Genomic DNA, 243,793 nt, shown 5'->3' with positions numbered 1-243,793 from the left:
GCAAACATATTTTCCACCTTGTGTTTTTTGCCTGCAAGTGGAACCTCAAATGTGGAGTTTCAGGAAAGAAAGTTTTCCCAAATCCTTCAGGGGAGATTAAAAAACTAAGTTGAAGAAGCCATGGGAATTAGAGTAACCATTGTAGTCAACAACAAAATTGGAAATTGCATGAATTGATACAAATTCACCTGATATGTATATACATCCTAGCTTTGAAATTTTATCCTCTACACAGACTTAAACATCGCAGATGCTTTTATGATGCTTCTTCTGATTTTTATGTTCCTGATCCTGCAGTATTCCAGTTATGTCTACTCCTTTGACCGCTCTTACTGTGCTGCAAAGACAAAAACCAGTGTAAACAAGGATGGAGATGCAGTGGTTGCTGCATTTTTACCTCTGTTTACTGTTGTCTTTGATTCTATGTCTGAAGATCCAAGCAATGAGAATTACTATAGTCAGTAAGTTAATCATTTTATATCTATTTTCTGTCTTACTTTAAAGACATATAATGCCTACAAATATGCGTGCATACAAATCTGATATCTACATCCTCCATATCCCAAGAAGTCTCTAATTTATTTTTATTATCTGTTTAGTACTTTCTTTGCTTCAAAAACAACAAAATTATTCTAATTTCTTTTATTCTAGCTTCTACTTTCTGAGACTCAACTCTCCTTTTATTATTCCACTATTCCTTCCCTCTTCCAGTCTGTTGTCAGGAATTAGTGTTGTCATGAATTGCATCCAATAATATTATCTAAAATCACAATGCAAGCCATTGACATGAATTCTGAAAAATGAGCATCTGAAGAATTCTCTTCCTGGATAGTAAAGGATCATTTATCTTTGTATGTTATGGGTATTAAACCTCAGAAAGGTGTATAGTTGGCAAAGGTTTTCTTACTCTCTGAGCTGCTTCTTCACCTTATTGACTGCTATGCAGATATTTATTTTTATGAAGTTCCAATTCTCAATCGTTAGCTTTAATTCTTAGGCAAACAGCATTTTTCCCTACAACTATATCATGGAGGGTACTGCCTGTTTTCTTCTAACAGTCTAAGGGTTTCAGGCTTCAAACATATCTTGTGCAAGTTAATAGACACAGTTTAGTTTTATTGTTCTATATGTATTTCTTGAAGATGTTTTCTATTCTTCAGCATGCAGGTTTTTTCTTTCTTTTTTTTTGGCATCTCAATCAAATGTTAAGTTGTTGAAGTTACATGTGCTCATGTTTAGATTTGATTTTTTTCAATTGGCCTACGTGTCTGTTTTTTGTCAGTGCCATGTTGTTTTTCTATTATGTCTCTCTAATGTATATCTGGAATTGTAGACCTTCCAGCATCATTTACTCCCACAAGATCATTTGTGGTTTCATTTGAAATCTAACATATTTCTTTCCTGAGAAAAAATCTATGTCATTTTGACTGGGATTGCGTTGAGACTGTAAATAGCTTTAGGCTGAATTGTCATTTTCACCATACTACTTCTACCAGTTCACAAACATGAGATATCAAATTCTCTGTATATGTGTCCATGTTCTCCTTTTCTGTGTGTTTGATTTTGGTGTATCAGAAAGCTATTTATTGTGCAAGTTGATTTTGCATTCTGCCACATCACTGACTTTGATTATAATTTCTTTTCTGGTAAAATTTTTGTAATCCATAATATATAGCATTATGTCATCTACAAATAATGATAGCTTAACTTTTTCATTGCTAATTTGTGTTGTGTTAATTTCCTTGTACTGCCTCACTGCTCTAGGTAGTATTTCAAACACAATATTAAAAAGTAGTACATATCTTCTCTATAGGAAAAAATCACTTGATAGAAAAAATCAATCTTTTTGAGGCAATTGTTATGTGTAATAAGCAAGTACTGCTTAGACTATATAGAATAAGAGTAAATGTATTTTGCAGATTCTAGGTCCTCACCAAGGGGTTTGCCTTGGGTACAGTAGAGTAATGTAGGCCACTCTTTCTATTCCAAATCTTGTAGAAAAGAGTTGACACAGGGCAGTCTCTATTCTTTGATATGTGAGTCTTGCATGGATACATTCTTCTCCTTGTTACCTGAATTAACTGTGGCAAGGAATTTTGAGAAATATGATTGGCCACAGCTAGTCCCTTCAAATTTTCAGCTATATATTTGTTAGTATCTGTCAATGATTTTTTAATAAATTTATTTCCAAAACTAAGTTTTGTAATTAGTTTGCATGTAGTAACTAGTCCATGGGATAAAGTATTAATAGTCAGTATTTGTTGTTCAGTAAAGTTTATGATGTCTGCTATATCCACATTGATGTCTGAAAGAACAGAAGATGCTATGCCAGCTCCAAGTAAGGAGCCAACCAACATAGCTCCAGCAACCAGCAACCATAAAGATTTCTTGCAGCAAACTTATTTCCTGAGGAGAACTAGAAAACTGGTATTCTCAATTCAGGCTCAGAGAAGTTTCTTAGGCTGCTTTTTTTTGAGGTTGAAGATAAGTGAAATCTTACACATCCTGGATGTAATAATAAGTTTTGCCTGTAGGCTTAGGTCAGGTATCATCATAGGTACTCTAAGCATTGGTCAGGAAGTAGAGGACTAGAACATTGGCTTGTAGTAGGCTTCTATGGGAATAGGGACTGGAAAGTGAGGGGTAAATTGGAGACAGAGTTCAAGATGGTGTTTGAAAAATCATACTCTAGAGACCAGCATCACAATGCATTTCTAACTATATTGTTTATTATGCATGCTTATTTATAGTTTTTCAGCTAACTAGGGTATGTTGATGTATTCAATGCCAAATCCAGGTGCAACCTGTGTTTAGCAGAAGCTGACTTGCCAGTCCATGAGCCTATCCATGGACCAGTAGGGAATGCTCCAATCCCCTGGGGAGATTTTTGTGAAGGCAAAGAAAGCAGCAACTGCACTGGCCTTGGATACTTTGTGCTTTCTCACCTGTATTCTGAATGACATGTCAGATCATACACTGTGTACTGTTCTACTACTTCCTCCACTGGTTTATCTTCAGATGCCCCACAGGCTGTGAAAATTTTCTTGTTCTCATCCAATCCTCTGTCAGTGATACATGGTATTAGGCTGCCTTCTTTGATTCCACAGAATTTCCACATTATAGGAAAGACATATGTCTCATCAAATTGGGGCTCTTTGGGCAGTTTCTGCATATGTCATATTGAATATGGGCTTTTGAACCACAAAGTCTCCAATGACACATTCCTAATTCTGTGGTAGTGAAGAATCATGTAGAAATAATGGGGAAGACCTAGGTATGGAAGACCAATATTCCAGTTTGGAAAGATACAGTTTTCCATCAAATTTCTGTGGTCTACCTTTTGTAATTTAATAAATTGCCACAAGGAGTCATGAAATTTAGAGCATCCTCTTGTTGCCAATTGTGTCATGCCTACAGTTGATGTAATCAATTTGGTAAGCAGTGTAAGTCTAGGCTGGATTTTCAGTAGACTGGGACCCAATAGCCTGGTGGTGGTATTGTATTCTGGGATGAAACAAGTGTATGATGTCCCTGACATGTATATACATGGGAATTGATATATCTGTCTTTCATTGTCATAAAATGTATACATGGCATAACATCTGCAAACATTTTTCATCATTTACCAAGCAGATTTTATGATTTTTAAAATGGGTTTCAGTGTATAATTAGTCCTCTCAAGTTATAAATCTTATGAGAGTGGTATATGAAAAGGACTTGTAGGTCAGTTATGTCACTCCATTGTTTCTCCATCATTTAGAATTGTTTTGTTGGTGGTATACTAAAACTTATGGCGGTACAGTTGACATTAGAGCCACTGGTGGACTTTAAGTCAATTTGAATAGACTTAACCTCACAAGACCAGTGTGAATTGGAAGATTGCATTGAGAGGCCATCCTACATACAAGAAGTGACATAGGTCAGTACATTAGTCCAGTTTACATTGGCTGGAACATATCCAAGAAATTACATTATGGGGGCATAAAGCCTTTTGCATCAAATGCTGTGGTGATATATAGGTTGTTTGAACAAAATATGGCTGGCTATATTATGGCATAATCTGAATTCTGTAATATATCATGAATTCAGTTGTCTGCATGTGTTTTCCTTATGTGCTGAGGCTTCAGTATCATAAGATGCAAAGGTCTGTGGCAGTAATTCAGTCAAGATCAATGGAAATCTGTAATTTTGTATCCCCAATGCTACAATTTCCAGTTAGTCATTACTAGAAGAAAATGAATCATTTTCTGCCTTACATATCAAGTAGTTAATTTATATGTGCATTCTACTATGGTAGGGTAGATTCAGAAATCTGGCCACATACAATAGAGTGATGTTTGGCCTATGCAGTTGTAGGTATAGTCCAAGATATTGAAATTGAGCATTTAAATCCATATGGTGGTGGTATTGTATTCCAAGAGAGAATGCTTCTATGATGTTCTCCTATCAATGTCTGGATCAAAAGCACAGTTCTGCCAAATCATGAGATTACATGGATTTACTCGGTTGATGTTGATGTCTCCTTAGTTTATTGACCTGGCTCCTCATTCTTTTCCCCATTTGGATAATCATATACATTTTCATTTGTAATTCTGGTAGTTTTATTGTACCAAACACAGACTTCATCTGCTGTATGTATGGGTCAAAGAATGCTGAGAGGAATATGTGTTTGCTGCTATTTCAATCAAATATGGAGTCTTCCCTGCCTGGCATCTCAAATATTATTTCCCCTTGTTCATCATTTTAAAATATAAAGATGGTTTAAGGGATATTTCTCTGCAGTAGAAGTTGTAGATGTCCAATGTTGTTGTGATATTTCTTCAAATCTGTATTAAATGGCATGTCAGTGATTTTCTTTCATTATAAATGATGTTTTTATCTTCTTCCTGGTTATTGGTGACTGTGATTCTCAGAACTGGTGCAATATGGACATGAATTAGCCTTTCTTGATTCAACACAAAACCTGTACCAAAATGCATTCCCAATAGTTTCACAATGAGCATATTGAGCATTGAATGCATTCTTGGTAAGGGTGAGGTTTCAATGAAGTGTTCATGGTCCCAGTATTCTGGTAGGAGTCTGTTGATGGTGCATTAGGGTAAGTCACCAATATCATACTTAACTCTTGGTTTATTTGTTATTGTAGCTGTTGGTATGATAGTTACTTTATTCATTGCTACTTCTACTTGAGAGATGGTTGTTGATGAAAGTGATGGTGTCCTTAATCCTGATGAGCTCAAAGGACTGGTGATGACAAGGTAGAAAATGGTATTGTTGAAGACCCTGTTATTGACTAATTGGGTAATATTAAATGTATAGAATTCAACAGAATTAATCCAGGGAACAATATCCTGGGTGCTTTAGCCCTGATCAATATCATGTCATTGTTCCATTTTGTGTTTTTTTTTCCTTGTCAAAGTTTCTGTGAGACATAGGGCATAATTTGTTGTGGGTCTGCCTTGCCATGTGTTATTTCTCTGTGTCTAGGCAGAATATATAACAGTGCTGAATAAATTAATCCTAAAATGACTACTATCCTGATAAGGTGCAGATCAAATATATTGGATTAAGTCCTAGACATATTATGCTTGTAGATCATCTAAATTTCTAAGGTTCAGATATCCCTTCTCAACTGTAGTTCAGATTGTGTACCTGTTACAGGTACCACAAATTTTACCTATTTGAAGTTTGAGTATTTCTGTTGTGGGAAATTATTCTGTGTGCTCTGGAATCTAGTGGTTGTTCTAACTCTAAGTCTGGTTTGATAGCTTAAAGGAGAGGCTCTCTTTAATTGTGGTCTCATAATTAACTCATATAATACAATTTCAATAGCATTTTTAAAAGGGATATCTTTGAATTATAATAACTTGGTTATTATAATATTATATACCATTCCATCTTTGTATATTACCAGCTGCATCTGATTTACATGACAGATTAAAGTCCCCTTGTATGACCATAAACTGGGACCACCGCTGGTCATTAAATCTTGGAAAGTGTGTTCCTTGTTCTGATTCAACAATTACTGAGCAATGATATCTGACCATCCAACAGTAGGATGTGTATAGTGTTGCAAACAAGTCTGATCTAAGACATTCTTTCGCTAATCCAAGCCCTGTGCCTATATCTAGAAGAATGCAAATATGTAGTCCAATGAAATCAATTTACAGTCTATAATTCAATTGTTTATGAGAACATGTTACTGGTGACACTCAATGTTTATGTCTAGTTTTAAGTGCTGGACAAAGGTGGAAGTCTCTAAATGGCTGTTTACAAGTGTGCCAGGATACCCTATGGTTTCTTTTATCAAACCATTAGAAAAAAGCATTTGGCCTATATGTACCAATATTTTATGTAATTTTAGGATTTCTCACTTGGTAATTATGCTAACATTCTCTGTTACATAATTTTTCAGTATGGGTTCCTCTTAATATTTATTCTCATAGGATTGTTCTAATTTAGCTTAGCTCTCCATTTTCCCTCATTTTTTAGTGTTAAGGATAAACTTTAAAGTTTACCAAGTGTGTGACCTATGATCCTGTCTGATTTATTCTGAATTTGTTTCCTAACAAGTTTTAATATTCTAGTCTTAATTGAACATGATGCTAAGTTGTACACTATTTCATTGTTTTTTAATGTTTTGTCTGTTTTATTTGTGTGGGTGTCTTTGCCATTTATTTGCTAGTTGGTAGTTTTCCATTTTGTTGAAATGGTATACCATTGCACATGCACCATGAATCAGAGAAGATAAAGATTTTTCCTTTTGCCCTCCTTAGCTGTTTGTCTTATAGCCAATAGTGCTGCTATTACTTCAGCATGCTGTGCTGATTTGGTGGTTCTTTCCCCAGTAAGTGCCATTCCATCCCCTGGATTATTGGCTAAAGGTTTCCATTCACTTTCAGCTCCATGAGTGGTTGATGAGCCACAATTAAACCATGAATTAGTCAAATACTGTGACCATTCCATTGGTCCCAACAATCCAATAGGTGCCTCTTTTAGGGGAGGGATAAGTGGTTTACAGATGGCAACTGAGCTATTTCCTCAATGTAGAAAAGCGCAAAAGGTCACAAAGGAATTTATAGGAGTACTATCTCCAATGTAAGACCTCTCCTTTCACAGCTAAGCCTGCAAAGCATTCTGCCTTCAAGTGGATCCAATCCACGATGACCCTTATGACCATAGAGTGGTTGGCAATGACTGAGTGTAGGGTTCAGAGTGCATCAAAAATGTTCAGATTAGTTTCTCAGAGAGTATCGATTCTCTGCCTAAAAGAAGTGTTTGCAATAGAAGCCAACAGGCAACTGTTGATGGACGTGCTTTTGTTTTATGAAAAGATAACAATTGCCATACTCACCAATAAACATATAATCCACAGTTAAAGTATGATCTGGTTCAATATGGGTCAGAGTTCCATGTTCAAAAATGAGATTACAAACTGTCTTAAAATCTTCTTTTTGTTCTTGTGCCCATAGTAAATTAACTACCTTTCTCGTAACATAGAGAGCTTTCATAATTTTATGTAAATATATTATATAATTGCTCTAGTAAGCAAACATACCAATGAAGTGTTGCAACTGAATTTTGTCCCTGATCAGGGGATATTTTAAACCTTGTGCAATGTGCCATCTGGGACCTTGGGTCCTTCAGATGTCCATAACACACCTAAAATTTTTGTTGAGGTGTCTGGACTTTTCACATTGTCTTTATTAATGTTCTACCCATCGTGTCCCAGAGTATCAATTAGTGTCTCCACATAATCTTGAACACTGTCCTTAATTGTATACTACAATCAAAATATATCACTTAAAAGTAGGTAATCTGATTTAAGTAGCTTTTCCAGCAATCAGTGTCACATGACCAGTTATCCAGCTATTCTTATAGCCTTGAGGCACTCCTTTAAATCTACATTGTATATTATTACAAGTAAAAGTAGTAATAATTCTGGAATACACATGGAGTGGTATGCTAACTAACATGTCTGATAAGTCTATGGCGCCAACACAATTTTGATTGTAATTCCCAATCTTTAAAAATGTATCTTCTAGATCAGGTAAATTTCCTGGCATTTGTGGAGAAAGCTGAGTAATGTTTCTATTGTCTACTCTTTATCTCCATTGATTATTTTGTTTTTTAAAGCCAAAGAGGACTATTGAAATTGAAGGATTGTGAGACTTTGATAGTATCTTCCTTCAATAATTTATTTACATGGTCAGCAATGGTTTTATCACCTCCCTTGCTTGATAGAGTATTGCTTGCTTCTTTGCTTCTGTTGTTGTTGTTGTTGTTGTGGTGGTGGTGGTGGTGGTGGTGGTGGTGGTGGTGGTGGCGGTGGTGGTGGCGGTGGTGGTTGTGGTTGTTGTTGTTCTTTCTTTTTTTAATATATTCTTCATTTACATTTCAAATGGTAAAACCTTTCCCGGTTTCCCCCTCCTCAAAATTTTCTGAGGAACCACCAATCTGATTTGCATTTCCCTGATAACTAAGAATACTGAACATTGCTTTAGGTGCTTTAGAACCATTTGAGTTTCCTCAGTTGAGAATTCCCTGTTTAGCGCTGTACCCCATTTTTAATAGGGTTATTTGACTCTTTGGAGTCTAACTTTCTGAGTGCTTTGTATACATTGAATAATAGCCTTCTATCAGATGTAGGATTGGTAAAGATCTCTCTAAATAGCAATCTGCTGGTTGCCATTTTATCCTATTGACAGTGTCCTTTGCCTTACAGAAGCTTTGCAGTAAGCTTTTATGAGGTACAATTTGTAGATTCTCCTTCTTAGAGCATAAACCATTGGTGTTCTATTCAGGAAACTTTGCCCTGTGCCCATGTGTTCAAGGTTCTTCCCCACTTTCTCCTCTATAAGCTTCAGTGTGTTTGGTTTTATGTGTAGGTCCTTGATCCACTTGGACTTGAACTTTGTACAAGGAGATAAGAATGGGTCAATTTGCATTTTTCTGCATGCTGACCTCCAATTGATCCAGCACCATTTGGATGCTGTCTTTTTTCCACTGGATGTTTTTAGCTCCTTTATCAACTATCAAGTGACTGTAGGTGTATGGGTTCATTTCTGGGACTTCAATTCTTTTCCATTGATCTTCCTGCTTGTCTCTGTACCAATACCATACAATTTTCATCACTATTGCTCTGTAGTAGAGCTCAAGGTCATGGATGGTGTTTCCCCCAGGAGATCTTTTGTTGTGAAGAATAGTTTTCCCTAGCCTGGATTTTTTTTTCTCATTCCAAATGAATTTTCAGATTGCTCTTTCTAGCTCTATGAAGAATTGATTTGGAATTTTGATGGGGATTGCTTTGAATCTGTAGATTGCTGTCTGGCAAGATGTCTATTTTTACTATATTAATCCTTCTAATCCATGAGCATGAGATATCTTCCCATCTTCTGAGATCTTCCATGACTTCTTTCTTCAGAGGCTTGAAGTTCTTGTCATACAGATCTTTCACTTCCTTGGTTAAAGTCATACCAAGGTATGTAATATTATTTGTGACTATTGTAAAGGGTGTAATTTCCATGATTTCTTGTTCATCTTGTTTATCCTTTAAGTAGAGGAAGGCTACTGATTTGTTTGAGTTAATTTTATATCCAGCCACTTTGCTGAAGTTATCAGCTTTAGGAGTTCTTTGGTGGAAGCTTTGGGATAGCTTAAATATACGATCTATATCATCTACAAATAGTGATATTTTGACTTCTTCCTTTCCAATGTATATAACTTTACCTCCTTTTGTTGTCTGATTGCTCTAGCTAGAACTTCAAGTACTATAGTGAATAGATAGGGGAGAGTGGGCAGCCTTGTCTGGTTCCTGATTTTAGTGGGATTGCTTCAAGTTTCTCTCCATTTAATTTGATGTTGGCTACTGCAGTATATTGCTTTCACTATGTTTAGGTATGGGCCTTGGATTCCCAATCTCACCAAGAGTTTTGTCATGAAGGGATGCTGGATTTTGTCAAAAGACTTTTCAGCATCTAATGAAATGACCATGTGATTTTTTTCCTTGAGTTTGTTTATGTAGTGGATTACATTGATGTATTTCTGTATATTGAACCATCCCTGCATCCCTGGGATGAAGCCTACTTGATTGTGGAGAATTATTGTTTTGATGAATTCTTGGATTCAGCTGGCCAGAATTTTGTTGAATATTTTTGCATTGATGCTCATGAGAGAGATTTGTCTGAAGTTCTCCTTCCTTGTTTGGTCTTTGTTTGGTTTAGGTATAAGCATTATTGTGGCTGCATAGAATGAATTGGGTAGTGTTCTTTGTCTTTCTGTTTTGTGGAATAGTTTGAAGAGTATCAGTATTAGCTCTTCCTTGAAGATCTGATAGAATTCCCCACTAAAACCATCTGGTCCTGGGCTTTTTAATTGATGAGAGGCTATTAACAACTGTTTCTATTTCCTCAGGGTTTATGGGACTATTTAGATAGTTTATCTAATCCTGTTTCAACATTGGCACCTGGTATGTATCTAGAAAGTTGTCCATTTTGTCCAGATTTTCAAATTTTGTTGAGTTTAAGGTCTTGTAGTCGGATCTGATGGTTTTTTAGAATGTCCACAGTTTCTGTTGTTATGTCTCCCTTTTCATTTCTGATGTTATTAACTTGGTAGTGCCTCTGTGTCCTCTGGTTAGCCTGGCTAAGGCTTTATCTATCTTGTTGATTTTCTCAAAGAACCAGCTCCTGGTTTTGTTGATTCTTTGTATAGTTCTTTTTGTTTCTATTTGGTGGATTTAGGCCCTGAGTTTGATTATTACCTGCTGTCTACTCCTCTTGGGTGTATTTGCTTCTCTTTGTTCTAGAGCTTTCAGCTGCTAGTATAAGCTCTCTCCATTTTCTTTTTTGGAGGCAGTTAGAGTTATGAGTTTTCCTCTTAGTACTGCTTTCATTGTGTACCATGAGTTTTGGTATGATTTATCCTCATTTTCATTAAGTTCTAAAAAGTCTTTAATTTCTTTATTTCTTCCTTGACCAAGCTATCATTGAGAAGAGCATTGTTCAAAGTCCATTTGTACTTGTGTTTTCCATTGTTTTTGTTTAGTTTAAGACCAGCCTTCAGCAGCGGCGATCTGATGAGGTGCATGTAATTATTTCAATATTTCTGTATCTGTTGAGGTCTATTTTGTGAACAATTATATGTTCAGTTTTGGAGAAGGTACCATGAGGTGCTGAGAAGAAGGTATATTCTTTTGCTTTAGGATGGAATGTTCAATAAATATCTGTTAGAACCATTTGGTCCTAGTATAAATCTTTCGCCTTTTACTAAAGAGTTCTGTGGAGAGAACCATTTGGTCCATAACTTCAGATAGTTGCACTGTGTCTCTGTTTAGTTTCTGTTTCCGTGATTTGTGCATTGTTGAAAGTGGGATGTTGAAGTCTCCCACTTTTACCATGTGGGGTGCAATGTGTGCTTTGAGCTTTAGTAAAGTTTCTTTTATGAATGTGGGTGCCCTGGAATACTACACAGCAATTAGAAACAATGAATTCACAAAATTTTTAGGCAAATGGTTTCATCTGGAAAATATCATCCTAAGTGAGGTAACCCAATCACAAAAGAATACACATGGAATGCAATCTCTGATAAGTGGATATTAATTAGCCCAGAAGCTCTGAATACCCAAGGTACAAATTGCATAACAAATGACTCCCATGAAGAAGTATGGAGAGGGTCCTGATCCTGGAAAGGATTGATCTAGCATGGGAAGGGAATATAAAGACAGAGAAAAAGGAGGGAGGTGATTGGAGAAGGGATGGAGAGAAGCTTTATGGGACATATGGGGAGGGGGGATCCGGGAAAGGGGAAATCATTTGGAATGTAAACAAAGAATATAGAAAATAAAAATATTTAAAAAAAAAGAATGTGGGTGCCCTTGCATTCGGAGCATAAATGTTTAGAATTGAAAGTTCACCTTGGTAGACTTTTCCTTTGACCAGTATCAAGTGTCCCTCCTTATCATTTTTGAAAACTTTTGGTTGAAAATCGATTTTATCCAATATAACAATGGCCACTCCAGCTTGTTTCTTGGGATCATTTGCTTGGAAAATTGTTTTCCAACCTTTAACTCTGAGGTAGTAAGTGTCTTGGTCATTGAGGTGGGTTTCTTGTATGCAGCAAAATGTTGGGTCCTGTTTAGGTATCCAGTCTGTTAGTCTATGTCTTTTTATTGGGGAATTAGGACCATTAATGTTAAACGATATTAAGGAAAAGTGATTATTACTTACTGTTACCTTCTTTGTTAAAGGTGAAATGCTGTTTGTGTGGCTATCTTCTTTTGGGCTTGTTGAAAGAAGATTATTTTATTGCTTTTTCTAGGGTGTCCTTTCCCCGCCTCGTGCTGGTATTTTCCACCCATTATCCTTTGTAGAGACGGATTTATGGAAAGATATTGTGTAAATTTGATTTTGACTTGTAATGTCCTGCTTTCTCCATCTATGGTAATTGAGAGTTTTGCTGGGTATAGTATTCTGGGCTGACATTTATGTTCTCGTAGGGTCTGTATGACATCTGCCCAGGATCTTCTAGCTTTCATAGTTTCTGGTAAGAAGTCTGGTATAATTCTGATAGGTCTGCCTTTATATGTTACTTGCCCTTTTTCCCTTGCTGCTTTTAATATTTTTTCTTTGTTTAATGAATTTGATGTTTTGATTATTATGTGTCAGGAGGAGTTTCTGTTCTGGTCCATTCTGTTTGGAGTTCTGTAGGCTTCTTATATGTTCATAGGCATCTCTTTCTTTAGGTTAAGGAATTTTTCTTCTATAATTTTGTTGAAGATATTTACTTGCCTTCAAGTTCTAAATTCTCACTGTCTTCTATACCTATAATCATTAGGTTTGGTCTTCTCATTGTGTCCTGGATTTCCTGGATGTTTTGGGCTACCAGCTTTTTGGATTTTTCATTTTTTTTTTTTTTGACTGTTGAGTCAATGTTTTCTATGGTATCTTCAGTATCTGAGATTCTTTCTTCTATCTCTTGTATTCTGTTGTTGATGCTTGTATCTATGACTCCAGGATTCTTCCCAAGGTTTCTATCTCCAGAGATGTCTCACTTTGCGATTTCTTTATTGTTTCTATTTCCAGGAATTTTTCTTCTATAATTTTGTTGAAGATATTTACTTGCCTTCAAGTTCTAAATCCTCACTGTCTTCTATACCTATAATCCTTAGGTTTGGTCTTTTCATTGTGTCCTGGATTTCCTGGATGTTTTGGGTTACCAGCTTTTTGGATTTTGCATTTTTTTTTACTGTTGAGTCAATGTTTTCTATGGTATCTTCAGTATTTGAGATTCTTTCTTCTATCTCTTGTATTCTGTTGTTGATGCTTATATCCATGACTCCTGGATTCTTCCCAAGGTTTTCTATCTCCAGAGATGTCTCACTTTGTGATTTCTTTATTGTTTCTATTTCCATTTTTAGATCCCAGATAGTTTTGTTCAGTTCCTTCACTTTTTTGTTTGTGTTTTCCTGAAATTCTTTAAGGGATTTTTGTATTTCCTCTTTAAGGGCTTCTGCCTGTTGATCCATGGTCTCCCTTGTTTCTTTAAAGGATTTCTGTGTTTCTCTTTAAGGGCTTCTGCATGTTGACTCACATTCTCCTATATTTCTTTAAGGGAGTTGTTTATGTCCTTCTTGAAGTCTTCCATCAGCATCATGATGTACAATTTTAAATCCAGCTCTTGCTTTTACAATATGATGGAGTATCCAGAATTTGCAGTTGTGGGAGAACTGGGTTCTGATGATGCCATGTTCCCTTGGTTTCTGTTGATAATGATCTTGTGTTTGCCTTTTGCCATCTAGTTATCTCTGGTTTTAGTTGGTCTTGCTGTCTCTGACTGTGGCTTCTCCATCCTACACACCAATGTATCTGTACTCCTTGGATTCCCATTCTCTAAAATGCCCTGCACATGGCTGGTTCTCCACGAAGTATCAGGAGATGGTGTCTTCCCTGTGACAGACCTGGCAAAGGTCAAATGCCCTGTGTGCTGCTGATTCTCCAATGTCCTGCATGCTGCTGGTTCTCTAGAAAGTATCAGGAGATGGGGTCTTCCCTGTGGCAGAACTGGTAGGGGTCTACCAGCAGAACTGGCATTAGAGTCTAACATTAGTTCCCTTTTCCCACAAGCAGACTATATAGGATGCATCCTTATCTCCTCTTTGTGTAAAATCTTGTCTTATTTGCTGCAGCTCTGTCCTTGTAAATAGTCTGGATTCTACTTCAGTGGTCACATGAGTATGCTTGGTTAAACAGCAAGAAGCAGCCTTAAGCCCATTGGCAGTTACTAGTAGAGGCATCTTGGTATCATTGAAGCATCTGACTGGGCACTTATCAGGTACTTCCAGTCCTCTCTGAATGGATTGTTTCTCCATCTTTTTTGCCAAATCACTAACTAGATGTTTACCTTTCACTCTATTGAAGACAATGTCTTTAATCATTTTCCATAAGAACCTAGGATCCGGTGAGGTGTCTGGCCTATCTAGTCAGGGCTCAACAATCACTGGGATAGTCAAAACAATAATTACCATAGTATCCCTCTTGAGAATAGGCATTTTTTTGTTGTACTAAGCAACATGTTCTATCTCATCAACCCCTCAGGAAGATTCTTGTCCTTTACATTTATTTTATTTTTTTTATTTATTGATATATTTATTTACATTTCAAATGATTTCCCCTTTTCTGAACCCCCACTCCCCGAAAGTCCCATCAGTCCCCTTCCCTCCCCCTGTTTTCCCACCTAACCCTTCCCACTTCCCTGTTCTGATTTTGCTCTATACTGATTCACTGAGTCTTTTCAGAACAAGGGGCCACTCCTCCGTGCTTCTTGTACCTCATTTGATGTGTGGATTATGTTTTGGGTATTCCAGTTTTCTAGGTTAATATCCACTTATTAGTGAGTGCATACCATGATTCATCTTTTGAGTCTGGGTTACCTCACTTAGTATGATGTTCTCCAGCTCCATCCATTTGCCTAAGAATTTCATGAATTCATTGTTTCTAATGGCTGAATAGGACTCCATTGTGTATATATACCATATTTTTTGCATCCACTCTTCTGTTGAGGGATACCTGGGTTCTTTCCAACTTCTGGCAATTATAAATAGGGCTGCTAAGAACATAGTGGAACATGTATCGTTATTACATGCTGGGGAATCTTTTGGGTAGATGCCCAGGAGTGGTATAGCAGGATCTTCTGGAAGTGAGGTGCCCAGTTTTCTGAGGAACCTCCAGACTGATTTCCAGAGTGGTTGTACCAATTTGCAACCCCACCAGCAGTGGAGGAGTGTTCCTCTTTCTCCACATCCTCGCCAACACCTGCTGTCTCCTGAATTTTTAATCTTAGTCATTCTGACTGGTATAAGGTGAAATCTCAGGGTTGTTTTGATTTGCATTTCCCTAATGACTAATGAAGTTGAGCATTTTTTAAGATGTTTCTCTGCCATCCAAAGTTCTCAGGTGAGAATTCTTTGTTTAACTCTGTACCTCATTTTTTAATAGGGTTGTTTGGTTTTCTGGAGTCTAACTTCTTGAGCCCTCTATCTGATGCAGGGTTGGTGAAGATCTTTTCCCAATTTGTTGGTTGCCGATTTGTCCTTTTGATGGTGTCCTTTGCTGTGCAGAAACTTTGTAATTTTATGAGGTCCCATTTGTCAATTCTTGATCTTAGAGCATATGCTATCGGTGTTCTGTTCAGAAACTTTCTCCCTGTACCGATGTCCTCAAGGGTCTTCCCCAGTTTCTTTTCTATTAGCTTCAGAGTGTCTGGCTTTATGTGGAGGTCCTTGATCCATTTGGATTTGAGCTTAGTACAAGGAGACAAGGATGGATCAATTCGCATTCTTGTGCATGCTGACCTCCAGTTGAACCAGAACCATTTGTTGAAAAGGCTATCTTTTTTCCATTGTATGTTTTCAACCCCTTTGTCGAGGATCAAGTGGCCATAGGTGTGTGGGTTCATTTCTGGATCTTCAATCCTGTTCCATTGATCTGCCTGCCTGACACTGTACCAATACCATGCAGTTTTTAACACTATTGCTCTGTAGTATTGCTTGAGGTCAGGGATACTGATTCCCCCAGAATTTCTTTTGTTGCTGAGAATAGTTTTAGCTATCCTGGGTTTTTTGTTATTCCAGATGAATTTGAGAGTTGGTCTTTCTAACTCTGTGAAGAATTGAGTTAGGATTTTGATGGGTATTGCATTGAATCTGTATATTGCTTTTGGCAAAAGGGCCATTTTAACTATATTGATCCTACCGATCCATGAGCATGGGAGGTTTTCCCATTTTTTGAGGTCTTCTTCCATTTCTGTCTTCAGAGTCTTGAAGTTCTTGTCATACTGATCTTTCACATGTTTGGTAAGAGTCACCCCAAGGTACTTTATACTGTTTGTGGCTATTGTGAAGAGGGTCATTTCCCTAATTTCTTTCTCAGCCTGCTTATCCTTTGAGTATAGGAAGGCCACTGATTTGCTTCAGTTGATTTTATAACCTGCCACTTTGCTGAAGTTGTTTATCAGCTGTAGGAGTTCTCTAGTGGAGTTTTTTGGGTCACTTAGGTAGACTATCATGTCGTCTGCAAATAATGATAGTTTGAATTCTTCCTTTCCAATTTGTATCCCTTTGACCTCCTTATGTTGTCGAATTGCCCGAGCTAGTACCTCAAGTACAATATTGAAAAGATAAGGAGAAAGGGGGCAGCCCTGTCTAGTCCCTGATTTTAGTGGGATTGCTTCAAGTTTCTCTCCATTTAGTTTGATGCTGGCTACTGGTTTGCTGTATATTGCTTTAACGATGTTTAGGTATGGGCCTTGAATTCCTGTTCTTTCCAAGACTTTAAGCATGAAAGGATGCTGAATTTTGTCAAATGCTTTTTCAGCATCCAATGAAATGACCATGCGTTTTTTTTCTTTGAGTTTGTTTATGTAGTGGATTGCATTGATGGATTTCCGTATATTGAACCAACCCTGAATCCCTGGGATAAAGCCTACTTGATCAGAGTGGATGATCGTTTTGATGTGTTCTTGAATTCGGTTGGCAAGAATTTTATTGAGTATTTTTGCATCGATGTTCATAAGGGAGATTGGTCTGAAGTTTTCTTTCTTTGTTGGATCTTTGTGTGGTTTTGGTATCAGCGTAATTGTGGCTTCGTAGAAGAAATTGGGTAGTGTTCCTTCTGTTTCTATTTTGTGGAATAGTTTGAAGAGTATTGGTGTTAGGTCTTCTTTGAAGGTCTGATAGAATTCTGCACTGAAACCATATGGTCCTGTGCTTTTTTTGGTTGGAATTCTTTCTATGACCCCTTCTATTTCTTTAGGGGTTATGGGACTGTTTAGATTATCTATTTCGTCCTGATTTAATTTTGGTATTTGGTATCTGTCTAGGAAATTGTCCATTTCCTCCAGATTCTCCAGTTGTGTTGAGTATAGGCTTTTGTAGTAGGATCTGATGATTTTTTTTTAATTTCCTCAGTTTCTGTTGTAATATCTCCCTTTTCATTTCTAATTTTGTTAATTTGGATACTTCCTCTGTGCCCTTTGGTCAGTCTGACTAAGGGTTTATCTATCTTGTTGATTTTCTCAAAGAACCAGCTCCTGGACTCGTTGATTCTTTGTATGGTTCTCTTTGTTTCCACTTGATTGATTTCAGCCCTGAGTTTGATGATTTCCTGTTTTCTACTCCTCCTGGGTGAAATAGCTTCTTTTTGTTCCAGGGCTTTCAGGTGTGTCATTAAGCTGCTAGTATATGCTCTCTCCATTTTCTTTTTGGAGGCACTCAGGGCTATGAGTTTTCCTCTTAGCACTACTTTCATTGTGTCCCAAAGATTTGGGTATGTTGTGCCTTCATTTTCATTAAATTCTAAAAAGTCTCTGATTTCTTTCTTTATTTCTTCTTTGGCCAAGGTGTCATTGAGTAGAGTATTGTTCAGCCTCCATGTGCATGTGAGCTTTCTGTTGTTTTTGTTGCTATTGAAAACCACTCTTACACCATAGTGATCTGATAGGAGGCATGGGATTAGTTCGACCTTCTTGTATTTGTTGAGATCTGTCTTGTGACCAATTATATGGTCAATTTTGGAGAAGGTACCATGAGGTGCTGAGAAAAAGGTATATTCTTTTGCTTTAGGGTGAAATGTTCTATAAATATCAGTCAAATCCAATTGGTCCAAAGCTTCAATTAGTTTTACTGTGACCCTGTTTAGTTTCTGTTTTCCTGATCAGTCCATTGAGGAGAGTGGAGTGTTGAAGTCACCCACAATTATTGTGTTAGGTGCAATGTGTGCTTTGAGCTTTAGTAAAGTTTCTTTTACGAATGAGGGTGCCCTTGCATTCGGCGCATAGATGTTCAGAATTGAAAGTTCTTCTTGGTGGATTTTTCCTTTGACCAGCAAGAAGTGTCCCTCAGTGTCTCTTTTGATGACTTTAGGTTGAAAGTCAATTTTATGTGATATTAGAATGGCTATTCCGGCTCATTTCCTGAGACCATTGGCTTGTAAAATTGTCTTCCAGCCTTTTACTCTAAGGTAGTTTTTGTCTTTGACATTTAGGTGTTTTTCCTGTATGCAGCAAAATGTAGTGTCCTGTTTCCTTATCCAGTCTGTTAGTCTGTGTCTTTTTATTGGGGAATTGAGTCCATTGATGTTAAGAGATATTAAGGAATAGAGATTATTACTTCCTGTCATTTTTGATGTTATTTTTATATTTGAGTGATTATCTTCTTTTGGGTTTGATGAAGGAAGGTTACTATCTTACTTTTTCCAGGGTGTAGTTTCCCTCCTTGTATTGGAGTTTTCCTCCTATTATTCTTTGTAGAGCTGGGTTTGTGGAAAGATATTGTGTAAATTTGGTTTTGTCGTGGAATATCTTGGTTTCTCCATCTATTGTGATTGAGAGTTTTGCTGGATATAGTAGTCTTGGCTGACATTTGTGTTCTCTTAGAGTCTGCATGGGATCTGCCCAGGATCTTCTAGCTTTCATGGTCTCTGGTGAGAAGTCTGGTGTGATTCTGATAGGTCTTCCTTTATATGTTACTTGGCCTTTTTCTCTTACTGCCTTTAATATTCTTTCTTTGTTTAGTGCATTTGGGGTTTTAATTATTATGTGGCGGGAGGTATTTCTGCTCAGATCTAGTCTGTTTGGAGTTCTGTAGGCTTCTTGTATATTCATGGGCATCTCTCTCCTTAGGTTAGGGAAGTTTTCTTCCATAATTTTGTTAAAGATATTTGCTGGCCTTTTAAGTTGTAAATCTTCACTGTCATCTATACCTATAATCCTTAGGTTTGGTCTTCTCATTGTATCCTGGATTTCCTGGATGTTCTGGGATACAAGCTGTTTGCATTTTGCATTTTCTTTGACTGTTGAGTCAATGGTTTCTATGGTATCTTCGGCATCTGAAATTCTTTCTTCCATCTCTTGTATTCTGTTGTTTATATTTGCATCTATGGCCCCTGATTTCTTCTCAAGGTTTTCTATCTCCAAAGTTGTCTCCCTTTGTGATTTCTTAGTTGTTTCTACTTCTGTTTTTAGATCCAGGATGGTTTTGCTCAGTTCCATCATTCGTTTGTTTGTGTTTTCCTGTAATTCTTTAAGAGATTTTTGTTTTTCCTCTTTCATGACTTCTGCCTGTTGACTCAAGTTCTCCTGCATTTCTTTAATTTTTTTTTTTTTTTTTTTTTTTTTTGCTTTTCTTCTTTATTGGCTTCTATCTCTTGAGCCTTATTCTCCTGCATTTCTTTAAGTGATTTTTCTGTTTCCATTATATGGGTTTCTAGCTTATTCATGTTCCCCCGTATTTCTTTAAGAGATTCATTTATGTCCCTTTTGTGTTCTTCTAGCAGCATCATGATCAGTGATTTTAAATCCAAATCTTGTTTCTCTGGTGTGTTGGCATAACCAGGACTTGCTGATGTTGGAGAGTTTGGTTCAGATGTAGCCATATTGCCTAGATTTCTGTTAGTAGCATTCCTGCATTTGCCCTTTGCCATCTTGTTCTCTGGAGTTAGTTGGTCTTGTCCCTGGCTGGTGTTTGGGCCTCCTGAGGGGCTCTGGGGCTATTACTGCAACACTATATGGCTGGGTTTCCCCTGTAGCAGATTGCTGATGTGCTGTCCTCCTCTTGGGTGCCCTTGTAGCTCTAGTGTGCTTTGCCCCAGATTGTGTCTGTGAACCAGATGGAGCCCGTTTGCACCTTCAGGGAGTGCTGATGGTATATGCTGCCGGGACCTTTTCCGCGTGCTGATCACTCTGCTGGGCAGCCGATCTCCCAACCGGGTTGGTGCACACAAGGCTAGCCTGGCTGCTCAGGCCCTGGGTCCAGGTAAAAGCCTGGGAGGCCAAGGTCCGAGCAAAGTTCCCCTCGGGCTATGACTGTTGGGTCTGTCAGGTGGCCAGGATGGCGGGTGTGTGCGCTCATACTCCCTGAAAGTGCAGGGAGAGTCTGCTGGGCTAACAACCTCCTGGGCGGTTTGACACACAGATGGCCCACCAAGCTGCCCAGTTCTTGGGGTCAGTCCAGGGCCTGCTGGGGCCTAGACCCCCCCGCTTTGTTAGCCTCAGGCTATGCCTGTTAGCTGGCTTTGCCTGCTAGCACTCTCTGGCATCCTGTAGGCAAAATGGCGGTGCGTGTGCCGGCCCCGCGGGGAGGGGGGGAAACCTCCTGGCTAGGTTGGCACCCCGATACCGCCCCCAACATCCCAGGGACTGGGTGCAGGCCAACACCCGTCGGGCTTAGACCCCTGCGATGTTGGCCTCGGGTTATGTTTGTGAACCTCAGTCTGTCCGATCTCTCTGGAGTCCGAAACCAAGATGGAGGTGAGTCTCTCCTGACTCTACATTTATTTTATTAATTCTTCTTTTATTATTGGTCACTGCATTTTGTCAATTTGTTTGCTAAATATTAAAGGAATTTGACTTCTCTTTTCTGAAGTACCAATTTAGGTTGCAGTAAGAGTAGGCCTGATTTACCATTTTTGTATTTAAGATATGTCCTTCTTGCTATTTTCATCCAGTCTCTCATGTAACTGTCAGTGGCCTGCTCTTGCTACCTGGTCTTAGGGTAGAAACCTGTTCCTTTGTGAGAACTTGTCCTGCCACAGAGGTTCCTCCTTGGGGTTCTGGTGCCTTTTTTTCTCTGACCATATCTCCACTACTCAGTCTTAAGGCAGAAGCCTGTGTCTTTGTGAGGGCAAGTCCTGCAGTCAAGAATTCACTTTCTTCCTAGGTAGAGACTGGGGCTGCACTTGGAAGAGCAAGAAACCACCTTAGTTTTAACTTTTCTAAGTATCTTCTTATATCCTGCCAATTATGCCAACTAACATGAGCAACAAGGTATAGACACATAGTTAAAATAACAAAAGTTTTACTTTATTATGCTGAGGTGCTCCACATAAAGTTCACATTCTAAATTCCTAACTATGATCCTAAACCTATTTCCCAAGACTTCTCTCCTATGGGATGTATCTGCTGAATGTCAGGTCCAGTCTCAAACAGAAGGATTTGTATTGAGGATCAGGATCCTGGGTAAGACTCTCCAGCCACAGGGCAGATCAGATGGCATCTCTCCAGAAATGCAGATCAGAGCATTACTCTTAATGTTGGCTTATAGATGATCCAGTAGATGTGGTTTCTGGGATCTAAGCCTAGGTTGTATCCTCTCTTAAAAGTATCCACAGGGGAAGAGCACTGGTTTGGGGGTTTGGTAGAACAGAACTTGTTTCTGCAAGAGTAAAGGCTGCTTTCTATATTTTAACTGTCTTGCCTCTAAGTTACTCTGAGGCCAGAAGCTACTGACTTTAGGCAAATTAGCACACTATTGTAAAATGGTGAGAATTTCAGTAAAGAGGCCCTTTGTTCTTTTCTCCAGAGGTCCTCCATGGCCTTGGGCCCTGTGGCTGGGAGTTTATTTAACTCTTTCTTGGCTAGAGAAAGTCACTCACAGGAAGAAACAAACACTTTGAAAAGTTATTCTAGTCTTATTTTTTCTTTTTAAATTATCTTAATCTTTTTGTACAGTCCAGTCATTATCTTTCTCCCCTTCTGCTCTGTGACAGTTCCTCATCCCATTATTCCTCTCCTATCCCCAAGAGGATATTCCCACCCCACCCCACCCCAGCAGGCCTCACTACACTCTGGGGCCTCAAGTCTCTCCAGGTACCTCTGTTCTCACTGAGGTCAGACCAGGAAGTCATCAGCTGTATATGTGTCAGGGAGCTCGGACCAGCTAGTGTATGCTGCCTGGTTTCTGGCTAAGTGGCTACAGGATCTTGGGACTCTAGGTTAGTTCAGACTGCTGGCCTTCCTCCACGACAACCTCTTCCAGCCTTTCCCTATTTCAACCACTAGAATCCCCAACTTCAGTCCATTGGTTGGGTGTAAGTATCTGCATCTGTCTAAGCCAGCTACTTGTTGGGCCTCTTGGATGGCAGCCATGCTAGGCTCCTGTCTCTAAGCACACCATAGTATCAGTAGTAGTGTCAGGCCTTGGAGCCTCCCCTTGAGATGGATCTAAGTTGGGCCAGTCACTGGCCCTCTTTCCTTCACTCTCTTCTCCATTCCCCTCCATTTTTGTCCCTGAAGTTCTTTTAGATAAGAACAATTCTGGGTCAAAGTTTCGACTGTGGGATGGCAACCCCATCTCTCCACTGTCTTTCTACTGGAGGGGGACTCTACTGGGTGGATTCCGTCTCCCCACTATCAGGCATTTTATCTAAGATCACTATCTTAGAAGTTCTGAGAGTTTTTCACATACTGTGTGTCTGAGTCAGGGTTTCTATTCCTGTACAAATATCATGACCAAGAAGCAAGTTGGGGAGGAAAGGGTTTGTTGAGCTTACACTTCCACGTTGCAATTCACTAAAGGAAGTCAGGACTGGAACTCAAGCAGGTCAGGAAGTAGGAGCTGATGCAGAGGCCATGGAGGAATGTTTCTTACTGGCTTGCTTCCCCTGGCTTGCTCAGCCTGCTCTCTTATAGAACCCAAAAACACCAGCCCAAAGGTGGTACCACCTACAAAGGGCCCTCCCCACCTAATCACTAATTGAGAAAATGCCCCACAGTTGGATCTCATGGAGGCACTTCCCCTACTGAAACTCCTTTCTCTGTGATAACTCCAGCCTGTGTCAAGTTGACACATGAAACCAGCCAGTACAATTGACCCCTTGACAACTTGACACACAAACACATCACTATTAAGCCTCAACCCTTACTTTCTTATTCATCCCCAAGATCTAAATTACTTTAAAAGTCCCACAGTCTTTACATATTAAAAGTTCAATCACCTTAAAATATCCAATATCTTTAAAATTCAGTCTTAAAAATTCAAAGTCTCTCAACTGTGGGCTCCACTAAAATACTTTCTTCCTTCAAGAGGGAAATGTATCAGGGCAAGGTCACAACCAAAAGCAAAACTCAAACTCCAATAGTTCAATGTCTGGGATCCAACTCACAATCTTCTGGGCTCCTCCAAGGGCTTGGGTCACTTCTCCAGCTCTGCCCTTTGTAGCACACAGCTTGTCTTCTAGGCTCCAGCTGCCTATACTCCACTTCTGATGCTGTTCTTGGTGGTCATCACATGGTACTGGCATCTCCAAAACTCTGCTATCTTCCACTGTAATTAGGCTTTAGCAATAGCCTCTCATAGGCTCTCATCAGGGTGACAAGCCTCTGCTCCTATGCAGGACCCCTTCAAGTCCTGGGCCATCAATTGCAACTGAGGCTGCACCTTCACCAATGGCCTTCCGTGGCCTCTCACTGTGCCAAGAGCCTCAGCTGCTCTTCATGACCCCTTCATGACTTCAAAACCAGTACCATCTGAGTGACTCTTACCCAGTACCAAGTCCAGCCACAGCACAAAATACAACTGTGGCTATCTCTGGAACACACTCTCTGTGCTCTCAGAAAACACTTCCCAGAAGATTTCATCTCAGTGATGCTGGTCTCGTCTTAATCACTGCTAATTTCTTAACTCCAGCTAACCAGCATCAATAGTCCCAGTAACACAAAGGTTTGTTTTAGTGGTTCTGGTATCTTGTTACTCACAGCTGATTCTTCAGCCCCAGCTAACCAAAACCACAGAATCTTTACAATCAAAACATGGCCACGTTAAGAGTCTTTAATCTTCCCTCTAAAATTTCACAAGCCAGGCCTCCATCTTCTGCACTGTTCTTAACATTGTCTTCCAAGCTCCTACAGAACTTTCCACAGTTTTTCTAGCTCAAAGTTCCAAAGTCCTTCCACAATCCTCCCCCAAACATGTTCAGGTTGTCACAGGAATACACCACTACGCTGGTACCAATTTGTCTTAGTCAGGGTTTCTATTCCTGCACAAGCATCATGACCAAGAAGCAAGTTGGGGAGGAAAGGGTTTATTGAGCTTACACTTCCACGTTGCAGTTCATCACTAAAGGAAGTCAGGACTGGAACTCAAGCAGGTCAGGAAGCAGGAGCTGATGCAGAGGCCATGGAGGGATGTTTCTTACTGGCTTGCTTCTCCTGGCTTGCTCAGCCTGCACTCTTATAGAACCCAAGACTCCCAGCCCAGGGATGGCACCACCCACAAGGGGCCCTCCCCACCTAATCACTAATTGAGAAAATGCCTCACACCTGATGGAGGCACTTCCCCGACTGGAACTCCTTTCTCTGTGATAACTCCAGCCTGTGTCAAGTTGACACAGGAAACTAGCCAGTACACTGTCTCTGCTACATTCTAAAAGGTCCCCCTACTTCTAACCTCCTGAGTTTGCCTGTTTCCCTTCATTCTGCTGGCCCACAGGGCTTCATTCCTGTCACCTCCCTAGTACCTAATATTGTTCTCATTTACCCCTCCCCACCCCTTTCCCACACATTTCCCTCTCTCCCTTTGAGCCCATGATTGCTTTCTTCTCCCTCCCAAGTATGATTGAAGCATCCTCACTAGGGCCCTTCTTCTTCTTAACCTTGTTGAGAAGTATGGATTTTATTGTAAGTATTCTGTACTTTTTTGGCTAATAGCCATAGTGAGTCAGACCATACAAGTCCTTTGGGGTCTGAATTATCTCACTCAGGATGATATTTTCTACTTCCATTCATTCCCCTGCAAAACTCATGATGTCCCCATTCTTAATAGCTGAATAGGACTCCATTATATAAATGAACCACATTTTCAGCATCCATTCTTCCATTGTGAGATATCTGGATTGTTTCTCCATTTCTGGTGGGATTGAAAACTATTTTAAACATTTTGAAAATTAATCTGGAGTTTCCTCAGAAAATTCAAAATAGATCAACTTGAGACCCAGCTATACTACTCTTGGGCAAGTAACAAAAGATGCCCTACCATGCCACAGGGGCATGTGCTACACTATGTTCAGAGCAGCCTAATTTTTGATCACTAGCCCTTATTTTTTAGAGAAGATAAAAGGGGCAGGGGCTACCTGTGTCTAAGAAAAAGATCTGTCTGTAATCTACTCTTTAATCTTAGTTTTAATATTTATCTCAGGATACATGATCACATTGTAGTGTTCAGATCACATAAATTCAAATGTAAATTCAAATCATAAATTGAATAAGAGGTAAAATAAAGATGTTTCTCTGTGTTTCTATTATGGCTGGTAATCTAGCTAGACATTCATTATGTCACTAGCTCCACAGACTCATTGACAGTCTAAAACTATAATTCTTAGGTTGAAGTTAACATTGAAATTTTATATAGATAAACCCAGTCAATATTTTCATTGTGTCCTCACACCTTCAATAAATGGTTCATTCCCAGTTTGTGATCTTTAATTAATGGTTCTACCAGTTAAAGGAATGTATTCCTAAATTGTAGATTTGTGTCATGTCTGCTTTCTACATTAGCACAAGTAACTCATGACACATGAAGACTGGCAGAGTCCTAATTGTAGTTTTCATATTACAGGGGGGTTTAATTGCAGTCTTTATTATAAAGGGTTCAATTGTTGCTAGCATAAATTTAGGAATTGTTATAGAATCACCATTAGGAATTAAGAAATAATCTATTTGTCTATATAGCATCACGGCATGACAGAACGTATTTGTTGATGTACAGAAAATCTGTCCAATATGGTGGACTAATACCCTGGGATTGTTATATTAATTTAATAATGATAGGAAAGGCATATTGATATCAAGAATTCTGAGATGTCATATCTCATGCCTTACTTGCAAGATATTATCCATCACAAGTCATAATGAACCATCTAAGGAAAATCACCTGCTAGCTTTTAGCCTGTGCTAGATGGCTTCTGACATGTGAGGTTTTAGGACTGTCTAGTTATCTAGGGCTGTCTAGAAAGTGAGGACAGAGTCTCAGTCATCAGGTGAATTCTACATTAAATCTTTTGGGTGTGGGCTTGGTTGTTGTTGTTGTTGTTGTTGTTGTTGTTGTTATAAGAATTTTAGTGACTTCTATTCCTTGGGCATTATATGTCCATTTACATTGCTTGTCTCATGTTGATTTAACTTTAGTGAATGGTATACAATGGGAAAATTATGCATTTCTTGTAGATTATGCAATTTTGTGGAGTACTGGTATTTAAAATATGTCCTAATTATTCTTTTTTTCATTTTTATTTGTTATTTTATTTATTTATTTATTTATATTTCAAATGTTATCCCCTTCCACTTTCCCCTCTACAAGACTCCTATCACCTTCTCCCTCCCCCCAATTCTATGAGAGTACTCACTCAAGCACATGCCCACTCCTGCCTCAGCATCCTAACAGTCCCATATCCTGGGACATCAAGCCTCCACAGGACCAAGAGGCACTCCTCCCAGTGATGCCAGATGAGGCAGTCCTGTGCTCAGATATCCAGCTAGAGCCATGCTTTCTGTTCATTTTTGATTTTGTTAATTTGGATATTTTCTCTGTGTTTTTTAGTTAATTTGCCCACAGATTTGTCTATCATGTTAATTTTCTCAAAGAACCAACTCTTTGTTTCATTGATTCTTTGCATTGGTCACTTTGTTTCTATTTTATTGATTTCAGACATTGGTTTGTTTGTTTTTTTCCATGCCATCTTCATCTCTTGGGTGTGCTCCTTTCTGTTCTAGAGATTTTAGATGTAATGAGTTCCTAGAGTAAGATATGTCTAATCTAGTGTGTAGTCATATAGCAGCTATGAACTTTCCTCTTAGCACTGCATTCATTATGTCCCATAAGTTTTGGTATTCTGTGCAATCACTGTCATTGAATTCCAGGAAGTCTATAATTATTTTATTTCTCCCTAGGCTCTGGTGGTAACATATTTCCCTGGCTATGGTTGACTGTGTTCTTATGCTGGCATTTGATCTGAGTTTGTGCTGATTATAAGTCTAGGGGCCAATTTCTAGGGCTGTCTTTGTTGAATGGATGTTTGATCCTTGATTTCTGTTTTCTCTTTGGTCTTCTGGCCTGTGTGGCCTATGATTAAGCAGGGGGTATCTACCTGAGTTGGAATATGGACTTCTGATGGTTGACATGGTCTCTTGATGAGCAGTGGATCTCCTCCCAAGTTGGGGACAGGAGTTCTGGCAGCCTCTATGGCTTCTGATCCAACAGGGATTCTCAGCTAGCATTGGAGGATGTTAGATAGCCCAGGAGAGAAGGAGATTTGGGATAAAATTTGGTGTCACTGAGACCATGAAGGAATCTCTGAGAGTGGAATTCTGGTGGCTGGTGTGACCTCTGTTCTAACAGGAAGTACCTACCCCACTTGAGGAATGGGACTTGATCACAAGGACGGAAGGAGGCCTAGGAATATGGTATGTGGCATTCATGATCTTCTAGCATGCATGACCTATGGGTGAGCACGTAATGTCTGACCAATGGAACCTAGAGAATGTAGGAGGTATGTAGGTGGGTGGCTGACCTGGTCTTCTAAGAGGTATGACCTGCGGTTGAATGATGTAGCCATGAGGTTAGCTAAACTGCTTTGTGCTCCCAGTAGGTCCCACTCCCAGCCCCCCCCCCCCCACCAGAGGCCCTCTGGATTCACAAATCAAAGACACACACACACACACACATCAGTAAATTTTAAATGCCTTGACTCACTCAGAGGCAGGGCATTTCTCATCCTTCCATTTGCTAGAAAACTCTCCCCTCTTGTACTTCCCAGTTTATATCTTTCAAAAACCTATATTTCATCTCTGCCACCCAAAACACAATTGGGGATGTGGCCAATGTGGACACTTTCCTTGATTCTCACGTGTCTGCTGGCTTTAAATCTGGTCTTTCTTTTTCCTGGTCATAGCAATCTCTGCCTTCTTTCATCTCTCCCCCAGTTCATAGCCCAAGCAAAAACCCAGGTCCCCCTCAGCCTATCTGCCCATCCATTGGCTGTATAGCAATTCTTTATTGCCACTCATATCCACATTAGGGTGGAAACCCTCAGCTTTAGAGCTGAATTGAATTGAGACAGCCTTAGAACCAATTCCTAATGTGATAAGGGTGTTTTCCTGAGAGAACCAAGAGAGTGGATTTAGACCCACAGGCACGCAGCCTACATGGTCATCTAGAAGGTGCAGCTTGTGGTTTGGTAGTAGATGTCTGCACAAGGGAGCAGAGATAGTGGGGGTGTCTGTGAGCATCTGGCATACATGGTCTTCTGGTAGGTATAGCCAGTGGTTGGGTAGGTAGCGAGGGTGTCTACCTGAGGGAGAGTAGAAAGTAAGGGGAGCTCGTGGGTGACTGGCCTACATGGCCTTCTTTCATGTATGGCTGGTGGTTGGGTAGTAGGTGTCTGTCTCAGAGAATGGAATGAGTGGGTGTGCCTATGGGCAGCTCCTCTACCTTGTCATCTGTTAGGTGTGGCCTGTTTGGGGCCAGGGGTGTTTGGTAGAGAAAACTGAGATAGTAGGGAAGGTCAAACAGCTGGTCAAACAAACCTACCTTGTCTTCTGGAAGATGTGTCCTGTGGTTGAGCTGTATGTGTCTGCCTCAGGAACCGAAGATAATAAGTTTGGGTCTGTGAGCAGGTTGCCTCTCTGAGCTACTGGAAAGTATGATCTGTGGTTGAGCTGGAGGTATTTGCCAGAGAGCATATTAAATAGTCCACAGTTAGAATAAATTCAACATTATATATATATATATATACAATTCAGACTGCCACCTGCCACACCACCTCCAGTAGATTCTGTGGACAAGTTTCACAGATGGAGGCATTAGACTCTGATTCAGAGGAGGTCTCCTGGAACTGGTTGTGGACCTATTTAGCCGGAGATAGTTTTGAGCCGTAGTTCTCTTGGCAGCTTACCTACTCTGGTTTTCCCCTATTCTATCTCTGCATTCACGAGATGTTCCTGATAGCCTGGGCCGAGACTATCCAAGTGAGAAAGTTGAATGAAAGTTTATTCTTTGAAATATAGTCACTGGCCATGACCTCTTCCTTGAAAGTTCAACGCTTCGCTTCATAATTGCTTCGTAATCAGTTACATAACTACAACATAATGCATTATTAAAATAACCTCCCAACAATATATGAATGGCTATGTGTGTAGATGAGGTTGGCTCTGACATTGTGGTATGGAAAGCATTGAGTATAGTTTTAAAGTGAATCTTGAGGAACTTTAAAGAGACAGAAGCTAGATGTTACATAAGGAACATTCCTTTAAGTAAACAGGACCTAGGGGCCATAGCTAAGTGTTCCTGAGAACTTCTGAACTTGTGAAAGTTTACTATTAACTACAGGTGATTTTACATGAACTTATTCTGATCTAGGAATGAGATGCTTCGTACGTGAACTTCCTAATTCATACCTGATTGATTTTGTATCTTCTTCTGCCAAATGCTTATGATAATTGTTCTTTGTAATTGCTTCACTGAATACATTTTTTTCAGAATTGTAATGCCAATTTTATATGTATAAAAATCCCTGCTTGAGAGCCGCAAAATACATTCAGATTCAAACTGCCTCAGTTTTAGTTTCTGTTTGTCACTCACCACTTGCTAATCTGTACCTCTCCTGATATCCAAAGTCCACACTCGGTGAATTCCCCCACCCCCCACCCCCGACTGGGTGGGTCTGTGGCAGCCACCACTGAAAGTAATGCATTATCTCTAGCCTCTAGGCCATCTAGGAATGTCCCAGTAAAGACTGGGCATGACTCTGTGGATGAAAATATCTGTTATGGGTCAGTCTCTGAACTAGAAAGAAAGAAATGTCATCCAGGAAGCAGTAGTGTCACCAGGAGTCTAGTTTCAACTGTAGTGGTTTTCCCAATGTGGATTTTTCCCCCACAGATTTTCAGCTTCTGTGGAAAGTGAGATAGGAGATTTGATGGAACAAGAAAATATCATTTCAAGAGTTTATGACATCCATGGATGTGGCTACACACCTTACAATAAAAGAATGGACTCTGCTAAGATCTCTTTACTAAGAAGTATTGTTACAAAATTATGGGGAAAAAACATTCACTGTGCATCATTCTCTGCCTTCCCATAACCCAAACTGATTGAATGCCTGCCTAGCCCCTGAATCATGTCCAGGACAGTGATTCCTCCAGAAAAACATTTAGATTCCTTAGAACAAGAGTCTCTAAGTGATGGCACAGAAATCAATTTTCCATCAATGGTACAAGAAAACTTCTCTTCTCCATCTTGGTGTGGTGGGTGACCCCCATGGGTCCATAGAAATTATGGCCTTGTTGGGGTAGATATGATCTTTTTGGAGAAAATGCTCCACTCTGGATGGACTTTGAGGATTCAGATGCTCAGTGTTACTCTCTTTGCTGCTACATGCTTATCCAAACGTAGAAATCTCAGCTACTTCTCCATCAGGATGTCTTCTTGCATGGATGTCACTAATGCTTCCCACCCTGACAATAATAAACTAAACCTTTGAAAATATAAGGAATTTCCAATTAAATGTTTTCCTTTGAAAGTATTGACACAATCATAGCATCTATTCACAGCCAGAAAACCCTAACGAAGACAATGGGGAAATATTTAGTCAAAATCAGGCCTCATTCAGCATGTTTGAAATCACAACAAAGAAAGTTACATAAATACTGACTATCATAAAGTCTCCAGTCAGAGCTCAGGGTCAAATAATTCATACCAGAGACAACCCCTCTGAATGTGATAGGTTTTGTGAAGTTTTTGTAGTGTTAATTTCTTATTTGGCCCTAGTACATCCATACTAGAATATTTTAAATATAATCCATTCTTTTGATTTTTTATTTTCTATATTTTTTGTTTACATTCCAAATGATTTTCCCTTTCCAGTTTCCCCCCTCCCCATAAGTCCCATAAGCCCTCGTCCCTCCATCCATTCTCCAATCAGTCCCCTCCTGCTTCTCTGTCCTGGTACTCACCTACAATGCTGGATCAATCCTTTACAGGACCAAGGACCTCTCCTTCCTTCTTCTTAGGAATCATTTGATACATGAATTGTGTCTTGGGTATTCAGAGCTTCAGGGCTAATATCCATTTATCAGTGACTGCATTCCATGTGTGTTCTTTTGTAATTCAGCTACCTCACTTAGGATGATATTTTCCAGTTCCAACCATTTGCTAAGAACTTCATGAATTCATTGTTTTAAATTGCTGAGTAGTCTTCCATTGTGTAAATATAACACATTTTCTGTATCCATTCCTCCACTGAGAGACATCTGGGTTCTTTCCAGCTTCTGGTTATTATAAATAAGGCTTCTATGAACATAGTGGAGCACATGTCCTTATTGCATACTGGGGAATCCTCTGGGTATATGCCCAGGAGTGGTATAGCAGAATATTCTGGAAGTGTCATGCCCAGCTTTCTGAGAGACCGCCAGACTGATTTCCAGAGTAGTTGTACCAACTTCCATTCCCGCCAGCAGTGGAGGAGGGCTCCTCTTTCTCCACATCCTCACCAATACCTGTTGTCTCATGAATTTTTAATCTTAGCCATTCTGACTGGTGTGAGGTGAAATCTCAGGGTTGTTTTGATTTTCATTTCCCTAATCACTAAAGTGCTTCTCGGCCATTCAAAGTTCTTCAGGTGAAAAAACTTTGTTTAGCTCTGTACCCCATTTTTATAGGGTGGTTTTGCTCTCTGGAGTCTAACTTCTTGAGTTCTTTGTATATATTGGATATTAGCCCTCTGTCAGATGTAGGGTTGGTGAAGATATTTTCCCAATATGTTGGTTGCCATTCATTTTGCCCTTTTTTTTTTTTACAGCGTCCTTTGCTTTACAGAAACTTTGTAATTTTATGAGGTCCCATTTGTCAATTCTTGATCTTAGAGCATAAGCTATTGGTGTTCTGTTCTGGAACTTTACCCCTGTGCCCATGTCCTCAAGGGTCTTCCCCAGTTTCTTTTCTATTGGTTTCAGTGTGTCTGGTTTTATGTGGAGGTCCTTGGTCCACTTGGAGTTGAGTTTAGTACAAGGAGATAAGAATGGATCAATTTTCATTCTTCTGCATGCTGACCTCCAGTTGAATCAACACCATTTGTTGAAAAGGCTATCTTTTTTCCACTGGATGGTTTTAGCTCCTCTGCCAAAGATCAAGTGACCATAGGGAGGGAAAATCTTTTGATTTTTCATACCATACACACAATTGAGTAGTTTTGTACTGAGGTAAAATCTCACCAATGAGCATGGAAAAGCTATCTTGTTTATTCCATGTCTGATTCATGACATTCATAAAGTCTATGATCTCAACTAATGTTTAGGCACATAAAGATATTCAGCAGTACCAAATATTCATTCAAAATAAATATATACTCAAGAAAGTTTATTTGAGTAGAGTATATGTGACAAATTTTTCACTGGGGGCTCCTCTGTCACAAGAATAATATGTCAGATGAGAATCTGGACTAGTGCAATTTGGAAAGTCAGAATATCTGTACAAGATGATGTACAGATGGTGTAATTTGTTACTCTACTTCAGACTTTATCCCACATCAAAGTGTTGAAGAAAAAAATTTTCTATGTGTAAATGTCCATTTTTTGAACCCACTCTTTCAGTGTAGATTAATGTAATTTGAAAGAAAGAGAAAGGAAGAAAAAAGAAAAAGAAAGGAGGAAAGAGAAAGAGGCAAAGAAAGAAAGAGAAAGAAAAAAGAAAAAGGAAAGAAAGAAAGAAAGAAAGAAAGAAGGAAGGAAGGAAGGAAGGAAGGAAGGAAGGAAGGAAGGAAGGAAGGAAGGAAGGGAAAAATGCTACATGTGTTTTTTTGGTTTTTTGGTTTTTGTTTTTTGCTTTTTGTTTTTTATTTTTGTTTTTGTTTGTTTTTTGGTTAGGCCTTCTCTTACTTTTTAGTTGGGTTATAAAGAAGGTGTCCCATGCTTTCATGCCCTCTTCCTTAGGGTGACCCCTTCTCTTCATCCTCTTCTTCTCACCACACTCCCAGAGTGTTCTCTACTTAAGCCTCTTCACTCATACTCCATAACTCTTGTTCATTATTTTCATTTTGCCTATAATCACATTTCCTTTCAATGTCAAAATATTAATTTATGTGACAGTCATAAGAGTGTGATTTACAGACCTCTCTAACTGCAGGTACTATAATTTGCAGAAGCCTAGCTCCTATGCACTGAAATCTAAAATTTAATCTGAATTTTTTCCCAAGGCCATGCTTCTCACCAGTTTCTCTGAGATAGCTAATGACCGAGTATTGCCTCTGATATTTCATAAGGATGCTAATCTTATTTATGAAGCTACACTTTCATGACCAGATAACACTACCTGTTTAAAATCCACATTATAATTCCAACACAAAAGGTTATAAATTTGAAAATGTTAATAGTATAAAGATATGAATATTTAATACATAAAAGTAATTATGTTGCATACAAAATAATAGCCATGGTTTGAATATTTCCTCTTGCTAATATTTCTTATTACTATGATAAAATATCATAACAAAACCAGGTTAAGGGAAAGGAATTTATTTTGTCTTACATATCCAGAGAGATTCTGGTCATCATTTTAGGTAAGATCTGACAGCAGAGAGGGAAATAAGAATGGTAGGAGCTTGAAGTTGGCTAGTTAAATTGTAATATCACTCTGGAAACAAAAGATTAGACAAGAAGTAAATTAACAATATAAAGCCCAATGGCCTGTCCCCAATGACCCAATTTGTCCAGTAAGACTCAACTTCTTCAAAATTCTACATGCTTCATTACTGATGTCATCAATTGAGGGCAGAGTGTTCAGATATGAAGCTATTTGACATTCAAATCACAGCAACCCGAAATATTCTTGTATCTTCTGTGCAGGTTAAATTTAAAGAACTACCAGATTGTTCTGGCAATGGTTTACGCCATTGAGGAGATCAACAGGAATCCCCATATTTTACCCAATGTGTCTCTGGGATATGATATATATAACGTCCTGTACAATGAATGGTGGATATTGGAAAGATGCATCACATGGCTGTCTGGGCCAAAGAAGTATGTGCCTAATTACACATGTAGGAGAGAAATGAAGTCTATTGCAGTACTCACAGGCATATCATGGATAATATCTACCAATATAGGGTCACTGCTAGAACTCTACAAATATCCACAGGTAAGAACGAGTGAAGTGGAGAAAGATAAAACTGCTTATAATTCATTGCCATTCCCAGGTGCTAAAAGAGGATGAAAGAAAAGTGTGCTTATGGATCTGACAACGTTTATAATCCCAAAGAGTAAGTATTGAGTGATGTACTCAGGACAGAGGCAAGGAATAGGCTGGAGCTAACAGTGATTACAGGGAAAATCGAGTGTAAATGTATGATGGTCTAGAGAAGCAGCTTTGTGCATAAAGTATGGTTCACAAGCATGAGAACCTGACTTTAAATATCTACCACTCACATACAACCAGTTGAAGGCAGTATATATAGGTAACCTAAGTTCTGGTAATGCAGAGACAGGTGAGTTGCTTGAGATCACAGACTAGCCAGGGTAATTAAAACTGAACTACAATTTCACTTAGGATCCTATGGGCCGGGGAGTAAAAGAAAAAAAGGAAAAATTAAATGTAGTGAATAATGACAAAGAACTCTAGTATCAACATGTATGCACATAAACAAATGAGTAGATTATCGTCATATTATATGATTCTAAAAGCCTGTATTGATTGGGCACGTGCTTTATGCTTCCTCCTCTTAATTCTTTTATTCTCTTTATCTTCTTTTCCTTTTAGCTGACCATTGGTTCTTTTGATGCTAACCTCAATAATTATAAGCAGTTTCCTGATCTCTATCAAATGGCCTCCAAGGACATGTCTCTGTCCCATGGCATTGTCTCCTTGTTGAATTATTTCCACTGGAACTGGGTGGGATTGATCATGTCTGAAGGACAAAAAGGTGTTCAGATAATCTCAGACTTGAGGGCAGAAATGGACAGAAATAGAATATGTGTAGATTTTGTGGAAATGATCCCAGTCACTGAAGTATCTTATTTACCAAACCACCAATTGAATCCTACACAGGTTCTGAAATCAACAGCAAATGTGATCATCACCTATGGTGACAGTGATTTTCTGAGAGGCTTCCTGTTTCATTTAAGACAAACTTTAGTTACAAGGAAAGTCTGGATCATGAACTCAGAGTGGGATGTTATCATCCAGCCAAAGCATTTCATTTTACATTCACTCCATGGAAGCCTCATCTTCACACATCACCACAAAGAAACCTCTGGTTATGGAAATTTTATCCAAACGCTTCATCCTTCCAAATACCCAGAAGATTTTTACCTTAGAAATCTGTGGTTCTACTTTTTTAACTGCTCATTTGCTGACGATGACTGTAACACACTAGAGAACTGTCTGCCTAATGCTTCCTTGCATGAGTCACCAGGGATACGTTTTGACATGGTCATGACTGAGTTTGCTTATAATATATACAATGCAGTGTATGCTGTGGCCCACAGCCTTCATGAGATGCTTCTACATCAAGTAGTAGCAAGACCAATAAGAAAGGCAGAAGGGCTGCTGTTTGCAGCATGGCAGGTAATGTGTCTCTCATTGGATTGTTCAGAACATCAACAATGTGATTTTCTAAATGTATTTTTTGAGGTTACACTACTTATTTTGGATCTCTAAGGGTTCAAAATAAACTTCTTATAACTGATAAGTCAAAAATTTTTGAAAAAGAACAAAGTGTCCATAGAGAGAAGACAGTGTGTTCTAATCCCACATCAGTGTTTGGTGTGGCCACATCAATTATTTATATATGAAAGATACAGAAACTATCTTGTCTTGTGAGTCCTATGGCAAGAAGTGAGAAACTGTCAAAAGGATTAGGCCAGAAGAAGGTAGAGTGCCTAGGCACATAGAGTCAAACAACATGGAGAAAGGAGTTACAGAAACAAACTGGAGGAAGTAAACAACTGAGAGTAAGATAGGTATATTATGGGTATAATACAGTATTATAAGAACAATATAATAAAAGTGTATGGAGTCCCAGCTATGGAGAAGAGAACTCAGAAGAAAGGGAAGGGATTGAGCTGACTGAAGATAAGACACTTAGGCACAAGACTACCACAACATGCAGCAAAGCCTGTGTAGGCCAACTGGGCAATGGAGGGGACTGATGACAGGTCACCTAGGTATGTATAATTCCACAACATACAGTGAAGACTACAGAAGTCAGGGGTGGGGGTGGCCTAGCCTAGGGTGCTCAGGCAAAGTCAGTTAACCTGATTTCAACAGATGCAAGGACTGGCCAGAAGTGTGCTGAACTTTGAATATTGATTATTATTGCAAACAGAATCTGACTCTTAGGGGAAAAGATAGGAACAAAACATTCTGAATACTAACAGACAGAGGAAAATTACTCTTCAGTCCTACTAGGACTTATCCTCTGCTAAATCATAAATGCCTTTAGTAGGAGAGAAATGTGACTTACATTATCAAAAAAGAAATTTTTTTCTAAATTATCAAATTAAGTCCTGATGTAAATCCCAGTACAAAAACAAAAACATGAAAGAAAACAAAAACATGAAAGAAAAAGGAAGGTAAATGTCTCCTCCAAAATAAGCATTTCTATAGTAACTTCAACAATTATTCTTAATATTAATTCTGCAATAAAAAGATAAAGATGAGGAGACTGAGTTAGACTATAGGATCCACTCAGGTATTCCAAAAGGTACACTTCAACAGCAATGAGATATGTTTTAAACAGACCTACAATCAGCAATGAGAATAAAGCAGTAATAAAATAATTTGAAAACTAAAAAATTCCAGGAACACATTCTGCAGAATTTTACCAGAATGTTAAATAACTGCTATCAGTATTTCTCAAATTATTCTATAATGTGGAAAAGGAATGACTACTTCAAAACTCTTTCTATGAAACCAGATTGATTAATACTGGTGTATTAATCTGAAATTCAAACCACATAAAGACTCAACAAAAAAGTAAATCACAGACAAGTCCTCCTAACAAACATATGTGTACAAATTAATAAAATGGAATGGAGAAATTCTGTAATAACATTATAATTTCAAAAAAATAATTTAAAATTAAAATATGAAGGAAAGTAAATTCTCAAAACATCTGTAAACTTATTTCAGTACCACATCAAAAAGATCAGTCACCATAATCAAGTTGTCTTCATTCCAGATATTCAGGGATAAATCAACAAATATAAATCAATAAATGAAATTGATCACATAAGTGGAACCAAACACAGAAATAATATTATTATATAAATAGAGGTAGAAAAGGACTTTGAAAAAAATCCAATATTACTTCATAATAAAAGTCATGAAGATGTTAGGGATATTTGAAAAACCTATATCCAGAATTGTGCTAAATCTAGGGAAAACCAAAAAAATCCCAAAAAAATATTAGGGAAGGAAATTTAACACAAATGTCTTCCTCTATACCAGTGATGAACATAGCAACAAAAAATGAAGAAATAATTCCATTGACAATAACCATAAAGAAATTAAATACCTGGGAATAAACCTGGGCAAGGCAACTTCACCAAGAAAGAGCTCTACCATGAAACTTTAAGACACTGAAAAAAGTAATTGAGTTGAAGAATACACTAGAAAATAGAAAGACCTCCCATGATCATGGGTTGCATAAAGTGATATTGTGTATTTTTCATACTACACAGAGCAATTGACATTTAAAGATGATTTCAATCAAAATTACATCATCATGAAATCTCAACATGTATGACAGACCAGTTGACAAGCCAATATGTAGAGGGTCCTATCCCGAGGTGAAGAGCACCAGACCATTGAGACAGTTTTCTCCAGAGAAGGGGTCCCTGATAGGTTACCTAATCCTAAGTAGTCAGCAATAAACACATGTACATACATACAAACTACAGTGAATGGACTCAGTATGGTGTGTTGTGGAGGTGATTCATGAATTATAATGGAAAGTGGGGGCCATGGAAAAAAGGGTGAAAAGCAGAAATGGTATAAGTACAGTTTACTATGATTTGGTTTGTTGTGGTTTGTTTTGATATAGTTTAATTTAGTTTGATTTAATTAAGTTTAGTTTACTTGTGTATGATATTCTCTGAAAAATAATTTTTAAAATGACACTATTATTCACAGACATGTTAAAAAAAAAAAAACCTTAAGTTTAATGTGAAAGCACAAAAGAGCAAATACAGCCAAAGCAATCCTAAACAAAATGAATACAACTGGAGGTATCTTCATACCTACTTTAAACTCATACAATGGACTCACAACAATACAAATAGCATAGTACTGGCACAAAAGCAGACACATACATGATCAGTACAATAAAATAGAATGGAATATAATAGGAGAATACAATGGATGGGTAGGAGAGGAAAGAAGAGGAGAGGAGAGGAGAGGAGAGGAGAGGAGAGGAGAGGAGAGGAGAGGAGAGGAGAGGAGAGGAGAGGAGAGGAGAGGAGAGGAGAAGAAGGTAGGATGGGATAATAGAGGGCCCAGACACAAATCCATACAATTATAGCTAACTCAGATTTTAAATAAACATGCCAAATGCATACATTGAAGAGATGACAGTATTTTCAACAAATATGGCCCCCACTATATTGTTTCTGGTAATACACCCAAAGGACTGTCTATATTTAACCACAGAAATGCTCATGCATCCATATTCACTGTTGCCCTACTCACAATAGCCAGGAAATGAATTCAGCTTAAATGTCTATGAGCTAATGAATGCATAATGAAAATATGGTACCTACAAACAAGGGTCTGCTATTCATCTGTAAACAAAAGTGAAATAATCATATTTTGAGGTAAATGGATGAAACTGGACAAAAAATTATTGACAGAGGTAACCCAGGCCCAGACAGACAAAACCCAGGTGGCTTCAATTCATTGGTTATGTGTACTTAGTTTGCAACGCCTGTAGAAGTAAAAATGAAAAAGTAGAAAAATAAAAGAAAGAAAAGGAGTTGGTGGGTATTAACAAGTAGAGGATAGTAGAATACAGAAAAATGGAAATAGAAAGGGGAATTCTGGAAATAGAAAAGCTGAAAGTAGGAAGGAAGTAAAGAGAAGAGAAGATTTCTGTTCATGCTCCTGGCCTTCTGTGCATCTCTTCTGTCTCCCTCAATTCCTGATCCTGCCTCTCCCACCCAAGTTCCTCCCTCCATGTGTTTCTCATGATTATGTCGTTCCCCCTTCTATGTGGGAATGGAGGGTCCTCACTTGGGCATTCCTTCTGTTGAATTTCTTATTCTCTGTGGGTTATATAATGGGTATTCTGTACTCTTTGACTAATAGCCATACATCAGTGAATACATACCATTCATGTCCTTTTGGGTCCAAGTTACCTCGCTCATAATGATACTTTCTAGTTCCATCCATTTGCCTACAAAATACATAATGTCCTCATTTTCAATACCTGAATAGTATTACTTTGTGTAAGTGAACTACAATATCTGTATCCATTCTTCATTTGAGGGACATCTGTCCCTCAAAGAAAGAGCTTCTGGCTCTTATGAATAAGACTGCAATAAAAATACTGGAGTGCATGTCTTTGTGGTGTGATAGAACAACTTTTAGGTATATGCCCAGGATCAGTTTAGCTTGGTCTTCAGGTAGAACTATCTCCAATTTTCTGAGAAACAACAATGATTTCCAGAGTGGTTGTACAAATTTGCAATTCCACCAGCATGTGCTGTTGTATGAGTTCTTCATCTCAGCCACTCTGACATGTGTAAGATGAAATCTCAGGGCCATTTTGATTTGAACTTCCCCAGTGACTGCAGATGTTAAACATTTCTTTAAGTGCTTCTTGGCCATTCAAAACTCTTCTGTTGAGAATTCTCTGTTTACCTCTGTACCCCATTTTTAACTAGGTTATCTGATGTTTTGGATCTTCTTGGGTTCCTTATAAACTTTGGATATTAGCCCTCTATCAGATGTAGGATTAGTGAAGATAATTTCCCAATCTGTATGTTGCCATTTTGTCCTATTGGCAGTGTCCTTTGCCTTACAGAATCTTTTGTTTCATGAGGTCCCATTTGTCAGTTTTTGAGCTTAGAGCCTGAGCCATTGGTGTTCAAGAGAATGAATGGAAATATGCATCTGCAGGGGTTGGAGGGCATTAAGGGAACATCTAGGAAGTCTCAAAGACCTGGAATGTGAGAGGCTCCCATGAATCAATGGGGATGACCTTAACCAATGTCCAACAGTAGGCAAATGGAACCTGAAGAGACCACCTTCAGTAGATGGCACATATGTAGCAGAAGACTACCTTGTCTGACCTCAGTGGGAGAGGATGGACCTAATCCTGTAGAGACTTGATGCCCCAGAGAAGGGGGATGAGGGTGAGCACCCTCTCAGAGGCAAAGGGGAGGTATGATGGGGTGAAGTACTCTTGGGTGAAGAACTGGAAAGAGGGACAACATTTGGAATGTAAATAAATAAAACAAATTTTAAAAAAGAGAGAGAAAAAACAGGAAAAATGGCTAATCATAACAAAGAATGTATAATAAAACGTCTGAAACCTACTATATATAATTTAACTTGAAATAATATTCTTTTAAAGTTAGAGGATAGAAATACAATATACCAAGATAATTTGAGTCTTTATAGAAGCCAAGAGTTACTAAACAAAAATGCTAGTAACAGGTGTGGGACACCTTTATAACTTCTTGATAAAAAAAAATCCCCGAGACTCCCCAACCAAAAATGAATAAATATAGGTTCCTGCCAATCCTTTTGGTTACATTTCAAAAATGGAGTATAGTAACCTATTGCATCAGATAGCACATACCATATCAGAAAACCCTGGAACTGAGCTGTAAACATCCCTACTGGCCAGAGTTCATAGTATCAAATGCAAGCTGTTGGAGAGAAAGGGCATTTCTCTCCAGTGATTTTATTAGTCAGGACTCTCTACAGTGACTTATAGGATGTGGTCCAGTTAATCCACCAATGGCTGACTATGAACAGAAAGTCCAAGAATCCTATAGTTGTTCAGTCCACAGTGCTGAATGCTTCATCTGGTCTTCAGTATATGATGGAATCCAAGATAAATAGGCTACAACTTCAATGAAGGAATTGACTTACTAGAAAGGAGAGGCCGATTAAGCAAAAACCAAAAGCATCCATCTTCCATGTTCTATAGAGGATTTCAGCAGAAGACATAGGCCAGATTTTATCTAGATCAAAAATATGGATTAGGGAAACCAGGGTACAGGGCGGGCGGAGGCAAGAGCAGCAGCGGCTCATCCAGAGGAAGGACCATCAGCAGTGGAAACAAGGTGACAGGGTCCAGGCAGGCTCTGCGCCCATTACCACTAACCATCGCTGGCCAGCCAGACTGCAAGTGGTGGCAGATTTACAGCACCTTTCACCATACAGAAGCCACATCAGAAATCTGCCTCTCGCCAGTCAGTTATGAGAGACTGGCTTCCATCTTGGTTCTCGGACGCCAGAGAGATCAGACAGCCTGAGGTACGCAAACATAACCCGAGGCCAACATTGCGGGGGTCTAAGCCCGACAGGCATTGGCCTGCACCCAGGCCCTGGGCTGTTCAGGGGGCCATCAGTGTGCCACCCCGGCCAGGAGGTTGTTTGCCCAGCCAGGCACATGTGCAGCCATTTTGGCTACAGGATGCCAGAGCATTCTAGTAGGCACAGATGGCTAACAGTCATAGCCCAAGGTTAGCATAGCAGGGCGGTCCAGGCCCGACAGGCCTTGGACTGCCCCCAATCCCTGGGCTGCTCAGTGGGCCCTGTGTGCCAACCCGGCCAGGAGGTTGTTAGCCCAGCAGACTCTCATAGCACTTTCAGGGTACGCTCGCACACCGAGAACCAGTTAACACTCATAGCCCAAGGGGAACTTTGCTCAGGCATTGGCCTGCCAGGCTTTTGCCTAGACCTGGGGACTGAACAGCTAGGTTAGCCTTGTGTGCACCAACCTGGTTGGGAGATCAGCTGCCCAGCAGAGTGATCATCACTCAGAAAAGTTCCCACAGAATAAACCATCAGCAACACTTGGTTTACAGACACAATCTGGGGCAAGGCACACTAGGGCTCCAAGGGCACCCAAGAGGAGGACAGCATATCAGCAATCTGTGACAGGGGAAACCCAGCCATCCAGTATTGCGAAAATAGCCCTATAGCCTCACAGGAGGCTCAAACATCAGCCAGAGACAAGACCAACTAACGCCAGAAAACAAGATGGTAAAGGGCAAATGCAGGAACACTACTAACAGAAATCTAGACAATATGTCAATGTCTGAACCAAACTCTCCAACATCAGCAAGTCCTGGTTACGCCAACACACCAGGAAAACAAGATTTGGATTTAAAAATCACTGGTCATGATGCTGCTAGAAGAACACAAAAAGGACATAAATGAATCTCTTAAAGAAATACAGGGGAACATGAATAAGCTAGAAACCTCTATAATGGAAACACAAAAATCACTTAAAGAAATTCAGGAGAATAAAGCTAAAGAGATAGAAGTCAATAAAGAAGGAACACAAAAAAAAAAACTTAAAGAAATGCAGACAGTGAGTCAAATGGCAGGAGTCATGAAAGAGGAAACACAAAAATCTCTTAAAGAATTAAAGGAAAACACAAACAAACAAATGCAGGAACTGAGAAAAACCATCCTGGATCTAAAAAACAGAAGTAGAAACAACTAAGAAATCACAAAGGAAGACTTTGGAGATAGAAAACCTTGAGAAGAAATCAGGGGCCATAGATGCAAATATCAACAACAGAATACAAGAGATGGAAGAAAGAATCTCAGATGCCAAAGATACCATAGAAACCATTGACTCAACAGTCAAAGAAAATACAAAATGCAAAAATCTTGTATCCCAGAACATCTAGGAAATCCAGGACACAATGAGAAGACCAAACCTAAGGATTATAGGCATAGATGAGAGTGAAGATTTACAACTGAAAGGGCCAGCAAATATTGTCAACAAAATTATGGAAAAAAACTTTCCCAACTTAAAGTGAGAGATGCCCATGAATATACAAGAAGCCTACAGAACTCCAAACAGACTGGACCTGAGCAGAAATACCTCTTGTCACATAATAATCAAAACCCCAAATGTACTAAACAAAGAAAGAATATTAAAGGCAGTAAGAGAAAAAGGCCAAGTAACATATAAAGAAAGACCTATCAGAAACAACTTCAGCAAAGTGGCTGGCTACAAAATTAACACAAGCAAATCAGTAGCCTTTATATATTCAAAGGATAAGCAGACTGAGAAAGAAATTAGAGAAATGACCCCATTCACAATAGCTACAAACAACATAAAGTATCTTGGAGTGACTCTAACCAAACAAGTGAAAGACCTATATGACAAGAACTTCAGATCTCTGAAGAAGGAAATCGAAGAAGATCTCAGGAAATGGAAAAACCTTCCATGCTCGTGGATTGGCAGGATTAATATAGTTAAAATGGCCATCTTGCCAAAGGCAATCTACAGATTCAATGCTATTCCCATAAAAATCCCAACCCAGTTCTTCATAGAGCTAGAAAGAGCAATTCTCAAATTCATCTGGAATAACAAAAAACCCAGGATAGCTAAAACTATTCTCAACAGTAAAAGAACTTCAGGGGGATTCAATATCCCAGACTTTAAACTCTACTACAGAGCAATAGTGATGAAAACTGTATGGTATTGGTACAATATCAGGCAAGGGAATCAATGGAATAGGATTGAAGACCCAGAAATGAACCAACACACCTATGGTCACTTGGTCTTCGACAAAGGGGCTGAAAGCATCCAGTGGAAAAAAGATAGTCTTTTCAACAAATGGTGCTAGTTCAATTGGAGGTCAGCATGCAGAAGAATGCACATCAATCCATTCTTATCTCCTTGTACCAAGCTTAACTCCAAATGGATCAAGGACCTCCACATAAAACCTGAAACACTGAAACTAATTGAAAAAAAAACTGGGGAAGACCCTGGAGGACATGGGCACAGGGGAAAAGTTCCTAAATAGAACACCAATAGCTTATGCTCTAAGATCAAGAATTGACAAATGGGACCTCATAAAACTACAAAGTTTCTGTAAGGCAAAGGACACCGTCAAAAGGACAAAACGTCAACCAACAGACTGGGAAAGAATCTTCTCCAACCCTAAATCCGACAGAGGGCTAATATCTAATATATACAAAGAACTCAAGAAAGTGGAACCCAGAGATCCAAATAACCCTATTAAAAAGTGGGGTATGGAGCTAAACAAAGAATTTTCACATGAAGAACTTCGGAGAGCTGAGAAACACCTTAAGAAATGTTCAACATCATTAATTATTAGGGAAATGCAAATCAAAACAACCCTGAGATTTCACCTCACACCAGTCAGAATGGCTAAGGTCAAAAATTCAGGAGACAGCATGTGTTGGCGAGGATGTGGAGAAAGAGGAACACTCCTCCACTGCTGGTGGGATTGCAAGATGGTGCAACCACTTTGGAAATCAGTCTGGCGGTTCCTCAGAAAACTGGGCATGTCAATTCCTGAGGACCCTGTTATACCACTACTGGGCATATATCCAGAGGATTCTTCAGCATGCAATAAGGACACATGCTCCACTATGTTCATAGCAGCCCTATTTGTAATAGCCAGAAGCTGGAAAGAACCTAGATGTCCTTCAACGGAGGAATGGATACAAAAAAAATGTGGTATATTTATACAATGGAGTACTATTCAGCCATTAGAAACAATGAATTCATGAAATTCTTAGACAAATGGATGGAGCTGGAGAACATCATACTAAGTGAGGTAACCCAGTCTCAAAAGATCAATCATGGTATGCACTCACTGATAAGTGGATATTAGCCTAGAAACTTTGAATACCCAGGACATAATCCACAAATTAAATGAGGTCCAAAAAGAATGGAGGAGTGGGCCCTGGTTCTGGAAAGACTCAGTGCAAGAGTATAGGGGAATTCCAGAACAGGGAAGTGGGAAGGGGTAGATGGAAGAATAGGGGGACGGAAGAGGGTTTATGGGACTTGCAGGGAGTGGGGACCAAGAAAAGGGGAAATCATTTGCAATGTAAATAAAAATAAATTAAAAAAAAAGAAAGACCTATCAGAATCATACCAGACTACTCACCAGAGACCATGAAAGCTAGATGATCCTGGGCAGATCTCATGCAGACTCTAAGAGAACACAAATGTCAGCCAAGACTACTATACCCAGCAAAACTCTCAATCACCATAGATGGAGAAGCCAAGATATTCCGTGACAAAACCAAATTTACACAATATCTTTCCACAAACCTAGTTCTACAAAGAATAATAGGATGAAAACTCCAATACAAGGAGGGAAACTACACCCTGGAAAAAGCAAGATAGTTACCTTCTTTCATCAAACCCAAAACGAAGATAACCACTCAAATATAAAAATAACATAAAAAATGACAGGAAGTAATAATCATTATTCCTTAATATCTCTTAACATCAATGGACTCAATTCCCTAATAAAAAGACATAGACTAACAGACTGGATAAGGAAACAGGACCCTACAATTTGCTGCATACAGGAGACACACCTCAGTGTCAAAGACAAACACTACCTTAGAGTAAAAGGCTGGAAGACAATTTTACAAGCCAATGGTCTTGGGAAAAGAGCCAGAATAGCCATTCTTTTTTTTTTCTTTATTGATATATTTTTTATTACATTTCAAAAGATTTCCCCTTTCCTGGGTCCCCACTCCCCGCAAGTCCCATAAGCCCTCTTCCCTCCTCTCTTCCTCCATCTACCCCTTCCCACTTCCCTGTTCTGGTATTCCCCTATACTGTTGCACTGAGTCTTTCCAGAACCAGGGGCCACTCCTCCATTCTTTTTGGACCTCATTTAATATGTGGCTTATGTCTTGGGTATTCAAAGTTTCTAGGCTAATATCCACTTATCAGTGAGTGCATATCATGATTGATCTTTTGAGACTGTTACCTCACTTAGTATGATGTTCTCCTGCTCCATCCATTTGTCTAAGAATTCATGAATTCATTGTTTCTAATGGCTGAATAGTACTCCATTGTGTAAATATACCACATTTTTTATATCCATTCCTCCATTGAGGGACATCTGGGTTCTTTCCAGCTTCTGGCTACTAAAATAGGGCTGCTATGAACATAGTAGAGCATGTGTCCTTATTGCATGCTGAAGAATCCTCTGGGTATATGCCCAGGAGTGGTATAGCAGGGTCCTCAGGAAGTGTCATGCCCAGTTTTCTGAGGAACCACCAGACTGATTTCCAAAGTGGTCGCACCATCTTGCAATCCCACCAGCAGTGGAGGAGTGTTCCTCTTTCTCCACTTTACTAAAACTCAAAGCACACTTTGCACCTAACACAATAATTGTGGGTAACTTCAACACTCCACTCTCCTATATGTACCAATCAGGAAAACAGAAACTAAACAGGGACACGGTGAAACTAATTGAAGCTTTGGACCAATTGGATTTGACTGATATTTATAGAACATTTAACCCTAAAGCAAAAGAATATACCTTTTTCTCAGCATCTCATGGTACCTTCTCTAAAATTGACCATATAATTGGTCACAAGGCAGACCTCAACAAATATAAGAAGATAGAACTAATCCCATGCCTCCTATTGGACCACTATGGAGAAAGAGTGGTTTTCAATAGCAACAAAAACAACAGAAAGCCCACATACACATGGAAGCTGAATGATACTCTACTCAGTGACACCTTGGCCAAAGAAGAAATGAAAGAAATCAGAGACTTTTTAGAATTTAATGAAAATGAAGGCACAACATACCCAGATCTTTGGGACACAATAAAAGCAGTGCTAAGAGGAAAACTCATAACCCTGATTGCCTCTAAAAAGAAAATGGAGAGAGCATACACTAGCAGCTTAACGACACACCTGAAAGCCCTGGAACAAAAAGAAGCCAATTCACCCAGGAGGAGTAGAAGTCAGGAAATCATCAAACTCAGAGCTGAAATCAATCAAGTAGAAACAAAGAGAACCATACAAAGAATCAATGAATCCAGGAGCTGGTTCTTTGAGAAAATCAACTAGATAAGCCCTTAGCCAGTCTGACCAAAGCACACAGAGAAAGTATCCAAATTAACAAAATTAGAAATGAAAATGAGGATATAACAACAGAAACAGAGGAAATTAAAAAAAAAAAAAAACATCAGATCCTACTACAAAAGCCTATACTCAAGACAACTGGAGAATCTGGAGGAAATGGACAATTTCCCAGATAGATACCAAATACCAAAATTAAATCAGGACCAAATAGATCATCTAAATAGTCCCATAACCCCTAAAGAAATAGAAGGGGTCACAGAAATTCTTCCAACCAAAAAAAAAGCACAGGACCAGATGGTTTCAGTGCAGAATTATATCAGACCTTCAAAGAAGACCTAACACCAATACACTTCAAACTATTGCACAAAATAGAAACAGAAGGAACACCACCAAACTCCTTCTATGAAGCCACAATTCACTGATACCAAAATCTCACAAAGATCCAACAAAGAAAGAGAACTTCAAACCAATTTCCCTTATGAACATCGATGCAAAAATACTCAATAAAATTCTTGCCAACCGAATCCAAAAACACATAAAAAATGATCATCCACCATGATGAAGTAGGCTTTATCCCAGGGATGCAAGGTTGGTTCAATATACGGAAATCCATCAATGCAATCCACTACATAAACAAACTCAAAGAAAAAACCACATGGTCATTTCATTGGATGCTGAAAAAGCATTTGACAAAATTCAGCATCCTTTCATGCTTAAAGTCTTTGAAAGAACAGGAATTCAAGGCCCATACCTAAACATAGTAAAAGCAATATACAGCAAACCAGTAGCCAGCATCAAACTAAATGGAGAGAAACTTGAATCAATCCCACTAAAATCAGGGACTAGACAGGGCTGCCCCCTTTCTCCTTATCTTTTCAATATTGTACTTGAGGTACTACCTTGGGCAATTAGACAACATAAGGAGGTCAAAGGGATACAAACTGGAAAGGAAGAAGTCAAACTATCATTATTTGAAGATGATATGATAGTCTACCTAAGTGACCCAAAAAACTCCACTAGAGAACTCCTACAGTTAATAAACAACTTCAGCAAAATGGCAGGTTATAAAATCAATTCAAGCAAATCAGTAGCCTTCCTATACTCAAAGGATAAGCAGGCTGAGAAAGAAATTAGGGAAATGACACCCTTCACAATAGCCACAAGCAGTATAAAGTACCTTGGGGTGACTCTTACCAAACATGTGAAAGATCTGTATGACCAGAACTTCAAGATTCTGAAGAAGGAAATGGAAGAAGACCTCAAAAAAAAAAAAAATGGAAAAACATCCCATGCTCATGGATTGGCAGGATTAATAGTTACAATGGCCATTTTGCCAAAAGCAATATACAGATTCACTGCAATACCCATCAAAATCCCAACTCAATTCTTCACAGAGTTAGAAAGAGCAATTCTCAAATTCATCTGGAATAACAAAAAACACAGAATAGCTAAAACTATTCTCAACAACAAAAGAAATTCTGGGGGAATCAGTATCCCTAACCTCGAGCAATACTACAGAGCAATAGTGTTAAAAACTGCATGGTATTGGTACAGTGACAGGCAGTCGGATCAGTGGAACAGGATTGAAGATCCAGAAATGAACCCACACACCTATGGCCACTTGATCCGCGACAAAGGGGCTGAAAACATCCAAAGGAAAAAAGATAGCTTTTTCAACAAATAGTGTTGGTTCAGCTGGAGGTCAGCATGCAGAAGAATGCAAATTGATCCATCCTTGTCTCCTTGTACTAAGTTCAACTCCAAATGGATCAAGGACCTCCACATAAAGCCAGACACTCTGAAGCTAATAGAAAAGAAACTGGGGAAGACCCTTGAGGACATCGGTACTGGGGGAAAGTTTCTGAACAGATCTCTAATAGTGTATGCTCTAAGATCAAGAATTGATAAATGGGACCTCATAAAATTACAAAGTTTCTGTAAGGCAAAGGACACCATCAAAAGGACAAATCGGCAACCAACAAATTGGGAAGAGATCTTCACCAACCCTACATCAGAGAGAGGACTAATATCCAATATATACAAAGAACTCAAGAAGTTAGACCCCAGAAAACCAAATAACCCTATTAAAAATGGGCTACAGAGTTAAACAAAGAACTCTCACCTGAAGAACTTCAGATGGCAGAGAAGCATCTTTAAAAATGCTCAAATTCATTAGTCATTAGGGAAATGCAAATCAAAACAACCCTGAGATTTCATCTTACACCAGTCAGAATGGCTAAGATTAAAAATTCAGGAGACAGCAGGTGTTGCTGAGGATGTGGAGAAAGAGGAACACTCCTCCACTGCTGGTGGGGTTGCAAATTAGTACAACCACTCTGGAGATCAGTCTGGCGGTTCCTCAGAAAATTGGGCATGTCGCTTCCAGAAGATCCTGCTATACCACTCCTAGGCATATACCCAGAGGATTCCCCAGCATGTAATAAGGATACATGCTCTACTATGTTCATAGCAGTCTTATTTATAATAGCCAGAAGCTGGAAAGAACCCAGGTATCCCTCAACAGAAGAATGGATGCAAAAAATGTGGTATATATACACAATGGAGTACTATTCGGCCATTAGAAACATGAATTCATGAAATTCTTAGGCAAATGGATGGAGCTGAAAAACATCATACTAAGTGAGGTAACCCAGTCTCAAAAGATCAATCATGGTATGCACTCACTAATAAGTGGATATTAGGCTGGAAAACTGGAATACCCAAAACATAATCCACACATCAAATGAGGTACAAGAAGAATGGAGGAGTGGCCCCTTGTTCTGGAAAGACTCAGGGCAAAACCAGAACAGGGAAGTGGGAAGGGGTGGGTGGGAGAACATGAGGAGATAAGGGGCCTTATGGGACTTTCAGGGAGGGGGGCAGAAAAGGGGAAATCATTTGCAATGTAAATAAAAAATATATGGAATAAAAATGTTTATCAAAAAAAATATGGATTAAAGATCTGTCTTTTCCCAACTCAAAAGATCTGTATTAAAGGTTTCTCTTCCTACATCAAAGATCTAGATGTGGAACTTCCTACTTCAAATTATGCAAAACTTCTTCACAGATTTGGCATTCATTTTTGGATTTTAGTTGACTACAAATGTAGTCAAATTGATAAGCAAGAACAGCCATCATAAGCTCACCTCTTGTCAACTTGACACACAATCTTAACTCATGATTTATTTCTAAAGGAAAACAATAACCAGGTCATAATGACACCTAAACTTGATGTAACTATCCCTCATACAACCACAAATACATTATGGATTTAGCATAAGAGACAATGCCCTTGAAAGACAGTATTTAATGTCTCAAACAAATATGATAACCATTAATGTTCTCTTAATTGATGATTCATTACACAATAAAGAAATTGAGGAAGAAAAAACAAGTATCTGTATAAACACATTCTTAACAAATATAACAGAAAAACTCATGTCAATTATAATCCTCATTTCCATAACTGGTCATGTGGCCTTAGCTTATATTTATACCTATCTTTCTCCACTACTCGTTCTGTCTTTGTTCCACCCTTGGCAAGCACCTCAGCAAGTGTTGGTGCTTTACCAGGAGGAATGACCCATATCTTCATATCCTTTGCCATCTTGCCTGGATTAGGCTTTGCAGTTTCTCATTGATTTAATTGGCATGAGAGCACCAAGAAACACCCTAAAGGATAGCCTGCACTCCAGTCATAATTCTTACCTCCATTGTGGAGAAGGAAACCAATTTCCCCATGATGATCTGGATCAGTCACTCCACCTAACCCTTTATTCCTTTTTTAGCCTGCTCCAGGAGTAGGATATTTCTGTGACAGGCCTGAGTGTGCTTCTTATTCTCAGAATGTGAACTTTGTGACGTTGTTCTAGAAATGCAGGTGAATGCTTTAAGTGGAACTTAATAGGCAATATGGACAATGGTGCCAAGAGCAGTGTAAATTATGATGGCCTGACGCAAGAGGTTTATGAGGATAATGTTAGTAAATGCCCACGGACCATTCTTATAATATTTTGTAGGTGGAAAAGTGGCTGCTTTCTTCTCTTGTCCAAAGAAAATTTGCCTAAGCTTTAGCCTTCAATTTAAGACTTCTGGATAAATAACATTGGCAGATGAGATTTCAAGACAGTCTAGTACTAATTCTATTGTGGTGATTAGTGGTCTTATGCAGATCTATAATGAAAAGGAACAAGCTGAGCAAGGAAAAATACAAAAGGTTCAATTTGAAGAAGAGAGGAACACCAGGAAATATAATCAAGCTAAGTCCTGTACTCAAGGAGATAAAAAGATTTTAAAGCCTGATATTAAATGGGATGAAGGGGTGATGACCTCAGGGCAAGACACCACCAAGTTAAGCTTCCAACTTGTGAAAAGAAATTAGAAAAAAACCTAAGCAGTGAGGGAACCATTCAAAAGAGAAATATGATGCAGATGTGATTGAACGAGGGGGCCATATTTCAGCCCCAACAAGCAGCAAAACTTGGCAACTTAGGCCACTTATTTTTGGCTTTGGAGTCAATGATACAAGAAATGGATCATAGAATCTACATCTGTGACTAAGGAAAGCCACTGAGGCCAGGCATATGCCAAGAATGTTTCTTCATGGATCCCAGAGAGGCCACTGTGTAAAGCTGTGAAGGTGAAAGCTGGATTTCATTGAAAACTGCAAAATGTTGGAGATTTCAGAGGCATGGGATATCTGCCAAGGAAAGCTGCTAACAAGGTGTAGAACCAATTCAAAACAGAGAAGTGTACTGCAGTTAACAAACCTAAAAGGAGTTGCACATCTGGAAATCACTCTGACATCAAACATTGAGATGCAGGGTTCAGAGTCTGCCCAAATGCTTTTGGACCTTGCTTTGGTCCTCACAATGCTCTCTTTCCTTCTTTTTGGAACGGTAATGTATATTCTATCCCAATATATGTCAAAAGTATGTGATCTGAATTTTAATTTAATGGTCTTACGCTTAAGAGATTGCCTTCAGTCTCAGAAGAGACTTTGAACTTTGGAATTTTAAATAATGTTCAGACTGTGATGCACTATGGGGAATTTTGAAGTTGGATTAATTGCATTTTCCATTATAATATAGAAACAGGCCTATGAGGGAAGAGCAGGGCTGGTATGTGGTGGTTGGTTTATGAAAGACCACCATAGCTTCATTTGTTTGAATGCTTATTCACCAAGGAACAGCACTTTTGAAAGAATTGGGAGTCCTTGTTGAGATATGTGTGGCCTAGTTGGGAAAAGTGTGTCACTGAGTATGGGCTCTGAGGTTTCAAAAACCCAAGTCAGGCCCAATGACCTTCCCTTCTTCCTGTTGCCTGTGAATCAAGATATAAAATTTTCAGGTCCTTCTCTTGAACCATGTCTGCCTACATCCCACCATGCTGACATGGACTAAACCTCTAAAAAAATGTAAACAAGACCCAATTAAATATTTTACTTTAGAAGAGTTGCCATTGTTATGATGTATTTTTACCATAATAGAAGATAGACTGAGACAGGGACCTTACCTATTGTGAGGCCTATAAATTTTAATACCAACTTACTAAGCAAGATGCACCCATTTGTAAAATAGTGGCATTCCTGTTATGTGGTAAACAGTCTCTAATTGCATTTGAGGCCCACTCCACAGCAGAGAAATCTTGATTAGTTCTGAAATCCAGTCAAAAACATGTAACTGAGGAAGTCATAAGCTGCAGTGGGGAACTTACTACTGTTTAGCTATTTTACGTAGCGCCAAACTACCTTTTAAATATATGTTTAAGGCTGTATACCAATGCTACTTTCAACCTCAATGGAAGAAGCCTTTCTTCACAGTAATCACCAATCCAGTTACACTTTCTCCAGGTGCTGAGAATAAGTGACTGTTGAGTGTTGAGCTCTATACTAGACATTTATAACACCCTTCTCTAAGGATCAGGGAACATTCCAGAAGAGGAGTATGGAAAGAATATTGGATGTGGAAGACATGGAGAAATACTGGAAAATGCCATCTTCTAAGAATATAATTGTGGCAATCTTGAACTCATAGAAGCTGAAGTTACTTTTGCTGGATCTGCAAAATGCTAGCTATATCAACAGTGAGCTATGGAAATGGAAGGGTGCTCTACTCACCCTACTGAACTATTGGTATTAAAATGCCTAAAAGATTAGACATCATTATCTTTAATTTTGTACCAACTGACATTCCACTCCTAAGCTTCAGAAGTTTTAAACTATGCTCAAACAGAAGACCTCAGCTTCCCACATAAAATCCTGACATTACAGGAAATGTAAACCACCTTTTTGGTCATTCCTAGTATGCAGCTTTTATTTATCATTTCTTGAAAGTTAAGTATCTGAGTCTTTCCAGAACAGGGGGCCACTCTTCCTTTCTTCTTGTACCTCATTTGATGTGTGGATTATGTTTTGGGTATTCCAGTTTTCTAGGTTAATATCCACTTATTAGTGAGTGCATACCATGATTCACCTTTTGAGTCAGGGTTACGTCACTTAGTATGATGTTCTCTAGCTCCATCCATTTGCCTAAGAATTTCATGAATTCATTGTTTCTAATGGCTGAATAGTACTCCATTGTGTAGATATACCACATTTTTTGCATCCACTTTTCTGTTGAAGGATACCTGGGTTCTTTCCAGCATCTGGCAATTATAAATAGGGCTGCTATGAACATAGTAGAGCATGTATCCTTATTACATGGTGGGGAATCCTCTGGGTATATGCCCAGGAGTGGTATAGCAGGATCTTCTGGAAGTGAGGTGCCCAGTTTTCGGAGGAACCGCCAGACTGATTTCCAGAGTGGTTGTACCAATTTGCAACCCCACCAGCAGTGGAGGAGTGTTCTTTCTCCACATCCTCGCCAACACCTGCTGTCTCCTGAGTTTTTAATCTTAGCCATTCTGACTGGTATAAGGTGAAATCTCAGGGTTGTTTTGATTTGCATTTCCCTAATGACTAATGAAGTTGAGCATTTTTTAAGATGCTTCTCCGCCACCCGAAATTCTTCAGGTGAGAATTCTTTGTTTAACTCTGTACCCCATTTTTAATAGGGTTGTTTGGTTTTCTGGAGTCTAACTTCTTGAGTTCTTTATATATATTGGATATTAGCCCTCTATCTGATGTAGGATTGGTGAAGATCTTTTTCCAATTTGTTGGTTGCCAATTTGTCCTCTTGATGCTGTCCTTTGCCTTACAGAAACTTTGTAATTTTATGAGGTCCCATTTGTCAATTCTTGATCTTAGAGCATACGCTATTGGTGTTCTGTTCAGAAACTTTCTCCCTGTACCGATGTCCTTAAGGGCCTTCCCCAGTTTCTTTTCTATTAGCTTCAGAGTGTCTGGTTTTATGGAATTCATTGTTTCTAATGGTTGAATAGTACTCCATTGTGTGTGTGTGTGTGTGTGTGTGTGTGTGTACCACATTTTTTTTGTGTCCATTCCTCCATGGAGGGACATCTGAGTTCTTTCCAGCTTCTGGCTATTATAAATAGGGCTGCTATGAACATAGTGGAGCATGTATCCTTATTTCATGCTGGGGAATCCTCTGGGTATATGCCCAGGAGTGATAGGGCAGGGTCCTCTGGAAGTGTCGTGCCCAGTTTTCTGAGGAACGGCCAGACTGATTTCTAGAGTGGTTGTACCAGCTTGCAATCCCACCAGCAGTGAAGGAGTGTTCCTCTTTCTCCACATCCTCACCAACACCTGATATCTCCTGAGTTTTTAATCTTAGCCATTCTGACTGGTGTGAGGTAAAATCTCTGGGTTATTTCGATTTGCATTTCCCTAATGACTAATGATGTTAAACATTTCTTAAGGTGCTTCTCAGCTATCCAAAGTTCTTCAGGTGAAAATTCTTTGTTTAGCTCTGTACTCTGTTTTTAATAGGGTTATTTGGTTTTCTAGGGTTTACCTTCTTGAGTTCTTTGTATATATTGGATATTAGCCCTCTGTCAGATGTAGGGTTGGTGAAGATCTTTTCCCAATTTGTTGGTTGCCGTTTTCTCCTTTTGACGGTGTCGTTTGCCTTACAGAAACTTTGTAATTTTATGAGGTCGCATTTGTCAATTCTTGATCTTATAGCAAAAGCTATTGGTGTTCTGTTCAGCAACTTTACCCCTGTGCCCATGTCCTCAAGAGTCTTCCCCAGTTTCTTTTCTATTAGTTTCAGTGTGTCTGCCTTTATGTGGAGGTCCTTGATGCACTTGAACTTGAGCTTAGTACAAGGAGAAAAGAATGGATCAATTCGCATTCTTCTGCATGCTGACCTCCAGTTGAACCAGCACCATTTGTTGAAAAGGTTATCTTTTTTCCACTGGATGTTTTCATCTCCTTGGTCAAAGATCAAGTGACCATAGGTGTGTGGGTTCATTTCTGGGTCTTCAATCCTATTACATTGATCCACATGCCTATCACTGTACCAATACCATGCAGTTTTTAAACACTTGCTCTGTAGTATTGCTTGAGGTCCAGGATACTGATTCCTCCAGAAGTTCTTTTACTGTTGAGAATAGTTTTAGCTATCCTGTGTTTTTTGTTATTCCAGTTGAATTTGAGAATTGCTTTTTCTAACTCTATGAAGAACTGAGTTGGGATTTTGATGGGGATTGCATTGAATGTGTAGATTGCTTTTGGCAAGATGGCTATTTTAACTATATTAATTCTTCCAGTCCATGAGCATGGAAGATTTTTCCATTTTGAGGTCTACTTCAATTTCCTTCTTCAGACACCTGAAGTTCTTGTCATACAGATCTTTCACTTATTTGGTTAGAGTCACACCAAAACACATTATATTGTTTGTGGCTATTGTGAAGGGTGTCATTTCCCTAATTTCTTTCTCAGCCTGCTTATCCTTTGAGTATAAGAAGGCTACTAATTTGCTTGAGTTGATTTTATAACCAGCCACTTTGCTGAAGTTGTTTATCAGCTGAAGGAGTTCTCTGGTGGAGTTTTTGGGTCACTTAAGTATACTATCATATCATCTGCAAATAGTGATAGTTTGACTTCTTCCTTTCCAATTTGTATCCCTTTTACCTCCTTATGTTGTCTAATTGCCCTAGCTAGTACAACAAGTGCTATATTGAAAAGATATGGAGAGAGGGGGCAGCCTTGTCTAGTCCCTTATTTTAGTGAGAATGCTTCACATTTCTTTCCATTTAGTTTAATGTTGGCTACCAGTTTGCTGTATATTGCTTTTACTATGTTTAGGTATGGGCCTCGAATTCCTGTTCTTTCCAAGACTTTTAGCATGAAAGGATGTTGAATTTTGTCAAATGTTTTTTCAGCATCTAATGAAATGACCATGTGGTTTCATTCTTTGAGTTTTTTATGTAGTGGATTGCATTGATGGATTTCCATATATTAACCATCCCTGCATCCCTGGGATGAACCCTACTTGATCATGGTGAATGATGGTTTTGATGTGTTTTGGATTTGGTTGGCAAGAATTTTATTATTTTTGCATGGAGGTTCATAAGGGAAATTGGTCTGAAGTTCTCTTTCTTTGTTGGATCTTTGTGTGGGTTTTGGTATCAGAGTAATTGTAGCTTCATAGAACGAATTGGGTAGTGTTCCTTCTGTTTCTATTTTGTGGAATAGTTTGAAGAATATTGGTGTTAGGTCTTCTTTGAAGGTCTGATAGAATTCTGCATTAAAACTGTCTGGGCTTGTGCTTTTTTTAGTTGGAAGATTTTCTATGACCCCTTCTATTTTTCTCTGGGTTATGAGACTGTTAGATGATATATTTGATACTGATTTAATTTTGGTATTTGGTATCTGTCTAGGAAATTGTCCATTTCCTCCAGATTCTCCATTTGTGTTGAGTATAGGCTTTTGTAGTAGGATCTGATGATTTTTTGAATTTCCTCAGTTTCTGTTGTTATATCTCCCTTTTCATTTCTAATTTTGTTTATTTGGATACTTTCTTTGTGCGCTTTGGTCAGACTGGCTAAGGGTTTATCTATCTTGTTGATTTTCTCAAAGAACCAGCTCCTGGATTCATTGATTCTTTGTATGGTTCTCTTTGTTTCCACTTGATTGATTTCAGCCCTGAGTTTGATGATTTCCTGCCTTCTACTCCTCCTGGGTGAATTAGCTTCTTTATGTTCCAGGGCTTTCAGGTATGCCATTAAGCTGCTAGTGTATGCTCTCTCCCATTTCTTTTTGGAGGCATTCGGGGCTATTAGTTTTTCTCTTAGCACTGCTTTCATTGTGTCCCAAAGATTTGGGTACGTTGTGCCTTCATTTTCATTAAATTCTAAAAAGTCTCTGATCTCTTTATTTCTTCTTTGGCCAAGGTGTCATTGAGTAGAGTATTGTTCAGCCTCCATGTGTATGTGGGCTTTCTGTTGTTTTTGTTGCTATTGAAAACCACTCTTACTCCATAGTGATCTGACAGGAAGCATGGGATTAGTACAATCATCTTATATCTGTGGAGGTCTGTCTTGTGACCAATTATATGGTTGATTTTGGAGAAGGTACCATGAGGTGCTGAGAAAAACGAATATTCTTTTGCTTTAGGGTGAAATGTTCTCTATATATCTGTTAACTCTAATTGGTCCAAAGCTTCAATTAGTTTCACTGTGTCCCTGTTTAGTTTTACTGTGTCCCTGCTTCTGTTTTCCTGATCGGTCCATTGAGGATTGTGGAGTGTTGAAGTCACCCACAATTATTGTGTTAGGTGCAATGTGTGCTTTGAGCTTTAGTAAAGTTTCGTTTATGAATGAGGGTGCCCTTGCATTCGGCGCATAGATGTTCAGAATTGAAAGTTCTTCTTGGTGGATTTTTCCTTTGACCAGGAAGAAGTGTCCTTCCATGCCTCTTTTGATGACTTTAGGTTGAAAGTCAATTTTATCTGATATTAGAATGGCTACTCCGGCTCATTTCCTGAGACCATTGGCTTGTAAAATTGTCTTCCAGTCTTTTACTCTAAGATAGTTTTTGTCTTTGACACTAAGGTGTGTTTCCTGTATGCAGCAAAATGTAGGGTCCTGTTTCCTTATCCAGTCTGTTAGTCTATGTCTTTTTATTGGGGAATTGAGTCCATTGATGTTAAGAGAAATTAAGGAATAGTGATTATTACTTCCTGTCATTTTTGATGTTATTTTTGTATTTGAGTGGTTATCTTCTTTTGGGTTTGATGAAAGAAGGTTACTATCTTGCTTTTTCCAGGGTGTACTTTCCCTCTTTGTATTGGAGTTTTCATCCTATTATTCTTTGTAGAGCTGGGTTTGTGGAAAGATATTGTATAAATTGGTTTTGTCATGGAATATCTTGGTTTCTCCATCTATGTTGATTGAGAGTTTTGCTGGGTATAGTAGTCTTGGCTGACATTTGTGTTCTCTTAGAATCTGCATGAGATCTTCCCAGGATCATCTAGCTTTCATGGTCTCTGGTGAGAAGTCTGGTGTGATTCCGATAGGTCTTTCTTTATATGTTACTTGGCCTTTTTCTCTTACTGCCTTTAATATTCTTTCTTTGTTTAGTACATTTGGGGTTTTGATTATTATGTGACGAGAGGTATTTCTGCTCAGGTCCAGTCTATTTGGAGTTCTGTAGGCTTCTTGTATATTCATGGGCATCTTTCTCTTTAATTTAGGGAAGTTTTCTTCCATAATTTTGTTAAAGATATTTGCTGGCCCTTTCAGTTGTAAATCTTCACTCTCATCTATACCTATAATCCCTAGGTTTGGTCTTCTCATTGTGTCCTGGATTTCCTGGATGTTCTGGGATACAAGCTTTTTGCATTTTGCATTTTCTTTGACAGTTGAGTCAATGGTTTCTATGGTATCTTTGGCATCTGAGATTCTTTCTTCCATCTCTTGTATTCTGTTGTTGATATAGCCCCTGATTTCTTCCCTAGGTTTCCTATCTCCAAAGTTGTCTTCCTTTGTGATTTCTTAGTTGTTTCTACTTCTCTTTTTAGATCCAGGATGGTTTTGCTCAGTTCCTTCATTTGTTTGTGTTTTCCTTTAATTATTTAAGAGATTTTGTGTTTCCTCTTTCATGACTTCTGCCATTTGACTCACTTTCTCCTGCACTTCTTTAAGTCTTTTTTGTGTTTCTTCTTTATTGGCTTCTATCTCTTGAGACTTATTCTTCTGAATTTCTTTAAGTGATTTTTGTGTTTCCATTATACGGGTTTCTAGCTTAATAATGTTCCCCTATATTTCTTTAAGAGATTCATTTATGTCCTTTTTGTGATCTTCTAGCAGCATCATGACCAGAGATTTTAAATCCAAACCTTGGTTTTCTGGAGTGTTGGCGTATCCAGGACTTGCTGATGTTGGAGAGTTTAGTTCAGGTGCTGCCATATAGCCTAGATTTCTGTTAGTAGCGTTCCTCCATTTTACCTTTGCCATCTTGTTATCTCTGAAGTTAGTTGGTCTTGTCTCTGGCTGATGTTTGAGCCTCCTGTGAGGCTATAGAACTATTTCCGCAACACAGGATGGCCAGGTTTCCCCTGTCACAGATTGCTAATATGCTGCCCTCCTCTTAGGTGCCCTTGGAGCCGTAGTATGCCTTGCCCCAGATTGTGTCTGTGAACCAGGTAGTGCCCGTTTGCTCCTTCAGGGAGTGCTGATGGTGTAGGCTGCAGGGACCTTTTCTGTGGGAATCAGCAGAGTGCTGATCACTGCTGGGCAGCCATTCCCCCAATCGAGTTGGTGCACACAAGACTAGCCTAGCTGCTCAGGCCCTGAGATTAGTCAAAAGCCTGGCAGGCTTAGGCCCGAGCAATGTTCACCTCGGGCTATGACTGCTAACTGATTCTGTCTGGTAACCAAGATGGCAGCATGCGCATGCTCCCTGAAAGTGCCAGGGGAGTCTGCCTGGCCTACAACCTCCTGACTGGGTTGGCACACCGGACAGCCCAGGGCCTGGGTTCAATCCAACACCTGCCGGGCGTAGACCCCCACTATGTTAGCCTCGGGCTATGACTGTTAGCTGGCTTTGCCTGCTAGAACTCTCTGGTGTCCCGTAGCCAAAATGGCGGCATGCATGCACGCCAGAGCAGACTATTGGGCAAATAACCTCCTGGCCGAGTTGGCACACCGATGGCCCCCCGAACAGCCCAGGGCCTGGGTACAGGCCAACTCCTGTTGGGCTTAGACCCCTGCAATGTTGGCCTTGGGCTAAGTCTGCGTACCTTGGGCTGTCTGAGATCCAAGATGGTGGAGAGTCTCTATTAACTGACTGGTGGGAGGCAGTGTTCTGATGTGGCTTTAGTGTGGTGAAAGGCACGGTAAATTTGCTGCCGCTTGAAGCTGGGCTGGCCAGCGACGGTCAGTGGTAGCGGGCTCAGAGCCTGCCAGGACCCTGTCACCTTGGTTCCACTGCTGATGGCCCTTCTGGTGGACAGCTGCTGCTGCCACCTCTGCCACTGCCACCTCCAAATCAGAATGAGTCTATGCCTTTTTATTGGGGAATTGAGTTCATTGATGTTAAGAGATATTAAGAAATAGTGATTATTACTTCCTGTCATTTTTATGTTATTTTTTATATTTGATTGGTTTATATTTTATATTTGATTTGATTTTATATCTTCTTTTGGGTTTGATGAAAGAAGGTTACTATCTTGATTTATCCATGGTGAAGTTTCCCTCCTTGTATTGGTGTTTTCCTCCTATTATCCTTTGTAGGGCTGGGTTTGTGGAAAGATATTGAGTAAACTTGGTTTTGTCATGGAATATCTTGGTTTCTCCATCTATGATGATTGCAAGTTTTGCAGGGTATAGTAGTTTTGGCTGGCATTTGTGTTCTCTTAGACTCTGCATGAGATCTGCCCAGGATCTTCTAGCTTTCTGCTTTGACAGTGAGCAAACATGGCAGATGCTGCAGGGACCTTTTCCAAGTGCTGATCACTCTGCAGGGCAAACGACCCCTGACAGAGTTGGCATACCGGTGGCCTGCAGAGCTTCTCAGGCCCTGGGTGTAGGCAAAAGCATGACAAACTGAGACCCAAAAGCCTGACAGGCTGAGACCCAAGGGATGTTAGCCTCGGGCTATGTCTCTGTAGCTGGCGCTGTCTGTTAGATCTCTCTGGCATCCAGGTGCCCTGGCTTGAATTCTTGCTTTGGCTTTCCATGGCCTTCAGTACTGTAACCTGTAAGCTTTTAAAAAGCAACTGAAAGCAAACCAGGACAGGTTAATCCTGAAAATAAATACATGAGGCTAACTTTTCTTAGACAAACTGACAATTGCCTGACTTTCATTCATTTGCTAATCATTTTGGTGTGTAATTAAGAATTGTCTGTTGGACTGACATTTTCAGAAATATTACACCACTAGTTATCCATAGGCTGCCATTTGTCCTACATGTTTTTATACCTGTATTAAATTTGCCTTATGCACCAAAGATTTAAATAATAAGAGACTATTCCTAAGATTTGGGGTATTTGTCTTCACTCTGGAACTAACTTCATCATAAGGTAATGCATAATCTATCTTTTTAAGCTGCACCCTTTTCTGAAGAACATGCAGTTTACAAATCCTGCTGGAGAACAAGTGAATTTGGATGAGAAAATGAAACTGAATGCAGAGTACGACATTCTCAATTACTGGAACTTTCCAGAAGGTCTTCAACTTAAGGTGAAAGTTGGACAGTTTTCCCCATATGGTCCACGTGGAAAACAATTATCTTTATCTGAGGACATGATAGAATGGGCCACCGGAATTACAGAGGTGAGATAGATATAATTGTAACACTTTGAACTACATGTAGCAACACAAATCTTGTTTGAGCTACCCTCTATTCCAAGAAGCTATCTGCAATAGACACCCTCTTATAAAGGAAAAAGTAGTTTTTTTCCCAATGGAAGCTCACTTCAGGGCAGGCTTTATACCCAGGAAACTCAATGGCACTTGGATAGATTTCTTAAAAATCTATCTGTTTATATAATATTTTTTTGTTTGGGCACTTGTTTTGTATTGGTCTTTAGCTAGTGTGTGTGTGTTTGTGTGTGTGTGTGTGTGTGTGTGTGTGGTGTGTGCACGTGTGTGTTTCTTGGGGTTTTGTTTTCAGGTTTGTTTGCTTGTTTTTAAACAGAGAAAGAAAAGGGATGGAGTTGAGTGAGTGATGAGTTGGTGGAGATCTGAGTGATGTAAGAGGATGAAAAAGACGTTTTCATATTATATTACATATTTTTCTTGATGTTTTTTGCATGACAGTGTTTTGCAATTTTATATACTGATACTGTAAGTTTTCTATATAAATTTTTAAAATATTATTTAAATGCTAAAAATAATATAAACATGTAAAGTATTAAATGATGTGTTTTATATTATATAATCTATACAATTTCACAAAACTTAAAATAAGATTATCTATAAAACTGAAAATTTTATTTTGGATTTTTTGCTTCCTAACTACTTACTCACATACCAAAAATGCAAATTTCAGGTTTTTTGGATTTTTTATTTATTCAGAATATTTTTCCATATTTCTATTCTATTCTGAACATATTTTCCCCCTGTAGTGAAACCATAAGGATCCTCCCCAACACACTACTCACCCAACTACATAACTTTAATTTCCATCTCTCTTCTAAACAAAAAAAAAAGAAAGGAAGTATATACAAAATAAAATAAAATTAAATTAAATTAAACCCACACAACATCAAACTAAATGGAGAGAAACTTGAAGCAATCTCACTAAAATCAGGAACTAGACAATGCTGTCCAATCTCTGTCTATTGAACATAGTACCTGAAGTTCTACCTAGAGCAATTAGACAACAAAAGGACATCAAATTGATACAAATGGGAAAGGAAGAAGTAAAAATATTACTATTTTCAGATTATATGATAGTATACTTAAATAACCCCCCAAAACTCACCAGAGAACTGCTAAACCTGATAAACAACTTTAAAAAAGTGGGTGAATAAAAATTAACTCAAACAAATCAGTTGTCTTCCTCTACTCAAAGGATAAACAGGCTGAGAAAGAAATTAGGGAAACAACACACTTTGCACACAATTGTAGTAAACCACCTTTTGTTCATCTCTATTACAAGATGGTGCTGGCCACATGCAGCTCCCTGGTAGTAAATTACTTTAGTACATGCGCAGTGTGCTGTATTTCTTATCACACTTACATGCTAATGAAGAACTTACTTAGTTCACCAATGAGGAAGCAGCTGGCTTTCACTCTTGGCAGACGGGGCTGAGTAGGCTATATAAGGTGAGGCAGGGAGAGGGCTCAGGGCCGCCAAAAGAAGAAATAACCTTAATTCAAGGTTCCCGAATAAACCATAAGAAGGAAGAAACTCCCTGGCGTTGCATCCTCTTTGCTGGCGAGGGTGGGCGTGACACACAATATAAAATATCTTGTTGTTACTCTAACCAAACAAGTAAAAGATCTGCATGACAAGAATTTCAAGTCTCTGAAGAAAGAAATAGAATATGTTAAAAGATGGAAAGATCTCCCATGCTCATGGATTGGCAGGATAAATATAGTAAAAATGGCCATCTTACTGAAAGTAATCTACAGATTCAATGCAATCACCATCAAAATTCCAACTCAGTTCTTCATAGAGTTAGAAAGAGCAATTTTCAAATTCATTTGGAATAACAAAAACCCAGGATAGCAAAAACAGTTCTCAACAGTAAAAGAACTTCTGGGGAATCACCATCCCTGATCTCAAGCTATACTACAGAGCAATCGTGATTAAACAAAAAGAACTGCATGGTATTGGTACAGTGACAGGCAGGTAGATCAATGAAATTGAAGACCCAGAAATGAACCCACACAACTATGGTCACTTGAGTTTGACAAAGACGCTAAAACCATCCAGTGGAAAAAAGAAAGCATTTTCAACAAATGGTGCTGGATCAACTGACAGTCAATATGTAGAAGAATGAAAATTTATCCATTCTTATCTCCTTGTACAAACCTCAAGTCAAAGTGGATTGATGACCTCTACATAAAACCAAATACACTGAATATAACAGAAGATAAAGTGGGTAAAAGGCTCAAACACATGGTCACAGGGGAAATTTTCCTGAGCAGAACATAAATGGCTTATGCTCTAAGATCAACAATAGACAAATGGGACCTCATAAAACTGCAAAGCTTCTGTAAGGCAAAAGACACTGTCAATAGGACAAAACAGCAACCAAAAGATTGGGAAAAGATCTTTACCAATCCTACGTCTGATAGAAGGCCCATACCCAATATATACAAAGAACTCAAGAAGGTGGACTCCAGATAACCAAGTAACCCTATTAAAAAAAAAGGGGAACAGAACTAAACAGAGAATTCTCAACTAAAGAAACTTGATGGGCTGAGAAACAACTAAAGACAGGGAAGTGCAAATCAAAACAACCTTAAAATTCTACCTCATACCAATCAGCATGGCTAAGATCAAAAATTCAAATGACAGCAGATGCTGGTGAGGATCTGGACAAAGAAGAACACTCTTCCATTGATGATGGGATTGCAAGCTGGTAAAATCAATCTGGAAATCTGTCTGGAGGTTCCTCGAATATAGGACATAGTACTATCTGAGGATCAAGCTATACCACTCCTGGACATATACCCAAAAGATGCTCCAATGTATAACAAGGATACATGCACTTCTATGTTCATAGTAGCCTTATTTATAATAGCTAGAAGCTGGAAAGAACCCAAATATCCTTCAACAGAGGAATGGATACAGAAAATGTGGTATATTTATACAATGGAGTACTACTCAGCTATTAAAAACAATGACTTCATAAAATTCTCAGGCAGATGATGGAACTAGAAAATACCGTCCTGAGTGATGTAACCCAATCACAAAAGAACACACATGGTATACACTGAATGATAAGTGGGTATTAGCCATGAGACCTCCCCACTCCCCAGGGCCTCCAGTCTCTTGAAGGTTAGGTGCATCTTCTCTGACAGAATCAGCAGTTCTCTGCTGTATATATGTTGGGAGCCTCATATCAGCTGTTTTATGCCGCATGGTTGACTGTCCACTGTCTGAAAAATCTTGGGGGTCAAGGTTAAGACTAATGGTCTACCTACAGTGTCACCCTCCCCCTCAGCTTCATCTAGCCTTTCCCTAATTCAACCATAGGGGTCACCAACTTCTATCCATTGGTTGGGTGTAAATACTGACAACTGACTCTTTCAGCTGCTTGTTGCATCTTTCAGAGGACAGACATGACAGGTCCCTTCTTGTGAGCACTCCATAGCCTCAAAAATAGTGTCAGGCCTTGGGGCCTCCCCTTGACCTGGATCTCACTTTGGACCTGTCACTGGATCTCCTTTTCCTCAGGCTCTTCTCCATTTTTGTCCCTGTCATTCTTTCAGACAAGACCAAATATGGGTCAGAGGTTTATTTTTTTTTTTTTTTTTTTTTTTGCACTTAGTTTCTTTTTTTTTATAGTTTAACAAATATTTTATTTTATTTTATTTTATTTTTATTCGATATAATTTATTTACATTTCAAATGATTTCCCCTTTTCCAGCCCCCCCCTCCCCAAAAGTCCCATAAGCCCCCTTCTCTTCCCCTGTCCTCCCTCCCACCCCTTCCCAGTTCCCCGTTCTGGTTTTGCCGGATACTGTTTCACTGAGACTTTCCAGAACCAGGGACCACTTCTCCTTTCTTCTTGTATCTCATTTGATGTGTGGATTATGTTTTGGGTATTCCAGTTTTCTGGGTTAATAACCACTTATTAGTGAGTGCATACCATGATTCACCTTTTGAGTCTGGGTTACCTCACTTAGTATGATGTTCTCTAGCTCCATCCATTTGCCTAAGAATTTCATGAATTCATTGTTTCTAATGGCTGAATAGTACTCCATTGTGTAGATATACCACATTTTTTGCATCCACTCTTCTGTTGAGGGATACCTGGGTTCTTTCCAGTATCTGGCAATTATAAATAGGGCTGCTATGAACATAGTAGAGCATGTATCCTTATTACATGGTGGGGAATCCTCTGGGTATATGCCCAGGAATGAGTTTTTGACTATGGGATGGCAACCCATCCCTCACTTGATACCCTATCTTTCTGATGGAAGTGGGCTCTACATACCTTCTCACCACTGTAGAGCATTTCATCTAAGGTACCTCCCTTTGAGTCCTGAGAGTCTTTCACTTCCCAGTTCTCTGGTACATTCTGAGGGGCCCCAAGACCACCACTTCCTAACTCTTGAGGTTGCCTGTTTCCATTCTTTCTGCTGGCTGTCAAGACTTCAGTCATTTTCCCCACGCCCAATACCTGATCATGTTCCCCTCTTCCTCTCCCTGTTCCCTTTCCCACCCAGGACTCTCCTTTCCTCCCTCCCTCCTACCTCCTGTGATTGCTTTCTTTCTGGGTCTCGGTAACCTCACTTGTGATGATATTTTCAAGTTCCATCCATTTGCCTGCAAAAGTCAAGATGTCCTCATTTTTAACAACTGAGTAGTATTCCATTGTGTAAATGAACCACATTTTCTGTATCCATTCTTCCGTGTAGGACATCTGGGTTGTTTACAGATTCAGCTATCACAAACAAGGCTGCTATGAACATAGTAGAGCACATGCCCATGTGGCATGGTGGGGTATCTTTGGGCATATGTTCAAGAGTAGTATAGCTGGATCTTCAGATAGATATATTTCCAATTTTCTGAGAAATCTCCAGATTGATTTCCAGAGGGCTTGTACCAGTTTGCAATACCACCAGCAATGGAGGAGTGTTTCTCTTTTTCCACATCCTCTCCACCATGTGCTGTCACCTGAGGTTTTGATCTTAGCCATTCTGAGTGGTGTAAAGTGGAATCTCAGGGTCACTTTGATTTGCATTTCCCTGACCACTGACAAGTTGAAACATTTCTTTTTATTATTTTTATTAGATATTTTCTTTATTTACATTTCAAATGCTATCCCATTTCCTCATTTCCCCTTGGAAAACCTCCTATCCCATCTCCCCTCCCCCTGATCACTAACCCACCCACTTCCCTGACCTGGCATTCCCCTATCCTGGGGCAAGAAGCCTTCCCAGTTCCAAGGGCCTTTCCTCTCATTGATGTCCAACCAGGCCATTCTCTGCTACCCATGTGGGTGGAGGATGGCTCCCTCCATGTGTACTCTTTGGTTGGTGGTTAAGTCCCTGGGAGCTCTGGAAGTACTAGTTGGTTCATATTGTTGTTCCTCCTATGGGGCTGCAAACCCCTTCAGCTTCTTGGGTCCTTCCTTTAGTTCCTCCATTGGGGACCCTATGCTTAGTTCAATGGTTGACTGAGAGCATCCCCCTCTGTATTTGTCAGGCACTGGTAGAGCCTCTCTGGAAACAGCTATATCAACCTCCTGTCAGCAAGTGCTTGTTGGCATCCACAATAGTGTCTAGGTTTGGTAACTGTTTGTGGGATGGATCCCCAGGTGGGGCAGTTTCTGGATGGTCTTTAGTTCAATCTCTGCTCCACATTATGTCTCTGTATTTCCTCCCATGGGTATTGTGTACCCTATCTAATAGGGACCAAACTACCCACACTTTGGTCTTTCTTCTTAAGCTTCATGTGCTCTGTGAATTATGTCTTAGGTATTCCAAGCTTCTGAGCTAATATCCACTTATCAGGGAGTATATACCATGTGTGTTCTTTTGTGATTGGGTTATCTGATACAAATTTGAAAAGAAGAACTCAAAACATTTCTTTAAGAACTTCTCGGCCATTCAAGATTCCTCTGTTGTTAGTTCTCGGTTTAGTTCTATACCCTATTTTTTGATTAGGTTGTTTGTTTGTTTTTTTCTGCTGTTTAGCTTTTTAAGTTCTTTATATATTTTGGATATAACCCCTCTATTGGATGTGAGGTTAGTGAAGATTTGTTTTCCCAGTAGGTTGCTGATTTGTCCTATTGACAGTGTCCTTTGCCTTATATAAGCTTTCCAGTTTCATAAAGTCCCATTTATCAATTCTTGATCTTAGCATGTGAGCCATTGGAGTTATGTTTAGGAAATTTCCCCCTGTGCCAATGTATACAATAGATGTGGGGAGAGTGGGCATCCTTGTCTTTTCCCTGATTTTAGAGGGATTGCTTCAATTAGATCTCCATTTAATTCAATATTCGCTGTTGGTTTGCAGTAAATTGCTTTTATTGTGTTTAGGTATGAGCCTTGAACTCCTGATCTTTCCAATAATTTTAATGTGAAGTTGTATTGAGGAATAATGGTATTAGGTCTTCTTTGAAGGTCTGGTAGAATTCTGCACTAAAGCTTTCTGGCCATGGGCTTCTTTGGTTGGGAGGGTTTTAATGACATCTTCTATTTTCTTAGGGGATAGGGACCTGTTTAGAATGTTTACCAGCTCTTGATTTAAATTTGGTATGTGATATTTATCTAGAAAATCATCCATTTCATCTATATTTTTTCCAGTTTTGTCAAATATAGTCTTTTGTAGTAGGATCTAATGATTCTTTGAATTTCCTCCATTTCTGTTGTTATGTCTCTTTTTTCATTTCCAATTTTGTCAATTTGGATACTGCCTCTGGGCTCTTTCCTTAGTTTTGCTCGGTGTTTATCTATCTTGCTTATTCTCTCAAAGAACCAGTTTTTGGTTTTGTTGATTCCTTGTATCATTCTCTTTGTTTCCAATTTGTTGATTTCTGCCCTGAGTTTAACTACTTCCTGCCTTCTACTTCCATTGAGTGTGTTTGCTTCATTTCTTTCTAGGGCTTTCCAGTGTGCTGTTAAGTTGCTAGTGTAGAATCTCTCCATTTTTTTTATTAGGGCACTTACTGCTATGAATTTTCCTCTTAGCACTGCTTTCATTTGTCCCATAATTTTGGGTATGTTGTATGATCATTTTCATTGAATTCCAGGAAGTCTGTAATTTCTCTTTATTTCTTCCTTGGCCAAATTATCTTTCAGTAGAGAGTTGTTCAGTTTCCAGATGTATGTGGGCTTTCTGTTGTTTTTGTTGTTATTGACGATCAGCCTTAGGCCATAGTGATCTGATAGGATGCATGGGATTATTTCAATCTTCTTGGATCAATTGAGGCCTGTTTTGTGCCAATTACATGGTCAATTTTGGAGACAGTACCACGAGGTGCTAAGAAGAAGGTATATTCTTTTGTTTTAGGATGAAATATCCTATAGATATCTGTTAAATCCATTTGGTTCATAGCTTCTGTTAGTTTCACTATGTTTCTGTTTCAATACTGTTTCTATGATCTGTACATTGATGAGAGTAGGGTGTTAAAGTTTCCCCCCATTATTGGGTGAGGTTCAATGTATGGTTTAGTAACATTTCTTTAACAAGTATGGGTGCATTTGGGGCATAGATGTTCAGAATTAAGAATTTCTTTTGGTAGGTTTTTCCTTTGATGTATAAAGTGTCCTTCCTCATCTCATTTGATAATTTTTGATTTAAAGTCTACGTTATTGGATATTAGGATGGCAACTCCAGCTTGTGTCTGAGGACCATTTGCTTGGAAGACCTTTTTCTAGTCTTTTACTCTGAGGCAGTTTCTGTCTGTCTTTGTTATTAAGGCATGTTTCTTCTATGCAGCAAAATGCTGGAAGGGTCTACCTAACTTTCAAAGAAGAGTTAACACTATTTTGCCTCAAATTATTCTATAAAATAAACACAAAAGGAATGTTGGCCAATTCATTTTACAAGACCACAATCACCTAAATCACATAAAGACACCCTCCCAAAAAAAAGAATTCCAAAAAAATTTCCCTTAGGAACATAGATGCAAAAATACTCAATAAAATGCTTGCAAACTGATTCCAATAACACATGAAAGAGATCATCCATCATGATTCAGGATGCTTTACCTTAGAGATATATGGAAATGTGTCAATGCAATCCACCATGTAAACAAACTGAAAGAAAAATCCATTATCATCTCATTAAATGCTGAAAAGTCTTTTGACAAAATTCAACACCCCTTCATAATAGAAGTCTTAGAGAGATCAGGACATACCAAACATAATAAATGCAATTTTAAGCAAGATATAGCCACCATCAAACTAAATGCCGAGGAACTCAAAGCAATTCCACTAAAATCAGACACAAGACATGGCTGTTCACTCTTTCCATATCTATTCAGTACAGTCTTTAAAGTTTGAGCTAAAGCAAATAGACAATTAAAGGAGATCAAGTACACAAATTAAAAAGGAACAAGTCAAAGTATTGCTATTTGGAGATGATATGATAGTGTAGATAGCAACAACAAAAAAAAAAATCTACCAAAGAACTCCTACAACCGACAAACACCTTCAGCAAAGTAGCTGGATACTAGATTAGCTCAAAAATATCAGTAGCCCTCTTATGTACAAATAGCAAATAAGCTAAGAAAGAAATCAGGGAAACAGCATCCTTCACTATAGCCACAAATAATATTAAATATGTTCTTATCCAAGCAAGTAAAAGATCTGTATGATAAAATCTTTAAGTATTTAAAGAAATAAATTGAGTAAGATATCAGAAGATGGAAAAAATTCACATGATCATAAATCAGTAGTATTTATGTAGTAAAAATGGACATCATGCCACAAGCAATCTACAGATTCAATGCAATCCCCATAAAAATCCCAACACAATTCTTTATAGACCTTGAAAGGACAATACTCAAATTCATATGGAAAAAACAAATATCCTGAGCCATAAAAGAATTTCTAGAAATATCACCATTCCTGATTTCAAAATGTAGTACATAACTATAGTAATAAAAACAGCATAGTATTGGCATTAAAGTAGACCTGTTGATCAAGAGAATTAAATCAAAGTTCCAGACATAAATCCACATTCCTATGGATACCTGATTTTTAATAAAGGAGCCAGAATACACAAAATAAAAAAGTAAATGAGTGGAAAAAAATCAAACTAAACCTCTGTATGTAGAATATGCAAATAGATAACATTTATTACCCTGCACAAAAATCAAGTCCAAGTAGATTAAAGATGTCAACATAAAACCAGACATACTGAACCTGATAGAAGATAAAGTAGGGAGCACCAGTGAACACATTGGCACAGTAGACTTCTTTCTAAACAGAACACTGATACTGTAGGCAATAGGATCAAAAATTAATACATTGGAACTCATGAAACTGAAATACTTCTGTTCAGCAAAGGACATAATCTTTTGGACAAAGCAGAAGACCACTGAATAAGGAAAAAACTTTTACCAACTATACATTAGATAAAGAACTCAAGTATTGAAAAAATAGTCATCAACAATCCCATTAAATCCCATTTTAAAAATTGGATAAAGATCTAAACAAAGAATTATCAGTATCAGATTCTCAAATGGCTGAAAAACACTTAAATATTCAACATCTTTAGCTATCAGGAAAGTACAGATCAAAACTACTTTGAGATTCCATCTTATGTCAGAATAGCTAAGATCAATAACAAAAGTGACAGTCACACTGGCAAAGACATACAGCAAGTGTAAAACTCCTCCATTGCTCATGACAATGAAAACTCATATAGCCACTCTGAAAATCAAAATGGTGGCTCATCAAAAAATAGGGAATTCGTATACTTCAAGACCCAGGTATACTACTCTTTGGTCTATGCCCAAAGGATGCTCCATCCTACCAAAAGGACACTTCCTCAACTATGTTCATAGCAGCTTTATTTGTAATGTCCAGAAATAGGAAACAACCTAGATGACACTCAACAGAAGAATAGACAAAGAAAATATGGTATATTTACATGGTGGACTATTAATCATCTATTTAAAAATTGACATCATACATTTGCAGATAAATAAATAGAACTAGAAAAAATTAATCTGAGTAAGGTAATCCAGACTCAGAAAGATAAATTTGGTATGAATTCATGCATATGTAAATATCAGCCATTAAAGAAATTATAACAAAGCTACAATCAATAGACCCAGTGAGGTTAAGTACAGAAAAGGGGTTTAGGGTGGTGGGGGGAATGGAACTTCCTGGAAGATCAGATATGGAGTCAAAGAGATATAAGTTGGAGAGAATGCAGGAAAAGGCAGTTGGAAATAAGGGGTATTTGAAGGATGGTATGAAAATCTACTGCAGTGGAAACTTCCTTAAGCATATGAATGTGATCTTAATGATATCTCCTAACAATGGAAGACAAAAAGTTTCAACTCAACACTGCTTAGATGACCAAGAACCAGAGACTAGATAGCCCAGAGACCTAGTTTAAAAGCAAGCACTATTGGTGTGAAAAACAAACAAACGCTATCAAGAAAATGACCCCTAATGATATTCTGCTACACTTATAGATCAATGCTTTATTCAGTGATTATCAAAAAGCTTCCTTTTGCAGCCTGAGAACGGATGCAGAGGGACCCACAGGCAGACACTATGCAAAGAGAAAGCCTAAATGGTATGTCTCCATCAAACCCTTTCTGTTATAGTTCAGGGAAGTCCCAACCCAAGAAGAAGTGGGAATAGTGTAATAGCCACAGGGGATGGAGGACCCTAGGAAAACAAGGCCTTTGAATCAACTAGACAAGATACATAAGAATTCAAAGAGAATAAAGCACCAGGCACAGGGGCTATATAGGACTGCACTAGGTTCTCTGTGCATATTGTAGCTTTCAGCTTCTAATTTAATGGATGAACTAATAGGTCTCTGTTTCTTGTGCCTGCTTTATGGGTCATTTCATTCTGTTGGGTTGCACTGTCCAGCCTAACATGGTGGATTTTGCTTTATTTTATTATATTTTAATTTATCATGTTTGGTTGCTACCTCTTAGAATCCTGATCTTTTCTAATGAGACAAAAGAACAGTACATCTAAAGGGAAGAAAGGTAGGAGGAACTTGGAGGAGTAAAGAGTAAAAGATGCACTATAATCAGGGTAGGTTTTATGAGAGAATTTATTTGCAATAAAAGAAAAAAGGCATAAAATTCATCCATTTCTTTTGGTTTTTCTGCTCAATAAAATACAGATTGTAAAGTATATCCTTATGTTTCTCTGGGTTTCCTCAGTATCTGTTGTAATTTCAATCTTCTCTCTTGAGTTTTCTTTACATAGATCTTATTTCTTTGTCTTTTAGTTAGTTTGACAAAGGTTCATCAGTCTCATTGATTTTCAGGGTGCACTCTTCCATTTTATTTAGGCATTATATTTTTGTATGCATGTATTTTTGCTTGTTTGTATGTTTGTTTGTTTTTATTGATTTCAGCCCTAAATTTGATTATTTCTGGACATATATTGCTTTTAGGTGTTATTTCTTCTTTTTATTCTATACTTTCAGGTTTGCTATTAAGTTTCTAATGTGAGATCTCTCCAATTTTTTGATGTAGCCACTTAGAGCTCTCAAATCTGCATTCTTTGTGTTGCATATGTTTGGTTATGTTGTCATTTTATTTTTATTGAATTATAAAATCCGTTTAAATTATTTCCTGATTCCATTTTTTATTCAGTGGTGAGTTGTTCAGTTTCCCTAAATTTTTATACTTTCTGTTCTTGATATCAAGCATTAAACCATGATGGTCAGATAGAATAGAAACTGTTATGTCAATTTTCCTATATCTCTTGAGACTTGCCTTCTGTCCAAGTATATGAGCAATTTTGGTGCAAGTTTCATCAGCTGCTAGGAAAAAATGTATATTTGTGACTAGATGAAATGTTTTTCAGATATCTGCTAGGTTCACTTGTGATGTTGCTTAACTCCAGCGTTTTCTTCAGAGCACTGAGGCTTCCTGTTTTTTAAAAAAAAAAATCCTTTTTGTATTAACAGAGGCAGTAAAGATAGGTTAGATTGCAAGACTGAGTGGATTGTTGGGAAAAAGTTAAGCTAGGGCCACATGAAGAGGCAGTCTTTCCACTGTTTCTGTAATTACCATACAAAGTAGAGTTCCTTGTGGTATCTTCATATATACTCTATCCTACTTGTTCTTTTCCCCCACTCCTCTCCCTCATTCCCCTGTCCACCTCCTGATAGCACCCTTCTTCTCTACAAACATCTGCTTCTGCTTGCATGCTATACATGTTCTATGAACTATCACCTTTGATTATGGTGTCTTCTTCTTTTCCTATGGTGCTTTTTCGAGTTTCAGGATCCATATTTCCCCATAAACATACTCATATACACATACACAAAAATTAACATATGTGCCTGCAGAGATGGATCTGTGTATGTGTGATGGCCACACTATCATAAGGGCTATTAAAAGATCTCAGGTAAAGAAGTTGGAGATGGCCATGCATATCTACAACCTTATAGTATGGAACTTCCCAAAGAAGTGTCACTGAGGTTGGTTGGCAACTAGTCTAGTTTAGTGGTAAACTCTAGTTTCAATAAGAACTGAAGTCTCAGGGGAATAATATTGATAGGCCAGACACTGATCATACATACTCCTCTACATGTGCATAGATGTACCTATGAATATATGCAACACATGCATGCACTACAAACATACAACATACAGAAAGTAATTATAAATTATTAAAGTTAAATCCTGGGTTCACATATAAGAGGAAATATACAATACGTGCCATTCAAAGTCTCACTTAATTACTGAAAATGCTAACACCCAATCCCATTCATTTTCTGCAATAACCATGATTCTACTTTTTGTTATAGATACATGAACTCCTATTGTGTATAAAAAACCACACTTTCTTTAGCCCTAGTTCCATCCGTTAACTATTATGAATAGTGAAGCAGTGAACTTGGATCTCAGTGGTATGTTGACTTAGAATCTTGAGGGGTTTAAATTAAGCTTATATGAAGACATAATGAATTTGTGGGCACAAGGATGTAACTAGATAATGCTGCTATTTCTCAAGAAGGAAATGAAGACTACCAAAAATGTGAAAAGAAACACACAAATGCCTTTGGCCTTCACCAATTTCTGAAGAATAGTTAGGATAAATTGTGTTCCTGTACCTCGGATGTTTTTCAGAAGAAAAATAACATTGTTGTGTTTTATGTAACCTTGAATATGCTAGCCTATGAATAATCAGACTCCCTTTATTAAATGTAAATTTGTAATTTATTATGAAGGGGAATGGAACAATAAAAATGAACTTGGGGGTAGAGTTTTCACTCTTGTGCTCTCTTGCCTAGAATCCCCTGATTTCCCATTTCAGTTCTTCAGCATCAATAAGGAAAAGGAATTTGGATCCCCTTTCATGTTACTCTTTGGAGTATGTACTCCAAAGTAGTATATCTGAGACAGTGCTTCACTTGTCTTCACTGTTCTTTGCTGGTCTTCACTGGTCATCACTGGTCTTCATTTTATAGTGAGAAGTGTGTCAAAGAACTTCACATGGTATTTCAGCTGATTCTTGCCTTATCTGCTGATTTAGTAGAGCCCTGCAGTTTCTGCTGGATTTGAACCACTGCTGCTGATTCATGTTTGATGTTTGCTATTGGACTGGATTGCTGATATCCTAACAATGAAGAATGGAATCACCCCCAAAGAACTACTTATAAACAGGCTCACAACCCCCCTTTTCCTACAAACCTTTTTTTCCCCCTACCTCTGTTCTGTGGGCTAGAATGAAGGTTGCATTGTTGTAGAACCCTGAATAATATAGGCTTGGAAAAATCTAAACCTACACACGCCCCTTTTGCCAGAGCCAAAATAATGGGAGTGGTTTCTTTTGGAAGACAGAAAACAGTTTCAAAGGTCTGAGGAGTCCTGAGAGCAAGCTTTGATATATCCTGTTTATTCTGCCATGCCTAGCTGAACCCAGACTATCATCTTTTACCGAGTCATTGGGCCTTCCACTTTGTGGGGATGGAGGGACTAACTTGGACTTGATATGGTCTACCTACACTTAAGAATACTTTGTTTCCCACCATGAGACTCCCTTGGAGAAAACTGCTTTCATTTGCAAGATCTTCTTAACTGGTGGTACATGTCTACTTCTCTCCATTCAAGCATTCTGTGTGATACAAACCCATGAAGGTCCTGTACATTTTGCAGTCTCTTGGAATTCGTATGCCTGCTCATTTTCAAAAGAGTGAGAGAAGTAGACATCCCAACACTTGGGAAGCAGAGGCCTGTGGATTTCTGTGAGTCTGAGGCCACCCTGGTTTACACAGTGAGTGCCAGGACATCCAAAGATTTGTATAAAAGCCTTGTCTCTACATCTAAAAACAAGATGGAAGAGAAAAAAAGAGAAAGGAAAGAGGAAAAAGAAGGAGAGGGAGAAAAAGACTTAACTTGAAGTTGACTGGGTGAGGAGATCCTGAGGATCTAGGTGGAGTTGAAGAGGTGAACTGTGATCAGAATGTATTGCAAAAAAAATCTATCAACAACAAAATAATTAAAAGAAACTGACAAAAAATCTTGGTGATGAATCAGGAAAAGAAGACTTAATAACTGCTGCTGGGAATATAAACTTGTACATCCACCTCAAAAATCAGCTTTACAGGAGGCCCCCTCCCACAATGATTTTTCATATTTGATGTACAAGTTTAAACACTACACAGCTAGCCAAGACCAGCAAAGTTTTAGACAACATAACAATGCAAGAGAATTCTCTCATTATTTATGGGGTTCCATTTATACTCTTTATAAATGTCACATGCCCTCTCAAGCATCTGTTCTGGCAAAACAACACATGCACTCTCATGTGTCTGCTTCAACAAAACATCCTCTCACGTGTCTGTTTCCAAAAAAATCACATGCCCTCTCACAAGACAGTTCCAGAAAAGTATCACATGACACACTGAGTCTCCAAAGAAACCAGAAATTTCCACCTTAGACATATGCTCTCTGTTAACATGTTTCTGTATTGCCTAACCACATACCAAACTCCATGCTAGCCTCCAGAGTTCTCTGGTCCCTATTCGCACATACTTGTTATAGATCTCAAAGTCCACACCAGCCTCATGGCCCTTCTCACCTACCCAACTTAGCTAGCTCCCAGGATGTTCCAAATCACAGCTCATGTCATTCTGCAACTGCTCAGTTCTCTTAAAAACTACCAACACAACTACCAGACAGCTCCTCTGCTTTTCTGTTGCTGAGGGATAACCCTGGCCATGGCCAGTCTGCTTCATTTTTGCTCTGCTTTCAAACATTCTAATGTCTCTGGATATTTGCTCATATCTACTCTAAAACTCCTTCTCCCTAACCAAGAATCACTCACTTCCATTCTTTCTTTTCCATGCCCTTATTTACATCTGCTGTCAAAACCTGGAGTGACGAAATGGGCCCCCTTTCAAAGCACCATCCTAACCAAGAAAAGTGCTGATTTGTTCTCCATTTGGTATGGATCATTTGTTTCTGCTAACTTCTGTTAGCACATTCAACTACAAATCTAGAGGCCACCTCTACAGTTGATTCTCTACCACCTGCTCAACCATGTTTCTTCTTGACAAGTATGCTCTGGAAGGGGTCACCTCAAAGATGCCTATTGCTTTTGCTCCTGCAACCTACTCCTACAAAAGCCACACCTCCCAGCCTGCCTGATGCCCACAGGTGAAAAGGAATGTCTCTGCATGCTCAGCCCTAAGGAGTCAACACAAAAATACTCAATGGCATCTTTAGAGGTGCATTGTCAAGAGACAACATTAAGAAATGTTGTGTCAGGACATTTTTTAATGTTACCACATGGGATCTTTATCTTCTGGTTTTGTGATTTTATGAGAATCCTAAGTGTACCATTGAATGTGTACCAATGTCTATATATGTTTCATGTGCTTTATAGTTGGCTTTTTTTCTTCTGTTATTTCTGTGTTATTTCAAGCTTTGTTTTTGGTTTATTTAATTTTGTGTTGTTGTTATTATTATTATTATTATTATTATTATTATTATTATTATTATTATTCCTTACATACCTTTTTGTTTCCTAATGAGAGACAAAAAGGAATATCCAGATGGGAGAAGAAAGGAACAGGAACTAGTTAGAACTGGAGGAAGGGAAACCATAATCAAAGCATACTGAATAAAAATAATTTCATTAGAAAACCTTGAACTTCTTCGGTCCCTGGGCATGCTGCCACAGACTCTGGGCGTTCTTATGTTTATTGGTTCTAATTTGTCTGGAGACACTGTTCGACCTCCTCTCGCACAAAGCTCCCCACATGGCGAGGGAAGGGATTTGGTGAAGGTAATCTATTTAGGACAGTGTTCCAAATCCTCTCACCCTTGCACATTGCCCAATTGTGGGTCTCTGCATTCATTCCCATCCACCGGAAGAAGTTTCTCTGATGATGACTGAGTGAGGCGCTGATCTCTGGTTTACCACAGTGTTATTAGGAGTCATTTTATTGGTATATTCCTTTAGCAAAATAATAATGTCTGGTTTTCCTCTAGGTTTATAGTCTATCCAATCTAAGGTTTTCAAACTGTTGTCATTTTCTTGCTGTAATTTTACAGTAATTAATTAATTTACATTGCATCCTGACCAAAGCTTCTCTCCCTCATTTCTTCCCAATGCCTGACTCTTATCTGCATTTTCCCTATGCCCACCCTCCCTTTCTCCTCAAAGAAGGCGAAAATTCCCACACTTATCAGCCTGCCTGAGCCTATCAAGTTGTAGTAGGACTAAGCACATCTTCTAGTATTGTCTAGACAAGGCATCCCAGTTAGGGAAGAGGGATCCAAAAGCAGGCAACAGAGCCAGAGATGGACCCTACTCCAGTTGTTAGGAAACTCACATGAAGACAAAGCTGCACATCTACTACATATGCGTGGGGCTCTAGGTCTGCCCCATTTATGCTTTTTAGTTGCTGGTTCCTATGGACCCAAGTTATGTAGGGTTAGTGGTCTTGCATGTGCTCTGCTACAAGGCTTGGCAGATCAGGAAAGCAGGATGTGGGACTTTTGACCCTGCTTATCCCATGCAGTCACTGGGTGGATGTCAGGCTATGAGGAAGCCACAGGACACAGCTCCAGGGGTGGAGGAGCATGTCCTGAGGTCCCAGGGACAGCCAGAGTTGGCTTGGGGTTCCCCAGGACTGCAAGGAGGCTGGGGCCATCTGGTTCTCATGCTCTTGGGCACACAGGCGCCATTGGAAGCCATGAAAGAGTTGAGAATGGATTGGAGGCCAGAGTGCTGGATCTAGCCTGGGGCCGAGGAGGAAAAGAGGGGAGCTCCAACTGAGTCCCAGTGTCAGCAGGCTTGGCTTGATGGCAGCCATGACTGGAAGTATAGATAGAGCCTTCTTTAGAAGATTAGATGGTGGCTCTATAGGTGAAGGCCTTCTCCATTGCTCCCCATGGCAGATCCTGAGGAAAAGAGACAGTCTATGGTTTTAAGGCATTTATTGTCATGATGGAACGTGGATGAGTAAAACCGTATCCTACTTCACAGGGCAGGCCTGAGGTTAAATAATGCCTTTTGCAGGGAGGAATGTCTAGACAGGAGAATATTGGCTAAGTCCTCTAGGCCTTTAGGTACCTCGTTAAAATGGAGATCTGTCTTGAGGCTATGTGACCCCGGTCATGTCCTCTACCTATGGAGGGGCTTGGGGCATTGCCTGAGACTGATGGTCACAGATCTATGGAGGGCTGTGAGGGGTTGTAGCTATGTGACAGGAGCCAGGTGCCCAGGAGCTGGGCAAAACACTTTCCATCTCTTCAGGGTCACTGGAGTTTCTAGCCTTTGTTCAATGACAAACCAGGCTTCCTTTCACATTCTTACAAGGTTAGTTAATTCTGTTGGCTTTCTTGTGGTGTTGTTGACCTCTGTGGCTCCTTTGATTCTTCCTCCCTCTCTTCCACGAGATTCCCTGAGCTCTTGATAATGCTAGGCTAATGGTCTCTACTTCTCTTTCCATCAGCTGCTGGGTGAATCCACTCAGATGACAGTTATGCTAGGCTCCTGTCTGCAACTATACCAGAATATCCTTAATATTGTCATGGGTGGTCTCTCTCTCAAGGCATGGTACCCAAGTTAGAGCAGTCATTGTTTGACCATTCCCTCATATTTTGTTTCATGTTTATCTCTGCACATCATGTAGACAGGACAAATCAAAGGTTTTGTGGCTGTGTCCTCATCCCTCCTTTGGAAATCTTTGCTGGTTACAAGGAGTAGCTATTTCATTTTCCATATCCACTATTGCTATGAGCCTTGGCTAGTAGGGTCATGCTCATAGATTTCTGGGGTTTCCTTTCTCCTATGTTTTTGCTCCTCCCAGAGATGCCCCACACCCCCACAACAAATCGCAGCTCCCTCTTCTAATCTTCTCTACCTCTCTCCTCCCTACAACTGATCCCTCCTGTTACCTTCCACACCCTGTCTCCTACCAAGTTCCCTCCATCCATCCAATACCCCCAATATCTATGGTATTTCCCATTCTCAGTGAAATTCAAGCACACCCCTTCCCTTAGGTTTCCTTGTTGCTTAGCTTCTTTATGTGTATGGAGTCTACCATGGTTATCTTGTCTTTGATGACTATTATCCATTTACAAGTGATTACATACCATGTGTGCCTTTCTCAATCTGGGTTACCTCAATAAGAATAATCTTTTCTAGTTCCATCCATTTGTCTGCATATTTTATGTTGTCCCTGTTTTTAATAGCAGAATTCTATTACATTGTGTAAAGGTACTACATTTTCTTTATTCATTCTTCAGTTGAGGGACATCTAGATTATTTCTAGTTTCTGGCTATTACAAATAAAGCTGCTTGAGAAATGATCCTTGTGGTATGATGGAGCACTTTTTGCATATATTCCCTGTAATGGTATAGTTGGGTCTATTTCCAATTTTCTGACAAACTACCAAACTGATTTCCAAAGTGTCTGTAAAAGTTTACACTTCCACCAGCAATGTAGTAGTATTTCCTTTACTCCACATCCTCACTAGCATGAGCTATCAATTGAGTTTTTAAAATCAGCCATTCTTATTACATGAACATAGTAGAGCATACATGCTCTACTATGTTCATAGCAGCCCTATTTATAATTGCCAGATGCTGGAAAGAACCCAGGTATCCCTCAACAGAAGAGTGGATGCAAAAAATGTGGTATATATACACAATGGAGTACTATTCAGCCATTAGAAACAATGAATTCATGAAATTCTTAGGCAAATGGATGGAGCTAGAGAACATCATACTAAGTGAGGTAACCCAGACTCAAAAGGTGAATCATGGTATGCACTCACTAATAAGTGGATATTAACCTAGAAAACTGGAATACCCAAAACATAATCCACACATCAAATGAGGTACAAGAAGAAAGGAGGAGTCGCCCCTGGTTCTGGAAAGACTCAGTGAAGCAGTATTCGGCAAAACCAGAACGGGGAAGTGGGAAGGGGTGGGTGGGAGGACAGGGGAAGAGAAGGGGGCTTACAGGACTTTCGGGGAGTGGGGGACTAGAACAGGGGAAATCATTTGAAATGTAAATAAATTATATCGAATTAAAAAAATAAAATCAGCCATTCTGACATCTCTATGATTGAATATGAGTTGCTTTGATTTGCATTTCCCTGATGACTAATGATATTGACCATTTCATAGAGTGCTTCTTGGGCATTAGAGAGTACTCTATTGAGAATATTCTGCTTAGCTCTGTACCCCCATTTTAAATTGGGTGATTTGGTTTGTTGTTGAATTTCTTGAGTTCTTCATATATTTTTGGATATCAGCTCTCTGTCAGATGTAGGATTGATGAAGGTCTTTTTCCCTTCCATAGGCTGGCATTTTGTCCTATTGATAGAATCCTTTGACTTACAGAAGAATTCTTGATCTTAGTGCCTTAAGTTGTCTCTTATGCCAGTATGTTCAAGGCCTACTTCTCTTCTATTAGATTTGGTATAACTGGATTTATATTGAGGTCCTTGGCTCACTTGGACTTGAGTTCTGTGCAGGGTGATCAGTATGGATTTAATTGAATTCTTCTAAATATAGACATCCAATTAGTCCAACAACATTTGTTGAAGATGCTTTCTTTTTTCCGTAGTACAGTTTTGGCTTCTTTGTTGAAAAATAAAATATCCACAGGTGTTTGGCTTATTTCTGGGTCTTCAGTTCTATTACACTGGTCAAACTTTCTGTTTTTATGCCAATATCATGTGGTTTTTATTGCTGTTTCTCTGTAGTACAACTTGAAATCAGAGATGGTGGTACCTCCAGAAGTTCTTTTATTGTACAGGATTGTTTTTAGGTATCCTGGGATTTTGTTTTTTCATATGAAGTTGAGTATTGGTATGTTATAGTCTTTAAAGAATTGTGTTGTAATTTTGATGCAAATTTCATTAATTCATAGATTACTTTTGGTTAGATGGTCATTTTTACTATATTAATCCCACCAATGCATGAGAATAGAAGATCTTTACTTCTTCAGATATCTTCCTCAATTTCTTTCTTTAAGACTTGAAGTTCTTGTGATACAGATCTTTTACTTGCTTGATTACAATTCCACAAATATATTTTATATTATTTGTGGCTATTGTGAAAGGTATTGTTTCCCTAATTTCTTTCTCAGCTCATTTATTATTTGTATAAATGAGGGTATTGATTTTTTTTTGAAGAGTTTTGTGTGTGTGTTTGTGTGTTTGGCTATTTGGCTAAAGGCATTTATCAGCTATTGGAGTTCTCTGGTAAATTTTTAAGGGTCATTTATGTATACTATCAAATTTTTGTGAATAGCAATATTTTGACTTCTTCCTTTCCAATTTGTATCCTCTTGAAATATTTTAGTTTTCTTATTCTCTAGCTAAAACTTCAAGCCCTACATTGAATAGATACAGAAAGGTTGTACAGCCTTGTCATGTCCCTGATTTTAGTGAATCACTTAAAGAGTATCTCTATTTAATTTGATATTGGCTATTAGCTTACTATATATTGCCTTTATTATGTATTGGTATGCACTTTATATTTCTGAGCTCTCCAACACTTTTAACATGAAGGGTAGTTTGTAGGCATACATTTTGTTTTGCAACCTACTTTTAATAAGGGTTCAACCTCAACCACCAACCAGCAGAAACAGTGGAAGAGAAAAGATATTAGGATATGGGGGAAGTAGAACTGTTTAGCAATAGTTCTTTGGGGGTGAGCTTGATCTTCTTTCTCAGTGGTTGAGTCCCATAGCAAACACCAAATGGGACTCAGTAGCTGCAGACCAGTTTGCAGGCTTTCTATTTTTTCTTTCATTGTTGAAGTCCAGTTTTAATCCATGATGGTCTGATAAGGTAAAAGGTGTTATCTCAATTTTCTTGTATCTGTTGCTTTGTGAGCAATTATATGGGTGAATTTTGAAGAAGGTTCTATGGACTGATGACAAAGTTTATTCTTTTGTAGTTGGGTAAAATATTCTGTAGATATCAGTTTGGTCCATTTCAGGCATAATGTCTGTTGGTTTCTGTCTAGATGACCTGCTCATTGGTGAGGGTGGGTTTTTGAAGTCTCCCACTATTAATGCATGGAGTTTAATGTGTGAATTAAGCTCTAGTGATGTTTCTTTTATGAATGTGGGAGCCATTATACTTGGGGTGTAAGTATTCAGAATTGACGCCTCATCTTGGTGAATTTATCCTTTGGTGAGTACAAAGTATCCTTTCCATCAGTTTTGATTAATTTTGGCTGAAAGTCTATTTTCTCATCAAACTGACTTTTTATAATTTTTATTGGTTATTTATTTACATTTCAAATGTTAACCCCCCTTCCAGTTTTTCCTCCACAAGCCTCCTATCCCCTCCTCTGTTCCACCTGCATCTATGACAATGCTCCACCACCCACCTACCCACCCACTCCTGACTCAGCGGCCTAGTGTTCCCCTATACTGGGTCATCAAGGCTCCACAGGACCAATAGGCTCCCCTCCCAGTGATGCCAGATAAGGAAATTGTCTGCTATGTATCCAGCTGGAGCCATGGGTACCCCCTCTACACTCTTTAGTTGGTGGTTTAGTACCTGGGAGCTTTGGGCGTCCTGGTTGGTTGATTCTTCCTATGAGGCTGCAAACTCCTTCAGCTCCTACAGTCCTTGCCCAAACTTACTCATTGTGGTCTCCATGCTCAGTCCAATGTTTGGCTGTATACTTCCACATCTGTATTGGTCCAGCTCTGGCAGTCTTGGGGGACTTCCATCAGTAAGTAATTCTTGGCATCAGCAACAGTGTCTGGGTTTGGTGTCAGCAGATGGGATGGAGCCCTAGATGGGACAGTGTGTGGATAGACTTTCCTTCATTTTCTGCTCCACTCTTTGTCCCAGCATTTCCTTTTAACAGGAGGAATTCTGGATTAATATTTTTGAGGTAAGTAGGTGGCCCCATTCCTCAACTGGGAGGCATGCCTCTGCACTGGATATGGTCTTTACAGGTTCAATCTCTTCTTTGTTGAATATTTCAGCTAAAGTCCTCCCTGTTAGGTCCTGGGACCCTCTTGGGTAGCTGGCATCTGGAACCTTCTAGTTGCTACCCCCAGTTGACCTCCCCTACTGCTACATACCTACTTTCAAATTCCTGGCCCTCTGTACGTCTAACCCATCTCATCCTATATCTGAGCCCCCTTTTCCTTCAACCTCATCTCTCCCTCCCACATCCCTCTCTCCCTCTTCTTCACAGAGATTATTCTCTTCCCCTACTGAGTAGTACTGTAGCATCCACACTTTGGTGTGATCTCTTTCTTCTTGGGCTTCATATGGTCTGTGAGTTTTATCATGGGTATTCCGATCTTCTTTTTGACTAATATCAATTTTGAGTACATATCATATGAGTTCTTTTGTGGCTGGGTTACCTTACTCAGGATGATATTTTCTAGTTCCATCCATTTGCTTAAGAATTTCATGAATTCATTGTTTTTAATAGCTGAGTAGAATTCCATTGTGTAAATGTACCACATTTTCTGTATCCATTCCTCTGTTGAGGGAAATCTGGGTTCTTTCCCACTTCTGGCTATTATGAATGAGGCTGCTACCAACATAGTGGAGCGTGTGTCTTTATTACATGCTGTAGAATCCTCTAGGTATATGCCCAGGAGTGGTATAGCAGGGTCCTTCAGTAGTATTATGCCTAATTTTCTGAGGAACCACCAAACTGATTTTCAGAGTGGTTGTACCAGCTTGAAATCCCACCAGCAGGGGAGGAGTGTTCCTCTTTCTCCATATCCTCACCACCACCTGCTGTCTCCTGAGTTTTTAATCTTAGCCATTCTGAATGTTGTGAGGTGGAATCTCAGAGTTGTTTTGATTTGCATTTCCTTGATGATTAACAATGTTGAACATTTCTTTAAGTATCTCTTAGCCATTTGAGATTCCTCAGTTGAGAACTCTCTGTTTAGCTCTGTACCTCATTTTTAATAAGGTTATTTGGTTCTCTGGAGTCTAACTTCTTGAGTTCTTTGTATATTTTGGATATTAGCTGTCTGTTGTATGTAGAGTAGGTAAAGATCTTTTCCCAATCTGTGGATTGCCATTTTGCCCTTTTTACAGTATACTTCACCTTACAGAAGCTTTTCAGTTTTATGAGGTCCCATGTGCCAATTCTTGATCTTAAAGCATAAGCCATTGATGTTTTTGTTCAGGGCATTTTCCCCTGTGCCAATGTGTTCGAGGTTCTTTCCCACTTTCTCTTCTATTAGATTCAGTGTATCTAGTTTTACATGTTGGTCCATGATCCACTTGGACTTGAGCTTTTTACAGGGAGATAAGAATGGGTCAATTTGCATTCTTCTATTAGCTGACCTCCAGCTGAACCAGCACCATTTATTGAAAATGTCGTCTTTTTTCCACTTGACGGTTTTGGCTCCTTTATCAAAGATCAAGTGACCATAGATAGGTATGTGGGTTCATTTCTGGGCCTTCAATTCTATTTCATTGATCTACCTATCTGTCTCTATACCAATGCCATGCAGTTTTTATCACTATCGCTCTGTAGTATAGCTTGAGGTCAGGAATGGTGATTACCCCAGAATTTCTTTCATTGTTGAGAATAGTTTGTGATATCCTGGGGGTTTTGTTATTCCAGATAAATTTGAGAACTGCTCTTTCTATCTCTGTGAAGAACTGAATTGGAATTTTGATGGGGATTGCATTGACTCTGTAGATAACTTTAGGTACAATAGCCATTTTTACTATGTTAATCCTGCTGATCCATGCACATGGGAGATCTTTCATCTTCTGAGGTCCTCTTCAGTTTCTTTCATCAGAGACTTGAAGTTCTTGTCATACAGATCTTTCACTTGTTTGGTTAGAGTCACACCAAGATATTTATATTGTTTGTGACTATTGTGAAAGGTGTCATTTTCCTAATTTCTTTCTCAACTTCTTTATCCTTAAAGTATAGGAAGGCTACTGATTTGAGTTAATTTTATATCCAGCCACTTTGCTAAAGTTGTTAAATCACACCAAGATATTTCATATTATTTGTGTCTAATGTAAAGGGTATCATTTTCCTAATTACTTTCTCAGACCATTTATCCTTTGAGTAGAGGAAAGCTATTGGTTTGTTTGAGTTAATTTTGCATTCAGAAACTTAGCTGAAGTTCTTATAGATTCTCTCATGGATTTTTAAGTCACTTAGGTATACTATCATATCATCTACAAATAGTGATATCTTGACTTCCTCATTTCCAGTTTGTATCCCTTTGACCTCATTTCGTTGCCTAATTGCTCCGGCTAGAACTTCGAGTACTATACTGAACAGATGGGGGAAAGTACACAGCCTTGTCTTGCCCCTAATTTTAGTGGGATTGCTTCAAGTTTCTCTCCATTTAGTTTGATGTTGGCTATTGCCTTGTTGTATATTGCTTTTGTTATACTTAGGTATGGAGATTGAATTCCTATTCTTTCCAATACTTTTAGCAAGATGGGATGCTGTATTTTGTCAAATGCTTTTTCAGCATCTAATGAAATGATCATATGGGTTTTTTCTTTGAGTTTGTTTATATAGTGAATTATGTTGACAGATCTCCAGATATTGAACCATCCCTGCATCCCTGGGATGAAGCATACTTAATTATGGTAAATGATTACTCTGATGTGTTCTTGGATTTGGTTTGCAAGAATTTTATTGAGTATTTTTGCATCAATATCCATGGGGGCAATTGGTCTGAAGTTCTTTTTGTTGGGTCTTTGTGTGGTTTAGGTATCAGAGTAACTGTGGCTTCATAGAATGTGTTAAGTAGCATTCCTTCTGTTTCTATGGAAGAATTGATATTAGGTCTTCTTTGAAGGTCTGATAGAACTCTACACTGAACCCATCTAGTCCTGTGCCTTTTTTGATTGAAAGATGTTTAATGACTGCTCCTATTTCCTTGGGGGTATGTGATTATTTGGATGGTTTATCTGATTCTAATTTAGCTTTGGTACTTGGTATCTGTTGAGAAAATCACCAATTTCATCTAGATTTTCTAGTTTTGTTAGGTATAGGCTTTTGTAGTAGGATCTGGTGATTTTTTTTTTAATTTTTTTCAGTTTTTATTGTTATGTCTCCATTTTCATTTCTGATTTTTTAATTGGATACTGTCTCTGTGCCCTCTGGTTCATCTGGCTAAGGGTTTATCTATCTCACTGATTTTCTCAAAGAACCGGCTCCTGGTTTTGCTGATTCTTTGTATGGTTCTCTTTGCTTCTACTTGGTTGATTTCAGACCTGAGTTTGATTATTTCCTGCCACCTACTCCTCTTGGATGTATTTGCTTCTATTTGTTCTAGAGTTTTCAGGTGTGCTGTTAAACTACTAGTGTATGCTCTCTTTTTGGAGGCACTCAGACCTTTGAGTTTTCCTCTTAGCACTGCTTTCATTGTTTCCCATAAGTTTTGGTATGCTATGCCTTCACTTTCATTAAATTCTAAAAAGTCTTCAATTTCTTTCTTTATTTCTTCCCTGACCAAATTATCATTGAGTAAATAGTTGTTCAGCTTCCATGTATATGTGAACTTCCTGTTGCTATTGTATTTGTAGAAGAATAGCCTTAGTCTGTGGTGATCTAATAGGATGCATGGGATTATTTCAATCTTCTTGTATCTGTTGAGGCTTGTTTTGTGTCTGGTTATATGGTCAATTTTGAAGAAGGTTGGTTTTTTTTGAAGTGAGGTGCTAAGATGAAGATATATTCTTTTGTTTTAAGATGAAATGTTCTGTAGATATCTCTTAAACCAATTTGGTTCATAACTCTGTTACTTTCACTTGGTCTCTGTTTAGTTTCTGTTCCCATAATCTGTCCATTGGTAAGAGTGGGGTGTTAAAATCTCCTACTATTACTGTATGAAGTTCAATGTGTGCTTTGATATTCAGTAATGTTTCTTTTACAAATATTGGGGCCCTTGCATTTGAAACCATAGATATGCAGAACTGAGCGTTTCTCTTGGTGGATTTTTTCCTTTGATAAGTATATAGTATCCTTCCCCATCTTTTTTGATAGTTTTTAGTTGTCTATTTTATTGGATACTAGAATTGCTACTTCAGCTTGTTTCTTGGGACCATTTGCCTGGAATTTTTTTTCCACCTTTTATTTTGAAGTAATGTCTGTCTTTGTCACTGAGGTGTGTTTCCTGTATGCAGCAAAATGTTGGGTCCTGTTTATGTATCCACTCTGTTAGTCTATGTCTTTTTATTGGGGAATTGAGTCCATTGATGTTGAAAGATATTAAGGACTTGCTTCCTGTTAGTATTGTTGTTTGAGGTAGAATTATGCTTGTGTGGTTTTCTTCTTTTGGGTTTGTTGTGAAAAGATTAGTTGTTTTTAATTGGGTCTAGTTCCCCTCCTTGTGTTAGGGTTTTCCTTCTATTATCCTCTGTAGGGCTATATTGGTGGAAAGACAGTCTTTAAATTTGGTTTTATCATGAAATGTCTTAGTTTCTCCACTATGGTAATTGAGAGTTTTGCTGGGCTGGCATTTGTGTCCTCTTGGCATCTGTGTGACATTTGCCCAGGATCTTCTGGCTTTTATAATCTCTGTTGAAAAGTCTAGTGTAATTCTGATAGGTCTTCCTTTATATGTTACTTGACCTTTTCCACTTACCACTTTCAATATTATTTCTTTCTTCTGCACATTTGTTTTTTTTTTTTTAATTATTATGTAACAGGAGGAATTTCTTTTCTGGTCCCATCTGTTCAGTGTTTTGTAGGCTTCTTGTATGTTTATGGTAATCTCTTTCCTTACATTAGGAAAGTTTTCATTTATAATTTTGTTGAAGATGTTAGCTGGCTCTTTGAGTTGGGAGTCTTTACTCTCTTCTATGCCTATTATTCTTAGGTTTTCATTGTGTCCTGGATTTCATGAATATTTTGAGTTTGGAGCTTTTTGCTCTTTGTATTTTCTTTGACTGTTGTGTCAATGTCTTCTAGGGTATCTTCTATACCTGACATTTTCTCTTTTATCTCTTATATTCTGTTGGCAATACTTTCATTTGTGACTTCTCATCTCTTTCCTAGGTTTTTAACCTCCCGGGTTTTCTCCCTTTGTGTTTTTCTTTAATATTTCTATTTCCATATTTAGATTCTAGCTGCTCTTGTTCAATTCCTTTACTTGTTTGACTGTGTTTTCCTGTGTTTCTTTAAGAGATTTATTTGTTTCCTCTTCAAGGAATTTTATTCAATATTTTTATGGTGATATTCATAAACAGAATTAGTCTGAAGTTCTCTTTCTTTGTTGAGTCTGTGTGGTTTGGGTATCAAGGTAACTGTGGTCTAAAAGTATGAATTATGTAGTGTTATTCTCTTTCTATTTTTGGAATAGTTTGAGGAGCATTGGTATTAGCTCGTTTTTGAAAGTCGAGTAGACTTCTGCACTAAAACCATCTAGCCCTGGGCTGCTTGCTCGCTTGCTTGCTTCCTTCCTTCCTTCCTTCCTTCCTTCCTTCCTTCCTTCTTTTCTTTTCCTTTTTTATTTGTTTCTTTTTTGTTGTTGCTGTTTTTGTTGCCATTGTGGTTGTGGTTGTGGTTATTGTTGGGAGGCTTTTAATGACTTCTTCTATTTCCATAGGAATCATGAGACTGTTTAGATAGTTTACTTGATCTTGATTTAACTTTGGTTTGTGGTAAATGTCTTGAAAATCATCCATTTCACTTATATTTTCAAGTTTTATTGAGTAGGCTTTTGAAGTAAGACCTAATGATTTTTTTTTTAATTTCCTCAGTTTCTGTTATTATATAATTCTTTATGTAGGGTTAGACCTCAAGGACTTTTCCCCATCCAGCTCAGCATATTTGTTGGTGTTATCCTTGTTAACCTCATTTTGGTCAGTTACATTGGTAAGACTTTGTGGCTGTAGCTTCTGACATTACTAATACACACAATCCCATAGCAAACTATGATCCTATAGCTTTTATAATCTGTCCCCTCTTCCTCAATATTTCTTGATCATTAGGTGTTAGAGTATTTTAGGGATGCATCCTGTCCATCTATTGGTACTGGGCTCCACAGCTGTGCATTTTGATTAGTTGGGGTTTCCTGTAGTGGTCATCAAGAATTGCAAAAATACATTTTCTTGATGTGGGGTAAAGACTACATTTATCTGTGGGTATAAGAGCAAATGTTTATATATTGTTGCTAAAGATGTTGCTGATTTAATAACTTAGTGGCTGGAGATTCTCCTTCAATATTTCCATACCAGGAATGGTTTTCATCTTGTTTAACAAGTCTAAGTCCACTTAGGGAGCTGTTTGTTACTAAAAAAAAAAAAAAAAAAAAAAAAAAAAAAAACCTATCCACATCATTATTACACTCTTAGAGTTACTGGGTCATGCTGGTAGCTGATGTGGCTCATAAGCATCATGGCTACGTAGGGCTGTTGCTTTCTACCCTCCTTTGGAAACTTACATGCTATCCTCTGGGACCATGAAATCCAGTCCTTGTGGAAGACAAATTAATGTCAGTTCCAGGTGAGGGGTCTCTGGCTCATTTCTTCAGTGTACAGTGTCTTTAGCAATGGTGAATGTTAAGGGATAGTTTTGTGCACTATGTATTCAGATGCTTATTTCCACTCACAGACATCTTGTTGTAGTCTGGATGGTATGGTCAAGCATCTCTAGTCTCTGTGTTATGTAATAATTGTTTCCAATCACCTCTAATTGGTTAATAAAGAGCTAATTAGCCAATAAACTGTGCAGAAGAGACTTGGGCAGGACTTCCCATCCCAGCAGGTTGTCCCAAAGAGAAGATTAGGGAGAGAGGAAGAAAGGAAAAGGGGAAAAGACCACATGGATGGGCCATAATTCTCCATGAAGTCATTGGGGGAAAGCAGTCATGAGGACACATATGGACCAGAGTGAACCAGGGCATGATCAGATGGCAAGTAATGGGGAATATGGCTAGGGAATAACAGTTTAGTCAGGTTAGGATAGTTCAGAACCTGGCCAGGTTAGTGCTTGAAGTTTGTTAATAAAAATAGCAAGTCTCTGGGTCTATTATTTGGATGCCAAAAATGGCTAGAGGAGGTATGGAAATTCCTTGGAGTTATTCACATACACACGGGAACAGAAACAAACAAACAAGAAAAAACAAGAATTACTTTTTCAGGGGATTTACCTTCTACTTCTAGGGGACAACCAAAAGCAATAAAAACAGCCTACACTGAGAAATTTTCTTGGACACTCATGGCCAACAACTCAAAAAGATGGTTTCTTCTGTCTGATATTGGGGTTTTGTTATTCAAGATCACTCAATATAATCTCTTGAATCCATTTCCTTGCAAATTCATAATTTTATTTTTACAGTTAATAGTATTCCATTGTATGTATTTACCACATTTTCATTATTCACTTGTTAGTTGTGGGGCATTTAGGTTGTTTCAAGTTCCTAGCTATTATGAATACAGCAGCAATGAGAATGTGCCTCTGGAGTAGAATGTTAAGTCCTTTGGACACATCACAAAGAATGATACAGCTGGGTTATATGATAGATTAATTTTCACTTTTTTGAGAATTTTTCACACTGATTTTCTTAGTGGTGATAGCAGTCTCCAATCTCACAAACAGTGAATGTTCTTTACCTTTTCTGAAGACCCCTAAAGCATTTACTGCTGCTTGTTCCATGGAGCATTTCCATTCTGATTGGGGTAAAACAAAATCTCAAAGCTATTTAATTTGCATTTACCTAATTTCCAGAGGTGTTAAACCTTTTTCGAGATTTTTTAGCCACTTTTAAAATTTATTTATGTGTATTGGTGTTTTGACTGCATATATGTCTATGTGCGGAAATCAGATCTTTACATTATAGACAGTTGTGAGCTGCAATGTGCATGCTGGGAATTGTACTTAGGTCCTCTAGAAGAGCAGGCAGTGCTCTCAACCAGAGTAATCTCTTCAGCCTCAATTCAGCCATTTTATTTTTATTATTTTATTTTTATCTTATTTTATTCTATAGGGAACTCTCTATTCAGGCCCCAGTCCATTTTTGATGGGTCATTTGTTTTGTTTTTTAATTGGGGGGGGGTGTTTGTTTCATTTTCTTTGTTTTAGTTCTTTATCTACTGTCAGTGTTAAACCTTTGCCACATGAACAGCTGACAAAGATTCTCATTCTGAGAGCCTCCTCTTCATTTAAACTGTTCACAAGTGTTTGAGTTTTATGAGATTCCAGTTGTCAACTGTTAATCTTAATTTGGGGGCAAATAAAGTTACATTCCAAAAGTCCTTTCCTATACTCATGTTGTATAGGATGCTACCTTGATTTCCTCTAGCAGTTTGAATATTTCAGGTTTAGTGTTTAAGCCTTTGATCCATTTGGAGTTAGTTTCTGTGCAGCATGATAGACACAGATCTAATTTTCTTTTTGTGAACATGGACAGCAAGTTTCCCCAGCACCATTTGTTGAAAGTGCTTTCTTTTCTCCAGCTTTAGTTTTTCAATTTTTGTCAAATATTAAGTAGCTGAAATTTCATGTACTCATTTTTAGATCTTCAATTTTTGTTTCAGTGATGTACATGTCTGTTCTTGTATCAATACCTTATTGACTTGTAACTTTGGCTCTGTGATATATCATAAGATTTGAAATTCTTTTCCCATTAGCACCTTTTCTTTCTGTTCAGATTATTTTTTTCTATCCAGGGCCTTTTGTGGCTTCATATAAAATTTAGGCTAGTCCTATTTCTGTAAAAAATAAGATGGGGATTTTAATTAAGATTGTGTTTAATCTGTACATAGATTGATGAAATGGTTATTTTCATGATATTAAATCCATCCATCTTTGAGCATGTGATGTCCTTCCATCAATTACTGCTTATGGTGGAGAAGAGTCAATGACAATAATACAGTGATTTCACAGAAATATTGAGGTGAACTTGCATTAGAAGACACTTGTATGTCTTTCTTGTTTCCCTACCATGGTTCAGAGATAGCATCATTAGAGTACTGGTTAGAGAAAATATGCATCACAGATTTTTTTTAGAGCTAACAGCATCTATAATTAAGTAGTAAAATGAGGAGGAAATTGGGAAAAGTAGGATAGAGAGAGTAAAATATGAATGAGAAGCATAATACAAGTTTTACAGGCATGAATAATACTAGATAAAAATATCTCACGGTATTTCACCAAGGCATTGGCTAGTGTATTCTGTGCAGGCAATTATCTCCAGGATTTCCAAGAGAATCTCAACTTTAAGATCCTGTGCCTCACTTCAGCTTCCATATGCTCACCTTGTTATGCTCCAGACATAAAGCCACCCATGGCTTGCTTCTCTGTACACTGGGTTTCCACCTGCTGTTTTCCTAGTGTCCATGTCTAGAGGAAAAAGAACCTCATTGGCTGTTACCTTTGTCCTTGACCTGGTGCAGACAAGATGGTGAAACTTGGTGCTACTTTGGCTATTCCTTGGAAAGAACAGTTCCAATAAGTTTATTTCTGTTTTCCTTTTCTCTTTCTATGCTAAAAGTAGTCTATTGTTCCTTAGTGGGACTCTAGTCTTTCACTGAGTCTTTCAGAAGCAACGTTTAATCCACCATCACACCCAGTAATCCCCTGAACCATGAATATATTTTTTAAATTTTATATTTCCAATTTAAGGATGAGAATTTTCTTATCTACTCTATGTAACTAAAGCATGTTCATTACTAATGTGTATGTAAAATGCTCTGGTTTTCATTACTGACAACATACCTTCAGGATGAGTTTGGAGGTTTATATCAGAAACCCATTTAGCTGTTACTTTTGAATTTGTGGTGATGTACAATGGTGTGGACGGTGGAAGTAGAAGCCACTTACCTCATAGCAGACAGGTACCAGGAATAGAGATACGATTCCACCATTGTTGCAATATGCCTCCCAATGACGAACCTCCAATCACTAAATTCCTTTACTTTCAAAAATATTTGTTTTTATTTTTCATTATTTGTATGCATTCACAAACATATACCTATTGAGTGCAAGTGCCTATGAAGGCCTAACTAGGCTAATGATCTCCTGAATCAGGAGTTACAGGCAGTTTTGAGCCATGTAATATGAGTTCTGAGAACCGAATTCAGCACCTCTGCAAGAGTGTTACATGATCTTATATTGTGCCATTATCCCAAGCCCAAGATCTCTCCACTTAAAGGCTATGTCCAAGTCCACGGGTTATAGGTCATCACCATTAATTGGATGTGTCATATACACACAATAGCAACATACAGTTATTTATGGATACAAAAACTATGCTCATTAATGATCCAGTTCTATGAACAATATTCTTACTATAGTAGGCAAAAATTGGAATTATAACTTACACATATCTAACTTCCCTCAGACTCCCCAGTCTGTATGCAGTGAGAGTTGTGGTCCTGGATTCAGAAAATCCCTTGCAGAAGGAAAAGTGTTCTGTTGTTTCGACTGCATTCCATGCCCAGAGAATGAAATTTCCAATGAGACAGGTAAGTGTGTGCTGTATGGAAAAAAAAAAAAAAAAAACTCTACTTCTAATTAAGAGTCCCTTTTTGATGTGGATTGGGGACATCTGAACTCAAATTCTCACATTTACTACACTTTACACAATGAACCATCTCCCTAGCCTAAGTTGTTTATTAATAAGAAAATGAATGTTAAGCAAAGTGTAGTGGTGCACCTTCTGCATTCAGGAGGCAGAAATAAGCATATCTATGAGTTTACAACCAGCATGGTTTATATAACAAGTTCCAGGATAGTCAGGGCCACATAATGAGAACTTGTTTTAAAGATAATTTTATAGCAAATAAATTGCCTTGTAACAGATGTCTTTGATTGCTACCCCAGGGCTTAGAGGACTTCTATCAGTGCTCCTCTCTGTATCTTCTGAGTATATGTACGACAGAGAATGACTAGGTGCTTTCACACTCACATTTACACACTATGTCATTCAGGTTTCAGTACACAAAAAGTGATTGGCAGAAGTGATTTGAATGGGATAGTAATTAAAATTCCTCCCTCCTTCTTTACATACTGGGAAGAGCAGGTGTGGGATTTGGAATGAAACAAAGGTTATTTTCAGATTTTTCATCACCCTGAAGTCAGGGCAAATGTTTCCCTAGTGGATGTTTCTCCAGATATCTCTGAATATGGTCAAGGGTGACAGATCTTTAACTATCTGCGATGAAAGAAAGAAGACAGACAAACATGATATACCACCCGCATTCTTAGAACTCCCACACTTACCTCCAGGCTCAAAACATAGGCAGTTCTCCTCTCCATCAGACTCAACGAAGTATCTAAAAATATTTTTCATGTTTTCAAGGGAACCACTTTTTACCTCATTCTGTGAGTTAAGACAGTTCTGAACAGTTCCCCACAGTTCTGAACTACACAGGTTTAGGTGAGAAATGCTTCCCAGAACAAAGATTTCATTTTCTGCTGGGCCCCATACACAGGAATGGGGCCATATTGTATTTCAAAATGCAGTTAGTCCAATTTCCAAAGTTCCCATAGTCTATAACATTCTCAATACTATTTAAAGGTCTGAAGTTCAAAGTCTCTTCTGAAACTCAAGGCAATCTTAATTATAGCTCCCAGTAAAATATCACATACTTGTGATATTTTAACTTGTGATTGTAACTCCCAGTAAAAATCACATACTTCCAACATAAAATGACACAAAAGGGAAGAAAAGGACCAAAGTCAAGAAATACTGGAGCAGTGCAAGACCAAAACCAGCAGGACAAACCAAATTCTGCATCCCCATTTCTGATGCCAAAGCACTTTTCAGTATTCCAACTCCTTTAGCTTTGTTGTCTGCAACACACTTCTCCCTCTTGTATTTATCCCACACCTGGTCAGCAGGGTTCCTCAGCAGATATCCCACAACTGTGGCATTTCCAATATCTTAGGGTCTCCAACACAATCTAGACTTTACCTTCACAACTTCACTCAGTGGCCTCTTTTTAGGCCTCAATTAAGGGACACCCCTAAAACAAGCTTGTTAATTTCCTTAACTATAGAGAAAGATTCCACAGCTCCTTCCATGGATTCTTGAATCTAAATCCACCACTCCATTATTTGCTGGGGCTGGAACATCACCCCCCCCCATTCAACTACATCTTCATTTGTTTTATGTTGTCAATGGTTTCTTTCACTGCTTAAGTCTTTCCTTAATTTCTTTCCACAATTTGGAAGCTTAGCTGGGTGAGATCTTTTCCTGAGTTCACAACTCCCTTTATTTAGTATTAGGCTTTTCTTTAAATGTATTATCTCCTTGAACACTGATCTTAGCGCCATTACATTTTCTGGTGTTTGTAATCTCCTCAAACCACACATTTTGGTTTTTTCCTTGCTTAGATTACTCCTTTTCATTATAGAGCTGCATAAGGGTGGCCACTAACAACCATGTAGCAGTCAATACTAGACTGTCTTGAAATATCCACTACCACTGCCATTAATCTAAATTTCTTCAATTTAACCTCAGACAGATTATGTTTTGGACAAAGCCAGAAAGCTGCCACATTCTTCTCCAAAATATGAGAACAATCTCTAGGCTAATTAGTAATATTCTTCTCCTGTGAAGCCTCTTGAGCCAGGCCATCATAATCTACATTGCTCTCTGCACCACTATCTTCCATGCTTCAACTAGGATGGCACATTAACCCCACTTAAATCATCCAACCACTGTTCTGGTCCAAAATCCAAAAGTCTTCCACATTCCTACAAGAAACATGGTCAGGCCAGTCACAGCAACACCTCAGTCCTGTTATCAACTGCTGACTTGGTCATTGTTCTACTGTTGTGAAGATCCACAATGACAATGACAACTCCTATAAAAGAAAACATTTAGTTGGAGCTTGCTTAGTTTAAAAGGTTTACTCCATTATCATCTTAGTAAGAAGCCTGGTGGCACACAGAAGACATGGTGCTGAAGAAACAGCTGAGAGTTCTACATCTGGATCTGCAGGCAACAGGAAGAGAGCCACTTTGGCTTTTTAAAGTCCCAAAGCCTACATCCAGTGACACACTTCCTTCCAACAAGACCACACCTTCCAATCCTTCTCAAGTATGCCATTCACTGATGACTGGGTATCCAAATATATGAGGCACGGGTGCCATTCTTATTCAAAGCACCACAACACACATGGCATGCAAGTGGAAATGCGGAGACAACTGAGGGAGATCAGTTCTCTCCTTTCACCTATTTGCAGGTCCAGGAATACAACTCAAGTTGTCAGGCTTGCAGAGCAAGTGCTTTCCCCAACTAAACAATCTTGCCAGTGCCTATAACTGGATACTTTTCATTAAAGGCACAACTCCCTGCCCACTGGCCCCCTTCAGCTTCTACCTGAGTATGTTGATGTACAGCGAATTAGAGTTCAGGGCAGCTTCTATGGCTGTTTAGAGTGTTCTGTGGCCCCTTGCATTCTTAGTATATGGGATAAACTTTACAGACAGAAAAACCAAGCTTTCTATTTTCTCAAGCACACTGGTGGTGCTGATGGTAGTAGTAGCGGCCACTCTACTACTGTGGGCAGGGGATGTGGTCATGCAAGGACATGCATGTATGTATCACTCTCACCTTCTTTTTTGAGACAGGATCTTTCACTGAAACTGCAGCCTAATTTGGCTACACTAGCTAGCAAGCAAGCTTGAGTGACCTTCCTATCTCTGCCAAACCAGTTCTGAGATTACAGGTGCTGGGAGTTGTACATGCACTTTTACATGGGTGCTGGGAACTGACCTCAAGTCCTCCTACTTACATGACATACATTTTACTAAGAATTTTTTCCAGCCCCCTCAGTGGATTTTTGTCTATGATCTACTTCCTCTTTGTCCCACTTTCATAAGTTACTTGACACAGCTGGCACCATGTCCCTTCTCAGCAGCTATTTCATACAGAACATCTGAATGCCTTCTAACAGTTTGCTTCTAGGACCTGCCACTCAAAAATATTTTTTAAAATGTCTTCTCTAGCAGTTTTATACCTGGATCCTCCCATATCCCTCTCTCAATTTCATGTCATCTTTATTTTTTCTTTGTTTGATGGCTTTTGATTTTATAACCCACTAAATGCAATTATTGCTGCTAAAACACACATCTACTAGAAAATGGTTGACTTACCAGGAACATACCAGAAAGAAAGTGACTTTCCTTTCCCCAAAGCCTTACTCCTCCCAACCTCAGCTAGAGTGGGAACTCATATGAAAATGTTAGCTGCCTTGATCTTATGCAAGTCTTGTTCAGGCAAACACATCCGATATGAGTTAATGGGCGTGGCTGTCATATCATGTCCAGAAGGTAGTCCTGCAGCATTCCTCCTCACAGTTTTACTCTTATGTTCTTTCTACCTCCTCTTCAATGATGGCCCCTAAGCTTTGAGAGAAAGGATGAGATATGCATATCCCATCCAAAACTATGGTTTACTGGGGTTGTTTCTGGAGAGTCTCCTTTTCTCTTTGGCTTTTACCCTAGAGTGGAGAGGAAGTAACATCTCCACTTCCTTAACGTTTTGTTTGGTGGCCTATGTTGAGGTCAGCTGAATCTTTTGTAAATCTAACATTTACTATCTTTTAACAAGCCATAGGCTAAAGAAGAGAGAATTGCATTGGGGAAATGGCTCAGTAAGTAAAGTTCTTACTCATAAGCATGGGAGCTTTGGTAAATTTTTAACAATTGTGAACCTCCCTTCTCACCCAGGGCTGCTGTCCATTGGCTGTCAAGGACAAGGGTGGGGGGGGGGCATAAGGGGAGGAGGATCCAGAGGATGTGAGTACAGATGGACAGATTGATTGATTTCTCTTCAGTGAGAGAGATCAACTTTATTTGGGGTGAGCAGGATTACATAGATCTTGGGGAATGGGTAGGAAATTCAAAGGTGGATATACATTAATTCAAAGGAAATTCAAAGGCTAGAGTGGGAATGCTTCATTTATATGAAGGGAAATTCCAAGAACCTGCTAAGCAAGTTCTTGTAAGGAAAGAGGAAGTTCAACCTATAATCTGGCCATAGGCTAGGTGGGGGTTACAGGCAGGAAGGGCAGTAAAGAGAGCTTTTCCAGACATGGACTGCAACCTTAATAGCAGGGTCTTCCAACAAACTATCAAACAAAACGCCAGGTGTGGTGGTGGCCTGTGCCTATAATTCCAGCACTGGGGTTGAAGGGGTTTACAGAAACACAAATCCCTGGTACTCCCTGGCCAGCCAGACTAGCCTAATCAGCAATCCCCAGAGAGACCACATATTATAAAACAAATTAGATGGCTCATGAGGAATGCACCTTAAGTTGACCTCTGGGTGCCACATGTACAAATACAAGCACGCATATGTATTCATGCACACATATGTACCTGCACAACTACAAATATTCACTTATACATAATATAAAGACTCCAAGAATGAAAATACCACTGCTCAAATGTGGCAAACATCACTGAATGTTATTTTTTCTAAATCTAGAAAGAGAGACCACATGAGTGGGAGTGCATGTACTGTAGGGCACATATGGAATTGGGGAGTCAGTCCTCACCCTTCTGTTTTGCTTGAGACCATGTCTCTTCACAGATGGGCTAGCTAGTCTAGATATCCCACGAGCTCCCAAGACAAATTCTGTCTCTGTCTCTCATCTTACTGTAGGGGTGCACTGGGATTGCAGACAGTTGTGCTGCTGCACCCAGCCTTTATCTGGGTCCTGGGAATCCAAACTCAGGTCTTCAGGCTTGTGTAGCAAGTACATTTACCTGGTGAACCATCTGCCCCCAGGCCAGGAAATGCTTCATATGGAGGCAATATTGTAAACAAACTGAAGCTGTGCAGTGTAAGTTCCTAAGTTTCCAGAAAGGAGAAAAATAATGGTATCAGAATCTTCAATGTATAATTAAATTAAGAAGAGAAATCATAACTTTCTCCATGTCATGATGCAGTAGTTGCATTATTCTCTCCATAATGTTCTTTCATTTGATATCTGAAGTAACAAAGGAAGGCTATCAGGCTAACCTACTCAAATAAGTGGATAAAGAAGAGGGGCTATTAACAAAAGAATAATGAAAATGAAATAACAAAAATGTATATTTTCACCAGATGCAGATCAGTGTATGCAGTGCCTAGATCATCAATATGCCAACACAGCACAAGACCACTGCCTCCAAAAATCTATGACCTTCCTGGATTATAAAGATCCCATGGGGATAGGTCTGACCTGCATAGCCTTGTGCTTCTCTGCACTGTCAGCTCTAGTTCTTGGCATCTTTCTGAAGCAGAAAAACACTCCCATTGTGAAGGCAAATAACCGTACTCTCAGCTACATCCTGCTTGTCGCCCTTAACTTCTGTTTTCTCTGTTCTTTTCTCTTCATTGGCCATCCAAACACAGTCACTTGTATCCTACAGCAGACCACATTTGGAGTTGTTTTCACTGTGGCTGTTTCCACTGTCTTGGCCAAAACCATTACTGTGGTTCTAGCCTTCAAGGTCACTGCTCCAGGAAGAAGAATCAGATGGTTGTTGGTAACACGGGCACCTAACTTCATAGTTCCCATCTGCACCTTGATCCAAATTATCTTGTGTGGAGTCTGGCTGGTAAACTCTCCTCCCTTCATTGACATGGATACACATGCTGAACATGAACATATTATCATCATGTGCAACAAGGGCTCAGTCACTGCCTTCTACTGTGTACTGGGATACCTGGGGGCTCTGGCCCTGGGAAGCTTCACCATGGCTTTCTTGGCCAGGAACCTACCTGACACCTTCAATGAAGCCAAGTTCCTGACATTCAGCATGCTGGTGTTCTGCAGCGTCTGGATCACCTTCCTCCCTGTCTACCACAGTACCAAGGGGAAGATCATGGTAGCCGTGGAGGTCTTCTCTATCTTGGCCTCCAGTGCAGGGCTTCTAGGCTGTATCTTTGCCCCCAAGTGCTACATCATTTTGTTAAGACCACAAAGGAACTCTATTCAGGGTCACAGGGACAAAATACATTATAGTTATAAGACTTAATAATTTTTTATTAATTTTTCAAGTTAGTACATTATTACATTTTCATACATATATTTTGTTCCTATTCATCACCCTAACAAACTGATAATACCCTCATCCCCTCTGTCTCCTCTTGTTCCTTATCTTAAAACAATCTTTATTTCTATATTTATATATATATATATAAATTTCTATATATTAATATATATAGAATATATATATATATATGTATATATATATATTACCCCCTCTTTCCCAGCTCCCTCACTTTCTCCCCTCTCTTGGCTACTTTCTGCTTTCGTGTTATTGGGGAGAGAGACAGAATTAATGTCAATTGCCTATGGTATTTATACTATGACCATGGCCTAAGTCACATAATTTAACAATTTCCAAATCCACAATTTTGCTCTTAAATATCATGACTTTATTCATTTTTAAGACTGAATAAATGCCACTATTAAAATGTTCCATATTTACTTTATCTCTTTATCTGTTGATAGATATCTAGCATTCTTCCCTTTTTTAGCTACTATGCAAGTACAACAATATCCATGGATGTACAAATACCTCTATAGATGTCTTCTGGATCTATATACCCAAGAGTGTATGGTTAGATTCAACAGTAGTTCTATTTTTAATTTTTTTAGTAACTCCTATACTGTCTTATGCAATGGTAAAAAAAAAAAACTACTAAATAATAGGTAATAAAAATCACAAAGGAAAAAAAGATTAGGTGTCAGGTCAGCGTTCTGAGGCTCCAGATTTTGTAGCGACTGGCAAAGAGATCAGTGAATTTGTAGCACTTTCTTTCCCTATAGTCTAAGATGTTGATGAAATTCACCACCATTACATCTCCAAAATCCAGAAAAAAATGTAAATAAGAAGATATGTAGATTACAATACAAAACACAAGAAATATTAAAAGGAAAGGCAACATTCTGAGATAAGTAAAATATCAGATGATTATTCCAAAGTTTTCTTGTAAAAAAAAAAAAAATCAATGACCTGATAGTGAATACTCAATGAGAAAATTAATGCAATACAGGAACTCCGGAGAAAGTCATCAATACAAAAGAAAAAAAGCAGCAAGAAAGATACAAAAAATTCAGCAACGTGAAAGAAAACTTATGCAATGCAACTGAGAAGAGGGACAAAAGGGTTGAAAATGAAAAAAAAAAAACGAAACTAAAAAAAGCATAGTGGGAAGCATGGATTCAAGAAAGCAGAAGAAAGAATAGCAGGATGGAGATGGGATGAGAAATAATACATATAGACACCAATAAGCAAAAAGTAAATGATCATAATCACACGTCCAAGGAAGACCAAACCCAAGAACTCACAGGACTAGTGAAGTAAACACCAAAGGTACAGGAAATCCATTCAACAACATTAAGGCAGAAAATTCCTCAAGCCCAGAAGAAGAAACAAACAGTCAACCACAAGAGACATTCAGAACCCCAAACAGACATGACCGGGAAAGAACCTCTCCATGGCATCTTATAGTCAAGATGTCAAAAATACAAAGCAAAGAACCAGTATTAAATGCTCTATAGGAAAAATATCAACTCACCTACAAAAGCAAAGTACCAGAGAACCATCAGCAAACCCTGAACCAGGAGGCCATGAAATGATATATTTCAAGTCTCAAAAGCAGATAACTGTCAGGAAAGACTACTATGCAAGTCAAATGCTCTTCTGAATTTGAAAAGAAATAAGGACATTTCAATACAAACACAACTGAAGGAGTCCCTGACCACCAAGCCGGCACTGCAGAAAATACTGAAGGAATACTGTAAGCAACAGAAGAAATGTCAAGCACAGGACCACACAGGAAAGAATAGATTTCATGAACAAACTAGCTGAACGAAGAAAAGGAAGCTGGAAGGAACCCATTGTGTCCAACAAAGTAAACCAGATACTAATGTGGAACATTAGGATATAAAGAACAAACAATAATCCAACCAACAAAAATGACAAAAAATAGTCAATATTTCTCAATGATAATCTATATGTAATGTCCTCAACTTGACAAAAAAGAGATGCAAACTGAGGGACTGGATTAAAAACTGAGAAGGAACTCCATGGAGATTGGTGGAAGGACACCACTTGACAGAGTTGACCAAGAACATGGAGGACTAGGGGCTGTGAAATGACTCTGTATGGCATTTAGGTGAGGTCATTACATATTTGTCAATACCTACTAAATGTAAGGCACCCTGGTTTGTATAATGGGCACACACACAATTGCAGCATTTGGGTGGGAGGGTGTTGAAAGGGCAAGCTGAAAGGTAGCCTAGGCTACAGATAAAATCCTACATTAAATAAAAAGAACAAGGAGGAAATAATGAACACTAATGTGAAGTGTGGATTTGGGGTGAGGATGTGTCAGTGTGGACTGTACCACATACAGCACTGTGATGGAAAGATGTTGATTATGGGAGAGGCTTACACATAATGGGGAAAGGGAGCAATTAAACCTCTCAACATTCTTATAAACTTCAAGCTCTGAATAATTTTAAAACAGAGTTTCTTTGTGTATCCCTGCCTGTCCTGGACCTAGCTCTACAGACCTGTATCTCACAGAGATCCACCTGTATCTGCCTCCCAAGGGCTGGGAGTAAAGGCATGCCACCACCCACCACCCAGCAACTAAGTAATTCTTTTTTCTTTCTTTCTTTTTTTTATTTTCTATATTCTTTGTTTACATTCGAAATGATTTTCCCTTTCCCGGTTCCCCCCTCCCCATAAGTCCCACAAGCCCTCTTCCCTCTGCCCATTCTCCAATCAACCCCCTCCTACTTCTCTATCTTGGTAATCTTACAATGCTGCATCAAGCCTTTCCAGGACCAGGGCCCTCTCCTTCCTTCTACTTGGGAATGATTTGATATGTGAAAAGAAGCTAATTCTATGAAACTAAGTAATTCTTATAAAATGAAAATAAAATGTATTCATATCTTTAAGGGGAAAAAACTAGGTCCAACTCTATGCTATCTCCAAGAAACACACCCTCACTGATAAAAATCAAAAGATGGAAAACATTCTATCAAGAGCATTAAATCCAAACACACCAAATGTTTGGGCTCCAACTTCATAAAACAAACACCAAATGGAAAAAATAGATCCCTATATGATACTACCAAGTGAATTCAACAAGTGAATTCAATACTAACCTTTCATATAGAGAGGTCATTCAAACTAAAAGTTAACAAAGATATACCATAGAACAAATGGACTTAGCATATATAGAATATTCCATTCAATCAATACTAGGAATCATATTTGGCTATACACATTCTTCTTAGCGGGAAATGCTGTAACTCAAGTGAGCAAGTCTCCTCACTTCAATTAACTTACTCAAAATACTCCCTAGAGGCCCATCTCCCAGACGATTCTAGATTTCATCAAGGTAATAATGGAGGTTAACCATCACAACTACTATGTTAAGAAGCCAGCACTACTCTGTACTGATGTTATTAGTAAAGTCAGTGCGCATTCTGAGTTGATTGGTCCTATTTTTTCATGTTTACATAAAAACTAATGTGTTTCATCCTGACATCTTTATAAGCATGGATCATTCACTCATTACTCTTCCTGTGTTCCTCTCCCACGCTGCTCCTTTCTGGTTGGTTCTCTTCTCTTCTGTTTCCATGTCACATGGATTGCATTCTTCAACTTGCTTATCTTTCTTTCTTCCTTTCATTTTTTTTTCAAGACAGGGTTTCTCTGTGCAAGAGCCCTGTCCTAGACTTGCTTTGTAGACCAGGCTGACCTCCAACTCAGAGATCTGCCTGCCTCTGCCTCCCAAGTGCTGGGATTAGAGGCATGCACCACCATGCTTGGCCCATGACCCCTATATTTTCATGACCTATAAATATATAAATGTAAACACACACACATACATATGCACAAATATATCCTTTGAATCTAACTTTTTTGGAAAAGAAACATTAGTATTTGTCTGAGTGTGTCTTATTCTACCAAATATGACTTCCAGTTGCATCCATTTTTCCTGCAACTATCATAATTTATTCTTTACAGATTTAAAAAACAAAAACAAAAAAGCACACACACATGGTGTCCATGTACCTCTATGAATTTCCACTGCATTTTTTGTTGTTGTGGTTGCTGCTTTTCTAGGCTGGTGCTCCTTCCCAAGCAGGCCTCAAACCTATGAACTTACTGCCTCAGCATTCAGAGTACTGTGATTTCAGATATGTGGTCACACCTTGTTTCCATCCCTCAAGTTCTCTAGAACCCATTTTTCTTGTCAATGACCCTCTGCCTTCCTTCTCAAATACTCTTTCCTGTTCTTTTCCAATTTCCTCATCCATACACTATCTACAGCATGTTTCTTTCCTTTTTCCTTCTGCTTTTCTTCATCCCGCCCAACCCTCTCCTTTCCTATCAGTGTCTCTTTCACAAGTCTCTATACATTCTTTACCAGTGTTACTTCTGTTTCTCCTAAACTCTTGTTCTCTCAACAGAGGCTACATTTCTCTTCCTTTATTCCCATATTTCTCCAGAAGGCAAAAACCCATATCTCATCTCACTGCCCTGCTCTGTACCCAGAGTTGACCCTTATTTTTGCCCCATCCTTTTTCAATCCTTTTCTTAGCTATTTCTATCTTGGATTTTTGTCTACTTTTCTCTTCTGGAGTACCTGTTCCTTGACCCCCTCCCACTGTTTGTTTTGAGACTGGGCCCTGCTTTCTATCCCAGGCTTATATGCTCTCCCAGTCTATTGGCTTCTTCCTCCCTGGTGTTAAATGACAGTCATGAGTCACCATACCAGGCTCTGCTTTTTGTACCAAGAGCCTTTATTTTTGGATGTCCCCAGAGATGACCTCTTCTCCCCACTCTCTGATTCTCATTCTTCCATGACAGTCGGTTCCTCTTGCATACTCCCAAAGATGGCACGGTCTAACCATACATGGATCCTCTGGCTTTGATTTCTGGGTACTCAACTGGGTGTCCAGTTAAGTAACACCAGACACCCAGCCTTCATCTCAGCAGAGGATGTTTTCCTATAGCACTCCTAAAGACAGTGACCTCACACCAAATCTTAGGTCTCCACTATCCCAAGAGAGTATAAAGACCCCAGGGTGGACTACAGGTTGCTTTAAACAAGGGACTACAAGGACATCCACAGGTTTCTGCTCTATCCTCTGGCTTGGACTGCAGATGGAGAGGCTACATCTAAGCTTAATAATTTCTTTCCTAAAAGCCAGCCTGTATCAGCTAACACCAAGGTCCTGGAGGGCTACTCTGAAGTAGAACAAAGTGAAGGCACTGACTGAAGAACAGGGAGTATCTTCATGCTGTGGTGCTATGTGGGCACGAAGTGAACATAAATCTTGATGTGGCAGTAAGGAATGCTGTCAACAGAGTAAGTAATGGAGAGGAAGATCTGTGAAGGGAACTCAGGCTCTGGGGCAGAGAATTCATCGCTGTTGAAATTTTATTGGTCCTTGGAGCTAAGGCTCCCCAAAGCCCCCCAAGCTACAGCCTGGGGGTGGCTCTGGCCAGATGCAGAGTCCACTGGTCCCCCAGGTTCTGTCAAGTTGCTCAAAGGAATAAAGTGAGAGGAACAGAAGGGAAACAGATCATCAGTCTTCTTCCTACCTTGAGGTAGGGCCTCCCTGTCTCCCAGAGTCACCAGCCTAGCATCTGGATATCCACAATGCTAGAGGCAACCACTTGATGTCAGCCCAAGGTTGTCTATGTGGCCCGGGTGTGTCCATTGGTCAGGCATGCTGCTGCCCGGCTCCTTGGGCCATTGGTAATGGCTGCTCTAGACCCTCGAGCCATCCCATTCTTCAGCTGGGGACCTTCAGAAACTGCCTCGTCATCACTGGAGTCTGGTTCTTCCACATCACTACGAATGTCCTCTCTCATCTGTGAAAACAGATGGGGCCAGATCTCAGAACACCATGAGGAGCTCTGGACCATGGAGGGGTCCTGGGAGCTGGCCCTGTCAGGCTTCCATACCTGACCCTTCCTCAGGAAACTGAAGAGCATGCGGAGAATGAGGCAGAACCAGTACACATGAAGAATCTGTAGCATCACCAGGAGCACATTAAAGAAGTAGTAGCCAAAGAAGGGGCCAAAGTTCTTGATGGAGTCGAACACAGAAGTGTAGATGACCCTAAGGCAGAAGCAGAAAGGATTCTCACCAAGCAGTTAGAGCTCCTCGTTGCATGAATTTGTGTGGATAGACTCTGTGCTCCCAAACCTTCCTGGATCCCCCATCCTTAGATGGTACCTCTCTTCACTTGCTTATACCAAGACAGTAGAACGTACAAGTTTGTCAGCTGGCCTTTCTGAATTACAAACTCCGAGGCAGTGCCTAGTGTCCCACCAGCCCTTCTCAGTGACCCTTTGTCGTTACTCATCTCTCCCTAGATATGCAAGGACTCTGCATCAACCTGAGACCTACCTACTCATCTCACAGAGCTACCAGAAGCCATTCAGAAACAATGTTCCTGAACCCGCTGTTCCTGTACCTCTGCCCTCTTGCCAGCTGTCCTAGTCTTTAACCCCAGTTCTGATTATACCATCTGTTTTGCAAGGTTACAGCCCTCGTTTCCCTCACATACCTATTACTATCAAAACCAATCCAGCAGTTATTTCATATGCAAAAAAAAAAAAAAATCAAGCCACACACCCTTGATCAATCTTTGCTCCCAGCTTCATTTCTTTTCCCCAGAAATCTCTTATGCCTTCTAGAAGCCACACCTCTCCCTCCTCCTTCCTCCCTCCTCCACATTAATCTCCTTCCTTCTCCTTTTACTCCTCCTCTCCATCTCTCCTACACACTCACCTCATTTCCCTTCCTCTTCCTCCCTTCTTCCATCTCCCACTCACCTCCTTTTCTCTTCTTCCTCCACACTCACCTCCTTCCCTCCTCCTCCCCCACACTCACCTCCTTTCCTCCTCCTCACACTCACCTCCTTCCCTCCTCCTCCCCCACACTCACCTCCTTCCCTCCTCCTCCCCACACTCACCTCCTTCCCTCCTCCTCCCCACACTCACCTCCTTCCCTCCTCCTCCCCCATACTCACCTCCTTCCCTCCTCCTCACATTCACCCCCTTCCCTCCTCCTCCTCACATTCACCTCCTTCCCTCCTCCTCCTCACACTCACCTCCTTCCCTCCTCCTTCTTGAACCCCATTCATTCTCTATATACTATGGCTATCAGTGAAATGTCCCTTAAGGGATATTCATCCAAGGCCAACTACCTATACACCTGCTTCCTGCACACTTCCAGTTTTACTTATACCAAGTTTTACTTCCTCGTCAGTGCTATTGTTGCTTTGTGACTTGTTTCCTGCTTGTTTGCCTATCTTTGCTTTTTCTCACACACATCAGTTAGCTCCAGGAGGGCAGTCAACTGCATTGCTCTCTTTGATATTTCTTCATCCTCTGACACATTCCAGGCTTAAAAAATATAAAAATGTATTTACTAGACAATCTTAGCAACCAGGCACTCGGACAGCCTCCTCCTCTCTCTTCCTGTTCTGGGAGTGCACTGCATTGCATTAGTGCTGCACTCAGTTTTACGTTTCTTTTACCTCTGTGCCTTTGATTTGTGCTCTGCAAAAATCCCAGCTAAGACCTCCAGTTCACTGAAGTAGGGCACCAAGGGTAAGGCCTTCCTGGATCCTGGACACAACCTACCCTCTCCCTAAACCCTCAGGACTTACTGGGTAGGGAGGAAGATGAGGCGCGTGTAGAAGAAGACTAAGGCGAAGATGATGAAGAGAGCATCGCACCCTCGCTGAAAGTGGGCATAGTTGAGCAACTTACAACCCTGGGGAGAAAAAAGAGAAGCAGGCTCAGGAGCAAAAACCCATGGAAAGTAATGGATCACATGAGTGAGACAATAAACTATGGGGTGAAGCCAAGTGAACTGAGGTAAGGCCACATGTCCAGAACTACCTAGAAAGGATAAAGAATGAAAGAGTGGCAGAGACAAGACAGACAGACAGATAATTTCATCTCCAGGGAGACTAGTGAGTGGTACCTCTAGTCCCTAAAGGGCACGGAGAGGCAGGGCCTCATAGAAAGGAGTCAGACAGAAATGGGAACTTCCTGTCTGAGAGAGACCAGGAGGGAATAGTCCTTATGTCACAGGGAAACTAAATAGGGAGGGTTGAACTTTCACTTTCCAGAGAGGTTGAGTGGGCAGGGCCTTATCACCCTAGCAGATTAGGAGGGGCAAGGTCTCATCAGATACCCCAGTTATGGCAGGGCCTCCTCTCCATGGCCAAGAAAATAACAGGGCTGGCAGGGCAAATGTAGAGGTGAACCCACCTCCAGCAGGTAGTCGGAGCAGTCATGCAACAACAGTACCACAGAGCCAATGCGGAGCAAGTTGAGGCTGTAGGAGAAGACTATGAGTCCCACGGTCACAAAGTGGTGCACCACCTGCTCTTTGAAGTCCTGCAGAAGACAGTGGGTCACCACCTGGACAAGCCTCTGTGGCTGGAAGGCCACATGGCTGGAAGCAAGCCTTTCAGAAGATCCATAAGGCCTCTGGACCCCATAGCTTCTGTGAGGAATCAAGAGTGCCTCAGGATACATTGTCGAGGCCAATTCTTCCCACTTCAGACCCTACCCAGAAATTGGAAAGTATTCCCCCATGGTACCCTCATCTCCAGCTGGACTCCTGGCTCATAACTTACCTTGCGTTTGATGTCAAAGGGCAGCGTGATTAGCAGTGAAATGTAGAAGCTCAACTCCAGGAGGTACCACCAGTACAGGGCCAAATTCAGGGTCTACAGCAGAGTAAGGGAAGCTTAGCTGTGAAATGCAGAGGTTCCTACCTGAAATGGACTTGGACAGAGATTCTCCAGGTTGCCCACAACCTGGACACTTGACTGATAAGTGGCCAAAGCATGGAGCCCCCATCCCTGGAGGTAATCGAGAACGGTGATCTAGGGCAGCTCCTCATCTTATTTTCCTCCCTCCAAAGAAGAATCAAAAATAGAGTTGGGAGGGCAGTGTCCTCACATCCAAGAGTCAGAGAAGAATGGGATCTCATGGCCCAGGGAGGGCCCAAGAGGTGGAGCTTCATGGACCAGGAAATTCAGACAAACCTTCAAGTCCCAGGAGACCAGGAGAGACTAGGCATCATAGACAAAAGAGTTATGGGAAGTTATAAGGACTCAACTTATCTGCCTGGGATACTAAAGAGGAATGAGACCTAGTACCAAGAATATTAGAAAGACTGGGCCCTCAGCACTGAGGCAGGTTATGAAAGGCCAGGCTTCATCACACAGGAAGGTAGGAGGGGAGGAGCCTCATAATCCAAGCAGGTAAGAAGGGAAGTCAATTATTATAATACAGTCAATTATTGGGGATGGGCCTCATCAGCTAGACAGCTTGGCTCTTCTACCTTGACCACAAGACCTGAGCTTCTCCACAGTCCCTGTCACTCACCTGATGTGGATAATTCTCCCAGCACAATGCCGGTGTCCACAACCATGACTCCTATGAAGGAAGAAAGAATCTCAAGCTCTCCAAAGGCAAAAGTCAGCCTCCTACCCTGGTTCTGAATCCCAACTACCAAGGCTTCCACAGTCTTCTAGGTACCAATTCCACTCTTTCCTGCTTTTATATTTTATTTTTATATTTATATTTTATAATTTTCACTATGTAGCTCACATTGCCATCAAGTTCATGATCCTTTTGCCTTCAACTCCTGAGTGTTAAGTCTGATGGTTGGTTTTAATTGTCAACACAATTAAGAATCACCTGGAAAGATGCTCTCAATGAAGGTTTGTCTACAGTATGTTGGTCTGTGGGTGTGCCTATATGACATACTTTCTTAATGAGGTTGAGATAGAAAGAACCATCCTGAATGTGGGTAGCACGATTTCATGAGGTGGGCCTTTTAGATGAAAAAGAGAGTGAGGTGAAGGCTGACATGCTTGTATTCCTTGCTGTCTGTTCCTTACTGTGGATGTAAGCAGCTCCCGCAGGCTACCTTCCCTGCTATGACAGACTGGACCTGGAACCATGAGCTAAGATATAAAATAAATCCTTTCTCCCTTGAGCTGCTTTTGTCAGGATATGTTATAACCGCAACAGAAAACAAAAACAAAAGCTAGGACAGCATGCTCTGTCCTTGACCACAGCTCAGCCCTCCTCCTCTCTCTTCCCTTGTTTCCAGCTCTGCCTCCCACTCCTCCCCAGCAGATTCATGCACTGCACATGGCCAGCTCCTAGTGCACAGTAGGTCTTCCGTAAGCACCTGTGGATGCTTGTAGGGTAAGGGCCTTGACTTCTACCCTCAGGTTTACTCACATTGTAGAGGACAGAGGTGCCACCCACGAAGGAACACAGATAGAAGACAAACCTCCAACTGCAGAAGGGGAATAAACTAGTAAGGCAGCTGCCAAAAGGGCAGTGTCCAGACCCAGAGCCTCATCGGACAGGGAGACTGAAAGGGAGTGCGGCTCACATCTCAGGGAATCTGGGAAGGGAAGGACCTCAAGTACCAAGGAGGCTAGGAGGGGGAGCCCCCTTTCCCAGACAGACTAGGAGAGGCAGGGTTTCATCACCCAGGCAGGCTAGGAGGAATGGGGCCTCATCATTTAGACAGACCTAACCTCCCCCTGAACCCCACAATTACCTGGCTTCACAGAATTTCTTGGATAGGCAAGGCCGATCCTGGTTCCGACGTCTCCTGAACCAGCGTTGAGTCTGCCGCAGCGTGAGGCCACACTGGGAAGCCAGGAGGACCATCTGGGTCTGTGAAGGGAGTAATGAGGGGTAAAGATTATACAGGCCCAGTGCTGGTTTCCGACCCTTTGTCTCTGGTCCCACATTGATTCCCCACTGAAGCTTAAGATCTTTCCCACAGAGGAAAGAGAGGTGGCGTCTATCTCAGTTCTCTTGACTTCCTGCCTTCACTTCCCTCAGTGGAAAGAGAGGTGGCGTCTATCTCAGTTCTCTTGACTTCCTGCCTTCACTTCCCTCAGCAACGGACTGTTACCTGAAAGTTTAAGTTGAAATGAAGCCTTTCTCCTCCAGCTTCCATTTGCTGTTTGCTCCACAACAAGCAGCAGAGTAGGACACTACCCTAGGCAGGCAGGCAGCTCTCTGCTCTATATTCTGTACCGAGCCAGGGCCTAGTGCCATCACTTCCACCTTCCCCAACAGTTACCTGACCCGGACCAGGCCACCTGGGCTACCACACCAAGGATGGGAATGGAAGCAGAACCAGAGGGCTGCTTCCGACACTCCAGCCACTCCACTGGATCAAAAGCATCTTGTCCCTTCCCAGAACTGGAAAGAAACCTACTCTTCACAATGTGATCCCAGTATCTGTTTGTTGAGTGACCATAAGGTTGATGTTCCAGACTAGGAGACAAGGGCTTCATATGCCAGCAAGCCTCACAGGGGTAGAACTTCATGACCAGAGAAGCCTGGGAGGAGGGGCAGGGCCTCAAGCCCCAAGAAGCCTAGAGGTAAAGATACCCATGATTCAGGAAGGCTGGAATGCCAGTTTCAAACTCTGGGGAACCTGAGAAGGATGGGACCTTCAAGTCTTAGGGAAACGAGGAAAGGCATGGCCTCATGTCCTAGAAAGGCTAAGAAGAGACAATTTCACACCTTGAGACCTTGAAAGTAAGGTTCCGCCAGATCCCAAAGAGACCAGAAAGGGCAGGGCCTCATACCCAGGAAGGGCAGACACTCAGTGCAGGGAGAGGAAGAGCATGTCCTTGCTTTCAGGAGAGATATGAGGGATGGAGCTTCAAAACCTAGGGGACCTGAGACTAGAAAGGGTAGCTTCATGCTGGGAGAGAAGTGGTTTCAAGCCCCCACAGAACCCAGGAAGGATGTGGCTGCTCCACTCGTCTTTGCAGAATGGGAAGGGGTGGGGTCTCACAAACCAGCAGACAGAGGAGCAGAGCTTCATATACTATACTAGGAAATCTGGGGGTTCAAGTTGAATGTAGAGTGTGTCAGAGGTCCCTATCCCACCTCTATTAAGGGACACACACCACTTCTATGCCTGGGTCCCAGGGCGAACACCATGCATCTGTCAAGAGGATACGGGGCTCACCTCCACTGGACTCTGCTTCATCCTGAGGAAGTATTTCTCCAACACCGGGTTGGGCTTTATCTTTCTCCTGACTGGATCCTGCACACCCATCCACCGGCTCAGGGGCAAGGCCACAAATCTGAGTGTAAGAGAGACAGAACTCAGTAGAACTCAAATGAAGGGACATGACTATAACAGGAGAAAAGTTAGAGGACCTAAGGCTTGGGCAAGCCTCATAAATATGTATAATTCAAATCTCTTTGAAAAGAGGGTTTGGAAGCCCAGAGCCAAAATGCCAACATGGCAGGACAGAATTTTCTGCCACTACTTCCAGTCTTAATCCCTCAAAGCCCAAAGGGATTACCTGTATACAGGAGGGAACCCCAAGACCACAGATGGAGACTCAACATCAGCTCTTTAAGGCAGTCAACCCCTTCCTTAAGGCCTATCTGAACTGAGCTTCCCAGAATTCCTATAGGTCCAGCTGATCTTACACACTGTACATTCTTAGTCATGTTATTAAACCTTTCTGTGTCTCCATTTCTCCTTCTGTAAAATGAGAGTAATAATAGTACCATGTCATATATTGGCATCAAGTATTGAATTAAGACACACATACATCTTAGAGCTGAATATGACAAAGGAGCCTTAAAAAAGAAATATATGAGGGCTCTGGGGAGATGGTTCAGCAAGAATATTTAACACACACACACACATGTGCATACACATGCAAGACTTCACTAGCCACAGAATGGCACTCACCTCTCAAAGATGATACGCACAACCACCAGGACCAGAGCCATTGGTAAGGCAGCAAGCACATGGTGAGGATGGGCAAACACCAGGCCATCACGGTCCTCCAGCTGTGCCCATGTGACATTGGGTGGTAACCAGTATGTCTCCTGCCACAGCCACTCACTCAAGCTGAACGACATGCTGTGGATACACAATCAGGTAAGCACAACTCAACTCAACTCAGTGTGTACAATGGGAAGGGCTGAATCTTCAGAGCCACAGAGCATTCTACTTGAAGAAACATTAGAAAGGGAATACTGGAGAGATGGTTCAGTGGTTTAGAGCACTGGCTGGTCTTCCAGAGGACCCACACAGCAGCTCACAACCATTTACAACTCCAATCCTGAGAGAGCCAATGGTCTCTTCTGACTCCCATAGGTAATGCACCCAATGTGGTGCACAGCCATACATGCAGGCAGAGCGCCCATATACATTATGGTGGTTTGAATGAGAATGCACCCATAAGCTCATATATTTGAATGTTTGGTCCCTAGTTGATGGACTGTTTAAGAAGAATTAGGAGCTGTGGCCTTGTTGGAGGAGGTATGTCACTGAAAGTTGGCAAAGTCCATTCCAGACCCAGTGTCTCTCTGCCTACTACCTGCAGGTCAGGATGCAAGCTCTCAGCTACTGCTTCAGTGCCATTTCTGCCTGCTTGCTGCCATGCTACCCAACTTAGTGATAATGAACTAACAACCCCTCTGAAACTGTAAGCGAGCTCCAATTAAATACCTTCTTTGAAAGGTTGTTTTGGCCAGTGTTTCATCACAGTAATAGAACAGTGACTAAGGCACACATAAAAATGAACAATGTTTTTAAAGCCAGGTTAAGTGGTATTTCTGGTTTGTTTAAGAAACCATTTCCACAGTTAGATCCTGGAGGTTCTGGCCTATTCCATGGTTAATTCTTGAAGGGTTCACAGTATTAGGATACAGAAAAACGTAGGAAGAGCCGTGGAGGTGTCCCTGTGGCTGTGTCTTGTCTGAGGCCTCCTTCTATTGCTTTCTTCTACTTCCTGGCCACAATGTCTCAAACTGCTCTACTCCACTGCAACCTCCCCACCATGATGTAATGACACTCAAATGTAACCCAGAATAAATCTTTTCCCCTTAAATTGTTTATGATACATGTTATGTCACAGTGATGAGATCACTTAACTGAGGTTTGAAATATGCTTTGGATCTTGGGTTTTGTTTTTACTGATTTTTTTGGTGGGGTGGGGGAGGGAGTCAAGGTCACCACCCTTGGCTGCATAGTGAGTTTGAGTCCATATAAGACCCTAAATCAAAAAAAAAAAAAATGAAATTCACTATGGCAGGAAAGAAATAACAAATCAATAATGAGAACTGTGGCTGTCATTCAGTAGAATACTTGCCTATAACACAGGAGGGTCCAGTTTAATCCTCAGTGCCCTCTTCCCTCCTCCCTCTTCAAAACACAAAAGCATTTCACATGCACACTAGCACATACTGTTGTCTACACAAAATGCTATCAACATAAAATTCAAAATTAGGCCAAATAAATCTATGCTGCTGAGGTTGGTTGGCTTCCTGTGGCTATTCTTCCAAAGTGGTTGTCTGGCAGTTCTATATATAGGTCAGTAGTTCTATATATAGGTCAGTAGGAGCCTCCAGTGGAGGCTCCTGGGAGAATCTGAATATCACCTTTTCCAGCAACAAAACTCAAAATTCTACATCTGGGTTATGCCCCCACCTCCTGATTCAAGGATTCTAAGCAGCCACCCTTGAGGAAGTAAGATGAAGGGCTTCAGGGTTCCCCAGTTTCCACTTCTCCCTTTGAAACTCAGTTTCATCTCCTCACATCTCACACGTCCAGTCTGAAAAAGGAGTACAACAGATCCCTACTCTACTGGGGAACGGGAGTGGAGGTGAGAGCAGGAGGTGATGACTCATCAGTTCATAAACACTTCATCCTGGTTGGTTTAATTCCTGGCTCAGTCATCTACCAATTACCTACCCTTGGGAGGAGATGCCTTGCTCTCTCTCTGATTCAGTTTTCCCATCTGTAACTGGGATCCACAATAGTTCCTTCCTAGTAGGAGACTGAAAATGATGCCTACAGCGGTGTGAGTGTGAGTAACAGTGTCAGCAATGATTTGGGGGAGGGAAGTGGTTTGACAAAGGCTGAGGGGTCACTGGTAGGTGGCAGCTTCTGGATGATTCTTTGTGTTCTGGGTGGTATATGCATACATGGGCAAGTCCATGAGCTCTGCACACACATGTGGAACAGAGATAGACAGCAGGCATCTTCCTAAATTGTTTTCCACTTTATTTTTTTTTTTTTGAGACAGGGTCTCTCACTGTACCTATAGCTGACAAGTTGGCTGGACTGCCTAGTGAGTACCCAGGATCCTCCTATGTCTAGCATTTCTGTGAGTGTCTTCTTGCTCACATAGCAAATGCCAGGAGACAGTGGATGCTTTTCTTCTTCGTGCTCCACCCCCAGGTCCCCACACCCCCAGTTCTGAGAGTAGAACCCAGAACCTTGGCCAGGCAAGGCAAATGCTCTCCAATAAGACATATACCTAGCCCCTCATCGGTAGATTCTAGGCAGACAATCTACTACTGAGCCACAACCTCAGCCCTAGACAGCACTCTCCCACTAAGACATGACCCTAGCCCTTCACTGGGAGATTCTAGAAAGGGACTTTACCACTGAGTCACACTCCCAGATCCACAATGGTAGATTCTAAGCCTGTGCTCTACTGCCAAATCATCCTCCCTCCCAGGCTCTTATTAGAGGATCCTAGGCAGGTCCAGCCCTCCTAGTAGATTCCAGGTAAGGACTCTACAACTGAGTCATACAATTCCAGCTCCTTACTGGAGGATGCTAGGAGAATATAATCTATTGCTGAGCTGCATCCCAACCCTTAGTTTTAAAGGAGAAAATCTTGCCCAGTCTTGTCTCCATTTCCCAAATGCTGGGATAAAGGGCACACATCACCACACCTGGTATAATAAGATCACTATTATATCTGCAGTGCTGGGATCGGTCCTATGGCCCCTCAGATGCTATTCAAGCACTCACCAGTGAGCCATCCCCACCACAACCCCAGCCCCTGGTCTTCAAAGTCAGGGTGTCCCTAAGTAATCCAGGATATCTTGGCATTCAAAATCCTCCAGCCTCTGCCTCCCCAGTTCTGGGATGGAACGTATGCAATACCACAGGTTTTCTAGATGATTCCTAGGCAGTTCCTAGCAGGTTCATGCTGCCTGGAAACCCTCCTGACCTCTATTGTCCTTCCCTTCAATTCTGTGCCTGGTGCTCAAGCTGGGTTAGGCCAAAGCAGCCTACAGGGCAAATGAATGTGAGAGGTCAACCAAAGAGTCAGTGTAGGCTGCTGTGCCAACTTGTCCAGTCTCGACCTTTATTATCCTCAAGGCCCGCCTACCCCTGCGTTTCTCCCTCCCCCCTCAGCTTGCCAGCTCTTTGAAGCCCAGCTGGCTCCTCTCCCAGCCAGGCCCCTGCCACCTGGAACTCAGCTGATAATCCCTCTTACTGACTAAAAATATCCCTGTATTTAAGGAGAGAGAGACCAGGGCTTTGTGCTGAGGGGCCCAGCATAGGGACCAGCTAAGCTGAGGAATGAGGCAGGCAGGAAGGGAGAAAAGAAAGGCAAGGGAAGTGGAGAAAGGAGATAAATATCCTACCCTGCCCTGCCTCTGGTGGGTATCAAGGGGTGCTAAGTGTTTAACTTTGATCCTAGCTGTTCTGAAAGTCCCACTGTAACCAGCCTAATAGGGATAAACCCACTCTAAACAAACACTTGGGTCCCTCTTTTTGGCTAGCAGAGTATTGAAACAATGAGCCCCAAGAAACTGGAATTCCCCCACCCCCAGCCCCCACCCCCACCAGGAACCTCCAGCTGGGAGAGAAGAAGGTCTAAAGCCTGGGCCAACAGAGGGGAACTTTCTCCAGGAATGAGGTTTCACATTGTGCCACCAACCAGTCAGACCACCTCGCTGGAGACAGAGAACCCAGACAGCATTGGATGGGACCACACCTTGACTGAGATGGCTTAGACATGCACAACACTGGCCTCTACTTCAACTCTTCACCTCCCTTCAGGACCCCTAACATAGATTTGGGAGAATCTCTAAACCTCTTTGTCCCACTTCACAGTACAGCCACATTGAGTAAATCTCCTGCTTTTCACTATTAATTTAGCTGCTCTAATTGACATATGGAGGATAAGTGGTCAAATCTGGCTTGTTGGAGCACAGGCTGACACCCCAAACCCTATTACATCACTACTCCTCATCAACCATCAGAACTTTGCAGGGGGCAGGGACCGCTTTGTTTTGTTTTCTGTCTTCCTGAAAACAAGATTATGGGAAAGTAATTCAATCAAGACCTCACTGGCACATTTACTCACAGGAGGGAGGTGCATTCCTACCTGGGGTCACCTGATTCTTGCAGGCAGAGGCCCAGACCTTAAGACAGGAGGGGCCCTCATAAGGTGAGGGAGTGTTTTTGGATTGCTAAAGCAAGTCCTGCACTGGAGTCCCAGCTGTCCTTTCCAAATGGCCCTGGCTCTCCCAGGGCAATCAGGGAGTGTCGATGACCAGGCATACTGAAAATCCTGAATACACTTCACAAAGACCCCAAGGAGGGCCCTAAGTCTGGGACTCTGCCTTGCCCAAGCCCCTCAGAGGTTAGCATGCTTCCACCCTCCCCACTTGGACCCTGATCATCCCCTCCCAATTCAATTCTCAATAGGACAGCTTGCTGAACTTCTACTTTACTACCTTGTTCATGGCCTAGGACCTGAGTGGGTGAGCCCTTGTTGCCAAGCCTCCTCAAGGTGGAGGAGAGAGCCAACTACTTATAGCAAGTTGCCATCTGAGTGCTACATGCCTGTGCACGTGCACACACACATGTTTAAAAATGGTTTTAAATGTCAGTGCTAGGAGCTGGGTGTGGTATACATCTGTCATCATAGCCCTTGGGAAGCATAGGCAGGGAAAATGCACGTTCCAGGTCAGCAGCTTGCCCTATATTTTGAAAAGAAAGGACTGGGCTATGGCTCAATTGGTAGAGTGATTGATTACCCAGCAAGTATGGCGCTCTGGTTCCCAGCAGCAGCACTTCACGGGAGTGGTGGTGTATGACTGCAATCCCTACATGTGGGAGGTGGAGGCAGATGGATCAGAAGTTCAAGGCCACCATTGGTTTGGAGTTTAAGGACAGTCCACGCTATGTCAGAATTTGCTTCAAAACAATAAAAATTAAAACAGGATGGCAAGATGGCTCAGCAAGTAAAGACTGCGCCACTAAGTCTGATGACCTGAGTGCAACTGTTGAGACTCGTATGATGGAAAGGGAGTGCACTCACCCTTCAAGGTGTGCTGTGACCTCAACATGTACTCTGTGACATGTCTGCCCACACAGACACATGCGAGCGCACACAAAATAACAGAATGTAAAACATACAATGAAATGGAAAATGTTGTTTAGTATCACAATATATTGAGTTTCAAGTTTTTTAGTGAAGTGCTGAAGAAGGGCCACTCATTAAGATCACTGACTGCTGTTGCAGAGAACCCAGGTTCAATGCCCAGCACCCACATCTTGCAAAGAATCCACGTTCAATGCCCAGCACTCGACTCCTCCAAAGGACCAAGGTTCAATGCCCAGCACCCACATCTTGCAAAGGATCCACATTCAATGCCCAGCACTCAACTCCTCCAAAGGACTCAGGTTCAATGCCCAGCACCCACATCTTGCAAAGGACCAGGTTCAATTCCCAGACCCATTGTTCTGTCAGTCCAGTTCTATTGGATTTGGTACCCTCCTTTGACCTCTGTGGGCATTGCACATACATAGTGCACAGACATAAATGCAAGCAAAACACCGACACATATAGAAGTGAAGATTAAGGTCAGGCAGCTCCACAGCCTTCAGTGCATGGCACAGCGCGCCAGGAGAGAGTGATCTCCCAGCAGCACTTTCACTTGTGTGCACAGAGGTGAGATCTTCACCTTCTCTCTGGAGGGGAACAGCAAGGAGCGCATGGACATATGATCAGTGGAGCTGCTGGGACAGGAGTGTTCTAGTCGCCATCTGTACAAGGGAGTCAGGTGGCTCCACAGCCATCTGTGCAGAGACCCTGTCAGAAGAGAGTTGGTCTTCCAGGAGTACAGACACAGGCTCACAGGCCCACAGAAGGGACAAGTTCCAGCCAGAAACAGCAAGACCAACTAACACGAGAGATAATAAGATGGCAAAAGAAAGCGCAAGAACCCTACCAAAAGAAACCAAGGCTACTTGGCAATATCAGAACCCAGTTCTCCCACCACAGCAAGTCCCGGATACCCCAACACACCGGAAAAGCAAGAGTTGGATTTAAAATTGTATCTCATGATGCTGATAGAGGACTTCAAGAAGGACATAAATAATTCCCTTAAAGAAATACAGGAAAACATGGGTCAATAGGCAAAAGCCCTTAAAGAGGAAACACAAAAATCGCTTAAAGAAATAAAGGAGAATAGAATAGAAATAGAGGGTCAACAGGTAGAAGCCCTTAAAGAGGAATCACAAAATCCTCTTAAAGTATTACAGGAAAATACAAACAAACAAGTGAAGGAACTGAATAAAACCATCCAGGATCTAAAAGTTGAAGTTGAAACAATGAAGAAATCACAAAGGGAGACAACTCTGGATATAGAAAACCTTAGAAAGAATTCAGGAGTCATAGATGCAAGCATCAAGAACAGAATACAAGAGACAGAAGAAAGAATCTCAGGTGCTGAAGATACCATAGAAAGCATTGACTCAACAGTCAAAGAAAATGCAAAATGCAAAAGGTTTGTAACCCAAAACACCCAGGAAATCTAGGATACAATGAGAAGACCAAACCCAAGAATTATAGGTATAGAAGAGAGAGAAGACTTACAACTTAAAGGGCCAGTAAATATCTTCAGTAAAAGTATAGAAGAAGATGTCCCTAACCTAAAGATAGAAATGCCCATGAACATACAAGAAGCCTTCAGAACTCCAAACAGACTGAACCAAAACAGAAAGTCCTCCTGTCACATAATAATCAAAACACCAAATGCACTAAACAAAGAAAGAATATTAAAAGCAGTAAGGGGAAAAGGGCAAGTAACTTACAAAGGTAGACCTATCAGAATTACACTAGATTTCTTACCAGAGACGAAGAAAGCTAGAAGATCCTGGGCAGATCTCATACAGACCCTAAGGGAACACAAATGCCAGCACAGACTGCTGTACCCAGCAAAACTCTCAATCACCATAGATGGAGAAACCAAGATATTCCAAGACAAAAACCAAATTTACACAATATCTTTCCACAAATCCAGCCCTACATAGGGATAATAGATGGAAAACACCAACACAAGGAGGGAAACTACACCCTAGAAAAAGCAAGAAAGTAATCTTCCAACAAACCCAAAAGAAAGTAACCACACAAACTTGAAAATAACACCAAAAATAACAGGAAGCAACAATCACTATTCCTTAATATTTCTTAACATCAATGGACTCAATTCCCCAATAAAAAGGCATAGACTAACAGAAGTATTTTGCATGTAAATCTTCAATTTTATCAAAAAATGTTTGTAATTCCTCTTCCAATTCATTTAGTAATGTTTTTACGTCTACCATTTTAACTGTATTATTTTCCATGATAATCTTCAATTTTAGCAAGTTTTCTATATATTTCTTCAATTTTATCAGGAATATTTTTCATGAAAATCTTCAATTTTATCAGAAAATGTTTATAATTCCACTTTCAATCAACTTAGAAATATTTTATGGCTACCATTTTATCTGTGTAATTTTCCATGATAACTTTCAATTTTAACATTTTATTCTATACTTTTCTACAAGTATATCAGAAATATTTCCCACATAAATCTTCACTTCTATCATAAAATGTTTCTACTTCCTTTTTCAAATAATTTAGCAATGTTCTTTTTGTCTAGCATTCTACTCTTCAATTTTCCATGAAAATTGTCAGTTTTAACGTGTTTTTCTTTATATTTTTTCAATTTTGTCAGAAATATTTTCCATGTGAATCTTCAATTTTATCATAAAATGTTTGTACTTCCTTTTTCAATTAAAAAAAGTCAACTTGCCTATAAACCCCTTCCCAAACATATAATGGCAAAGCTTAGAGACCCCACATGTGGTTTTCTTTTTTTCTTTTAAAAAACTCTTTCTCCTAAAACTCGTGGTCATTCACCTAACCTGGTGCATCAGGAAAGGGTTATGTCACAAGTGCAAATAAACTCTCATGTGAATTGAAAAAAAAACTTCTAAGTGTTTTTCCCACATAAATCTTCAATTCTATCATAAAATGTTTCTACTTCCTTCTTCAAATAATTTAGCAACATTCTTTTTGTCTACCATTGTACTCTTTAATTTTCCATGAACATTGCCAATTTTAACGTATTTTTCTTTTTTATGAAACACATTCCTCAGACATCTGCAAGTTGACTATGTTTTAACCTTCTCTACTCAACTTACTTCTCACCACCCCCACAAGTCTCAGACCAAATCCAACATGGCCAATACGCGGCCAGGTGTTGGTTTTGCTCCTTTCCTTCACCCTTTAATTGTAGAGCGTGGTGTGTCTTTTGACTGCTGGATCATGTGAAACTTTTTCCCATGACACGTTGAGGGCTTGATCCCTGGTACATCAGTGTTCCGCAAGGGAGGCTGTTGGATACATCTGGATCATGATGGCTCTGGACTCACAAAAAACTGACACACTGATGGAGTCATAGCTTAATGGGCTGTGAGAACAGTGGAAACTTAGCAGATGTACAACAAAAAATCAGGTCGCTAGTGAAGAGAGTCTCTCATCTCTATCTCTGTATCTCCTTATCTATCTCCCCCCTTCCTCCTCACTCTCCTTCCTTCATCTCTCCTTCCTCTTCCTCCTGTCTCTTTCTATCCCTCCTCCTTCTTCCTCTCTCCTCTCTCTCCCCCCACCACTCTTCCCTCTCTGCCTCTTCTCCCTCTGTCTCTCCTCATCTCTTTCCTCCTCTCTCCTCCACAGATTTCTCTCCCCCTCTCACCCTCTCTGTCCTCTCCTCTCCCCTCCCTCCCCTTCCCCCTTTTTCCTGGACCCCATGAGGGGAGCAGTCTGCTCCGCCATAGATCTGGATGCTCTGCCTCATCACAAGCTAGGGATGGTGACCTCTAAAACCACCACCCAATGCTTCACTCTCACCACCACACTTCCACAGGGTTTGGAATGAACATTGCTGGGGCTGGGTCCCCACACAAATAGCATTACCCCAGGGATACCAGCAAGTCACTCAAGAACAGCTGGATATGGTGGGCGGGCCTGTCATCCCAGTAGGGAGCTGTAGGGCAGGAGGATGGTAAGTTCCAGGCCAGCCTAAGCTCCCTGTTAGAGCCTGGGGAGGGACAGAGGGGAAGAACAGATGGGGGAGGAGAAAGGGAGAAAGGAAAAGGAACGGAGGATGGGACGCAAAAGAAATTTAAAAGAAAAAAAGAAAAACAAGAAAACTACGTGCTTAAAATTTGTGGTTGTATACACATGCACACCTTTTTATTTTTTATTTTTTATTTTTGTGGAGGAGGAGGTAGTGAGACAAGGTCTCATTGTGACTTCAATGAGCCCAAGTGACCTCAAATTCACTATATAACTGAGACTACCCGTTAACTCCTGATTCTTCTGCCTCTACTTTCCAAATGCTGAAATAGCACAGGCATGCAACACCATGTCCAGCACAATGTAATTTATTTTAACATACGTCAAATCCCATGAAGTCATTGCCTCAAACATGAAAATGTACATATCCATCCCTTCCCCAAAATGTTTTTGTGTCCCTTTGGAGTCCCTCCTCCCTCCTACTAGAAGCAGTCTTAAAGTGCAACACTTGGGGTAAGACATCTAAAATTCCATACTGTAATATATCACAGGAAATTTAAAAGGAGGAGAAAGATTCACTTTGGATAAACCCTGGAGACATTATTGTGTGTGGAAGAAGACCACACAATTACCATTACGATTACAGGAATACCTGCCACGATTCCAGTAAGAGCTCTCTAGGCAGTCAAATTCAATGGCAGAAGGGCTGGGGGCATGGCTCAATGGTTAAAGAGCTTACAGTGCAAGAATCCCAGAACCCAAATAAGAAATTTAGGCATGAAGAAAGAGAGAAAAAGACAGGATTGCCAGAGCTGGCTGGCCAGCCAGGCTAGCTTTATCAGGGAGCTCTGAGTTCAGTGTGAGTCTTTAAAAACTAGAGGAGAAGTAATTGAGGAAAACACCTGATGTCTGAAAACATGCACTTGAGCATGTGTGTGTGTGTGTGTGTGTGTGTGTGTGTGTGTGTGTGTAAAATAGAGATTTTCAGAGCTTGGCAGGAAAGAGGGAGAACTGGAAGGTTAATGTTTAATGATTATAGTTTGAATTGTGCAAGATGAAAACATTCTGTAAACTCGGGACACAGCTATGTGAATATATTAGGAATGCCAAACTGCGCACTTAAAATAGCTAAGGTGGCTAACTTCTGCGTGTAGTTCATCACAATTATTTGTTTTAATTAACAAAAATTACCCAAAGCTGGGTAGAGATGACAGGGGAGATAAACAAGTTATGCTGTCTGATGTGGGCAGATCAAAAAGTTTAAAAAAAAAACAAAGCAAAGCACAGGAAGTCACTAATGGCCACCTTTGTAATCTACGTAATGGAAAACCACCAACACAGTTCAGTTGAGGAAGCCTCATTTGCAGATTTGCAGAAGTTAATGGTAAATTGTAGGCAAAATATAAAAGAACTACTGAGTCAGGTGAGGCTACAGCATGCCAGGAAACAGAGCCACAAGGGAAGCTGAAATAGAAAATAGCAAGTTCCAAGACAGCCTGGATTACAGAATGAGTTCGCTAGTAGAGCACCTGTCTGGAGTCCACTAGTAAGGAACTAAATATGAACACTTGCCTAATCTACATACACGGCTAAATGTGAACATTTACCCAATCCACAGAAAATCTTGGGAAATATCCCCAGCATTACAAAATTTTATTAATATTATTATTATTATTATTATTATATGTTTGGGGAAGAAACAGTACCTAGAAATTGTAGACCTTGTGAAGCTATTTAAATTTTATTTTTTTAATTATAAAATATAATAAATCTTAATTTAAGATAGAGTCTTGCAATGTGCCCAGGTTAGCCTGAGACTTATTATGGACACTACAACAGCCTCAAGTTCTCAGTCTTTCTGCTTCAGCCTCCCAAAAGCAAGTGGCTACTTAAAGTTAAACCAGTTTGTCCTGGAGGCTGTAGTTTTCATCCCCAGTAAAACACACACACACAAACACACACACACACACATACACAGACACACACACACACATGCTTCCCAGAACTCACATGAAACCTGGACATGACAGCATGCATCTGTAATTCTAGCACTGGGGGACAGAAACAAGCAACTCTTAGATAGCCAGCTGGCCAGTCTAGCCAAATTGGTAAGCTCTGGATACAGCGAATGACCTTGTCTCACAACAGTAAGGTGCAGAGCAATAAAGGAATTCACTTGAAGCTGATCCCTGACCTCCACACACGTGTGTGCATGAGCACACACTTGCACACCCCACATGCACAGTTCCTCAGTCTTACCAGTTACTATATATATGTATATATGTGTGTGTGTGTGTATGTGTGTATATATATATATATATATATATATATATATATGTATATATATATGGGTAGCATTCACTGTGCCTGCCAAGGTTTCCGTCATCGCAGCATGGTACTATACAGGACTGTTCTAGAGACAGTAACAAGATCCAGAAATGAGATAAACGAAGTTGCCAATGCCTGTACTCCAGCACTCAGGAGGCTGAAGCAGGAAAATCATGATGAGTTACAGGATACACAAAAAGACCCTGTCTCCTAAAAAGGGAAAAATAGGAAGAAAGGGAGGAAGAGAAAGGGGGAAGGGGCAGGGGACAGGGAAGGAAGATCCATTTTATGTTTTACATCTTTTACCATTATGTAAGGAGAGATAGGGGGTCATCACAATAGCTCTTCAGGTAAAGGTGATTGCTGCCAAGCCTGATGCCCTGCGTTCAACCCCTAGAACTCACATGATGGAAAAAGAAAGGATGACTCTGAAAAGTTCTACTAGAGAGAAGACTGTAGCATACTTCTTGTACCCAAACACAATGCAACAAAAAGGTCTAAAAAACTAAACATGTGAAGAGTCTGAGTAACTTTTAGGATAATGTCAGAAAGACCTCTCACGCATGCACATACGATTGGAAGACTAGAGGGCAAAGGGAAAAGAATCAAGGGGAGGTGGCTTAGCTGGTGCCACACTGGCCCAGCATGCATAGAATGCTAGGTTCCATCCCCAGTGCTGCATAAAGCTAGCTGAAGGGGTGAAAGCCCTGTTATCCAGAACTTGGGAGGTAGAGGCAGGAAAATCAGAAATGTGTCTCTAATTAATTAATTAATTAATAATCGGTCAATCAATAAGGCTGGGAGGTGGCTCAATGGGTAATGTTCTCACTGCAATAAGATATGACTTGGGTCCCCAACAACCATATAAAGCCAGAAGTGTGAGTAGCTGTCTATAATCCCAGGGCTCTTGCATCATGATGGGAGATTCTCTGGAAGTTCATGGGTCACTCAGCCTGACACACTCATCAACCGACATGGACAGCCTGCCTCAGTCACGGAAGGCAATCGTTGTCCTTTGATCTTTACAAGTGCATGATGCCCTTTTCTGATCCATCTCATTTAAATCCTTACCATGGGCCTAGGAGGTCCTTTTTACCCAGATTCTCCTAGGAAATGGGCTACAGTTGTGCCAACCAGGAAGTGGAGGCAAGCGAAGTCAAAAGTCATCCTCTACTACATACGAGCCAGGTGTGACAGTGTGTGCCAGGCATCGCAGTATATGGATACCATGAGAATCCCCGGACCTCACTGGAGAACCAATCTAGGTGAATTGGAGAGCTGCCAGAGAGGGAGAGGCCTGTCTCAAAAATAACAAACAAACAAGGTGGAGAGCAACTAAGAACAACACCCAGTGTTCACCTCTGGGTTCCACATGTCTGTGTGCACATGGAGGCGCACAAGTGCATAATGGGAAGTAAACTGTTGAAGAAAGAAGAAAAAGAGGCCTGAGACAACCCCGTGGGCAGGGAGCCTGAGCAGTGCTAAAGAGCTCCCCCTGGTGGTGTGCGTACAGAAGAGCTGTAGACTGACCAATTCAGCTACCACACAGGCCCAGATCCAGGGCTTTGAGTTAGCCTACCCCTAGATCTACCCCATCAGGGAACTCCTGGAGCACGTGAAGGAGCTGGTCCTACAGATCCAGGCTGCAGAATCTCCATGACACAGGCCAACAACAGAACACTGGACAGGAGTTACAAGAGGATCCGATACTGACAGTAGAGAGGTCAGACCAATGACTCACTGCAATTAAAATTTGCAAGCAAAGAAGTATGGAGAGAAAGGTGTACTGTGAGACACACCATGTCACACTACTGCAAAGAAGTATGGACAGAAGGGTGGACAGAAGGGCATACTGTGGGACACACTGTGTCACACTACTGCTTCCACATAACATTCATTTTGTTGTGTTTGTTTTCCCCTTTTGGGGCAGAAGATGCAAGATAAGGAGGTGGGGAAATGAGTGGGAATGAGGTATATTATGTGAATTCACAAAGACTCAATAGGAAGATTTTTTCTTAAAAAAAAGAAACAAAGGTTTGTCAGTTTGGGTAGGTTACTTGACTTTTACATTTGTCTGTTGAATTGACACTCATGGCTCCCAGCATTTATGAAGAGGTCAAAGGACATCCTATAAAAATCTAAGTTCTCCTTCCACCATGTGGGCTCTGGGGATCAAACTCAGATTGTCAGACTTAGGAGCAAATTGCTGTACCTGATGAGCCATCTCAGCGACCCTGTTTCTTTGGATTGAGAGAGAGTCTCTAACTCAGACTAGCCTCAAAGCTGTGAGCATCCTACTTCAGCCTCTTGAGTGCTGTGAGAGCATGTGAACCATTATGGCCAGCTGGGAAGCAAGTAGGAAAGTAGTGACAGGAAAGTAGACAAAATAGCAATAGAGGGTTCATATCTACCCAGCTCTAATGTGTTAAGGCTTATTATAAATGTAAAGGTTTTGTCTTTTATCTGGGAAATGAATGATCAAAGGCTGGGTAAAAAAAAAAACAATTAATATTAATTTTAACCACAACACTGCATACTGTGTTCTCACATTTCACTGAAGAGCTGAGTTAACCAACCTTTAGGACTGAGCAGTTCACCCTCTCCAGCATGCATGCAGCCACTCTTGGCCTGCCCAGTGTACATCATGTGAGCCTACCTAACACATCCCCTTTGTAATATACAATGAGTCTATCAGTTCTGTTCCTCTAGAGTAGCAGTTCTCAACATGTGGGTCACAACCCCTACAGGGATCACATATCAGATATCCTGCACATCAGATATTTATATTACAATTCCTAATAGTAGCAAAATTATAGTTATGAAGTAGTAACAAAATAATTTGATGGTTGAGAGTCACCACAACATGAGGAACTGTATTAAAGGGTCACACAGCATTAGGAAGGTTGTGAACCACTGTTCTATTGAATGCTAATACAGTGCCTGTTGCTGGCTCCAAATCCAGCCTCAGCCTAAACAGCACCTTTTGAGAGAGGCCTACACCAAACAAAATAGAGGAAGCTCCTTCATCCTCAGACAGATTCTAGAAAAAAAGAAATCACAGGAAAATCTAAATGCTTTGCTTCAGTGTTTGAGGTCCAGGAAACTCTGACTAAACAAGACTCATTCCCAAGTCCTCTTGGCCTTTAACTATGTCTCCAAGAAGCCACAGCTGAGATTTCTATTGAAGACTGGTTGCTTCTATCATCTTGTAGATTGTTGGAGAAACTGAGACACAGAATCACCAAAGATCATAAAGGAGGAAGTAGAAAGCTGAGACAAGGTGAACTTACCTGGTTGTGAACCTGTACCCAAACTGAGCCTCGCCTTAACATCCTGGTGATCTCTGCTTAGGCAGCATCCAGAAGCCAGGACGCCTAGCATACCGTTGGATCAACAGCACTTACTTACCATACATCAGGTACTGGTCAACACACTGGGCCCTCCACAGGGGACTGAGCAAACTGAATTGCTAACTCAAAATTCATGTTTTTAAAAGAGCGGGGTGGGGGGTGGGGCAGATACACAGTATATTTTGTTAATTATTTGTTTCATTATTATCAAGCAGAAACCAGTCTTGTGGAGAGAAGAAAGAATCAGGCAGGGAAGGGACTGTGAAGAGGGATACAGAGGAACCCAGTGGCTCCATTTGAAAGACAGGTCAGAGGAGATGGTTCAGTCAGTAAAGTGTATTCCACAAGTATGAGGGCCTGAGTTTGATCTCCAGAACCCACATTTTAAAAAGGAAGTCAGGCCTGGGCGTACACTCTCGTAATCCCAGAACTTGGGAGACAGAGACAAAGGCCCTATCCCTGGGGCTTGCTGGCCGGCCTAGCCTAATTGGAAAGTGCCAGGTCCCAGTGAGAGGCCCTGTCTCAATAAGGGTGGAGCCTCCTCAGGAAGGACACTTAAGCTTGTCCTCTGCCCTCCACAAGTGCTTACAGTGACACACACACACAAAGAAGGGGGAGAAAGAAAGAAAAGAGTAAAGAAAATGGAGAAGGAGAAAAGACAAGCAGGAAAACCTCCTGGAGATGGTAACATTTTAAGGGCAGAAGCCGAAGCGGGGAAACAGGTCGTTCTAGCCAGAATTAACAGCCAGTCCAAAGGCCTGAGGCAGGACTATACCCTGGACTGAAGACACAAGAACGTGGCACGGCCACAGCACAGGGAATACTGGTTAGAAGTGACAACAGGCAAGGGCCAGACATTTATATAGAACTGTCCTCACCAATCAATCTCTCGGCCAGGGGCCTGCTTCCCTTCCCTCCATTGCTCTCCGTATTCCCTGTCATCTCCCAGAAGTCCAGGCCTATCTATGAGAAAACTCTGCTAAGGTCAAAGTCACCATGACTGCAGAGCCTCTGGGCTCCGCAAAATTTGGAACACTCCATACATTAGAGGGGCATCCTCATTCTAAGCCCCCACCTACGCCTCTACCTGAGGAATGTCACATACTTCAATTAGATTGCAGGATCAATTTCCTTTCTCTTGATAAAACCTGTTCAGCTAGAACCTGACATTCCTGAACTGCTTCCCCATGCTAATGAGGCTTTCCAGGTACCCTAAGCCCCCAGCCAATGACCTTTGCCCATCCTGGATGTTCCTACCTACTCTCTGTCCCACAAAACTTTTATAAGTCTTGAATCACCCTAAGTTGATCTGCCTCCTGATGGCTAGCCCCGATGTGGTTATTCACCATATGTACTCACAGTGCTTCCAAACCACCACCACCACCATCATCACCACCACCACCACCACCACCACCACCACCACCACCACCATCACCACCACCATCACCACCACCACTACCACCACTACCATCACCACCACCACCACCACCACCACCACTACCACCACCACCACCATCACCACCACCACCACCACCACCATCACCACCACCACCACCATCATCACCACCACCACCACCACCACCACCACCATCACCACCACCACCACCACCACCATCACCACCACCACCATCACCACCACCACCACCACCACCACCACCACCACCCTTGATGTCTGCTCCCTTTGAAGGGACTGGATTGACCAATGATCCACGAGGCAGGAGGACCCACACAGGCCCTCTGCCTCAGCCCCAAAAGTGAGCCCGTTATACTTGCCCCACTATAAGCAGAAGAAGGTTCAAAAAGTTCCTGCCCCAAATTTGGACAGGAACAGTAGGCAACCATGCAGCACAGTATCCAGACGACACAGAAAAGGTTAGGCTGATAGCACACCTTGAAAGGCACTACTAGGGAGGGAAACGCAGGCCGATCTCTGTGAATTAAAGGCCAGCGTTCCAAGCTGGCCAGGGCTACAGAGTGAGATTCTACCTCAAAATTAATTAATTTTGGATCTCAATTCCAGCAAACTGGGGTCAAAATCTGCTCATGAAGCCAGAGCAGATGAATGACTCGGTCAGTAGTAGGAGTGGGTTAGGTGACCAGAACCAAATCACCAGCTCTTGCCCATGTGAGGTAGAGGGAAAAGGAACAAGTTTAATCCCCATCATCTGAGGAGAGAGCAGTGACTGGTCCGTCGCTGCCCCATCCTCAGGACACACCTGCTTGGCTTCTGTAGTTTCTCTTCCAGGCTCACTATCTTTGCATCCTTCAGGCCCCCGTGACCCTGCTACCCTGCTCTGTGTACTGCCTGGCCTTCCTCAACTCCAGCCTCCATACTGACAGTCAGAATTCTCTTCTGGGCCCCCCTAGGAAGTTTCACTGGGCCACCTGCACCATGTGTAAAGAGACAATGTCTTTCCCCTTGGTGGAGAAAAAATATGGCCCTATCTTCCTCTTTCTAAGGTTCATCAACACACATACAGAACAAAATTAGAAAGCAAAAAGTTCCAACTCCTCCTCTCCTCTTGAGTAAGGGCCTTCCAAGAGTCAGCTGTGGTTGGTCTGCAGGTCCTTGAAGACCTTCAGCCTCTTACTCTGCTCCTCTTAGAACTCTCCCTCCCACTGGCTCTAGTTCAGTCATGCCAGCCTCCATGCCATACCGCAGTTCACACCAAGTTTGGGAAGGCCCTAGGGCCTTTGCGCCTTCCAGTCCCTCTGCCTCTGATGTGCCTCCTTCACATGATCATCTCCTAATCCTTTCACCTGTCTCTTCCTCCAGGAACATAGGTTCCTAACACTACTGGATATAAATGGTACAAGCAGGGATGAAGAGAGAGAAAAACCAATAACAGGGCAAATAGGGACTCCCAGGTATTGCTGGCAGAGAAAAATCCCTTTTTAGACGGCCATGGAACCTTGGACCAAAATATGGCTTCAGAAGCCTAAATGTTGCTGAGCACTACCCATGCTGCTATAGATGGTAGCATCCTACTAACAAGGGTATAGAGTCCAGACTAAGGGCGCGTGCACCCACACACCCACACACACACACATGCACATATCACTATGAATAAAGTAAAAGTGCTCTATAAAGGACTGAGGAGAAGAAGAATAGGTAGATATGGGAGAAAGATTCTTGCCAGTAAGGACATTCAGAAACAGTTTCTTATTTATATTTTAAGTATTTATTTTGTTCAGCTGCGGATGTTAATCAGGGCTTTACACATGCTAAGCAAGAGTTCTGCCTTGACCTAGGTCTCTAGACATGCCCTTTCTTTTATTTCTTTCAACATTTGACTTATTCGTGTATGTAGATATGGGTACATGAGTGCCACAGTGTATGTGCAGCTCAGAGGACAACCTGAAGGAGTTGGGGTCTTTCCTTTCACCATATGGATTCTGAAGATCAACCTCAGGTTATGAGACTTGGCAGCAAGAGTCTTTATCCAATGAACCGTATTGCTGGCCAAACTTCCTCTTTACTAAACCCATAACACCCTTGGTTCTTGGCTCCCACCTACTTCCTGCCCTGTCTCCCAGTCAGCTCCCAATTTGTTCCTCCAAAGCCTACCCTGTGTCACTCCTCCACCAGCTTGGGGTCTAAAGACATGACAAAGGGCAGATACCAGCAACAGATTGATGACTTGAACATAGCAATGTTCCCCTCATGCCAGCCACGCACATTAATGACTTCTCCAACCACAGCCCCATCCCACCTAGTCCATCCAAGGTCCATTGAATTCTCAGCCATCCAAACCTCCATTTGAACTAAAACAGTCACCTCTATCCTGGTATCCTGGCTCCTGCCTTCACAAGCACCATGCACACCCACTGCTTTGACCTCTGGGATCTGAATAGCATATAAATTCCCTGTTGAAGCCTAGCCATTTTGCTCTCCTCTAGACTTCAAGGTTTCTTTTCTTTTTTTTTGGGGGGGGGTGAAGGAGATAGGGGAGGGGTTGGTTAGTTATAGTCATGACAAGAACATGACTATAGTGCCTGAAGAGGCCAGAAGAGGGCATTAAATTCCCTGGAGCTAGCGTTTCACCAAGTAGTTGTAAGCCACTTAATGGGGGTGCTGGGATCTGAACTCAAGTCCTCTGAAATCAAGAACAAGTGCTCTTACCACTGAGCAGTCTCTCCAGCCCCCATGGATCTCAATGTTTGTTCATATCTCTACTAACGACCCCTTCAAGCACCCAGCAAGGTGCTTGGAGCCTTGTATCTGCTGATCCTCTTTGGTTCAGAATACCGTTCCTCTGCCCAACCCCTCCTTAGCTGAGTCACCGTAGCAGAATTTTAGCAGACCCATTCTATCTTGCATGAATTCCAGAGGGCTGGCACCCAAGCTCTGAAGTAGCCTTTTCTCAGTGGTTGCTCGCTGAGACTTTATGAGGTTGTTCTAGAGCCTTTGCATAACTTAGTCCCAAGACATACCCGGGAAACTAGGTATGGCTTGGGATTGCTTAGGTGATGGTTCCTTCAAGACAAACTCTAGGTCAGATACAAGGTTTCGGTAAACAAAAATTAACTTGCTAAAAGTGTCTTTTGTGTCACAATAAAAAGCACTTCTAGGAGAGCATGCGTAGGGCTGGCCTAGGCTGTCTGTACTTGATTAACAGTTGTGGACCTGGGTCATCACGACTCAAGAGTCTGCGGCCTGCCTTTGATCCCTTCCTCCTAACTGGCCTGCCTCATCTCGCCTCAAGAGAAGAGCTAGTCTAACTGCCACTTGTTAAGCCAAGGCTAACTGATATCCACAGGAGGGCTCCCCTTTTCTGAAGAGAAAAGGAGAGGGAATAGATGGGCAGAGGGGTTGGGGTGAAGGGAAGGACTGAGAGGAAAGGAGAGAGGGGAAAATGCAGTCTGGATGTAAAGAAGTCATTTCTTTAAGGCGCTTCTAACATTCAGTCCCTGAGAAGCAGATGCCCCTGCTGACTGAGAAAGCATGAATCCATCCCATAGTGTCTCTCTTTCTTCAACCAAATCATCCCATGTCATCCAGAACACACAGACAACTGTCACCCACCCAGGACGCCTTCCCTGACTCTCTCTGGGCCAAGCCGAGTTACTGCACTCAGTTCTGCCCTGAGGCATGAACTCTGCAATATTCCTATGTTAACAGACTGGTTTCATCAGACGCTGACAACTAGCCAGGCATTGTCCTCGGTTCTTTTAACTATACAGGGTGCTTAAATGCTATTGGTCCCATTTTACAACTGGGGAATATGAGGTAAACCCACTAGCCCAAGGGCTGCACCACTCTGCAAGCCCAGGCTGGAGACATGAGTAACCTGGGGCACTGAGATCAGAGGGGAGCACCTCCACTGCAACGCTTTCTTGTGTCATCCCAGGGTGGGAGGACGGTGAGGGGCCTTTACCCACTCCCAACTAAACGCCCCCCCGACCCTTCCACTGGCCAATGGTCTTGGGTTTAGAAGTGGACAACGTTCTCTGTATTTCAGAGTGGGATTGGAAACAAACCACAGGTTCTCAGTAATGTAAAGGGCACTGAGATTTTCTTTTCTTTTTTTTTTATTTTTTTTTTATTGAGTATCTTCTTCATTTACATTGCCAATGGTAAAACCCTGAGATTTACAAGAACTATTAAGAGCCGTGGACTCATTAAGGAGAAACATACTTCAGACCCATTTTCCAGATGTGCAAACAGAAACTCGGAACCTTTTCCTGCAGTCAAGAGCTCCCAGCTTCTATCTGTTGCCTCTTCTCTCCTTGACTCCTGGAAACAAGCCCCCTTGGGAGTGAGTAAAGTGAGAAGGTAGGTAAAGAAGAACTCCTGTACTCCCTGCAACTTGGCTGGCCTTCAGAGAAGGTTCAAGGCAGGCTGAGTGAGGCTACTGGAACTCCACCCAAACTGCATCTGCGGCTGGGAAGATGCCGGCTATAAAGGATGTGGGGCTTCCAAGTCAAGTTCATAGTCTGAGATTCCTTTCTTGGGGATCTCCATCCAATCAATAGGTCCAGGTCACCCCACCGGAGGCCACACTGATGCCTTGGACCATGACTGGGCCCAAACTGCAATCTTGGGAAGCCCTGCCTCCCACGTCCCCATATTAGCTCATAGATTTTGCTAGCATAACTGACTTACAGAATGAGTTCAGAGACAGCTTAAACAAGTTAGTGAGATGGTCGTAAAATAAAACCGATGGGCTGAGTTGAAGATAGCTCAGTGAATACAGCTCTTGCTATGCAAGTATGATAACCTCCAGGTTCAGTTAAGAGTCAGTCTCAGAAAATAATGTGGAGAATGATAGAAGGCATTAAGAAGTCAACCTACGGCCTCCACACACACATACATGTTCACACATGTACACACACATATATACCACATGTGAGTACGCATACAGGAAGGAAGGAAACAATCAAAGTATTGCAGTGGTGGACTGCTTGCCTAGTATGAGGCCCTAGATTCAGCCTAGCCCTCCCCCACAAATAAAATAAGGCCCCTTCCAAATTCTTAGAAGACCAGCTCTGAAAGCTCCACACAGACCTTCCTCACATCTCACTTCCAAACATGCGTGAAACACAATAATTCTTGGGGGAAAACAAAGAATTTCAAGCTTACTTCTTATCACTTTACACACCTTCCATCAGGGACCCAGCCAGTTGGCGGAGCCGCCCTGGCATCTTTTTCAACTTTCCCAACATAGGGCATGATCTTCCTCTCAAGAAACTGTGTGACTTGCAGCCTTAAGCATCCCTTGTACACACAGCCCAGAGAATGGAATTGTGGGCTCCTCGTTGTCTTCCAAGCCCTGGTCAATCACTCCCTACCTCCTTCCTCCCTGTATACACTTCAGCCTCTTTTCTGGTCTGCAAACGCACCAATCTGGGCATTTCCCTGGGATTGTGCTGCCTAGGTCCAGAAAGCTCTCCATAGCAGGGGCCTTCAAGACAGGCTATCCCTTTCCCTCAGACACCTCAGGCTTCCTCACAACACTCCAACTCCCTTCTTCCAGATTTGAGTAGTGCTCCACACATTCTCTTGTTTCCGAGAGGCCGGGTCTACGTGGTTCCATGCTGTGTCCGCGGCCTTCGCCTGTCGGGTCGGTAGCAGGCGCTCCGCACCAATTCTCCAGTGACAGAGAATTCCTGTGGCGCAGTGCCTGTTCACAAGTCCGGATTCCCCACGTCACGACAGCCCCCAATCTCTCCTGCGCGTTTTCCAGTCATGTCCACCGCCTGCACCTGCGCGATCAGGGACACCACAGCTCTCTGGAGAATGCAACCTGAGCCCGGACCAGATGGGAAACCCTGAGAAATACCTTGTGGGAGGAATGCTGGGAAACTCAATGACCGTTTTGGCTCCGGGCTGTGCTGCTCATAGCCCTGGATGAGACAGGAGAATGTTTCTAGGGTAGCTAGTAGGGCGGCGCCCCCAGAAAGGGGCGCTTATTTACCTGGGGGTGCAGACGGCCAGATACAGGCAGAGGCAGGTGTGGAGATCAGCTAACCCGAAGGTGCCGTAGACAAGCCACGGACCGCGCAGGGCCGAGAAACTCCTCTCAACAGAGCCTCCACCAGCGAGGGAGGAAATAGAACCGGAGGGGGCCTCCTCCGGGAGGAGTTTGATGCGGCCTTGGGCGTGGTCTGAGCAGGGGAAAGGGGCGGGGCTTCAGTGCGCTCCGGCCCAGTGCGAGCAAGGAACCGCTTGGTCCAAGACCCCTGAACCCTGAACTGCCCAACCCGCGGCCTGGCCTCGCCCCCACGCCACCAGGTCCCTCCCTAGACCCCGCCCTATAATCGTTTGGCGCCTCTAGACCCCGCCCTCAGCCCCTAATCCAGCCCCTTGGGATCCTCCTTCCAGCCGACCCTGCTTAGAGAGAAACCAAGCTTTGCCCTAGACTATTACCTTCTTGCACAGAGCTTCCAGGCCCAGCCCACAGCTCTCACCGCCGCCGCCAGGACCCACCCCAAACACCACTGTACCCTTGGTCGGCCACTCCTCACCCCAATCCCTGCTTTCAGCCTCTTCCTCTAACTGCCAAGGCCGGGTCCCCAGCCCAGTCCAGCCTTGTCAGGCCCCGCCCCGACCAGAGGCCTTCTGGGCACCTGGCCTTTCTCCAGCCATGCTGTAGATTTCTGCAGAGCCTTCTCTGACGTTTTTAACCAAGCAGCATCTACTAAGCACTCTCTCTGCTTCATCTCGTCCCTGTTTTCCAGTTCTAGGTCTCTTCTTTGTGATGCTCTGGCTTGTATTTCTGCCTGCACTCCATTTCTAAGATGCACTCCTAGGCTCTGCAGAGGAAGCTTGGATCATTCCGCACGCCTCAGCACACCAGGGCATGAGTACTTGGAGTCGATCAGAACAACCTAGAGCATTCTGGGCCTAGGCCCACCAAGAGCTGTCCACAGGATTGAGAAGGAGAAGGAAGATTTCATTAATATGTCAACTGTGGTTTTGTGAGGTGCAAAGGTCAGACAGGATCTGACAGATGAGGCGGAGGAACCTGTCAATGTGGGTGATAGCTGTTGTCGCTGTTCAACCCAGGGTAATCAATGCAGGTGAATGCTGGGCCTCTCCTTACCCTGGAAGAAAGACAATTCTAGGGCATGCAGTTTCCCGTAGAAGGGGAAGAGGCTTCTAATAGGACATCAAGCCCAGCTCACTTGGTAGACCGCTTGTCCAGCGTACAGGAATCCCTGAGTTTGATAAACCAACGGTGCAATATAGACTTCAGATGTCAGCACTTAAGAAGCCATGGAAGCTACAGAAAACCTTGATTGAAAAAATTTAAATAAAAAGCCAATTCTCTATGGGTCCTAGGACAGACCCAAGGCCCCATTACCAAAAGCTCCATTACAGTAGATATTCCTACTTTAAGTCATTTCTCAGAGTAGCCCATCCCTGAATTGACCACCCACTATAAACATCCGTGCATTTTTTTTCTCCCTGAGTTTTTGAGACAAGGTCTTTCTTTTGACAATCACACACACACACACACACACACACACACACACACTCCAGCCTCAAACTCAGCAATCCTCCTGCCTCTGACTCTTGCATGCTAGGATTACAGGTATGTACCACTAAATGGGGAAGGGGCTATATTTACCTTTTATTTTCTTTCTGTCCCGCTGAAATTTCTGTTGCCTATGTGGAAGAAGAGAGTTACACAGGGTATTCCCAAGCACTCAGACTGGGAGCCACTTGTATTGATAGCAACATGGAAATCCAAGCCAGAGGTCCACAGAGAAGTGGAGGGTTTGAGTGTGCAGGGGTGGGGGAGAAATTTTCAGTGGAAGTCATAGCCAAGGTCAGATGGCTGAAAAAGAGCGGAGTGTCAGCTTTCATTTACGTGCCTAGGCCTGACCCCAGCCTGGGAGCAGTTAGGTGTTCTTGGAAGGAGCTACTTCTGGCTCTTTGGAGCTGAGTAAATTAATGGGTTAAAAGAAGCATCCGCTGACAAGATAACTCAGCAAGATGTCTGTTGCCAAGCCTGACAACCTGTTCAATACCCAGGACATGGTGGTAGAAGAGAAGCAACTCCCACAAGCTGTCTTCTGACTTCTATTTTATGCACCCATATATACACATGTTTGCACAAAGTCAATAATGTTGATGTAATTAAAAGTAATATCAGGGGACAGCAGTGTAGGGCCCTCCATAACAAATGACTCCCATGAAGAAGTATGGAGAGGGTCCTGATCCTGGAAAGGATTGATCTAGCATTGGAGGGGAATATAAGGACAGAGAAAAAGGAGGGAGGTGATTGGAGAAGGGATGGAGAGAAGAAGGTTTATGGGACATATGGGGAGTGGGGATCTGGGAAAGGGGAAATCATTTGGATGTAAACAAAGAATATAGAAAATAAAAATATTTTTTAAAAAAAGATGATCCGAAATAAACTTTTCCAAAGGCCAATAAAAAAAAAAAAAACAAAGCATCTGCACAAAGCCAATAATGTTGATGTAATTAAAAGTAATATCAGGGGACAGCAGTGTAGGGCCCGCCAAAGAAATCTCCCAGGGTTCTCTAGGTGAGGTATAACCCATTTTGGACTTGATTATGTAGGAGGAGCAATATGGAAGTGTAGAAGATGGGGGAGTTTGTCGTTCTGGAAGGCATGACCCAGGGGTGGTCGGTAGAAGGAAGATGGTATACCCAAAAGAGTTAGAAACAAAATGGAAAGGGTTTAAGAGAGAGACAGAGGAAGCTGTGCCTGACAGACATGAGATAAGAGGAGATTTCTCAGCTGCTGGATACAGTGTGTACTGTCTGGGAAGAGGAACCCTAACTGTGACTGGATCTCAAGCCTGAGAGACTGGGGCTCTTTCTCTGCAGACTTTCTTTTTTGCTGCTTTTCAGTTCTTTTTCAGTGTTATTTTTATTTTTGAGATAGAATCTCTTATATCTCAAGCTGGTTTCAAAATCTCTATGTACCCGAGGACAACTGACCAACGACTCCAACCATCTCCCCTAATTCCTAAACTCTGGAATTCTAAGTATGAGCCACCATATGAGGTGGTGTGTGTGTGTGTGTGTGTGTGTGTGTGTGTGTGTGTTCCCCAGGACTTCTTACATGCTTGGAAAGCACTCTATCACTGAGCTATATCCTATCACTAGCTCCCACCCCACCCCAACACTCACACACAGACTTTGGCACCCTGTGTAATCTTCCCATCCATGTGAGGCTCCAATGATTAAGGAAACAACTAAGTGCTAGGACACAAGAAGCATCCCTGTGCCGCTCCCCTCCATTTTAAATACTCTTTTGTTGCTTCAATAAAACACTCTGACAAAAAACAATTTAGGAGGAAAGCATTTATTTTAGCTCATAGTTCCGGATATGCATAAGTGGTAAGAAGTCAGAGTGTCAGAAGCCTGGGGTACCTGGTCACATTCCATCTGCAGTGAAGACACAGAGAGTGATACATGCTGGTTGCTTAGCTCATCTTCCTTTCTATACACATTAGGATTCAGACAGCAGTGCTACCACAGTGGACAAGTCTTCCAGTTTCAATCTGATGAAGACAATCCCTGACAGGCATATCCAGAGGTCCCTCTCCCAGGTGATTCTAGATTTCATCAAGTTGATAATTGACCATCGCTTCAGCCTCCAACTAGGAGGTCTGAAGTAGACAGCTATATTGATCTTCTCCAGAACCTGGATTCATTGAGGCCAGGCCTGAAGACTGGACCATGGGACCCACAAAGCCTAGGCTGACTCCTGTCTTAGGGTTTATATTGCTGCAATGGAACCAGTACCACTTGGCTGAGTCTTTTTCTACCAAGTTCTGCCACCGGCCCGAGGTACGGCCTTGGTCACCTCTGGAACACAGCTTCTCTGTGTTCTCGGGAAACACTTCCCAGAAGATTTCTCCTCGCTGATGCTGATCTCTTTTTAATCACCTCTAATTTCTCAGCTCTAGCTAACCAGCATCAATTGTCCCAGTAAAACAAAGGTTATACTTTAGTGGTTCTGGTCTCTTGTTAATCACAACTGATTCTTCAACTCCAGCTGATTAGGCACTGTGAATTCTTCACACAAATAGCCCAGTTAGAGTCTTTGCTTCCCTCTGAAACTTCATTAGCCAGATTTGCATCTTTTGAGTTGCCCTCAACATTTTTCCAGGCGCCTACAGAACAGCTCACCATGCATTGAACACTCAATGGCTTTTCTTGCTCAAAACTCCAAAGTATATCTACAATCCTGCCAATAACATGGACAGGTCTGTCACAGCATTACCACACAATCCTGGTGGCAACTTGCCTTAGTGTATCTATTGCTGCATAAAACGCCATGACTAAAGCAAGTTGGGGTTGTAGTTCTCCACTGACAGAATCAGGACAGGAATTCAAACAGGGCAGGAACCTACTGGCCAGTGCTGCCTACTGGCTGGCTTACCAAGGCTTGCTCAGCCTGAACTTCTTACAGAATCCAGGACCATTAGCCCGGGAAGGGTACCACCCACAATGGGATGGGCTTTCCCTGTCAATCACTAATTAAGGAAATGCCCCACAGGCTTGCCTCCAGTCATATCTCATGAAGGCATTTTTCTCAAATGATGCTCCCTTCTCTGAAGACTTTTGCTTGTGTCAAGTTGACATAAAACTAGCCAAGACAATCTGAGATTTTCCTGACCTCTGAAGTCTGTGACTTTGTTACTTCAATCTGATGTTATATTTATTTAAGGGAGACACTTATGTGCCTATATGTAGGGGTCAGAGGGCAGCTTGTAAAAGTAAGTTCTGAGCTTCCTTCTACCATGTGGGTTCTAGGGAATGAACTCAGGTCATCAAGCTTAACAGGAAATGCTTTTACTACCTGATCCATTTCATTGGCCCCTAAAAGTGCTGCTTTCTCATGACAAACAAGATTACACATGGGATAGCATGGAAGACTTTAAGAAGGGAGATAACTCAGGACCATCTGGACCTGGTGTTACCACAGGGTCCTCACTCCATTGCTTGCAGTTGTGAGCCTGAGTCCCAGTGACACCTGCTGAATATTGGAACCCAGGCCAGACCAGACTCTGCCATGCCCAACAGCAGCTAGTGCCTCTCCTCCCTCAGAGCTGATTCTGTGTCCAGGCCTCAGACTAATGGACTTCACGCTATCAGTACATATCTGTGACACAACCCAAATAACAGATATGCATAGATGGGTCCCTTCCTCGCTCTCCACATCCGGGAAATTAAAACAGCTTGACCACAAGTTCATACTGTGGAAGACATAGTAAAAACTCTTTCTGTACCTCTGAAATCTATAGGAAGTCACATCAACTCTACCCTGGGGTTCCAAGCTCTCCCCACAGCTCACATTTGAGTTGTCTTCTTGTATATCCTTGGATTTCAATGCAGTGAATAAGCTCAGTTTGAGACTGCTGCCCTCCAACAAGGTAAGAATCCGTGCCGTGCTGCTTTCTTTTTCTATTTTGTCTGTATATGTGTACGCACATGGTTTGGTTTTGTTGTTTGGTTTTGAATTTGTTTTTATGTGTGGGAATTCACTATATGGGAATACCTGTGTACGTGTGTGTGTGTGTGTGTGTGTGTGTGTGTATGTGTGTGTGTGTATGTGTGCATGTAGAAGCCCTAAGTCAGGAAATCATGGTTAAAGATGTCAGGAATCATTTTTAACCATTCTTCCTCCTTATTCACTGAGGCAAGGGCTCTTAAGCAAATTCAGAGTGGGCCAATGTGGCTACTCTTGCTAGCTACCTTATTCCAAAGCTGGCATTACAGGCAGACATGGTATGCTGCTTCCTCCACAGGCCGCACCAGGATGACAAGTGTGTATGCCATTACAACTAGCCTAAAAGGAAAATGTGAGAAAAGGTCCAGAATCCCCTGGGGCCTCCCAGAGACTGAGCCACCAACCAAAGAGTATATACAAGTTGGACCTAGGTCCGCAGCACCTAGGAAGCAGATGGCCAGCTCCACATGGGTCCCCCAACAACTAGTGTGGAATCCATTCCCCACAGGACTGCCTTCTCTTGCCTCAGTGGGAGAGGATATGCCTAATCGTTCAGAGACTGATGCACCAGAGTGGGTGGATATCCGTGGGGCCCCACCATGGTAGGGGAGGGGAGGAGGATGGAGTGTGGGACTCTGTGAGGGGAGGATCAGGACAGGGACATATTTGGGATGTAAATAAATAAATAAATATTAAAAAAGGAAAAGGTCCAGAGGTCAGGCATCATGGGCAGTGCCTGCCGTTCCAGCACTTGGGAGGTGGAAGCAGGAGGTTGGTGAGTTTGAGCCCAGCTTGGGCTATAGAGAGACCCTGTCTTGGAAACAAAAGGGAAAGAAAAATAAAAGAAAATGAGTAGGAGGGAACTAAATGGTAGAGAACCTAGCAGCAGGTGAAAGGCTCTGGGTTCTAGCCCCAGCAACACACACACACACACACACACACACATACACACACACAGAGAGAGAGGGGCATAGTGGCGCACACCTGTAATCTCAGGACAGCCTAGACTATATAGCTCCCCTCCATCACAAAAGAAAGAAAAAAAAAGTGAGCACAAACTCGATAAGTAAAGCAACACACAGGCTTGGGAGATGGTCCAGTGGTTAGAGCGCTTGCCGTATGAGGACCTGTGTTTTCTTTCTTTCCTTCTTTGGTTCCTTTTATTTTTATTTATTTTCAAGCAGGGGTCTCTCTATATAGCCCAGGCTGGACTCAAAACTCTCGATTTTCCTGCTTCCGCCTCCCAAACGCTGGAGAGGCGGGCACTGGCCACGCCCCTTCCCTGGACCCTTCTCCATTTCCTTTTCAGGCATACAGTCATCCTGACCCTAGATGTGGAGGAAGCAGGAGTCGGAAGCAGGATCCTCAGGAGTTCAACCATCATCTTCCAGACTGCATAATGAGTTCAAGACCATCCTTAACTACATGAGACCATGTCTTAAAAAAAAAAAAAAAAAAAAAAAAAAAAAAGTGGGGCCAGTGAGATGTCTCACTGGGTAAAGGCCATTGCTACCAAGCTAACAACCTGAGTTCAGTCCTGGAACCCACGTGGTAGAAAGAGAGAATGTATTTGCACAAGTGTCCTGTGATCCCCCACACGCAAGGTATGGCACACGTAATAAGCAAATAAACACAATAAAGAATAAATTGGTTTTCAACTTGTGATTCTGCTACCCCATCCACCTGCAGAGATGATCCCTGACAATGACACGGGCTTCCACGTAACACATACATGCCTGGGAACGGATGAAATCACCAACACGCACCATCGCAGTGGCAGATTGGTGAGTATTCTTTTCTGATGACAACCGTGAAAATCCTATAGACGAGAACCTCCCAGCAAAAGGCCCTTCCACGGCCAGATTCACAGCTCCCTCCTTGTTCACCACCCACTCTTTCTGCCTGTCTCTACAGTCCTGCTCTGGAAGGCGTACAAGGATGTGGCTGAAGTCCCGAGTAGCTACAAGGGAAGTAGCTGATCTCTTCCCCAGGCCCGTCTTCCCTGGCATGACCTCCGCCAAGCAAGATCCCTGCTCTCCACTGCAATCAGGGGATTCTCTGTCCCAAAAGGGATCTCAGTTGCAGATAGACTGGTTCTTAATCTGTGTGACTTTGACTGCTGACACATCTCTAGACCCAATATTTCCATCTTGGAGAGGAAAATAGCCAAGCTGATCTTGAAGCAAGAGCAGCAGATACCTAGAGGGGAGTGCCCACTGTCCACATTTGGTCTGAGTGGGCATGAGCACAGGCGAATGGGGGTGCACAGCATTCCTGTTTGCACGCACTATTTACTATGCCTAGAAGGTTCTTCCGCCCACCTTTCTCCAATTTTTCACCAAAGTCTTAGCTTGCCTGGTCCATCCCCCCAACATTTCCTCTCTTTCCAGGTTCTCTTTACCTACTTCGTTGGCCTCCCTGGAGAGTTCCCACTCCATCCCAGTGCCCAAACAACCTGGAACAGGGAGGGTCTCATGCACAGAGAGCTGATGCAGGTTGAAACAGCAGTGGGTAACCGCCCGAGGTGCAGGCACTCCTGGGTGTGTGCCCATTTACCTGAACCTGTGCGCTTCTTTGTGTGATTGTCTGGGTGCTTATGGAGGGTGTGTCTATCCCTGGAGGCATCTGTCTGCAAGCCTGGGTAGATGACTGTGTGTTGGTTCCTCTGTGTATTTCTCTGCTCTCTCTGAGTGTGAGCATATGTCTGTCTCTGTGCATGTGTATGAGTATTCCTGTGTGTGCCTGTGTGTTTCTTCTACTGGAGTGTTTCTGTGTGTATACATCTGTGTGTCTTACTCGTGTGTCTCTTTCCTCTGTATATATGTCTGTCTCTGTGTTTATATGTTTGTCTATTTTTCTGTGTCTCTATGTGTGTCTGTGTACATTTGTCTGTCAGTGGCTGTAGGTTTATCTGTGTATGTGTATGTCCTGTGTTTCTTTCAATATATTGCATTGGCGTTTGTGTTTCTCTGTACCTCTGACCATGTGTATATGTGTGCTAGAACAAATGGCTAACTGACAGCCACGTTTTCTCAACATCCTTCAGTCTCTACCTGTTACAGGGCCTTCCTGGCTGGCATACTCTACCTTCTACCCTGAATGCTCCGGTCCAGGTATTTGGCTGGCCTTCCCTTCCCTGGAGCTCCTCTGGCCCCTAAACAATCCAGCCATTTTGGCTATGCCAGTCTCTTGGCCCAGGCTGCCCCTCTTGGTCAGCGCCTCTTCTCTCTCATCTCCCTCCCCTCATCCTCTCACATAGCCCAACTCAGTCATGTTCATTCTGGTCCCTCCTGGAAGTCACTGTTTCTGGCTGTGCCCTCTTATCTACAATATACCTTCTCCTCCACCACACCTAGAGGGAATCATGTCCTTTTTTTTACTTGATTTTTTTTATTCAAGATGTATATTTGTATATGTGGCTATCTCCATATATGTGTGTGTGTGTGTGTGTGTGTGTGTTTATGTTTATGTCTGTCAGTGTACTTCTGTGTGTATGTTCCTCTGTATCTCTTGTTTCTCTGTCAACTGTGTTTCTGTATATTTTTCTGCATCTGTTTCCATGTATTTCTGTCTCTGTTTCTGTATATCTCTGTGTTTCTGTGTGTGTGTGTGTGTGTGTGTGTGTTGGGATGTACCTGTGTTTATGTATGTTTCCACTGGCTTTATTTCTGTGTATCTGTATGTGTATGTATTTCGATTTGTCTGTCTGTCTGTATGCCTGATCTAAGGACCTCTAACAACAGACACATGTGGCTTGGACCTCTCCGCCCCGTGGCAGGTGCTATAGGATCCTTCCTTCCCACCCACTTTAGAGATCTGGCAGCCTTCCTGCTGCTTGCCTCCTCCCCACCATCTCCTACTGTGCCTCAGGCCCTTCGTTCCCTGGAGCAGAAGCTGGGTGTTAAGATTCCCTTTACCTCCTGTTTGGATCCTATCCAGTTTTCCCTGAAGCACCTTGCACATGGCACCACAGGACTGAATAACCAGTTCATAATGGCAAGGCTTCCTGCCAGCCCAGAACCCACGCCTGTTTCAACAGTTGGGAGAGGCCACAGCCCAAGCTAACCTAACAGAGGACCATGGCTAAGTCACGTTGTACAACAACAAGAGTCCTTAAAAATCCCCATTTTATAGCCGAGTTCAGAGTGTGGAGGGAGCGAGGGAGGGAAGGAGGAAGGGAGAGGACTCCGATGCTTCTAAAGGTTTTTAAAACCCTACACCTTGTCTTTGTGTGTGTGTTTTGTTTGTTTGCTTTAAGAATTTTTTATTTTATGTGTATGAATGAGTACATATCCCAGAAGGAGATAGGAACTCCACAGGAAGACCAACAGAGTCAACTAACCTGGTCCCTTGTGACTCAGAGTCTGAACCACCAACCAAAGAACATACACAGGCTAGACCCCGGCTTCCCTGCACATCTGTAACAGATGTGCTGCTTGAACTTCACATGTGTCCCGAAGAACTGAAGCAGGGGAAAGGAGGGGCTATCCCAAAACGCTGTCACCTCTACATGGGATTTGTTCTTCTAGATGGGCTGCTTTGTCTGGCTACAGCGGGAGAGGAAGAAGCGCCTAGCCTCACAGAGACTTGAACTGCCAGTGATGGGAGATACCCAGGGGAGCCTCCACCATTCAGAGGAGAAGAGGGAGAGGTGAGGGGAGGACTGTGGGAGGACTGTGGGAGAACTGTGAGAGGACTGTGGGAGGACTGTGGGAAGGGGTGGCTGGAAAGGGGACCGTGAGCAGGATGTAAAGGGAATAAGTAAAAAATAAAATTTAAATTTTAAAAAATATTTATTTATTTATTTATTTATTTATTTAATGCATATGAGTACACTGTAGCTGTCTTCAGACACACCAGGAGAGGGCGTCAGATCCCATTACAGATGGTTGTGAGCCACCATGTGGCTGCTGGGAATTGAATTCAGGACCTCTGGAAGAGCAGTCAGTGCTCTTAACTGCTGAGCCATCTCTCCAGCCTGTACCTTGTTTTTTTTAGCTTAGTATTTTTAGGAATTCGTGTGTGTGTGTGTGTGTGTGTGTGTGTACATATGCATGCTAGAGGTTAGCATTTGGTGTCTTCCCCTATTGCTGTCAACATTAATTTTTACAGTCTCACATTAAACCTGGAGCCCAATGTTTCAGCTGATTGACCCACTTCCAGCGCTAAGATGAGCACGACTGTAGGATCCAGACTCAGGTAATCACGCTTGCACAAGTACTTTAGTGAATGGACTATCTACATAGGCCTCCCCAGTGTTAAAGTAGTATTAAAGGCCCACTAGGGCTAAGCCACTCCTTCTGGTCCAGAGGATGAAACCTCTGGCCTGGGTGGGGACCCAGCACCACATGTGAGTGGGTCAATCATCTAGCTAAGGAACACCACTCAGAAAGGTAGAGCTACCTTAAGCTGCCTCGTACATATCTCTGAGCCTGCATCCTCCTACATTGTCCTGCTTTTCTGAATTACTAAGAAAACCTTAACCTTTTCCTTCATGTCTCTTTTCTAAGAGGGCTTTCCCTGATGCCTTGGGCTTTACTCTTTCTCTAATACCTGCTCTGACACATGGTACTTGTCTGCAGTGTGGATGGCCTCCATGCCAGCAAGGTTTTCTCTCTTCTATCTTCTTCCTTAGGCAAATGCCAAGATTTACAGTTTGTCTGCATTTTCTTCTCTCTTCTCTTTCTTTTTATTTATTCTTCTTTCATACAATAATCCAGACTGCAGCCTTCCCCTCCCCCTACTCTTCTTAGCCCCCTCAATCCATTGCTTTTCCATTTCCCTTCAGAAAAGAGCAGACCTCCCAGGAACAGCAACCAAAGGAGGTTAAAAAGATCTGCAGTTTCTCTTAAGTGCTAATAAAATCATCGTTGACTTTTCTTGAGTCTTTTTTAAAAATTCTTTTATTAACAAGACTAGAATCCCAAGAAGAAAGGTCAGTTTCCCCTAGTAATGTATGGTGACTCTACCAGGACTACTCAAATTTCCAATGACACTTGGAGTCTTGGAAGTAAATATTTCTTATTGTTTTGGTTTTTTTCTTTCTTCCTTTCTTTCTCCCTTCCTTCCTTCCTTTCTTTCTATCATCTTTCTATCTTCCTTTCTTTCTTCCTTTCTTTCTTTATTTCTTTCTTTCAGCCAATAATGAACCTACTTAAAATGTGCACGTCCCAGAGTTTTTATGCTAGTCACAGGCTGGCGCTTCTCTTACACCATCCTTTGGTTCGTTCAAGGCTCTTGCTGTGTAACCCGGGATGGTCTTGGACTATCTCTCTCAGACTCCCTAGTGTTGGGATTGAAGTCAGATACTGATTGTATCTGGCTACTTTGTGTCTGTGTGTGTATGTGTGGGGATCAGAAGTGTGTGGGTGCGGGTGCCGGTGTATGCATGCTTGTGGAGAGTAGAGGTGACCTTCAGCTGTCCTTGCTCAGTTGCTCTTACCTTGGGTTTTGTTTGGTATGGTTTTGGTTTGGTTGGTTTTGAGATATGGTCTCTCATTAAGCTAGGCTGACTGGCCAACAAGCCCCAGGGCTCTGCTTGTCTCCACATCTCCAGTATTACAGTGCTAGGATTGCAGACATCCGTCCCCTTACTTGACTTTTAACACACAGGTTCTGGGAATCAAACACAGATCTTCACTGTTGCAAAGCAAGCATTTTATTAGCTAAACCATAGCCCTAGCCTTCTTCCTTGTCTTTATGACGGCACAATATCACACCCAAGACGAGCTTCACTTAATGAGTCTTACGCAAGTTTCTAACTAAAGTGGCAGCAGATGGAAATTTTATTATAGAAGTTGTAAAACCAATGGGTATATCTCCTGAATAAAATGTGTGTAAGTAAAGTTACTCAAAAAGGCTTGAGGAGATATGACTCTGACAAGTATTGCCAAAGATTTTCCACAAATGTCACCATTGTTCTCAAACAACTTTTAAGATTAGCAGCTTTGTTAACTTGTTCTCATTTATATCTTTTTCATGTCTGTGCTTAGAAAGCCAATCTGTGATCTTTTCCTGGAAGGCTTTTCGTGGTTTTTGGTTGTTGTCCATTTCTACATTTGTGGGAAAGGGGTACCTAACCCCAGTCCCAAGACACATGCACACAAAGTAGAACTTGCTAGCACCATGCTGGGCTCAGAGCTCAGAGCCTTGGCTATGCAAGTCAGCTGCCTCACCTCAGAAATGCATCCTCAGCATAAGGTGTGTGTGTGTGTGTGTGTGTGTGTGTGTGTGTGGTGTGTGTGTGTGTGTGTGTGTGTGTGTGTGTGTGTGTGTTCCTGTGTACGCATGTGGGGTAGAGGACAGAGAGTGTCATTACTTAGGACCTACCAATCTTGGTGTGTTTGTTTGTTTTTTAATAAATTATTATTTTTATTTAATTGATTCGTTTGTGTGTCCGTGCATTGGGGCATTTGTGGAGGTAAGAGGACATCTCTGTGGGATCAGTACTCTCCTCCCACCACATGGATTCTGGGAATTAAGCAAAGGTTGTCAGGCCTGTAACAAATGCCTATAACTGCTTAGCCATCTTACTGCCCCCCCCACTCACCCCCGCCACCCTGACTTGCTTTAATTTTCTTTTTTATTAGATATTTGCTTTATTTACATTTCAAATGGTATCCATGCCACCTCTCCAAAAATCCCCTATCCCATCCCCCCTCCCCCTGCTCAACCCCTCCCAATTTCCTGACTTGCATTCCCCTATTCTAGGGATTCAAGCCTTCACAGCACCCATGGTCTCTCCTTTCTCTAGCTGCTCCATTGGGGACCCCATGTTCATTCTATTGGTTGGTTGTGAGCCATGGGTATTTTGGTCCACTTTCCAATAAGGATCAAAGTATCCACATTTTGGTCTTCCTTCTTCTTGAGCTTCATGGGGTCTGTGAGTTGTATCTTGGGTGTTCCAAGTTTTGGACTAATATCCACTTATCAGTGAATGCATGCCTTGTGTGTTCTTTTGTGATTGGGTTTCCTCACTCAGGATGATAGCTAAATCCATTTGCCTAGGAATTTCATGAATTTGTTGCTTTTAGTAGCTGAGTAGTACTCCATTGTGTAAATGTACCACATTTTCTGTATCCATTCCTCTGTTGAGGGACATCTGGGTTCTTTCCAGCTTCTGGCTATTATAAATAAGGCTGCTATAAACATAGTGGAGCACATGTCCTTATTACATGTAGCAGCATCTTCTGGGTATATGTCTAGGAGTGGTATAGCGGGGTCCTCAGGCACAGCTATGTCCAATTTTCTGAGGAACTGCCAAACTGACTTCCAAAGTGGTTTTACCAGCTTGCAATCCCACCAGCAATGGAGGAGTATTTCTCTTTCTCCACATCTGCTCCAGCATTTGCTGTCTCTTGAGTTTTTGATCTTGGTCATTCTGATTGATGTGAGATAGAATCTCAGGGTTGTTTTAATTTGCCTTTCCCTGATGATTAAGGATGTTGAACATTCCTTTAGGTGATTCTCAGCCATCTGGTATTCCTCAGTTGAGAATTGTTTTCAGAGAGTTTGGTTTTCTGGAGTCTAACTTCTTGAGTTCTCTGTATATATTGGATATTAGCCCTCTATCAGATGTAGGATTGTTAAAGATCTTTTCCTAGCTGTTGGTTGCCATTTTGTCCTATTGACAATGTCCTTTGCCTTACAGAAGCTTTGCAAATTTATGAGGTCCCATTTGTCGATTCTAGATCTTAGAGTATAAACTATTGGTGTTCTATTCAGGAAATTTTCCCCTGTGCCCATGTGCTCCAGGTTCTTCCCCACTTTCTCTTCTATTAGATTCAGTGTATTCTAATAGTGTTTTATGTGGAGGTCCTTGATCCACTTGGACTTTGTACAGGAAGATAAGAATGGATTAATTTTCATCCTTCTACATGTTGACCAGTTGACCCAGCACCATTTGTTGAAAAGGCTGTCTTTTTTCCACTGGACGGTTTTAGTTCCTTTGTCAAAGATCAAGTGACCATAGATGTGTGGGTTCATTTCTGGGTCTTCAATTCTATTCCTGCCTGTCTCTATATCAATACCATACAGTTTTGCTATTGCTCTGCAGTACAGCTTGGGGTCAGGGATGATGATTACTCCAGAAGTTCTTTCATTGTTGAGAATAGTTTTTGCTATCCTGAGTTTTTTATTATTCCAGAAAAAAATGAAAATTGATCTTTCTAACTCGATGAAGAATTTAGTTGTAATTTTGATGGGTATTGCATTGAATCTGTAGATTGCTTTAGGCAAGATAGCCATTTTTACTATATTAACCCTGCCAATCCATGGGCATGGGAGATCTTTCCATCTTCTGAGATCTTTATCAATTTCTTTCTTCAGAAACTTGATGTTCTTGTCATACAGATCTTTCACTTGCTTGGTTAGAGTCACACTAAAGTAGTTTATATTATTTGTGAAGGGTGTCATTTCCCTAATTTCATTCTCAGGCTCTTTATCCTTTGAGTATGGGAAGGCTACTGGTTTGTTTGAGTTAATTTTATATCCAACCACTTTACTCAAGTTATTTATCAGGTTTAGGAGTTCTCTGGTGGTATTTTGGGGGTCACTTAAGTATACTATCATATCATCTACTAATAGTGATACTTTGACTTCTTCATTTTCAATTTGAATCCCTTTGACCTCCTTTTGTTGTTTAATTGCTCTGACTAGAATTTTGGGTACTATATTGAACAGGAAGGGAGAGAGTGTACAGCCTTGTCTAGTCCCTGATGTCAGTGGGATTTCTTCAAGTTTCTCTCCATTTAGTTTGATGTTGGCTACTGGTTTGCTGTATATTGCTTTTACTATGTTTAGATATGGGCCTTGAATCCCTGATCTTTCCAAGACCTTTATCATGATTTTGTCAAATGCTTTCTCAGCATCTAACGAAATGATCATGTGGGTTTGTTCTTTGAGTTTGTTTATATAGCGGATTACATTGATAGATTTCCATATATTGAACCATCCCTGCATCCCTGGGATGAAGTCTACTTGATCATGGTGGATGATCATTTTGATGTGTTCTTGGATTCAGTTAGCAAGAATTTTATTGAGTATTTTTGTGTCAATATTCATAAGGAAAATGGGCCTAAAATTCTCTTTCTTTGTTCAGTCTTGGTGCGGTTTAGGTATCTGAGAAATTGTGTCTTCATAAAACAAGTTGGGTAATGTTCCTTCTGTTTCTATTTTGTGGAATAGTTTGAAGAGTATTGGTGAAGTCTTCTTTGAAGGTCTGATAGAACTCTGCATTGAACCCATCTGGTCCTGGACTTCTTTTGGTTGGGAGACTATTAATGACTGCTTCTATTTCTTTAGGGGTTATGGGACTGTTTAGATGGCTTATCTAATTCTGATTTAACTTTGGCACCTGGTATCTGTCTAGAAAATTGTCCATTTCATCTAGATTTTCCACTTTTGTTGAATGTAGGCTTTTATAGTAGGATCTGATGATTTATTTGGATTTCCTCAGTATCTGTTGTTATGTCTCCTTTTTCATTTCTGATTTTGCTGAATTGGATACTGTCTCTGTGCCCTCTGGTTAGTTTGGCTAAGGGTTTATTTATCTTGTTGGTTTTTTTCAAAGAACCAGCTCCTGGTTTGGTTGATTCTTTGTATAGTTCTTTTTGTTTCTACTTGGTTGATTCCAGCCCTGAGTTTGATAATTTCCTGCTCCTCTTGGAAGTATTTGCTTCTTTTTGTTCTAGAGCCTTCAGCTGTGCTGTTAAGCTGTTAGTAGATGCTCTTTCCAGTTTCTTTTTGGAGGCACTCAGAGCTATGAGTTTTCCCCTTGGCACTGCTTTCATTGTGTCCCATAAGTTTGGGTATGTTGTAACTTCATTTTCATTAAATTCTAAAAAGTCCTTAATTTCTTTATTTCCTCATTGGCTAAGTTATCATTGAGTGTTGTTCAGTTTCCATGTGTATGTGGGCTTTCTGTTGTTTTGTTGTTATTGAAGATCAGCTTTAGTTCATAGTGATCTGATAGGGTGCATGGAATTATTTCAATCTTTTTATATCTGCTGAGGTCTGTTTTTTGACTAGTATATGGTCAGTTTGGAAAAGGTAGTGTGAAATGCTGAGAAGGTATATTCTTTTGTTTTAGGAAAAAAATGTTCTGTAGATACCTGTTAAATCCATTTGGTTCATAACTTCTGTTAGTCTCACTGTTTCTCTGTTTAGTTTGTGTTTCCCTAATCTGTCCATTGATAAGAGTGGGGTGTTGAGGTATCCCACTATTATTGTGCAGGGTGCAATGTGTACTTTGAGCTTTAGTAAAGTTTCCTTTATGAATGTGGGTGCCCTGGTATTGGAGAATATATGTTCAGAATTGAAAATTGATCTTGGTAGATTTTTTTCCTTTGATGAGCATGAAGTGTCCTTCCTTATCTTTTTTGATTACTTTAGGTTGAAGGTCGATTTTATTCGATATTAGGATGGCTACACCAGCTTGTTTCTTATGACCATTTGCTTGGAAAATTGTTTTCCAGCATTTTACTCTGAGGTAGCATCTGTCTTTGTGCCTGAGATGAGTTTCCTGTATGCAGCAAAATGTTGGGTCCTGCTTATGTGTCCAGTCTGTTAGTCTATGTCTTTTTATTAGAGAATTGAGTTCATTGATATTAAGAGATATTAAGGCGAAGTGATTGTTGCTTCCTGTTATTTTTGTTATTAGAGGCACAGTTATGTTTGTGTGGCTATCTTATTTTTGGTTTGTTAAAAAAAATGATTAATTTCTTGCTTTTTCTAGTGTATAGTTTCCCTCCTTTTGTTGGTGTTTTCCATTCATTATCTTTTGAAGGACTGGATTTGTGGTAAGTTATTGTGTAAATTTGTTTTTGTCATGGAATACCTTTGTTTCTCCATCTATGGTAATTGAGAGATTTGCTGGGAATAGTAGCCAAGGTTGGCATTTGTGTTCCCTTAGGGTGTGTATGATATCTGCCCTGGATCTTCTGACTTTCACAGTGTCAGGTGAGAAGTCTGGTATAATTCTGATAGGTCTGCCTTTATACATTACTTGACCTTTTCCCTTAGTGCCTTTAATATTCTTTCTTTGTTTAGTGCATTTGGTGTTTTGATCATTATGTGAGGGGAGGAATTTCTTTTCTGGTCAAATCTATCTGGAGTTCTGTAGGCTTCTTGTATGTTCATGGATATCTCTTTCTTTAGGTTAGGGAAATTTTCTTCTATAATTTTGTTGAAGACAGTTACTGGTCCTTTAAGTTGGAAATCTTCACTCTCTTCTATACCTATAATACTTAGATTTGGTCTTCTCATTTTGTCCTGGATTTCCTGGATGTTTGGGGTCAGAACCCTTTTGCATTTTTCATTTTCTTTGACTGTTGTGTTAATGCTTTCTGTGGTATCTTCTGCATCTGTATTCTGTTGTTGATGCTTGCATCTATGACTCCTGACTTCTTTCCTAGATTTTCTATGTCCAGAGTTGTTTCCCTTTGTGATTTCTTTATTGTTATTGCCTCTACTTTTAGATCCTGGATGGTTTTATTCAATTCCTTCACCTGTTTGTGCTTTCCTGTAATTCTTTAAGGGCTTCTACCTGTTTAGCTGTGTTCTCCTATATTTCTTTATGTGAGTTATTCATGTGCTCCTTGAAGCCCTCTATCAGCATCATGAGCTGTGATTTTAAATCCAAATCTTGCTTTTCCAGTGTGTTGGGGTATCCAGGACTTGCTGTTGTGAGAGAATTGGGTTCAGATGGTGTTGTTGCCTTGATTTCTGTTGGTGATGTTCCTACATTTGCCTTTCGCCATCTGGTTATCTCTGGTCTTAATTGGTCCTGCTGCCTCTGGCTGGAGCTTGTCCCTCCTGTGTGCCTGCAAGCCTGTATCAGCACCCCTGGGTGCCTGGCTCTCCCCTGGCACAGAGTGTGTGGCACTGCCCAGATCCTGGGTGCAGATGGAACCTGGAATAATCCTGCTCCAATCTGCCACTTCTGTATTCCCTGTGCTCCTGGCTGTACTGGCCTGCTCAGTTGCCAGAGAGAAGATGCCAGTCTCACCTCTAAACTCCCTGTAGAGCAGTTCTCCCCTGGCAGGATTGGTGCACAGAGGCTGTGGCGTTGCCCAGCTCCTGGGTGCAGGTGGGGCCGTGGTGGAGCCGGTCTCAGCTCTGGTGGACCCTGTCCCAGCTGTTCTGGCACTCCAGTGTTCCCTTTGTTCCTGGCTGTACCTGCCTTCTCAGTCGCAGGAGAGAAAATGGTGGCCTCACCTCTAAACTTAGGAGTCAAATGCCCCTCCCCCACCCCCACCCCCACCCCCACACTTCCTCCCACCCCACCCCACCCCACCCCCACCTTGCTTTTTTGAGACAGAATTTCTCACTGACCTGGGACTCAACACCTGAGTTAAACTGGATAACCCCACAAACCTGAAATCTCTCTCTCTCTCTCTCTCTCTCTCTCTCTCTCTCTCTCTCTCTCTCTCTGCTTCTCCCCACTCTGGAGTTATAAACAGAGCCACCCTGTCTTTTGTTGGTTTTGGGGATCGGATTCAGCCCTCATGCTGGCAAAGAAAGCATTTACTAGGCTATCTCCTCAGTTAAAGTTCTTTTAATATTAAGGATTGGAATTCTTTTAATTTTTAAATTAAAATTTAATTTTTTTACTTTTAAAATTATTATGTTACTTTATGTGTATGAATGCTTTTTGTTTGTTTTTGTTTCTATTTGCCTGCATGGATGTCTTTGTACCATGTGCACCTGGTGCCCTTAGAAGTTTTAGGAGGCCATCAGATACCCTGGAAAGGCACAGGTTACCTGTGATTGTGAATGGAAATCAAACTCCAAGATCCTCAGTGTTAGAAACTGTCCACATTCCAGAACCAGGTGCTCTCCCACGCCAGCCCAGCTTCTACAACTCAGCATCAACAGCCCGCTATTGTCTGCCCATTATCTGTCTGTCTGTCTGTCTGTCTGCCTGTCAGCCCAACTCAGAGGGGGCCTTTTGCACTCTCCCGAGTAAATCTTTTGAGTGAGATCTGTTCCATAGTGTGATGTCTGTGTAAAACCCTAACATTGGTGCTTTCTCAATATAAAAACACTCTTGCCAACTGCATATGTGAGTGGTGATCTCTGTGCAGCACTTCACAGCTTAACATATCACCTACAACAGTGATGTGTGACCCCTATCAGTTAGGGTAAATGCTTTCCTGAGTCCTCGATCTTCCTGAGTCCTAGGTGTTCAGTTTCCCTAGGACAGGACAAGGACTGTTCTTATATTACATATCAAAGCAGACCTGGCCTCCAGATTCTCCCAGCATCTCTCAGTCCCTACCCCCAACGTTGAACTTTCAAGCCAAGGGCCTGGGCTGCCCTCCCTGCAGAGGCTCTTTTTTTTTTTTTTTTTTTTTTTTTTTTTTTTGGGAGCCTGCCTCCCCCACTACCTCAAGTTTGTTTAATTACTTGGCAGAACAAAAAATAAATATAGGCATTGATTTCCATTTGGGAATGTTTTTGAGTTGGTTTTTTCAAATAGAATCCTTGTAAGCATGTATATATTTTAATACCTTTTTGTACAGACTTACATAAATCACAGTCCAATAAATATTTATAGTCCCTATATTAGTTTCCAACAGTGTAATAAAGCACTGTTAACTGGGCAGCCCAAAACAAGAGGGATTTATTCTCCCACAGTTCTGGAGAGAAGGCACATCACACAGCCTTTGATATTGCACCAGGACACTGCTATCTAACAAATGTGTAGGACTTCATTCATAGGCACCTTGAGATCCATGTGACCTAAGGACCACAGATTGGATGTGTCTATGACAGAACCAAGATTGCTCTCAAGGGTCCCTATCTAGGGAAAAAAGTCTTCAACTCTAGCTGATGGTATTTCCTGACTTTCATGAGTTATGGTCACACAACCCCAATCCTGTCTCATTTTCATATAGCCATCTTTTCTCTGTTTTTTATCTGTGTCAAAATTTCTTTCTTTTTTTTTAATTCGATATATTTTTTATTTATATTTCAAATGATTTCCCCTTTCCTAGCCCCCCCACTCCCAGAAAGTCCTGTAAGCCCCCTTCGCAGAGGCTCTTTATATAATCCAGACATTTGGGTCTCCCTTCTCCTTCCTCTTCTTCCTCTTCCTCTTCTTCCTTTTCTCCTTCTTCTCTTCTGTGCCCTTTGTGCTCTTTCTCTTCCATCTGCCCCCACCCATGACATCCCCTAAAGGGAATTCACCCCAGAGCAGCTTCCCAATAAACCTATCTTTAATGTAATCTAATCTGGCTTGAATTGACTCATTTCACGGAGGAGAAATAACCTATCAAATGGTGTTAATACATCCACGTGAACATCTCTCTTTTCTCTCTCCCCAGTTCTCTAGCCTCCCCAAAGATCTGCAGTCCTGCTTGCAACAGCCTGGGACTCTTGACTTGCTTCCTTTCCATCGGTAACTTTCTGGCTGCTGAAGCCGGCTACTATGCCCTTTTGGACTGCCCACCATGGGGACAATTTTCTATCCCTGTCTGAGATACTCTACTAAAGATACTGGTTCCCTACTCTCCTGCATTCACCTGGCCCTCTCACCCCAGCCTGCAGTCTTACAACATCAACTCTTAGCTCCCTTATAGACACACCCCTCCCCCTCAGTGTAGTGTTCCACTTTGCAACCCTCTCTAGATTTTATTACTACAGTTTGGCCTCAATGCAAATCAATGGCCAAAAAATGATGGTGCACTTGATTTCTAAATTCTCTTACATTATAAGGACTTTTGATACCACACAAACTAATGACTCTGAAGTCACATTCCTAAGGTTCTCTTTCCCACTCTCAAAAATAACTTTATCTCTATGATTTCTCTGCACTCTCAAAATGTCTCTTAAGACTATGCTATAAACTCTATCTCAAGATTTGTAAGTTCTCTATTTATGGTTTAAAGTCTATAAAATCTGTAATGACATTTGGCTTTAAGCTTATAACTAAAGACAATTAAACACCTATATATGGGTATATATGTGAATCAGCTCTTGTCTAGAATATACTGTACGTGTAACAGATTCAACTTTGTATGTATACATATGTATGTAACTTGATTCAATTCTTGATTAAAAAATAGGTCTACTAGGAAAACAGATGTTTTTAAATAGCAACCACGTGCCTCTCCTCTGTCTTACTGACCTCATCAAGATATAAGTAGCTACACGACTGGCAGCCATTTTTACTAAGGTTAAATAGTACATGCCAGGTGACTTAACCACAGTCTTGGGATGACCATATAACATAGAACAACAATAGTAAAACTTCTTAGTCCTAATAAACTCTCTGTTTCTCATTATATCTCTTTGTAGACTAAGGAAATAAGTTTCCAAAATATTTCAGATTGGTATTGATTTTGGTATGATAATAAAAATTTAAGTTTATATTTTCTACAACATATTACATATGTAACTTAACTCTGCTTTGGAATACACGTATATAATGATAAAATTTTAAAGTTATAAAGGTCTACTCAGATTAACAAAAACTAACTTAAAATGTATGTCTTTGCTAACTATTCAACACTAAGATGCTAGAAAATTTAGATAAGTAAAAACATATGTTTGATAAATAAGGTATATTTGATATTTAAGATTTATAAATCTCTAAAATTTATTCAGTTTCACAGTAATATTTATCTAGCTTTTTTATCTTTACTCACTTTAAGCTTTAGGTATTTGGATATACTATGCCATACAAAAACTGCAATATTTTATAATGGTGAACTATAAAAGGATCAGTAAAGTTGCCAGTCTCCCTATGGACTGTGTTTATGAATAAAACTTTTATTTGTATACTAAAAGAGCTCCAATTCAAAAATTGTTATTTTTAAGGCTTAAACATAATGGAGATAGAGCTATAAAATCCTAATCTTATAAAAGCTACTAACTTATTGTAAACAGTCACAGATAATTAAGACATGCAAGATAATAGTCACCTCACAAATGGTCAAATTCTTTAATGTATTGAGAAATATACTTGTGGTCATGCTAAATACAAATATAATTTATTGCGGGGATAAGCTTTGTTTAGCTTCCTGTATACATTATCAAAGTTAAGCCTAAAGCAAGTAGCCAGAAACAAAGTTGTACTTAATAGATAGATGGTCCTCAAACTCTTTAGAGATCTGCTGAATTTGTACTTAATGTTTAATTATTTAAAAAAAAAACTTTTAATGATAGACATGCTAGCTCCTAGCAGCACCCCAAACTCCTCCAGAGAAGATGATGGGCAGAGCAGAGAATTTTTTTTCTTCTCTTGATTTTACTTCTCATCTCTTCCTTTGCTTTCCCTTCCTTCCCCTCTTCTTCAACCCCCTTCCATTTTGGTTTTCTTTTTCTTTCTTTTCCTCCCCCCTTTTCTTCTTCTTTTTTTTTCTTTGTCTTTATTTGGATGGGGTCTGCTCAGGCTGGTCTTGAGCAGCTGAGCACTCTGGGTCTTCTTACCTGAAGTTTCCTGAACAGTTGGAACAGCAGGTTGTACCCCACAGTGGATAAGAAGAAGGTAAGAGTGAGTGTGCTAAGAAGACATTGTATACAGCTATAAAATTTCCAGAGAACAAATTCAATTTTAAAAACCTAAGGAGGCAGTAGTGGCAAGAATGCCTTGGCACCAACAAATAGCTCTCTAATTGAACTTAAGACCCAATCAAAAAGAGGGACTCCATGTTTGGTACTGGAAGCCTAAATAAATACATAGCTCGAGTGAAGTCCTGGATCCTAGAGGAGTACACACAGTCATCACTTGACTAAGTCAGCATAACCCTTAACTACATTCTAAAATGTATCCTTATATGCAAAGATAAGTGTGTCCTTCACCCCTCATCAGGGAAACATTACAACAAACAGAGAGCATTACAGAGAACCACAACCAATCCAAATGCAGACTTGTTCCAATAGATACATCTACAACACAGCTCCCACATCCAAGTCTCGGAGGGGTCAGAAAGATTGTGAGAGCCATACAGTCTCGCTGGCATGACTGACAGACATGAGCTGACCAAGCTGAACACCAACCACTGCAAACTGAAGGAAGAAAAGCCCGTGAGTCCTCACCCCTGCACACATCACTACAGACAACTAAGGAAGACTGCGAGCAGGAAAAATAGTCTTCCCTAGGGAAGAACACACCAATTGGTTATTCAATATCAAATGGTCAGCACTGAAGACATATACATACAAGTAACATGGTATAAATTAGGCATGGTGGCCCACTGGAGAGGGAGATGCAGGAGAATCTCTATGATCAGGCTAGCCAGGCCAGGTTAATCTACTTGAAATGGTCTTGTCTTAAAAATAACTTCATGGGCTTCTGGTCTACACACACACACACACACACAACCAGTGACAGTGGCATATGCTTGTAATGCTAACATTAGGAAAGTAGAGAGGTAAATCACTTTTCTGACTAGCCAGCCTAGCTAGATGAGTAAGTTCCAGAAGAGTGGGAGGCCTAGTCTCGAAAACCAAGATAGGAGAGGTAGCAGTTAAGAGCATCGTCTCTTCCAAAGAACCCAGGTTGATTCCCAGAAGCCTCATTGATGGCTAGGTACCTTCTACATGTTCAATTCTAAGGGGATCTAACCCCCTCTTCTGGCCCCTGGAAGCATTGCACATATGTGACGCACAGATTAACATGCAGGCAAAAAAACCCATACACATAAAATAAAAATAAATAAATCTTTAAAAGATAATATGGTAGACATCACCTTAGTAATACCTGAGGTTGTCCTCTGGCCTTCATCACACTGATGTGCACACATTTGCCCTTGCATAGAAACAAGGGAGAAAGAGAGAAAGAGAGTTGAGAAATGGTGGAGATGGGGATGGAAGAAGAGGGAAGAATGGAAAAGAGAAAGAAAGATGCTAAAGAAGAGAAAGAGAGAGACAGAGATAGCCATAGAGATTGATCAGAGCAAACAGGCAGGTGTTTGCTGAGTGTTGTGAACAAAGACAAGACCCAGGGTGAGGTGTTCAGAAGGCAGATTCTGTAGCGAGTAGATGTGGAAGGCCAACAGACAGGGCTTCTGACTGTAAGAAGAGCTGTATTCCAAGAAAAGCAAATCTTTGGGCCAAAATAAACCTTCCCTCTTTAAGTCGTTTTTGTAAGGTACTTTGTTACAAGAACAAATAAACGTATCGGGTGAGGTAACAAAGGCAACTCCTAGGAATAAAAACCCTGTGGGCACAAGGAGGTTTGTGGAAAAGCAACCAAGGAACACCTATCTGAGGTTTTTCTTGCTTTGCCAATGTCTCAAGTGGGGTCCCGCATATACACACAAACATAAATACACACACTCATGCACACATGCACACATGCAAGCAACAAAGCATAAGAAACACTTGGTCCTGAGAATCTTCTGTCTCGACCTTTCTAAAAGTGCTGGGATTACACACACACACACACACACACACACACACACACACACACACACACACTGCAATGTGCCCTTTACATGGATGCTAGGGATCAGAACTCAGGTCCTCCTGTTTTCATGGCAAGCACTTCGCTGATCAAGCACCTTAATAGGATTTTCAATCACAGAAAGGCCCTAGAAAGAAAACTGGAATTCTGCTGGGCTTTGTGTGACATATGTTTGTAACCGCGGCATTTGGAAATAGAAGATAGATTCAAGAGCAACATGACCTATAGTGAAACCCTGTCTCAAAAAGAGAGAAGGGATACTGAGTGTATAACTGTTGGTAACGTACTTGCCTAGCATACATGAAACCTTACATTCCCTGCCTAACACCACACAAACTAGGTGTGCTGATCCACCCCTTGTCATTCCCAGCGCTCAGGAAGTGGACATAAGAAAATCAAGAGTTCAAAGTCAGCCCTTTGAATTGGGGAGCAGCGGGGCTACATAAAAACCCCTGTCTTGAGAAAACATTGAATTCTTCTTGTATTCTACTTTTAAATAAAATAGCACGACAAAACACTATTTATATTGTTTTTTTTTTTTTAGCTTTTTACTCATTTTCTTTTTTTTTAATTTATTGATATATTTATTTACATTTCAAATGATTTCCCCTTTTCTGGACCCCCACTCCCCGAAAGTCCCATCAGTCCCCTTCCCTCCCCCTGTTTTCCCACCCAACCCTTCCCACTTCCCTGTTCTGATTTTGTTCTATACTGCTTCACTGAGTCTTTCCAGAACAAGGGGCCACTCCTCCATTCTTCTTGGACCTCATTTGATGTGTGGATTATGTTTTGGGTATTCCAGTTTTCTAGGTTAATATCCACTTATTAGTGAGTGCATACCATGATTCATCTTTTGAGTCTGGGTTACCTCACTTAGTATGATGTTCTCCAGCTCCATCCATTTGCCTAAGAATTTCATGAATTCATTGTTTCTAATGGCTGAATAGTACTCAGTTGTGTATATATACCACATTTTTTGCATCCACTCTTCTGTTGAGGGATACCTGGGTTCTTTCCAACTTCTGGCAATTATAAATAGGGCTGCTATGAACATAGTAGAACATGTATCCTTATTACATGGTGGGGAGTCTTCTGGGTATATGCCCAGGAGTGGTATAGCAGGATCTTCTGGAAGTGAGGTGCCCAGTTTTCGGAGGAACCGCCAGACTGATTTCCAGAGTGGTTGTACCAATTTGCAACCCCACCAGCAGTGGAGGAGTGTTCCTCTTTCTCCACATCCTCGCCAACACCTGCTGTCTCCTGAATTTTTTTTTAATTTTTTTTATTCAATATAATTTATTTACATTTCAAATGATTTCCCCTTTTCTAGCCCCCCACTCCCCGAAAGTCCCGTAAGCCCCCTTCTCTTCCCCTGTTCTCCCTCCCACCCCTTCCCACTTCCCCGTTCTGGTTTTGCAGAATACTGTTTCACTGAGTCTTTCCAGAACCAGGGGCCATTCCTCCTTTCTTCTTGTATCTCATTTGATGTGTGGATTATGTTTTGGGTATTCCAGTTTTCTAGGTTAATATCCACTTATTAGTGAGTGCATACCATGAGTCATCTTTTGAGTCTAGGTTACCTCACTTAGTATGATGTTCTCTAGCTCCATCCATTTGCCTAAGAATTTCAATTCTGAATTTTTAATCTTAGCCATTCTGACTGGTGTAAGGTGAAATCTCAGGGTTGTTTTGATTTGCATTTCCCTAATGACTAATGAAGTTGAGCATTTTTTAAGATGTTTCTCCGCCATCCGAAATTCTTCAGGTGAGAATTCCTTGGTTAACTCTGTACCCCATTTTTAATAGGGTTGTTTGGTTTTCTAGAGTCTAACTTCTTGAGTTCTTTATATATATTGGATATTAGCCCTCTATCTGATGTAGGATTGGTGAAGATCTTTTCCCAATTTGTTGGTTACCGATTTGTCCTCTTGATGGTGTCCTTTGCCTTACAGAAACTTTGTAATTTTATGAGGTCCCATTTGTCAATTCTTGATCTTAGAGCATACGCTATTGGTGTTCTGTTCAGAAACTTTCTCCCTGTACGATGTCCTCAAGGGTCTTCCCCAGTTTCTTTCCTATTAGCTTCAGAGTGTCTGGCTTTATGTGGAGGTCCTTGATCCATTTGGATTTGAGCTTAGTACAAGGAGACAAAGATGGATCAATTCGCATTCTTCTGCATGCTGACCTCCAGTTGAACCAGCACCATTTGTTGAAAAGGCTATCTTTTCTCCATTGGATGTTTTCAGCCCCTTTGTCGAGGATCAAGTGGCCATAGGTGTGTGGGTTCATTTCTGGCTCTTCAATATTTATATTGTTTAAAAGATCTAAAGACTGCCGGCCCAGATGGCTCAGTGGGTTAAGGCTTGAATGGATTCTCAAAAGTGGAAAGACTGGCTTGAAAAAGCAAGTCTGTTAATACTCCTACCACATGGAGCCAAGTACTTTCCCAAAGAGAGCAATGTATACTGGGAAGAGTGAGCTAAAATAGGATTCTATAATGAGCAGATGTTATTAAAACATAAAAATGCTATTATTATTATTATTATTATTATATTATTAACAGATGACATCTTTAAGTGAGTATAAAGTTGAATTCCTTTCTCTGTTATAGCGAGTCACTTGAGTTGATCATTTTATCTGGTTGTCCTGTGTTTGGTTGGTTGTTGATTTTCTGAAATAGTGTCTCACTAGCCTTGTCTATCTGGAACTCTATGTAGATCAGGCTGGCCTTGAACTCATAGAAATCTGCCTGCCACTTGTGTCAAGCATCAGAATTAAACCTGGGCTTTCAACAAACTAAAATAAAATACGATTCCAATTAGCTATATCTTAGGCCTATATACATTCACTTGAATTTAGTTTATATTGCCCTTGAAGAGGACCTAAGTTTAGGTATCAGCACCAACACCAGACAGCTCACAATCACTTCTAACTTCGAGTCTAGGAGAATCTCACCACTCTAGGTTCTATAGGCACCCACACACAGAGACACTTAAATTTTTGATCCAGGTACTTACATATGGTAGGGAAAAAAACCCTCTACTGTGCTATAGTCCCAGCTGACATGTACATAACCAAAAATAAAATAAATATTTAAAAAATTTCCCAGCCAGTTTGGTGGGGAGACTCTAGCAAGGGGTCCGCTTAACATCAGTGGAGCTGGGTATCACACAGACATGCTGTCTCAGAACCCTTGACCAAGACTGGAGAACTCACTTTGAAGGTAGCTCATTTCCTGGCTTACCCAGTTGGTAGGAGGCCTTGCTACAGGACTTCTGGAGCATACTTACATGGTAGACATGTTTTTCATATCAAACAATCCAGAAGACCAGGTCCAACTAGAGCCCTTGAGGTGAGGCTGGGGCCAGTGCATCCCTGGAAACATATCGAGACACTTGCACGTGGTTGCTGCTTGCCTCCCTACTCTGCTTCCTGTTCCCTGTCATGTGATCAATGTCCACCTTTTACACACTGCCACCACCATGATGTTTAGCCTCTTCCCAGATTCAGAGTAATGGAGCCCATCAACCAAAGACTGAACCATTTAAAACCATGAGCCATTAAAGTCTCCACTCCAGAGTCATTCTCTCAATATTTAATCACAACAATGAAAAAACTGGCAATATGCTTACATTCATTTGGTAATCTCTGCTCTTTCCTTTAAGATTCTAAAATGTATGTGTCTTTTTGTATAGGTGTGTACTCACAAGAGCAGGTCTCTGATCAAGAGGCAACTGAACCTAGGTCCTCCCCCAGTAGAGAGCACACATTTGACCACGAATCCATTCTACTTTCTTACTGGGTGGAACATGGTTGTGATGTCTGGAAGTGCAGCAGCTGTGCTGAGACCTTGAGACGGACCCCAGATACTAAGGAGGCTGGTGCAGTGGAAGGAGGTCACAGCTGCCTTCATGGGTCCTCTGTGCCACCTCTGTGGGGTGAAGGAAAACAACATGTGCCCTTCTAGCCCTGCTTCCTTTCCATTTTGTTAGTTGTGTTTTGTTGGTTGTTTCTTTTCTTTTCCTTTTTAAAATTTTGGCCATACACAATCAAATGTAATCCCAAAGTTTTTCTACTATATCGTAAAGCAAGGATCCATATTTTTTTTTCTCTTAAATTATTAACTATAGCCTTACAATGGTTTCACAGAGTGCTTTTCAATTTTGTGATAGTGTGAGAATGATACGCACCCAAGGAGAAAGTGGACTCTGAACTTTTATCTTTTTATGGGCTACCAGTGTGAGATATGATCTTCCCGTGCTGGGCAGGTACAGTAAGCTGCAGTTTCTAGTCAGAAACTTCTGATCACCAAGAAGCATCACCAGTGTCACAGAGTCAAACCACAAACTCAGGAATGAGTCCCAAACAGAATCCAACAAAAGCCAGCTGCAGAATCAAGATACAAAACTCCACTATGAAACCCAGCCTCATAGGAAAGCTACAAGCCCAACACAGACATAAAGCCCAGTAAGAGAATCTAACATAAAGCAAAACCATAGAACAAAGCCATGGCATGCAACTACAAAACACAACATAAAACCCAACCATAAAATGGAGACACAAATTTCAAACATAGAATGCAGGCTTAAAACCAACCTCAGAGGCCAACATGAAAGGAACCACACTGTGATAGAATCCTACCACAGAGGTCCTTAAGAGAGGGGAGGTATCAGGGTCACCAAGGGGTACCTGTGTGATGTATACAGAAGAAGCATTGGGAGGAAACACACAACATATAGAAACCTACCACAGAGGTCCTTGAGAGAGGGGAGATATCAGGGTCACCAAGGGGTGCCTGTGTGATGTATACTGAAGAAACAGTGGAAGAGAACATTCCTTGCTTACTGAATTTGTCACCATGGATGTGTGCCTGGAGTAGAGAGACTCCATAGTCTGGTCTCACTCTTAAACATAACCCAAAGTGGGGTGGGGGGGGTCTCTGCAGTCAGCAACCAATTCCAGACACCTTGACTTCTTGAATCATGTGGCTCTGTTGATCATTTACACCTAATTTTTTTTACCTTTTTTACTTTTGTTTTCTTTTTCCCACAATACAGTATAGGGTGCTTTAAAAAATTACAAGGAAATATTGAAAGAACAAACCTAAAACAGTAAATGGTACTACCATCATCATCATGACAGCTACCCCATAGCAAAATTTCTCTCTTTCCTCTTTATCACCATTCCTTTTTTTCTTTCTTTTATTTTTGAGATAATAATTAAAAGATTTCTCCTTTCCCTTTCTTCCCTCCAAATCCTCTGACATACATCTTCCTACTCTCCTTCAAATTCATGGCCTCCTTTTTCATTAGTTGTTATTATATTCACACACAAACATACACACACACACACACACACACACACACACACACACATATATATAACTTCCTTATCTTCTTCTTCTTACTTACTATCTTCTTACCACCACTTCCACAATGTATCCCTAAGCCATACTTGTAGGAGTTGTCTCACAGAATGGGACTGGGCTCCACAACTCTGCATTTTTGATTGGTTGTGATTTTATTTAGTGCTCTCCATATGTTGCAAAATGAAGTTTACTTGATGAGGTGTGAAGATTCATCAGGTAATTCTCTCTCTCTCTCTCTCTCTCTCTCTCTCTCTCTCTCTCTCTCTCTCTGTGTGTGTGTGTGTGTGTGTGTGTGTGTGTGTGTGTGTGTGTAATTATCTGTGTGTATAAGGACAAATTTTTAGAATGTAGTTAAGAATGATACTGGCTTAGTACATTGGTAGCTGTACTTTCTCCTCCAAGATTCACAAACTATTAGGCCTGGGTATTGACTAGGTGTCCAGTGTTGAGTTGATCTTACGGTTTTTTTTTTTTTGGTTTGTTTTAAGACAGAGTTTCATGAGTCACATGCTAGTCTTGAACTCACTGTGTAACTGAGAATGGCCTTGAACTAATGATCCTCCTGCCTCCATCTTTCCGATGCTGGAATGTCAATCATATGCCCGCCATACCTGGTTTGTGTAAATGGAACCCTATAAGACAAGGTAAACACTTTACTAACTAAGCTACATCCTCAGCTCTCTTTTTTATTTTTTTATAAGTCAGGCCTAGGTATTAATCACAAGCTGACCTCAAACTAGCAATCTTCCTGCCTCTCAAGTGCTAAGATTATTATCATAATGCCTAGTAACCACCCATGCTGTTAAAAGCTTGTTTCAAAATATGCAAGTGTTTGTCTGAATCAGCCAAGAGGTTATTGTTTGAATAAGTATCTCCAAATGTCATGTGTTGGAAACTTGATCATTCAAACTACACATCAATGGTTTCCTGGTTTCATTTCTATTACTGTGATGAAATACTTTTACGAAAAGCAACATAGATGAAAGGAGGGTTTATTCAGCTTATTAGTTCCAGGTGACAGTCTGTTGTGAGACCGTCAAGATAGGAACTTCAGCTAGTCACATTACACCCACAATCCACAGTGTCTCCCAAGAAGAAAACGATGTGTACATGCTCATGTACTTGCTTCTTTTTTTTTTTTAAGATTTATTTATTATATGTAAGTACACTATAGCTGTCTTCAGACACACCAGAAGAGGGCATCAGATCTCTTTAAGGATGGTTGTGAGCCACCATGTGGGTGCTGGGATTTGAACTCATAACCTTTGGAAGAACAGTCGGTGCTCTTACCCGCTGAGCCATCTCTCCAGCCCCATGTACTTGCTTCTTAAGCACAGCTCATTCTCAGTATCCATTATTACACAGTTTGGGACCTACAGTGAGTGGTGCCTTCCCAAATCAATTAGCAACCAAGACAGTCTGCCCAAAAGCCAGCCCAATGTAGACAATCCCTGCACCAAGATATTTTCCTAGGTGATTCAAAGTGGGTTGGGTTGACAATTGAAGCTAGCCATCACAAACAATATTTGAGAGATCGGGATTTTTTGAGTCATGAAGACTGCCCAAATCGTAGTGGACCAGAACTCCTTGAGGTATTCTTCCCATAATCCTCTTGAGAAGTCCATAAAAGGGGAGGATGTCCAAAACCCCAATGAAAGTAATCTTATGACTTTGAAGAATAGCAATTATTTATTAGTGCACAAGTATGGGAAAATATCTTGGTGCCTTCGAAAGTTTCTGATACAGTAGAAACAATTTAACTGCAGTTTGAATGGTATATAAGCCGCAAGAGAACCATTCTTCCCTTTATGGGATAGCCACCAAGATGCTGCTGCAGTTTTCTCTATGGTAACAAGTTACCAAAACAGGAGGCATGTGACTTCTTATGGGGCCACAGAGAAAACTGGGGACAATCTAGAGACAGAAAACAAAGGCAAAATGAAGTCCAAGAGTCTTTATAGCAATTTTCAGAGAAAAGGCAAAGCCAACAGAACTTTTCAGTGGCTTCAAGGTCTTCAGAGTTGTCTCCAATTGCCTGGCACCTGACCCTAGTGTAACTAGGGCAGGAGATATAAGGTCATCATCAGGAGGGAGCTGTTGAGTGTGAGCTTTAGACTGCTTGGTTTACACATGAAAAACTTACTACTGGGTAAACCTGTTAGTTATGGGCTCTTGAAATTAGCTAATCCTGACTGATGCTCCAGATGGCAAGGTGAAGTGGTTGTGGGCAGAGCTCAAGTTCAGTTGTTTACTTAATAGGTGAAGCGCCCATGGCTGCAGAGAGAACGCATCAGAAGATTCAATGGAGTTATGGTAGAGTGTGACCTGTCATCCATGAAACTCTGGGTTTGATCCCCAGCACCACATAAGCTAGGTGTGTGGTGCGCACCTATCTTTCTAGCACTCCTGAGTGCTAGAAGTAGGTTCAAAAGTTCAAGACCATCCTTGACCACAATCTGTGTTCAAGCCTGACCTGGGCTGCATAGTGAGACATGTCTCAAACACACAAATAAACAGTTGAAGTTGAGAGGACAGTAAAATGTTTTCTGTGCAACAATGAGTGAGTTCAATCTCCCCAAACCTATGTAAATAAAAATCTGGGCTCCTTGGGATCTGGCCTGGAATCCCCATGCCAGAAAGGTGTGAACAGAGAGATCCTTGAGCTCACCAAGCAGTCAGTCTTAGCTGAACTAGTGAACTTAAGGTTCAGAGAGAGAACTTATCTCAAAAAAAATAAGGTAGAGAGTAGTTGAGGAAGACACCAAAAGTGGTAAGTGTGCCCTCGTGCACACATGCACAGAGGGGGGCTCAGGGAGAGGGAGAGAGAGAGCGTGATATACAGACCTCTTCTCCACTGTACATCTGGTCACTTGTCATCCTGCGCTTCTACACTGTTCTCTGTCTCCGCCCCTTTCTTCTCTAGATTTTCTTTAAAGACAGGACTCTGGGTCCCAGGATGACTCAAGAGTTTAACGTACTTTCCAAACAAGCATAAGGATCTAAGTTCAGATTCCTAAAACCTACAAGAACCCCAGAGCAATCTGCAAGTGAGTCTGGCCTATTCATCTTATAGAGCTCTGGGTTTTATTGACAGACCTAGCGTTGACAGCAGAAGAGTGATTCTTGACATTAACTGCAGGTCTTCACATGCAAGCACACACAAATGTGCCTACACACATGTAAAATAGAGGAAGGTAGGGTAAAGACAGACTCTGTCACTTACTAATCCTATCCGGCTCTCCAGTGCAATTTTTACAGATGTGGCTTCCGCTGCTTCAATCTTTCCTAGAGCTCCAGTTGTCTGAGTCTAGCTTCCTAGATATATCCTCAAACCTATATAAACATTGTGAACTGACCCAAGTGGCACACTGAGTAGCATCTTATCCTGCTGTGATACAGGCACTAAGAAGATTCTCCTGGATGAAGGGGTTTGCAATCCCATAGGAAGAGCAACATTATCAACCAACCAGACCCCCCAGAACTCCCAGGGGGAGTAAATCACCAACCAAAAAGTACACAGGGTAGGGAAGACCCATGGCTCCAGCTGCAGAGGATTGCCTTATCAATTCGAGGAGAGGCCCTTGGTTCTGTGAAGGCTCGATGCCCCAGCATAGGGTAATGCTAGGGCAGTGAGGTGGGATTGGGTGGGTGGGTGGGTGAGGCAACACCCTCATAGAAGCAGGGGAGAGGGGGATGGGATAGGAGGTTTGCAGAGGGGAACCTGGGAAGGGGGGGGGGGGTAACATTTGAAATGTAAGTAAATAAAATAATCAATTTTAAAAAAAGATACTCCTGGGGCAGGGGGTGGGGGGCGCGGAACCTCTCCTGGCTTACAAGTAAGTAAAAGCAGGATCAAAGCCTATCATCTGCCTTTCCGTCTATAACCTTTACTTTGGTCAGTCATGGACATGTAACTCACTGTGTCAGTCAACCAAGGAGTTTCTTCCTAGAAACTGGTAATGAGGGATAGATAAATGTCCCAGTAATCAAGAGCATGCAATGTTATTGCAGATGACCCACAATCAGTTCCCAGCACCCACATCAGGCAGCCCACAACCTCCGATAACTCAACCTCCCATAACTCTGGCTCCAGGGGATACAGTGCTGCCCTTTGGTCTGTATGGACATCTTCATTCGAATGCACATTCCTACACAGAGACATACATAGACTTGAGAGGGGGGGTGGGAAATCATCTTTAATACCTAGCCTGTCTCCCTCCCCCTTCATGGCTGGCTGAAGGCTTGACATAAGACTAACTGAGCTGTCTTACATCTATGTATATGTACACTCATGCATGTACAAGCAGAGGTATATGTGTGCTGGTGCACATGTATGTATGTGCATATTCATGTGTGTGAATGTGCATATAGAAGCCAAAGGACAATCTCTGATGCCACTTTTCAGATGCTGCCCACTGATGGTGGGGTTTTTTGTTTTTGTTTGCTTGTTTTTTGATACTGGGACTCTCTTGGAACTTACCAAGTAGACTAAGCTGCCTAGCCAGCAAACCTTAAGGGACATCCTGTCTCCACCTCCCCAGCTTAGGAATTACAAGTCTGTGCTTTATTCGGATTTTCTTTAAACATAGGCTCTAGTAGTTGAACTGTTCTTCATGCAAGCATGCCAGGTGCTTTGCCAACTGAGCCAGTTCTCCAGCTCTACTGAAGTATCGCTGCATTTTATAGTGTTCTACTCCATACCACAAAATCACCTGCAGGTCTTCCCCAGTCATTGCCCTCCGTTTGTAGTAACTCTGGATGCCAGAAAAAAAAAAAAATAAACCTTTGTAGGACACACCACACCCCAAATTAGGGCAATTATCTGTGACGATGAGGCCACTCCATTTCCAAGACTTCTTTCAGCCACTTGTAGAACCAGAAATCAGACAATAAATAACCAGAACTTGTCTAAAACAGGATTGCTTAATTATGGGTATCTCTTTCTTTTTACTCCAAATTCTTCATCTATTTAAACCTAAGGCTCATGTCAGGTCCCCAAAGGGTCACTGGAACCCTTCCTCTTTTCCTTTTCCCAGTGTGGCCACATTGGTTAAATCTTTCTCTCTTTTTCACTGTTACTAGTCTATTTTTTGATATTTATTTCTTGATCTTCCACATGCCACAGCATACATGTGGAAGTCCGAGACAGCTTGCAGGAGTCATTCTCTCCTACCATGCTGGTCCCAGGATTGAACCTGGGTCTTCAGACTTGGCGGCAAGCACCTTCACCCCCTGAGTTTTCTCTGAGCTCTTCTCTGAGCTTTTATTTAACATTTAACCGGTATGCTGGTATGGTAATCCGCTTGTCCTCTGTAACTCCTAGAGCTAGGTTTCTCTATACAGCTCCACTCTCAGGCTGTTCCCACGGCTATTATACCTGCAATGCATGCATGCTCACACCACAACTTGCCAAAATCTGGTCTTGGCCAATCTGATATCAGATTGTACATGACCTTGAGCAAGATGGGGGAGGAAGAGGAGGAGGATCTGTCCCAGAGGCAAGACACCCTACCTTCAGTCCCTGAAGGAGTTTGAGGATTATCTCAGCATTTCTGCTATTGTTACATAATGTTACAGGCTGGGTGAATTATAAACTACAGAAGTATATTTGTTCTGAATTCTAAAGGCTGAGATGGCAAGATGGTGCCATCATCCCTCAAAGACATTCCTGGCATGTCAGAACACAGCAGAAAAGGAATGGAACACAAGAATGTTTGAGTTATACTTAACTTTTTGTTAACAAACACATTTTCCTGATGTAATAATCCTTACATGGGAGTCTAGTGCTTGGGGTTTAATCACCTTGTAAAGATATCAACTTTAGAAAGAATACTGATTAAAAAGTTAATGCAAAGATACCAGTCAGTGAGAAAAAGAGAGGAGGAGGGGGAAGGTCAATCCAAAGTAAGTATATATAAAAGAGACATAAGAAGCCGTGCCATTTTGTAAACTAATTTTAAAATATTTCTTACTCTTTTTTTTCAGTGATAGGAATGGATTCAGAGTTTCAATCAAGATAGGCAAGATTCTAAGCAAGTACTCTACCCATGAGCCAGGAATAAAGCATGTCACTGGGAAATTCTAGGCAGGGACTCTACGCCTGAGCCACACTCCAGTCCCAAATGTTACACTGGCAACTCTTTTTTTCGTATGTGGATTGAGTATGTTGCCCAAGGACAGGGCACTTACCTCGCATGCACAGTGCTCTAATTTCCGTGTCCAGCACCACAAACACAATACCCCTTTTTAGCTTTGTTTTATTTTGGTGGTTATGACATAATTATTTCGTTCTTCCCTTTCCCGCCTACAAACTCTTCCATATAACTTTCTTTGCTCTCTTTCAAATTCATGGACTTTTTTATTGATTATCACACACATACATGTGCATATGCACACAACACACACACACACACATACACACATACATATACACATACACATATACATTCCTAAATGTAACTTGCTTAGCCAGTATAATTGTATGTTATTTGTATGTATATTTTCAGGATTGATCATTTGGTATTGGGTAACTTTTATTATGCTCTTCCTTGGGGAAAACTTTCCCCACACCTAGAATTCCTGTTACCTATAGTTATTGATTAGGGTTGAGGTCTCATGGGCTTTTTAAAAAAAATTATTTATTTATTTATTTATTTATTTATTTTATTTATTGTATATGAATGCTCTATCTGCATGTATACCTGAGTCCCAGAAGAGGGCATCAGATCTCATCATAAATGGTTGTGTGCCACCAATATGGTTCCTGGGAATTGAATTCAAGATATCAGGAAGAACAGCCAGTGTTCTTAACCACTGAGCCATCTCTCCAGCCTACATCATGGGCTTTTATTTGTCTACTTTGGCATATACATTGGTATTATCCTTGTTCAGCCTATGTTTAAACAGTCATGTTGGTGACACTTTATGGGTGTAGCTTCTGACATTACTAGGAGACACAATCTCAAAACAAACTCCCTGACACTCTGGCTTTTAAAATCTGTCTGCCCCCTCTTCTACAATGTTCACTGAACTTTAGGTGCAGAAGTTTTATTGTAAAGGCATCCATTAAGCCTGGGCTTCACAACTCTGCATTTTGACTGGTTGTGGTTTTCTATTGTGATCTCCATCTATTACAAAAAGAAGTTATTTGATGAGGACTCAAGACCACAGCTGTCTAAGTATCTATGTACATATGTTTAGATTTTTATTGGGGTTATACTGGTTTAATAAAGTGGAGGTTGTAAGTTCTCCACTAATATTCATGACTTCACGATCACTGAGTATTTAGCTAGGTTTCCAGTACCAGGCCTGGTTTTCTTGTTGGTCTTAAATCCAATTGGAAAGTTGCATTTACCACTAAGGTATGCATGCTACTACTCCACTCTTGAGGTTGCATCAATGCTGGTCATTGATGTGGTTCATGGGCAACACAGCTGGGCAGGACTATTGGTTGCTTCCCTCCTTTAAAGCTTGTATAGAGATTTCTGGTACCGCGAAAGTTAGTCCTTAGGTAGGGTCATTCAGGTTAGTCCTAGCTCAGGTCTATCTGGGCCCTGTGTCTGAAGTGTATGGTGTCTTCAGCAATAGGTACTTACCTTCCACATGTAGGGGTTGGGCAATAAAGAAAAACAGCAGTAGTCTGAATGTTTTGGAGGTTCCTTGGACAGTCTTGGCCAAAACCTAAAAGAGGTATTCTCCTGCCTAATACTGGGGATTTTATTAGGTGATCTTTGGCTCTTGGGGGGCATTGGGGGCCCCAACTGTCAGGTCAGCTGAAAAAAGTTCATTAAAATTGTATCCAGTTTGTATCCCTCAATGGAGGAATGGATACAGAAAATGTGGTATATTTACACAATGGAATACTATTCAGCAATTAAAAACAATGAATTCATGAAGTTCTTAAGCAAATGGTTGGAACTGGAACACTATCCAATATATACAAAGAACTCAAGAAGTTAAACTCCAGAGAGCCAAATAACCCTATTAAAAAATGGGGTACAGAGCTAAACAAAGAATTTTCACCTAAAGAACTTCAAATGACTGAGAAGCACCTTAAGAATTGTCCAGCATCATTAGTCATTAGGGAAATACAAATCAAAACAACCCTGAGATTTCACCTCACACCAGTCAGAATGGCTAAGATTCAAAACTCAGGAGACAACAGGTGTTGGCGAAGACATGGAGAAAGAGGAACACTCCTACAATCACTCTGGAAATCAGTCTGGCGGTTCCTCAGAAAACATGGCATGACACTTCCGGAGGACCCTGTTATACCACTCTTGGGCATATATCCAGAGGATTCCCCGGCATGCAATAAGGACTCATGTTCCACTATGTTCATAGCAGCCTTATTTATAATAGCCAGAAGCTGGAAAGAACCCAGATGTCCCTCAATGGAGGAATGGATACAGAAAATGTGGTATATTTACACAATGGAATACTACTCAGCAATTAAAAACAATGAATTCATGAAGTTCTTAGGCAAATGGTTAGAACTGGAAAATATCATCCTAAGAGAGGTAACCCAATCACAAAAGAACACACATGGAATGCAGTCACTGATAAGTGGATATTAGCCCAGAAGCTCTGAATAGCCAAGACACAATTCGCATATCAAATGATTCCCAAGAAGAAGGAAGGAGAGGCCCCTGGTCCTGGAAAGGCTTGATCCAGCACTGTAGGGGAATACCAGGACAGAGAAGAAGGAGGGGTTGATTGGAGAATGGGTGGAGGGATAAGGGCTTATGGGACTTATGGGGAGAAGAGACCCAGGAAAGGGAAAATCATTTGGAATGTAAACAAAGAATATAGAAAATAAATAAATAAAAATAATAAATAAATAAATAAATGTATTATACTGTTATAGTGTTCTTTTAGATAAATAGTTGGTGGTATGATTCCTTGTAGCTTTTCCAGATATCCCTATTGTTATTTTAACTACACACATTCTTCTTCTGTACTGACTTCACTCCCCATCCTTAAAGAGTCCTCTCTTTCCCAGGTGGTATTCTAAGGAAAAACACATGAGTAGGTTTTTCCAGTACTAAATGGTCATCCGTGAAAGTATACATATGTTGTATGAATGGAGCAAGTTATATTTATGAATATATAAGCATGTAATAACGATTAGTGAACAGGAGGGCATGGATGTGAAGGAAAACAGGGAGGGGTGTGTGGGATGTGTTGTGTGGTGTGGGGTGTGTTGTGTGGTGTGGGGTGTGTTGTGTGGGATGATTTGGAAAAGAGAAGGGAAATGAGAAATGCAATAGATGTATTATAATCTCACAGTGTATATGCTGAGGTCAGAGAACAATTTACAAGATTGGGTTTCCTCCTACTTTTGGGTGGGTTTAAAGGATTGAACTCAAGCTGTCAGGCTTGGTGGCAAGTGCTTTTATGCACTGAGCTATCTCTCCAGGGTCTTTTTAAATTTTTTAATAATTTCTTTTCAGTTTCTGTTTCTTTAAAATAGGGTCTCTCTGTGTAGCCCTATCTGTCCTGGAACTCACAGAGATCTTCCTGCCTCTGCCTCTGCCTCTGCCTCTGCCTCTGCCTCTGCCTCTGCCTCTGCCTCTGCCTCTGCCTCTGCCTCTCTGCCTCTGCCTCTGCCTCTGCCTCTCTGCCTCTGCCTCTCTGCCTCTGCCTCTCTGCCTCTGCCTCTCTGCCTCTGCCTCTCTGCCTCTGAAGTGCTAGAAGCATACATTTTAATTTGTATATGGAGATGACAGAAGTATCCAAATGTCAGAGAATGCCTGTGGAGGTCAGTGGACAATTTGTGGGCATTAGCTCTTTCCTTCTACCATGTAGGTCCTGGGAATCAAACTAAGGTCATCAGGATTGGCAGCAAGTGCATTTACTGACTGAACCATCTCATTGGTCTCTAGTTCTTTCTTTAAAATAGCAGCCACAGGTCTAATTGATATTTCTTAGCTGGAGACATAAACCTTTTACAACTGGGCTCTGATAGACTCTGGGATGGTACTGGCATGCCTTTCTAACATGCCTAAGTAATTCTGTCTCCCTGGAATATTGAACTCTCTCTTCACTATTTCATCTCTAAAAGAGTGCCTCATCCTCTGCCCACCTCAGAGTTATATCCTCTCATATCTACAGAACATCATGTAACACTAATTTCAGGAATCCCTGTCTGGGTGTGAAGTCGGTGTGCAGAAATGAAAGGTGTGATTTAGTGTAAAGACAGTCTGAGGCTGGGCAATGATACATAGCTATACAATTCCAACTAGAATGAGGGAGGGGCTCAGGAGTCCCCACCCATGGTTGAGAAACTATTGGCTGGGGAATGGAGCGTCAGTTTCCTTCACGGGCATGGCCCCTGGTCCCCAGTGGGTGGGGCCATAATGAGCGGTACTAATTAGGTTCAGTAGAACTTCTTTAACAGGATAAAAGTTGGGAAAGGGACATGGAAGGAGACCTAAGACGAGTTGAATGAAGGAGCAGAAACTGGCTATGACCAAAATACATTGTACACAGACAGGAAATTCTCAAAGAATAAATATGGAAAGGGTTCATTTTAAAAAAAAAAAAGGTGTAGTCAGGCAGTGGTGGCTCACGCCTTTAAATTCCGGCACACAGGATGCAGAGGCAGGTGGATATCTGTGAGTTCAAGGACAACCTGATTTACAAAGCAAGTTCCAGGACAGCCAAGGCTACACAGAGAAACTCTGCCTTGAAAAAACAAACAAGAATGTTGACCTCAGAAAACCTAAAACTCTAAAATGATTAGTTTTTTAAAACTTTGTGCTACTGAGGCAGCAGGTGGTGGGGAGAATTTTTTATTTTATTTTACTTCATTTCATTTTATATTTATTTATTCTTCTCTTATCTACTATATCCTAATGGAAGTTTCCCCTCCTTCCTTTCCTCCCAGGCCCTTACCCCACCTTCCCTCTCCCTAGATCCATTCTTCATCCATTTCCTTTCAGAAAAGGGCAAGCCTCCCATGAATATCAACCAAACACAGCATTTCATGCTACATTAAGTCTAGGCATATCCCCTCATAGTAAGGCTGGATGAGGCAATCCCGTAGGAGGAAAGGGCTCCCAAGACAGGCAAAAGAGTCAGAGATGACCTCTGCTTCCACTGCTATATGGTGTTCCACAACAACACCAAGTTACAGAACTATAATATATATTCAGAGGACCTAGGTTAGATCTATACAGGCTCCCTGATTGTTGGTTCAGTCTTTGTAAGCCCCTATGAGCTCTGCTTAGTCTATTCTGTGGGCAATGTTCTCCTCGTGGCATAAACTCCTCTAACTCCCACAATCCTTCTACTCCCTCTCCTTCAGGGTTCTCCTGACTCCACCTAGTGTTTGGCTGTGGTGCTCTGCTTCTGCTGCCATCAACTGCTGGATGAAGCCTCTGATGACAATTATGCTAAGCACTGGTTTACAAATATAGCAGAGTATCATTAGGACTCATTTCATTGACTTATTTTGGAGGTTTTTTTTTTTTCCTGTCCTGTTTAGTTCTATCCTTAGTCTCTTGTTATCCAGTCTCTGGTTTCTGGCCCTCCAGACAGTAACAGACCTGGGTTTCCTCATGCATGAGTCTCAAGCTAGACCAGTCATTGGTTGGCCACTCCCACAAGTTCTGTGCCACCTTTACCCCAGCAGGTGGAAGAGAATCTAGATATATTTATCTATATCCGTATCCGTATCCGTATCAGTATCTCCATCTCCATCTCCATCTAGCCCCCTCTCTCATACTGAGTATACTGGGAGAGACCACCCAAATTGCAGACAGCAAAAATTGTAGTTCAAAGGTTCTGTGGCTGCGTTGGTGTCTCAATTTCTTTGCTGGAAGTCTTATGTGGTTACAGGAGATGGCCTGTTCAGGCAGTGCCCATTACTAGGAGTCTTTACTAAGGTCACCCTGTAGATTCCTTGGAGTTTCCATTGAACTAGGTTTCTATCTCACACCTGAAGTGCTCTCCAATTTGGGTGGTCTCTCCCAGTATACTCAGTATGAGAGGGGGGAGGGAAGATGGAGATACAGATACGGATACGGATACAGATAAATATATCTAGATTCTCTTCCACCTATTCCATCCTGTTTCCATCCCCACCCAGCCCAAATCAACCTTCAAAATCTATTCTACTTCCCCTTCCCAGGGACATTCATGCATGCCTTTTTGAGTCCTCCTTGTTATTTAGCCTTGCTAAGTCTGTAGACTGTAGCATGATTATTCTTTACAGCTAATATCCACTTATAAGTGAGTACAATGTTTGTCTTTCTGGTCCTGGATTACCTCATTCAGAATAATTTTTCTAGTTTTATCCATTTGCCTGGAAATGTTATAATACCATTGTTTTTAACAGCTGAGGAATAGTAAGTAAGTGTAAATAAGTGAGAAAGTATGTAGGTGTACCACATTTTCTTTACCCATTCTTTGGTTGAGGAATATCTAGGTTGTTTCCAGTTTCTGAGTATTACAAATAAAGCTGCTACAAACATAAAAGAGCAAGTGTTCTTGTGGTAGGAGCATCTCTTGGGTATATACTGGATCTTAAGGTACATTGATACCCAATTTCCTGAGAAACTGCAATATTGATTTCCAAAGTTGGCTGTATAACTTTGCACTTCCACCAGCAGTAGAAGAGTATTCCCATTGCTCCACATCCTTGCCAGCATGAGCTGGTACTTGCATTTTTCATCTTAGCCATTCTGATGGGTGTAAGATGGAATCCCAGGGTTGTTTTGCTTTTCATTTAATTGATGACTAAGAATGTAGAACATTTGAGTGTTTCTCAGCCATTTAAGATTCTTCTGTCAAGAATTCTCCGTTTAGATCTGTACCCAACTTTAATTGCATTATTTTGTTTGTTGATTTCTAGTTTCTTGAGTTCTTTATATATTTTGGATATTAACCCTCTCTTAGAGGTTGGTAGAGTTGGTGAAACCTTTTCTTCTTCTGTGGGCTGTCATTTTGCCCTATTGATGGTGTACCTTGCCTTTATGTTCCTTGAGGTCCCATTTATTGTTGGTCTTAAGGCCTATGCTATTGGTGTTCACTTCAGGAAGTTGTCTATGTGCCAATGCATTCAAGGATCTTCCACAAATTCTCTTCTCCCTGAAGAGAAGAGATGCTTCTCTTTTTGCTTTGATGTTGAAGTCTTTGATTCACTTGGACTAGAGTTTTGTGCAGGGTGATGGGTATTATTTGCATATTCTTCTACATGCCAACCTCAAGTTAGACCAGTACCATTTATTCAAGATGCTTTCTCTTTTCCATTGTATGTTTTGGCTTCTTTATCAAAAATTAGATGCTCAAAAGTGTGGATTTACATTTGAGCCTTCAATTTTATTCCATTGATCAACATGTATATTTTTATGCCAAAATCATGGGGTTTTTATTACTGTATCTCTGTATTACAGCTAGAAATCAGGTATGGTAATACCTCCAGAAATCCTTTTACTGTTTAAGCTGTCCTAGCTTTTTTTCTATAAGTTGAGTATTGTTCTTTTAAGATCTATAAATAATTATGATGAAATTTGGATAGTGATTACATTGAATCTAGATTGATTTGGGTAAAATTATCATTTCTACTATGTTAATCCTATCCATTTATAAGAATGGAAGATATTTCCATCTTCTATCTTCAATTTCCTTGTTCAAAGACATGAAGTGATTGTTATAGAAGTCTTTGATTTGTTTGGTTAAAGTTACTCTAAGATATATTATTTTATTTGTGGCTATTTTAAAGGGTGGTTTTTTCCCCCTGATTTCCTTCTCACCCCATTTGTCATTTGCATCCAATATAGCTATTGATTTGGTTTTGGGTTGGTTATTTTTTTTGTTTTGGGGGTTGTTTGTTTATTTGTTTAGTCTTGTATCCACTCACATCACTGAAGATATTTATCAATTGTAGGAGTTCCTTGATAGAAGTTTGTGGGTCACTTATGTGTACATCTACAAATGGCAGTACTTGGACTTCTCACTTTCCAATTTGTATCCCCTTCATCTCCTTCAGTTTTCTTATTGATCTAGCTAAATCTTCAAGTATTATATTGAATAGATATAGAAAGAATTGACAGCTTTGTCTTGTTCCTGATTTTAGTGGAATTGCTTTGAGTTTCTCTTCATTTAATTTGATATAGGCTATAGGCTTTTACTATAAATGGCCCTTATTATGTTTGAAGGCTTTTCAAGCATCCAATGGGATGATTATGTGTTTGTTGTTGCTTTGTTCTATTTATTTCTGGCTTGTTTATATGATGGATTACATTGACCATCATATTATGCTGAACCATTTCTGCATCTCTGGAATGAAGTCTACTTGGTCTTGGTGGATGATATTTTTGATATTGTGTTGGGTTCAGTTTATAAGTATGTTATGGAGTATCTTTTGCATCAATGCTCGTAAGGAAATTTTTTTTGAGGGAAATATTAAAAAATTGACCTGGCTTTGCCCCAGTGGAGTGGCCAGCATGTACTGGAGAGCAATGGCCAACCTGCTTTTATCTCAAGGAGATTATGACTCTCAACTCTACAATCTCTCCACCCAACTCACTAGGTTCCCACTGGCAAGTTACTACCATGCCGATCCTGTGCTTCAAATCCACCACTGCCTTTTGTGGAGCACCTCAAGGCAAACCCACCCATGCTTGGCCACCATACCTTTCCAATTTGAACTCAGACAAGCTGCCACATTAAGGAAAACACAACACAAACTAAGTTCAGAAACAATGTTAACTTAATCTCTGGGCACAACAACTAAAATCTAATCTTGTAAGCCTTATTAAAATCTGATCCCTCCAGTGGCAAATCTTTGCAGATTTTGCATGATACTAGGAAACTTGAGTGGCTAGATCATACCCCTCTACTGTTCCAGTTCTAAAGAAGACTAACTCTCTCCTGCTTCCTCTCTCCTTCTGTCCAACCCAGAAGTCTGATATACTCACCCAGTGATTGGCTCCTTTATTCATTAGGGGACTGGTTCACAAGAACAGCACCAGGCCCAACCACAGCACTTCCCCCATTTCTGTTATAATAAAAAACAAACCCCTTTTCTCAAAATAGAGCACAACTATTACCATTTTATAATTCATAAGGTATAGATAAACCTAATGCCCAGTCCATCAATTTTGTCATTAAAACAGAGCATTGTCATTTATCCTAAATTAAAAAACTTATCATTCTATACCTGACTCATGTCCTGGCTTTAGATTATAAGCCATCTAAAAACCATCCTCTCAAATCTGTAACATCTTTATCAATACTAAACAGCTTGGGTTGGCTATGAACCTACCAATCTTCAACCCATCAGAAATACAAGAATAACTGATATTAATGGAAAATATATAGGAAGCCTAACACAGCTTCCAAAACTTAGCCAATTTATAAAGACAACTGATCACCTGTACCTTGCTTCAAAACATTGGAGGATCAGTCTTCAGCCTTCTCGCCAAGATCATCTGACAGACCTTAATGATACAGGAATATGACTCCCAGCTTTGGAGGTCAGGAAACAGCCATCTTCTCTCTAGTGACCAAGTGGGCAGGTACAGCCAGGAGGCAGGGAAGAGGATCAGCAGAACAGCTGGGTCCTTCCAGACTCCGCCTGCACCCAGGAGCTAGGTGGCTCCAAGGTCCTCTGTGCACTGATCTGCCATGAGAGAACCACTCTGCATGGTGGGGAAGTGATTTTACTTGCAGCTTTGGTAAGGCAGCCACCATCTTCTCTCCAGTGACTGAGCTGGCAGGTTCAGCCAGGAGTTCAGGGAACACAGGAGTGGCAGAACAGCTAGGACAGAGTCAGTCCCGGCTCCACCTGCACCCAGGAGCTGGGCAGTGTCACAGCACTCTGTACCAGGGGAGAGGCTGTCACCCAGGAGTGCTGAGACAGGCTTGCAGGTGCACAGGTGGGACAAGCAAGATCCTCCAGAGACAGTAGGATCAACTAACATCAGAGATAAACAGATCTCGAAAGGCAAATGTAGGAACATTACCAAAGGAAATCAAGGCAACATGGCACCATCGGAACACAATTCTCCCACAATAGCCAGTCCTGGATACCCCAACACACTGGAAAAGCAAGATTTGGATTTAAAAATCATAGCTCACGATGCTGATAGAGGGCTTTGAGAAGGACATAAATAACTCACTTAAAGAAATACAGGAGAACACAAATAAACAAGGAGAAGCCTGTAAAGAACTACAGGAAAGCACAACAAAACAGGTGAAGGAACTGAACAAAACCATCCAGGATCTAAAAATGGAGGTAGAAACAATAAAGAAATCAGAAAGGGAAGCAACCTTGGACATAGAAAACCTAGGAAAGGAGTCAGGAGTCTGGATACAAGTATCAACAACAGACTATAAGAGATAGAAGAGAGAATATCAGATGCAGAAGATACCATACAAGCCAAGCAGTGGTGGTCCATGCCTTTACACCCAGCACTCGGGAGACAGAGGCAGGCGAGTTTCTGAGTTTGAAGCCAACCTGGTCTACAGAGTGAGTTCAGGGACAGTCAGGGCTTTACAGAGAAACCCTGTCTCAAAAAAAAAAAAAGATAGCATGCAAAGCATTGAAACAACAGTCCAAGAAAATGAAAAATGCAAAAAGCACCTAACCCAGAACATCCAGGAAATCCAGGACAAAATGAGAAGACCAAATCTAAGGATTATAGGTATAGAAGAGAATGAAGATTTCCAACTTAAACAGCCAGTAAATGTCTTCACAAAATTATAAAAGAGAACTTCTTTGACAAAGGAGCTTTAAAAAAAAGTGGAAAAAAAGACAGCATTTTCAAAAAATGGTGCTGGGTCAACTGGCAGTCAACATGTAGAAGGATGCAAATCAATCCATTCTTATTGCCCGGTACAAAGCTCAAGTCCAAGTAGATCAAGGACCTCCACATGAAACCAGATACACTGAATCTATTAGAGGAGAAAGTACGGAAGAACCTGGAGCACATGAGCACAGGGGAAATTTTCCTGAATAGAACACCAATAGCTTATGCTCTAAGATCAAGAATTAATAAATGGGTCCTCATAAAACTGCAAAGCTTCTGTAAGGCAAAGGACACTGTCAATAGGACAAAATGGCAACCAACAGATTGGGAAAAGATTGTTACAAATCCTACATCCGAAAGAGGGCTAATATCTAATGTATACAAAGAACTCAAGAAGTTAAACTCCAGAGAACCAAATAAACAAAGAATTCTCAACTTTGGAGGAATGCTGGATGGCTGAGAATCACCTCAAGAAATGATCAACATCCTTAATTGTCCCAATCCGCAGGACAGTCAACAGGGTCCCTGAACCACCCAGGAGAAGGTGAGAGACAAGAGACACGAGAGACGGACAGTAAGACAGTATTCTGATCAAGCTGTCAAATTTTATTTTTTACAAAGGCAATTTAAAGGGAAGCAAGCAGGTGTAGGGAGGGGTGAAGGGGAAAGTCATTGTATTCAGGGAAAAATCTCAGGGGGCTAGCATCATTTCTTAGGAACAGTTTCTTAGAATTGTCTCTCAGAATCTCAGGGGGAAATTGGCAATTGTAGGAACTAGGCACTAAAAATTGATCATGAGGAGGTGATGAGGAAAGGAGTTGCTATGGTAACCTAACCGCAGGTGAGTTTCATTTGTTCAACCCACTCGGGTGAGCACTGCATGTACTGACCATCTAGCTTACTTGGCTAATCTTTAAACTAGTACATTTCCCTCTAAAAGCAGGCTAGAGAGAGCAGACTAGAAATGGCTGAGAGGAGGGGGTTTTGAGATCTCTGTGAGAATGGCTCCTGGCACTTAATCATCAGGGAAATACAAATCAAAACAACCCTGAGATTCTACCTCACACCAGTCAGAATGCCTAAGATCAAAATCTCAGGGGACAGCAAATGCTGGAGTGGATGTGGAGAAAGAGGAACACTCCTCCATTGCTGGTGGGATTGCAAGCTGGTAAAACCACTCTAGAAATCAGTTTGTCAGTTCCTCAGAAAATTGGACCTGAGGGCCCAGCTATACTACTCCTGGGCATATACTCAGAAGATGCTCCAACATGTAATAAGGCTACATACTCCACTGTTTTCATAACAGCCTTATTTATAAGAGCCAGAAGATGGAAAGAACCCGATGTCCCTCAACAGAGGAATGGATACAGAAAATGTGGTACATTTACACAATGGAGTTCTACTCAGCAATTAAAAACAATGAATTTATGAAATTCTTAGGCAAATGGATGGAGCTAGAAACTACCATCCTGAGTGAGGTAACCCAATCACAAAAGAACACACATGGTATGCAATCACTGATAAGTGGATATTAGCCCAAGCTTGGAATACCCAAAATACATACAACTCACAGACCACATGAAGCTCAAGAAGAAGACCAAAGTGTGGATACTTTGATCCTTATTGGGAAGTGGATCAAAACACCCACAGTTCACAGTCAGCCAGAAGAATGAGAATAGGGTCCCCAATGGAGCAGCTAGATAGAGGACCCAAGGAGCTGAAGAGGTTTGCAGCTCTGCAGGAGGAACAATAATAATATGTGCCAACCAGTAACCCCAGAGCTCCCAGGGACTAAACCACCAACCAAAGAGTACACATGGAGGGACCCATGGCTCCAGCTACATATGTAGCAGAAGATGACTATTTCAGACATCAATGAGAGGAGAGTCAATTGGTCCTGTGAAGTCTTGATTCCCCAGAATAGGGAAGTGCAAGTCAGGAAATTGGGGGATTTGTGGGGTGAGCAGGGGAGCATGGGATAGGGGGTTTTGGTGGGGTAAAGTGAAAAGACGTTAACATTTGAAATGTAAATAAATCAAATATCTAATAAAATTAAAAACAAAACAAAAAGATACAGGAGTACTAAGGACTAGCCTATTCTGTCTCAGCAGAATCAAGCTGTCCTAAACCTGTAATTGTGTCCTTTCTTTGGGCAGTGTTATATCTGTAGATGAAAAGAGGCAATTCTTGCCTAGTGGCTGTCTCACCACAACTGGAGTAACACATAGAAGCTCAATTTCTTCTTTGAATCCAAGACAGGGAAAGCTGTCAGGAGCAGAAAAGTCTCAACAAGTGAATAAATAACATTAAGTGTTACATTCTGTGGATTTCTGACATTTTTGAAAACCAACTATCTATGTAAAGTAATCTGGACTGTTGTTCATTTAGTACTCTCAGCTATTTCTAATTAAAATCTTGAAAACTCCCTAACAATAAACTCAGAGCCATGAATTTGCTATTTGGCCCTAAACTCACAGCCTTAAACATCTCAGATCAGATTAAAATAACAGTTATAGAATGACCAAGTTTAAACCTTGTACTTAACAAAATTTTGTATCAATAGAAGAAATTTATACCAATGAAACCCTTGATTTTGCATCAAAATAAATTATGTACGATTTAAGAAATTATGACTTCAGCTTAGTAACAATTAAAAAGATTTCTACCAAATGAGATTATGGCTATGCAATAAATTCTAGCTATTCTTCCCTGTTCCAATTATGACCATTTCTACATTCCCTAGAAAGAGAACCTATAATAGCTACCCCCAAGCCTGAAAGCCCAAGGAACTGAGTGGATGACTCTTCATAACATCTTCAAGCTGAATATTTTTGAAAGGGAGAGGGGTGAGAAAATGGGAGAGTTGGTTGGCCTTTAAAAGGCCACACCAATGATTGTAGTAGTCTCTGATGTATGTGTCTCGGCTGGATCCAGATGAAAAACCAAGACATCAGGAGTCCAGGCAGGTCAGTTCAACATGTCTGATGAGGAGACTCACCAAGCCTCTATATTCTGTAATATACAAATCTCAAAACAAAATGTTAGTATCATTCAGATAACATTTTTGTTTATGGTCTCCCTCTATCAAATCTGATCCATATTACTCTGGAAGGTGTCTACACACTAATCACCTTTTCTAAAATTATTGGTCCTGTGAAGACTCGATTCCCCAGAACAGGGGAATGCAAGTCAGGAAATTGAGGAGGGGAGTGAGCAGGGGGGGATGGGATAGCGGGTTTTCAGAGGGGTAATGAGGAAAGGGGATACCGTTTGAAATGTAAATAAGGTAAATATCTAATAAAGGTGGATAAGGGATGAACATGGAACATGAGTAGGACGACAGAAGACTGGAAAGCAGCGTGCTGATGGGTTTTACTGTGTGTTTACTGTTCTGACGTCACTGTCAATGTGCTACTATCAACCCATAGTCTTTCAAGTTGTACTTAGAGGAGACTATGTGAGGTACACAGCCTGTGTGTGTGTGTGTGTGTGTATACATATATATTACTTCTTACAACAGCATGTAGATATTTAATCATTTCCAAATAAAACATTTGATTAAGAAAAAAAGAAAGGAAATAAAATCTCAAGCTAATAATCTTAAATTTCTAATGAATTCATGCCCAGACCCATGTTCGTTCCCCATCTGTTGAGGGAAATAGTAAAAAAAGAAAAAAGAAAAAAGAAAGAAAAAAGAAGAAAGAACTGTCTCGTTCCTGTGCTGGAGTCCTGCCCCATTTTTTTTAATTCTCTTTCCTTGTTGAGTCTTTGTGATTTTCAGTTTCAGAGTGACTGTGGCCTCATAAAATGAATTTGTCAGTGTTCCTTCTGTTTCTATTGTGTGGAATAATTTGAAGAGTATTAGTATTCGCTCTTTAAAAATCTGTGTTAAAACCATCTGGCCCTATGCTTTTTTTTTTTTATTAGTTGGCAGAATTTTAATGACTGCTTATATTTCCTTAGATGTCATAAGTCTATTTATATTGCTAATCTTGATTTAACTTTCATAAATGTTGTTTAACAAGAAAATTGTTTATTTCTTTCCGATTTTCCAATTTTGTGTTGTGTAGGCTTTTGGAGTATTACCTAATGATTTCTTGGATTTTCTTGGTGTTTGTTCTTATGTTCCCCTTTTTGTTTCTGATTTGTGATAATTTGGATATTCTCCCTGTCTTTTAGTTTGGCTAAGTGTTTGTCTATCTTGTGGATTTTCTGAAAGAATCCTGTAGAGGTAAGTTTTGGCTACCCTGCTTTGTAGACCCAGCGGGTTGCACAAGCTTAGTTTTTAAATGCCTTGGCTAACTCAAAGACTGGACATTCCTAACCATTCCGATGCTGCCCCAGGCCCAGTGGGGAAGTGGCCAGTGGCCAGTCACCTGAATTCTCATATGGCTGGTTGGCTTTCTCTTTGCAGCTCCTGTGTCCCATCCTTCTTCCATGATTCATAGCAATTCTCTTCTCTCCCTGCATCCTAGTCCACACAACTCTAAGCATTCCACCCAGCCCCCAACCATTTGCTGTTTGTTGGCATCTTTATCGATCAATCAAAAACCAGTTGTGGAAAAGGACCATTTGCATTTTGACACACAGATTCCCGGTTGAATCAAAGCATTAGAACCAATCTCTGGCAGAATCCTTTCTTCCATTGTTTTTTTGTTGTTGTTGTTTTTTTGTTTTTTTTTGTTTTTTTTTTTTGTATTTGTCTCTGTTTCTATTATATTGATTTCAACCCTCAGTTTGATTTCCTACTGTCTTTTCCTCTTTGGGTATGTTTGCTTCTTTTTGTTTTTGAGCTTTCAAATGTACTGTTAGCATGAGACTCTCCAATTTCCTTAGTGCTTTCCTCTAAGCACTGTTTTCATTGTACCCCATAAGTTCGGGTATGCACATTCATTTTCATTGAATTCTAGGAAGTTTTTTATCATTATTTCTACCTTGACCCAGTAGTCATTCAGTACAAAGTTGTTCAGTTTCCATGAGTTTGTAGACTTTCTATCGTTGATGCTGTTGTTGAAATCCAGCTTTAATTTGTTGTGGTCAGAGAGGATACAGAAGGTTTGAGTTTAATTTTTTGTATCTGTTGAGACTTGGTTCATAGCCAAGTATATGGTCAATTTTGGGAAAAGTTCCTCAAGAGCCTGAGAAGATATATTCTTTTGTATTTGGGTGAAATGTTCTATAGATATCTAATAGATCCATTTGGTTCATAAAGTATGTTAGCTCCATTATTTCTGTTTAGTTTTTGTTTCTGAAACCCATTCATTGATGAAACTAGGATACTGAAGTCTCCCACTGTTGATGTGTAAGGCTCAATATGCAATGTCAGCTTTAGTAATGTTTATTTCACAAACGTGTACGCTCTTGCATTTAGAGCATAGATGTTTAGAATTGAGATGTCATCTTTGATGAGTATTAAGTGCCCTTCCCCATCTCTTTTGATTAATTTTGATTACTTTTCTTTGGAAGTCTATTTTTTTAAGATATTAGAGTAGCTAATATCTAAATTTTTCCTTTGATGAGTATTAAATGTCCTTCCCCCATCTCTTTTGATTAATTTTGATTTCTTTTGTTTGGAAATCTATTTTTTTAGATATTAGAGTGGCTATATCAGCTTGCATCCTGGGTCCATTTCCTTGGAAATCTCTTTCCAACCCTTTACTCTGGGGTACCATCTATCTTTGATATCGAGGTATGTTTCTTGTATGCAACAGAAGGATAATCTTGTGTTGACATCTATTCTGTAAGAGTTTCATCAGATAGTATTTGAGGCCTGTAACAAGAAATCCCCCACTTTGCTGTTACCTACCTCCTTGATGTTTCCACCAAAACTGTAGATTCTCTGTCTTCCTTGCTATTTTCTATGAAAGTTTCATGAAATTGCTAGCTCATTTCAATGTGGAATCTAGGGGCCATGCCCAGCCTTTGCTTTCCACTTTAAATTGGGCTTTTTTTGACTTATTGAGAACAGGTGGCTGAGCCTAACTTGGAGTATAGGTTGAAACTCCTAAGTTCAACGGCAAACACACACATACACACAAGCATACACATCTGCATAAATTACATAATAAATGAATATAGTATTTAAGAAGGAGAAACAAAAAATAATGTACTATTTTAGAGTTCTCACTTGCCCTCCTCTGGCATCCAGACCTAATTTCTTTCTTCACTAGGTACCTCCTCCAACTTCCAGAGTGACCCAGACACCAGACCCAGACTCCCACTCTTTGCCCTATATGGGACCAGCCAAAACCCAGATCTATGTTGTATCTTTTTCTGTGTGATGTACCCAGCCTGACATGCCCTGTGGTCCCCCCTACATCCCAGCTCAGAATGGTGGGCACTTAGCAGGTGAGTAGCAAAGCTTTCACGGAACCCTTCTTTCTGTCCCAGATTGCTTTGGTGTCTTCAGAGAATTAACAAGTCGGCCAGGGAAAGGAGCCCATGTCTTGCTAAGACTAAGGTACAAAACCTAAATTAGTCATCTATGTATCTTGGCTGATTACAGAGCCTGGGCAACTAGGCCTCCTGCCTGTACCTAAATTTGATCTTAATCTTTTTTTGTATTACACATCAGAGCCCATTACCTTTTACTGTGACCTCCTTGAATAAGGAAGACGTCATTGTCAACCCATGGGAGAAAGTAGGTTAGGCAGAAAGACCATGCAGGAGTAACAGACCCACAGCTCTATGTGGCACATACTAGACAAACACAACGCCATGGGCTGTATCCTTTTTTTCTTGTGAAGATTATGTTAGAGTGTTAATGTTTTAATTACAATAAAGTAGGCTTTTAAAATAGAGAGGTTCTGAATTGTAAAAAAAAAAAAAAAAAAAAAAAAAAAAAAAAAAAAAAGCCCTCCCAGGGCCCTGGAGTACCTGCCCCAAAGTGTCAGTATTATACAGTGTCACAGTCACTACTATAGCATCTCAGTTTTGCTACTTAGAGTTGGGTGGCTTTGGGTGAGTTCATAGATCTCTGTGAACATTAAAGTTTGCTCCTGAGCAAAATGAGAATGAGAACAACACTTGCAGGAGGAAGGGGACTGTTGATGGGATTAGAGCACACATGGAAAGAAAAAGTGCAATAGCCTAGAGTGGTGGTGTGCGTCTGTCATCCCCAGTACGGGGAAGACTGAAGCAGTAGAATGTACGTTTTAGTCTAGTTTGACCGACCTTGAGAGCCGTTTCATGTGAAAAGCAAAATCAAATAAACAAACAAAAAGGGTCAGTGGTACAGTGTTAGAATGCTTGACAATGATGTACAAGGTCCTGGGTTTCATCTCTAGCCCAGAAGGGGTGGAAGGGAAAAAACTTGCCTGAAGCTAAACCGAAGCATGTTTTTCAGATTAAGGGTACGGTGGAAGGAATTTTGAAACAGCTGAGTGCTGACCGTGTCCTCTGGTTATTAGGAGCCAGTCTTATGCAGGTGTATAATGAAACGGAGCAAGCTGATCAAGGAAGAATACAAAATGTACAGAGGCGTGTTCAGAGATACCCTCACGGAGGAGAAGAATGACACTAAAACAGATTTCCAGCAACAGGTGCTTTGGCAGGCTCCAGAAAGTTTTCGAACACAGCAGTGTTGAGCTGAAATGTAAAATGAAATTTGCTGTCTACCTTCTGTCCCAGGCTGAGAGTGGGAAGTTCCCTGCACTTTGCTGGCTGTCTAGTTTAACTTGCACAGAACAAAATTTCATATCAAAGTTTGGCTCTCAGCAGCTGCCTCAGAAACACGGCCTCATGGTCATTGCTCCTGATACCAGGCCCTGTGGCTGCAGTATTAAAGGAGAAGGTGGCAGCTGAGACTTCGGCTCTGGTGTTGGCTTTTATATGAATGCCACTGAAGATCCTTGGAAAGCTAACTACAGAATGTACTCTTATGTAACAGGAGCTTCCACAACTCATAAATGCCAATTTCCCAATGGACCCACAGAGGATGTCTATTTTTGGTCACTCCATGGGAGGCCACGGAGCTCTGGTTTGTGCTTTGAAAACTTCTGGAAAATATAGATCTGTGCCAGCATTTGCTTGAATTCACAACCCTGTGCTCTGTCCTTGGGGCAGAAAAGCGTTTAGTGGATATCTGGGACCAGATGAAATTAAGTGGAAGGTGTATGATGCGAACTGTCTTGTGAAGACCCATTTGGATTCCCAGATTGACATCTTAGTTGATCAAGGAAAAGATGACGAGTTTCTTTCAAATAAGCAGTTACTCCCTGGTAACTTCATAGCTGCCTGCACAGAAAAGAAAATCCCTGTTGTTTTTAGGCTACAAGAGGATTATGATCATAGCTGCTACTTCATCACAACCTTCATCACTGACCACATCAAGCATCATGTGAAGTGCTTGAATGCATGAAAAGCTTCAGACAAGAGAATCTCATCAGGATGCTGACTAAAAGATTTTGGAGTTCCTCTCAAAAGACCATGCTCCTGCAGCTGGAATCACTTTTCTGAATAAATATATCAAACTTTTAAAAAAATGTACAGAATTTTTCAGTCTTTTCTCTCTTTCCACCAGGCTTATGCCATAAATACCTTTATCAACTGAACCATCTTGCCACCTCCTGACTTAAGTAAAAATTTAACAGTATATATATATAATAGTTATATATTAGTTTTTCTAATTTTGGATTAAGGATGCCCAACCTGTTCCAAGCACTTGGGAGGTGGAGGCAGGTAGATTTCTGAGTTCAAGGCCAGCCTGGTCTACAGAGTGAACAGAGTGAGTTCCAGGATAGTCAGGGCTACACAGAGAAACCCTGTCACAAAAAAAAAAAAAAGGATGCCCAAACTATATTATACATGTAAGTGTGCTTGGCCCATACAGAGCAAGTGACCTAGAAAAAAATTACTTTTATAATAAAATTACTTCCATAATAATTTACTGAGCCATGAATATAGTAATCCAAACACCCCAAAGCCCCACCTCTTTCATATTATCCACTTTTGACTCTGAGGATGAAGTGAAATTGGTAAGATACATTTGAACTGTAAAAGGTGATATTTAATTATTTTAAAATATGAAGTAACTAGTCAACTCTATTACTATCAGGAACTAACTGAAGTACTTATGTTACAAAGAGTAAGGCTCATTTTTTCCATAGTTGCAGGTTCAAATACAAGTTCAAGTGACCCACTGGGCTTAGCTTCTGATAAGATGACTCAATCCACATCAACAGTAGAAATATGTACCAAGTAAAGGACTCACATCTTGAGCCAGGGTGTACATCTAGACCCTACTCTTTTATATACATAATTCTTACTGGTTTTCTTTAACAACACCACAAACATGTATAATGTATTCTAGTTGTTTTCCTACCTCCCTCTTTAACATTTACATCATTTTGTTTTGTGACCAGCTGTGTTTAACTATGACCACCTTGATGACTAGAGGATTTGACCTGTCCTTTGAAACTTGATGGGCTCACCTATGGGCACAAAATTGAAGACAATGACTGAAAAAGTGGGCCCAGAGCAAGCAGGGCTAGAGGAGGTTGGGGGGCAGGAAAGGGGAGGAAATTCATCAATAGTTCAGCATGGTGGGTATGATCTCCAAGGCATCTCCTCACCCATGATTGACTGTTGACAGCTTCTGTGAGTTCATGATTATAAAGGTTATGTCATGCCCAGAAAATAACATTTCTGTCCTTCTTCCTTCTGCTTCTGGCATGCTCTGTCCCCTCTCCTGTGACATTCTTCAGGCTTGAGTACTTATTTTTCATACCTTGAGCGGCCACACTCTTTGTGCTCACCATCATTCCTTGCAAACAGAAGCATCTGTGACTGAGGCCAGGTATTTCTATTGGTATAAACATGGACATTAAGAATGAAGTTCAGTGAACAACTAAACAACAGCTAAACAACCATAGAAAGTCCCTCCCCAGGGGTGCCACCTCTTAAAAGTGCACAGCACACCCTCTACCACACACCAAATCCCCAGAAAACACAAATTTACCTATGGGCCTATGAGAGACATTTACAAAAACCATAACACAGCACCAAATGTGTGTGTGTGTGTGTGTGTGTGTGTGTGTGAAACTGGGATTGACCTCTCGATTGCTTACTTCTCAATCAACGAGAAATGTTCAATCACTGAGCCACACCTCCACCCCTCTTTTTACTTTCTGAAATAGGGTCTCACTCCATTATCTGGGCTATCCTTACATATACTATGTAGTCCGTGTGTCTTAGTCAGGGTTTCTATTCCTGCACAAACATCATGACCAAGAAGCAAGTTGGGGAGGAAAGGGCTTATTGAGCTTACATTTCCACGTTGCAGTTCATCACTAAAGGAAGTCAAGACTGGAACTCAAGCAGGTCAGGAAGCAGGAGTTGATGCAGAGACCATGGAGGGATGTTTCTTACTGGCTTGCTTCCCCTGGCTTGCTCAGCCTGCTCTCTTATAGAACCCAAGACTACCAGCCCAAAGGTGGTACCACCCACAAGGGGCCCTCCCCACCTAATCACTAATTGAGAAAATGCCCCACAGCTGGATCTCATGGAGGCACTTCACCAACTGAAACTCCTTTCTCTGTGATAACTCCAGCCTGTGTCAAGTTGACACACGAAACCAGCCAGTACAATTGACCCCTTGTCAACTTGACACACAAACGTATCACTATTAAGCCTCAACCCTTACTTTCTTATTCATCCCCAAGATTTAAATTACTTTAAAAGTCCCATGGTCTTTACATATTAAAAGTTCAATTACTTTAAAATGTCCAATATCTTTAAAATTCAAAGTCTTTTAAAAATTCAAAGTCTCTTAACTGTGGGTTCCACTAAAATACTTTCTTCCTTCAAGAGGGAAACATATCAGGGCACAGTCACAACCAAAAGCAAAACTCAAACTCCAATGGTTCAATGTCTGGGATCCAACTCACAATCTTCCGGGCTCCTCCAAGGGCCCTTCTCCAAGGGTCACTTCTTCAGCTCTGCCCTTTGTAGCACATAGCTTGTGTTCTAGGCTCCAGCTACCTGTACTCCACTACTGCTGCTGTTCTTGGTGGTCATCACATGGTACTGGCATCTCCAAAATGCTGCTATCTTCCACTGTAATTAGGCTTCACCAATAGCCTCTCATAGGCTCTCATCAGGGTGACAAGCCTCTGCTCCTATGCATGACCCCTTCAAGTCCTGGGCCATCAATTGCAACTGAGGCTGCACCTTCACCAATGGCCTTCTGTGGCCTCTCACTGTGCCAAGAGCCTCAGCTGCTCTTCATGACCCCTTCATGCCTTCAAAACCAGTACCATCTGGGTGACTCTTACACAGTACCAAGTCCAGCCACAGCACAAAACACAACTGTGACTATCTCTGGAACACACTCTCAGTGCTCTCAGAAAACACTTCCCAGAAGATTTCATCTCAGTGATGCTGGTCTCTTCTTAATCACCGCTAATTTCTTAGCTCCAGCTAACCAGCATCAATAGTCCCAGTAGCACAAAGGTTTGCTTTAGTGGTTCTGGTATCTTGTTACTCACAGCTGATTCTTCAGCCCCAGCTAACCAAAACCACAGAATCTTCACAATCAAAACATGGCCACTATAAAAGTCTTTAATCTTCCCTCTGAAATTTCACAAGCCAGGCCTCCATCTTTTGCACTGTTCTTAACATTGTCTTCCAAGCTCCTACAGAACTTTCTACTGAGCTCTTAATATTCTAATGGCTTTTCTTGCTCAAAGTTCCAAAGTCCTTCCATAGTCCTCCCCAAAACATGGTCAGGTTGTCACAGGAATACCCCACTATGCTGGTACCAATTTGTCTTAGTCAGGGTTTCTATTCCTGCACAAACATCATGACCAAGAAGCAAGTTGGGGAGGAAAGGGTTTATTGAGCTTACACTTCCATGTCGCAGTTCATCACTAAAGGAAGTCAGGACTGGAACTCAAGCAAGTCAGGAAGCAGGAGCTGATGCAGAGGCCATGGGGGGATGTTTCTTACTGGCTTGCTTCCCCTGGCTTGCTCAGCCTGCTCTCTTATAGAACCCAAGAGCACCAGCCCAAAGGTGGAACCACCCACAAGGGGCCCTCCCCACTTGATCACTAATTGAGAAAATGCCCCACAACTGGATCTCATGGGGCAACTGAAACTCCTTTCTCTGTGATAACTTCAGCCCGTGTCAAGTTGACACATGAAACTAGCCAGTACACCATGTTACCTTTGAACTATCTAACCTCCTGTCTCAGCCTCACAAGCAGCTCTGATGACAGGTCTGTACCTCTAGGCCTGACTTGGGGAGATAATCTGATCTGAGGCTATGGGAATCTGTGGGCACATCAAACCAACAGCAGTGTGTTTTATGAAAATGTATTCTGCTCTGCTATTTGTCTTTCTATTCTCTTTCTAATGATTTTTACAAAGCAAACGTTTCTCACTGTATTTTAATTTCTATCCCACAGACTGATGACAAAACTTGGGGTCTCCCTATTGCTCAACCAGTACTTTACCATTTAGCTTCAAAATCCATCTCTTAAGTATCTGTTTCAGTAAAATGTAGAGTGATTGTGTTTCAAAAAATGTTGCAGGATTTTTCCTGTCCAATCACATTAGGGCAATGGGAGGTCTGTGATTGGAGAGGAGAAGGGAGGCGGGGCCAGGAGTTGGGGGAGGGGGAAAGAGGTCAGAGGAGGAGAAGAAAGGAGAATGGAATCCGACTGTGGTGTTATCTAAAGGTTAGAATCATTGGGTTAAGGCTTTATCATTAGCAACTGGCTCTAAAATTATTGTATTGACATCTTGCAAATTGTAATATTATTTATACGTAAATCTTATAGGTTAACTATTAAGTCTTAAGAGTCTTAATTCCACCAGGTAATTAGGTGGTGAGGTGGCAGATCCTGGGGTGCATGGACCTGTGTGGTAGCTAGATAAACTCGGGGATGGGGGTGGGGAGGCCACCAAAGAGATGGCTAGCAGAGGGGCCACTGAGTGAGATGGCCCAGTGGATGCCCTGTGGCCCCGCAGGGCCGGAGAGTTGGCGGGTAGGAGCCCTGTGGCCTGGTGTGAGCACTACAGCTCACCAGTTGCCTTGCTGGCACTAGCTCAGGAATGTCCCAGCTCTCTTTTTTCAATATTTCCCACAACAAAAAAATCCATCACCAAACTTAAAGCTGCTTGGATTTTTTTTCCTGTTCCCGTCTACAGATTTTACTGCTTTGTGTGTTATACCAGGTCTCTTATTCTTCATATTTATGTGAGGTGATACACACATACATACAAAAATACACACACACACAAACACATACACTACAGAATTACTCTAGGCCTTCTTTTCCAGTGATGAGTGCTGCCTTTGGCCTTGACCACTAAGCTGCCTTTTGGTTATTCTGAAACTGCTCCTCCCTGTACAGCTTAGTCCATTCCAGAAATGAGAATCCTCCTGCCTCAGCCTCCTCAGTTCTGCGATTTAACCATTTCAAGTGAAAAACTTATTGGTATTAAGCATATTTGTGATGTTGTGTAGCCATTGCTATTTAAAACATTTTCTTCAAATAATATGTCTCTCCTTGCTAAATGCTAATTCTCTGGTATAAGGGTGCAACCTCAATTCTATTCTCTGCTTTTGAGAATGTGCTTTTCTCTGTATCTGATTACAACAAACTTGGACTTCTTTAAGCTGCAAGGTTAGAATTTAGATATTATTTTTTATGGTTCATGGGTCAGAATTTAGGGTCCTGTGAAGGTTAGGCAAGCTCATCCAGCTAAGCCATACCCCTCACTAAGAATCGCCCCTCACTGGGTGATTCTAGACAAAGGTTCTACCCCTGAGCCACACACATACCCATCTCTCATTTGGGGTTCCAGGCAAGGGCTCTATACCTGAGCCATACCCTCAGCCCTGAAATAATTCGGATTTACATTTAATTTCCCCCAGCATAATCTGTAACAGAATTTCCTCTCTTATTGAATCACTTTTGCTCCTTTGGCAAAAATGAATTGATACTTGTGCATGTCTGTTTCTGGGGTAATCTTCTCTGTTTTATTCATCTAAGTGTGTGTTTTGTTGACAATACCATGCTGTCTTATTTTCCGACAAAGGGGGTGGTTTTGTTTCTTCTTTTTGTAGCTGTTCTGGCTAGTGCTTTTGTCAGCTTGATACAAGCTAGAGTCAGCTGGGAAGAGAGAATCTCCCATGAGAAAATTATTCCTTTAAATTGCCTATAGGCAAGCCTTTGGGGCATTTTCTTAATTGATCAAACCATTAAGCAGTTCTCCTCCATGACCTCTGCCTCAGCTCTTGCTTCCAGGTTTCTTCCTTGAACGAATGGCCTGGCCTCAGTTCATTATACATTATAAACTCTAAACCCAATTATACTGGCTGGTTTTGTGTGTCAACTTAATATAAGCTAGAGTAATTGGAGGGAAAGGAGCCTTGGCTGAGAAAACACCTCCATGAAATCCCTATAAGGCATTTCCCAATAAGTGATTAATGGTGGAGGGCCCACCCCATTGTGGGTAGTGAGGGAGGGCCCAACCCATTTGTGGGTAGTGAGGGAGGGCCCAACCCATTGTGGGTAGTGGGGGAGGCCCCAACCCATTGGGCGTAATGCCATACCTGGGCTGCTTTCTATAAGAAAACATGTGAGAGAACTAAGCTAGGCCAACTCCATGACAAACTTCAAGCTGGCAGTTCAAGAGACTAGGCCTAAGTTTCTGTTTCCCAGAACTGGACAAGTCTCCGCAGGTCAGTTACTGGAAACAAACACAGGCCAAGGGCAGCCAATCAAAAGCTGCCCTATCACCTGGCCTGAGACAAAAAAATGGTAAGTCAGCGACAGTTTCCAGCCCCCAACCCCTAACTGTTTCTAGGCACCCCCAGCAATGGTTCTGGAATGTCCTCAGAGCCCTAGCCAAACCCAAAGACACCCATACCATTAGAGACTGATTTAATCAACATAAAGGTCACCTACCACTCCCTAGAATTCCCCTAATCTGCTTTAAATTGAGCCTTCAGGCTTACCTGGGTGTCTCCATCTTGGTAAATATAGACCCCCCCCTACATGCTGGACTTCTGCAGAATAAAACGCTCTTTGTTTGAGTCTGGGGTATCATTCTTTGGTGAATCACAGACCCTTATATTTGGAGGCTTGGCCCACATTCACTAGAGACCCCTTATGCAAATAGTTGAGTGTTTTTCCAATCAATAAGTCTGGGTGCATGGTTATCTCTTGTCCTGTCCATCTCTCTGTTTCTGTTTCAGGTTTAATCAGGAGGCCACAAGGGACAAAGCTGACATGTACTTTGTCACCCAGCCAGGGGCTACAGAGGATGTCCCTGACTACCTACCAGAGCAGAACTTACTAGTTCTCATCTGAATTCTGAACCAACTGTGCGTCTTTGGGCCTCTTGTGCACAGGGAGCAAGACTGTCTGAGGCAGCCTTTTTATTTTGCTAGCATTTTCCTGGGAATGTCCTTTTGTTTTTGTCTGCATGTATTCTTTTTCTGCTTTGTCCTCTTGTGCAAATATTTCTTTGAATCCTAGGATGGGACAGGCAAAGAGCACTCCACTGGGCTTAACCCTGAACCATCTTTAAGACTTTTGCCAAGTCCCATAAGACTCAGGTCTAGTTGTTCATCCCAGCAAACCAAACATCTTTTACAGGAAAGAATGGCCCACCTATAAAGTAGGCTGGTCTGAACAAATTGGGAAAAGATCTTCACCAACCCTACATCAGATAGAGGGCTAATATCCAATATATACAAAGAACTCAAGAAGTTAGACCCCAGAAAACCAAATAACCCTATAAAAAAAAGGGGGTACAGAGTTAAACAAAGAATTCTCACCTGAAGAACTTCGGATGGCGGAGAAACATCTTAAAAAAGGCTCAACTTCACTAGTCATCATGGAAATGCAAATCAAAACAACCCTGAGATTTCACCTTACACCAGTCAGAATGGCTAAAGAGGAACACTCCTCCACTGCTGGTGGGGTTGCAAATTGGTACAACCACTCTGGAAATCAGTCTGGCGGTTCCTCAGAAAACTGGGCATGTCACTTCCGAAAGATCCTGCTATACCACTCCTGGGCATATATACCCAGAGGATTCCCCAGCATGTAATAAGGATATATGCTTCACTATGTTCATAGCAGCCCTATTTATAATAGCCAGAAGCTGGAAAGAACCCAGGTATCCCCCAACAGAAGAATGGATGCAAAAAATGTGGTATATATGCACAATGGAGTACTATTCAGCCATTAGAAACAATGAATTCATGAAATTCTTAGGCAAATGGATGGAGCTGGAGAACATCATACTAAGTGAGGTAACCCAGTCTCAAAAGATCAATCATGGTATGCACTCACTAATAAGTGGATATTAGCCTGGAAAACTGGAATACCCAAAACATAATCCACACATCAGATGAGGTACAAGAACAGAGGAGTGGCCCCTGGTTCTGGAAAGACTCAGTGTAGCAGTATAAGGCAAAACCAGAACAGAGAAGTGGGAAGGGGCGGGTGGGAGAACAGGGGGAGGGAAGGGGGCTTATGTGATTTTCGGGGAGTGGGGGACCAGAAAAGGGGAAATCATTTGAAATGTAAATAAAAAATGTATCGAATAAAATTTAAAAAAAAAAAAAAAGTAGGCTGGTCTGAGGAGAAGGCTTTTCATCTTCCCACCATTTACAGGGTGAAGGCTGTAGGCTATGACCAAGTGCCATATATCACCATATATCACCACATGGTGACACCTGGACGAGAAGCCCCCTGCTTGGATAAGACCTATTTTGTCACTGGCTGTGCTGTTCCCCATTCACCTTCCTCTAAAGGAGAGTTGTATCATCCCCCTGCCTTGCTCCCCAATTCCCAGGGATCCTCTGTTCCCAGGAGGATCTCTGTACTACTCCTTATGTTCCTGTTCCTGCTACCTCTTCCCCTGCCCAGCTGCTACAGGCAGAGAAAGGAGAAGCCTCTGACTCCCCTGATTCCCCCTGACTTCCCTGGCTCAACTTGGAGTCCACATCACACTCAGGCCTGTACTTCCCAGAGGGTTAACTCTGCTATGACCTTACCCTCCAGGCTACAGGACCTCCAGATACTTAGGGCAGACAGTCAACATATGTATGCCATTTGCCAGTACTGATCTTTACAATTGGAAGTTGCAGAAACCCTTATTTTCAGAAAGACCATTAGTTCTCACAGGCCTTCTAGATTCAATCATGCTGACTCACCAGACCACCTGAGACAACTGTCAGTAACTGCTCCAGGGAGGTCCTTTTCATGACAGAGGAGAGAGAGATCATAGGAACCTCCCAAAAATTGGTTCTGGAAGTGAATGGGCTACCAGCCCATGTCCTGCTGGTATCAATGAGCCTTTCCTTTGACTTGACCTGACTGGGATTTTAACGTTGCTGAAGGTAAGGAAAGGCTCTGGGTCTACCACCAGATCCTGATGGGAGGCCAAGCAATGTAAGGAAAGAATGAGAGCCTCGGGGAATATCTAGAAAGACTTTTTAAAGCCTATAAGACCTACACTCCCTTCGATCCAGAAGTCAGAGAGCACCAGTCAGCTCTCTTTTGTTAACAAAGCTTCCCTAACATCCATTAGAAGCTTCAACACCTGGACAGCTTTTCAAGTAAGCAACTGAATGAGTTAGTAGACATAGCTGAGAAAGGTTTCAACAACCTGGAGATCCCTGAGAACCAACTGACCAGAGGACTAGAGAAAGTGCTACTTGCCACCATGAGCCACAGCTGTCCTGATGAGAGCTGAAAAACTAGCTCATGGAAGGAAGGGGCAAAGGTAAGCCAGCCCCACTGGAGAGAATGCCCATCCTCCGTTAGAGAGGAACCAATGTGCCTATTTCAAGGGAAAAGGCCATTGGAAGCATGAGTGCCCTAAGAAAAAATTAAAGTGGGGGTGCAAAGGTTCTGAAATTAGAAAAACTTAGATGACTGAGGGTTCCCAGGCTCAACCCCCCTCCACAAGCCCTGGATAGCCCAAAGGTGGAGGGGAAGTCCATAGACTTTCTGGTAGACACAGGTGGGGGGCACAACATTCTGTTTTGAAACAACCACTGGGGCCATTGTCAAATCAAAAAAACATAGGTGCAGGGGACAATGGGCACTAAGCCCTGTCAACGGATTGCCCGAAGAAAGGTGGACTTGGAAGTGCAATGGGTAACTCATTTATGGTCATCTCTGCATGTCCATACCCATGGTGGGAAAAGAACTCCTCACCAAAATGAGAGCCCAAATCCATTTTGGTCCAGAGGGAGTGGAAGTACTGGATAAGAATGTTATTCCTAAGCTGAACTAATAAAAAAAAAGAATGTTACTTCATTCACGTGTTATGAAATAGGCACTAGAAAAAGAATACAAATTGTTCCCTCAACCAACCCCATCTCCAAACCAGATATTTCTGGCAAAAATCCCTGAATTCTAGTCAGAAAAAAATCCTGTGGGCCTGTGATTGGGTCCCCAGTTATAGTCCACTTAAAGGCTGGGACCCTTGCAACCGGAGTTAAGCAACATCCAATGCCCAAAGAAGCTAGAATGAAGATCACGGTGCCTATTAACTGGCTTTGCAAAGCAGAGATCCTGATTCCTTGCCAGTCAGCATGAAACACCCACCTCCTTCCAGTCAAGAAGCCCTGTTCCAATGACTATGGGCCTGTGCAGGATTTAAGGGAGGTAAATAATTGGGTGAACATCCATCCCACAGTTCTAAACACATATTCCCTGCTAAGCAGCCTCCCTCCAAACCACACTAGGTATACTGTGCTCAACCTGAAGGATGCCTTCTTCAGCCTACCTTTGGAACCCAAAAGCTAGTCTCTATTTGCCTACAAATGGCAGGAGTTGGAGAGAGGCTTTAATGGATAACTGACTTGGATATGCCTGCCTCAAGTATTCCATAACTCACCCACCATCTTTGATAAGGCCCTACATGAGGACTTGGGTGAGTACTGGTGGGTCCACCCCCAAATTAACCTTACTTCAGTGCATAGATGACATCTTGATTGTACCCTGGACTTGGAGACATGCCGGAAGACAGACAACACAAGACCTAATACAGAACAGAGTCAGCTTGGCTACCAAGTGTCTATTGAAAAGGCCCAGCTTTGTCAATTTGAGGTCACCTACCCAAGGGGGGCCAATGCATGCTGTGGAATGCCTGGAAACAATCCATCCTTAGCATCCCAGTCCCATCAACTGGAAGGCAAATACAGGAACTTCTGCGATCAGCCGGGTTTTGTAGACTCTGAGTGCCAGGGGTCACTGAGATAGCAAAAACATTATATGAGGCCACCAGGGACCAAAAAGATAAAGCAAAATGGATCACTGAGATTGATATGACTTTTAAGAATGTTTAAGAAAAGCCTTATTGGAGGCACTGATGCTGGCCCTCCCAGACATTCACAAACCTTTCCACCTGTATGTGGATGAGAGAAAAGGGATAAGAAAGGTAGTGCTCTCACTCAAAGTTTGGGACCATTAAAAAGACCTGTCTGGAGTGCAGAGGGCCAGCTGTGCATCTGGAAGCCGGCTACGGGAAGGCACCTTGCTCGGGCAAGTCCATCTGACCCGGCAAAGCGGAGTATCCATCTGGAAGCCACTGGTGGGAGCCTTCCTGTCACCACCTCTGGATTGGAAGCAGCCTGGGCCACCCGCACCATCCCCAAGCAGTGCAGAGGGCCAGCGGTGCATCTGGAGGCCGGCCATGGGGAGGCAACTCGCTCGGGTGAGTCCATCTGAACTGGCAAAGCGGAGGATCCATCTGGAGGCCTCTGGCAGGAGCCTTCCAGTTGCCACCTCTGGATCGGAAGCAGCCTGGGCCACCTGCCCCATTCCCAAACAGTGCAGAGGGCCAGCAGTGCATCTGGAGACCGGCCACTGTGAGGCACCTTCCTCGAGTGAGTCCTGCATTGACAACAAGACCAACTAACACCAGTGAGATCTAGATGGCAAAAGGCAAACGTAGGAACGTTACTAACAGAAATCAAGGCAATATGGCATCATCTGAACCCAATTCTCCTTTAATAGCAAGTCCTTGATACCCCAACACACCAGAAAAGCAAGATTTGGATGTAAAATCACTAGTCGTGATGCTGTTACAAGAACACATGAAGGACATAAATAAATCTCTTAAAAGAAATTCAGGAGAAAAATGATCAAAAGCTAGAAGCCCTTACAAGGGAAACACAAAAATCATTTAAAGAAATTCAGGACAATATGGGTCAAACGATAGTAGCCAATAAGGAGGAAATGCAAAAATCATTTGAAAAAGTACAGGAGAAATTTGATCAACAGGCAGAAGTCATGAAAGAAGAAACAAAAAAAAATCTCTCAAAGAATTACAGGAAAACACAAACAAGCAAGTGAAGGAACTGAGCAAAAACATACAGGATCTAAAAACAGAAGTAGAAGCAACTAAGAAATCGCAAAGGGAGACAACTTTGGAGATAGAAAACCTTGGGGAGAAATCAGGGACCATAGATGCAAATATCAACAACAGAATACAAGAGATAGAAGAAAGAATCTCAGATGCCGAAGATACCATAGAAACCATGGACTCAACGGTCAAAGAAAAAGCAAAATGCAAAAAGCTTGTAACCCAAAACATCCAGGAAATCCAGGACACATTGAAAAGGCCAAACCTAAGGATTATAGGCATAGATGAGAGCGGAGATTTACAACTTAAAGGGCCAGCAAATATCTTCAATAAAATTATGAAAGAAAACTCCCCTAATCTAAAGAGAGAGATGCCCATGAATATCCAGGAAGCCTACAGAACTCCAAACAGACTGGACCAGAACAGAAATACACCCCGTCACATAATAATCAAAACCCCAAATGTACTAAACAAGGAAAGAATATTAAAGGCAGTAAGAGAAAGAGGCCAAGTAACATATAAAGGAGGGTCTATCAGAATCATACGAGACTTCTCACCAGAGACTATGAAAGCTAGAAGATCCAGGGCAGATCTCATGCAGACTCTAAGACAACACAAATGCCAGACAAAACTTCTATACCCAGCAAAACTCTCAATTACCATAGATGGGGAAACCAAGATATCCCATGACAAAACCAAGCTCACCCAATATCTTACCACAAACCCAGCCCTACAAAGGATAATAGGAGGAAAACACCAATACAAGGAGGGAAACTTCACCCTGGAAAATGCAAGATAGTACCCTTCTTTCATCAAACCCAAAAGAAGATAACCAATCAAATATAAAAGATAACATCAAAAATGACAGAAAGTAATAATCACTATTCCTTAATATCTCTTAACATCAATGGGCTCAATGCCCCAATAAAAAGACATAGACTAACAGACTGGATACATAAACAGGATCCCACATATTGCTGCATACAGGAAACACACCTCAGTGTCAAAGACAAACACTACATTAGAGTAAAAGGCTGGAAGACAATTTTACAAGCAAATGGTCTCAGGAAAGAAGCCGGAGTAGCCATTCTAATATCAGATAAAATTGACTTTCAACCTAAAGTCATCAAGAGACACTGAGGGACACTTTTTGCTGGTCAAAGGAAAAACACACCAAGAAGAACTCTCAATCCTGAACAATTATGCTCCAAATGCAAAGGCACCCTCATTCATAAAAGAGACTTTACTAAAACTCAAAGTACACATTGCACCTAACACAATAATTGTGGGTGACTTCAACACTGCACTTTCCTCAATGGACCAATCAGGAAAATAGAAACTAAACAGGGACACAGTGAAACTAATTGAAGCTTTGGGCCAATTAGAGTTAACAGATATATATAGAACAATTCACCCTAAAGCAAAAGAATATACCTTTTTCTCAGCACCTCAAAGGTACCTTCTCCAAAGACCTCAACAAATATAAGATCGAAATAATACCGTGCCTCCTATCACATCACTATGGAGTAAAAGTGGTCTTCAATAGCAACAAAAACAACAGAAATCCCACATACACATGGAAACTGAACAATACTCTACTCAATGATATCTTGGTCAAGGAAGAAATAAAGAAAGAAATCAAAAACTTTTTAGAATTTAGTGAAAATGAAGACACTACATACCCAAATCTATGGGACACAATGAAAGCAGTGCTAAGAGGAAAACTCATTGCTCTGAATGCATCCAAAAAGAAAATGGAGAGAGCATACACTAGCAGCTTAATGACACACCTGAAAGCCCTGGAGCAAAAAGAAGCGAATTCACCCAGGAGGAGTAGAAGGCTGGAAATCATTAAACTCAGGGCTAAAATCAATCAAGTAGAAACTAAGAGAACCATACAAAGAATCAACAAAACCAGGAGCTAGTTCTTTGAGAAAATCAACAAGATAGATAAACCCTTAACCAAAGGGCACAGAGACAGGATCCAGATTAACAAAATTAGAAATGAAAAGGGAGATATAACAACAGAAATTGAGGAAATCCAAAAAATCATCAGATCTTACTACAAGAGACTGTACTCAACACAACTGGAGAATCTGGAGGAAATGGGCAATTCCCTAGACAGATACCAAACACCAAAATTAAATCAGGATCAAATAGATTATCTAAACAGGCCCATAAGCCCTAAAGAAATAAAAGGGGTCATAGAAAGTCTCTCAACCAAAAAAAGCACAAGACCAGATGGCTTCAGTGCAGAATTCTATCAGACCTTCAAAGAAGACCTAACACCAATACTCTTCAAACTGTTCCACAAAATAGAAACAGAAGGAACACTACCCAACTCATTCTACAAAGCCACAGTTACACTGATACCAAAACGACACAAAGGTCCAACAAAGAAAGAGAACTTCAGGCCAATTTCCCTTATGAATATCGATGCAAAAATACTCAATAAAATTCTTGCCAACCAAATCCAAGAACACATCAAAACGATCATCCACCACGATCAAGTGGATTTATCCCAGGGATGCAGGGTAGTGCAATATAAGGAAATCCATCAATGCTATCCACTACATAAACAAACTCAAAGGAAAAAAACCATATGATCATTTCATTAGATGCTGAAAAGGCATTTGACAAAATTCAGCATCCTTTCATGCTAAAAGTCTTGGAAAGAACAGGAATTCAAGGCCCATACCTAAACATCGTTAAAGCAATATACAGCAAACCAGTAGCCAACATCAAACTAAATGGAGAGAAACTTGAAGCAATCCCACTGAAATCAGGGACTAGACAGGGCTGCCCTCTCTCTCCATATCTTTTCAATATAGTACTTGAAGTTCTAGCTAGAGCAATTAGACAACATAAGGAGGTCAAAGGTATACAAATTGGAAAGGAAGAAGTAAAATTATCACTGTTTGCAGATGACATGATAGTATGCTTAAGTGACCCAAAAAATCTCCACTAGAGAACTCCTACAGCTCATAAACAACTTCAGCAAAGTGGCAGGTTATAAAATCAACTCAAGCAAATCAGTTGCCTTCCTATACTCAAAGGATAAGCAGGCTGAGAAAGAAGTTAGGGAAATGACACCCTTCACAATAGCCACAAACAATATAAAGTATCTTGGCGTGACTCTAACCAAACAAGTGAAAGATCTTTACGACAAGAACTTCACGTCTCTGAAGAAAGAAATTGAAGACCTCAGAAAATGGAAAAATCTGCCATGCTCATGGATTGGCAGGATTAATATAGTTAAAATGGCCATCTTTCCAAAAGCAATATACAGATTCAATGCAATCCCCATCAAAATCCCAACTCAGTTCTTCACAGAGTTGGAAAAAGCAATTCTCAAATTTATCTGGAATAACAAAAAACCCAGGATAGCTAAAACTATTCTCAACAGCAAAAGAAATTCTGGGGGAATCAGTATCCCTGACTTCAAGCAATACTACAGAGCAATAGTGTTAAAAACTGCATGGTATTAGCACAGGGACAGGCAAGTGGACCAATGGAATAGAATTGAAGACCCAGAAATGAATCCACACACCTATGGTCACTTAATCTTCGACAAAGCAGCTGAAAACATCCAATAGAAAAAAGCCTTTTCAACAAATGGTGCTGGCTTAACTGGAGGTCAGCATGCAGGAGAATGCGAATTGATCCATTCCTATCTCCATGTACTAAGCTCAACTCCAAGTGGATCAAGGACCTCCACATAAAACCAGACACACTGAAACTAATAGAAAAGAAACTGGGGAAAACCCTTGAGGACATAGGCACAGGGGAAAAGTTCCTGAATAGAACACCAATAGCTTATGCTCTAAGATCAAGAATTGACAAATGGGATCTCATAAAATCACAGTTTCTGTAAGGCAAAGGACACCCTCAAAAGGACAAATTGGCAACCAACAAATTGGGAAAAGATCTTCACCAACCCTACATCTGATAGAGGGCTAATATCCAATATATACAAAGAACTCAAGAAGTTAGACCCCAGGGAACCAAATAACCCTATTAAAAAATGGGGTACAGACCTAAACAAAGAATTTTCGCCTGAAGAAATTCGGATGGCCGAGAAGAACCTTAAGAAATGCTCAGCATCATTAGCCATTAAGGAAATGCAGATCAAAACAACCCTGAGATTTCACCTCACACCAGTCAGAATGGCTAAGGTTAAAACTCAGGAGACAGCAGGTATTGGTGAGGATGTGGAGAAAGAGGAACACTCCTTCACTGCTGGTGGGATTGTAAGATGGTACAACCACTATGGAAATCAGTCTGGCAGTTTCTAAGAAAACTGGGCATGACACTTCCAGAGGACCCTGCTATACCTCTCCTGGGCATATACCCAGAGGATTCCCCAGCATGCAACAAGGACACATGCTCCACTATGTTAGTAGCAGCCTTATTTATAATAGCCAGAAGCTGGAAAGAACCCAGATATCCCCCAGTGGAGGAATGGATACAGAAAATGTGGTATATATACACAACGGAGTACTATTCAGCAATTAAAAACAATGAATTCATGAATTTTTTTAGGCAAATGGATGGAACTGGAAAATAGCATTCTAAGCGAGGTAACGCAATCACAAAAGAATACACATGGAATGCAATCATTGATAAGTGGATATTAATTAGCCCTGAAGCTCTGAATACTGAAGATACAATTAACATATCAAATGATTCCCATGAAGAAGGAAGAAGAGGGCCCTAATCCTGGAAAGGCTTGATCCAGCATTGAGGGGAGTACCAGGACAGAGAAAAGGGAGAAGGAAAGACAGGAGAATGGATGGAGAGAAGAGGATTTATGGAACATATGGGGGGGGGGGGTTGGACTGGGAAAGGGGAAGGCTTCTAGAATGTAAACAAAGAATATAGAAAATAAATTTTAAAAAAATTTAAAAAAAGACCTGTCTGTGGCTTATTTATCTGAAAAGCTGGATCTGGTGGCCCAAGGACAGCCAGCTTCCAGATCATAGCTGCCACTGCTGTGCTGGTCAAGGATGCTGACAAAATAACCACAGGGCGGGAACTTGCTATCACCACTCCCCATGCTATTGAGTGGACCCTCAATAATCTCCCCAGCCTGTGGCTGCCCATTGCCAGACTGGCGTACTTACAAGGCTCTACTTTTGGATCCCCCTTGCCTAAGATATAAGCCATCATCTGCCCTAAATCCAGCCACCCTGATACCTGGCCGTCCTCAGACGTGCTGCCTGATTGCTCTATAGTTCTGGGGCACATCCAGAACAACAGGCCAGATTGGACTGGCACAGAATTTATCTACTTCATAGACAAGAGCAGTTTCATCCAGAATGGAACCAGGTGCACAGAATCAGTGGTAGTAGACAAGGACTCTGTTTTGTTTATTTGTTTGTTTTTTGTTTTTTCTCTTTTTGTGAGTTTTTTATTATTTTTATACAGTCCATATTCATTCCCCCCCCCAACCACTGTCCACTCTCTGACTGTTCCACATCCCGTACCTCCTCCCTTTCCCGTCTCCACATGGATGTCGCTACCCCCTGTTGTGATCATAAAAAGAGGAAGAGGTTAGAGAATATGGTATACAGTGGTGTGAGGGAAAGAGGTGCCTCTGTGGGCCCATGCCAAGGCATCCCTTCCCCCGAGGGACCAGACAAACACTGGCATAGTATAGAATAGAGTTTATTCAGAGCATGGGATGGGAGTTAAGTTGGTAGTGGGGGCAGAGAAAGGCAGAGAGGAGGAGAAAGTAGAGAAGCAGAGGCTGACCATGACCATGTGGAGAGAGGGGAGAGGGGAGGAGCGTCCAAGAGGGGGCAAGAGAGAAGCTGAGAAAGGTAAGAGAGCGGTAAGAGAGAGAGGAGGGACCAAGCACCCTCTTTTATAGTAGGCCTTTCCAGGTAACTGTGGGGAGGGGCATACCTGGCTGTTGCCAGGTACTTGTGAGCTAGAGCTTAGACAGAATTCTAACATTCTCCAGTTTTGGTTTAATTAAAAACGAAAAAATTAAAAAGAGGTGCCGGTGAAACAGGAATGGGGTCATTATGATATCTGGCTACTTCATGCTGACATTGGGAGTGATGTGTTTCTGGGGAACCTAGAGAAATGGGTGTGTGGGAAGTTGTCCAGTCTCAGGAGAATTGGTTGTTCCCTTGCTGTCCAGGGTCTGTGGAGCCATCTGAGGATAGGTCAGGGAACAGATCCAGTAAAAGTTGTCTGTGTCTAGAGAAGCTGAGAGGAGAGTGGAGCATCTGGAGGTTGCTTCTCTGGAGATGTCCTGGATGTGGCAAGGGCCTGGACTTGACAAGATATTGAAACATGTTAGTATACGTAGGGAGTAAGATTAAGTACATTTGGGAGAAAGAAAAAATTTTCTTAAGATGTACAGTTGAATCCCAGAGTAAACTCGCCCTTTGGAATAGGTAGTAAGTGGAAACTTTAGGCAGATGTACTTATCTGAGTGGAGCCTATTTGGTCCATGAGCAGTAGATATGGGTAAGTTACCTGTAGCTAACAAGTTTACTAAAGAGATGACAACATGAGTTAACCACATGAACAGTCTTTAAGATGAGTCTTTTGTGGAGAAGAAAAAACAAGATTAAAATCTGGATCATATAGTGGAATATTTATTATTAAACTTAGGCAAATGTATAGGAACTCAGATAATATTAGAACAGTGGCATAGCAAGAAGAGGAAATATGAAACATTTAATGGAAGCAGAGTTTAGGTAAGGAGATAACTGTCTAGCTGTCAATGTAGTAAGAAGTCTGAGGAATAAACAATAATTTAGCAGTTATATTATTTTTAAAAATGACAGATTCCAGTAGCCAGCAGTTCTCTGTGGTCTCTGGTTTCCACAGTGACTTTGGCTGTCAATCTGGCTTTTAAGTGCAGGAGACACAGGGCTTTTTCTCTGTGGAATGGATATGCATGACATGAGAAATGGCTTACCTTTGTTTAGCTAAGTCATTTGACTCAAGGAATCTGGTCTTGTCCACTGCCTTCTTCAGTGATCATCATATCACACACAATCTAGGTGGCATCCTGTAGAGGTGTCCACATCTTCTGAGACCTCGTGGGAGAAACTGTTAGAGGCCTTTGGGAATTCTGTCTGTTATAAATTTAATAATTAACAAACTTCTGACAAGATTGAGCTTGAGATAGAATAGGAATATGAATCTTAAGTCAAGATAGGATAGGAATAAAGAATCTTAAGTAGCTTTGACAGACTGCGTAGGTAGAAGAAAGTATACTAGCAAAGAGGCTAGGACCAGAATAAGAAAGCTGGCAGCAGTGGCATAAAATCGTGGTGACAGAAAATGAGTTTGTCCAGGCAGATTTAGGCCTGTGACACCAACTGAGCACACAGACTATGGGAACAAGCCAGGGGTGTGGGAGCACGGATAGGTGAGGCTTGGGAGCACGGATAGGGGAGGCTTGGGAGCACGGATAGGGGAGGCCTGGGCCTTTTTCATTTACCAGACTGCTGTGTGATAAATGTGTGAAGAGCCCTTAAAATATATGATCAAAGACAATTTAGCCGCCATAGGGTGAGAGGGAAGTGGGGAGGATGTTACCAGCATCCTGGAGGACTGTTAGCAACAGGGTTACAGCCAAGCTAGAAATTCAGGTCATCACAAGAAAATCTAGTGGCCCTGCGACATTTCCCAGAAATGTCAGAAAAGCAACCCAAGGGCCCTATGTCCTAACATGAATGTCAGCCAGGATGCCAGTCATATGGACTGGGCATTGAAAGCCAACCCTTAGTCCAAAAGAGGCTGGCCAGACCTTATCTGGACCTAAGGGAGCCTCTGGTCAACAGGGTAAACTCTTTACCAAATACTATGGTCTGTGTGTTTGCGGGAATTTGCCCTCTGGTAGCACAAAACTCGAAGTTGTCTGACAGAAGTGGCATGCCCCCACAGGAGCCAGCACCACAGGTCAGTAGCTGTAGGGGTGGAACTTCTTGCCGGCAGCTGAAAGTTGCAGCCTGTGGTGGGGGGGGGGGGGAAGACCTAATATAGTTTGTTTCGTATCCTAGCAAAGTGTTTGTGGCTGTGCAGAACCACCCCCCCCCCATGACCAAAGCAAGCTGAGGGAGCACAAACTGCTTGTCCAGAAGATCGTAGAATGAGGAGGGAGAAGGAGGGAGGCAGAATCCCAGGCATGGTGGAGCCAGGACTCAGACCTCCATTTCAGGCAAACCAACTCAAAAGGCAGGTCGCAAATGAGAAGGGGAAAGAGGGAGAAATAACAGAGTGACCCAGGCCCAGCCTGGAGTTTTCAGCCGTGAGAAAGAAATGAGGGTCAATGAAAAACTGAACGTCTACCATCCTCAAGGACAACACAGGGGTAGCTCCAAGCTCAAGAAATACCCAGGACCATGCAGATGGCCGCTCTGACCAGTGGTGGGTGGGGAGCTTGCAGGTCTGGGGCTAGCAAGTGTGGTTGTGGCTGAAATGGCATGCAAACCTCCAGAGTTTCTGGATCTGAGTCATAAGGCAGCAATGTTGTGATCATAAACAGAGAAAGAGGTTAAGAGACTATGTTCTACAGTGGTGTGGGGGAAGGGGGTGCCTCAACGGGCATCCCTTCCCCCTGAGGGACCAGACACACACTGGCATTGTACAGAATAGAGTTTATTCAGGGCATGGGATGGGAGTTGGTGGGGGGGGGGGGTAGTGGAGGTAGAGAAAGGCAGAGAGAAGAAGAGAGTAGAGAAGCAGAGACCGGCCATGACCACGTGGAGAGAGGGAGGAGGGGAGGAGAGCCCAAGAGGGGGCAAGAGAAAAGCTGAGAGTGAGAGAGGTAAGAAAGGTAAGAGAGGGGTAAGAGAGAGAGGAGGGACTGAGCACCCTCTTTTATAGTAGGCCAGGCCTACCTGACTATTGCCAGGTAACTGTGGGGAGGGGCATACCTGGCTGTTGCCAGGTAATTGTAGAGTAAAGCTTAGACAGAATCCTAACACCCCCACCCCACCTGGCCTCTAAACTCCCTGGGGACTCCAGTCTCCGAAGGGTTAGGTGCATCATTTCCGGATGAACACAGACCCAGCAGTCCTCTATTGTATTTGTGCTAGGGGACCTCATATCAGCTGGTATATGCTGCCTGTTTGGTGGTCCAGTGTTTGAGAGATCCCAGGGTCCAGATTAATTGAGACTGCTGGTCCTCCTACAGGGTCACCCTCAGCTTCATTCAGCCTTCCCTAATTCAACAGCAGGGGTCAGATGCTTCTGTCCATCGGTTGGGTGCAAATATCTGCATCTGACTCTTTCTGCTGCTTGTTGAGTCTCCCAGAGTGCTGTCATGCTAGGTCCCTATTTGTAAGCACTCCATAGCCTCAATAATAGTGTTAGGCCTTGGGACCTCCCTGAAAAAGACTCTGTTATTAGGGCAACTGCTTTGCTGCCAGGAACTTCAGCCCAGAAAGCTGAACTAAAGGCTCTAGTCCCAGCTTTTAAACTGGCAAAAGAAGCCATATCTGACATCTACACTGACAGCAGATATGCCATTGCTATGACTCATGTACATGGATCCATACACCAAGAGAAGGGATTATTGACTGCTGAAGAGAAAAACATCACAAATAAGTAAGAAATACTTGCTTTATTGGAGGCATTATGGCTTTCTCTCAAAATGGCCATAATTCATTGCCCCAGGCATCAGAAAAGGACATCAGAAATAGCCCAAAGAATGAGGCTAGCTGGTAAAGCCACAAGGGAGACTGCCACAAGCTTCCACTGCCAACATCCTGGTAGCTTTGCCACCCACCATGCTCCCAGCCATCCCTCAATATACTGCTGAAGACAAACAAGATAAGGCAGAATACCAAAGAATTCACAGTAGAGACAGATTGTTGCTGGCCTCTGAAGCCACACCAGTCTACCTAAGGAGTTAGCTACACCAGTCTACCTAAGGAGTTAGCTACACCAGTCTACCTAAGGAGTTAGCTCCACCAGTCTACCTAAGGAGTTAGCTACACGACTCATCCATTAGATTCATCAAGCTTCCCTCCTGAGTCACCAAAAACTGAAGAAACTGCCTCAAGGGGCAAGACACAAAGTATTTTACTTAGAACACTTGGTTGATCATGTAATCTTACCCTGTCCCACTTGCCAGGCTGTGAACCTGGCCCCAGTCAAGGAGATACTCCAGGAACCAGGGCCAACTGAAAAATAGACTATACAAAAATAAAACCAGAAACATGATTATAAGTATCTGCTAGCTTTTATAGATACCTTTTCAGAATGGGTAGAAGTCTACCCTACAAAGGAGACTGCCAACATAGTGGCAAAGAGGCTTCTGAAGGACCTCATACCCAGGTATGGTTTGCCTACTCTGCTTGGGTCTGACAATGGGCCAGCATTCATCTCTCAGGTAACCTACTCTTTAGCACAGGTACTGGGGACCAATTGGAAATTACATTGTGTGTACAGACCCCAGAATTCAGGACAGGTAGAGAGTATTAACCGGACCCTGGAGGAGGCCTTTGTGAGGGGACGCTCGTTGCTCCTGCAAACTCCATTACAAGATGGCGTTCGCATCTAGCTAAAATATATCATTAACCGGCGAACAAATCAGTGCGCATGCCTGAAGTGATTTAACGTCCTTTGGTCTCTGCCTACCTCGTGGCGTAATATGGGCTGATGAGCTGCAACCAATTAGGAAGTGCCACATCCTAGGCGGGCTTACCAGCCTATATAAGGGACAGTTTTTCAGACCGTTGGAGTCTCCGTTGTTGTAAGCTTATGCTCTCCCTCTCAAGATGCATTAAAAGCTCTCTACAGAAGGATCCTGAGTGTGCCGCGTCGTTTTGCTGGCGAGACGGTAGCGCGGGACAGGCCTTGACCAAATTAAGCCTTGAAAATGGAGATGACTGTATATCTCTCTTACCTTATGCCTTATGTAGGGCTAGGAACACCTTCTATACTTTGGATCTCACCCATGCTGCTTAGCTCCCAGTCTGACATCTTGGTTAAATATAACCAGCACTCTCGGGTTCAGAGCCAGTGAACCAAATGCAGAGATCCAGAGGTGTGTGGGGTATGAAGATGTGAATCTACTGGGTGGATAAACTGGAAGTCCCCTATCAAAAATGACCTCACCACTGAGACCCAGTTTGGGCATACACAGACACTCAGAACCAGGGTCTGAATAAGAAAGGATACCCAGCCTCCTAGAAGAGCGACTTGGGACCTTGTTTTGAGCTCCCTTACTCTCCGAGTACGACTGACCATCAAATCAACCATCCCCACGACCTCTGCTTCTGCCCACCATTGCTTCCTTATCAGGACCCACCACCCTCTCACCCCTGCAAAGTTTCATTTCATCAAACCAATTGCTTCCTAAAACGGTTCCACCTCCTGCATTACCCCCACTCCATTGCCCATGTCAGAACTCCTGTAATTATTTATTAAAAGCCACTCTCCAGGTTCTTAACACCTCCTGTCCATACTTAACACAGGTCTGTTGGCTATGCTCAAATTCTCAGTCCCCTTACTATGAAGAAATAGCTATCCCTGGAGACTATTCACAGAGGGTACTCAATGTAGACGGCAGCACTCAGATAAAAGTAAGCTTACTCTACAATCAATAATAGGACAAGAGCTCTGCATTGGAAATAAGGTAACCTCAGCCTATTCCCACCTCTGCAGCTACCCTGTTACCCCTACCATTGAAGGATACATGCTGCCCCCAGAGAACGTTTGGTGGGCTTGTGTCTTGGAGCTTACCCCATGCATATATAGCTTGGCTGTAAATATGACTGAGATCGCTTCTTGGCCTTTTGGCTAAGATCAAGTGTAGTAAAAGAGGACTGAGAGACCCCTACATGCTGGACTTCTGCAGAATAAAATGCCCTTTTCTTTTGCATACTATTTGAGTCAGGGGTATCATCCTTTGGTGACTCACAGACCCTTACACAGGCTGAGCAAGCCATAGCAAGTAAGGCAGTGATGAGCCGCACCCATCCATGGCCTCTGTATCAGCTCCTGCCTAAAGGTTCCAGCCCTGCTTGAGTTCCTGTTCGGACTTCCTCCAATGAGGGACTATGACCTGGGAGTATGAGCCAGATAAGCTCTTTCCTTTCCAGCTTGCTCTTTGATCATGATATTTTTGTCATGGCAATAGGAACCCTAACTAAGACACCAATATAGCCTTCCCAAAATTGTTTTTGGCCATGGTGGTTTATCATATTGATAGAATGGCAAAATATGAGAATAGCCCAGGCTGGCTTCATACTTCCTAGTAGCTAAAGATGACCTTGAACTTCTGCTCTTCCTGCTTCCAACTTCCCAGAGACAGGTCTGTGCCTGGTTTTATGATGTGTTGGAGATGCAACACAGGCCTTCCTGCCTGGTAGACAATGCCTCTACTGCCAAACGCCATCTAGGAGAGGATAAAAACTAGCAGCTAATCTTCCTGAGATGGTTTCACTATGAACTGTAAAATCACAATAGATGAACCATTCTAGGCAAAGCCAACGGGATTACATTTTAGGAAGCATTCCTGCTATTAATATGATATAATATCACTAGATATTATACCACCATATTGGGCAGATTTCTGCAGAACAACAAAGTGATGTTTATAGACAAATAAATGATTTCTTAATTCTTAATGATGATTCTATTAGAATTCCTAACATTTTACTAATAATTATTAAGCCCTTTATAAAAGGACTGCTATTATAAGTCCTCTCTGATAAAAAAAACTTCAATTAGAGCTCTGCTAGTCTTCAAGTGTCAGGAGTTAAATCCTTCTAAGACAGAAAACAGGTATTTGGCCTTGGGGCAAGGCTTCAAGTGGAGGGGGAGAGAAAAGAAAAGAATCCAGCTGGGAGTGGAACTAACTTCTACAGTGGCCAGAGAGGGACACACTAGGCCAGAAGCTGCAGAATGATGCGATTCATACTACTGTTCAGCCAGCAGGGGAAACTTCAGCTACAAAAATGGTACCTGACCACCTCAGACAAGGAAAGGAAGAAAACAGTCCAAGAGCTCATGCAGGTCGTTCTGGCTTGAAATCCAAAAATGTGCAGCTTCATAGAGTGGAGGGACCTCAGAGTTGTCTATAAGAGAACACCAGTCTCTATTTCTGTTGCACCATCGAAGGCCAAGACAAGGAACTGATCACACTGGATCTGATCCACTGATAGGGAGAGCTCTTGGACAAGTACTTTGGCAGAGTATGTGAGTTGGACATCACCTTCAACTCTGAAAAAGCCTTCTTTATCCTGGATGAGTTTCTGATGGGTGGGGATACCCAGGACACCTCCAAAAAGAGTGTGCCATTGAGCAGGCTGACCTGCTGCAGGAGGAGGATGAGTCGCCACTGTGCAGTGTCCTTCCTGGAGGAAATGAGCCTGGCATAGCCCTGTCTGCCAGCAGGGGTGAGGGAGCTGCAGAACCAGGCAAAGCCAGGACAAGAGACAGCACTCGGAGGCTGTTTCTCTCACCTCTCCCCCAAACCCCTTCTCTTAGAAGGACTCGGCTGCTTTTCCTTGGCCACCTTACCTACTTTAGAAGGAGCCGTGGCTCCAGCCATTCATAAGAACATTCCCTCCCTCCAAATCTTCCTTCCCTCCACCCTCTTCCTTTCCCAGTGAAGGTTTTAGGAGCCTAGAGGGGAGGAAAATGTGACCTGGATGGAGGTGCTCAGTGGCTTTCCTTTTCCTTCCCTTGAAGAAGCAATGCTAACCCCAGCTATCCTTCATCCTCCCCATGTCCCATATGGCTGTAATATATAACTACATCAGGTGCCCTTTTGCCCCTTCTGTGCCTGGTCTTTCTGCTGCAGCAGACTCTTAGTGAGTCTGCTACAGCAAAGAAATCATCTCCTGATCCATCCTAGAGAAACCGCTTCACTCAGAGCAGCTAGTAAGAATCCCCTCCCACCTCTGGAGTCCCAGATCTGCAGCTGGGGGCCTGACAGACTCACTACCCAACAACCACCAAAAACCCGCCCTCCCGGATACCACTCCTGCCCATTCCTTCTGACCCTTCAGCTACCTGGCCTTTCTGCTACACCTGACTCTTGGCAGGTCTGCTACAGCGAAGACACCATCTCCTGATCCATTTGAGAGAACCCACTGCTCTCAGAGCAGTTGGAGTGTGGACAGGCCTGAGCATAGGTAGGCCCACCCCTGCTACTCAGAGGAACCTATCCAGAACCCTCAGGCAAGAGCCTTCTGTCTCCAGCTGGGAACCATTCTCGGCCACAGTGCACCTTATCTAGGTGGCACAGGGAGATAGCTAACCTCCCAGGACTGTGGAAAGGCTGGAAGGCACAAAGCTAATCTTGGGCAACAGATCTACCTACACAAATACCAACACAAGAGAGCCGGTCTCCCAGGAGTGCCTACATACCTGTATACACAGAGAGAACTGGAATCCCAGGAGTACAGATACACAGTCTTGCATGACAGATAAGCCACAGTCAGAGACAGCAAGACCAACTAACACCAGAGATAACCAGATGGCAAAAGGCAAACGCAAGAACACTACAAACAGAAACCAAAGCAACATGGCACCATCCAAACTCAGTTTTCTCACAGCAACAAGGCCTGGATACCCCCAACACACCAGAAAAGCAAGATCTGGAATTAAAATCACACCTGATACTGATAGAGGACTTCAAGAAGGATATAAACAACCCCCTTAAAGAAATACAGGAAAACATGTATCAAAGCCTTGAAAAAGCCTTCTTTTTAAGGTAGAGGCCCTTAAAGAGGAAACACAAAAATCCCTTAAAGAATTGAATTACAGAAGAACATGGGTCAACAGGTAGAACCCCTTAAAGAGGAAACACAAAAATCCCTTAAAGAATCTCAGGAAAACACAAACAAACAAGTGAAAGAACTGAACAAAACCATCAAGGATCTAAAAATAGAAGTAGAAACAATAAATAAATCACAAAGAGAGACAACTCTGGAGATAGAAAACCTTGGAAAGAAATCAGGAGTCATAGATACAAGCATCAACAACAGAATACAAGCAATAGAAGAAAGAATCTCAGGTGCTGAAGATACCATAGAAAACACTGACTCAATAGGCAAAGAAAATGCAAAATGCAAAAACCTTGTAACCCAAAACATCCAGGAAATCCAGGACACAATGAGAAGACCAAACCTAAGGATTATAGATATAGAAGAGAACAAAGATTTACAGCTTAAAGAGCCAGTAAGTATCTTCAACAAAATTATAGAAGAAAACTTCCCTAACCTAAAGAAAGAGATACCCATGAACATACAAGAAGCCACAGAACTCCAAACAGACTGGACCAAAATAGAAACACCTCCCAACACATAATAATCAAAACACCAAATGTTTAAACAAAGAAAGAATATTAAAAGCAGTAAGGGGGAAAGGTCAAGTAACATATAAAGGCAGACATATCAGAATTACACCAAACTTCTCACTGGAAACTATGAAGGCTAGAAGATCCTGGTCAGATGTCATAGAGATGCTAAGAGAACATAAAATGTCAGCCCAAGTTATGACACTCAACAAAACTCTCAATTACCATAGATATAGAAATCAAGATATTCCATGACAAAACCAAATTTGCACAATATCTTTTCATAAACCCAGTTCTACAAAGGAGAATGGATGGAAAACTCTAACACAAGGAGGGAAACTACAACCTAGAAAAATCAATAAAGTAATCTTCTTTCAACAAACCCAAAAGAAGATAGCCAAACAAACAGAATTCTACCTTTAACAACAGCAATAACAGGAAGTAACAATCACTTTTCCTTAATATCTCTTAACATCAATGGACTCAATTCCCCAATATAAAGATACAGACTAACAGACTGGATATGTAAACAGGACCCAACTTTTTGCTGCATACAAGAAACCTACCTCAATGACAAAAACAGTCACTACCTCGGAGTCAAAGGCTGAAAAATAATTTCCCAAGCAAATGGTCCCAAGAGACAAGCTGGAGAGGCCATTCTTACATCGCATAAAATTGACTTTCAACCAAAAGTTGTCAAAAAAGATAAGGAGGAACACTTCACACTGATCAAAGGAAAAATTGACCGAGATTAACTCTCAATTCTGGACATCTGTGTTCCAAATGCAAGGGCACCCACATTCATAAAAGAAACTTTACTAAAGCTCAAAGCATACATTACACCCCACACAATAATAGTAGGAGACTTCAACACCACTCTCAGCAATGGACAAATCATGGAAACAGAAACTAAACAGAGACAATGAAGCTAACAGAAGTTATGAACCAAATGGATCTAACAGATATTTATAGAACATTCCATCCTAACACAAAAGAATATAACTTCTTCTCAGCACCTTATGGTACCTTCTCCAAAACTGACCATATAATTGGTCACAAAACAGGCCTCAACAGATACAGGAATATTGAGATAATTCTATGCACCCTATCAGCTCACCACAGTCTAAGGCTGGTCTTAAGTTCAAACAAAAACATCAGAAAACACTCATACACAGGGATGTTAAACAATGCTCTACTCAATGATAACTTGGTCAAGGAAGAAATAAAGAAAGAAATTAAAGACTTTTTAAAATTTAATGAAAATGAAGACACATCATACCAAAACTTATAGGACACAATGAAAGCAGATCTAAAAGGAAAACTCATAGTGCTAAGTGCCTCCAAAAAAAAAAAAAAAAAAATGGAGAAAGCCTACACTAGCAGCTTGACAATACACCTGAAAGCTCTAGAACAAAAAGAAGCAAATACACCCAAAAGGAGTAGACAACAGGAAATAATCCAACTCAGGGCTGAAGTCCACCAAATAGAAACAAAAAGAACTATACAAAGAATCAACAAAACCAGGAGCTGATTCTTTGAGAAAATCAATAAGATAGATAAACCCTTAGCCAGACTAACCAGAGGGCACAGAGGCACTACCCAAATTAATAAAATCAGAAATGAAAAGGGAGACATAACAATAGAAACTGTGGAAATTCAAAAAAAAATCATCAGACCCTACTACAAAAATTTATACTCAACAAAATTGGAAAGTCTGGATGAAATGGACAATTTTCTAGACAGATACTAGGTGCCAATGTTAAAACATGATCAGATAAACCATCTAAATAGCCCCATAAGTCCTGAGGAAATAGAAGCAGTTATTAACAGTCTCCAGACCAATAAAAGCCCAGGATCAGATGGGTTTAGTGGGGAATTCCACCAGATCTTCGAACAAAACCTAATACTGATACTCTTTAAACTATTTCACAAAACAGAAACACAAAGAATACTACCCAATTCATTCTATGCAGCCACAATAATGTGTATACCTAAACCAAACAAGACCAAACAAGGAAAAGAGAACTTCAGGCAAACTTCCTTTATGAAGATTAATACAAAAATACTCAATAAAATTCTTGCCAACCAGATCCAAGAATACATCAAATGATAATTCACCACAATCAAGTAGGCTTCATCCCAGGGATGCAGGGATGGTTCAAATATATGGAAATCCGTCAATGTGATCCACTACATAAACAAACTCAAAGAAAAACAACCACATGATCATTTCATTAGATGCTGAAAAAGCATTTGACAAAATTCAGCATCCCTTCATGGTAAAAGTCTTGGAGAGATGAGGAATTCAAGGCCCATACCTAAACATAGTGAAAGCAATATACAGCAAACCAGTAGCCAACATCAAACTAAATGGAGAAAAACTTGAAGCAATCCCACTAAAATCAGGGACCAGACAAGGCTGCCCATGCTCTCCCTATCAAAGGCATACAAATTGGATAGGAAGAGGTAAAAATATCACTATTTGCAGAAATGATCATATACTTAAGTGACCCCAAAAATCACACCAGAGAACTCCTAAAACTGATAAACTTCAGCAAAGTGGCTTGATATAAAATTAATTCAATCAAATCAGTAGCCTTCCTCTACTCACAGGATAAACAAGCTGAAAAAGAAATTAGGGAAATGACACCCTTCACAATAGTCACAAATAATATTACATAACATGGAGTAACTCTAACGAAGCAAGTGAAAGATCTGTATGACAAGAACTTCAAGCCTCTGAAGAGAGAAATTGGTAAAGATCTCAGAAGATGGAAAGATCTCCCATGCTCATGGATTTAATATAGTAAAACTGGCAATCTTGCCTAAAGCAATCTACAGATTCAATGCAATCACCATCAAAATTCCAACTCAATTCTTCATAGAGCCAGAAAGAGCAATCTGCAAATTAATTTGGAATAACAAAAAACCCAGGATATTGAAAACTATTCTCCACAACGAAAGAACTTCTGGGGAAATCACCATCACTGACCTCAAGCTGTACTACAGAGCAATAGTGATAAAAAAAAAAAAAAACCCTGTATGGTATTGGTACAGAGACAGGCAGGAAGATCAATGAAATAGAATTGAAGACCCAGAAATGAACCCACACACCTATGGTCACTTAATCTTTGACAAAAGAGCTAAAACCATCCAGTGGACAAAAGACAGCATTTTTAACAAATGATGTTGGATCAACTTTCAGTCACCAATTAGAAAAATGCAAATCAACCCATTCTTATCTCCTTGTACAAAGCTCAAGTCCACGTGGATCAAGGACCTACACATAAAACCAGATACACTGAATCTAATAAAAGAGAAAGTGGGAAAGAACCTTGAACATACAGGCACAGGGGAAATTTTCCTGAATAGAACTCCAATGGCTTAGGTTCTAAGAGCAAGAATTGATAAATGGAACCTCATAAAACTGCAAAGCTTCTGTAAGGCAAAGGACACTGTCAATAGGACAAAAAGGCAACCAACAGATTGGGAAAAGATCTTTACCAATCCTACATCTGATAGAGGGCTAATATCCAATGTATACAAAGAACTCAAGAAGTTAGATTCCAGAGAGTCAAACAACTCTATTAAAAATGTGGTACAGAGCTAAACAGAGACTTCTCAACTGAGGAAACTTGAATGGCTGTGAAGCACCTAAAGAAATGTTAGGCATCCTTAGTTATCAGGGAAATGAAAATCAAAACAACCCTGAAATTCCATCTCACACCAGTCAGAATGGCTAAGATGAAAAAAATCAGGGGACAGCAGATGCTGGAGAGGATGTGGGGGGGGGGGGGGAGAGGAACACTTCTCCATTGCTGGTGAGATTGCAAGCTGGTACAACCACTCTGGAAATCAGTTTGGTGGTTCCTCAGAAAATTAGACATAGTACTTCCTGAGGACCCAGCTATACCTTTTTTGGGCATATACCCAGAAGATGTTCCAACATGTAATAAGGACATATGCTCCATTATGTTCATAGCAGCCTTATTTATAATAGCCAGAAGCTGGAAAGAATCCAGATGTCCTTCAACAGAGGAATAGAAACAGAAAATGTGGTATATTTATACAGTGAAGTACTACTCAGCTATTAAAAACAATGAATTCATGAAATTCCTAGGCAAATGAATGGAACTAGAAAGTGTCATCCTGAGTGAGGTAACCCAATCACAAAAGAACTGGCATGGAACACACTCACTGTAAGTGGATATTAACCCAAAAGCTCAGAATAAACAAGATACAACTCATAGACCACAAGAAATTCAAGAAGAAGGAAGACCAATTTGTGGGTGCTTTTGTTTTTCTGAGAAAGGGAACAAAATACTCACAGGAGCAATTATAGAGTCAAAGTATGGGACAGAGACTGAAGGAAAGGCCACCCAGAGACTGTCGTACTTGGGGATTCATCCTATAAACAGTCACCAAACCCGACACTATTAGGGATGACAAGAAGTGCTTGCAAAAGGAGCCTGTTATGGCTGTCTCCTGAGGGGCCCTGCCAGAGCCTTACAGATACAGAGGCAGATGCTAGCAGCCAACCACTGGACTGAGCGCAGGGCTCCCCAATGGAGAAGTTGGAGGGAGGACTGGAGGAGCTGAAGGGACTTGCAGTCCCATGGGAAAAATGATGATGTCAGCCAACCAGACAACTCCTCCCCAGGGCTCCTAGGGACTAAGATATCAACCAAGGGGCGCACATGGTTCCAGCCACAATTGTGGCAGAGGAATGTCTTGTCAGGCATCAGTGAGAGGAGAGGTCCCTAGTCCTATGAAGGTTCGATAGATACCCCAGCATGGGGAAATCAAGGGGTTGTAAGACTGGCTTGGGTAGAAGGGCATCTTCTTGGAGGCAGGGCGTGGGAGGATGGGTAGTGGGTTTTCTGGGGCGCGGGGGTAACCAGGAAAGGGTATATAACATTTGAAATGTAAATGAAGAATATATTTGATAAATAAATAAATACGGTCAAAAAAAAAAAAAGCTGGGGGTGGTGGCGCACGCCTGTAATCTTAGCACTCTGGGAGGCAGAGGCAGGCAGATTTCTGAGTCTGAGGCCAGCCTGGTCTACAGAGTGAGTTCCAAGACAGCCAGGGCTATACAGAGAAACCCTGTCTCCAAAAAACCAAATATAAATAAATAAATAAATAAATAAAACCAAAAAAACAAAGTCAGGTTAATGGGAAAGGTTTCCAGGGCTCTTTTTTTCCCTCTGCTGCAAAACTTACCTCCATCCCTCCCCACAACCAGCCGGGGCAGCTTCTCTGCCTGGGAGAGGCTTTCTCCTCTCCAGCCCCCACTTCCTCCTGGGCTCCAGGGTCCAGCCAGAGCCAGGGAAGGAGCCACAGAGTTAATGATTGTCTAACCTTGCTACTTGGAGAGAAGGGAAGGTTGGGGGGTGGGCCTGCTTTTTTGGGACACTGGCCCGACCCCCTTCCTCCATTCCATATTGTGGGGGTGCGGCAGGAACCAAGTGGTGGTGTGGGTCATGTGGCTGCCTTTATTTCCTTTCTTCTGAAATGAAAGGAAAAAGTGTTTCTGGGGAAAAAAATACACAGGTATTTCTAACTTAGAACTCGGTCCAAGAGGTTGTGAAAGAATTAACCAAAGGTCATAAAAGGGAACTAATGATTTGTTGTGGAAGCAAGGACAAGATAAAGTATTGGCAGGGTTATCCATGCAGAACCTCAGTGTTGACTTAGTCCCAGAAATCGTGGGGTTTAACTTTCAATGAACCTGTGGCGTTAGTGACAGATAATGAATGTCTAGCCTAAATGGGAACATATGTAAACATCTCTATTATAAACATCTTATTCAATTAATGGTTTGAATTTATGTGGTGAACTTTTCACCGTGTGATCATATATTCTGAAAGATATGTAAGTGCTGAGGAAAAAGAGAGCAGAGAGGGGATATTTAGAGAATTTTTGGAAGAGAGAAAATATTTGGAGAAGAAGAATTTAGAGCTAAAGGTTAAAATCACTTTTCAAAATGTGCCCTTTCCTCCCTTTCACTAGCAGACTGGGAACTGTCTGAGCTCCCAGCCCGAGCTGAGGTCCTGTGGACCTCAGAGCAAAGGCCACTGTATTTAACCTCCTGTTGTTATGACGAAAGGCCAGAGACTGCAGTTTCTGGCCTCAGAGGAATTCAGGGAGCCGGGCCAGCTACCACTGTAAAGCAGCTTAAAATCAAAATAGGTAAACATTATTATTATAATTAAAGCAACCCTAATAGAGAGAACAAGAATGCTAGAGCTGGTCCCTGGCACACTACCAATTGATCCCCAGTCTCTGAACAAATTTTAGAATCTTTACCTCTGTAACCTAGTAATATATATCAATATTACAAGCACATTACCCCTACCCAGAAGTCTCTGTTAGAAATCTTTCCTTTAGAAAAAGTTGCCATCAGGCCTGGCTCTTAGGGTTATAATCCCAGCTACTCAGGAGGAGAGAGAGAGAGAGAGAGAGAAAGAGAGAGAGAGAGAGAGAGAGAGAGAGAGAGAGAGAGAGAGAGAGAGAGAGAGAGAGAGAGAGAGAGAGTCTGAGTTCATGGCCAGCCTGGAAAACTTAGTAAGATTCTGTCTAAAAATAAATATGAAGAGGACTCAGAGGTACAGCACCTGCCTAGAATCCTCCTGGCGCCTTCCTGCCTAGAATGCACGAGGTGCTAGGTTCAGTCCACAGTTCCACAAAACGAAGCACAGTAAGTCCTTTCAAACTCGTACTGAGATGAAGATGCTTCCGGCAGCATGTTCAGCTCACTTTCCTTTTTAATGGTAGTGAAAATAAAACCTGGGAATGAAGCATTCGAGTGAGTGATGGTTCATCCACATCCACATGGAAAATTATCAAGCCATTCTTGAGTGAACTTGAACTGTAGTAAGTGCTCTGAGAAATTTCTTTAAATGCCTTAATAAATACTTATATCCAGATTTGGGGAAACAGCTTAGTGAATAAGAGTGATTGTCGTGCAAGTATGAGGACCTGAGTTCAAATCCCCCCAGCACTTACATAAAGAGCCAGGCTGTGGCTATGTGAGACTTTACAGCACTATAAAAGATTGCTGGGGCTCCCTGGCTACCAGTCTAGCTCCAGGCTCAGTGAGAAACCTTGAATCAAGAGAATAAGAGAGTGCTAGAGTAGCACACCCAGCTTCTTCTGTTAGCCTCTGTGCAGATGCACAGGCACACATGACTCCCCCATGCTCACATCTCACACACACACATACACACCATACACACACACACATCACACACACACACACACACCACACACACATACACACCACACACACACCTCACACACACATCATACACACACACACACACACACACAGCTGGTGAGATGGTAGAAGTTTACTGCCAAACCTAGCAACTTGAGTTTGATTCCCCAGGACCCACAAGACATAGTAAGAGGACTGACTTCCAAAAGCTGTCTTCTGATATCCACATGTTTACTGTGGCCACACATATTACAACACACACAGAGGCAGGGCAGAAACAGAGACAAACAGATAGGGGTAACTTTTAAATTTTTACTAAAATACCATTGATTGCTAATAATGTAAGGAATAGCATTCTAAAAATAAATAACAGAAAAAGAGAGAAATGGTGCCACATTCCTGTCACAAAGCACTGGAGGTTGCAGCAAGATTATTCTAGGCTATGCGATGAGTTCAAGGGCAGCTGGAGCTGGCAGAGACCCTGTCCTGGGAGGGGGGGGGGGGAGAGAGAGAGAGAGAGAGAGAGAGAGAGAGAGAGAATGTCATGTCTCCCATGAATACTAACTCCTAAGCTAGGTGCAATTGCTCTCACACCTTAAACCCAGGATTTGTGAGCTCGAGACAAGAAGGCTGCCAGGAGGTAGAGCCAGCCTGGGCTACAGAGTGAGACTCTCTTTGGTTTTGAGAATCTCAAAACCAAAACACAAAAAAAATTGTTTTTACAAAAATGTATATAATTCTTTAAGCATTGATGTCAACAGAAAAAAAGACATCTGGCCCATTTATGCAATCATGACCCTTTCTACACATTTGATTATTTTTTATTTTAGATTTATTTTTAAAGATTTACAACCCCCATGCCTCTGCAACCCTCAATGCCTGTGGCAGTCAGAAGAGTTCGACCTGAGGTCATGAGAGCAAGAAAGCTGACCCTGGCCCTGACTGGTAACAGTAACTGGGAGAGCAGGCCCTGCACCTCCCCCGGGCAGCACAGCAGAGCTATCCATGCTGGGGGCATAGTTTGCCCTGCCCCTCATCTACCATGAGGTGGCTTGGGCAAGGGAAAGATGCCCTCTACTGCCAGCTTCCCACCACCTATGGCACGCTAGTGAGCTGGCACAGAGGTCAAGAGAGTGGTAGAGCTGACCCCGCCCCTCACCGGATGCAGAATTGGGTGATCTAGCTGAGGCAATGCTGGAGAGCTCACCCTGACAATACAGGTCCAGGTGGGCTGACGTCTCAGGCCCAGATCCATGGCTTTAAGTTGACCCACCTCAGCATCTACCTGATCTATGAGCCTCTGGAGCTCACGAAAGGGCCAGTCCTGCAGATCCTAAACTGTGGGGTCTCCATGACACAGGGCAACAACAGGATATTTGAGAGGAGTCACAGTAAGGATATTGTATAGATAGCGGCCGAAGACTCATTGCAACAAACGTTCACAAGTAAAGTTGTATGGACAAAAGGGACACAGTGGGACACACTGCAGCTTTCATGAGATTTTTTTTCCTATCGTATTTTTTTTTTCTGGGAGAGATTGCAAGGGCAGAGAGAGCATATGAAGGGAAAAGGAGATGATTGGGAGTGGGGCTCACAATGTGAAATTCATAAAGAATCAATAAAAAGGTTTCTTAAAGATTTATACCTTTCAGCCTGGCAGTGGTGGAGCACGCCTTTAATCCCAGCACTCGGGAGGCAGAGGCAGGCAGATTTCTGAGTTCAATCCCAGCCTGATCTACAGAGTGAGTTCCACTACAGCCAGGGCAACACAGAGAAACCCTGTCTCAAAAAACCAAATATATATATATATAATGCAAATGAGAGCTTTATCTCATATAAAGCCTGCATGCCCAAGAGGGCTTTGGATTCCATTAGAGCTAATTGTGAGCCACCATGTGGTTGCTGGGAATTGACTCAATACCTTTGGAAGAGCAGTCAGTGCTCTTAACAGCTAAACTCTCTCTCCAGGCCCATTTTTAAAATAACTTTTCTTTTTATTTGTTTGTAGTTTTGAGACAAAGTTTCTCTGTATTGCCCTGGCTGTCCTGGAACGCACTCTGTACACCAGGTTGGCCTTGAACTCAGAGATCTACCTGCCTCTGCCTCCCAAGCACTACAATTAAAGGCATGCAACACCACAACCTAGGAAAGGTTTACTGGTTTAATTTTATGTGTATGTGTATTTTGCCTGCATGTATATCTGTGTTCTACGTGCATAGCAGGTACACAGAGACCAGAAGAAAATGTTAGATTTCCTGATATTGTAGTTACGATGGTTTTTGTGCCAGCATGTAATAGAAATCAAACCCAGGACCTTTGTAAAAAACAGGAAGGGCACTTAACCGTCGTGGTGATTTGAACATGCTTGTCCCGTGGAAAGTGGCACTAATAGGAAGTATAGCCTTACTAGAGGAGGTGGGTAGAACCTTGTTAGATGAAGTATGTCACTATGTAGGCAGACATAGTGCCTGCCCTTTGAGGGCTCTATGCTCAAGTTCTGCCGCCTTAGAATGAGACTCTCCTCCCGGCTGCCTGAGGAAGACAATCTCTTCCTGTGTACATTTGGATCAAGATGTAGATCTCTTGTCGGACGGTGGTGGTACACGCCTTTAATCCCAGTACTTGGGGGACAGAGGCAGGTAGATTTCTGAGTTCGAGGCCAGCCTGGTCTACAGAGTGAGTTCCAGGACAGCCAGGACTACACAGAGAAACCCTGTCTCAAAACAAACAAACAAACAAAAACAACAACAACAAAAAAAAAAAGATGTAGACCTCTTGTCTCTTTTGAGCACTATGTCTGCCTGCATGTTGCCATGGTTCCCACCGTAATGATAATGGACTGAGCATCTGACATTGTAAGCCAGCCCCAGCTAAATGTTGTTCTTTATAACACTTGCCTTGGTCATGGTATCTCTCCATAGCAATAAAACCCAAACTAAGATAACCAAGATAACCACTGAACCATCTCATTATATATATACATACATATATATGTGTGTGTGTATGTGTATACATACATATATATATACATGTATTATGTATGTACACAAACTGTATGTATGACTGGCACCCTTGGAAGCCAGAAAATGGTGTCATACCTCCTAGAACTGAAGGTATAGATAGTTATGAGCTGTCATGTGGGTGCTGGGATTTGAACCCTAGTTCTCTGCAAAAGCAGGAGTGCTCACAAGCACTAAGCCAACTATCTAATCCCTCATAAACATGCTTTAAATATTCTTTGAGATTTATTTTTGTTATTTTTAATTTTTGTGTGGGCAGGCTCATGCACACACAAATGCAAGTAGGTCAGAAAAAAAGAGATGAAATCACAGGTTATCATGAGCTCCTTAACATGGGTGCTGAGGACCAAATTCAGAACTGTGGCAAAAACAGCCATTGCTCTTAATGCCAGAGAATCTATCTATCCAGCCCCTAGATACCACATTTTGAGAGAGAGGGGGGAGGAAGAGGGAGAACAAGAGAGAGAGAGGGGGGGGAGGGAGAGGGAGAAAGGGGAAGAGAAGGAGAGGGAGAGAGAGGGAGAGCATGAGAGAGAGAGAGAGAGGGAGGGAGGGAGAGGGAGAGAGGGAAGAAGGAGAGGGAGAGCACATGCAAGAGAGGGAGGGAGGGAGGGAGGGAGGGGGAGATAAGGAGAGGGAGAGAAGGAGAGAGGGAGAGGGGGAAAGGGAGAGGGAGAGGGTAAAGGAAGGAAGGAAGGAAGGACAAGTTGACAACTTAAACTTTTTTAAAATTGCATTGGGGTCACATGCTCATACCTCAGCAATTGTGTGAAGGTCAGAAGACAACTCTTCTGAAGAATCAGTGCTCCCCTTCCATTACTTGGGTCTCGGGCATGGCACCCAGACACCATCAGGCTATGTGTCAATGTGTCCACAGCCGAGTCATCTCACAGCCCAAAATGACATGGTGCTTACTTATCCCAATGTATAAAAATGTCATTATTTTCTTTTCCACTTGATTTGTGTGTTCATATGTGTGTGCACATGTGTGTGAATATTGGGGTGGGGACAGGAAACACGTGTTAGGTGTCTTTTTCTTTTTTTTATTCGATATATTTTTTATTTACATTTCAAATGATTTCCTCTTTTCTAGCCCCCCACTCCCCAAAAGTCCCGCAAGCCCCCTTGTCTCCCCCGTCCTCCCACCCACCCCTTCCCACTTCCCCGTTCTGGTTTTGCCGAATACTGCTTCACTGAGTCTTTCCAGAAAAAGGGTCCACTCTTCCTTTCTTCTTGTACCTCATTTGATGTGTGGATTATGTTTTGGGTATTCCAGTTTTCTAGCTTAATATCCACTTATTAGTGAGTGCATACACAATGATTCACCTTTTGAGCCAGGGTTACCTCACTTAGTATGATGTTCTCTAGATCCATCCATTTGCCTAAGAATTTCATGAATTCATTGTTTCTAATGGCTGAATAGTACTCCATTGTGTAGATATACCACATTTTTTGCATCCACTCTTCTGTTGAGGGACACCTGGGTTCTTTCCAGCTTCTGGCAATTATAAATAGGGCTGCTATGAACATAGTAGAACATGTATCCTTATTACATGGTGGGGAATCCTCTGGGTATATGCCCAGGAGTGGTACAGCAGGATCTTCTGGAAGTGAGGTGCCCAGTTTTTGGAGGAACCGCCAGAATGATTTCCAGAGTGGCTGTACCAATTTGCAACCCCACCAGCAGTGGAGGAGTGTTCCTCTTTCTCCACACCCTCTCCAACACCTGCTGTCTCCTGAATTTTTAATCTTAGACATTCTGACTGGTGTAAGGTGAATCTACAGATTCAATGCAATACCCATCAAAATCCCAACTCAATTCTTCACAGAGTTAGAAAGAGCAATTATCAAATTCATCTGGAACAACAAAAAACCCAGGATAGCTAAAACTATTCTCAGCAACAAAAGAAAGTCTGGGGGAATCAGTATCCCTGACCTCAAGCAATACTGCAGAGCAATAGTGTTAAAAACTGCATGGTATTGGTACAGTGACAGGCAGGAGGATCGATGGAACAGGATTGAAGATCCAGAAATGAACCCACACACCTATGGCCACTTGATCCTCGACAAAGAGGCTGAAAACATCCAATGGAAAAAAGATAGCCTTTTCAACAAATGGTGCTGGTTTAACTGGAGGTCAGCATGCAGAAGAATGCGAATTGATCCATCCTTGTCTCCTTGTACTAAGCTCAAATCCAAATGGATCAAGGACCTCCACATAAAGCCAGACACTCTGAAGCTAATAGAAAAGAAACTGGGGAAGACCCTTGAGGACATCGGTACAGGGAGAAAGTTTCTGAACAAAACACCAATAGCGTATGCTCTAAGAGCAAGAATTGAAAAATGGGACCTCATAAAATTTCCGTAAGGCAAAGGACACCATCAAGAGGACAAATTGGCAACCAACAAATTGGGAAAAGATCTTCACCAATCCTACATCGGATAGAGGGCTAATATCCAATATATATAAAGAACTCAAGAAGTTAGACTCCAGAAAACCAAACAACCCTATTAAAAAATGGGGTACAGAGTTAAAGAATTCTCACCTGAAGAACTTCAGATGGCAGAGAAGCATCTTAAAAAATGCTCAACTTCATTAGTCATTAGGTGTCTTTTTGCTCGTGCTATGTTTTTGGAAAGATCTCTCACTGACCTGGGGATCATTGAGTTTTCCGGGCTGGCTGGTTGGCAAGAGCCATGAATTTGCTCCTCTGCATTTCCCTATTGCTACCCCATAGAAGGGAATGCGTGCCCGGGACTTCAAAGCTGGTCAAAATCCCAGAACTTGAGAGGTCATAGACCCTAGGAGGGGGCCTCCTGCGGCTCTTTCACGGAATGGGTGTGTTGTCACATTGCCTTCTGGATGTTTCTGTCTGTGCATAGTATTATTCCTGCCCTTAGCCTCTCTCTGCAGCCAGCAATAGGTAACGCAGAGACTCCTGGCTGATCGAGGTTGGTAATAAATGACTTTTTGAATGTTTAACATAGATGAGACATCTATATCAATCCCACCAAGGCTCAGGGAACGTTGCAGAAGCGGGATCAGAAACAATGGAAGAACTGGAGGATGTGGAGGGATGCTGCTGTGAACAGCTGTCTTCTGGGTATGGTGTGGTCATTGCACTCACTGCAGGTATTGTTATGTTTTATTAAAAAAAAAAAAAGGAAGAAAGAAGCAGGAATGTGTATGGTGAGGTGGACGGGTGCCTCTGCGGGCCCATGCTGAGACATCACTTTCCCATGAGGGACCAGTTGCACCAAGGGTATAGTATGGAATAGAGTTTATTTAGAGCATGGGGAGGGGAGCTGAGGGAGTAGAGACAGAGAAAGGCAGAAGAGACAGAGACAGAGAGAGACAGAGACAGAGAGAGACAGGAAAAGAAGAAAAGAGAAGAGGAGAGGGGAGGGGAGGGAAGGGAAGGGAAGGGAAGAGAAGAGAAGAGAAGAGAAGAGAAGGGAAAAGAAGAGAAGAAGGCGGCCATGGGGGGTGGGGTGGGGAGAGAAGGGACAGAGAGGGAAGAGAGTAAGAGAGAGGAGGGGGCAAGCAGCCCCTTTTATAGTGAGTCAGGCACACCTGGCTGTTGCCAGGTAACTGTGGGGCAGAGCCTAGAAGGAATGTTAACATGTATGGTTACTTGCACAAGACCTGTACAGGGTCAAGCCAAGAGCAGCCGACATTCCTACAGGCAGCTAATTATACTCAGTGGGTTATTTCCAAAAGAGGAAAGGAGGGAGAGATTGTGAAGAAACAGTGAAGAAAGGGGCATGTCGGAGTGTGTCTGAGAACTTTAGACAGATGAATTATAAATGAGGTGGGAGGAGAGAGAGAGAGAGAGAGAGAGAGAGAGAGAGAGACAGAGAGAGAGAGAGACAGAGACAGAGACAGAGAGAGAGACAGAGACAGCTTAGCAGGTAAAGGCACCATCTGCCAAAGCTGAGAACCTGTGTGACCAATCACCAGGAACAAACAACAAACACAGGAAGCAACAGAGCCAATCCCTAAAAGTTGTCCTCTGACCTCCCTGTGAATACAAGCACAAATGTGCGCGCGCGCGCGCGCGCACACACACACACACACACACACACACACAAATAAATAAATACATGCAAATTTGTTGGGACATAATCTCGGCCAAGACCTGGAGTGCCCTCTAGTGACAGAATCTCTGAATTGCAGTATTTGGCCCCTGTGTCTTCCAACTTTGATCAGATCCTCCTGACTCCAGGAAATACCCACACTCCCAGCTTTCCCTGCCCATCTCTGTCTGTCCCATTCCATTCTCTTCTAGCCACTGCCACTCGTTTCTCCTATCCGTTTCAGACTTGCTCAGACCATTCACTCACTCAGCCTGACTCAGTGAGTGCGGCTGAGTACTGAGTGCGACTGAGTACTGAGGGTGTCTGAGAATCACTCTATCGTGCTTGGACTTCTGAGTTTTGCAGTTCGCATTTAATCGATCCTACACTTGAGCCTTAGATTGTTACAACTGATCTTGAGCTGTACACTTTGCAGATAGGGAACTTGAACAATGAATGTAAAACACTTGGCATACATGGTAGATGTTGAATAAATGTTTACCTAGCTCGTAAACTCCAGATCTGAGGCAGGGCAGGATGCTGCCATGGAGAGTCTCAACAAGCAAGGATGACCACAAGAAGAGAGGCTGAACAGATCCAGATGGCAGGACTATACGGAGGTGCAAGATCTGTCCATCCAGTAAGGCTAATTCACACCCAGCCCATTGATCCCTCCTAGTCTGCAGGAAACAGCCTTGTGGTCACACCCAACATAATGTCCTCAGTGGCTCCCCAGGCCTTTAACATAGCATGGAAATATACACTCAAGAGCCCTTCACAGAGGCTCAGAATGTGTGAAACCCAGTAGAAGGGGCAGAATGTTGAGGCACCCCTCTTGTCATCTGGGTGTGACATATCTGTTGTGTTCCTTTTAAAATATTTTTTGTTTTGTTTGTTTTGTTTTGTTTATTGAGACAGGTTTTCTCTGTATAGCCCTAGCTGTCCTGAACTCACTCAGCAGACCAGGCTGGCCTCAAAGTTAGAGGTCTGCCTACCTCTTCCTCCTGAGTGCATGGGTTAGAGAGGTGTGCTACCACCTCCTGTTTGCCTGCATCCTTAGACCCTCAGCATCTATGACTAGCTACAGAAGATTGGGCCCCTCAGTCTCCCACCATGTAAATCGGGGAGAGTTCACAAGACTCTGCACCTCCCTAAGACAATCCATGGTTGCTAGGAAAGTAGAGATATTTTCTTCAGAAGGCTAGCCTCTGATAATGAAGCTTTTGCTGTCTATTTCCCTACCTTCCACATGACAATGGACTGTACCTTTCTGGAACAGTAGGCCAAAATAGATCTTTCCTTGCTGAATCTGTTCTTTCAGGGTATTTTTATGTCTGCAACAAGAAAGTACCATGGCTTGGGCATGAGAAGTGCCCCCATGGGTTCATGTATTGAACACTTGGTCCCCTGCTGATGGCCCTGCTTGTGAGGTTGTACAGTCTTTAGGACACAGAGTCTCACGGACGGATTAAGTCACTGAAGTCAGGGTCAGGGACTTAGCCTTGACTCACTTAGAGGTCATATTTCCTGTTTCCTGTGTGCTGTTGGGATGTGATAGCTCAACTTTCTGCTGCCACACCTTCCCCACGCTTATGGGCATCTAGCCTGCTGGAATGTTGCTTTGGGTTAGAGTATTTTATCATAGACACACACACAAAAGAAACTAAAACATTAATTAAGACACAGGCTGACCATTAGCTCAAGCTCTGGACACGGAATATCAGGAAGACGTGTCTAAGACCACAAGAAGAAAGAATTCTGGTGTGTGTTCTTGCTTCCAACCTTCCTCTCCTGGTTTGTGGAAAATGGGTGATTTGGGGGATATCTTAGAGTCTCAGTTTCGTCATCTGGGTAATAGATGACAACAAAGCCTCAGGAACCTATTATGAGAGTTAAATGTACACACAAAAAGGAGGCAGGCTGTATTTCCGTAGACAGGATTCCCTGGGGGTCAGCGCACTCCCTGCCTTACCTCCTCCTCCTCGCCTTTCCCAGGTCCTCCCTCATATTCATTCCCAGGCAATCGTATCCAGCCATGTGCTCCAGCTTCCCTTCCTCCAGCTGCTCCCTGGCATAGACAAAGAAGGCTCTGTCCCTAGCTACCCACCCCAGCAGGCCCAGCACACTCTATGAACTTAACTGTGAGTATCAGCCCCTGCCCCACTCACCATGTCACTATTATTGGACTTAGAGCCACAGCTTGGACCCTAAGATAATCAGTTCCTCAATAAGCCAATTAAAATGGCCAAATTAAAAGGAGGGGGGATTTATTCAATGTTGACCACACTGGGAAGACAGACAAAGAAATACAATGATGCCCCTCACTCTCAAAGTGCATCTCTAGGATTCTTAAGAGGTTAAGGTTTAAGTAGAGGCCACAGCTATTCATGCCTAAGCAGCTCTCCTCGAGGTGGGGTGCTGTCCACCAGTGACAAGTCAATGCCTTCTGTAAGAGGTTTAGAAATTGGAAACGTCTTTCCAGTAGGAAGTCTCTCCTCTGGAGCTGGTTTTAGGCTCTTCTCTTCTCCCAGCATGAGATACCCAGGGGAGTTCAGTTTTGTGGGAATCTGTTGTTGCCACAGTCTAAGGAAGGGACACAAGCATCTCTGCAACCCATCTCCAGTTCAGCTTAAACAGTAAGTCAGACCACCCTGTCCCCAGCCCCAGCCTTAGGCTTTGGAGCACATCCTACCCACTCTCTCCAGATCCTCGGCTCAAGCTCACAGGCAGAGTTAAAGATCCCTTCACTCTGAGCTCGCAGCCTTAAGTCCTGTCCCCTAAAGGGGCCTCTGGGGATGCACAGAAAAGCAAAGGCTGGGGTATATACAAGTGTAAAAGATGGGCTGCGTTCACCAAGAATGACATAGGAGGGTGTGAAAGGGGCATCTCAGTGGTATAACATCATGACAACAGGTAACATCACTGTAAGAACAGGGAGAGCGTGAAAACATTTGATGTCAAAAGGTGGTATGATGGTAGACATCTGTAATCCCAACACTTGAGGGGCTAAACAGGAAGATTAGAAGCTCGAGGTCATTCTCAGGTCCATAGGCCAATCTTGGTTATCAACTTGTCTACATCTGGAGTCAAACCCCAAACATCTGGGCACACCGGTGAGGGAGGGATTTTTCTTAACTGGATAGTTTCAGTTGGGAAGACTCATGCTAAATCTAGGCCACATGTTCTGATAGCAGAAGCTTTTTGCTTGTTTATCTTCACTCTTGCTGGCAAGTATTAGAATTTCCAGTATTAGAATCAATTTTGTTGGGGTTCCAATGTAGGTTGAAGACCAGCAGCTCTCTAGGAATCTTCTGTCCAGCACAAGATTGAAACTGCTGAGACACCCAGCCTGGTGGACTGCCCGATTCTCAAACTTTCCTTTATGAGACAGCCTGGGCTGCCCAGACCATAGCCTATAAACCACTCTAATAAACTACACACATACACACACATACACACACACACACACACACTGTACTCATTCTATAGTTCTGTTTCCTTGGGGAAATCTGCCTAATACTGTGGGTAGGAGACCAGCCTAGGCTATATGAGATTCTGTGTTAAACAAGAAAATACCGGAGAACAAAGACTCTTTAGAGACTGCTCAGAGTAAAGTGTTTGCTACTCAAGGACACAGACCTGAGTTTAGATCCTCAGCACTCACACAGACGTTAGAGATGATTTTGCGCACATGTAAACCCAGAGTGGGGTAGAGGACAAGACAGGACAACATCCGACAGCTGCTGGCCAACCCACTCTAGACAGAAACAGTAAGATGCAGGTTCACTGAGAAGCCTTGCATAAAGAATCAGACAGGAGCCATCAGTATTGCTTGGTAGGTAACGACATCTGCTACCAAGATCTGATCCTAGGTACCTGATCTGACCACCCAAGTCTGATCCCCAGGAACTATAAACTGTGTGTAATCTACACACACGTCATGGTAAATGTGGACCTCACACAAACATAATACAAATGAATACATGCAACTAAAAAGTTAAGCAATTCTTGACCTATATTGACTTCTAGAAGACACTCAAGTACCAGAGACCAGATAATTTATAAAGAACAGACACTTAAGCCAAGCATGGTGGCACATATCTGTTCTCTTGGCACTTGAAAGGCCAAGCACAGGATATTCAAAGCATCTCAGTAGGGAGGCTAAGGTTTGGTGGCCAAGGACAATGTGTATGAATGTATGACCTGAAAAACGCAGACATGGTGGTCCATGTCTTCAATCCTGACATTCACAAGGCTAACACAGTTTAAAGCTAACCTGGGTCACGTAGCAAGACCCTGCCTTAGAAAGAAAATGAAGCACACAAAAAGTATAAGGTAATAGCAGGCACAAGGTAGCAGTGGGATATCAGCGCTAAGATGGGCTTCAGCGGGACTTGGTGCAGGTCAGAAACAATAACCGGAAAAGAGAATTCACGGCCAACGGGCCAGGGAGAGGGCTCTCTTGGTCAAGAGCTTTTGCATTGCAAGCATGAGAAGCTAAGGATAGATTAGAGTCCCTGTTTCTAAAAGCCAGGCACAGTGGCGCATGCTAGCATTCCCAGATGAGGAGGGGGAGATGAAAACCCCTGGGGTGTACCACTCAGTCAATCCGGCCTAACTGGCCAGCTCTGGTCCTGTGAGATGTCCTTTCTCACAAATGAGATGATGACTCCTGAGGAATGACACTTAAGGTTGCTCTCTAACCAGTACACACACACACACACACACACACACACACACACGCATGTATGCACACACATGCACGTATGCACACACATGCACGTATGCACACACAAACACACATACAAAGACAAACACATGCACATGCACACACATGCACACGTGTGCACACACACATAAACATGCACACACACAAACACACATACACACAAACACATACAAACATACAAACACACCTGTGCACACATGCACATGTGAATGCAGGCAGGCACACACACACACACACACACACACACGCACACGCACACATGCACGTATGCACACATACAAACACATATATACACAAAGACAAACACATGCACACACGCACACACATAAACATGCACACACACAAACACACACATACACACAAACACATATGAACTTACAAACACACCTGCACACACATGCACATGTGAATGCAGGCAGGCACACACACATACACACACACACACACAGGACCTGTCCTGGTTTGCTTTATTACTATGATAAACAGCACATCCAAAAGCAACATAGTGGAGTAAAAAGGGTTTAATGGAAATCAAATGAGATATGATACACTAAAGTCTTATCCACAAGCCTGCCAAGTTGAAAGCACTCAACACCACTTTAAAAAATTTTATTTTTTTCTTTTGGTTTGGGAGTGTTTATTTGTTTTGTTTTCTTTGTTTTTCAGGACAGGGTTTCTCTGTTTATTCTTAGCTGTTTTGGAACTCAGTCTGTAGACCAGGATGGCCTTGAACTCAGAGATACGACTGCCTCTGCGATTAAAGGCAAATGCCACCATCACCTGGCCCTACTTCAAGTTATTATATCGTACTCATTTTCAATATTCCAGACGTGCTATGATAATGCATGGTCAGCGCATTTAGTTTTGAGGATTAAACAGAGTTAGCTAATGTCGGGGGGGGGGGGGGGCGGGGGGGGGGGCGGCTGGGAGATGAAAACAAATTGACTTTGAATTTTGCTGGGTGGAGTTAACAATTTTAGATCCGAGAAAAAGCTTCTGTCAGGACCCTATATTCAGAATTACTGGTGATGGGATGTTCCCAAAGTGGTGGAAAATTTGCAAGAATTGTCAGTGAAAGAGATGTATGTCCCTACAGTCTTGGAAATGCAGCTCAGTCACAAAGGAGGAGGGGCCTAAATCCCCCCATGAGGGGTTAGAAACAGGCTCCTCAGTAGAGCAGTGGTTTAGTATGTGTGAGGCTCTAAATTCAATCTCCAAGAATTGAGCTGAAATGCTAAATTCTACATCTTCTCTATGCTAAAACTCTTTATTTTCTCTCAAAGGAAGTTTATCCGGGAGATAAACCTGAAGCTCTCTCTCTAGCAGGCACGCTCACGAGTACACACACATAAAACTCGAGGATCGTGTCCATCTCAGGGCCACCCCAATTTATAGCCACTAGTAAATGTGCCCCCGAGGAGGCTCTAGTCCCAGGAATCTCTTGCTTCTTTGCAACTCCTTGGAGCTGCAAGCCAGCTTCAAGCCTTTCCTGGCTTCACTCTCTATGCCCAGGCGCAGAGGTGCAAGCGCACCCTCCCCCAAACTCCTCCCGCCTTCTTTCAGAGCTCAACCCTCCCAGGCTTTCCGCCTTGGCTGCTCCAGGAGACCTCTAATCTCCTGCTTCTTCATGCAGACCCCCACAGGTAGAAATGGCACGAGCCTGGGAAAGGCTGGCCACCGGAACGCGGAGGAGGGGAGATTCAGAAGAAGCCAGAGGGCGCCTGACAGACCCGGATTCCTTTGTCTGCAGCCCCGCAGCCCCTTCCTTCCTTTCTCCACAGTCTACTTGTAGGGTGCAGGGAAGGCAAGTCCTCTGCAAGAGTACAAGGGCTTCCAGTTTCTGATCCGCAGGTGAGGGTGGGGAACCACTCTGAGGTTCCAAAGTGGTTCTGTAGCTTTGGTAGCTGGAGATCGCTGCGCACACTCGGGGGGTGAGAGGGTGGGGTGCGGGGAGGGGGGTCCTTCCTGGGATTCCTCGTTCTTGCCCAGAACCAGGGATGTGGGGAAGTGCGAATCTTACTATCCAAGCTCCTTTGAGGCAACTCATTCATTCAACAAACCTTGGGAGCTGGAGAGTGTGGGAAGGTCCAGTGAGGTCTCCCAGTCTCTGCTCTCGCTCTCTTCCGCCCCCCTCCCCCGCCTTACCTCCCTTCTCCTGCCCCACCCCCACCGCCACGCCCCCTTGCCTGGAAGGTAGTGGTGAGAGCTGAAGCTGCCAGAAGCAAAGATTGGCCAGGTCAATCATCAGATCGACGTGGGAGCAAGACAAGCATCCCCTCCCCTGCCAGTGATACACACTCACACCCCTCCCCTGCCAGTGATACACACTCACACCCCTCCCCTGCCAGTGATACACACTCACACCCCTCCCCTGCCAGTTATACACACTCACACCCCTTCCCCTGCCAGTTATACACACTCACACTCCTCCCCTGCCAGTTATACACACTCACACCCTTTCCCCTGCCAGTTATACACACTCACACTCCTCCCCTGCCAGTTATACACACTCACACCCCTCCCCTGCCAGTTATACACACTCACACCCCTTCCCCTGCCAGTTATACACACTCACACTTCTCCCCTGCCAGTTATACACACTCACACCCCTTCCCCTGCCAGTTATACACACTCACACTCCTCCCCTGCCAGTGATACACACTCACACCCCTTCCCCTGCCAGTTATACACACTCACACCCCTCCCCTGCCAGTTATACACACTCACACCCTTTCCCCTGCCAGTTATACACACTCACACTCCTCCCCTGCCAGTTATACACACTCACACCCCTCCCCTGCCAGTTATACACACTCACACCCCTTCCCCTGCCAGTTATACACACTCACACTTCTCCCCTGCCAGTTATACACACTCACACCCCTTCCCCTGCCAGTTATACACACTCACACTCCTCCCCTGCCAGTTATACACTCACACCCCTCCCCTGCCAGTTATACACACTCACACCCTTTCCCCTGCCAGTTATACACACTCACACCCTTTCCCCTGCCAGTTATACACACTCACACCCCTCCCCTGCCAGTTATACACACTCACACCCCTCCCCTGCCAGTTATACACACTCACACCCCTCCCCTGCCAGTTATACACACTCACACCCCTCCCCTGCCAGTTATACACACTCACACCCCTCCCCTGCCAGTTATACACACTCACACCCCTCCCCTGCCAGTTATACACACTCACACCCCTTCCCCTGCCAGTTATACACACTCACACCCCTCCCCTGCCAGTGATACACACTCACACCCCTCCCCTGCCAGTGATACACACTCACACTCCTCCCCTGCCAGTGATACACACTCACACCCCTTCCCCTGCCAGTTATACACACTCACACTCCTCCCCTGCCAGTTATACACACTCACACCCCTCCCCTGCCAGTTATACACACTCACACCCTTTCCCCTGCCAGTTATACACACTCACACTCCTCCCCTGCCAGTTATACACACTCACACCCCTCCCCTGCCAGTTATACACACTCACACCCCTTCCCCTGCCAGTTATACACACTCACACTTCTCCCCTGCCAGTTATACACACTCACACCCCTTCCCCTGCCAGTTATACACACTCACACTCCTCCCCTGCCAGTTATACACACTCACACCCCTCCCCTGCCAGTTATACACACTCACACCCTTTCCCCTGCCAGTTATACACACTCACACCCTTTCCCCTGCCAGTTATACACACTCACACCCCTCCCCCTGCCAGTTATACACACTCACACCCCTCCCCTGCCAGTTATACACACTCACACCCCTCCCCTGCCAGTTATACACACTCACACCCCTCCCCTGCCAGTTATACACACTCACACCCCTCCCCTGCCAGTTATACACACTCACACCCCTCCCCTGCCAGTTATACACACTCACACCCCTTCCCCTGCCAGTTATACACACTCACACCCCTCCCCTGCCAGTTATACACACTCACACCCCTTCCCCTGCCAGTTATACACACTCACACCACTCCCCTGCCAGTGATACACACTCACACCCCTCCCCTGCCAGTGATACACACTCACACCCCTCCCCTGCCAGTGATACACACTCACACCCCTCCCCTGCCAGTGATACACACTCACACCCCTCCCCTGCCAGTGATACACACTCACACCCCTCCCCTGCCAGTTATACACACTCACACCCCTCCCCTGCCAGTTATACACACTCACACCCCTCCCCTGCCAGTTATACACACTCACACCCCTCCCCTGCCAGTTATACACACTCACACCCCTTCCCCTGCCAGTTATACACACTCACACCCCTCCCCTGCCAGTGATACACACTCACACCCCTTCCCCTGCCAGTTATACACACTCACACCACTCCCCTGCCAGTGATACACACTCACACCACTCCCCTGTCAGTGATACACACTCACACCCCTCCCCTGCCAGTGATACACACTCACACCCCTCCCCTGCCAGTGATACACACTCACACCCCTCCCCTGCCAGTGATACACACTCACACCCCTCCCCTGCCAGTTATACACACTCACACCCCTTCCCCTGCCAGTTATACACACTTACACCCCTCCCCCTGCCAGTTATACACACTCACACTCCTCCCCTGCCAGTTATACACACTCACACCCCTTCCCCTGCAGTTATACACACTCACACCCCTTCCCCTGCCAGTTATACACACTCACACCCCTCTCCTGCCAGTTATACACACTCACACCCTTTCCCCTGCCAGTTATACACACTCACACCCCTTCCCCTGCAGTTATACACACTCACACCCCTTCCCCTGCCAGTGATACACTCACACCCCTCCCCTGCCAGTTATACACACTCACACCCTTTCCCCTGCCAGTTATACACACTCACACCCCCTCCCCTGCCAGTTATACACACTCACACCCCTTCCCCTGCCAGTTATACACACTCACACCCCTCCCCTGCCAGTGATACACACTCACACCCCTCCCCTGCCAGTGATACATACTCACACCCTTTCCCCTGCCAGTTATACACACTCACACCCCTCCCCTGCCAGTGATACACACTCACACCCTTTCCCCTGCCAGTGATACACACTCACACCCCTCCCCTGCCAGTGATACACACTCACACCCCTCCCCTGCCAGTGATACACACTCACACCCCTCCCCTGCCAGTGATACACACTCACACCCCTTCCCCTGCCAGTTATACACACTTACACCCCTCCCCCTGCCAGTTATACACACTCACACTCCTCCCC

At 41.7% G+C, this 243,793-nt stretch overlaps 2 protein-coding genes and 2 pseudogenes across 2 annotated transcripts; 3 read left to right on the top strand and 1 right to left on the bottom strand.

Moving 5' to 3' along the window:
* Positions 1-258: 258 nt before the first annotated feature.
* LOC127672681 (vomeronasal type-2 receptor 116-like) lies at positions 259-101,507 on the top strand. Its single transcript, XM_052167978.1, has 6 exons — positions 259-461; positions 34,165-34,456; positions 35,075-35,881; positions 61,836-62,063; positions 94,870-94,993; positions 100,591-101,507. Exons 1-6 carry the CDS (start codon positions 259-261, stop codon positions 101,505-101,507), a joined length of 2,571 nt encoding a protein of 856 aa, XP_052023938.1.
* Positions 101,508-106,926: 5,419 nt separating this feature from the next.
* On the bottom strand, positions 106,927-136,981 carry Cers4 (ceramide synthase 4). The gene is made up of 11 exons (XM_052168296.1): positions 136,818-136,981; positions 114,301-114,474; positions 113,560-113,677; positions 112,123-112,241; positions 111,795-111,852; positions 110,928-110,978; positions 110,171-110,263; positions 109,800-109,928; positions 109,190-109,296; positions 107,475-107,631; positions 106,927-107,381 (listed from the first exon to the last, which is right to left on the bottom strand). Exons 2-11 carry the CDS (start codon positions 114,471-114,473, stop codon positions 107,205-107,207), a joined length of 1,182 nt encoding a protein of 393 aa, XP_052024256.1. The 5' UTR covers position 114,474; positions 136,818-136,981; the 3' UTR covers positions 106,927-107,204.
* A 54,404-nt stretch (positions 136,982-191,385) lies between these two features.
* Positions 191,386-192,232, top strand: LOC127673156 (S-formylglutathione hydrolase-like; annotated as a pseudogene).
* Positions 192,233-217,095: 24,863 nt separating this feature from the next.
* Positions 217,096-217,750, top strand: LOC127672451 (AP-1 complex subunit sigma-1A-like; annotated as a pseudogene).
* The last annotated feature ends 26,043 nt before the right edge of the window (positions 217,751-243,793 follow it).

The sequence above is a fragment of the Apodemus sylvaticus genome, chromosome 22 (genome assembly GCF_947179515.1).
Source record: "Apodemus sylvaticus chromosome 22, mApoSyl1.1, whole genome shotgun sequence".
In the NCBI taxonomy this organism is placed as follows: domain Eukaryota; kingdom Metazoa; phylum Chordata; class Mammalia; order Rodentia; family Muridae; genus Apodemus; species Apodemus sylvaticus.
This window is presented reverse-complemented; position numbering and strand designations above follow the sequence as displayed.

Excerpts from the sequence above, each read along its gene's own strand:
- LOC127672681 (XM_052167978.1), top strand. The coding sequence starts at position 259 with ATGATGCTTCTTCTGATTTTTATGTTCCTGATCCTGCAGTATTCCAGT. Across the intron at positions 35,882-61,835 it reads TGCTGTTTGCAGCATGGCAG|CTGCACCCTTTTCTGAAGAA; the intron begins GTAATGTGTCTC and ends TATCTTTTTAAG. Across the intron at positions 94,994-100,590 it reads TGAAATTTCCAATGAGACAG|ATGCAGATCAGTGTATGCAG; the intron begins GTAAGTGTGTGC and ends TATTTTCACCAG.
- Cers4 (XM_052168296.1), bottom strand. The coding sequence starts at position 114,473 with ATGTCGTTCAGCTTGAGTGAGTGGCTGTGGCAGGAGACATACTGGTTA. Across the intron at positions 110,979-111,794 it reads GCACCTCTGTCCTCTACAAT|GAGTCATGGTTGTGGACACC; the intron begins GTGAGTAAACCT and ends CTTCCTTCATAG. Across the intron at positions 110,264-110,927 it reads GGGAGAATTATCCACATCAG|ACCCTGAATTTGGCCCTGTA; the intron begins GTGAGTGACAGG and ends ACTCTGCTGTAG.